We start from the raw sequence: 288,358 nt of genomic DNA, 5'->3' as shown, positions 1-288,358 counted from the left end.
GATAGAAGCTCATTTTCTCACCAGAGCAAATTAATTGAGTGCACATACAATAAAATACGGAAAATGTCAGTTTTTAATGAATGGTGACGGAAACAGAGGAAATTAGGTAAGAGATGTGTTATATGTGCCAAAACTTGCTGCCAATAATTAGTCTGTTAGTAAAATCGTCATAAACGGATGATGGCTGCTATTCACACAGCAGGGAGCTATGATAATTTGTATTTACTAAACACACACAAAGAAGTGAATGCTAATTTGAAGTACCGTCATACTCGTAATTTAATATCCGTTATCCTGTGGCATCGGCGCATGGGACAGTTGAATTTCAGTTGTGTAAATAAACTACCAGGTTGTACCAAAGGTGTAAGTTTTTTTGCTGGTAGTAAGGACCTTGTTAAATTAGAGTGTCCATTTCATTACTACTAAAAAAGGGGAAGTTTAAAAATTTTTATAAGAAGCCTGGGACAAATAAGGGAAAAAAGGGAAGCAAATTGTATTGACAAAATTTGTGGTGTCACCGCCAGACACCACACTTGCTAGGTGGTAGCCTTTAAATCGGCCGCGGTCCGTTAGTATACGTCGGACCCGCGTGTCGCCACTATCAGTGATTGCAGACCGAGCGCCGCCACACGGCAGGTCTAGAGAGACTTCCTAGCACTCGCCCCATTTGTACAACCGACTTTGCTAGCGATGGTTCACTGACAAAATACGCTCTCATTTGCCGAGACGATAGTTAGCATAGCCTTCAGCTACCTCATTTGCTACGACCTAGCAAGGCGCCATTACCAGTTACTATTGATATTATGAATAATGTACCGTCTAGAGCGACGTTCACCATTAATGGATTAAAGTTAAGTATTCCACCAGCTACGTCCGTTTTTTCTACATTCTAATTTCCTTGACCTGTTCCAGACCTCACGCCAGCCTGCGTGAGCTAAAACGCGTGCCTTTCGGCTTCCTCTAGTATCACAGTGTTGGCTCTCCTGCCAACCCACAACATTGGCGACGAGACAACGCCGCGTTCTTAACTATACTGCCCTGATTTACTTGTGTAATGGCTTCGCCACCATCTCCAGATGTACTGTCCAAATTTTATCGCTTACAGAATCAGCAGACGCAGGCCTTACTGGATGCCCTTGGACAGCTCGTCCAGGGTCAACATGCAATGCAAAACGATGCGGCAGCCGCCGCTCCACCGCTAACGCAGCCACAACACGCAGTTGCACCAACTTTTCGTCCTTTTGATGCTGCACTGGAAAGCTGGACAGAGTGGTCACGCCAATTTGGATTCCATCTCTCTGCCTACAGAATTCAAGGTAACGAGCGGCAGCCTTTTTTGTTATCTTCTGTCGGGGTGACCACATACCATGTGATAGTCAAATTATTTCCCCGACGCGACGTAGCAACTCTTTCCTACGAAGAAATTTTGTCTGCATTAGATGCATATTTCAAAGAATCAGTCAATGTAGTTGCCAAACGGTATACCTTCTTTCGTACAAAATGTACGGCAGGTTAGACTAATACGGAGTGGGTTGCAACCTTGCAAGGCCTTACTAGGGATTGTGCTTTTGAGTGTCAATGTGGACTCCCTTATTCAGATACTATGGTGCGTGATGCAATTGTACAGAACGTTTCTGATGTTCGTATAAGGGAACAAATTTTGAAACTAGTCAATCCCTCCCTTCAACAAGTGATAGACATATTGGATCGGCAGGACACACTTGACTTTGCTCAGGACTCATTTGAAACTTCGCCACCCGTGTGTGAGGTTAACCAGCCCGCCGGGCGAGCTGCACGGAACAGTAAACAGTCCTCGCGCCTGGCCGCGCCGCTGCCGTCAGACTCTCAGCCGCGCCAGCAAGCAAATGCAGTGCTAAAATCATGCCCGCGGTGTGCTACTAGACATTCGCGTGAGAATTGCCTGTCACGCCAAGCTATTTGCTTTTACTGTAATAAGAAAGGACATGTTCAAAGTGTTTGCCAGAAAAAGCTCAGATCGGAAACTCAAAACCATTCCAGGCCCTTTGCTTCACGCCGGAATCGGAATCGAACCAAGGATACTCAGGCTCGCGAAACTTCGCCCATGGAAATTCATGTAGTTCATGCCACTCCGCCCAGTGCCCCTCTCTCTAACAGTGACTGTGTTTGTCCCACAAATAGTGTACGTCGACATCGCCAGAACTCCCGTCAAGTCGCAAGTGATTTTGTACCAGTGTCAGTTCACGTTGCACAAGACAGTCGCTCTTGTCGTCAGCAGGGCAATAAACTTTTTGTGGACTTGGACATTAACGGCAAAGTGATAGCATTCCAGCTCGATACCGGGGCTGCAGTTTCATTGATCAATCAAGACACTTACAAACTGCTGGGCAAACCTCCATTGCGTGCCACAACTGTTAAGTTAACTAGCTATTCAGCTCACAAGATCCCTGTGTTAGGACAGTGCAGCCTTATTGCAACATACAAGGGACAAACAAAACTTGTGTCATTTTACGTCCTTCGTTCTTCTTCTGCAGTGAACTTGTTTGGTTTCGATTTATTTCAGTTGTTTAACTTGTCTATAGTAAATCAGGTCCTATCAGTGAACCAGACTGTGCCTTCAGACAGTGTTTCTCGTCTATGAGAAGAATTTGCAGACATTTTTGCACCAGGCCTCGGTTGCGCTAAGAACTATAAAGCACATTTGGAACTGAAAGTAAACACGCAACCGAAATTTTTCAGAGCGCGCAATGTTCCCCACGCATTGCGTGATGAGGTCGCAAAAACATTACACGATTTGGAATCACAAGGTGTAATTGAACGTGTGCAGGCTTCTCTCTGGGCATCGCCCTTAGTAATTTTGCCAAAACCTTCCGGAAAATTGAGACTTTGTGTGGACTTCAAGGCAACAGTGAATCCACAATTAGTGACTGCAACTTTTCCTTTATCCCGCCTGGAAGATCTTTTGACAAACTGTGCCCGGGTAAATATTTTTCGAAGTTGGACCTAGCAGATGCGTACTTGCAAATACCGGTGGACGAAGAATCCCAGCGCGTTTTGGTGGTTAACACGCATCTTGGTTTGTATCGATTCAAACGACTGCCATTCGGGTGTGCATCCGCCCCTGCATTGTTTCAGCCATATCCACAAACTGTTTGTGCCTCGGTCCCTACTGCAGCAAACTATATGGACGATATTGTGATCTCCAGAAAGACGGAAGAAGAACATTTAGCCACTCTCAGAACATTATTTCAGGTCTTGCGACAAAATGGTCTTCGCTTGCGGAAGGACAAATGTGTGTTTTTTGCTCGTGACTTACCCTATCTGGGACATGTACTCAATGACCAAGGCATACATCCCAGTCCCGAGCACCTTCGTGCCATACAAGACTTGCCTTCGCCGCAGAATTTGAAGCAGCTACAGAGTGTGCTGGGAAAAATTAACTATTATCACAGATATGTGCCGCATGCCTCTTCCATTTTAGCTCCGCTTCATCGCTTACGCCGTAAAAGTGTTCCGTTTGTCTGGACGACGGAATGCGAACGCGCCTTTCGCCAGTTGAAATCGGCGTTGCTTTCCAATACTTGCCTTACGCCATTCGATCCCCGGAAGCCCCTTTTGTTGATGGCGGATGCATCGGATTTCGGGATCGGTGCTGTGCTTGCGCACAAAGATGGTTCGCACGATCGCCCTATTGCCTTTGCGTCCAAATTGCTCTCGTCTGCACAAAGAAATTATTCATAGATCGAGAAAGAAGCATTGGCTCTCGTATTTGGTGTTACAAAGTTTCATGATTTCTTGTATGGTCGTCACTTTACCATCCTCACAGACCACAAACCTTAGACATCGCTTTTTCATCCGACCAAGCCTGTACCTCCACGTACAGCGCAGAAATTCATTCGCTGGTCTATTTTCCTCTCGCAGTACCGCTACGATATCTTGTATCGGTCCACTGCTAAGCACGGAAACACCGATGCGTTGTCCCGTTTGCCTGTTGCTGAGAATAGAGCATTCGATTCCTCCGAACTTGCTTGCATGTTCATTGATTCGGAAACCGATGACGTGGTCGAATCATTTCCGATTGATTTTCGTCGTGTAGCTACAGCCACAGCTGCCGATCCTGTCCTTGCTACCGTTCTGCGTTTTGTTGCTACGCAATGGCCCTTGTCAAAGTCACGGATCGGGGATCCGTTGGTTCGCCGATTTTTTGCTCACAAGGAGAGACTTTTTGTACGACGTGGTGTTTTGCTGTTGCGTTCTGATAATGATCAGTCCAGGATCGTGGTCCCACGTTCGTTACAGTCCTCTGTCTTACAGCTTCTCCACCAAGGACATAGGGGTATAGTGAGAACGAAACAACTTGCTCGTCAGCACTGTACTTGGTTCGGAATCGATGCCGCGATTACGAATATGTGCTCTTCTTGCAGGGTGTGTGCCGAACAACAATCAGCACCACCGCGGAAATTCTTTGCATGGCCAAAAGCCACTTCCCCTTGGCAACGCTTACACATCGATTTTGCTGGTCCATTCTAGAATGCTCGATGGTTGGTTGTGGTAGATTCGTTCAGTAATTTTCCTTTTGTTGTCCGGATGTCTTCCACGAGGTCATCTGCCTCCATCCAAGCGTTATCCGCTATCTTTTGCAATGAAGGTCTTCCACAGACTATTGTTTCCGACAATGGCCCACAATTCATGTCCGCAGAATTTCAGTCATTCTGCAAGGCCAATAGTATTCAACATCTGACGTCCGCGCCGTTTTCGCCACAGTCAAACGGTGCCGCTGAACAATTGGTCAGGACTTTCAAGTCACAGATGTTGATATTTAAAGAGTCTCATTCTCGGGAGGACGCGTTATTGCTCTTTTTGTGCTCGTATCGCTCTCAGCCTCGAGATGGTCGCTCGCCGGCTGAGTTGCTCCACGGTCGACCTCATCGAACCTTGATGTCTTTGCTACATCCACCGCATCAGGTTCCTGTGCAGCGGCAGACACCTGCTTTTGCCCCAGGCGACGTTGTCTACTACTGCCACTATCGAGGTTCACGGCGTTGGCTCGAAGGGCGCATTCTTCGCTGCCTCGGCCGCGCTATGTATCTAGTTTTGGGGGCCTCTGGTGAGGTGCGCCGGCATCTCAACCAGCTGCGCCTCTGTCGTCGCACGCGATCTGCCGCTCGCCGTCTGTTTTCAGCGACGGTGCCGTCCGGTCAGCGCTCTGGGGACCCATCTACTGGCTCGCCTCAGCCCCAGGTGTTACCGACGCTGCCTTCGATTTTGCCCCATGGCGACGCGCCGCCGCCGCCGCCGCCTGTTCGCCCGCCGGCGACGCCCGCTGTGGACGCGTCGCTGCAACCACCGGGCGCCCCCTTGGGTCACGCGCCGCCGATCGCTTCCCGTGACCAGTTGTCCTCCGACATTGAACTCTTTCCCGCTCCGGACCATATGTCGTCTTCGCCCGTCGGGTGCCCCGGCCCGATGGAGGTCGACCCTTCAGCCCCTCCTGTCTCTCTCCGGGCGCATACACCGCATGTTGGCGTGCACCCTGGAGCAGGTTTTCAGGCGTTTCCTAGCTCCCCGCGGTCCGAATGGCAGGGTGCGGGTTGCACAGCCTCGCCTGTTGTTAGGCTCCCCACCTCGTCGCATACGTCAACATGGGGTTCTCCCCACGCCGGGCGGAAGCCTTATGCCACAACCGTACGCCGATTTGCGGGGGAGGAATGTGGTGTCACCGCCAGACACCACACTTGCTAGGTGGTAACCTTAAAATCGGACCCGCGTGTCGCCACTATCAGTGATTGCAGACGGAGCGCCGCCACACGGCAGGTCTAGAGAGACTTCCTAGCACTCGCCCCAGTTGTACAACCGACTTTGCTAGCGATGGTTCACTGACAAAATACGCTCTCATTTGCCGAGACGATAGTTAGCATAGCCTTCAGCTACGTCATTTACTACGACCTAGCAAGGCGCCATTACCAGTTACTATTGATACTGCCAATCATGTACCGCCAAGAGCGACGTTCACCATTAATGGATTAAAGTTAAGTATTCCACCAGCTACATCCGTTTTTTCTAAATTCTAATTTCCTTGACCTGTTCCAGACCTCACGCCAGCCTGCGTGAGCTAAAACGCGTGCCTTTCGGCTTCCTCTAGTAACACGGTGTTGGCTACCCTACCAACTCACAACAAAATTTAATGGACATACTTTACTTTACATCAGGCACTCAGATGATAAAAATAACTTTGTACGATTATTCTGTCTCTCTGTTACCATAGCTGCTTTCCACTTTTGTGTACATTATGAAGAAGTGCAGCTTCTTTTGTTATTGTATCATAAGTCAGCACATGATGCACGATTAATGCGTGGTTTGACAGTGAGCAAGGCCTTCGCTGTTTCAACTGTCATTCTGCTTTTTCATCTAATCACAAGGAGTTCACTAAGGAAAACACACATTTCATAGCATTGCACTAACACTTTCATTCTGTAGACATGAAAATTCATCGAAGAATTCGTCTTTGTTAACAGAAAAATTTGGTACAATACTTCTAACAAAAAGCATAGCAGTTGTAAGGTGGCAGAATAAATGGTCAGATTCACACCTTACGTGAGACCTTTACAAATCGCAGTGAGAAGGTGAAGATGACACCTAACGTAAATCAACAGTTATGAGGACATTTGCCTATTAATATGTAATGCAAAAAGGGATGACAGTCAATCAACGGTAATTAACATACTATTCATATACAATGCATGTCTTTGAGCGGAAGGTAGAACAGGGAATGCGAGTCGAGTCGCTTTTAGTTTTGAAAAGCCATCCCCACAACGTCGTAGCGATGCCGCGCTGTGGGAGTTACGCCAGAGACCATTTAAAGGGGTGGCAGGGGTTGTCCTCGATGGTGAGTGTTCATCGGAGGTGAGGGTATCATCTGTAGTGCCCCAGGCAAATGTGGTAGGTCCGCTGTTGTTTTCTATCTACATAAATGATCTTTTGGATAGGGTGGACAGCAATGTGCGGCTGTTTGCTGATGATGCTGTGATGTACAGGAAAGTGTCGTCGTTGAGTGACTGTAGGAGGATACAAGATGACTTGGACAGGATTTGTGATTGGTGTAAAGAATGGCAGCTAACTCTTAATATAGATAAATGTAAATTAATGCAGATGAATAGGAAAAAGAATCCCGTAATATTTGAATACTCCATTAGTAGTGTAGCACTTGACACAGTCACGTCGATTAAATATTTGGGCGTAACATTGCAGAGCGATATGAAGTGGGACAGGCATGTAATGGCAGTTGTGGGGAAGGCGGATAGTCGTCTTCGGTTCATTGGTAGAATTTTAGGAAGATGTGGTTCATCTGTAAAGGAGACCGCTTATGAAACACTAATACGACCTATTCTTGGGCACTGCTCGAGCGTTTGGGATCCCTATCAGGTCAGATTGAGGGAGGACATAGAGCAAATTCAGAGGCAGGCTGCTAGATTTGTTACTGGTAGGTTTGATCATCACGCGAGTGTTACGGAAATGATTCAGGAACTCGGGTGGGAGTCTCTGGAGGAAAGGAGGCGTTCTTTTCGTGAATCGCGCTACTGAGGAAATTTAGAGAACCAGCATTTGAGGCTGACTGCAGTACAATTTTAATGCCGCCAACTTATATTTCGCGGAAGGACCACAAAGATAAGATAAGAGAGATTAGGGCTCGTACAGACGCATATAGGCAGTCATTTTTCCCTCGTTCTGTTTTGAGTGGAACAGGGAGAGAAGATGCTAGTTGTGGTACGAGGTACTCTCCGCCACGCAACCGTATGGTGGATTGCGGAGTATGTATGTAGATGTAGATGTAGAAGAAGCTTTAGAAAACTGCGTTTCGGAATTCTAATGGAATACGAACAAAACAGTGGCGCATTTTCGTCCAGCGAGTAAGACACACGGAAAAGTCAATGTACTTTAGGCGTCTAGAACGGGCACAAAACGTCCGATTCGCGGAAACGCACTCGGAAGGAAAAAAATTATGACATTTCGACTCAGTTTGATAGAAGGGACGTTGCGATTGGTAGAGTGTGTTTCTACAAAATAAGAGGAACGCTCCTATTGGTCGAAAAAAGCCGTGACGTGAAAAAGGGACCCAAGTGGAGGGAGGCAGTTCTGCCATGAGTAGGACAAGTGAGAAATTTTTGAGGGACTCTTCTCTGAACTGGCGTCAAGTGCAGAATGGAGCGCTGAACGCTCCGTACGATGCAGAGAAGAAATTGGTGTGGACACTGCGTTCACAGCGGCTGCACTCCAGCTAAAAAAATTAGCTTTAGCAACGTTTAGCTCCAACTGTGGAGAAACGAACCAGCCAAGTTAGTTAATCGTTCTTGTGAGAACTGAGAGGGCACTATAATGTGCATGCTGCTCCAACCACGCGCATGTATATCACCACATAATAAGACTAGGGCTGAGTACATGTTTTCTCGCGCAACGAGAAAAATAGGGAAAGTTTCTGCTGGAAAGTTCAGCAAAGGCCAGATTAGTTTTCTAGGAATTTCACTTGGAGAGAGCGGCCTTGCAGACAGCAGCACGTCGCAGCTTAAGGTAAATGCCACGTGCATAGGCGTAAAATTTGTAGGTTCACCAGCTTGCGTGCACTGTAAACTCGAGCAGCCTTGGGTAACAACATCATAACGCATGTGTAGGAGCAATTTTGTAAGGAAACTTCCAATTAAACTTTCATAATATTGTGCTTAGGATTAATGTTCTTTCAGAGAGTTAATGTTTAACATAGTTGTGTATAAAATTATTTCCCTTTTTGATGACGGCAAAATGCATTATCCATTGAGCTGTTTTTATGTTGGCGAGTTGAAAACTCTGTTAAAACTGTAATTCTGTGAGAAATATTGCGACATTAAACTTGTCATTTCTCCTCACACAGTTGTTCTTAATTCCAAAATAAGCAATAACAATACCCCACCCTTACACAGTCCTGCATATCTTTCCAATGTAGCTGCTCCCTTTTAGTGATCACCAAATCAAATACTTTAAAATGTGTGAGAAAGAATAAAAACCATTCATTAATATAGTCAATGCTAGAGTAATAGAAGAAACCAACATAACTACGAAATTCTTCAACAGTAATTTCACTCTCTTGTGCCAGCTTTCTTAGCTCCTCATGTACAAAGGATGTGAGAAATATTTCAGGGGCGCGCGGGATTAGCCAAGCGGTCTAAGGCAATGCACTCATGGACTATGCGGCTGGTCCCGGCGGAGGTTCGAGTCCTCCTTCGGGCATGGGTGTGTGTGTTTGTCCTTAGGATAATTTAGGTTAAGTAGTGTGTAGGCTTAGGGACTGATGACCTTAGCGGTTAAGTCCCAAAATATTTCACACACATTTGAACATTTGAAATATTTCAGACTTACTAGTGTAATTTGCCCAACAGTTTGTTTATTTCTTGACAGACGTCCACTACAGTGATTACTTATTCCTCAATACATTTAATTGTTGTGGGGAAAGATTTAAACTGGCCAGTAAGAAAATGTAGAATAACAATAGACTGAGGGTTCTCAAATAATGGTTTAAGGATGGCAGGAAACTTATCACAGGAAATTAAATAGGATTTTAAATCAGGAAATATCTTATATTCCTTTCCAATGCTGGTAACAGAGGTAGCCATCTTGTCTTGCTGTGCCTGACTACAGTTTTGTACTTATTTTCAGTAAACTTACAGAATGACTTGAGAGATTCAGCTCTTACTGTATACAGGGTGTTACAAAAAGGTACGGCCAAACTTTCAGGAAACATTCCTCACACACAGAGAAATAAAATATGTTATGTGGACATGTGTCCGGAAACGCTTACTTTCCATGTTAGAGCTCATTTTATTACTTCTCTTCAAATCACATTAATCATGGAATGGAAACACACAGCAACACAACGTACCAGCGTGACTTCAAACACTTTGTTACAGGAAATGTTCAAAATGTCCTCCGTTAGCGAGGATACATGCATCCACCCTCCTTCACATGGAATCCATGATGCGCTGATGCAGCCCTGGAGAGTGGCGTATTGTATCACAGCCGTCCACAATACGAGCACGAAGAGTCTCTACATTTGGTACCGGGGTTGCGTAGACAAGAGCTTTCAAATGTCCCCATAAATGAAAGTCAAGAGGGTTGATGTCAGGAGAGCGTGGAGGCCATGGAATTGGTCCGCCTCTACCAATCCATCAGTCACCGAAGCTGTTGTTGAGAAGTGTACGAACACTTCGATTGAAATGTGCAGGAGCTCCATCGCGCATGAACCACATGTTGTGTCGTACTTGTAAAGGCACATGTTCTAGCAGCACAGGTAGAGTATCCCGTGTGAAATCATGATAACGTACTCCATTGAGCGTAGGTGGACGAAACTAAAATGAGCTCTAACATGGAAATTAAGCGTTTCCGGACACATGTCCACATAACATCTTTTCTTTATTTGTGTGTGAGGAATGTTTCCCGAAAGTTTGGCCATACCTTTTTGTAACACCCTGTAGAAGTGCGAATTCTGGTAAGTTTTGTTCACAATTAATTAGCAGTCTATGGGTAAGCTGTCTGAGCCACTTTGTAAACAATTATATACCACATGTGCTGGGCATCCAATACTATCTTCTGTAGCAGTTTATAGAACATATCTTTCCTGTGTTTACCACCGAAATTGGTGTTACATTTGTTTGCAGAAACTGCAACGACCTTTCACTCAAGTTCATATTTCTTTACAATGCCCAGCACGTAATTATGAAGTAAATTTGAAGTTTTCCGTACAAATTAATCAGTTAGAGCACTTTCATCATGATTCCATTTTCACGGTGATTATACCTGGCAAGGAGAGCAACTAAGTTGAAATCCAGATGATCTGATGTAGCAATCATTACAGAAATGTATCGAGTACTTTTCAATTTATTTAAAACGTGCTCAGCTGCATAGCGTGCAATAACATTTGTGACGTCAAGAAGCCAAGGGCTCCAAGTACAAAAAGCATTATTTCGAGATAATTGGAGTTAAAGTTCCAAAAAATTCCAGTAGGTCATGTTTGGAGCTAGCATGTATCTCAAGGATATGGTTCATCATAAAAGCATATTAAAACATCTGCATCTACATTTATACTCCGTAAGCCACCCAACGGTGTGTGGCGGAGGGCACTTTACGTGCCACTGTCATTACCTCCCTTTCCTGTTCCAGTCGCGTATGGTTCGCGGGAAGAACGACTGCCGGAAACCCTCCGTGCGCTCGAATCTCTCTAATTTTACATTCGTGATCTCCTCAGGAGGTATAAGTAGGGGTAAGCAATATATTCGATACCTCATCCAGAAACGCACCCTCTCGAAACCTGGACAGCAAGCAACACCGCGATGCAGAGCGCCTCTCTTGCAGAGTCTACCACTTGAGTTTGCTAAACATCTCCGTAACGCTATCACGCTTACCAAATAACCCTGTGACTAAACGCGCCGCTCTTCTTTGGATCTTCTCTATCTTCTCCGTCAACCCGACCTGGTACGGATCCCATACTGATGAGCAATACTCAAGTATAGCTCGAACGAGTGTTTTGTAAGCCACCTCCTTTGTTGATGGATTACATTTTCTAAGGACTCTCCCAATGAATCTCAACCTGGCAACCGCTTTACCAATGATCATTCCACTTCAAATCATTCCGCACGCATACTCCCAGATATTTTACAGAAGTAACTGCTACAGTGTTTGTTCCGCTATATTCATACAATAAAGGATCCTTCTTTCTATGTATTCGCAATACATTAAATTTGTCTATGTTAAGGGTCAGTTGCCACTCCCTGCACCAAGTGCCTATCCGCTGCAGATCCTCCTGCATTTCGCTGCAATATTCTAATGCTGCAACTTCTCTGTATACTACAGCATCATCCGCGAAAAGCCGCATGGAACTTCCGACACTATCTACTAGGTCATTTATATATATTGTGAAAATCAATGGTCCCATAACACTCCCCTGTGCCACGCCAGAGGTTGCTTTAACGTCTTTAGACGTCTCTCCATTGAGGACAACATGCTGCTTTCTGTTTACTAAAAACTCTTCAATCCAGCCACACAGCTGGTCTGATATTCCGTAGGCTCTTACTTTGTTTATCAGGCGACAGTGCGGAATTGTAACGAACGCCTTCCGGAAGTCAAGGAAAATGGCTTCTACCTGGGAGCCTGTATCTAATATTTTCTGGGTCTCATGAACAAATAAAGCGAGTTGGGTCTCACACGATCGCTGTTTCCGGAATCCATGTTGATTCCTACAGAGTAGGCCTATAGTATTGCGCATCTGCTCGACGACCCTTCTTGAAAACTGGAACTATCTGTGCTCTTTTACAATCATTTGGAACCTTCCGTTCCTCTAGAGACTTGCGGTACACGGCTGTTACAAGGAGGCAAGTTATATCGCGTACTCCGTGTAGAATCGAATTGATATCCCGTCAGGCCCCGTGGTCTTTCCTGTCTTGAGTGGTTTCAGTTGCTTTTCTATTCCTTGGACACTTATTTCGATGTCAGCCATTTTTTCGTTCGCGTGAGGATTTAGATATGGAAATCCAGTGCTGTCTTCCTCTGTGAAACAGCTTTGGAAAAAGGTGTTTAGTATTTCAGCTTTACGCGTGTGATCCTCTGTTTAAATACCATTATCATCCCAGAGTGTCTGGATATGCTGTTTCGATCCACTTACTGATTTAACGTAAGGCCCGAACTTCCTAGGATTTTCTATCAAATCGGTACATAGAATTTTACTTTCGAATTCACTGAACGCTTCACGCATAGCCCTCCTTACGCTAACTTTGACATCGTTTAGCTTCTGTTTGTCTGAGAGGTTCTGGCTGCGTTTAAATTTGCAGTGAAGCTCCCTTTGCTTTCGCAGTAGTTTCCTAACTTTGTTGTTGAACCACGGTGGGCTTCTCCCGTCCCTCACAGTTTTACTCGGCACGTAGCTGTCTAAAATGCTTTTACGATTGCCTTGAACTTTTTCCATACACACTCAACATTGTCAGTGTTTATATACATATTTTTATATACTGAAAATTCATCATGTTTTGCACGCTGCACTTGGATTTCTTGTACAACTGCACTTGGACCACTTGCCTTCTGAATGTAGGTCAATAATGAACTTATTTTGAAAGTAGAAAAACACTTATCTTTATTTTTAAGACCTAAAAAGTGGTATTACAGAAAAATAAAGATGAGTCAAAAAACATACAATCTAAAATGCGGAACAAAATATAAATTTTCATTTTCATTCATCCTCGTCAGTTCTATAAACATTGTGCAGAGTTTCGTCTTCATCTCCGCCATCTGCCACTTCAACATGCCTACTTGCTGCTTGGGCTTGAGGCCGAGCGGCTACATTTTTTAACTCCAAATCAAAGGGATGATGGATGCGTGGTACAAACTGGAGCAACTCAATCAGGACTTTTACTTTTTGTGGTTTTAGTTTAGGGTTTGTTGTAGTTGGTTGTAAAGTTGGGAGCTTTGCAGGTAGTTTCCCAGTGGCGTTTTGTTTCAGGCTAAGTTGACTGTATGGCTCTAGGTATCCTGCCGAATACTTTTAGTGTAGGATGCCTGGAGCACTCTTCTTAAATTTAAGAATTTGCATTTTTCTGATGTCTTTTACCTTTTTGGGGAAAACATTGTTCAGGGCATCAATATCAACAAGGTCTCCATCTCTCATTTTCGTTACAATAACCACCAGATTTTCTGATGCTACTAGGTTCACCCAGTCGTCCGCAACGTACGTGTCACTGTTTTTTTTTATCTCTATGTGCCCCAAGTCTCGGTCACATTCATTGTACGAGTAGCCAGGTACAAAGTAATGCTGGGTGACTGTCTCAATGTCTGTTTCTTACTTCGTACAAGCAAAATTTTGACGTCAAGTGGCTCTTGTTCCGGCCTCCACAATTGTCGGCAAATGCCTCAGTGTGTTTGATGTAGCTAAGGAGGGTCTGAATGTATTTTAGAAGGCAACTCATTATTTTCTGACACCCCCTGTTGGCTTGCCCCTCAGGCCACATGTACATGTTTCCGGTACTGTCTTTGAGATTATGAACATTTAAATTATATGTCCACAGTTTTAATACGTAATACGCTTTGGAATTTTAACTGCAGGCGTTGGCATCGTTCTTTGAAGGTCAAAACAGATTGATACTGTAACTTTTGCCTTGTTTTTGGTGCTTTTTCTTTTAATTCTCTTATAGCTTCAGCCATTATCAAGTGTAATTCTATTTGTTTCATCGTCAACTGTTTTTTTTCTTTTGTGCCATGCAAAATTTTTATTTGGAACTTGTCGCAAGTGACACAGGTATCTGTCTGAGGCCTATGAAAACCAAATTAAACTATGTGTTGAAAATTTTTCGATAGAAGCAGTCTTTTTCAGGCATCATTCCTCTTTCCTCACATGAGTCTTTGTACAGCTTGTACATAATTGTTAGGTTTAAGTCTGCATTAAGGAACTTTTAATCGGCAGCTTTTGCTCTGTTGTAGTGACTTGAGTACTTAGGGAAGCTTCTAATGTGTTCTTCAATAACTGCCACTCTTTCTGCTGAAATTTTGTTTGCAGGCTCCGTTTTACCTCTTTTGTCTCGCAGAGCCACACCTGATGGGTTTTCTTTCTTTTTTAGAATAATATTTCTTACTCTTTTTTTTATATTTCAATGGTTATCAAAAACATCTCTGCAAACTCTGTAGCCATTAAGGTTGTACCTAACTGATATATCTTTTTTACTTACAGCTAATTCTTTTCGCCTTTTGATAGGATTCATTTCTACAGCACTGTGTATGTAGGCCGTTTGCAGTTTCGAATCAGCTAGGTTCCAATATGGCTCAAATATGACTTGTTTTTGCTCTTGTGGAATATTTTCATTTCACTTAAAACGACAGTTGTGGTTGCACCCACGGACCTCCATAGATGCGTGATATTTCGATTTGCAGTCGCGATAAGCCTTGCCGGAGTTTCGTAACTTCTTGATTTGTTCTTGCTTTCAGAGTCCCGCTCCTCGAACTCGTTTTCTTCCAGGCTCTGTCGGTGTTGGTTTTGCATTGTCTGGTAAATCCTCGATAATTCCCCCAGCCACTTCAGCTTCTGATATTCCAGCTAAAAAGGAAAATAGAAGGATAGAAAAGTGATTTACGTTTAGAGTAAGAAGTCTGGGTTAAGTTAGGCAAGGAGTTACGAGGGGTTAGTGTAGGGCTATGAATAAACCAAAATATGCTGGTAAAGTAAAATACGTTTTCGTTATGAATTTTTCATATCAAAGACCTATAAAACAAAATAAACCTCTCAATATCGGGGTACCACTTTCACAGCTTTCACTTGTAGTTTCATCTTCGCTTCTGGGAACAAAATTGGGATCTGCATCACTATCATGGCCCTCTCCAAATAAAGCAGCATCTAAGAAATTCAAACTAGACTAGCCGAAGAGTTTCTTAAATATTTTTTAGTCAGCAAATAAATGTGTAGAAAGGTTACTAACCTAACTCAGATGAATCTTCACGTTGGTCAATCATATTGCAATGAACTTTTAACTTTTGATGTTTTAAACAATTCTCTTTCAGTTTAAAAACAATGAGCTAGTTCAAAACAATGAGAAATTATAGTTTTAATGTAAACACCAAAATGCAGTTTAAAAGGCAACTGTTAAGTTTCAAGAACACACATCAATCTGAGTAAAAACATGTGACACTAATGCTCGTTACCTAACAACAACAACAAAACAATTTGCTCCTTTATTTTGGTGGCGCAGGAATCCAAGTGACAACTTGGATCCCTAGCGCTCCTAACTACTAAATACTGTCCCGAGTTGGTTTTGGGGCACCATGCTAGGTAGAAACACCTCTCAAGATATGAGCTTGGATCTCTTTTCCAGTCGACAGATATGATTTTTTACTATCCATTTCTGCACTTAACTCTATTCTGACAAAAATTTCACTTGGACCCCTTGGCTTCTAGGCGCCACATCTGAAATGATTGCATTACATTTTTGTGTGTCCACATGTGAATTTAGGTCTGAGAAGTTTTTTAACAAGTACTGTAGTACAATCCATTGACTTAAAGCTGTGCATAGCACTGTGGCAGGCAAACGTAGCTTCTTGGCCGCCAACTGTCTACCCGCTTTAGTGACTGTTTTTAACTTTTCGTTGCAGTCACTCACTTTCATTTGAACTTTCCATATGGACAGCCATGCAACGTTTCTTCGTCTTAATATAATTCACAACGTCAAACTTTCCACCATGTCCAACAGCAAATTTTGATTCGCACAACGTACATTCTACACTCACTCCCCTACAATTGATATAAGAAAACTCACTTTTTGTATTGCTGTTAAAATTACACTTCCGTTTTGGTATGATAAAACAGTAGTAATTACGTAAATTTAAAACTGTCACATATGCAATATAGCGTCTTCGGACTGCTTACAACAACTAATCGAAAATACAACATGAATAGGGTCTACCAACAGTGCAACACGTTAACAGTGAAACAACGAAAGCACGTAGCAGTAGTGAAAGTATCTCTGAACCGAAAAGACGGACTAGAAGAGGATAATCTTTGTTGTTATTCGTAACCTAGTTTTATTTACTTGCTTTGCTTGCTGTATTGTTCTCTGTAATCCTCTTCGAGTTAACGTGGAGGTAAAGTGCTCAAAGTCGTCCCAGCTTTAATTAATTGTGGAAAGTCATACCCGGAGCAGTAAATAAATAGAGTTTGAAAACAAGCTCTACAAATTGCGCTTCCTTGTTTATATAACTGCGCAGTTAATTGCAAATCAAACATCCGCTAGAGTAAAATACTTTAGCCAGGTGGAATTACAATAAAACGGGACATTTTAGCGTCTCCCAATAAACTTTCGGGACGAAGGGACATTTTGAGAAAATAGGGGACGGTCCTGGGAAAAATGTGTCGCATGGACATCCTATGTTAAATGCATGACAGGTCTCGAAACAAAGCAAACCAGACTCCCATTCAAAAATCTTGGTTCAAGAGCTTCACAGCCATTATAGCTAATTCACACAAAGACATGTGGTCCCATGGAAATTGCATCTCTTAGAGGTACGAAATATTTTATTACTTCCATAGATGATTCTTCCACAATTGTGGATGTGTATTTTTTAAAAGACAGACTCAGTGTGATGAGAGTTTTCAAGGCTTGAAAAACCTAATTGAAATGAACCGGTGAAGAAAATAAAAGTCATTCGCTCATACAATGGTAAAGAGTACTGTAACAAAAATTTCGAAAAGTGGACTGGAGAAGAAAATAAAACTTATTCTCTCTGAAAGTAGTAAAGAGTACTGTAACAAAGATTTCGAAAACTTCTTGAACAAAAATACTACTAAGCATGAGACGACAGCTTTAAACTCTCCTCAGCAGAATGGGCTCGCACAGCGCATCAACAGAACGCTGGTGGAAAGAGCCAAGTGTATATTATTTGATACTGGTCTACCTAAACAGTTCTGGGCAGAGGCAACGACAGCTGCCTGTATTATAAATAAATTACCTGCGAAAGTGACTGTTGGAAAGACGCCTTTGGAGGTATGGTCAGACAAAAAACCTGGTTTATCACGTACGAGAATTTTTCAAAAATGTTCAAATTTGTGTGAATTCCTAAGGAACTAAACTGCTCAGGTCATCGGTCCCTAGACTTACACACTACGTAAACTAACTTATACTAAGAACGACACATACCCATGCCCTAGGGAGAACTCGAACCTCCGGCGAGAGGGGCCGCGCTATCCGTGACATGGCGCCCTAAACCGCGGGGTCACCCCGCGCGGCTGTGAATTTTTGGCTCAGAATTTGTGACTTCGATTCCTACAGAAAAACGCCAAAAAAGGGACTCCAGGTTCATTTTTTGGCTATTGTGACACTACTAAAGGGGATCGTCGGGTTGATTTTGACACGTACAACATTACTCACAGTAGAAACATGGTATTTCTAGAAATTTCGGTAAGCTGTGATAAAATATACACTCTCAAGTCACATTAATGTTACCACCTGTCAGAAGCTTGAATAGCCACCTTTTGCAGCGTAGACCACTGCGAGATGTACAGGAAGAGTCAGTGCGATTCTGGAAGGTACCGACAGAATGTGGAGCCACGTCGGGTAGTGCCGTGACTAGCTGCGTAGATTTCTCGGTTTAGGATCCATTATGCAAACAGCCCGATCGAGGTGGTCGCACAAATTCTCCATTCGGTTTAAACTCGGGGGATTTGGTGGCTAGTGCGGTACACTTATCTTTGTGCACTTCGAATCATACACATATACTGCGTGCTGTGTGTCATGCATTGTCGTGCTAGTAGATGCAGTCATGCTGAGGAAAAACAAATGCATGTAGGGGTGGACATGGTCCCCAAGGATAGATGCATACTTTTGTTGGTCCATTTTTTCTTCCAGGACGTCGAGATCACCGATGGAAAGCCACGAAAACATTCCCAAGACAATAACGTTGCCTTTTCCGGGCTGAAACTTTCCGACGATTGTTGCAGAGTGTCTGCTTTCAGTCCAATGGAGCATAAAACGTGATTCATCTGAAAAGACCACCTTTCACCACTCTGTGGACGTCCAGTTGCGCTATTAGCGTGCAGATTCAAGCCTTCGTCGCCAATGAACAGCAGTCAGCATGGGTGCACAAACGAGGCGCCTGCTGTGGAGGCTCATACGCAGCAACGTTCGCTGAACAGTCGTTGAGGAGACACTGTTGGTACCCCTTGGTTCATCTGGGCGTATTCGCCTGTACAGGTCTCCACAGCAGTCTTTCACCCCTGCCATCTATGGCCCGCGGTGCGTCACAGTAGCCTCAGCGCCGGTTTTGTCTAGTGCCATTTTGTCACGGACGGTGTGCTTTAAGCACGGAGGCACGCGAACAGATTACAAAATCAGACGTTTCAGAAATGCTTCCACCCTCGGCCAAACGTCAATGATCATGTCGTTTTGGATGTTAGGTAAATGGTTCCATTTCCGAAATACGACAACGCTGCATTTTTGTCCGCGTCCACTCGCCATGCAGTGCTGCCACCTGCCGTCTGTGAGTGGTTATTGCACGTTGACGACGATCAGAGCCGGTGGTCACACTAATGTGCCTGGACCGCCTACTTGCGTTTTATATCCGAGAGGAGCGTCGTACCATCTGAAGAATTTAAATAGAAGAAATCAGAGGAGAACATAGATGACACACAAACAGTGTGTAATTCCATAGATGATACTTTCACCACGAGTGTGAGCGATGGTGTTGAATGTCAATCTGATAATGATGATGATACATACATACGTGCTGGGAGAATATCTGCAGATACTTCGATGCAAGATTACAGGTAACGTCCATGAAAGATTATTCAACATAAAGAGAAAAAAAGGATGACTTCAGTTTATTTTGTTCAGTGCTCAGTCTGAACGATCCTCTGACTGTTGAAGAAGCTGTATTATCCGCTCAACGTGATCAGTGGAAGAAAGAGATGGATGAAGAATATTACTCTTTGATGAAATATGATACGTAGACCTTCCCCAAGGAAGAAGGATTCAACCTTGTATCTGCATATCTAAAATATAGCTTAATGAGAAGAGAGAAATAATACGGTATAAGGCAAGATTAGTAGTTAAATGATGTGTTCAAAGAAAAGGTGCTGATACGGATGAAGTCCACCCACCAACTGCAAGGTACACTTTGGTTCGCTACCTATTTACCTTGACTGAAAATAAAAGATAAACTTGGATCAGATGGATGCAGTAAGTGCAATTCTGCAGGAGGAAATTGAGACCATAATTTATATGTCACAAACGGAGACGAACTCAGAAGGCACCTAGGTATGTTTGTTATTTAACTCTGTATACTTTGAAGCAGGCTACGCGACAATGGACCTGAAGCTGAACAACCTGCTACTTGAAACAGAACTTGATCCCTGTGTATGTTATTTAAGTGATAAGTCAATAATGATAAATCTTACAGTGTGGGTAGATATACACTAATTTTTGCTACATATCAGCAAAACAATCTAAAAATCAATGAAAAACTAAAAGAAAAATATTACAGTGAAGATATTGGTGAAGCGAATCAATGATTGGCATGAACATAACCAGAAATCGTGAAACAGGCATGATTAAGCTACATAAGAAAATGGGTATTTTTGCAATGTCAGACTGCAGACCTGTTCGAACTCCCACTGAAATTAATGCCAAATTTGATAAAAGTTCTACTGAAAGAAGAGAAAACGTACCCATAAACGAGTGATAAGATATCTGCTGTATCTCGCGCGAGTGACAAGACCATATACACCGAGGTGGCAAAAGTCACGGGATACCTTCTAATGTCGTGTCGGACTTCCTCTTGCCCCGTGTAGTGCAGAAACTCGACGTGCAAACAAGTCGTGAAATACTGAGCATTGCTGCCGATATAGCCGTCCACAATTACAAAAGTGTCGCCGGTGCAGGATTTCGTGCACGAACTCACCTCTCGATTATCTCCCATTTAATATTCGATAGGATTGATCCGGGTGGCCAAATCATTCGCTCAAATTGTCCAGGACGTTCTTCAAACCAATCGCGTACAACTGTAGCCCAGTGACATAAAACATTGTCATTGTTGTGTTGGAAGAAGAGCCAACACCGTGTTACTACTGGAGGTCGAAATGCACGCGTTTTATCTCACGCATGCTGGCGTGAGGAGGGAAGAACTATACTGACGTGAGGTCTGGAACATGATAAGGAATGAAAATTCAGAAAGCGGACGTAATTAGTTTGTTACTTAACTTTAATCCATTAATGATGAACGTCGCTCTTGACGGTACATCATTGACAATATTATCTGTTCAGAACACATAGTAACTGAATATGGCGCCTTGCTAGGTCGTAGCAAATGACGTAGCTGAAGGCTATGCTAAACTGTCGTCTCTGCAAATGAGAGCGTATGTAGTCAGTGAACCATCGCTAGGAAAGTCGGCTGTACAACTGGGCAAGTGCCAGGGAGTCTCTCTAGACTAGACCTGCCGTGTAGCGGCGCTCGGTCTGCAATCACTGATAGTGGCGACACGCGTGTCCGACGTATACTAACGGACCGCGGCCGATTTAAAGGCTACCACCTAGCAAGTGTGGTGTCTGGCGGTGACACCACAGTCATCTATAAAAATTCCATCATTGTTTACACGTTACCTTGTTGACAACTTGTGTTCATGACTTCGTAGGGGCTGTGCCACACTCGAACCCTAACATCATCTCTTATCAACAAAAATCGGGACTAATCTGACGAAGCCACGGTTTTCCATTCTTCTAAGGTCCAACCGATATGTCACGTGCTGAGAAGAGGCAGGCAGTGCAAGTGTGTCGTGCAGTTAGCAAAGGCACTCGAGTCGTTGGTCTGCTGCCATAGCCCATTAACCGCAAATTTCGCCGCACTGTCCTAGTGGATACGTTCCTCGTACGTCCCGCATTGATTTATGCCGTTATTTCACGCAGTGTTGCTTTCTTTTAGCACTGACAACTCTACGCTCTATGCAAATGCCTACTCTCGGTCGTTAAGTGAAGGCCGTCGGCCATTGCGTTGTCCGTTGCCTGAAATGAGGTATTCTCGACACACTCTTGACACTGTGGATGACGGAATATTGAATTCCTTAACGATTTCCCAAATGGAATGTCCCATGCGTCTAGCTCCGACTACCACTGCGGGTTCAAAGGCTGTTAATTCCCGTCCTGCAACAATAATCACGTTGAAAACTTTTGCACATCAGTCACCCGTGCACAAACGAGAGCATCGCCAATGCACATTGTGTACGCGATACTACCACCGTCTGTATACGTGCGTATCGCTGTCTTATTACTTTCGTCACCTTAGTGTATTTCATGTGCTATAAACAAGTTAACTCAGTACTCCAATAATCTACAGAACCAACACTGGCTCGGTGTGAAACGAATTCTGAAGTATATCGCTGTAATTTATAACTGGATAAATTACAGCGATATACTGGATGGGGTGTAAAGCTAGTTCGCGTCCGTAGTAGAATACTACACGTGCACCCTGGGTAACGCTAAATGAACTAGCAAAGTACAGGCGACCAGATAATCCTTAGTTGATCTCCTGGTCACGGCAAATCACGATGAATTCTAGCAAAACGAACCCTTTGACTAGAGAACTCGAATCGCTGATTCGAGTCTGCCACCTGAATATTGAAGGCATAAGTAGAGTCAAATGCATATACTTGCATAAAGTTTTAACAAAGAACGACATTGACGTAGTCGCAATTCAGGAGACCCATACTGAAGATGACGAGCAGCTAAGATCAAGGGGCATTATATCTGGCTATGACCTAATAGGCGCCACACACCACAGACATTATGGCACGGCAACATACGTCAGGAGAAATATCGAAGAAGTGGCTCTCGTATCAACATCTACCACAAACGAGATTCACGAAGTCATTATAAAAGTGGGTGAAGTCACAATAAATAATATATACAAGCCTCCAGGGCAATCGTGGCCCCCACAAGCCCTTCAAATCCTGCCTCACCCAGCAATATACGTAGGTGACTTTAATAGCCACCATGAACTGTGGAAATATCGAATACCTGACCAAAACGGCGAAGACCTGGTGAAATGGACAGAAGATCATAATACTCAACTAATCTTTGACGCCAAAGACCGAGATACATTTAAATCAGCCGCTTGGCTAACTGAGACCTGCCCTGACCTCAGTTTTGTTACAACTGACAAGAACAACAAACCCCTGCCGGTCTCTCGCAGGGTACTTGAGGATTTCCCCCACTCTCAGCATCGTCCAGTGCTCTTAGAAATAGGTCTTAGTATTCCCCTGATATCCTCTTATCCTCGTCCTAGATGGAACTTTGGGAGGGCAGATTGGGCTGCTTTCTCGGAGAAACTTGATAAATGCCTTGGATGGATACCCCCAACGTATAAGAACTACGAAAGATTTGTTGGAGCCGTCATCAGCTCAGCTAAAGTTAGTATGCCCAGAGGATTCAGAAACGAATATGTGCCAGGATGGAGCGAGGAAAGCGAACGGTTTTATAGACAGTTTCTGGACAATGGGGATAAAGAAATTGCAGACGATCTATTACATAGCCTAGACGTGGCCAGGCGTGCTAAGTGGATGGAGACCGTGGAACAAATGGATTTTACAAGATCAAGCAGAAGGGCGTGGTCTTTGCTTCGGAGACTTGGAGGTGGAGGTAAAAATCTGTGAATGACCAGCGCTATGTCCCCAAATACAGTTGCGGTTCACATCAGCAAGACGTCCAGGGCCCCAAAGGAACGAGCCCATACTATAAAAATTAAAAAGGAGCTTAAAGAGCTAAAATCGACAGCAGAGAACAATACATCTTATTCCCAACCCTTTTCAGTCGAAGAGTTAAATATGGTCCTGAACGATATAAAACCAGGAAAGGCCCCAGGGTTTGATGGGATTCACCCAGAATTTCTGCTCCACTGTGGTAAATTTGCAAGATTATGGCTTGCGCGATTCTTCTCTAACGTGTTGCAAACTGGAAAAATTCCGCACACTCTCAAAAAGGCTAAAATTGTTGCCATATTAAAACCGGGCAAACTGAGTGACCAACCTCAGAGCTACCGCCCAATCGCCTTACTCAGCATGATCTATAAATTACTGGAGAGACTTATGTACAACAGAATGAGCGAAGTCATCCTGGAGGCTGTACCGGTAGAACAGGCGGGCTTCCGGCCGAAAAGAAGCTGCACGGATCAGGTCCTCGCTCTAACAACCTACATCGAGGGGGGCTTCCAAATGTGGTGTCACCGCCAGACACCACACTTGCTAGGTAGTAGATTAAATCGGCCGCGGTCCATTTAGTACATGTCGGACCCGCGTGTCGCCACTGTGTAATCGCAGACCTAGCGCCACCACAAGGCAGGTCTCGTGATACGAACAAGCACTCGCCCCAGTTGTACGGACGACCTAGCTAGCGACTAGATGTACGAAGCCTTTCTCTCTCATTAGCCGAGAGACAGAATAGCCTTCAGCTAAGTTAATGGCTACGAACTAGCAAGGCGCCATTAGCCTTACAGTGATTGTAATTAAAGTCTCCTGTGTATTGTCAAGAGCGATGTACCACAATGATTGATTAAAGATAAGTATTAATCCAGCTACGTACTTTTCTTCATAGCATTAAGTACGTAGCCTGTTCCAGTACTTCACGCCCGTCTGCGTTAGTCTAGCGTGCATTTTCAGCCATCTCGACCTACAAGGTGTTGGCCCAGCTGCCGACACATCACATATCCCATCCTCGTCGCCATGTGATGTGTCGGCAGCTGGGCCAACACCTTGTAGGTCGAGATGGCTGAAAATGCACGCTAGACTAACGCAGACGGGCGTGAAGTACTGGAACAGGCTACGTAATTAATGCTATGAAGAAAAGTATGTAGCTGGATTAATACTTATCTTTAATCAATCATTGTGGTACATCGCTCTTGACAATACACAGGAGACTTTAATTACAATCACTGTAAGGCTAATGGCGCCTTGCTAGTTCGTAGCCATTAACTTAGCTGAAGGCTATTCTGTCTCTCGGCTAATGAGAGAGAAAGGCTTCGTACATCTAGTCGCTAGCTAGGTCGTCCGTACAACTGGGGCGAGTGCTTGTTCGTATCACGAGACCTGCCTTGTGGTGGCGCTAGGTCTGCGATTACACAGTGGCGACACGCGGGTCCGACATGTACTAAATGGACCGCGGCCGATTTAATCTAACACCTAGCAAGTGTGGTGTCTGGCGGTGACACCACACCAAAGACAGCAAAAAACATCAGTGGTATCTGTTGACCTGACGGCGGCGTTCGACACTGTCTGGAGACAGGGCCTGATTTATAAGCTCCTCCGCATCGTGCCATGTCTAAAAACGGCTAACCTTATCAACGAAATGCTCTGCAATAGACCATTCCAGGTTGTCATCGGTAACAACAGAAGTAAATTCATGAAACTTAATAATGGCCTGCCCCAAGGTTCAGTACTGGCTCCACTGCTTTTCAGCATGTATATAGCCGATATGCCTAGGACGAGATCCAAAATGTTCGGATATGCGGACGACTGGGCCTTGGCCACACAACACCGAGTGATGGAGGAAACTGAGATCACTCTATCCAGCGATTTGACCACTCTAGGAAAATACTTCCGTGACTGGAGGCTCCAACCCAGCCCATCCAAAACAGAGGCCACTTGTTTCCACCTGAATAACAAATTAGCAAACAAAGAGCTCAAGATCCGCTTTGATGGCGGCACTCTTCCACATAATAGAACACCAAAGTATCTGGGCGTGACACTCGATAGAACATTGAGCTATAAACAACACCTTGTAAACACTGCTGAAAAAGTCAGAACTAGAAACAACATTGTCCAAAAGCTTTGTGGCACTAGTTGGGGGTCCACTGCCTCCGTTCTGCGTAGCTCTGCACTAGGACTTGTCTATTCTGCAGCAGAGTACTGTTCCCCAATATGGTTAAATAGTGCTCACATCAAGAAGGTGGATGCAGTCTTGAACCAAACGATGAGGATTATCTCTGGAACGATCAGGTCAACTCCTGTCCAATGGCTGCCTGAATTGAGCCATATCCCGCCGCCACATTTGCGCAGAGAACACGCACTTGTCCGGGAGTGTCGAAAAATCCAAAATAGCCCAGATCTTCCTATCCACACCCTGAGTAATGGAATTGAGCAAAATAGATTGAAATCCAGACACCCCCCTCTCGCAAGTGCCAAAGATCTGGTAAAGAACGCTTTTATTCTTGAGGACCGCTGGAGAGAAGAATGGGAGGAAAAGACACCGCCTCAGGTTAACACCTTATTGGGAACATCTAACAGACCTCGGGGCTTTGATATGCCCCGCAAAATCTGGTCTACCCTTAACAGGATCAGGACGAGCCACGGCCGTTGTGCGGACTCCTTGTACAAATGGAGCATAGTGCCATCACCACAGTGCGACTGCGGCGCTGACAGGCAGACAATTCACCATATCGTGGTAGGGCCTACCCTGGGCCAACAAGGGACTTCATGGATGCGACTAACAGTGCAATCGATTATATTTCTAACCTAGATGTTTGTTTGTGATATTGTAACTGTTTTGTGTGTTATGTACTTTTAGATTTTTCATACGTGATTTGTACTTGCCATACGCTAAATAAATTATAACTGGATATTGCGATGCAGAGTTGTAAAATGGACACGTTTTCCTGTTCCAGGAAGAAAGCATTGCGTGGAATCCGTGCAAACAGCGAGCTGTAGCGCTTACTACGGCGTAACCAGAATACGTGGCGATGACGGCAGCAGCGTAGGAAGCACTTTGGCTTCAACAGTTATAAACTCGATAAATGTGGGAATAATTCACTAGTCATACACTGCCACAATCAAAGGTCAATAAAGCTAACATCTACAGACTACTATCATCCGAACACGAAACAGACAGATATCCGTCTGCACATTCTCAGCGAAAATGTTATGACGACAAATATCAGGTCTGTTTTCATTAAAGGGTGACATGGCAGCTGACAGCTTATCTAAAGGAACATTATGCGAAAGATAATTGTATTGCGTCAATAAAATGGATTTGCATTCGGTGATGGGGATGTCAGAGATTAGAATGCAAATCATTATATGCTCTCGCAGTCTTATGAAATTACAGAGTATATGCACACTGATGGAAAAAAATTGCAACACCAAGAAGGAGTTGTGTGACATAAACGAAAGTTGGTAGGCATGTTCCAGCATCTGAAAGAAAATGTCTAATTAAATTTCGTCACCAGTCACATAAGAGTAGCGTTAGTAGCTCTACTAAGAGGATCGAAATCAGGTTTGCCTTCAACACACGCTTTAACGATCTTAAGTGTTAGTTTCTGTTGTGTACATAGTTCCGCGTAGTCAGCGCGTACACAACTTTCCCACTAGAGCGCTCGTCCGTCTCCGCACTACGAGATGACGCTGCCTTAGAGACGGACCAAATTCTGCTTCCGCCGATCCGCGTATTAATATGTAACGCAGCCAATGAGATTGCTGCTAACGTAGAACCATTTCCCCTCGCGGATCACACTCGCGCAGTGACACCTGAACGCGCGAGGAATTATAACGAGTGTACCGACCTCCGATTAGACAGTGTGCATTTGTCTGCACCAGTCTGTACCAGTCTGCATTAGTCTGTACCAGTCTGCATTTGTCTGTACCAGTCTATAGTCAAGTTTCAGTCTGCGCCTAATAAGATTACCATATTCCTGTAGATAGCCATGAAGATAAATGAATAGACACTTTGTCAAGTATCAGAGATATGTGAGAATAAGATTAACGTACCAAGACCAAAGGAACTTCAGATTGTCAATTGTAAATAGCATCCAGAATCAAGTTAAGTAATTTTATGCTTGTTATTATTTTAATAAATGTGTGTGAAAATTAATCAAGTTCTGTTTAAAGTTGGTCACCGTCAATCTGCTACTCTAAGCGTGCAAGTGGCATTTCTATCGCCTGACCTAACGGCAGAAGATAAACACGCCACAATAAGACCACGAGACATATTGCTGACACTCGCCTACTTCGTTAGAGCGATAAGTCAAATAATCTGATGGTGTGTGTACCGAAGGTCTTACAGTACGCACACCACAGTTACATTCGAGACTGGAGGTGGTGAATTAATGTTACTCAAGAATGTTTTTAAGGCGACAAAGGCACAATTATCAACACCTCACTGAGTTTGAATGAGGTCGTGTAAGAGGGCTACGTGAAGTTGGATGTTCCTTCTGTGACACTGCAGAAAGACTTGACAGGAATGTAGGCAGTGTACATGATTGCTGGCAGCTGTGGTCATGAGAATGTACGGTCGCAAGAAGACCGGACTTCGGGCGGCCACGTGGCGCTACAGAGAGGGAAGATCACCGTGTCTCGGCATATGGCTCTTGAGCATTGTACTGAATCTTTAGCAGCAATTTGTCTGCTACTTCAAGGACAGCTCCAAGCCAGATGTCCTGTAGCGTGCATTCCACTGATTCCAAACTACCGCCGCGTCAGTGGTGTCAAGCGAGAGCTCATTGGAGGGCAGGGTGGAGGTCTGTTGTGTTTTCTGATGGAAGCCGTTTCCGCCCCAGTGTCAGTGATGGCCGTGTGTAGGTTAGACGGAGGCCAGTTGAGGGGCTGCAACCAATCTGCATGCGTGCTATACGCACTGGACCTATACCTGGAGTTACGGTCTGTAGTGCGGTTTCGTAGGACAGCAGGAGCACTCTCGTGGTTATCCCACGTACCATGACTGCAAATTTGTACGCCGATCTGGTGATCCGACCTGTTGTCCTGCCATTCATGAACCGCATTCCCGGGGGTGTTTTCAACAGGCTCTCCCACATACCGCTGTTGTAACCCAACATACTCTAAAGAGTGTTGAAAAGTTGCCTTGGCCTGCCCAATCACCAGATCTGCCTCTAATTTAAAAGAAGTTAATTATCCTATAAATTCCATTTGTTTTATTTGATCACAAGTGGCACATATTTCGCACTTTACAATATTAAGGTTACGAAAATTCTCAGAATATTTTATAGTCTATTAAATAAAGAAGTCTTATAATATTTCGAAAGCAAACTCAGTTTTTCATAAAAACAGTCATATGATAGGAAGTATAAAACATTTATTATTTTGGAGATGTGGCATACACGGTAATTTTTACAAAACTTTATTTCAAAAATTAAGTACAATAATGTACGATTATTTTTATTTTTATAAAATTTACTAACCTAAAGTGGCGTGTTTTCTTTGTAACTGTTCACTATGTATGATGGGACTATGTACAAAAGTTAATTTAACAAACTGCAAGTTCTAGAACAATTTAGAACTTGTGGTGTAATATATCGTTTGTCATATGCACAAAGGTAGGTTTTGTCTCGGGCTCGAATGGTACAGTGTTCGCCTAGACGCGGAGTTGTAAGTACGACTTATTTAGATTTAAAACTAGTTTGTATTGAAAATGCATTCAAAACGTTTTAGGAACTTGTTGATTAGGAATAGTGATCAGTATTAAATCTGTGTACGAACGAAAGAAGACTCTCTTCCGTGATGTGCAGAAAACTCGTGCATAAATTTCATTGTTCGCTCATGCCTGGATGGAAAATAAAAGAAAATGTGAATATCTTTCTTTACTTATGTCCTACAAAACTGGACCTTTACATCATCCCCTAGAGAAGAAGAAGCTTAATAAGTTTTTGGTGTTGTGGTTTTCAGTCCAGAGACTGGTTTGATGCAATTCTCCATGCTACTCTATCCTGTGCAAGCTTCTTCATCGCTGAGTAACTACTGCAACCTACATCCTTCTGCAACTGCTTAGTGAATTATAAGACGAGTATTCCATTTAGAACAGTTTTTAAACGTTGCTGTTACTCGTACTATATAAATACATATTTACATAGTTAAATGGATAGCTGAAAAAAGGCAATTAATTATCGTCACATTTAGTAACTATGACTTTTAAATGGCAAGAAACAGTGTTACAATATTCACTGGCTGCGAGATTACTTCCTTCGTAATGTATAATTGATGGTGCACATAAATGTACGTATTTCTGTCGTTGTGTTTCACAGTAAAAGAAAAGAAGGCTTTTCTTTTACTGCAAATAATTACATAAAATGTTGGCTATCACGCGTGGATGTTGTAATGTATGACACAGAAACTAATGTCATTATGATGTTAAACAATCTTTGTATATGTTATGACTGACACATATCACATGTATAAAGACTCCTTGCCGGTACAGTACACATCAAAGACCATAAATGACAGTTACTTGCAATGGATTTTTTCTCGTCCAACCGTTTTCGTGATAAAAGATTGCCGAATTGACTAAAAAAGTAAAATTCTGATGGACCTATAATGGGATTGTTGGTCTTTAGACCCTTATTTGTGGTATCTTGTGTCCGATCTCTCCCAGGGAGCACCGCCTGTCTGTGCGAGTGAGATAATTTGCGTGTCCAGTGAGGTTGATAGCTACATCGATGGTACCGTAGCTACTGTCAGGTTCATCCTTGCCGAAGAAGTATTAGCAGAGGATCCAAACAAAGTGCAACTCACAACGTCCCATCTTCTTCATGTCTCGTTCCCTATGTATCTTCCTTGTTATCTACCTCACAGTATAAGGCAGGGGGGAAGGGAGAGGCTATAGAGACGAGATGACGTATGCACTCCTAGGGGAAAAAATACTGACTGAAAATCCTGCTGGCACAGAAACAGTGAAGTGGCAGTCCCACGACTGAGCTTACACCGCACATAACCCGTAACATGGTCACTGGACATTTCCCTACTTCTAAAAACCTTACAAATTAGCCTCGGAACAGGTTGTTACCTCATAATACAATACTGGCTAAACGAACCGGTATACGAGTTATGACATGCAATATTTAATGTTTATATACGTCAGGAACTACTAAGGAAATAATATCTGAAACAGAGAAGTACAAAAGTGATGTGACTATTCTTTTTCTTCCCCTTTGCATATTTCCATTTCTCTACGGGGTGGACATTGTTATATGGGTTGAAGCAATATTAGTGACATTTGAAGGCTAGATGTCCTTCCTGACGCCAGCAAACTTGTGACTGAATTTCAAGAGGTGAGGTAGAATGGTGAAAGCGCCCTTGGAGAGAGTAACCCATAATATTGTATAGAGAATGTAGGGAAAATAGCGAATGTGAATATAGAACACGCTCTGTAATTGCTGACAACCTGGTAACACAAGTGAAGGGTTTCGTGGCAGTTAATATGTGGTTTCACCGCCGGACACCACACTTGCTAGGTGGTAGCCTTTAAATCGGCCGCGATCGTTTACGAGGTGCATTCAAGTTCTAAGGCCTCCGATTTTTTTTCTCCGGACTGGAAAGAGATAGAAACATGCGCATTGTTTTAAAATGAGGCCGCGTTCATTGTCAATACGTCCCAGAGATGGCAGCACTGTACGGCAGATGGAATTTTACCTCCAGCGGCGAGAATGAGAACTGTTTTAAATACTTAAAATGGCGACGTTTTCCTTACTTGAACAGCGTGCAATCATTCTTTTTCTGAATTTGCGTGGTGTGAAACCAATTTAAATTCATCGACAGTTGAAGGAGACATGTGGTGATGGAGTTATGGATGTGTCAAAAGTGCGTTCGTGGGTGCGACAGTTTAATGAAGGCAGAACATCATGTGACAACAAACCGAAACAACCTCGGGCTCGCACAAGCCGGTCTGACGACGTGATCGAGAAAGTGAAGAGAATTGTTTTGGGGGATAGTCGTATGACTGTTGAACAGATCGCCTCCAGAGTTGGCATTTCTGTGGGTTCTGTGCACACAATCCTGCATGACGACCTGAAAATGCGAAAAGTGTCATCCAGGTGGGTGCAACAAATGTTGACGGACGGCCACATGGCTGCCTGTGTGGCATGTTGCTAAGCAATGTTGACACGCAACGACTTTTCATCTGTTGTGACAATGGATGAGACGTGGATGCCATTTTTCAATCCAGAAACAAAGCACCAGTCAGCTCAATGGAAGCACACAGATTCACCGCCACCAAAAAAATTTTGGGTAACCGCCAGTGCTGAAAAAATGATGGTGTCCATGTTCTGGGACAGCGAGGGCGTAATCCTTACCCATTGCGTTCCAAAGGGCACTACGGTAACAGGTGCATCCTACGAAAATGTTTTGAAGAACAAATTCCTTCCTGCACTGCAACAAAAACGTCCGGGAAGGGCTGCATGTGTGCTGTTTCACCAAGACAACGCACCGGCACATCGAGCTAACGTTACGCAACAGTTTCTTCGTGATAACAACTTTGAAGTGATTCCTCATGCTCCCTACTCACCTGACCTGGCTCCAAGTGACTTTTGGCTTTCTCCAACAATGAAAGACACTCTCCGTGGCCGCACATTCACCAGCCGTGCTGCTATTACCTCAGCGATTTTCCAGTGGTCAAAACAGACTCCTAAAGAAGCTTTCGCCGCTGCCATGGAATCATGGCGCCAGCGTTGTGAAAAATGTGAACGTCTGCAGGGCGATTACGTCGAGAAGTAACGCCAGTTTCATCGATTTCGGGTGAGTAGTTAATTAGAAAAAAAATCGGAGGCCTTAGAACTTGAATGCACCTCGTAGTATACGACGGACCCACGTGTCGCCACTATCAGTCATTGCAGACCGAGCGCCGCCACACGGCAGGTCTAGAGAGACTTCCTAGAACTCGCCCCAGTTGTACAACCGACTGTGCTAGCGATGGTTCACTGACAAAATACGCTCTCATTTGCCGAGACGATAGTTAGCATAGCCTTCAGCTACGTCATTTGCTACAACCTAGCAAGGCGCCATTACCAGTTACTATTGATACTGTCAATAATGTACCGCCAAGAGCGACGTTCACCATTAATGGATTAAAGTTAAGTATTCCACCAGCTACGTCCGTTTTTTCTAAATTCTGATTTCTTTGTCCTGTTCCAGACCTCACGCCAGCCTGCGTGAGCTAAAACGCGTGCCTTTCGGCTTCCTCTAGTAACACGGTGTTGGCTCTCCTGCCAACCACAACATAATAAACGATTTACATACCTCACTGCCGAACACAAATAGGGGACATAACGTTTGTGAATGCTCGTACCCTGGCAGAAGTGCGTGAAGTAGAGGAAAAAGTCAAGTTTAATCAGGAAATAGATCGAGCGAGGTGGCGCTGTGGTTAGCACACTGGACTCGCATTCGGGAGGACGACGGTTCAGTCCCGCGTCCGGCCATCCTGATTTAGGTTTTCTGTGATTTCTCTAAATCGCTCCAGGCAAACGCCGGGATGGTTCCTTTGAAAGGGCACGGCCGACTTCTTCCCCGTCCTTCCCTGATCCGATGAGACCGATAACCTCGCTGTTTGGTCTCTTCCCCCAAACTACCCAACCCAATGAGGAAATAGGAAACACAAACGACGTGGTGAACAACAGAAATACAGAAACAACAGTTGGAGATTTAAATGCTGAAATGTGGCGGGAGACTATGTACAGAATGAACACTGGGAAAAAGGGCTTACATGAGAAATCGAATGGTAATGGGTTAATGGTAATTAATTGTGAAACTGATCAAGATTTAATAATGAGCTCAATAGCACTCCACCACAAGAATATTCAGAAGGGGATTTGGAAATCACCAGACTGGAAAAATATAGACCAATCTGACTTCTTGTTAGCAGGCATGAATCATAAGAAGAGCATAGAAGGTGTAAGCTCATACAGAGGAGCAGGTGGGGACACAGATCATTTTCTACTCGTTGGGAAGGCCAAACTAAAAATGTTATTCTGCAGCAAACAAATGAGCGACCGCAACACGCCATTGGAGCTAGATAAACTGTATCGGTCTGAGATAGCTCGACGATACCATATGGCTGCGAGGAATAGGTCCGAGACACTTATAGCGACGGAACAGAGTGACGAAGAGGTGGCTGTTGATGTGATGTAGTTCAGAGCAAAGGGAAGGGTGACAGATGCCACAAAGGAGGTGGTAAGTGATAATAAAAAGAAGAAAAGAATTTGATTGAATCATACATTCGAGGAAGCAGTAAAATAAAGAAGAAAAGCAAGAGGAAGATAGATAGATAGACAACATAAACAATGAAAACAGTCACGAAGAATACAAAAAAGTGAAACGAGAGACAATGAGGGTATTGAGGCAGAAAAGAGAAAATATCTGACGTTCAAGCTAAAAGAAAATTAAGAGGCAGTTCAAAGAAAGGGCAGTAGACAGATGTTGCAAAGCATCAAGCAAGTAAGAAGTGGAAGAAGAGCCGAGTATCTACTCACTATGATGAAGATGGGGAGACAAGATGGTTGACAAAGAAATGAACCTGTAATACTTCGCTGGTCTATTAAATGCAGAAGACCCAGAAGAGATGTTTCAGCAAACAGAGTAAGAAAGAAGCTACTGAACAGTTAGCTTTACTGACGAGAGTGAGGAAAAGGCAATAAATTCTCTGAAGAAGAGGAAAGCACCAAGAGAAAATTAAATAACGTCAGAAATGATCAAGGACGGAGATGAAAGAGTTGACCAAAGTAATTAAAGTGATATGAAAGAGGGAAGAGCTCCCGACAGAATGGAAGCTAACTGTCATTGTGCCAGTCCATAAAAATAAAAGATAAAGAGACTGTAATATTATAACCACTGCATATAGTGATCTCACTGCTGAATACAAACTGCAAGGCCTTATCCTTGATAATACTGGAAAAACTTCAGCTATACGCTGAGAAAATATTGAGGAATTATTAAGCAGGTTTCAGGTCAGGAAAATCTACAACTGGCCACATATTTACCGTGATAAAGATATGGGAAAAGTATTGAGAATTTAACAAACATTTATTTGCCACATTTCCATTGGGTGAGCCTATACAACATCCATAGGGAGTCTGGAGTACCTGAGAAATTAATCCGCCTGGTAAAAGCGTGTACAACAGAGACGAAAGCTAAAGTAGGATATCAAGGAGGAAAGACAAAGGAAGTGGTGGTACAAACTGGAATACGACAAGCGGACTCATTGTCATCCATATTATTTAACATTGAAACTGATGTACGCGAGATGAAAAGGTTAAGAAAGGACATCAATCTGAATGGAAATCTGCAAACGTTAGTATATGCAGGTAATATGACAGCTATATCAGAGTCAAGAGAGGAAACGATAAAATCAGTGGTGGATCTGAGCAGTGGTGCAGCAACCAAGAAAAGACAGTGCAGATGGAACTAAGTACAAGGATGAACCTCAGTGTGCCCGGGGATATGCTGGGGGGAGAGATGAAGCTGAAGACAACTGATAACTTTAAATACTTGGAATCATATTCCAAGTGGAGGAATAATGTTCAGGTAGAAATAAGACAACAATTCGTTAATGCTTCCAGATCATATAAGGGCCTACAGCCAATTATGAAACAAGGGGTTATCTCAAAGAAAGTTAAAGTGAAGGTATATAATGCAGTGCTGTACTGTGTCACAGAAACAGTAAGTGCCACCAAGAGCGCTAGAGAGAAACTAATGGTGTTTGAGAGAAAGATTTTTGGGCCAGTGAAGGAAGAAAAAGGTTGGCGAGGGCTAAAAAAAGAGGAAGTATACTCTATAATGAATCAGCCCAGTATTAAGAAAAAGCGGCGCGAAGATCAAGAACGATACAGCAAAGAGGGCTGTGAGACGACGTCAGCCAATAGCACGCCGACTAGGACTTCACCACGACAGGAGCGGCCTCCAGACGAAGAGAATAAAAGCGACGTGCCGCCTAGCCTCGGCCGCACTAGAAGAACCGCACTAGAAGAGCTGTGACTTGTGATCCATATCAGTTACTTGCATGGACATTGTATATAGCGAAGGACATTGACTATTTGAATGTCACCATTTGCTTGCGAGACAAAGTTAAGTATCGTCAATTCAATTACGGTAATAAACTCCATTAATGTGATTTGCTTGTGTGTTGTCTAGCTATCTGAGAAAACAGCTCCATAGACACCCTACATAAAACGAGTGGGCAGGATCCCACATTGGCAACAAGGATTCACAACCAAACCCCGAGCCTCGCGATCACGGAATTTACTTGGCGCCTTAAGGGGCTCCGGAACGCCCTATACTTGCAATGTTAAAATAACGCTTATAAATTACATCTTTCCTCACAAAGTATTTGAGGTAGGAAGTTGAACTTTTTACAGATTATTTATTGGAATATGGGCTACAACTTAACACAGGGATTTTACAAAATTTTAGTTCAGTTATTAAAGATGATTTTTTTCAATTGTAATGAAAATTCACAACATTTTTTTGCAATTTTTTATTTATATATTCAAAAATATACAGTTTTTTGGAAAAAGGCTGTGTTAAATTATGCAGAAGGTACTGTGTAACATTTACTGAAAGTTTGAAACAAATATGTTTGGAAGATCCTTAGAAAACATGTAATTAGTATGAGAAAATAAAAGTTTTGGGAATCGAGTGACAAAGATTGGATTAACTTTTTAGTGCATTCCAGGTCCATAGGATGGATTATCTTCATCCTCTGCAAACTCCTCCTCCAGCTTCCTCTTGTTCCTCCTCCTGTTTACTCTTGCTTGTGTTTCTAGACTCTTTACAGCCCTGTCTGCAGCCCAAAGGCGTTCCTTGTCTAAAGCAAGCATCGCTCGTACCATGTTAGAACCTATCTTCATTCCCATATTTCTAAATACCTTGCACCTTACAATGTTGCCATCATTGAAAGTCGCAACAGCATCATACACACCAAAGTGAAGTGTTTCTATTCCAACAAATACAGTGTTGGGGATTCTCGACCATATAACACTATTTACACTATCATTGGGGTTTTGAGTTTTTCCGTGAATACACTTTTTCAACAGTTCAGGTGCTGCTAAGTCTCTGAAAATAGGTTTTATCACCTCCATTATTGCATGAGGCAGACTATGCTTATGAGTGTGCACTTCACCAGTTAGCAATCCTTTGTTATACACTCCTGGAAATTGAAATAAGAACACCGTGAATTCATTGTCCCAGGAAGGGGAAACTTTATTGACACATTCCTGGGGTCAGATACATCACATGATCACACTGACAGAACCACAGGCACATAGACACAGGCAACAGAGCATGCACAATGTCGGCACTAGTACAGTGTATATCCACCTTTCGCAGCAATGCAGGCTGCTATTCTCCCATGGAGACGATCGTAGAGATGCTGGATGTAGTCCTGTGGAACGGCTTGCCATGCCATTTCCACCTGGCGCCTCAGTTGGACCAGCGTTCGTGCTGGACGTGCAGACCGCGTGAGACGACGCTTCATCCAGTCCCAAACTTGCTCAATGGGGGACAGATCCGGAGATCTTGCTGGCCAGGGTAGTTGACTTACACCTTCTAGAGCACATTGGGTGGCACGGGATACATGCGGACGTGCATTGTCCTGATGGAACAGCAAGTTACCTTGCCGGTCTAGGAATGGTAGAACGATGGGTTCGATGACGGTTTGGATGTACCGTGCACTATTCAGTGTCCCCTCGACGATCACCAGTGGTGTACGGCCAGTGTAGGAGATCGCTCCCCACACCATGATGCCGGGTGTTGGCCCTGTGTGCCTCGGTCGTATGCAGTCCTGATTGTGGCGCTCACCTGCACGGCGCCAAACACGCATACGACCATCATTGGCACCAAGGCAGAAGCGACTCTCATCGCTGAAGACGACACGTCTCCATTCGTCCCTCCATTCACGCCTGTCGCGACACCACTGGAGGCGGGCTGCACGATGTTGGGGCGTGAGCGGAAGACGGCCTAACGGTGTGCGGGACCGTAGCCCAGCTTCATGGAGACGGTTGCGAATGGTCTTCGCCGATACCCCAGGAGCAACAGTGTCCCTAATTTGCTGGGAAGTGGCGGTGCGGTCCCCTACGGCACTGCGTAGGATCCTACGGTCTTGGCGTGCATCCGTGCGTCGCTGCGGTCCGGTCCCAGGTCGACGGGCACGTGCACCTTCCGCCGACCACTGGCGACAACATCGATGTACTGTGGAGACCTCACGTGTTGAGCAATTCGGCGGTACGTCCACCCGGCCTCCCGCATGCCCACTATACGCCCTCGCTCAAAGTCCGTCAACTGCACATATGGTTCACGTCCACGCTGTTACGGCATGCTACCAGTGTTAAAGACTGCGATGGAGCTCCGTATGCCACGGCAAACTGGCTGACACTGACGGCGGCGGTGCACAAATGCTGCGCAGCTAGCGCCATTCGACGGCCAACACCACGGTTCCTGGTGTGTCCGCTGTGCCGTGCATGTGATCATTGCTTGTACAGCCCTCTCGCAGTGTCCGGAGCAAGTATGGTGGGTCTGACACACCGGTGTCAATGTGTTCTTTTTTCCATTTCCAGGAGTGTATTTACACCAACTGTCTTCTTCTTTGGGACACAAGCTATGTTGGGGATTTTCATCGGTTGAAGAAGTATGAAAAAAAAGAGCCCAAACAGCCTTCTTCATTTCGTCGACACTTTGTGTATTTTGCCTAATAGCCATTCCATAATAGTTCTGTATTTTGTCAATTACACTGTCAGTTAAGCTTCCCTTCCCATCCAACCCTTTACCATCACTGAGTTTTTGTTTTCTGTACGAAGCTTTCAGTCGCCGAAGTCTTGTTCCCATTCGCTTCTGTACGTGTCCAATACACTCAAATTTCTGCACTACAACATCATCACCATAGGGCTTCCGTCCCTGAACATGTTTGAAACTTTTAGAATCACCGTCACCAAGGTAATTAACATATCGCACTTTATCACACGCCTCAGAACGCTGGAATATACTGGCAACACCAGCCACTTTCATTCCTCCACTACTCCCACTATAGTTAGCTTTGCAATTATTTTCATGTGTACCTTTATATTTTTGTGGACATCTACAATACTTTGATATTACTGCTACATCTAAAACTTTCCCTGTATACATACTGGTGGCAGATACTACACCATGAAGAGATGTGTGTCCCCGTTTATGCCAGGTACCATCGAACGCTGCAGTCAAATCTCTGTTACCATTATTTTCCATTACTGCCTCTTCCACAGCGTTCTTCATAGATTCTATACAGACATCTTCTACTTTAGACCCTATTAATTTATTATAGGTCGTAAACTTGGTTGGGGGATTTGGAAGATTCATGATGCCACAGAAAATTGCACCTGCAGTAGCACCCTTACTGAACTGAATGCAAGGAATAAACAAATCTAATGTTGTGTTCGTAGATTTTGCTACCATTTTCTTCAGTTGCAGTTACTGCAACACTGTTCCAAAAGGTGGTCATGTATGAACACTTATCACATTTCAGTTGTATTTCACTAGCAAGTCCTACATGCTTTATTATGGAGAGTTCCAGACCAACTTCACTACAATGAATACATCTTACACAGTTTGAAAAAGTTCATTTGAGAACCGACATATCAAATATTTCATTCACATCCGATTCGCCCATAAAACATTCATAGTTTTCACTCATTGAACCAAGCTTCTTCTGTGAAGTATTTTCTTTCCCACTTTGACTGCTATGGGCAGGTGTACTTGAGAGGTTAGGTTCACTCACTTGGTTATCGTCTTTATAGTTTACAGTAATAACACATACCTTTGGCTTTCCAACATTTCTCCTTTTCTTAAAAGCCTTCAGAGGATTTCTAATAACTTTACATTTACTCATTATTATACTTCAACAAAACAGAGACTCAAGAAACAGAATTAATTACGAATATTTTCGAGATAACGACAGAGTAAATAAACATGAAACAATCGACAATCACACCAGCGATATATATTGAACCATCACAGGTTAGCCACAACACATACCTTATCTCACATCACTAAAATGTACCTGATGAACACGGACGTTAATAATAACACCATTTGAAAGCAGTTTAACAGCGCCACAGTGAGTCACGCCCATGTAGAACACATTTCAAAAAAAATTTAAAAATAGTTGTAGTCTTCGGAATTGAATAAATTATATATCTATTTAAAGGTAATAGTCTGCAGATTCAGAAAACGCAAAAAAGTAAAAATTGAACATTTCATGATTTTGAGCCTTTCCGGAGCCCCTTAATTCTCTTTTAGCTTTTCTTTGCAGGGGCGTTTACTTGCTTTAACAGTCTCTTTTTCTATAAAGTGTTTTCGGGTGGTCGTTGCAGAAATTTTCTTTGCTTTTGTACTTATTTTTCTTGCTTGCCTTGTCTGTTTCCTGCATTTGTCTCTTTCACCATGCCCACCCCACCTATCCCACCTCCTGCTAAGGCGCCACAGCTGCAAGTGTTAGATACAACACAGATAATGCAGATGTTTCGGTTCCAGATGCAGCAAATCTCTATCCTGCTCAACATGGTGCAGCAGCTACTGGCCGATGCTGCGCGCCTGTCGGAACTAGCAACACCTACAGCAATCCCGCCTTTTCGCCAGTTTAATGAACAAGAAGAGGAATGGCTCAAGTGGTTGCAACAGTTCAAAGCACACATACTTGCTCACAACGCAACAGGTACTGTGAAGCTTCCCTATCTACACTCCTGGAAATTGAAATAAGAACACCGTGAATTCATTGTCCCAGGAAGGGGAAACTTTATTGACACATTCCTGGGGTCAGATACATCACATGATCACACTGACAGAACCACAGGCACATAGACACAGGCAACAGAGCATCCACAATGTCGGCACTAGTACAGTGTATATCCACCTTTCGCAGCAATGCAGGCTGCTATTCTCCCATGGAGACGATCGTAGAGATGCTGGATGTAGTCCTGTGGAACGGCTTGCCATGCCATTTCCACCTGGCGCCTCAGTTGGACCAGCGTTCGTGCTGGACGTGTAGACCGCGTGAGACGATGCTTCATCCAGTCCCAAACATGCTCAATGGGGGACAGATCCGGAGATCTTGCTGGCCAGGGTAGTTGACTTACACCTTCTAGAGCACGTTGGGTGGCACGGGATACATGCGGACGTGCATTGTCCTGTTGGAACAGCAAGTTCCCTTGCCGGTCTAGGAATGGTAGAACGATGGGTTCGATGACGGTTTGGATGTACCGTGCACTATTCAGTGTCCCCTCGACGATCACCAGTGGTGTACGGCCAGTGTAGGAGATAGCTCCCCACACCATGATGCCGGGTGTTGGCCCTGTGTGCCTCGGTCGTATGCAGTCCTGATTGTGGCGCTCACCTGCACGGCGCCAAACACGCATACGACCATCATTGCCACCAAGGCAGAAGCGACTCTCATCGCTGAAGACGACACGTCTCCATTCGTCCCTCCATTCACGCCTGTAGCGACACCACTGGAGGCGGGCTGCACGATGTTGGGGCGTGAGCGGAAGACGGCCTAACGGTGTGCGGGACCGTAGCCCAGCTTCATGGAGACGGTTGCGAATGGACCTCGCCGATACCCCAGGAGCAACAGTGTCCCTAATTTGCTGGGAAGTGGCGGTGCGGTCCCCTACGGCACTGCGTAAGATCCTACGGTCTTGGCGTGCATCCGTGCGTCGCTGCGGTCCGGTCCCAGGTCGACGGGCACGTGCACCTTCCGCCGACCACTGGCGACAACATCGATGTACTGTGGAGACCTCACGCCCCACGTGTTGAGCAATTCGGCGGTACGTCCACCCGGCCTCCCGCATGCCCACTATACACCCTCGCTCAAAGTCCGTCAACTGCACATACGGTTCACGTCCACGCTGTCGCTGCATGCTACCAGTGTTAAAGACTGCGATGGAGCTCCGTATGCCACGGCAAACTGGCTGACACTGACGGCGGCGGTGCACAAATGCTGCGCAGCTAGCGCCATTCGACGGCCAACACCGCGGTTCCTGGTGTGTCCGCTGTGCCGTGCGTGTGATCATTGCTTGTACAGCCCTCTCGCAGTGTCCGGAGCAAGTATGGTGGGTCTGACACACCGGTGTCAATGTGTTCTTTTTTCCATTTCCAGGAGTGTATTATCTACGGTGGGAAGTGTAGTGTTCCGACGGTTAGAAAAAACTTATCATAAGTTGGTAACAGATTTGCAGGGTATGATGAGGAAATGCTAATTCAGATGTGCTTGTGGTACTTTATATTCAGATGTTATGTTGCATGATGTGATTATGTACAATGTGTCCAATGTCAAACTCAGAGAACAGATTTTGAAATGTCCACTCCGTCATTTCAACAGGTATTGCAAATTCTAGGTCAGTATGATTCAGGTGCCCTGTCAGCCGATAAATTAGAGCAGCCAGCTATTTGTCCAGTTGAGTCCCTTGTTTGTGACTGGATGCAGTAGCAGCTTGCGCTTGCCCCGCCGAGTAAACAATGCTTCACGCCACGTAAGCAATTCGCTAAACCGGCGGCTACACAGGCGAACAGAATTAATTCTTGCCCTCGGTGTTATTCTCGGCACAAACACGAAGACTGCATTACGCTTGTGGTAAGAAAGGACATGTACAATCCATACGAAAACATACGAAATCGGTCCATTCACAAAAATCAAGTCACAAGGCCCATGTCATTAATGCAGTATGTTCAAAAATGTTCAAACGTGTGTGGGATCTTATGGGACTTAACTGCTAAAGTCATCAGTCCCTAAGCTTACACACTACTTAACCTGAATTATCCTAAGGACAAACACACACACCCATGCCCGAGGGAGGACTCGAACCTCCGCCGGGACCAGCCACACAGTCCATGACTGCAGCGCCTCAGGCCGATTGGCTAATCCCGCGTGGCAATGCAGTATGTACGAAGTCTACAATCAGAATTCGCAAAACCGGCAAGCAAGCAGTTTCTTCAGTGATACGCCCGTCCAATAAACTTTTTGTTCATTTACTTTTGTGTGGGAAATGGGGGAAATTTCAGTTGGATACGGGTGACTCTGTCACATTGCTAAATTGTCACACGTATGAACTCTTAGGCTCCACATGCCTGTCTAAAACTAGCACGGAACTGACGGCTTATAATGGAAAAGACATTCCCTTTCTCGGAAAATGTTCTTTGCGTGTCATGTATCACTTGCGTACACGAAAAGTGACTTTTAGAGTGCTACAATCACATGGCTGTGAGGACATATTTGGTCTTGATTCATTTGATCTGTTTAACTTCAACGTTCAGGACAATGTGTTGTCAGTGTCTGAATTCCATGCAAAAAACAATGTAGCTAGCTTGCCAAAAGACTTCCCATAACTCTTTTGTGAAGGTTTAGTCAAGGCTAACAATTTTGTGGCACATATTATTCTGAAAGACAATGCTCAGCCGAAATTTTGCCAGGCCAGAACTATTCCCATTGGATTATGGGACAAAGTAGCGGCTGAACTTCAAGAATTGCAAGATAGCAGACCTATTGCGCCCATACGAGCTCGTCAGTGGGCTAGTCCGCTGGTTTTGCTCCCCAAACCTTCAGGTCGCATTCGCCTCTGTGTTGACTTTGTCTACAGTCAACCCACAAACTGTAATTAATACGTATACACTGCCACGCCCAGAGGATCTCATGGACAGATTAGGCGCTGGACGCTACTTTTCAAAAATTGATTTGCGCGATGCATATCTTCAAATACCGCTCGATGAAGGATCTCAAAACGTGTGTGTAGTAAATACTCATTTGGGCTTGTTTTAATATTTACGTTTGCTTTTTGGCAGTGCTTCGGCACCCGCCATATTCCAACGATATTTGGAAGAGCTGACTGCGCAGGTAGCAAACTGTTCAAACTATTTGAACGATATTGTATCAGGTCGTACACCTGAAGAAGAAAATATTACGAATTTATGTGCTTTGTTTCGTGTGTTGTCTGATGCAGGACTAAAGTGTAGACTGGACAAGTGTGATTTTTTTTCAAACCTGAGTTGCAGTACCTTGGTCATGTCATAAGCAGTCAAGGTGCATATCCTTTTCAGTCGCATTTGCTAGCCATACGAGATTTTCCAGTTCCTCGCAATGTCACAGAATTGCAGTCAGTCTTAGGGAAAATAAACTATTATATCCTGTTCATACCGAATGCTGCACAAATCGCAGCTCCGTTGCATCGCTTGCGTTGCGAGAATGTCTCCTTTGTTTGGACAGATGAGTGCCAAGTAGCTTTGCAAAAACTTAAAGATGTATTGCTCAGTGACCGATGCTTAGTTCACTTTGATCCTGACAAACCAGTTATTGCAAGTTGACGCTTCCTCTTACGGAATCGGTGCAGTGCTTTCCCTCAGAATTGATGATAAAGGCAGGCCTATTTCTTTTGCATCAGAAGTGTTGTCCATAGCTCAGTGTAACTATTCACAAATTGAGAAAGAGGCTTTGGCTATTGTGTATGGAGTCACCAATTTCCACCACTATTTGTGCGGCAGATAATAGTACTTAGTAACGGATCACAAGCCTTTGCAGTCCATGTTTCATCCGACGAAACCGGTTCCTGTACGAACTGCACAAAAATTGCAAAGATGAGCTTTGTTGTTGTCGTCAATACCAGTAAGAGATTGTATATCGTCCGACAGCTCACCATGGTAATGCGGACACACTCTCACCTCTTCCGATTGGCCCTGATACAGGCTTTGACGCTTCGCCTGCATCTTGTTGTCACATCGATGCTCAGGATTCTGAATTGCGTCAATCTTTTCCGCTGAGCTATAGGCAAATTGCCCAGGCCACGGAAGCTGTTTCAGATTTGAACATTTTGCTACCGTACATTCGGACATCTTGGCCTCGCTCATTGCACAGCATCAAGAACTCTGTAGTGCACTGATACTTCACCCGTCGGCATAGCCTGGCTGTACAGAAAGGTGTGATTCTTGTTCAAAATGACAGTGGACAGTCACATTTGTTGATCCCTAAAGCTTTGCAAAAAGAAATGTTGCAGTTACTTCACCAAGGACCTTTCGTACGAAACAGATAGCGCGTCGACACTGTACTTGGCACGGTACAGACACCCAAATAGAACAGATGACGTCCCAGTGTCACGCATGTGCGGAAAATCAGTCCGCTCCGCCACAAAAATTCTCCGCTTGGCCTAAGTCACAGGCACCATGGCAACGTGTGCACATAGACTTTGCAGGACCTTTTCGGAAAACTCGTTGGTTGATTGTGTTTGACTCATATAGCAAGTTTCCTTTTGCTGTGCCAGAGAACTCGACAACGTCACATAGAACAATTCAGGTGATGTTCTCTGTTCTTTGCCTCGAAGGTTTACCGGAAGTCATAGTATCAGACAATGGACCTCAGTTCACATTAAAGAAATCTGAAACATTCTGTGAACGTAATGGCATACCTCATATTACTAGTGAACCGTTCCATCCATAGTCAAACGGCGAATCGGAACCTTTTTGTCAGAACCTTCAAGCAGCAGATAGCCAAACTTCGCTCTGCACACGCCAGGGATCAAGCATCGCAAGTGTTTCTCGCCTCCTATCGTTCGCACCCACGAGTTGGACGATCGCCAGTGGAATTGTTTCACGGCCGCAGCCATCGGACACTACTCCACCTGCTCCATCCTCCTTAGCATCCGGCGCCGAAGAAAGGCCGCAAGTATCGCTTCGTGTTGCATTATATTGTCATTTACAGGGTTTTTAGAGTCTGCAGACAGTGGGCGCGATGCGAGATCGTCCGTCGACTTGGTGCTTGCATGTATCTTATTTCACATACAGATGGCTTTCGGCGCCATCATCAAAATCAACTTCGCCTCTGTCATGTGCACGATGATCTTTCAGTCTCTCTTCCCCCAGATTCACGGATCACGAGGACAAGGCCCACAGTAGCCGCCAGGGGGTGTCATCACGACACCGCGGGACGACCACATAGAGACGGCGTATTAGCCTCCTCCACCGCCTCTCGACGTACCGATGGAGCTGGACCCGCCCACACCGCAGCAGTAGTCGCCTTCTTCATCTGGTTCATGGCATCAGGAGGTGGACGCGTACCCTTATCGTCGTATTCCAGAGGACGTTTCCGCCAGAGCGAAGGTCGGAAGACAGAGTGCGACCGGAAGCTTGACGTCCCCTACACCCACAGTTTCCGGTCCCACAATGCGCCCACCCTCCTGCCTCCCCGCCGTGGTCGCTCTCCCTATACGACGACGGTCCGTCGCTTTGGGGGGGGGGGGGGGAGGGAGGAGAGCAGAGAAGGCTGTGAGACGACGTCAGAGAATAGCCCTCACACTAGGACCGCACCACGATAGGAGCGTGCTCTATACGAAGAGAATGTAAGTGCTGCTCCTGCCAGCGTCGGGGACAATAGAAGACGGACACTCGAAGAGCTGTTACTTGTGATCCATATCGATTGCGTCCATGGACATACTATATAGCGAAAGACATTGACTGTTTGCATGTTGCCATTCGCTTGCGACCCAAAGTTAAGTATTGTCAATTCAATTACTCTAAAAAACTCCATTAATATGATTTTATTGTATGTTGTCTAGCTATCGGAGAAAACAGCTTTCTAGGCACCCTGTATAAAACGAGGGGGCAGGATCCCACTGTAGTGATGGTAGGAAGGCCAGAGGAAAAACGCTCCAGGGAAAGATAAAGAACAAGATGTGAGGATGGACTATCGAAGACTTGCAACTGGCTTAAACGTATTCAGCAAGCTCTACCTGCTGATGGAAAATAAAATAATATAATTCGACAACTCTTCTAAATCAATCTCCAAACGGAACAGATGAATTCGACTGAAAACAGCGATACATTGAAAGAGACATAAATGAAAACAAAATGTAAATAAAAACAAATATTCTATTTAACAATACACATACTAAAATATTTCATGAAAACAACTGAATTTATTTTTTATGCTCATGCTCAACTTGCAGCTGCTTTGTATGATACGCACTTTGTTAAATTTACCACTATTTAGTAAAGCTAATATTTTTTGTATGAAAGCTTGTCTCTTTTGGGTATTTGCATCCGTTGTGCTGATGTGACCATTTTTGGCAGAAGTAATTCTTGTGTACGTCTCGGTTTGTGCATCTTTCAAACTTTTCAAGATATTTGGATGAGGGGACTCACACGAAGCATTGAATCGCGAACGAAAGCTCCCACAAGGACGCAGAATGCGCTACCCAAATGAATGGAGGAAACAATGCATGTTATTCCTCATCAGTGTAATTATCCATAATATAAACTGCAAACTTAGTGAATATTTTGTCTTGTGACTGTATGCTGACCATATCAGCAACAACTGGGGACTTAAGTAACTAAGTCCAAAGGTGTAGTTTAGCCACTGTCCTTTTTCACTGTTCTGATCTTTGTACAACGACGACAAACAAAATTTTTGTATTTTTCGCCACCTGAAACATGTAGAATAAAATATTATTTCTGCACATTTACAAGATATTTTTTTTTTTTTAGGTAAAGTCTGTGAGGTAAGCATTGTTCACTATCCCTGGTAACGTGGAGCAAAATGAGCGCTAAAGTCTCGTTGCTTTAGATAATACTAGGAATAAAAAGAGACATGTTCAAAATTTAACAAAACAAACTAGCACAAGCTACCTGAAGTATAATGGAAACACCAACTTGAGGTGCCATTCTATGTGCGCAAGAACATTTGCGATGCAAAACCGGGTATACAGATGGTCGTTGTATTCGAGAATCGTTTGTCCGTTTTATATATTTAGTTTGGTTACTTCATAGATATACTCTCTTGCTAGGTATTGCTATATTTCCCCAACTTCGCAAAATTAGGAACATGCGTAGTGATAACAGATTATAGAGCTCAAATAGATCTACGGAAAACTTAGCGAGATTGACGATGGCCCACAATGACCATTTCGTCTTTTCAAGTTACTTGGTGCGCAACTAAAAAACAGAAAAATGATGACTGTGACTTAGCCATATGAGATTATGCACTTAGTTACTTTTATTTAGATAGTTTTTAGATCTACAATTCGACACTACACAGTTTGGTGAATCTCTCATTATTTTGGCAGGGTATTGCAAAAAAAAAAAAAAAATGGGTTCAAATGGCTCTGAGCACTATGGGACTTAACAGCTGTGGTCATCAGTCCCCTAGAACTTAGAACTACTTAAACCTAACTAACCTAAGGACATCACACACATCCATGCCCGAGGCAGGATTCGAACATGCGACCGTAGCAGTCGCGCGGTTCCGGACTGCGCGCCTAGAACCGCGAGACCACCGCGGCCGGCCAGGGTATTGCAAGAGAGCGCGCTGTCAGCATACTATTTTATTTTATATAGTTGATGATCATTAGACGGGTGAATTAGACTGTCGTAAAATATAGCTAAGAGCGATCCCAATTAAACTAGTCTTCATACTGCACTAAAATCACTCCATTGGTTTGCAAGCTCTGATGCCAGACAGACACACAGACGCGTCGAACTTGCAACACCCCTTGTTTTTACGTCGAGAGTTAAAAAAGGCGAATAACGCTATGAATTGAAATATACGGCATTAATATTCCACAAACATCAGTAATATGTATTTCAATTCATAATATGTCAATGTTCTTCCAAGTACCGATGGAAGATTCCATAAACATTCTCATAATTTATGGCCGTTTATTGTTCAACGAACGTATATCTTTCATAAAACAAAATTGATAATTGTGCTTACCAAACTTGAGCTAGATGTAAGCGACAACCAACAACCTTCATTGATGGGAAAGCAATCCTCACGCTCTCATATATGGATTGTTCGAAATCAATGACCAACGTTTTTGGCTTACAAAACAATTGCCTCTTCCCTCATTCATCATGAATACACTCCAGAATCTTCAAATAGATTTCTTTCTTCTTATCTTTCATAAAACTGAATTGTAGTGGTATGTAAGACTATCGAGAGTGACAGTGTATTGGAAATAGCTGAAGAAAATATTTTAATGCGTGTTGGAAAGTACCGTCCCTCAATATCATTTCCTGGTGACGTACAAATTAGAGATCTGAGTCGGTAAAAAAAAATGACCATTTTCTGTCTCATTATTCAGGATAAAAGTTTCGCCTTTGTTTCCTCCATCTGGGATAAGGCAATCTTCAGCCGAAGATTTTGGCAATTTCGGCATACTCTTCAAACGAGCATGAGTAATGTTCTTCCGAATATACTTTACATCCTTTATAGTTAAAGTGTTTACTGTTAGCGGATTGCCACCTACTTCTTCACGAAAAAGTTTTGACAGTCTTTCATCCAAAGCTTCGCCTTTTCTTTTAATATAATTTGATAACATTGTTAAGTTTATTAAGTGTTCTGGAACCTGTGTGTAGTCCTGTTGGTCAAACGCGAAAATAAGATTTCGCTACCTATAGTGAACAATTTCATAGAGCACCACGAATTGATACCGCAGCATCGCTACGCACGTTCTGTAGATCCTAAAACGCTGATATAAGGTTTGACTTTATATCCATCGCAAGCTAAATGTACAGTCGAGGACAAAACAAACGAGACCCCTGGCCTTTTCGCTATGCTGGTTCGCATAGCTTTAAAGTCTGCTATAGATCATAATAGGCAAGGCGACGAAGTGCTACCAACATACTATGCACAGGGGTGAAATGGAAAAATTGTCCGAACTTTGTCAGACTGTTTTCAATCTTGTGTAAGGCTATATTAATGCTGATTAGTGTGTTAAACACAACACGAAAATATAAGATATAAATGAAAGAAGAAACGCTAGTTAGTACGTAAATATAAGACATAAATGAAAGAGGCCGGCCAGAATGGCCGAGCGGTTCTAGGCGCTACAGTCTGGAATCGGGCGACCGCTACGGTCGCAGGTCCGAATCCTGCATCGGGCATGGATGTGTGTGATGTCCTAAGGTTAGTTAGGTTTAAGTAGTTCTAAGTTCTAGGGGACTGATGACCTCAGCAGTTAAGTCCCATAGTGCTCAGAGCCATTTGAACCATTTAAATGAACGACGAAACGCTAATTAGTATGAACTGTACTAATAAAAATGAATTTCAGCTTATCGAGATAACATAACTGTTTCAGTAAGACAAAGTACCCCAGATCGTTACGAATCAGCAAAATATTATGCGCATTCGGCCGCCAAACGGTCTGTATCAACCTCCAGACCAGTCATACTGGATTATCGTTGCTGACCTACCATGAAAGTATGCAAATTTAGCAATGCGTGAAGATTCATAACGAAATTCAGTTAAAAATCATTCAGTGCTACACGTAAGTCAATTCAATTATTGACAGAAGCGGAAAAAGTAGGTAGTAACAAGTATGAAATTCTAAAAGAGTTTCATATTTACATCCACAGGGCGCCGGTACAGAATAAAGATAGCAAAAAAACGTATTGGACATTTTTACTGATAGTCTATCTGTCTCCATCGAGATTAGAACCGAAAAAACACCAGACCTCCTTTGCAGTAGCAAACACCTTTCACTACGCTAGCAAACAACCCAGGCAAACACCCCCCTATTATTTCCCCAGACCTGAATAATCAGGCAATTTCGCAATGCAAATGGTAAAATGATCTGCAGTTTCTGTTGCATAGAGCTTTCTGGACTCAAAAACAAGAATTTTCTACCTTTATGTCACTGCTTATGTGACAATCATTCGGGATGTTTATCGAAATAACAAAATACTGTTATTCGCGAGTAAATTTAGTAGGATAATTCTGCACCACCCCAGCAAATAAACGGCGACATAGCTGCCAAACGTATTCTGCAATGTTTCGAATTCTCCATTAGACTCGCCACAGCCAGAAAACGTTCATTAGGCGAAGTGTTTCTTGAGCTAGGTAGCAATGGGAATGCTCGCACTTCTAACACGCGGTGGCATTAATACTGGGATCTGAATTACCATGTGTATAGGCAAATGGACTTTATTTGCGTTCCTGAAAACGTGATTTGGATTGAAAGCGTAGCTACGAGTAGTATGCTGATGTATCGACTGCAACTAGAACATTTCGAATAAAGAGTAGGGGGAATTATTTATGAGGCCCTCATCTTCAGTAACTGTCGTAGGTATTTTCGTCACCTAAATCGGTAAAAATGGAACCCTAGTAGTCTCTTTCTTCACCGTCTATCTGTCTACCCAACCCTTAAAACCCGTTTACCTCGAGTTAGTTTAGACATAATAAGCGGAAATGCATCGCACTTGCTGCGGTATACGGTCCCTTGGGGGTGTAAAAAAGTGAGCTTCTATGTCAACGCAGTCTAAAGATACGGCCGTTTATGTAAAGAAAATTTACGCGAAAGGTAAAAAAAATGGCCCTAAGAATATGCGAGCAGACTGCTTAGGTCATCAGTCCCCTAGACCTAGAACTACTTAAACCTACCTAACCTAAGGACATCACACACATCCATGCCCGAGGTAGGATTCCATCCTGCGACTGAAGCAGCCTCGCGGTTCGTGACTGAAGCGCCTAGAACCGCTCGGCCCCCGCACCTGGCGAAACCCTTTTGACCTCATGTACAATGTGATATATAGTGTCTAGTGAGGATAAACTGTATTCGCCAGCAAGTCAGATCGTTTGATCGCGGAACTTTTACGAAGCTACATTCAAATTTTGTTCGTTGTCGTGTACAATATCCACTTATAAACCCCCTTGGAACGTCGTCCGCGATATCCACTTCTTAAGACGCTGGTAGATACTGCATTACCATAACAAGTAATTAAGAATTTATTGTTATTGGTCCATGCATGACACTTTATTACAGTATCGATTTAACGTACCTAGGTGTTTGTCTATGGCTGAAAATAATGAACAAAAAATAAATAAACAGCAAACAACTTCGATGTTCAAATCAAACGTAGCTCACATATCGCAATTACAACATAATTTCGTTGTTACATCTACATGACTACATCTACAGGATTTCTTTGCAATCCAGACTTACGTGCCTGGCAGAGGGTTCAGCGAACCACCTTCGGATTATTTCCCTACCGTCCCACTCTTTAACAGCGTGAGCGACAAAGGACCACTTAAATCTTTTCTTACGAGTCCTGAATTACATTATTACAATGGGCATGTCTTCTTGTATAAGTTCCCGAGGAAATAATGTTTTGTGATTCAGAACAGATGTTGGTGATTTCGTGAAAAGATCTCGCGGCAACGAAAAACGCTTTTATTTTCATGAATGTCATCCCAACTAGCTTATCAAATCTGGGACTATCTCTCCCCTATTTCGTGACATTACAAATCTTGCTACCGTTCTTTGGACGTTTTTGCGTGCACCGTCAATCACGTCTGTCAAGGATCCCATACCGCGCAGAAGTACTATAGCAGTGGACGGACAAACGTAGTGTAGGCAGAGTTTTCAGTAGACCTGTTGCGTATTCTTAGTGTGCGGCCAATAAAACGTAGTCTTTCGTTTACCTTTCCCACAAAAGTATGTTTGCGATCGTCCCAGTTTAGGTTTTACTGCGTACTGAGATTAAAAGACAGTAGTTCGACTTGTGTTTTGGCATGTAACCAAAAGTTAATTATTGTTACTGGACGCAGCTTTCGTGTTTAATGTATTCCTCATTCAATAGAGTACACTCCTCGTACACCACACGTAATTGTTTCAAGTTATTAAATTGTTACTGATGTTACAAAGTTGCAGTGGTCATCTAAACTTGCCGTTTTGAAACAAAGGAAAATATTAAAGCGAAATAAGGCAACTAAGAAGTGGACTATCCAAATAAACAAACATTTCCAGTTCACGTCGTTGCAATAGGTCTACTACACACTGAAGAACTGACTAGAATAGTCGGATTTTAATTTTTTTCCTTCAAAATACAGCTTCAAATACATGAAAAGCAACTTTATGCTAATAATAAAGGTTCAAATGGCTCTGAGCACTATGCGACTTAACTTCTGAGGTCATCAGTCCCCTATAACATAGAACTACTTAAACCTAACTAACCCAAGGACATCACACACATCCATGCCCGAGGCAGGATTCGAACCAGCGACCGTAGCGGTCGCGCGGTTTCAGACTGTAGCGCCTTGAACCGCTCGGCCATTCAGGCGCTACAGTCTGGAACCGCGCGACCGCTACGGTCGCAGGTTCGAATCCTGCCTCGGGCATGGATGTGTGTGATGTCCTTAGGTTGGTTAGGTTTAAGTAGTTCTAAGTTCTCTGGGACTGATGACCTCAGAAGTTAAGTCCCATAATGCTCAGAGCCATTTGAACCAGCCAACACTAATATGGGTAAACAGGAGACCAGAACATACATAAATGGTACTAACCTTCGATTTTTCTTTCCTTATACTATTAGTGGCCACTCATTTGTTGAATTCAATTGGCGGACAACATGTTTAATTATGTTAGAAGACACGTAACTGAACTGGTTTACTTCTTTAATCCAATCCCGGCCTTTCTTCCACTAACTAGGAGTCAGTGTCAATTTATAGTTATTTCACTTCGATTATTATATTTTTATCTTTTCTTGTATTAAGACAGTCAAGACAGAATTTCCCAAGCTCATGTGATGCTTGTGGCGACCCTAACATTGTATCTGTTTGTGAATAAATGTAATTGTCTAGTTCACAGTTTATTATTTAGCAGTTTTGGTATGACTCATTTTATTGTAGCTACATCACTATCCACCACAACTTAATCAATGCGGCCATGAATAATAATCAACATACAGGTCACCAGTTTAACAGTGTCTCCAAAATGTAGCAGTTCTGTGACCGCTGAGTTCATGAGGGCCCTTTCATCACCGAATCCAGAGCTTCATAGATTGAAACTAACAATGTGTTACGTCGTGAACTCAAAGATAGGTCTGCATCTAGCAACCAGGTAACGTATTTAATAATACAGAAAATAAAAAACAAGATTCATTAAACTTGTTCTATCTCGGAAACCGTTCATCTGTTTGGAATAAGGCATATGTCCACATGAAGTTTTTTGTATAAAATGGTAATTCCTATCATATCCCTGAATACTTACAGTTCCACCTAGGACACCCTCTATTTGTAAATGTCTACCCGCCCGACGGCCATGCACATAAATGAGCCGCTTCTGGAACGGGGGGCGATGTGTGGGGGTGGGGGTGGGGCATCTTTGAAATGTGAAGTGAGAACCTCTATTTTTATTACAGGTTCAGATTCTATGGAAAAAATTTTTGTTTCGTGACAGATGGTGCTGTACTTGGAAAATCAAATTGGATAGTAAATTGTATGTTTCAAAATGCTATCCAGTAATACTTGAATTAACTCCCCTACCTCCACAGTTTGAAGGTGGATATAAAATTATTTAATAACTTTTAATGGGACTGCACTGACTTTCACGACAAGTCGTTGTTCAATACACAGCCCCAGTCAGGTGTCGACAAGTACCCTTTTCGTTTCGCTGCAAGGAATACAATACTGAGCATGGGGTTTCCAATTAAAACTTATTAAATAATTGCTTGTCCTACCCTCGCAGCGTGGAGGTGGGTGCGGGGGGGGGGGGGTTAATTCAAAGGTCATTGGATAGCATTTTGAAACACAATTTCCTATCCAATTTGATTTTTCCGATTACTGTGCTATCTCTCGGGATACAGTAAAACTGTTTGAGACAAAAATTATTATTTTCTCCATATAATCCGAATCCTTAGTAAAAAATGGAAGTTTCCTTTTATGATTTAAAAGTTGCCACCCTACTCTCACACCTGAGGTGGGGTGGGTGTTCGAGTTTGCCTCCTCCTCTGAGACAAACAAATTTTAACTATAAATTGGTTATATCTGATGTGTGTGTGTGTGTGTGTGTGTGTGTGTGTGTGTGTGTGTGTGTGTGTGTGTGTGTGTATGTGTATGCGGTGATGGTGCCCGATAGTGGCCCAGATGGATTCCATAGGATTTACCTCAGGTTAATTTGGTCATGGAGACACCAACGTGAGTTCACTATAATGGTCTTCCACTGTAGCACAATTCTGACTCCGAGACATGGACAGATATAGTGCTGAAAGATGAAATCCCCTCAGGGAAGACGTCAAGCATGAGGGAATGCAGATGGTTTGCAGCAGTCAGTGTGTCTTTGATTACTACCACAAGTCCCATGCAAAAGCAGAAGAATGTCTCACATAACATAATACTGCTCCCACCAGTCTCCATCTGTGGTGTGCTGCACATTTTGAGGCGCCATTCACTTCTATGACAGACTTTGTGGAGATGAGCATTGACCTTGTGTAGCAAAATTGTGATTCACCTAAAGAGTTGACTCATTTCCAGTGATCAACAGTCCAATCCAGATATTCCCATCAGCAGACACAAAAAATAAGCATTATGAAATACTGCTGAATTTAAAAATTTTGTAATTTGTAATTATAAGAAAGGTATTGGTATTTTAGGATTTTGAATCTTCCTGTTTTAATGCAAGTTCATAATGAGGATCATATTTAACAATAGGTACTCTAATTTCCACATATTCACTAACAACGTTTCCTTCTTTTGGTAATGTATCTTTTATTTCGACTCCAGCATTCTATTTGTCAAACCTTGGAAGAACAGCATCATTTGAACAAGAACTTACAGAAAAAATCATAGTTAAATTTCCTTCCCACATTACTTCTTTATAATCTTAAGAAAAATTAACAAAATATTTATAATGGATACAAGACTTCATTTTTTATACAATTTTCTTACGATAAAAATTTTGTAACAGAGAGAGAAAGTTGAATTTAATAAAATGGATGAAGCAACAAAAGGATGTTCTATTCATCATAAAATATGATTTACTTTTCTATAGTTCCAAAGTCACATCGTTTTGCAACATAATTATTAACAAAATTTTTATTACATTTTGTCATATGTATTATTTTCTGATTCATCAGTTTAGATGTTTTTAAAATCTATATAGCTGAGCTTGACTGGGATGAACCCAACCATCAACAATACTTATATTAATCTCTACATGTCTATCAGGAAATTTTTTTAACTTTTCTCTTTCATTGGAAAATAATAAAATTGAGGGCTTTAAATTTTGTTCACTTATAAAAATTAAATTTAGTAAAAAATGGCTATTTTGTTTTTTGTAGTTCTTGATCATAAAAATTTTGGTTAACTTCTCCATTAAAATCCCTTGATTTGAAATTGATTTGATTAGAATAATTGACTTTTCCAATTTTAGCTGTGTAGCCTTTTCCAAAAATTCCTTTTAATTTACTTATTGACCTTCTTAATATTTACACTTAGTATCTACAAAATTTGGTGCATAAAAAATATGCAACTAATATTATTTCATTTTCCTTATTGACATCTTTGGCTTCCTTTTTATTGTTGAATATCTTATATTATTCCATTACTTAATTAATTTAGAAACCAAATAAAACCAACTATAGTTTGTTTGTTAGTTACATTTTTCCCACATTTTTTCCTTTAATACTCTATTAAATCATTCAACAAGTTCTTTAGGTGCAGTAAAAGTTGAACAATGATTAAATTTATAGCCTTTCATAACTTCTTAAAATCTCTATTGCAATATTATTTAATGTACATGTTAGTTACTTTTTTAGATATCCTTGCTTACAAATTTTATCAAAAGTTCCTCGAACTCTTTTGCCAGTTTTATCTTTAACTGGAATAAACCAAACCATTTTTTAAAAACACCTGTTGTAGTCAATCCTTTATTTATTTTTAAATATTCTTTAAATTACCTGAATCTACTTCTACTAAATCTGAGAGAAATGACATTTATTCAGTTCTTTTCTGATTGATTTAAGTAATTAATAAATATTTTTTTTCTCAAATATTACTTTGTAAAGCATCGAAAAGAATTTTTTTAACAAAATTACTTTTTTTGGATTTATAAATTGAACAAACCCATTCAATTATTTGTCTTCCATTTTCTTTTTTCTATCTAAATGTTGATGGGTAAGAATTTTTTATACATTTCAACACCAAATATGATTTCTCAAATACGATTAAAGTTATTTATTTATATAATCTGAATTTCATAAAATCAAATTATTTTCTCATCCACTGCTACAGTTTTAATTTTTTTTTACCTTTACAGTTACAAAATGTAATTTATAGATACTTTTATTGATTGGATAGCGGTATTTATTTGATAAAGATTGTCAAATACACTTAATGAACTAATAAAGTCATTAAATGACGTTTTCTTATCTATATTTTTGCCAATAATGACAACTTTTTATGGATAAATACATACACAAAACTCTATGTTCTTTTCAGTTATAAATAAAACTGCAACCATTTTTAATCATAGTTCTTACTTTCTAATACATTAAATACAACTAAACCAGAATCAAAGGCTGAATTGATATTTTTTTCTTAAGATAATTTTCTTAAGCAATAGGATCAGTTTTATTTTTTATTGAAACTAATTAAGAAAATATTAATTCCTTTCCTATATATTGTTTAGTAACATAGTTATTAAATTGTGTTACAACACTTGTATATTCAGCTTCGGTACCAAGAGTTGTAAATTCTTTTTCTAAATACAGTTTGCTTTCATTATCATAAACACAGATTATTTTACTGACATGAACTAATCATTAATTTTTAAGAATAATATAAGCCTTATTAAAATGAAAAATTTTACCAAATTATGTCTGAAACTGTTTAATTAACTTTTCAATTTCTGGATGTATTTTAGCTTTAATTTTTCATATTTATGTTTATTATTTTAGTATTAATTGTGGATTCTATTTCTAATTCATGTTTATAATTTTTGATTTGTTTCTATTTCATATCTAATTAAGTTATCTGTTTTTGGAACTATTTAAATTTTTATTTTGCTAACTCATGTCTATTAATTTCTTATTTCAATTCTTCATTTATTTTTTATTGTATTTCTCCTAATTCATATTTACTATATTTTGCATTTGATTTTTTTATTTTAATTCTTTATTAATTCTGTTTCACATTCTTGTAATTCATGTCTAATAATGATTATTTTAAAAACTATTTATTAATTTTAAAATATCTTGAATTTTATAATCATCCGATCATAGTTTTAACACATATAAAAACAAATCACAACAAATAATCCATCAAAATTATGTATTCCTTTAGTATTATAATACAAATAATTTTTCACAAATATTTAATTAATTCTATTGGTATATATCCACCAAATAAAACAAAAATAATTTTTCTATTAAATGTTTTATGATAAGAAATCTAATGTGTAACAACATTACCAGAAATATCTAAATTAACTATACAACATACAAAGTCTTCTCATAAATTGATATGTCCTCAGTGACAAAAACAGCTTTAAATTTTGTATATGTATAAATCGTCAGCAAGATTTTCTATGTCAGTATTTGATATAGGTTTATTATTTTTTGGAAACTTTTTTAATCAGTTTCCTTTCTCTTCCATTGAAGAAATTATGCCATTTTGGTTCTAGAATTCAGTTTTTTCTTCTTTGTTTGTTATTGTGTTTACTGCCGTACTGCCTAGTGAAACAGTAGCAGCTAAACACCGTTACGCTGCAAATAGTAATGATAAAAATCTACCTTAATGTTTTCTTAACTGAAGTACCTGATTTTTCTTTTTCTCTAAAACGTTCAGGAGTTTTTCCACAGTTCGATAACCAAATGTTGAAAGTAACTTTTCACTTGCTTTTTATCTCGTTTTTCTATTGTACATCAGTTAAACATTTATCAAAACTAATTAACTGAAAGTATTTAATTTCATTTCAATTCCTATAGGTTTAGTTTTATCACTTGACAGCATACAATAATCAACTGCAAAATTATTCAATAACTATGATTAAAATTTTATAAAATTTCATTGAATGCAATACAAAATTTTCAAATTTGATTAATAAGTTATGACAAACATTTATTGAATATAAACAAAACTTTTCAAATTTGAATTAAAAATTTAAAAAAGACTATATTGAATACAAGCAAAGTATTAGAAAAATTTGGATCAAAATTGATAGAAACATTTTATTCAGTATAATTTGAAACTACCTAAAATGTGTTTTTTTCTAATTCCTTATTGTATACACATAGCATCATGTTTCTCACAAGCTTAATCTACTAGATTTATTCCTTTACCACTTCCAGCTAATCTCTTTTCTAATTTAGTTTCTGGACCAAAATAACTATAAGGACAAATTAATTTCAGATGAGAGTTAATTAAATGGAGCATTAAATAATCCTTTAACCCATTTTACTAATTTCTGTAATGTGTGAGGTAATTATTCAAAAATCTAATTTAATAAAGCATACCTTTTAAATGGTTAATGATAAAAATTATTAAATTTATACATTTTTCATTATAAATACTTTTATTTCCAACTAATTCCCCTCCATGGTGTAATATCAATCTGTCGATTTAGTAACAAACATCATTCATCCTTGATAACGTTTTTTTTATCAAAACTTCAGTCTTAATCTAAATATACAGGTATTTCATTTTAAATAAACGGTACAGTTTCATTTATACCTTTATTTGTTTAGCTTTTGATTTCTTATCACAATATAATGCACATAAATAATAAAATAGAACCACCTAATTTGCTAAATCAGTAACATGATTTTTTTCATATTATCCACAGTAGTATGTTATTTAGTTTAAACGTTCATTACTCCAGTTCTGTCTTAATGTCATATTTCACGAAACAAATTTCATCTACTAGCAGGTATTAATCCAAGAACTGTACCTACACTGTGCTTGGTATATTCTAGCATTCTTCCATTTACATTTATTTTTTTAATATTTGATGATTTTTCACATCTCTGAAGCCTAACTGGATTTAACCTCATCTTCATATTTATTCAGTTATATTTCTGATTTCCTTAAAATGTAATTTTTATCATATTTTTTTGATTGTAAGTAGATCATTAAATTCTTCTAAATTATGTTATTGTTAATAATAAGAAACAATTTGTTCTCCATTTTTTTCTATTTTCCTCAATTGCTTTGAAAAATTATAAGCTGCTTTTTCAGTTACATCAATAACAGTTTGACCTTTTGCTTTATATTTTTCATTTTAAGCTGTGACAGTTTTTCTTTAAATTAATCTCTTAACAATTCTTCTATCTTTCTATATCTTTTAACAACTTGTCTAAAAATATTTTAAAATTTAAATTATTGTTAAATAATTGTTTTTACACATATGAAAATAAATAAAAACAATGCATTCGTTTATGTCTTCCTCTAGTATACTATCCCTTTATTATATATTAAGTTTCAGGAATACAACTGTGAGATAAAATAAGTGAATTACCTTCACAATTATCTAAAGGCGTAATTTCATCATTATTTTCATTAAAATTAGAAAGGTTTTTATTGTGTTTGTTATCAATTATTCACAACCCTTTATCGATTCTCTGTATTTGGTTGATCTATACATTTATAAAAAATATGTAACTGATTAACTTCATCCGAGTTTAGCCGTTCAAGAGGTAAAATATAGTTAACCATCATTAATGTCGTTTATCTACATCCACATGGTTCTATTATTGCACATCAAATAGAATTCAGGGAAAGCTTACATCATTATTTTTCAATTACTTTCCCGAAACTCTAATTTTTTTATCCCATTCAGTTTTCATTTCATTAAAGTAATATTTATAAGTATTGAATAAATCACACATTACAATTACAAAATATTTCATTAGTTCTTAAGAAAGATCCTGTCTCTATAAGAGATTGTTATGGAATTGTTGCAGTTTTTGGTTTTTCTGCAATTTTTTAACTCCAAATATTACATCAAAAAATGATAAGTTATAATCTAACAGAGAAATTATATTGGTTCTTGATGGTCACTGAAGTTTAGAAACTTTAGAAATATTTATTCATAAAAAAATTCACATTATATTACTTAAAATTTTAAATACTGTTACCATTGAGACTCGTGTTAAATTATGTACTGATACACAACTGGAAAAATTTTAATGTTTTTTGATCAAATTATTGGAGCTAATAATAAACTGTTAATAATAATTTACCAAAAATTATTAATTTTGAAACAATAAATAAAAATTTTTATATAGCTACTGGTAATTTTCTAAAAAAAGACAAATATTTGCATCAAGAATCGAAAATTTTGATGTCCTTTCACCCAAATTTAGAATTTGGTCCTCAATTATTTATGAACTAACATATTCCTTATTTATTTTTATGTGTGATGGACGAATTCAATATTTAGAGATAAATACCACTGGTTAATATAATATAAAGATATTTTAATGTCGCTACCATAGGAGATAAATTAGAAATGAATTAAATACATTAAAAGATTGTGATGATATTCATTTACAATTAAACATTTAATAAGAAACAGAACAGACAAGAAACCATTACCTCTTTCTAATGTTGAACATATGAATAAATTTTTTTTAATTAAACTTTCTAAAAGAACAGTTAACTATTATTTAATTTGAAAACTTTTTTAAAATTTCTTTGAATTTTTCTATAGATAAGTGGAATGACTCATTAACGAAGTCAACAATATAAACAAATCTAATTTGTAAAAAAAGTTAGTGATCTAGAATTAAATTTTCGTATAATATAACTAGCTGTGAATAAATAACTATTAGATATTACAACTTAAATATGAATTAAAATTATTTTGCTAGATAGATAAAATAAATTAATTAATTAACATGGTTTTGATTATTTTGAAGATGAAAATAGGAAATTACAGTACAAAGGAATGATAAAAGTATAAAAATAATGGGACTCACAATTGCAAATTATTAAACATAAAAACTCGTTTTTACAATCTAAAATTTTTTTAAAAAAGGTAACAACACTTTTTTGCCTTAGAAATTAGATTTACCTCATCTCCTTTTCAATTTTAAGTGCATGTTATGTAAATGAGAATGCAAAAAGAAGCGATTCTAATTTGTTTAAAAAAACAGCCAGTTAAAATTAAATTTTGCTACATGATATCACTAACTGTGATTTTATATAAACCAAATTCAGTAAAAGAAGTTGTTTGGCACTCAATAATGTTTTTAAAAATATATGGATGAAGGATTTAGTAAATGAACTGATGGATGTTTCTTTGAATTTCTTGAAGATTCGATAGCTAAATTAAAATTAAATGCATTTGAAATGATAAGTTTTTCTACTGGTAATGCACTAATGAACCCAATATGACTGAAGCTTGTGACAGTGTTAGAAATAACTTACTGTAAATAAACTGCCTTTTTGTGTAAATCAGATAGTTGAAAGGATATCATAAATTAAATAAACATAATTTAATTACATTTACAATTAAACATTTAATAAGAAACAGAACAGACAAGAAACCATTACCTTTTTCTAATGTTGAACATATGAATAAAATTTTTTTAATTAAACTATCTAAAAGAACAGTTAACTATTATTTAATTTGAAAACTTTTTAAAACGAGTAAAATGTATCTATTTCGAAAACAATGTAAACTGAATTGAGCCTCATCATTTCTTAAATGCAGCAAAAGAAAAAAAATATGAAAGCAATTAAAGAAATTTGAAAATAATGAAAGGTTTAAAAATAAATTTTAATTTGTGTTATGAGTACAAAATGCAATCAAAGATTAATCTTAAGAAATATGGGCATCATAACACAAATTATACAAATGCTACAGAAGAAGATATAAATAAAAATTTAAGTATGTGTAACAATTTATTTTAACTAAAATGATTCATTTTCAAGATGGTGTTTCTGGCTGGACATTAAAAAGAATTAATGGAAAAGAATTAGCAATTAATATTTATGTTCCATTAAGAGGCTTACGTTACATCGAATTACCAGAGAAAATAAAAGAAAAATCTTGTATCACTGTTACAAATAATGATCAAAAATGTTTTCTGTGGGCTATAAAATCTGCATGGTATCCTATAAATACAAATCCCCATATAGTTACTTAATATAAGAAGGGTTGACACACTGTTGATAAAAATTTCAAATTTTGAATTCTCGATTTTGACTGATGGTAGTTCAAAAATTGAGACTGTAATTAATGTCTTTTAATGATTTTTTTTCTTTTGTTAAGAAATATGACTTACATCCATTACATACAAAACAATTTTAAAAAAGTGTTGAAAATATATTAATTTATAATATTTTTTGGATGATATAATTCACACTATTGTTGTATAAAATATTTATCTAGGCTAATTTCACCTCAGTCTCATAACACACAGAATCATATTTCTATGTGTTACATATATATTACTTTTTATTAGTGAAGGAATATTTGATGATCATATAAATAATACTTTAATTAATAGACACATTGTCCAGTGAGTGCAGCCAGCTGAAGGTTCCCTGCTGTTCTGAGGTGGCATTATGTGGGGCCAATGTACACTGCTTGTCGTCATGGAAGGCGCCATAACAGCTGTACGATATGTGAATGCCATCCTCCAACTGTTAGTGCAACCATATTGGCAGCATATTGGTGAGGCATTCGTCCTCATGGACGACAATTCGCGCCCCCATCATTCACATCTTGTGAATAGCTTCCTTCAAGATAACTACAACGCTTGACTAGAGTAGCCAGCACATTCTCCAGGCATGAACCCTGTCGAACATGCCTGGGATACACTGAAAAGGGCTGTATGGACGACATGACCCACCAACCACTCTGAGGGATCCACACCGAATCGCCATGGAGGAGTGGGACAATCTGGACCAACAGTGCTGTGGTGTACATGTGGATAGTATGCCATGACGTATACAGGCATGCATCAGTGCAAGAGGAGGTACTACAGGGTATTAGAGGTACCGGTGTGTACAGCAATCTGGACCACTAGCTCTGAAGGTGTTCACTGTATGGTGCTACAACGTGCAATGTGTGGTTTTCATGAGCAATAAAAAGGACAGAAATGATGTTTATGTTTATCTCTATTCCAATTTTCTGTACAGGTTCCAGAACTCTCAGAACGAAGGTGATACAAAACTTTTTTGACGTCTGTACTAATAAAGTTTTAAAATTTAAACAATCTGATTGTGTATGTGTGTGTGTTTAAATATAGATATGAGAATGATAGCAAAAGGTGACTTTGAAAAATATTTCTACTAGCTGATGGATAACAACATGTTTGGAAAAACGATGGAACATGTAACAAGCAGAGTAGATATAAAATTAGTATTGGATGTTTACAAATATTATAAATTAATAGCTAAATCCAGTTTTTAAAATGCAATATTATTCAGTAAACATTTAGCTATTATCCATATGACTAGAATCGAAATTTTGTTTAATAAACATATTTGTATTCGAATGTCTGTATTTGATTTAAGGAAAGAATGTATGAATCCTCTTCACTATAACATTATGAAACCAAAGTATAAAGAACATATTGAACTTTGTTTTCAAGATATTGATAGTTATTCTACAATACAAATACTGAAGATTTTTATGGAGTTTTTAAATCAAGGATTGGTTGTTTTGTTACTAGAAATATACAGATAATGATATTTATAATTTGCTTCAAATTAGTATATGTGAACTAGGAAAAATTTAAGACAAAAACAAAGGAAAAATATTAAAAGAATTTTTGGTCTTAAGGGCAAGAACGTATGCTAAAAAAGTAGATGATAAGAGAGACAAAACATAAAAAGGCCTAAAAACACGTGTTGCTAAAATTAAAATATGTTTACAAGATTGTGAAGATTATTTATTTAACAATAAACAACAATGTAGAAGTATCCATTCTGCACAGAGCTTTAGACACAAAACTTATTCTATTGAAAGTAATAAAGAATCATTAATTTTGTACAATAATAACAGATGTTGTTGTTGTTGTGGTCTTCAGTCCTGAGACTGGTTTGATGCAGCTCTCCATGCTACTCTATCCTGTGCAAGCTTTTTCATCTCCCAGTACCTACTGCAACCTATATCCTTCTGAACCTGCTTAGTGTATTCATCTCTTGGTCTCCCTCTACGATTTTTACCCTCCACGCTGCCCTCCAATACTAAATTGGTGATCCCTTGATGCCTCAGAACATGTCCTACCAACCGATCCCTTCTTCTGGTCAAGTTGTGCCACAAACTTCTCTTCTCCCCAATCCTATTCAATACTTCCTCATTAGTTATGTGATCTACCCATCTAATCTTCAGCATTCTTCTGTAGCACCACATTTCGAAAGCTTCTATTCTCTTCTTGTCCAAACTATTTATCGTCCATGTTTCACTTCCATACATGGCTACACTCCATACGAATACTTTCAGAAATGACTTCCAGACACTTAAATCAATACTGGATGTTAACAAATTTCTCTTCTTCAGAAACGCTTTCCTTCCCATTGCCAGCCTACATTTTATATCCTCTCTACTTCGACCATCATCAGTTATTTTGCTCCCCAAATAGCAAAACTCCTTTACTACTTTAAGTGCCTCATTTCCTAATCTAATTCCCTCAGCATCACCCGACTTAATTAGACTACATTCCATTATCCTTGTTTTGCTTTTGTTGATGTTCATCTTATATCCTCCTTTCAAGACACTGTCCATTCCATTCAACTGCTCTTCCAAGTCCTTTGCTGTCTCTGACAGAATTACAATGTCATCGGCGAACCTCAAAGTTTTTATTTCTTCTCCATGAATTTTACTACCTACCCCGAATTTTTCTTTTGTTTCCTTTACTGCTTGCTCAATATACAGATTGAACAACATTGGGGAGAGGCTACAACCCTGTCTTACTCCCTTCCCAACCACTGCTTCCCTTTCATGTCCCTCGACTCTTATAACTGCCATCTGGTTTCTGTACAAATTGTAAATAGCCTTTCGCTCCCTGTATTTTACCCCTGCCACCTTTAGAATTTGAAAGAGAGTATTCCAGTCAACATTGTCAAAAGCTTTCTCTAAGTCTACAAATGCTAGAAACGTGGGTTTGCCTTTCCTTAATCTTTCTTCTAAGATAAGTCGTAAGGTCAGTATTGCCTCACGTGTTCCAGTGTTTCTACGGAATCCAAACTGATCTTCCCCGAGGTTGGCTTCTACTAGTTTTTCCATTCGTCTGTAAAGAATTCGTGTTAGTATTTTGCAGCTGTGACTTATTAAGCTGATAGTTCGGTAATTTTCACATCTGTCAACACCTGCTTTCTTCGGGATTGGAATTATTATATTCTTCTTGAAGTCTGAGGGTATATCGCCTGTTTCATACATCTTGCTCACCAGATGGTAGAGTTTTGTCAGGACTGGCTCTCCCACGGCCGTCAGTAGTTCCAATGGAATATTGTCTACTCCGGGGGCCTTGTTTCGACTCAGGTCTTTCAGTGCTCTGTCAAACTCTTCACGCAGTATCGTATCTCCCATTTCATCTTCATCTACATCCTCTTCCATTTCCATAATATTGTCCTCAAGTACATCGCCCTTGTATAGACCCTCTATATACTCCTTCCACCTTTCTGCTTTCCCTTCTTTGCTTAGAACTGGGTTTCCATCTGAGCTCTTGATATTCATACAAGTCGTTCTCTTATCTCCAAAGGTCTCTTTAATTTTCCTGTAGGCGGTATCTATCTTACCCCTAGTGAGATAGGCCTCTACATCCTTACATTTGTCCTCTAGCCATCCCTGCTTAGCCATTTTGCACTTCCTGTCGATCTCATTTTTGAGACGTTTGTATTCCTTTTTGCCTGTTTCACTTACTGCATTTTTATATTTTCTCCTTTCATCAATTAAATTCAATATTTCTTCTGTTACCCAAGGATTTCTACTAGCCCTCGTCTTTTTACCTACTTGATCCTCTGCTGCCTTCACTACTTCATCCCTCAAAGCTACCCATTCTTCTTCTACTGTATTTATTTCCCCCATTCCTGTCAATTGCTCCCTTATGCTCTCCCTGAATCTCTGTACAACCTCTGGTTCTTTTAGTTTATCCAGGTCCCATCTCCTTAAATTCCCACCTTTTTGCAGTTTCTTCAGTTTTAATCTACAGGTCATAACCAATAGATTGTGGTCAGAGTCCACATCTGCCCCTGGAAATGTCTTACAATTTAAAACCTGGTTCCTAAATCTCTGTCTTACCATTATATAATCTATCTGATACCTTTTAGTATCTCCAGGGTTCTTCCATGTATACAACCTTCTTTCATGATTCTTAAACCAAGTGTTAGTTATGATTAAGTTGTGCTCTGTGCAAAATTCTACTAGGCGGCTTCCTCTTTCATTTCTGTCCCCCAATCCATATTCACCTACTATGTTTCCTTCTCTCCCTTTTCCTACACTCGAATTCCAGTCACCCATGACTATTAAATTTTCGTCTCCCTTCACAATCTGAATGATTTCTTTTATTTCATCATACATTCCTTCAATTTCTTCATCATCTGCAGAGCTAGTTGGCATATAAACTTGTACTACTGTAGTAGGTGTGGGCTTCGTATGTATCTTGGCCACAATAATGCGTTCACTATGCTGTTTGTAGTAGCTTACCCGCAATCCTATTTTCCTATTCATTATTAAACCTACTCCTGCATTACCCCTACTTGATTTTGTGTTTATAACCCTGTAGTCACCTGACCAGAAGTCTTGTTCCTCCTGCCACCGAACTTCACTAATTCCCACTATATCTAACTTCAACCTATCCATTTCCCTTTTTAAATTTTCTAACCTACCTGCCCGATTAAGGGATCTGACATTCCACGCTCCGATCCGTAGAACGCCAGTTTTCTTTCTCCTGATAACGACATCCTCTTGAGTAGTCCCCGCCCGGAGATCCGAATGGGGGACTATTTTACCTCCGGAATATTTTACCCAAGAGGACGCCATCATCATGTAATCATACAGTAAAGCTGCATGCCCTCAGGAAAAATTGCATAATGCATAATGCATAATAACAGATATGGTTTAGAAAGTAAAATAGATACAAAACTCCACTGTCAATATATATTTAGATTTATTACATTTTAGTTTTTATGAAATGCATCTATTTACTCTTTCATTAGAAATAAATCAGTTATGTGTCCTTAGATTACCCAGTAATCATAATATTCTTTCAAATTCCTAACATTAGTGAAATGTGAAAAACATTTTAATCGTTATTGTCAGTGTACAGTGTGTCTATGATAATTAACATATTTATAGATTTATCTAATAACACTTTTGATGTTTCATTAAAATATATTTTATGTTATATGTTTGCAACACTTCAAAAATATAAAAAAGACCCATTTATGTAGAGTTAATTTTTTAATTTTTATTATGTTCTAGAATACATTTTTTTGCATTTATGTGAACAGTATTCTTTAGTTGTTGTATTCTTATTAAGACACTTTAAATCTTTACTTTCTTGAAAATTTATATTAATTTTATGAATATGCATCATCTAAAAAAAGTTGATATTTTTATGTTTTCCCATGATTATAATATTTTTTGAATATTCTTCACTCGGATTTCGTTTTAAATGTTATTTACAATAAGAATATTAGAAACGTATTTTTTGTGTATACAATGAATTTGATTTTTATCATATTTTTAATATGATGTTCATTTAGACAAGGTCTACACATTGTTCCATAACAGTCTTTTGTATATACCTGTGAAATAAAATTATCAGTTGATTTCTCAACCATATTTTTTTTGCAAATATTAGATTTGGCGACCTACATTTATAGAGAAAAAATTTGTCCCAAAAATAAAAAATGAAAATGTGTTCATATTTTTAAAATTTCATCTTACAACATTTAAAATTTTGTGACGTATGAGTTTTATTGTTCTTTTAAAAATTTAAGATTATCTGATTTTCGTTCTTTTTCATATTCAGTTAAAATTTATAGTTTTTCCGTTTTTTATTTATATTTGTATTTGTCCAAATAATAATGGTGTGCTGGGAATTGATTTGGAATTCAGTTGGTTGTAGATAGACAATGGGGCTGCCCACTGCAATCATAATTAACAATGCCATTGTGCCATTATGTGAACTTGTAGAAGTCGTCTGTTGCAGAGCTCTATGTTCAACAATATAAAATGAACCGTGTGCGCCAAAACACTTGTGCCTGCATTAGCATTGTGCTCTTTTGGCAGAGATGCAACAGATCACCATCTATCATACTTTACAGAGCAGATAAACCTCCGAACCCCAAATTCTGTGAATAGTCGTATACATCCAACCAATTAGCACCTAGTGATAAATGCACTGTACCTCTAAATCTATCTGTAGATGCTCATGACAGTAGCACATGAATATTCGATCAGCTTCGCCGTTTTCCAAATACTCGTTCACAGTCTTCCTTTTGTCAGTCACTTATCTTAATAGATTTTGCCATCTGCTGCCCATATCTTCACTTGGGTAATCCTTCATCCATGTCTGCTCTGCTTACATCCTTTTCTTACTGCATCATGTGCCCACAAAGCCACCAGGTAGCGTCCAACATCGTGGTGGGCTGTGGGTATAATGTTTTGGCTAATCGGTGTATGTAAGTAAACTCGGGCTAGGAAACACCTCATTGGAACACTGCAAAAGAAGGAGAGGCCCTTAGAAATCTAGACTGAATAGGTTAGGTGTTAACAAATTAACTATTTACTGATATAACAAATACATAAAAGTAGCCTGAGAAAAGTTAAAGGTTAGCGATGAAGAAATATCTGTTTAGATCACATTCTAGTCATTTCAGAGCTGTGTATTAGACTGATAACAGAAACAAAATATAAGAGGGGGAATTTGAGGAACTAGAAGAACATACTGTAAAATAACGCAGGGTGAGTGAGCTACACGACATCAATGGAAGATAAGAAAACTTTTAAAAATAGACTGTATGACAAAAATAAAAGATGCACCTTAAAGGAATTATCCAAATGGAAAGAAAATTGGTAGATAAATTGCACATGCACAGACAAACAAATTATTACAATTTCAGAAAAACTGGATAAGTTGTTCAAGAGAAAGAACTTCACAAATAGAGCAAGTCGGCAATGAGTTGGTCCACCTCTGGCCCTTATGCAAGTAATTATTCAGCATGGCATTGATTGATAGAGTTGTCGGACGTCCTCCTGAGGGATATTATGCCAAATTCAATCAAACTGGGGAGTTAGGTCATCAAAATCCCTAGATGGCCTGCCCATAATGCTCCAAACGGTAAGGTTTATCAAGCATGAAACAAATAATAGAAATTCTCGCCATTTATTGACGGGTATTGTCTTGCTGAAATATGAGCCCACGATGGGCAAGCAAATTGGGTATAGAATATCGTCGATGTACCGCTGTGCTGTAAGGTTGCTGTGGATGACAATCTAAGTGGTCCTGCTAGGAAATGAAATTGCACCTCAGACCATAACTTCTGTTTGTTGGGCCGTATGGCGGTCGACAGTAAGGTTGGTGTCCCATCGCTGTCTGTGGCGTCTTCAGACATGTCGTTGCTGGTCACCAAGGCTCATTTCGAAATGGGACTCTTCACTGAAGAAAATTCCGCTGCAGTCAATGATATTCCAGGCTCAACTTCCCTGACAACACTGCAAACAGGCTCGTTGGTTTACGGAGGTCAGTGGTAGTCGGCGCAAGGAGCGTCGTAAGCACAACTTCCTTTATGTGAGCTGCCTACTAATGGTCCTACTGGCCACTGAAGCACCAGTTGCACGTTAGATCAATGACGGTGTTGACTCTGGGGCTCTGAGTGCTCGGTCAGCATGTTTTGTGGTCTCTCTGGCTCGACCGCTTCCTCCTTTACCGCTTCCATTCCTGCCACCATTGTCGAATAGTGGCATCGCTCCTACACAAATGTTGAGTAATTCGCCCATTACTTCTTTGACCTGAACTGTACATCTGCTCTCAAATACTGACATCAGACGTATATTGTTCACGCACCTGTCTGTGAGGCATAGTTACTATCCATCAGAATACATGAAATGAAATTCGCAAAGACATTATGCCCTGATATCTTCATGTCCTCTGTTTACATCCTTTCCAGTTACGCGATGAAACCATGCTGCAGCGTCACACATCCATCCACCGGCCTCTCAAGTTCAAAATTTTGTATTTTCCGTCGATACCTGTATGAATATTAATCTGTGACTAATTTGCATAATTCCTTTGGGGTGGTAGGAGTAAAGAGTGGAGAGAGATAAGGACGAGATAATGACGAAATGATTAACAAAAAGGAGGAAAGGAAGAAGTGGAAAAAGGCAAACACGTGGGAGGAAAAGTGAATGTACAAAGCTAGTGGAATGTATAAAGAAGAGTTTCAGACAGCTGTGCTACAATATTGACTGCAAATTACTCGACCTCCGCTATTGGATGGAGAATTATAGGACACTCCCCCAGGTAACGCAACTGTTAGTCAAGCTGCATGTCTGCTTGAGAATCACTTTCAGAAATGTGTCCACTTGAGACTTACTCTCTTCGAGACTTACTTCAGATCATATCCACCTGAGAGTTGTTGTAGACACTACGGAGAGTTCTCCGAAAAGGCAAGTTGCCACTGCTTTGATAGCAATTATTTGTAGAAAAGGAAGACAGACGAGTGAAAAAAGAGTGTGGGCTAAACCATGGATAGACAAGAGAAGTGAATTGGGTTCAATCCATATGCTAATTCGTGAACTACAGATTGGGGAGTAAATCCGGATGTTTTGCCGACTAACGAGTTGGCAGATACTGTTTCTTCCGGATTCTCTTGGGTCAGATGTCGTAAAAAGAGACAAAAAATGAGACAAGCAAAATCCGTGCGCCAGCCTTTGTGTCCGAACGGTTCTAGGCGCTTCAGTCTGTAACTGCACTGCTGCTATGGTCGCAGGTTCGAATCCTACCTTGGGCATGGATGTGTGTGATGTCCTTAGGTTAGTTAGGTTTAAGTAGTTCTAAGTCAAGGGGACTGATGACCTCAGATGTTAAGTCCCATAGTGCTTAGAGCCATTTAAAACATTTTAAAAAATCCGTGCAGGGAAGACTGACGATTACCTTCGAATTCTTGGCAACAGCTAAGACAATCTTCCATTAAAATTTTTTATCGCTTCACAAAAGCTGTACATTTAAATGTACTATTTCAATATGACACTCAACTATCATTTTTCAGGTGGTTCATACAGCAGTTTACAGTACCTGTTTCACATACCTGTTTGCACAGTCGGCAGGATCATTAAAAAATAGCTCTGATCGTTTATAGTGCCCTGAAAGTAAAGTATCTACAGGTAAGAATGTAAACATCTATGCAAGTAATCTGATCACTCCATATTTATAATGAAATTCGAATTTTGACAATATTTAATTGTCACTATACTTCGAAAGTTACTGACACTACATTCGCTTGTCGAGCCATGTGTGTTTATTCCTTCTTCTTCATTGGTAGCGCTACAGCTCTTTCTGAGAGTTGGCTTCTTTAAAGATTTTCCTCCAGATTTCTCAGTTTTTGGCTGCTCTTTTCCACCCCCCTGACTCCGTTAGTGGTGAGATCCATTATTACGTCGCCAATCCATTTTCGTCTACGTCTCCCTTTTCTCCTAGCTGAATGTATCACACCTCTTTCACTTTTTTTTTAAAATTCTAACCTCTATCCTTCTCTCCAAGTATCCTAGCCATCGTATTCGCTGTGATTTCACAAAAAATGTTACTATGTCTCTACAGAGACATTTGGCGTTGTAGTGTATTCTCCACCCTTCTTCCTCTCTTACTGGACCATAGATTTTGCGTAGTATTTTCTGCTCAAAGGGTCTTTGTGCATTTTGGTCATGTTCCATCAACATCCATACATCTGACCCAGATGTGACAACAGGGCATACTAGGGAGTCATATATTAGTAGTTTTGTTATTCTTGTAGCAAGATTATTTCTGAAAAGTTGCATATTTGCAAAGAAAGCACTGTTTCCTGCTTGGAAGCTTTCCTTAAAGCCTTTACAATATTGTTATCATTTGTTATTAGGAATCCCAAGCAGTTAAAAAGAGAACATTTCTTTGAAGCATTTACCATTGATATTTAGGTCTTTAGGATTCATCTGGCCTCAGATTGCGACATAACGATATATTTTGTTTTGTTTTCATTTACTATGAGGCCAATATTTAATGCTTCTGTTTCCATTGCCTTTATTTTTGCTGTTGTCTCTGTCACTGTCATTCTGATTAGTCTTATTTGTTTAGCATATATACCAACTCCTTCCAGTACTCTGTGTAGTTCCTGCCAGTTTATGCTGTCAGAGGTTTGTTTGAAGTCAATGAGCAGGAAATGCAGATCCATTTCATATTTGTGGTACTTTTCCATCATTTGTCTTATCACAAATATTTGATCACCTGTTCCTCTATCTGGTCGAAACCCACACTGATATTCCCCTAGTATGTCTTCTGCGCTCTTCTGTATCCTTTTGTTTAATATACTTGTGAAGATCTTATATGCTGAGCGTAGGGGTGTTATGCCTCTATAGTTTTCACATGCTGTTCTATCCCCTTCTTATAGATAGGATTATCATTCCTGTTTGACAATTATCTGGCGTAGTTTCGTCTTCCACACTGCCTTGGAAACCTCTTGTAGTGTTGGCTTCCTTGCCTCATCAGCATCATTGTCTATTTCCACCTCCGCTCTTTCCACCTGTGCAGCTGTCGCTTCATCTTCTAGGCTGGTCTTTAGTATATCTTTGAAATACTCTGCCATCTTCCCACAATCTATTCTTCCTCCCTTATCTTTTTTCCGTCTTTACTGGAGCATGCCATTATTTTTGGCTGGCGTCTGCTCTTTATTTTGCCTTCAGCATAATAGAACTTTCTTATTTCATTCTGTTCCTTTAACTCTTGTAGTTCTTTAAATTTCTTCTTAGCCCACTCCCTTTCCTTTTTCTTGTCTGTCTGCTAGCTCTTCTCTTTAATTCTCTATACTGTTCACATTATGTCTGATTTCACTCTGTAGCACTTTTACTCTTGCCCTGCTCTTTTCTGCCGTTACTGACCTGCAATCTTCAAACCATTAGTGGGGTCTTTTTTTCCTTCTTGTGCCCATTACCTCTTCTGCATCATCTTTAATGTCTTTTTCAATCCTGCTCCAGCTTTCTTCTAGTCCTACTGCGTTCTCTTCATTGCTCAACTTCCTGCTTAGTGTTACTTGGTATTTCTTTTTTACTTCATCGGGGATTTTCAGTTTGTCAGTATTCCAGTTCATCTTCTTTTCTCTTGTGTTGCCATCTGTTAATGACAGTCTCCCTCTCAAGATTGATTTTATCACAAAGTTATCTGGGTCACAGTTTGGTCCTTTGTCGCTCCATACTTCTATAACTGTCGTTGAGTGGCATGCACTCACTAAAATAAGGTGCATCTGATTGACTTATCCATTGACTGCAGATATCCAAGTACCAAGGTGGATCCATTTGTGTGGGAAGCAGGTACTTTTAATAATCATGTTATTCCTTGCTATAAATGGCGTAGTAGGCCTCCATTCCCATCGTTTTCTTCACGTAGTGAATGTTTTCCAGAAACTTCATATTGATGTTCATCCCTCCCTATTTTTGCATTGCACTCTCCTATTAGTAGCATCAGGTCATATTAAGGTACTGCACAGCATACTTTTTCCAAGTCCTTGTAGAACTGTTCTTTTATTATATCCTCTTGTTTCTCTGTTGGTGCATGTCCATTTGCAATTGATATATTCCTAAATTTCCCACTTAGTCTGTATCTGCACATCCTTCCATTTACGAGTTAAAATTCTAATAGGCTTTTCCTAGTTATTATAAACCCTGTTCCGAATTGGCCTCTTCTTCCTTCTGGTCCACTATATACCAATGAGTACTCAGATTTATCTCTCAGCCCATTTCCTTACCATCTTGTTTCCTGTAGCCCTATGGTATGTACTTACTTAACTTTTAAAATTTCGTTGGCTAGGTCTTTCAGTTCTCCAGGCTGAAGCATTTTCTTCAGACTCCCTGATGATATTGACAGATACTTTATCCGTTGCCTTTTGCTGGGGTCATGATACATGTTTTCCGTCCGGTTTCGGAGGCTTCTGTTGAATTTACGTTGTTTTTTTTTTTAAGTATGGGGTTATTATCTCCATGCTCTACCCTCAACCTGGAGGACCAGATTTATATTAGGTTTACTCTTCTAGGGAGGCTGGGAAGGATATGTGTTCATTACTGTTCCAAACAGCTTAAAATATTAAAAGATATTTGACTAAACATAAGAGTAATCCGCTGAATTATAGACCCATGTCACTAACTTCGATTTCAATAAGATTTTGGAACATATGCTATGTTCGGGCATTATGAATTACCTCGAAGATAATCTTTTATTGGCGAACAGCCAACACGGATTCAGAAAATATCGTTCTCGTCAAATACAACTAGCTCTATATACATGTGAAGTAACGAGTACTGTTGGCAGAGAGTCTTAGATTTATTCCATACTTTCAGGTTTCCAGAAGGCTTTTGGCACCGTTCTTCACAAGTGACTTCTAATCAAATTGCTCACCTACTGAATAACGTCCCACTTGTACGACTGGATTCGTGATTTCCTAGCAGAATGGTCACAGTTCATACTAACTGATGGAAAGTCATCGAGTAGACCACAAGTGATATCTAGTGTTAACCCTGGGAAGTCTTACTGGCCCTCTGCTGTTCCTGATCTACGTAAACGATCAAGGATACAATTTGAGCAGCTCTTGTAGATTGTTTGCAGATGATGCTATCATTTACCGACTATTACAGTCGTCAGATGATTAACAACAATTGCAAAATAATATATATATAAGATCTTTGTATAGTGTGAAAAGTGGCAATTGACTCTAAGTAATGAAAAATGTGATGTTATCCACATGAGTACTAAAAGGAATCCGGTAAATTTCGGTTACACGATAAATCACACAAATCCAAAAGTTGTGAATTCAACTAAATACTTATGGATTACAATTATGAATAACTTACATTGGAAGAGTCACATAGGTAACGCTACAGGGCAGACAAACCAAAGACAGTGTTCTATTGGCGGAACACAGATGTAACATGTCTACTAAAAGAGACTGCCTACACTACGCTTGTCTGTCCTCTTCTGGAGTATTGCTGCAAAGTGTGGGATCCGCATCAGACAGGATTGACAGAGGACATCAAGAAAGTTCATAAAAAGGAAGCTCGTTTTGTATTATAGCGGAACAGGAGAGAGAGTACCACATATATGATACACGAGTTGGTAGGCTATCGTTAAAACAAAAGCGTATTTCGTTGTGGCAAGAGTTTTCTCATGAAATTTCGATCACCAACTTTCTCCTCAGAATGTGAAAATGTTTTGTTGGTGCCCATCTACATATGTAGAAACGATCATTATAATAAATTAAGAGAAATCAAAGCTTACATAGAAAAATTTAAATGTTTATCTTTCACTCGCCCTGTTCAGAGTGGAACGATAGGCAAATAGCTTGAAGGTGGCTCGATGGACGCTTTGCCAGGCACTTAATTGTGGATTGCAGAGTAGTCACACAGATGTAGAGTATGTTTTAACTGTTGCCTTTCCAGAGCTCGAAGAACGTTTGGAAACGTCTATCGCATCCTAGTTAACAAATTTAGGGCGCTCAGGAAGCCAGTACACTCGAACTCAGACACGGTATCAGACAAAGTGTTGTTATATGTGCCCTCCATGATTTCCTGCTGACATAAAACTAGTCCTCTTATATGGGTAATGGGATGTGTGACTCTGAGGATTCTACACTGGCGGAAAAAAATCGCAACACCAACAAGTAATTAATGCAGAGTAATGAAATTTCGGTAATGCATTTCTATAGGTAACATATTTAAGTGATTAAATTGCAAGATCACAGGTTAATGTAAGTGCAAGATTAGTCGTTGCAAATGTGAAATTCTGCTACATTAATAATTGGTATAACTGACACAATGTTGTATGCAGGTATGCAAACATGCAAGAATTGTATTGGATAGGTACCAGATATCTGTTTGTGGGCTGCAGTTCCATGCCTGTTGCCCTTGGTCAGTCAATACAGGGATTGTTAATGCTGGTTATGGATGAAGCTAGAGTTGTCATCCAGTGATAATTCATATGTTCTCGATTCGAGATGAATCTGGCGATCAAGTAGGCCATGACAACATGTCGACACACTGTAGAGCATGTTGGGCTACAACAACGGTATGTGGACGAGCGTTAGCCTGCAGGAAAACAACTCCTGGAATGCTAGTCATGAGTGGCAGCATAGCAAGTCGAATCACCAGACAGGGCCGCACAAGATGCATGCACCGGTGCATCGCAGAGTGCAGAAGACGGCTGCACTATGTTGATGACGGTGCAGACCCCCCACTCCTCGGCTTTGCGCAACAGCGGTGCCTCTCACTTCTTTAGCTTGTGTCGCTCGCACCACCTGTCTCGACCTGTTTCAAAGCTTTTACTCTGTTGTCTTCGTCATTGCCAAACACTAATGTACACTAGGTGGAGAGCTTAGTTTGGTGTACTGGTACAAAAGAGATTTATATAATAACTGTAATGGTAACAATTTTAAATTTGGTTTCAACAGAAATGTATCTTCCTATGGGCTCTTTATTTTATTTGCAATTATGCTACTAAGATCTGGAACAAGAGATTGGGTGACAGCAATTCTGAGAGAATTTTTTAAATTACAATTATAAATACTCACACGCAATCTAGTTTTTGTACAAGAAAAAACAGAAAAAAACCTTTCACATTCACAAGTGGAACCAAACATAGATATAATCTTCGCTGCTTCTCTGTGTAACTTGGTAAATTCTTCCTTCGACAAATTCTGGTAGAATTGGAGCAAACCTTTTGTATTGTAAAACACATCCTTTCGGTGAACATCGCTTTGCAAATCAATTAGTTTGAAATGTAAATCTGAAGGCGCACTTTCAATATCCATCGAAAAAGGTTTCACAAAAACATCGAGAATTGGCTGCAGGTAGCTAATTTCCTGAAACAATAACAAAGCCAATGTTAATAAATGAAAGTAATGTAAGCCGTTGTTTCAAAGTACTGAAATGGGATAGGTTTTAATAAACATGTAATGTGTACTACTGTTTTTAATGTAATGTTACACTTGCATATGTAATGCAATCTCCAACATAATGTTTTTTATTAATGGCCCGTCCATAAATGGCCTCCCAGCTCTTGCTAAACGTAGAGCAACTTTATAACTAGCTCTGAGAGTCCTTTCACAACACCCCTCATCTTCTTCAGCCTAAAGTAGAGCAAAAAAGATATGTTAGAAATAATTTATGCGATAACGAAAACTAAGGAATCTAAACAAATGTTATTTCGTTTCGCATGACCTTTAACCAAAATATACATGCTAAAGTACTTGCAACAAACCTCGTTTGTAGATACAGAATTCTCTTCTGCAAGAGTTCGCAACTTCCGTAATTCTTCCTCTCTGGCATCCCCTGTTATATCACTATACTTTTCTGAATGCAATTTGCTGTAGTACCTTTCAATAGACGATTTTCTGACACACGTAATTAGTGTACCACAGATTAGACATTTGGCTTTATCGTCACAATGCACAAAAAAGTATGAGAGTTCCCATTCAGGTTTAAATTGACTTTCGGCAAAGTTCCCTTTTTTTGGAGCAGATGGTTCCATTATTCCGGTAATTGTCTTGCGCTTACGTATTCCAATGTTGGCTAAGCTATCTGGCAGTGCATTCGGCAGCGCACAGCGTCGGTCTCACCTAGCAAGCCGAGTTGAGGCGAAGTATACCGAGTTGAACCGATGCACTGTGCAGGCATTCGCTGCACCTCGCTTTGCACGCGTGCGGCTTTCCGTGTTTGTGCGGTCCTACACCAGACTGACGTACACATTTGCAGTCAGGGCACGTGGGATAACCGTGAGAGTGTTCCTGCTGTCATACGAAATCGCAATCCTGATCATTATTCCAGGTGTATGTCTAGTGTGTCTAGCATGCAGACAGGTTGGTGGCAGGCCTCCTCCTGATCAACACACGGCCATCACTGGCATGGAGGCAGAACCAGCTTTCATCAGAAACACAACAGACCTCCACCCTGCCCTAAACTGAGCTCTAACTTGACAGCACTGACGTCCAAAATAGCGTTAGTTGCGGTCAGTGAAATGCATGCTACAGGACGTCTGGCTCGGTGCTGTCCTTGAAGCAACCAATTTGTAACGGTTTGTTGTGTCACTGTAGTTTCAACAGCTACTCAAATTGCTGCTGCAAGTGCAGTACGATGCGCCAGACCGATACACCGAACACTATGGTCTTCCCTGTCGGTAGTGCCACGTGGCCGACCAGAGACCAGTCTTCTCATGACCACCACCGTCAGAAATCATATACAGTGGCTACATTCCTGGCAAGTGTTTCAGAAATATGGCAGAAGGAACATCCAGCTTCAAGTAGCCCTATTACACGACATTGTTCAAATTTAGGGAGATATTGATAATGGTGTCTTTGCCGCATTAAAAGCATTCTTGGCTAACATTAACTAACTATGTCCAATCAAAAAGGTAAATAATGCTTACGACCGTTACAGCGTTGATTTAAAGCAACCTTGATTTGCATCCTTATAGTGGCGCTACTACCGCCACTCTTATGCGACTGGCGCGAATAATGAGTAGACTTCATCTTTCAGATTTGGAACCACTCCTACCAACTTACGTTTACGTCGCACAATACCTTTCTGGTGTTTGCGATATTTCTCCCAAACCGCCTGGCCTCTGGTATAATGAAGGTAATGCAGGATATTCTCTTTCCTGTCATTGGAATGAGGGAATAGAAATAATGCTCCACTGTCACAAAAATATGTGAGGAAATTTAAAGATTATTTGATAACTAGTAAAGGTGAAGTGAGTTGACAGTGCAGAGACATCTCAACCTGAGCAAAGAGCTGCAAGCATTCTTTTAGTAACGGCTTCCAAAAGACTGAAATATCACCAATTAGTTCTGTGATTTTCATCTTCTCTGTATCTAATTTTTCGGTTTCTCACATTTTTCAGCTCTTCAACCACCTCAGAAAGAGAGCAAAATTGCTGTTAGCTTGTTTACCACCAATGTCGTGGCTACTTTCACTGTAAACGAAATAAAGTTAAAAGTAAATATAATAACATAATTTTCAAATTGGGCAGTTGTCTTTCACCTTGTCCTGCAGACACGAAAATTCATCTCCAACTGACTCCTTAGCTTTATTTCCTTTCTTCCACATGTTGATGGGCATAATGTGTTAATAGTGGAATCGAAAACTGATGCAAAACAATTTTGGAATTATCCGCAAACTATAAAGCGCAACAGTCATTTTTACAAGATTCTTATGGCAATCTCTAGTATATTTTTTTCATGCATCAAAATGATATTGGCAAAATTTACAGTGCTTTCAAAAGCAGTATTTACTCAACAACATATGGGCCTAATCACTGGTTAAAAGGTAGACAACTTTTCATTTAAGAACAATGTAAGTACAATATGGTATCAGTTTCAGTACATATCTCAAGTTCTAAATTTATCCGGCCTGAAATGCACAACGATTGCTGCGGCGGAATTTTCTTCACAAGCATCCAAGAATTGTAGTAGAGAGGTGTTGTGCATACACATTCAATGCTTAGGAAGCGCTAGCGCTTGTATAGGAATTATAGTTAGTTTCACGAATTATAGCTTCCCTTATCTGAACTTTTATCTGCCTGAAATTGATCATTGGAGCTATTTAGTAATTGTAAGGAATCACAGTAATAGTTTGAAAGTGGTATAATAAATTCGGAGTAACAAGTGATGTACCCTACCATGGCTGAGACAAAACAAATACGATACTGTAATTTTTCTGATTCACAAAATAGAAACTTGAGAAATAAAATGCAGACAATACTAACAATCTAGTACGAAAGAAGTTTCTTTGCAATACTGACACATCGATATTTGACGGCCACTTCTGAAGAACAGAGTTAAATATACTAATTCGCTTTGTGTAGGAATGCAGCCACCCAGTCCCAGAATAACAAACTTAAGTGCATCCAAGTAAGGCCAACTGCTTTTGTAATTGTTATCCGCCCCACTTGCGCTTCTTATCTGCTTAGTTTTCTTCAACTCTTGAGATACCTTAAAAGATGACAGACTACTATTAAATTTTTGTTTCCAAACTTACTACTTCTATCCTTAATCACACATAACAATGCCAGTAGTGTTATTTAATTTCGTATAGTCAGATTGTATTAAAAAGAGCAACACAAGTATTTATTTGCAGTTCAGTTTCTATTAACATTAAATTTTTGTACCTGGTTTCTTAAATTGTGCACTTTCCTCTGAACTTCCTCTGCCGAACAAGGAAATTTCACTCCCATTTGTTGCAAAAGTTCGTATTTCTCTATTCTGTCTCTATATTCGAAACATTTTACGTTCCATATGCATTCATTTGCTTCGTAAAGCGTGTTATTTTACAATTTCTTTGCACGGCCATTGTTTCCGCGTCTTGCATTGCACAACGAACAGACAGGGACTCTTGGAACAGGAACACTTTTTGAGAGCAACTCGCGATTCCACCCGCGATTCGGCAGCTGCGAGTCAAATTGGGCAACACAGTTAGTGACGCCTGTTTACTTGCGACTTTTCCCCGAGAAGTCCTCTCGAGAGCAACTCAGCGAGTTTACTCTCAAGTGGACACCCACACTGATTCCAAAATTTCAGTTGTTTCCCATGATAAACTTGAAAATTTTTAGTTTATTTTGTATTATGGTTTAAAATGATGTTTTTTCCTTCCATACTTTTATTTATTTTTTGGTAAATTGCTTTTTGGTGCTAAAAATCGATATATTGTTCTTCCATTTTTTTCTCAGGGTTGGCAATAAGCGCTATTCACTTGTCATATTTGTTTTTAATTTTCACGAGCATGACGTTTTGTAACCCTCTAATTTACAGAGTTTAGGTTTATTTTTGTTGGTTGTCTCTGTGTCTTCGTACTACGTTTATTTCGTGAATGTTATGTACAATCTGATAATTTAATGGAAACAAGAGAAAAATCATTGGAAAGTGAAGGTGGTGTTTGCAGTGGAGACAGTGATGTAACTGCTGTCAAAAATGTGAATCCAGGTCTAAAAATGGTTTCTTCGTGAAATTAAAATCGTAACGAGTTACTTTTAACCACGACTTGCTCTCTGTCGATGTTGTTACCAAGCTGAAATTATTTCAGGCCCTATGGGAATAGATATGGCAGAGGTTTTGACGGATGCAGGCATTTACTCCTATGCGGCGATATGTGCCTTATCGTTACATGAACTTTTTGACAATTGGTGGGATCAGGCATTTAATCATAAATGCATGAAAACCATACTGGAACACTTGAAACTTCCCAAACAGGTGAGTCAACGATGTCTCGTCTAACAACCACCAGTAGTTAGTGCAAAGAATGCTGTTTCCATGTTCCAAATTGTGTTATGTAAATGACTGTTCCGTTTGCTGAAGCATGCATACACTTGCGTATATCCTTGCATAAGTTCCCAAAGACTATGTTATGCATTTCCACATGATACGTTTATGCTTTTAACTAACCAATAATCTGTTGTCATGACAACATTGCTGATTGCTTGTGAGCGTTTATGTGGTACAGATCCGACAGGCATTACACCCCATAACTGCCCTCTAATAATGTTTCTCTCTCTGTTCAGATTGTACTTCCTATATGCGAGAACCTATCTGTATGCTATTACTGTGTTGTTTTTATTATTGTAAAGTAACCATTAGGCCTCCTCAAATTTTACTTGAAGTTTCAGTAATCCATTTAATATATAGTTACAAAATTGTAGGTATTTTTTACTTGTTTCTGTTGAGTGGAGGGTTGTAGCTGCAGATTTCCATTTCCCCTACTGTTCCTATATTTATATTATCATGAGAGGGAGGGAAATGGCTATTTGCTGTAGAATTTTATAGCATAGATGGATCAAAATCTGGATTAGATTGCGATAGTGGCCCATCTTGAAATCTTATTTTTTCCAGGCCAATCTGTGTCATAGCGTGATTTGTGTGTTCATTTCATATGTGAAATACTTATTATTATTATTATTTATAACAAAACCTGCGAGGAAATTTCAAAAAAGCTATGTTATATGTTAGGCAAACCTAACAGTATGTTGGGGCAGATTATGTAAATACATATATCAACAACTGTGAAAAATATCATTACCAAGTTCTGTTATATGTAATAACACTGAATTTGTTTCAATAACTAATATTCTATGGAAAATAATGTAGAAATTCAGAACAGTACTAGACTTCCTTATAATACTTGCAGATAGCATAAACTCTTCATAAATTGTCATTTGTTGAAAGAGAAAGTCACTACAAAACTTCCCAGTGTTCTCATTTTTCTTAACAGACTATAACATATTCAACAATTAGTTAATTAATTGTCAGTGCTAAGTTAAGATGAAGGAAAAGTGATAAGTGTCACATGACCATTTACCACTTCTTAAGCCATTTTGAACACTAAGACTCCAGTATACTTGTTCGGATCAATATATAGTGGAACTGCCTTATTCAAAGCACTTGGTCCCCATAATAATTAGGCTGTCCTCAAAGTCTCAACATTAGTGTGTTGTCGTTAAATAATTGAACAAGTGATGTTAGAGGGCATCGTGACCGGTTTTAATATAAAGAAGAAAGAAAGACACTATCTGGGCCATTTTTTATGTTAACATGGAGTACCGGTTTCAAATATCTAACGAAAGAAGAGAAATGAGTACAGCTTTACAAAGGTAGTTATAATGTGTCATTAAAAAAAATGCACATAGGCAGTATAGAAATAAAAAAAAGGAAATTTTCATAAAGCAGTTCATAGTGAACTGCTGTGAATCAGATTTTCAGCAAGGTGAAGATTCAGTTAAAACAATGGAATTTGTGCAAATTGAACTGTTAAGGAAAGTTACACACATTTGTACATGGCTAATACAGACTTCAATGCCCTCATTTACCAAAAGCCACAGTCATAATTAATTAAAATTTTAAAGTAAATGTTTAACAAAATACAGATTTTAAAAAGTATTTATTAAAATTGGTATGTATTAATTGTAATATAGTATGTCTATGAATTTTTGATCTTTATTTTTTTAAGCTTTTACTTTGAAATATTAACTTATTATGAATGTGGCCTTTTCTATGTGAGGATGCTGATGTATGTTGTCAGTCATGTGACAATTGGCAGAAATTTCCTTATTGTTCAGTTTGCACCACTACATAGTTTTATTGTATATTGCTACCATAACTATGTTTACATCACAATATGGTCAGCTGTGTACCATCATATATCATTAGACATCTAAGTCTGAAGATAACCTGTTACAAAGGTGAAATAGGTAATCCAAATAAACATAAAAACTAACACAGAGGGAATCTGTCTTTCTTCTTATTTTCGGCAGACATATGCAAATGTTGAGTTAAAAGTGTGTGTGTTTTTATTCTGTTCGGTCCCATACCATGTTTTCAGCAAGTTCATTGTTTGAGTGCATTATACATCTTATGTGTTATGTGTCCAGTGTTTTCTTGTAATTTTGAAAGTTACATAGTCCAATTGCAAACATAACCTGTGCACTTGAGGAACTTTTGGCCACAACATCCTCATTCAAAACCAACAGTGCTCCAATTTTGTCATACATTTGCATGGAAAACAAAATAAGGAATATTTCTGAGAATTTTGGGACGTTTGCAAACATATATTCTTGAAAGTTGTGCGTGTTAGGCATAACCTACTTTGTAATAAATTGGATTTTGTGATTTACAGTTAATGTAAATAACTAACACATTGTGTCATGTTAGTCTTCTCTTTTAACAAGAGTGTATATTGTCTGCATTGGTCATAATCTAGAGCTGTTTGTTAGTAACCATAAGCTGAAAATTGTTTCACATAGACAGTAAATTTTATACCAAGTTTCCCTGTGGTCATAATAGATATCTTGTCTTCGCTGTAAATTGCTTCATTTCTAAAGGGCTAAAGGTAATAATTGCGATATAAAAAATCTTAAATTGAAAGAAAATCCACACGCTTACTTTAAAGCCTGTGAAATATTGCCCCTGACCAATGTGGATACTGTCTCTTGTGCAGGATCTATCACTACTCGTCCACTTGACTGAGATTGACATGTCAGTGGTGGGTCCAGTGTCCTGTACAGTGAAGATGGGGACGAGGAAGAACTCTAGGTGTTTATCCATCCTCTTAACTAACAAGTTCGGGTGTGCTGTCTTCCAAAGAAACTGAGCCAGTGACACTCGCTTCACGCATTGCAAAACATTATATTCCCATGTCAAGGTGAGGCAAACACAGAAGGGTAGGATCTATTAAAATCATCGGCAGTTCAAACATATGGCAAATAATGGTTCCCCTTAGGCTAAACTGCAGCAAGAGATGGGAAGGAACACGATGTATAATCGGTGTATATACCTGGGGGCCTCATTCAACATGTTGAGGCTATTCTGGCAGCCTTTGAGGGAGCAAGATGCAACCAACTGCAGATTGTGGCACATGTTGAAACAAGTGATGACTGTCATTTAGGTTCCAATTTCATGACCGGCTGAGAAAGTTAAGAATGCCAGCCTCGCTCAAGGAGTTTCAACAAAGCTCACAATCTGCAGCATTGTCCCCAGAGCAGATCATGTCAACTGCTGAACAACAAAGTGCTTGAATTTGAAGCATTCCTAAAAAGTTGTGAAGCACACACGATTCTAGGTGCAGAATGCTGGTTAAAACCTGAAGTTGACAGCAGCGAGATTTTTGGGGAAAATTTCCGTATAGCCTATTGAAATAAATAGGCTACTGGGAAATGGAAGGCAATGTATTTGTCACAGTAGACAAGAAACTCAAATCCACCGAGATAGAAATTGCAACTACATGCAAGATTGATTGGGTAAGACTCAGTATCAAGTGTGAGCATAAAATTGTGATTGGAACCTTCTAGGGACCACCTGGCTCACCTCTTGATGTGACCAAAATCTTTTGGGGAAAATCTCAGTTCACTTGTACGTAAGTATGCCAGTCATTGGAGGTGACTTTAATCATCCAACAATCGATTGGGATAGTTACAGTTGGTGGTGGACCATGACAAGACATCCTGTGAAACATTACTAAATGTATTCTATGAAAACTACCTAGAACAGATAGAACCCCACTCATGATGGAAATACTGTATATTCGATCTAATGGCAACAAATACACCAGACCTCTTTGAAGATGTCCATGTTGAAACTGGAATCAGTGACTATGTGGCAGTTGTAGCAACAATGGTTACCAACGTAAATAGGGCAACTAAAACAAGTAGAAAGATTGATATGTTCAATAAACTAGATAAAGAAGCAGTAACTAATGTCATACCTCAATAAGAAACTTGAAACTTATAACTCAGGACAGAGGCATGCAGAGGAACTACGGCTCAAGTTAAAAAGAATGGTTGAGCACATGCTGAATAGCTATGTACCCAGTAGAACAGTTCATAGTTGGAGGGACACTCCATGGCATACAGCTATTGTAAAGAAACAGAGACTGAGACTGTTGCATAACATGTAAAAAGTGAAACGTGTGCCTTTAGGCAGAGAGATGCGGAATGATACAAATTTGGCTGTCAAAAGAGCAACGTGTGAAGCCTTTAGTGAGTACCATAGCAGAATACTGTTGAGGTATCTCTTGCAAAACCCATAGAAATTCTGGTTGTTTGTAAAGGCTGTTCACTCACTCTCAGATGAGAGAGGAACTGAAATTGAGGGTAGCAATTCAGAAGCATAAATGCCTAACTCTGTTTTCAAACTTTCCTTCACAAAGGAAAACCCAGGAATATTGTGGCAATTTAATTCCTGTACCGCTGAAAAGATGAATGAAATAGATACTAGTGTCAGTGTTATTGAGAAGTGGGTGAGATCATGACAACTGAACAAAGCCCCCAGGGCCTGATGGAATCCCTCTCGTCTAACTACAACTTATCGTAGATCTGTTGAACAAACGAACCACGTGGGGTAGCACAGTGGTTAGCACACAGGACTTGAGTTCAGGAGGACAACAGATCAAACTAGCATCTGGCCATCCAGATTTAGATTTTCTGTGATTTCCCTAAACTGCATAGGCCAATGCCGGGATGGTTCCTTTGGAAGGGCACAGCCACAGTGAGGTACCTTCAACAGATTTACATTGTTCATGGAACATGGATTTCGAAAACAATGAACATGGGAAACCCAACTTTCACTTTTCTCACATGACATAATGAAAGCCATGGAGCAAGGCAGACAGGTAGATTCAGTATTTCTTGATTTCTAAAAAGCATTTGGCTCAGTACCACCTCCAGGCTTATAATGAAAAATATGATCATATAGAGTATCAAGCAAATGTTATGACTGGATTAAGGATTTTTTGGTAGGGAGGACACAGCATGTTATATTGGATGGAGAATCACTGACATATATAGAAATAACTTCAGGAGTGCTTCAAGAAAGTGTGTATGGACCCTTGCTGTTCATGTTGTATATTGATGACCTTGTGGACAGTATTAATAGTGACTTCAGACTTTTTGCAGATCATGCAGTTATCTGTAACGAAGTACTCTCTGAAAAATGCTGTACAGATATTCAATCACATCTTTATGATATTTCAAAGTCCGATAATATCAGTGAGTCACAGTTGGAATCGGTAAATCAATACAAATACCTGGGTGTAACACTGTGTAGGGATATGAAGTAGAACACTCACATAAGCTCAGTCATGGGTAAATCAGATAGGAGACTTTGGTTTATTGAGAAAATACTTACAAATCACTTGTGTTAGTTATTTTCATATTCCATGGATCACTTTGCACAATAAATCATAATGATGTGAAATGAGTCATTTTACATTCCTGTTGCGAATTAATTTGTGTATGTGGCTATATGTTGAAATTTATAAGTTTCCCCCCCCCCTCCCCCCCACACTTTTTCTTTAAAAAAAAAATCAGATGTGAGTTATTAATTCAACCTCATTACCTTTTATACGTTACAATAATAGAATTTCTTCTGTGGAATAGAAGAAATTGTCAAGGAGAAACATTTTCAGTTTACTTTAAATGCATGAGAGTCATCCTATAATGTTGCTCATGTGTGTGGGACCCACACCAAGTAGCACTGAGACATTTAATGTATACAGACAAGGGCAGCACAAATGGCCTTAGGTTTGTTTGACCTGTGGAAGAGTGTCATGGAGATGCTGAAAGAACTGAAAAGGCATACTGTTTAAGATAGACGTAAACTATCCTGGGAATGCCTACTTACGAAACTTCAAGAACCGGCTTTAAATGATAACTGTAGGAATACTCTACCACCCCTTACTTACCACTCTATATAATAACAAGCTTCGATTAATCAGAATGCACACAGAGTCATTAGTCATTGAAATAGTCATTCTCTTTGTGCCCCGTATGTGAATGGGATAGAGGAAAACCCTAATAACCGGTACAATGGGATGTACACTTTGCCATGCACTTCACTTTGCAGAGTGTAGATGTAGTGCAAAATTCCATTATGCTTACACATGCAGAAAGATAACTCTTCATTGAATGTCAGCTTTATAGGATGGGACAAATCGGGTGAAGTTATATTGTATGAATTCTGAAGTTAACTTGCATGAATTTCCATGTGTGTTTCAGTGCATTTCAAAACGTAATGTAGCTACATGGCAGCCCTCTCATAAGAGCCTTAAAATACTGTCGTCTTGCACCAGTTATTCAGGATACATTTTACACCCATATTGGAAGTTAAATTGCTCCTTCAAGATGGAAAAGCCTATTAACATGTACAGTCCTGATACTTTAAATAAAACTATCTTGCACTGGGACTCGACCAAGAAAGATGCTTTGTAGGCACTGCTCTTCCTAATGAGCCATCCAGCCACTTTTATTTTGTTATAACGAGAGGGCTTCTTTTGAAATTGTGTTTGAAGAAAGGTTTTAGTTACACTATCAGGTCTTAAAGTACATACTGCCATCTATCTTATACATAGCATTACATTAAAATGTAAACTTCCATATTGTTTCCACTGAAGGATGGGGACATATTGGAAAAATATAAATGCACAGCAAATATCTATGTCAGAGCCAAAATGTTAATTTTCCCTGCACTGATCCTCTATGGAATGGTCTTGGAAATGGAATAAGCAAAAGAGGTGTGCAAAAGTATCCAACAATGCCTACTTCAACATTAAGGCTTGCTTTGAAGCTTTCTTAACACACTAGAGATTGACACTAGAGTTGATATATAAACTGCTGTTTGTGTTATGAATTGAGCATCTTTTGTTCTTATCTAATTTTTTTAAGGTGACCAATTTTTGAGTGAAATTATTGCTTATATTCTTTCATATAACCCAGTTATTCATTGAATCTGTAAATGTTGAATTTAACTAATAAGGAGATAATTGAGCATATATTACAACTGGTAGCCATCAGAATGTTGTAACTGCTCAGCACATATCTTATTCACAAGGGCCCTCTGTTACTCTGTTGCTTCTTTTGATTTTTGTATTCCACATGCTGTTAGGGCTATATTCTGTTTGCAGTTATGCAAGCACTCTAACCACACTTTTTTGTGTATAAAAAGTTCAGCAATCCAAGTCCCATGTCAGTGGTCATTTTATTAACATCTACTTTCAGAATTTCCTTCTGACTGCTTTCTGGTAGAGTTAGTCCTGTTTTGTATTTCAGTCACTGCCTCCCTACATTTCTTGCTGGTGAAACTATTGGATTCTTATTTTTCTGGTATCTGTTTCTATTGTAATGTCAAGTTTGAACTTTATTAAATAATGAAATAAATAGTGTACTAGTTAGTTTACTGCATGCTAAGACAGTCACTTTTTAATGTCAGAGTAGTTAGATGTTTTAATCACAAACTCACTAGCCTAATCATGCCAGAAGTATTAAGATTATTAGAATGTTTTAAACAAAAGCTTCAGTACTATAAAAAATTCAATGATTTTTTTAATGGCAACATTGTCTTCTTTCATTTATTCGTGATTTTTTTTCAACCAGGGTAGGTGTTTGCTTCAATAATGATCACTGCTGTACTCTTTTATAGGTAGAATCTGTGATGATATTAATGATTGAGGGGAAATGCAGTCAAAAAGCAGATGCATATGTGGACCTGCTTCTTAATGAAGAACGATTACATGGAAATGCCCTGCCAGTTGTTCAAGATCTTATCGTGCTTGCAGTTAGGGGAGGTGTGTCTAGTTATTTCCTTAAATGTGACATATGCTATTAGAATTCTTTGTCTCACATTTTAGAGAAAATTCTGAATACTGCCATTTTAATTGATTTGATGAAACCCAAGTGGGAATATCCTGGAAATGGTTAATAGATACAAATATCATTCATCTCTTATAATAACTGCTATGTAGATGTCTAATTTTCCTGTGCAAAAGTGTGTGTGTGTGTGTGTGTGTGTGTGTGTGTGTGTGAGAGAGAGAGAGAGAGAGAGAGAGAGAGAGAGAGAGAGAGAGAAATGAAGTTTCTCAATAGTTCTCCTGATTTTAATTATTTCATATTGATAATGTATTTCCATTGTTTCAATGCGCAAAGGATTGGCAACTGGTATGTACAAAAGGCTTTGAATGAGAATTTTCTGCATGTGAATGTTTGAATTTACAAAACACTATGTGCATGTGTCAGTTTTTTTTTTACCAATTTTTTTTTTTTTTTAACAAATTTCTAATACCTTATGATATCTACATGTTGATCATATTTTAAGTGTCACTTAATACTTTCCCCACAACTCCTTTTTCGTCCCATTGTTACTGTTATAATCATAGTATATTCGTTAGAAAGGTGCTTCATGCTTTTATAGCATTGAGATTGAGTTCTGTAATTAAAATAATTTGTTGAGCATTGTACGATTTTGGTTTTTTGTGGTTTTCCCAAAACATTCGAGGCAAATGCTAGGATGTTGTACAAAAATAGGGCACATTCTTCACACACATTTTGCTGATAATAATTTGTAATTATTTTTGTGCAGACATTATTGTTCATTAATTCATAGTATTCCATAATAATTCATTGAATTTAGTCAAATGATTCTTGATTTTATGGCAAATTTACAGGGAGCTTATAAAAAAATTGGTACCAATAGGACAAAATAACCACCAAACATGAATTTTGTTGCAATCCAATAAGGTGTCTCTTCTACCTGCCTACCGAGCAATGTAGCATAGTGGTTATGACATTGCACTTGCATTCAGGAGGACAATGGTTCAAACCTGCATCCAACCATCCTGACTTATGTTTTTCGTGATTTCCCTAAATCGTATCAGGCAAAGGCTAGAGTGGTTCCTTTGAAAGCACATGGCTGATTTCCTTCCCCATCCTTCCCTAAGCTAAGCTTCTGCTTCATCTCTAATGATCTCATTGTTGATGGGGCATTAAACAATAATCTCCTCCTTCCTCCTTCTGTCTGCCTCCAGTGGCCAGTTTCACTAACAGTAGGTAGTACTGCTCTTCTAGTAGCAAATGTGGAAGTGTGGAAAGTGGCTCAGTTTTTCCCTTGTTTCTTTTCTCATGTCCTTTTGGTTCTGTGTGTCCACATGAACCACACTCACTCTGTCACTGAAGAGTCACTACATAATTCATAAAATAATGATAAAAACTGAAGCAACACAAGAAAACAAAATATTTGTGTTGGTTTATACAAATGAGTAATGCATTACCGGGGGAAAATCTGTAAATTAGTGTGAATAACTCCTGTCCAGAATGAAAAACAGGGTGTCTCAAAAAGAGTCATCTGATTTGACATGTCTATATTTCTGAAACTAATAAACATTTACAATGAATTTTGTTTTTTGATGAACAGGAAACTCAAAGATTTTTTGCCCCCATAGGTGTTCAGTATGGTCCCTCTTGAGATGCGCGGAATATGTCAATGTGGTATTCAAATTGTTCCCAAACTGCAGCGAGCATGTCTAGAGTTACAGCTTCCACAGCTGCTGTTATGCGATGCATCAGTTCATTGATTTTTGTTGGTAATAGAGGCACATAGGCTGAAACCCCCACAAGAAATAATCACATACAGTCAGGTCCCGTGACGTTAGAGACCAGTAATGTAAGGCTGAATCATTTGGTCCAGTGCGACCAATCCATCGTTTAGTAATCTTTGGATTTAAAAATTCCCACACTTCTAGATGCCAGTGTGAATGACTTCATTTACCCATCCTGTTGGTAAATGAAGTCATTCAAATCAGTCTCCAACTGTGGGAAAAGAAAGTTCTCAAGCATATCGAGATATGTGCTTCCTGTAACAGTGTTCTCGGCAAAGAAAAATGAACCATACATCTTTTCCTGTGAAACTGCACAAAACACATTAAATTTTGGAGAGTCCCTCTCATGTTGAACAACTCCATGCGATTTTTCCATTTCGCATAGTCTCACATTATGACGGTTCACCTTTCCATTTAAATGGAATGTTGGCTTGTCACTAAACACCAAGCATGGAAGAAAACTGTCATCCTCCATCTTGCCAATAACAAAATTACTGAACTCCACACATTGTTGTTTGTCACCTTCATGAAGACCTTGCAGTAGCTGAATTCATGGTTTCATGTGTAAATGTCGATGCAACACATGCTGGATGGACATCGGGGGCACGTCGAGCTGTGGAATTGCACGGCAAACGGATTTCTACAGACTATTTGTGAAACTATGTTGGATCCACACTGTATCTAGCACAAAAGCGGTGCTGAACAGTTATTACTGACCTGCACTGCGCAAAACTTAGAACACAAAATGCTTTCTGTTGTCCTGACAGCATTTTCTCTAGAACAGAAGTGGGTTAACATTGCTGCTACCTAGCAGAAACTATGTAAATCTCGAGAATGTGCTCTTTCCAACAGTTCATTATTCATCACATATATATCAAATAAAATAATAGTTATAATTTTTTTTTAAATCTGATGACTCTTTTTGATACACCATGTAAGTATGTTCCAAGGAAACCTTTTGACATTATTAGGAAACCGGTGTTTTATCTCAAAAAACAAGAAAGCGGTTCTGCAGGAAACCTATTGAAAGTAGAACCTTCAGAACAGTGAACACCTCTCAGAATATAGTTAAAATAGTGTTATCCAGTACAATTTCTGATGAGTTGAGTGTTGCCAATCTTTTGAATAGTTCTGTATTATCACACACATATCTTGTGAGGAAACTTCTGATCATTCTGACTGTCCATTTCTTGGAAAGATGTTTGCTTTGTGAAGGAAGAGTTTTCCACCAAAATAGGATATCGTAGGTGATAATATATTGAAAGTGAGTGAAACATGTTTACACTGATTTTTTTTTAACTTCATCTATCCCATCATTGACACGTGACATGCTTTAATTTCCATTGTTTGAGCAGTATGTCATTATTTTAGGCAAGAAAACAGAAAAGTTCAAAATCTATTAAACATATACACAACTTCAAATATTAATTTTTTTAACATCAAATGTGGAGCACCACAGGGCAGTGCATTTTACTTTACTATTCTTAATCTTCTTCAATGAGCTGCGTTATCCAAAAAGCACACTTCGTCTTATTTGCAGATGATGCAACCATAATGATCGACAAAGTACCCACATAACTGCAGTCAAGAGAATACTGTGATGAGCACATTCAAAGAAGCTGTAGAGTGGTTCACTTCAAGTGGTCTGTCCCTCAATTTTAACAAGACTCAGTTCATTCAGTTTCACATAGCACATAAAAAAGAGGAAAATGTTGAAATCAAGTGTGATTGCAAAGATATACTGGGAGTTGGGTCTTCTAGAATCCTGAGATTACATATTAACAACCACCAACTGGATAATTCACATCCTCAATCTATATATGGGACTGAATTCAGCAGCATTTACCATTCACTTGGTTGTATCCATTTGTGACCGGGAAATAATCAGTGCTGCCTACCATTGATATTTTGATTCACTGATGACATGGTATCAGATACGGCAGAAACCAGTCCATCATCAGAATTATATGTAGAGTACACCATATATGCTGTTGCAGAAATGTATTTAAACAGATGGAGATCCTCACCATGCCATGACAGCACATTTTTTTGCTTATGTATTTTGTCAAAAAGAATAGTACAAGTTGCAAAACAAACAGTGCATATCGTGATCTTCACAAAGATATAAAAAAGTCAGAGTGTTGTACAGAAAAGAGTACATTATTCAAATATAAAGGTATACAATTAACTTCCAGTTAGTGCCAGATCAGTCATTCGAGAGCTGACTAAATTCAAGAAACAACTAAAACTTGTTCTTTTGAATAGTGCTTTCTGTTCTTTACAGGAATATTTTTTTTTTTTACCTGTGTGTAATATTTTGTGAACTATGCTTAATTTTAAGCATTATTATATGAACTTCCTATACAGCACTAGTATCTCACATATCGACAGAACACATTATATATGAAGTAGAGTGTAAGCCTTAAAATTTGTTGTGTGACTATTACTACAATTATCTGTGTTATTATCTGGGCAATTTGACTTAACTTTTTTTGTATCTGTTTAACGTATGTTTTAAATTGTAAGCCTTATGATCATTTACTTATGGTTATTACTGTAATAATCTGACACATTCTAAATCCTAGTGATAGACTCTCATCAAGGTCCCTGGAGCTCAAAAATAAATAAATAAATGTGTCCTGTATGGTGTACCACTGTAAAAAAGACAAAAAATAAGACCAATTAGACATGTATTTACACATAATGTTGCTTTAAAAAACAGTACTAAATGGCAAGGATGAGACCAAGAACATTGATACTTGTGAGGCTAACCAGTGATCTGGTAATGCATGTTGCCTCAGTGCTTGGGCTTGTGGCTGATGGTCCCATTGTGTCACAGTATAAGTGCTATATTTTATTTGTTGATTACATTCTCATTCATGCACAATGCTTAAGTAAGTGCAATTGAAAATAAAAAGCAGCAAAATGCACACTATATATGTGCCTTGGCAATGTTGCTAAATATTTTTCTAAGCTGCGTGGCATGGGTAGAGACTGTTCTATCATCATTTGCTCCGGTGGGTACACCGAACCTCAGGGAAATAAACACACATTCCTGCAAGTCTGCAATAGACTGAAGTCACGAAATGGACGAAACAGTAAAGAGTCCAGGACATAGCAAAGTTGGCATAGAAGTACAACAGTTCCAAATCAGTAACCTCTTGAGACTGGAAACAAACTGCATCAACTTGGCTGTGCAGTGGCACAATAAAACAGCTACACTGTATCTGTTGTGTCCACATCCATGTTAGGAGAGGAATCCGAATCACTACAGATACAAAAAAGTTACTTGGCAGCAATTTCTGTGACATGAACAGTACAGGGAAGTACCAACATTGCTAGAACTTCACAGTTTGTTATGCAGAGGTGGGAGCTAGTAAGAAACGCCAGTGAGGAGAGGGCATGGGGTCAAGGATAGATATCACAAAATGGACTAAATGATGTTGTTTAAGGTGCCTGGTACCTTACCATAAAATCGTTCATTCATGTGGCCTTTCACTCAAGAATTGTCAACCTGGTGAATTTACGTATGATTTATTAAAATGACCACAGCCTCGAAAGAGCACGATAGTGCAGTGTGTAAGGTTGCAGGCAATTACACTGAGGTTTGCGGGTTCAAATCTACTATTCAATGGATTCTTTTTTCCTTTTTGGTTTTCATTATTATTAGTTTACTTTTGATGAGAACTGGTAACTGCCTGCATTATGTTGATTATAAAAAAGATGACAAAGAGAGAAAGTGCAGTTGAGTTCATATGCATTAGGCACATACAATCTTTTTAAAAATTGTATTATGATTTAAGAGTACTTAGAGTGATGGTTGATGTAGAAACACTAGTAAGATAAATTGTTCTCACATCATGAACATTGTATGAAGGTCATCTTGTCATAGTGTCATTTAATTTTCAATAAATTTTAGAGGAAACTTACATAATAACATTTTGCAACATGGCTTTTCATATTTTAATTTCGCTGCCATAAACAAACATTCAACTTAAATACAGTGGTCTTCACCCTTATTTTCAGCCATACACACCAACATTTTGTAAGCAATAAAAATAAATTGTTTTTATAAGAGTAACAATGATCCTGTTATCTACATCACATCAATGTGACGCTATATACAATGGAGTATCTCACCATTGCTAATGCAGCTACTGTTGTAATGGATGATTGGTAAATTTGCATTCAGTCCATTTTGTGATACCTATCCTGACCTGCATGCTCCATTTGTGAGAAAAATTGTCGTTTATTTGAAATATGTTTTTAAATTGTGCTTGAATGAATGAGTTATCCTGTATGAATGAGGTGACGTAGTTTAAAAAATGGCAAACTACATTACATTTTATGAAAATATATGTCATAATAATTAAAGTGGTGGCCAGTGGTTTATTTAGAAGAAACACGAATTTATGTCACCCGAGGAATATTGTCAAACAAAAGTTCCAGTCTGCATTTATTGGTTGTGGTATGCAGAGTATTGACACACAGACACGTGACGCGTGGTGGCAGCACACAGTTGTCAGGATACTGGAGTGTACATTGTTAATGACTCCTAACTCTGTTTCTCTACTATAAAATCAATGGTGCTACCACCCTGGTTAAATTTTCAGTTTGGTTTCCTGGGTAATACTTATAGTTCCATTTATAACTAAAAACAAATGTGAATTTTGCTTGTTTTGAGGTACAGGAGATTGAAAGGTTTATCAAACCATAAAAATCCACAATGGGAATTTAAGAATTCATTTTGCATTTGATTTATTATTACCATACTTAATAATGTTGGGATATGAGATTCATAGCTATATCCCTTCTGTCTTGGAGGATATTGCAAAATTGTTGTTCTGGAATTAGAAAGACTTATTAGACTTTAACATATGTGTTACAAGTAAATCATACATACTGGTAGCCAAAATACCTTTCATGGTGAAACAAATCAAGAGAGAGTACAAACCAAAGATTCAATTGATGAACTGTTAACAAAGAATCTAATCAAAATTTGTTTTCATCTACATCAGAGTCCTCTTCAGGCTTGGTTCAGGTGTTACATCTCGCACAATTTCACTAGTCAACAAATTGCAGTAATATTCATGGCATTCTCTCAGAAGTGCCTGTGTCACTCCTAGAGAACATACATGTAAAAGGCCATCCTTACCTTTTCAAGGTTACTTCAGGGAAGGACGATCAGATTCCTTATTCTTAAAGTTAAGGAAATTGTCATACAGCATAGTGCTGGAAGATGATGAAAGGGTGGTGATTCTTCCCACATCATCAAATGATTTTACCTGTGCTTCAGGGATGTACAGTGGCACATACTTGCTTTTATTTACTGTCTTGGAGCGAACAACACTCCAGGTCTTTGTGATCTATTAAAAAAAAAAAGACTGGACAGCAACGTTGGATTGTTCATGGACATGGTGATATGCAGAAACATAGAGTAGTTCTGCTAACCCATATGTAATTCTGATGTCATCTTCACAAGGGTGATGCCTAATTACACCTTTAGGTAATTTTAGACACATGTGGTAATGTTAGTTGACACTATATATAGTAAAATTACACACTGCCAGTTTTCTCAAGAAGAATATTTGACCACTAAGTTCTTTTGGAGTGTTCACTGGAGCTTGAATATGGAAATTTACAGCCCAATGCTCAGATAGCTGATAGCTGCATGCTAACATTTTGTCTTTGTTGCATTTCTTTTGAGTCAAATCTCTCCTCTGTAAATGTCACATTCTTATTGCTTTGACAAATCCGTTTCATGTCAGTGAATTGAATACAAAACATGTATGGCACTGATCTTTCTTTGCTCTAAAGAACCTTAAATTGCACTCTTAGGATATTTGTCTGTGTTTTGGACGATGTGCTGACTTGCAGTGCTTTTCTTGACATTAGGATTTACAGTCGCTGCACATTACTGTAATACTCGGTCTTGAATCAAGATACCTTCTTGATGACTTCTGCCTACAGTAAAGTGATTTGACAGAAGGATAACTCAAAGTGTACTGTCTTATATGATCATCACCAACCTCTGACAGTTATGTTGCCAGTGTCTGCCAATTTTGTCTTTCTCAACATCATCATTACAGTGTTGTGAGAGAGCGCATCTCACCCTAGCTTCTGTCACATTTGAGGCAAAAAAAAAAAATTGGGGGGGGGGGGGGGGTGAGGGAATCATGGCCACTATGCTTTTCTTTTTCCATTCCACGTGAATTAATAGAAGTGAAATGCCTTAAGTTGTTTTGTATATTTCTTGTTGCTGAACCTGTCAGTCACTAATGGATATGATTTACAATGAACTAGCATTTTTAAATCTTAATTATCATATTGCTGAAAGCACTGTGTCTGGTTTGGTGGTCTGCATTAACTAAAATAAAATGTGTGAGCCTTTATTCTGAGATGGATCAGGATACAAGTGTTGGCACAGTTGCTGTGTTCCTCTGACTCCAATGTGGTGTTCTCCATTCAGCCACTTTTATTTCCCTGGTAATTTCATTTATTCATTTTTGTATCAGTTTTTCTTGTTCTTGATTCCTGCAAAATGAGAAGTGTGTATGAGAATGCTTGTAAACAATTTGCTATTATTAAAACTGTATTTAGATAGTATGGTGAAAGTCACAATGATATAGCTGAAGCATGTAAATACAGGAGGTCATGTTACTTAGTTCTACTAAATGTTTACAAGTTCCCTCCATTCTGATTGCTGGTTGGTTGGTTGGTTGGTTGGTTTGTGGGGTTAAAGGGACCAGACTACTATGGTCATCGGTCCCCTGATTGCTGGCTTCTGTATGTGACTAACAGTGATTAACAACAATCAGCACTGGAGCTGATTGTGCGAGTGCAGCTTGAATGCTGGTATTCGTCAGATGAATCCTTAAGGTTTGATATTGGGCCAAGTGAGCCTCCTGTCTAACTGAATCATCTAAATAGTGAAGAATTTTTTATTTGAAACTGAAGACGACAGATCTGTTCGTTCTGCTCTCATTTGAACTATGAAACATAACACTTTTTCCCTGTGCGTTGGTGTGTTTTGTAGCTTTAAAAGTTGTTCTTTAGACTTAAAGATTGCTCTGCAGGCTATTTAACAAATGTACCCATCAAATAAGATATTTCAGATGGTCCAAGACATTTGTTTCTCCTGCAAAGGCATAAAAGAGGTGGAATTCAGCTGGATACCTGGACAAACAGAGATCAAAGGAAACAAGGTAGCTGGCAAAGCGGCAAAAAAACACACTGCCAGGGAAACACAATGGCTCAGTATAATATTCCCTCAGAGATTGTATTATCATGGTAAACAAACAAGGAGAAAGATGGCTGAGAGAGAGACAGTGACAAACAATAAACTGTGGCCACTCAAAACCGACAATCCAACCGTGGCACCTTCCTTCCAGTCACAAAGGAAAGGTGAAGCGGTCCATACTCGCCTTTTTATTGGACACTGATCAATGAATGAATGACACATGCTCATGTACTGCAGCATGAAGATCGGCCAGAATTCATTGTTGTGGAATAACACTTACAGTGCATCATGCTTTAATATCATCTCTTTTATATGCTGACGAGAGAGAATCGTTTGTCTTACCAATGGACTTGCCCTCAGTTTCAGGTGACAGTGAGAGACAGCAAAAAGAAAAAAAAAAGTAATTTTCTGTGATGTCAGAACTTTTGCCCTGCCTGATTTGACAGAGATTTTAATGTGTTCCTGGATGACTGGTTCATCCTATTAATCATGTGATCGGTCATCCATATTTATGCAATAAACTGTTCTATGAATACTTCACAACAGCACAAACAGATATGCTGGTGAACATATGTGCAGAATTTTAATGAGTGCAGTTGCAGATACATTATCTTTATTTTTCATTTCAATGGTAGTGATTATTCGTACCTCAGTATTAAAGAATGGGCATTGCCAACCTCACTGTTTAGTGCCCAAAATTCATTCTGTTCATCCATCTATCTTTTTACTCAGTGGAAAATTAAACTGAATTAAAACTTAACATACATTTCTTCTGATGATTCTGCACTTTTTGTATTTGATGCTCCATCTTCCCAAGATGTTGGAACCATTTAGTTTTCTTTTTAAACTGCTTGTAAGCCATCCTGAGAATTCTCGCCAGAAGCACAAATGTGACACTGTTGCTGCTCTGATGTTGCACAGTATTGGACCTTGCAATTTCTTCTATAGTATCACAGCAACACGTAGGACATTTTGCCATAAATGACCAAGACAAGCTGCTGCTACTCGTAATTCAGAATAACCATTTTTGCACATTTGTTGTTTTGGCATAAGAGGGGCAGTATTAAGGTGGGTGATGCTGTTGTACCTCTCTTAACATAAAAGGAAACTAGTAAAGCTGACAAAAATATATATGACAATATAATTCGTATGTGCAATCCATCTGAAGAAATTGTTAAATTTATAAGGATAGAGAATGGTTAGTCAGTACTTACATTCAAGGGTGGACATTACTGGACTGATGATAGAAACATTTATTTTTTTTTTTAAGAAATATTTCTGTTTCAATCAGTGGTACTAAAAAATTTTAAATCCTGAAGCTACGTACTGGGCAGCCATTGTCTCCTTGTAATTATGGAAGAATTCATTGACTAAACTTCTGAAATAAGAAAGAGCTTGGGGATATTGTGCTTGTTGCATACAAACTCATGTTTTTTTAATGAGGATTGAAAAGAATGATACATTAAGGGAACAAAATTTGAAACGTAAGTGTACGGTTTTCCTTTTTTCAGGCAGACTCTCTTGTATTTAGATTTGAAATGTCCCACACTGATCTTAAGCTTGCTTAATCAAAGAATTCATCAATGATCTTAATAATTGAGGATGTAGTGTCTTCTCAAATTTTATAAACCACTGTTTAAGTCATGTACTCCTCAGTCCATAGGAAATGCTCTTAAAATGTACTCAAATCCTGTTAATGGCCTGAGTAAAGTGTTATATCCAACAGCGAATAGTCCAAAATGGATTTGAACCGCATAAAAAGAAATCTGCCTTTAGTATTGGATGGTGATAACATTCAAAGTCTCACTTGATATGACAGACAGATGTTGACATTTCATTATTGGGGGTCCCTTCATCTGCACAAGGGAAAGAAATGCCATAAAATATTTTTAGTGGACAACTTCCAAAGTTGCCTAGTAGTTTGGTGCAAGCAGTACAGTGAGACAAGGTCAAAATTAGCATTGGAGTTATACATACATATTTGAAGTTAGAACTGCTTTAGATGCCACTCAAAATCAGAGATAATGAAAGCAATGTGAAAGTGTCAACAAATAGTAACAAAGCAGTTCAGTCACTGCATATTGCTTTTTTGTGTAGTTATAACTGTACAAAACATCTCGATATGTTTCACATGATTGAAACAATTTTTAAATGTGTAGCTCTGGGAAGATAAATGAATCTCTTGTAATACACAGTTCAATGCTTTTACACTTTCAAAACAATAGTACTTTTTCCATTGTGTTATGTGACAGTAGTTGCATGCCATATAAACTCCTGTATATATTTTTTTTTTGTATCTGTGCCTACCAGTGAAACATTGGTGCTCCTGGGTTTATTCTGTAGTACATTCTTGTAGGTATCTAATTGAAACAGTCGAATATCTGTTTGAATCCTTACTTACTTGGAAAGTATAGACAGTTTCCCAACCTTTTTGATTCCAGAAACTCAGGTATTTGTAAAAAGGTCATCAATAAAACCATTTTTATGTTTTTTAGATGTTTATGAGGATCGTCAGGTATTTTATGGTTGCTTGTTGCAAAAAGACTAAGTGAAGTGTCTCAGTTGCTAGTCATTGGACTCATATTCAGGGCGGCAGGGGTTCCAGATTTCCATTTGGCTACCCAGGTTTAGGTTTACCATGGTTTCTGTAATTCTATTAAGGCAAATGGAAGGATGGTTTCTTTGAAAGGATATTGGCAAGTTACTTCCACAACCTGATTGTTTGCACCATTTCTAATGTCCTCATTGTTAACAGGACATCAAACTCTAATTTACTGTACTTCCTCTTTGTTGCAGTAAGATGATTCCACTGCTGAACTAACAAGTTGGATATGGCTTTTGTGCCAAATGAAAGCTAATTTTAAGGAAATAGTACTCAAAAACAGAACTAATAGGAAGTTTCCTGACAGATAACCCTTACAAGCACAGTTAACTGAAAACTTGGCATTTTATCTTTGTTGGAATTTTGGGAGTAGGTTTTAGAATGAATCTAATCTTAGTTTGGCCATATTATAGCCATGTTTTTGTAAGGACAATTTTTCCTTACATTGAAACCATGATAAATGTTTGCTATGCATACAGGGTGTAGTCAAATCCGTTAAACTGTAAGTTGGTGATGTTTTTTTATATATATAGGTGATGTTTTTGATATATATAAAGAATAATAGAGTGAATTACATGCAAAACATTTTGTAAGATATTTGTACAGTAGGCTTTAAGTCAAAGCACTATGTCAATTCTTTTCCTCTTTTCTTCAACCTATTTCATTCCTTCCTTTTGGGGAAAAGGGCAGCAGTTTTAAGCTAATCTGTACGCATTTTTTTCATAATAATTCTTACATGGATGACTGTGGTGCTAAAATGGTATGTCTCCCCAAGTCACCTTTGAGGATTGTGGGAGGATAAAAGATTTCTGTTTGATGTGATGAATGGCAGGCCACTCTAAATGTGGTCAGATGTAAGCTACTGAAGACAGTAGAAAAAAATATCCTGTGGTGTTCAAAGACACTATTGATGGTGAGCTGCTTGAGACAGTCATGTGTATTAAATATGTAGGTATAACATTGCAAAGCAATGTGAAATGAAACAAACACATAAGATCGGTTGTAGAGAAGGCAAATGGTCAATTTCAGTATAGTGGAAGAATTCTAGGAAACTGTAGCTCATCTATGAATGAGATGGGGTACAGAACACTTGTGCACCCCATTATTGAATACAGATTGTTTCTGATCCCCAGCAGGTCAGATTAAAGGAAGACATCAAAGCAGTTAAGAGGTGTGCTGCTAGATATGTAAGCAGTAGGTTCAATTGACATGTGTGTATTAAAGAAATGTTTCATGAACTTGATTGAAAATCCCTGGATGGAAGAAGACATTACCTTTGCAAAACACTGTTGTGAAACTTCAAGAGGACCAGCATCTGCGACAGACAGCAGACTGATCCTTCTGCCACCGTCATGCGCCTTGCATAAGGATAATAAATAAAATCAGGTCTCGTAGAGAAGCATATAGACAGTTTTATCTCCCTCACTTCATTTGCGAGGGAACAGGAAAGGGACTGGCTAACAGTGGTGCAATGGATCCTCCACCATGCACCATATGGTGGCTTTCAGAATGTGTATGTAGATGCAGAATTGAAGATTTATTTGAAGGGAGCTTAGAGCACAGCCCTAGAATTCAACTTAAAGCTAGTGGAAACTTCAAAATACCTACGCTAGAGTCACCTTCATTTTACTACAGTAAGTATGGCCTTCAATGTCCTGGAGTGTAGCAGATAGCTGTCAGGTGAGCCTCAAAACTGCTGCACCGAGCAAGATGGTGCAATGTTAAGGTACTAGATTCACTTTCAAGAGGATGGTGGTTCAAATTCACTTTAATCAACCAGATTTAGGTTCCTCTAAAGGCAGAAACCAGAATGATTCCTTTCAAAAGGGCATGTTCACTTTCCATTTACATCTTTCCCCAATACAAGCTTGAACCCTGTGTCTATTGACCTTGCTGTTGATGGAATATTAAACGCTAATCTTTCTTCTTTTAAGGCATTGGTCAGCATGAGAATTTCACCCGCTAGCTCTCTAGTGTGCATCGTCTTTTTGTCAGTCCTGGTATTGTAATCACCTGTGGCGGTAATAAGTTTATGTCAATACTCCAGTTGGGAATCTTTGCTTCTCTCATGGCTGGTGCTCCCCTCTACTGCCACTGGCAAGGTTTGCTGAGCTCTCGTGGAAAGGGGAAAATTTTACTAGCTTACCCCACCTGGCAGTAGAATGGAGGCATGTCTTGTGTCCTTCTCCACTTAGACTTCTTGACATTGTCTGTTTTGTCTGTGCTAACGGTGTTTGCCTGGTGATGACATGTTAGTATTGATGTTCCAGTGGCGACTCACTGCTTTGCTTGTGGCTAGTACCCTGCAAACTGAAGGGCATTGCTAGGTTATCCCCCTACCTTTGTAGGGCACAGGCATGTCATATGTCCTCCGTTTGGTCTTCTCAGCTTCCTCAGTGCTAGCTGAGCTGCCAATTGTTTCCCAAACCCGATGTATTACTGTTTTATGTGGAGCATTTCCATATTGCACAACCAAGACAATCCCTGTAGAAGAGCCTTGATTACTGGGATATTTTTCTTCTGTTGCTCAGGTGTTGTGTTGATTTATTTGGCCACTGTCATACTGGTTTTCAGCCTTTACATTGATGAATGTCATTGTCTGTAGACTCAGGGAGATGAGGACTGTTTAACTGGGGAGAACTTCTGTGACTTTGATGATAATGACATAGAAGATTACTGAAATGCCACGCAGTCTAAGAGTTTGCCACAGAACTCTAGTCAACCTTCCCTTGCCTTGGATGTGCAATGGAGGGACATGTGTTCACAGTTTGCAGTGGTCTTGCTCAGTGATCCTTCAGTCATTTGTCTGTTTCAACCATCTGTCTATGTGCACATTGCAAGCTATGTCATATTTAGCAAATTCGTCAAAATTTTTCTGTTGAGCTTCACACCTTGTTCCCATGACCTTTAGTCAGTCATCAGTAATTTGTAGTGTAGGTGTTGTGTACATAGTTCTGCGTAGTCAGCACGTACACAACTTTCCCACTAGAGCGCGCCCCGCTAAGCACAACAGCGCAGGCGCAGCGCTTGTCCATCTCCGCACTACAAGATGGCGCTGTCTTAGAGATGGACCAAATTCTGCTTCCGCCGATCCGCGTATTAATATGTAACGCAGCCAATGAGATTGCTGCTAACGTAGAACCTTTTCTCCTCGCAGATCACGCTCGCGCAGTGATACCGGAATGCTCGAGGTATTATAACGAGTGTACAGACCTCTGATTAGTCAGTCTGCATTAGTCTGCATTTGTTTGTACCAGTCTATATTCAAGTTTCAGTCTGCACCTAATAAGATTATCATGTTCCTGTACGTAGCCATGAAGATAAATGTATAGACACTTTGTCAAGTATCAGAGAGATGTGAGAGTAAGATAAACGTACCAAGACCAAAGGAACTTCAGACTGTCAATTGTAAATAGCATCCAGAATCAAGTTAAGTAAGGTTTATGAATTGTTATTATTTTAATAAATGTGCGTGAAAATTAATCAAGTTCTGTTTAAAGATGGTCACCGTCAATCTGCTACCCTAAGCGTGCAAGTGGCATTTCTATCGTCTGACCTAACGGCAGAAGATAAACATGCCACGATAAGACCACGAGACATATTGCTGACACTCGCCTACTTCGTTAGAGTGACAAGTCAAATAATCTGATGGTGTGTGTACCAAAGGTCTTACAGTACGCACACCACAGTAGGTTCATTGATAAGTCAACTCAGAGACTAGCACCACTGATGGTCCTGTCCTTTGAGCATCTTTCCATATCCAGCACTTAAGGCCTTATCCATACTGCATACAGAAAAGTGACAATTTGCTTTCACACCCAGCACAGTAAAAATAGTAATTTTGTTGAGCTAGTACAGCATTTGTCTATCTGCTCAGCTCTCCCCAATGAGACTGGCAAAATCACCTTCATTCCTGAATGCTCAACTGCTGTCCCCAAATCATGGATATTAAGCAGAGTCAGGTCTGACGCTGACACATCTTGCTGGATGGCATGCTTGGTGTGCTCTATAGGATTTTTGTCAGATGACGTGGAAGGGCCACACAAGTATTCTTCTGTCCATCGTGTTGCAAAAACCATTTTGGCACAATTTGGGCATAACAATGTGAAGCATTTTCTTTCTGAAGGTTTGAGTTGGGTGCAGGTTGCTCTAGACAAACAAATGGGCACTTGGTTGGATGGTGGTTAACTATATTGCATGTAAGTGAGAAATGTTGGTAGATGTATCTGGCACCCCATTTCATCCTCCAGACAAGAATTATTCTTTTACCTGCCTGAATGGTTCTCTGCTGACATTGCCTCATGATTTTCAATATACTTCTACCCTGACATTAGTGTATACCAAAGCGGAATCAGGCTCATCAGTCCAGGTGACCATTTTGCATGCTTTGAGTATTCAATGGCAGTGTTTATCAGCCCATACTAATCTTTGTGCTCCATGATAAGAATAGGTATATGTGTGTAGTGTTTGGTGCTGTATCCTGTAGCGACAAAATGGCTCAACATATATGTGTTTATACTCTGCAAGCCAATTCATTGTGTGTGAGGGAGGGTACTTCTTGTACCACTATCTTCCGCCCTTTCCTGCTCATTCACTAGTGACAAATGGGAAGAATGATTGTCACTAAAGCTCTGTATGAGCTCTGATTTGTCCGATTTTCTTGTTGTGATCATTTTACGAGATGTGGGAGAAGTAATAGGTCGCAAGACACTTCGCAGGACACATAGTCTAGGAATTTCAGTAGTACTCCTCTCAGTGATGTACAACTCCTCTCTTGTAGTGGCTGCCAGTGGATTTTTTTTATATGTCCATAATGCACTTGTGTTTAAAGCACTGCTCTTTGTTGACTCTTCTCTATCTCTTCTGTTAATTCTACGTGGTAATGGCCCCAGTAAGATGATCAGTGCTGAAGAATTGGTCGAACAAGTGTTTTGTAAATTCTTTGTGCCGTGTACCTCTGATGCCCTATGTTCAGGCACGCCCACCACACAGCAATGCCCTGTGGGTTGCCGTCGTGCCAGAAGCCTGCAGCCAACACTGTTTGACATCACTGCACCATCCGCTACGATATGGAGGGCGCCATGATCACTGGACACAGCCAACATGACTTCGCATCTGCAAAGCCATGTGATGTCAGCCATTTCCAGGTGTCCCTACACTGGACGGCCTATATAGGACTACTGCCTGCGGCTCTCCAGCAGTGTGTGCCACCAAGTCTACCACCGAGTCACAGATACAGCACTACCAAATGAAGAGAATGCTAGTGCACCACTGATTGGGGACAACTGATTCCGACCTTGGAGTGTAATCGATTGTGACAGATTGCGTGCTCTCTTGCATCTTTGTGGAACTATATTCACAGGGTGACAGTTATTATTATCAGATCAGTATAATCTCTTGTGTTCTTTGGAGAGATTCAGTTTCTGTTGTTCATGTTTCCTTGTTGCTTCTTTATGCATGCACCATCCCACAACCGGACACTTCATTTTGTTTCTTTAAGATTGTCCCGTGAATCTCAGCCTGGCATCTGCTTTTCCTACTACTTGCTTCAGAGTGCTTAATGTCAATTTGGATTGTTACTCCTAGGTATTTTACTTTAGTTACAGTTTCCAGTGATTTGTCACCAATAGTGTAATCATACAATATTGGATTTTTTTGCCCATTTATGCACAATAAATTTGATTTATTTAATTTCAGGGTACACTGCTAGTTCTTGCACAAATTGTCAATCATGTGCAGGTCTTCTGACATTTCAGTCTTTGTATAGACAACAGCACCCTCCAAAAATAGCTTCACAAAACTTTTCAATGTTTTCTGCTAGATCATTAATATAAATTGTAGATAATAACAGTCGTATTATATTGTATCATGGTATCCACAAAATCAGCTTTACATCAGTTAATTTTGTTCCATTAAGAACAAAGTGTTGAGTTCTATCATCAAGGAAGTCCTAAATCCAATCACAAATAACGCATGAAAATGAAACATGTTTCATAATTCTACAATAGATTGATGTCATAGATATAAGCCTATAATTGTGCTAATGTGTCTGATGACTATTCTTGAAAATTGTTTTGCCAGTCAGTAGGTACCATTCATTGCTCTTGTGTCCTGTGATAAACTGCTGCTTGAATGGGAGGAAGCTATTTTGAATAATCTCTGTAGAACCCCATAGGTATCTTATCTGGTCCAGCTGCCATTTTGGCATTTGTGCAAAGTTTGATTGAAAGGAGGAACCATATTATAATAATCCACAGTGAAACAATTTTGGAAGACTGAATTTAGTATTATTTCAACTTTCTTTCTCTCATTTTCTGTTTGGGTGCCAGTACGATCACTGACTGACTGAAAGTAAGATTTTGATCTGCTTACTAACTTTACTAACAAAAACTTATTAAGATTTTTAGTCAGACTGTTTGGAAAACTTATACTTTCAAATTCATTGAATGCTTCTTGCATTGCTCTTCTCACACCCATTTTTTGTTCATTAAACTGCTCATTTTCTCTTCATTCAGATTTGGTGTGTTTTGACTTTGCTTAAATTGGAGATGAACCTCTCTTTGTTTTTGCAGCTAATTTCTGACATGTCTGTTGAACCACATTTATTCAGCAAATACTGGTCTAAGGCATATTGAACAATTCTTTTGAATTTTATCCATTTGTGTTCCGCATCTTCATCCTCATAGCTGATATTTTATGCTGACAACTCAGATAGCCTACAACTTGTATCCCATCACTGTTGCCAGAGAAAAATATTATCCTATTTTTTAAATGTTTTTTGTAATACATGTAGTCATTGATGCTGTTACAGCCTTATGAATACTGACCCTCTCCTCTCTGTCACCTGATTCAAAATGTTCAGGTCTGTTAGTTATTAGGAGGTCTAAAACATTGCCCTAGCATGTTGGTCCTTTAACTATGTGCTTGATGTAATTTTCAGAGAAGAGTTTCAGAGTACTCTCACATGTTCCCATTCTCTTGCACCAGTTTTAATTGGATGACTCCCATTCTATAGCCAGGAAGTTGAAGTTACCCCTATTACAGTCAGCTGATCAGGAAATTTACTCGGAATATTCTCAAAGTTGTCGCTGAAGCTCTGTGTCACTACAGCTCCTGATGCAGATGGCCCATAAAAGCATTCAATTACCAAGTTTGATTCATATTTGATTCTTAACTCAACCCAAAGAATTTCACATTCAGAATCTGTAAGAATCTTACAACAACTGTACTACACTATCGTCCTTTATAGTAATAAATGCAGTGCCATCATGTGCAATATACTTTCCTATCTGAATTTAGGATTTCATTTTTGCTCACTTCTGATTTCAGCCAATTTCTATTCCTAATACCATGTAGACATTATTACTTTTAATAAGTGAGACTAGTTCTCACGCCTTAACATGGACGCTCACGCTGTGTAATAACAACACATTAAAACATTTTCTCTTTGCAATCTCCAAGGTCAGAGTTCTCCTCTGATAGAAATGTGGCTGACCTGTTTCCAGTTTTGACGCACATTTCATCATTAACCCTAACCCAAAAAATGAATCCTTCCCCGTGCACACCACACACACCCTGCTACCCTATTAAGGGGGTTCTATAGTTGTTCACCAAATACTGGAGATTGAGAAATTCGCATCTGAGATTGTCACAGAATACTCTGAGTGTCTGGTTTAGACCTTCCATTTGACCCCAAACCAAAGGACCACAACTGACTCTGGGTATGATGCTGCAAATGATAAACTCTGTGTGTGATGCAAGCTACCTTCACCAATCCAGCAAACTTCCTGAAGTAACCCATCTTGGCCTCAGAGCCCTGGGGATAAGTGTCATTCATGCTGACATGAGCCACTATTTACAGCATGTTGCACCCGTTGCATTCAGTAGCTGCTGGCAGAGCACCTCCACTTCTCAGACAAGACCTCTCAGAAGGCACACTGGCCTTTTTCCTGATCTACCTGATATTTCATTGAGGGACTCAATACCCATCTAACAGAGCTCTCAGTGACCCAGACATCCACCCTCTTTGTTTGTCCAGACGTAGCTAGAAAATTGGCCACTGGTCTAACAGAGAAGGCATTTTGTGCTTCATCAGATGTGTTATGAACATTGTTTAGCCCCTTGTACATGTTTCTTTGGTGTAAGGGGAGCAGCCATACTGCCAGTTCCCACTTGCACTTTCTGCCCCGAAATATGTGAACCCACCACTGTCCACCATTCACCCTTGAGTGGAGAAAAAGCTGTTCAGATGGCGCACGTCAGGAGACACTGTGACATTGGGGTTTCCAGGGGATTCCAGCAGCACAAGAGGTGTTGCTGCCTTTGACACCGGTGACCCAACTTCATCACAGATTAGGGCAGCAGAAGAGCCTGTTGGCCAAGACCAATGCAGCTTCTAGGTGTTTGTGGTCAGCAGTCAACTCACCTTGCATCAACACAGAACAAGCGCAGTATCAGTGCACTTCGTAGTATGTAAAAGCTATATAAAATCACAAACAAATTTACTAACCAGTCAGTCAGGGACTTGTCGAAAAAAATAAGGGCACTACAAAGGTTACATAATTCAAGTAAATAAAGCGACACTGTCCCTCACAGTGATGGAAAATTGCACTCAAATTTAACTCACTCTACACTAACAATAAACAAATGGCAGTCATTTACAACAAAATAAATAACACAACCAAAAACAGATAAATAAGCAGGTACTCTTAACTCCTACCCAGAAGAATGCAAAAATATTACTAAACTAAATAATGTATATGAATAGTGAGCTGCTGGTGCTAAGCTCCACACTGCTCTGACTTGAGCTTCACGTGGTTTGGCTGTCCATCAGTTGGCATCCAGCATTGAATTAACAAGTGATTTCCTGTACTGTGGCTTGTTTATCCATTTTTATAATCTATGATCACTGATTGCAAGCCCTGTCCTTAGTATCTTGTTGCCCACAGCTGTTAAACCAAATCAAAGTACTCACATTACTTCCTTGACATGATGGCACTTGAAATGCACAGTGACTGCACAACCCCGGAATTGGGTGTGTCCATGCTTTTAACTCTAAAAATTTGGCCAGGATGGAATGTGCTCATACTATACATCTTATACGTCCTGCAGCTACCCAGCACAAGGTGTGATAGCATCCCATTGATGTGATGAAACTATTCCATTTGCTGTGGTGATGAGTATTCTCTCCTACACAATGACTATCTCTAATTCAGTTGATCATATGTATTTTAACCGCATGTAACACCTATCCACCTTCAGTGTTCTGATTTCCTGTCACATCCCAGATTGTTCATTTCCACATGATTGCTCCATGATGATAACCTTCCAGGAATTCCTTACCTTCTACTTTACCTCATTTTCCTTACCAAGGCCCCTCTCCAGTAAGAAAATCCTTATTATGGATGAAGGAGAAACCATCTGCAGTCTCAAAACTTTATGACCACACCTTTTTTGCTGCAGAGAGAAACTCCACTGTTATTTTGATGAGCCATAATTATTACATGGCATAAGATCTCTGTCAACTATTTTACACATTGACATATAAACCCTTTTATAGAATCCCATCCCAGAAGTCCAACATGACCTTGAGTGCCTGCTCAAATCCTAAGTTCCATTATGTACCGACTATTCAGTACATTTATTGTGTGGTGATTGGTTATTTTTATTTATTCTATTGTGTATATTCCACCAAGGCTTTTCTGACACTATAAAAATTCTATACTTACTGAAGTTTTTGTAATTTAGTTCTTACTTGTAGAAAACCTAATACATGAAATAGGTTAGAACTATGAAGCATTTATTGAAAAAGATGCTGTAGCCATTCAGCTCTAGTAATTTACAGGAAAACATTACTGAAGTGGAAGCACTGTGTTACATTTTGTGCAGGTTGGCATTTCAGAAAATTATGTTTGGATTTATATGCATTTTCACAAAGTTCTTTTGGCTGAAAGCACATTGTGTGCCAAGGGAATTGATTGTTTATTCTTAGTGTACCATAGCTGCCCAGGTATTGTTGCATACTGGAATGGTAATGATGCAGTAGTGTAGTTCAAACAGTTGTTGCATGTTTGGAAATATTTGTGATGCTTTACTTTGCTGAGGACAACAAGTAAAAGCCCTTCGGTAGTACTTGTTTTCACTTCCAACTGGTCTTGGATTTTATATAATTTTTGGCTATTGTGGCATTTTCAGAACTATCTGCACTTTGGGAACCTAATGCAGTTTCCATGTTCATTCAGAACTTTTTTGAGTGCAAGATTACTTACTTTCTTTCATTTTTTCTCTGAGTGGTACATTTTATATTAGTTTGGGAAGAAAGAAAGCTGAAATACTATAGAAACAAGCCATGTTGGTGTTTTGGTTGCTTTTCCTAAACTCTGATAATGTTTAATTTATCCACTTGTTTTCTTTGTGATATACTTATCTCCCAAGCCATCCACTATAAAAAAGGTCCAGACATCTATGATATGTAAAAACAAATACTGCTAATAATAGTATGAGGAACAACAACTCATGCAATTGAGCTGTGCTTGCAGTATTCACAATGCCATCATTCTCATGGCAGTCTTTGGTAGGAAATAAAAGCCCTATGCTGTTAGTATGAGAAGTTGTGAATGTAGCACTCTTGATATTGCACTTCGAGTTTTTGCACTGACATTCTAGGAAAGAAAAGTGTGAATTAAGTGACTGTAGTGGCAGCTAGTGACAGTGAACGACTAAATGTTATTGTGGCTTTCAGCACATAATGACTTTTCATCTGAGGAGGCATTGTGGAATGAAGATAGTATTGGTGACAGGAGTGAACTATAATCATAATGTAGTAGATATAGGAAGTTACAACACTAGAACATTACACTGAGGTGACAAAAGTCTAGGAGACCTCCAAATATCATGTTGGACTTCCTTTTGCCCGATGTAGTGCAGCAACTTGATGTGGCATGGACTCAGCAAGTTGTTAGAAGTCCCCTGCAGAAATATTCAACAATGCTGCCCTTGTAGCTGTCCAGAATTTTGAAAGTGTTGCCAGTGCTGGTTTTTGTGCGCAAGCTGACCTCTAAATTATGTCCCGTAAATGTTCAGTGTGATTCATGTCGGGTCATCTAGGTGGCTGAATCATTCACTAAAATTGTCAAGAATGTTCTTCAAACCAGTCACAAACAATTGTGGCTGATGACATGACATCGTTGTTTTGGAATGTGAAGTCCATGAATGGCTGCAAATGGTCTTCAAGTAGCCAAACATAACTGTTTCCAGTCAATGATCAGTTCATTTGGACCAGAGAACCTAGTCCATTCCATGTAAATACAGCCCACACCATTGTGGAGACACCACCAACTTGAACCATGGCTTGTTGACAACTTAGGTCCATGGCTTTGTGAGGTCTGCAGCACACTTGAACTCTACCATCAACTCTTACCAACTGAAATTGTGACTCATCTGTCCAGGCCACAGTTTCCAGTTGTCTACGGTCCGACTGATCTGTTCACGAGCCTAGGAGAGGCACTGCTGGTGATGTCATTCTGTTAGCGAAGGCACCTGCATCAGTTGTCTGCTGCCATAGCCCATTGACATCAAATTTTGCCATGCTGTCCTAACGGATTCATTCAATGTGTGTCCCACATTGATTTCTACAATTATTTCATGCAGTGTGGGCTCCCTCCCCCCCCCCCCCCCCCCATTGACAACTCTACGCAAATGCCGCTGCTCTCAGTTGTTAAGTGAAGGCCGTTGGCCACTACATTGTCCATGCCGAGAGGTAATGCCTAAAATTTTGTATTCTTGGCACACTCTTGACACTGTGCATTTTGGAATATTCAGTTCCCTAATGATTTCCAAAATGGAATGTCCCATGTATCTAGCTCCAACTACCATTCTGCATTCAAAGTCTGTTAATTCCTGTCATGCAGACATAATCATGTCGGAAACCTTTTCACATGAATCCCCAGAGTACAGATAACCGCTTAGCGAATGCACTGCTCTTTTATAACTTATGTATGCGGTACTACCGCCACCTGGATATGTGCATATCGCTATCATAGGGCTTTACCTATAGAGGCAGCATGACTCAGTATTTATGAAGGCACTTCCAATGACATGTTGATTCCATGACATGTCAAATTGCTGCACAATGCCGAGCAAAAGAGGTCCAATGCAGTACTGGGAGGTGTCCCATGACTCTTGTCACCTCAGTGTAGTTTCTGCTGGTTTCTTGCCAGCATATGACTGCTGGAAGAGGGGGTATGGTGAGCACGATTCAAAAGGTTATAGGAAATGTCCTGATGGGCTGAAATTATTTGTTGTACTTACTCAGATTGCTCAGTCAGAAGAGTGCTGCCTTTTATGAGCCAGTATCTAGAATTGAATTGTTTCTAAGACTCACTTGTCTACAGATATATTATCTCAAGGAAAGAGGAGTTGAACTTATGACTGTATAAAACTATGGCTTATGTCTGTTGCAAAAACATATAAAGGACATCAAATGTGCACTGAAATACTTTCATAATACGAGACAAACTGCTATCTATGAACGCAATGACTCCTGAGAAGGGCACTTGTGAGAAGACAGACGTGATATCCTGTCCTCAAGCTCCCATGCTGCATTCAAATGGGACTCACCCATATACTTTGAAGACATTGCAAAATTTCATGATGGTGGAAAATCCAAGTTGAAATGTATGCAGCTCTAACAATAATAGCCTATCAAATGCTTTAATGCAGGAGTCATGAGCAAATGAAATACATTCACAAAATTAGGGTTATATTCAGTAAGTATTTTTTTTTTCTGTTATGGGTGAAGAATGGAATGCTAACACCCAAACCTAGATGCAACCAGTGAGACTTTGAATGGTTTACTTGAGTGTTATGGAAGGTAGGAACCAAGGAAGACTAGATAGGTCAGCAATTAGAAATGACAGAATTGTGGGAGAGGAAAGCAACAAACTACAGGAATGGAGAAAATGTAAGAGGATGCAGGGAACAGCAGCATCTGTTATAAGACTGGTTTGTCCGGGAGTAAAATTGAGGGTAAATAAAGTACATTATGGGGAAAAAGGAAAGGAATAGTGGTGAAATGGAAGTTTTTGTTACTGCAGGCCCAAAGGATATTTGCAACTGAGACCAAATGGGTATTTCAAGAAAGTGAATGTACTGATGAGATAGTGAGCCTACTGTGACAGGCTACATCCACGTTTCTGAAAACTACGGTAAAGAGATGGACAGTGTAGACATTGCTAGTGGTAGACAAGTTAAATCTTTGAAAGTGATGCAAAACTGTTTGCAGAAAGTAAGGGGAGGTTATATAGGGTCTGAAACTGAAACAGGCAATACTCAATTTTATATGAAAACTCTCTGTTGCTTGGGGGATGAATAACAATAGGTTCCAATAGAGCAAACAGATATGGCAACAACTCTGACAAAATCACTGTAATTGACTTTAAGGTCCTGTTGAATGTGGTAATTTCCAAAAGGATGAAGGTCTTTATTGGAGTCAGCCTTGTGAAGGGATGTAAATAATAATGTTGCGAGTGTGGGATGGACATTTATGATTATTTCTTAATTGTTATGGAAATGATGATTTGATGGTATAACAGGTAAAGTGATAGTGCATGGCAGCACACAATTCATCAGTGAACAGTGTGGGGGCTTGACCTGTGTAGATGTTGTTTATGTCTGACAGCAGTTTAAGGTTATAATGGGTATGGGACTATGTGTCATCTCTCATGGAATGCTTTTCAAGGAGCAGATGGTAAGTTTGAATAGACACACCACCTAACCAATGATGATTTTAATGTATGTAGTATTTTAATAACTTGGGTGGTTGCTGTGCAGCTATAGTGTATTAAATTGTAGATACTACTTGTTTTGTAATTTCAGGGGAATACGATGCAAGGATGCGTGTTCTTATTCGTCATGTTGCTGCTGAGCTTATGGTTCCCCAACAGATTGTTGATGAGTGTGAGGAAGCTGTTGTCGAGTGCTTTACTGAAGAGTTCAGAGGAATGTCTGAGTATGTACACTGTTGCATTCTGTTAGTTTAATTATGATAATGTTAGGCTTTTTTTTTTTTAGTTTAATGTTGCAGCAGTTAATCCAAGTAAGTTGATTGTGGATGGAAAAGATTTATAGTATAAGTTCCTGAAATAGTAGTACTCTCTGTTCACAGTGACAAAAATGAAACCTGTATGTTTACGAGGGTAATCCCAAAAGTAAGGTCTCCTATTTTTTTTGTAGGTACATAGACCTGTTTATTTCTACAGTGGTTTACATCAGTTTACAGCTTGAACATTTAGCTATTTTTCAACATAATCACATTTTCTGTCGATGCATTTTTGTAGACACTGTGGCAGTTTTTGTGTGCCCATGTCATACCAGCTCACTGCCATGATAGTCACTGGGCGCCAAGTCAGGACTATAGGGTGGGTGGATGATTATGTTCCACTGAAACTGTTGCAGGAGAGCAACGGTTTGCCGAGCAATGTGTGGACGAGCGTTGTCATGGAGAATGTGTACGCCCTTGTTCAACATTCCTGTTCTCTGGTTCTGAATTGCCCGTTTGAGTTTTTTTCAGAGTCTCACAGTACCTGTCAGCATTAATTGTGGTCCCAGTGATTCAGCTCCGATGACGAGGTGAAAGAAGAGGTTCATAACTTTCTAAACAGCATGGTGGCAAGCTGGTATGACATGGGCATACAAAAAACTGCCACAGTGTCTACAAAAATGCATCAACAGAAATGGTGATAATGTCAAAAAATAGCTAAATGTTCAAGCTGTGAACTTATGTAAACCATCGTAGAAATAAACAGGTCTATGTACTTACGAAAAAATAGGAGACCTTACTTTTGAGATTACCCTCATATTTTACAATAACACAAATAAATTATACCATTCACATTATTAAGGATCTGTCAGAGCATGTTAGCATGCAACCTTTTTTTAAACCTTGAACTGTGTCCTTATCTGTGACAAGTTTCAGAAAAAAAATAAGTGCAGTGCAGTGGACAGAGCCTGTGTAAGGCTCAAGTGACCCAAGCCACCACTTGGGGTAACAGGCTGAGAGAGGGTGCCGGAGGCCCCCCAACTGTAAGTTTTCCATGCAGGATGTATCACAATTAGTAATTAAAACTGCCACGGGTGAAAGCGTACGGGGGAGGGGGGGGGGGGGGGGGGGAAGAGAGAAGAGGGGAGGGCACCAAATGATAAGTCTTGGGTGGGAAAATGTTCTTGAACTGGCCCTGGTTGAGGAGTTTACTACGGTCATGTTCTCACATTATGACTGAAGGCAAAGTAGGTGCCTCTGGAAATAGTTTTGAACCATAGAAGCAATGAGTGCAGATATGTGTGGACTTTTTTGCAGCATTAGTCTCGTTTATTTTGTATTAATTTTTATAGATGACATTTCCTGGGAAAGTGCAAAACACATCTGTTGAAAATTAACTGCCTGCTACCACTTAGGTGATCGATTTTGGTGAAACTTGTCACAGTGCAATAACACAAGTTAAGATTGAAAAACTGTCATCTACTAATATACCTTGACAAATAGATACCTAAAAATGCAGGCATGTATGGTTTTTTTGTGTGACAATAGTAGATTAGTTACCTGCTGCTCTTCACATTTCAAAATCTGTTGAATTATTTGAACCCTTCTAACAACAGGTTTGCAAAAATATTATGTTTTCTCAGAATTCACCTACACATCTCACTGTTTCTTGATTTGCAGTTTTTTAATATAAAAGTTATCTGTCGTAAATAGCAGTCACAATAAGTGTTCATGTTGCAGACTGCATGCCATATGAGGAGAGAGAACAGTTAAAAGTCTGGTGACATGTCTGGAAAGGTAGAGGGAAAAGTGTTTGAACATATCCACATGGACTTAGTAACAACAATATACAAAATTATTCCTGTGTGTCATTCTGTATTTCGTGTGTTTTTCAGAATAAAAGCTAAAACTAGTTTGAGTATAACAACCAAAGTGTATTGCATTAGTGTGGACACAAATTGCATATTGTTTTCTGGCATACACTGATCAGCCCAAGAGAAGAGATGAATTGTATGGTGATGATTCTGGACAATCAGTAATCAAAGATTTATGAAATGTATTATGTTATATGTATATAAAAAGAAAGACCATAGTACATTTAATGAAGAATTATGTATGAGAAAGCTTTGTGCACAATAGGTGTAACATCTTTTTTCTTAAGGGCACAAAACTGCTGAGATCATAAATATCCAGTGTGACATTTATTGTTGACTAAAAACAAATCCAAAAACAATTTTTCAGCAAAGACCAGTGAGAAGGGCATCATGTCAGTCATGCCAGAGAATTTCAATCAAATTACAGCCTCTACCAGTCAGGATACAACTCCCTATCTTCAGAGAAGAATTTATGCAAGGAGCAGTTAGCACTTCAGTTTAACCAATAATGAAATTAACAACCAAGTCATTATGAAATCTACAACACCATGTTGCAGAATCTCACCAATTGTGCTAAATGAGTCCGAAATTTTTGGGCCATTTTGGAAGAGTCCAGTTGATTTTGTGACTTGCTTGTTTACCACTTCATGCCAGAAACAAGAGTGTAAAAAAGTCAGGTTTGAAGTGGGTGGCCGTGAAGCAGAAAGGGAGAAATCAGTTTTATCTTCCAGGAAGGCTGTGACTAGTGTTTCCTAGAATGTTTTTTATTTTATTTATGTATTCATCCAGGGATCATCTTACAGTGCTATAGGATTTGTTGCCATAATATAATGAAACATCTAATTCAAAATATATGTATATGTAGAATATTTAAGTGTGTTTTTATGAGGATAAGACAGGTAGTTGTTTGAGGCCTTGCTGAAAGAATCGTGCAAACATTTGCCTGAAATGATTCAGAAAACCTAAATCGGGATGACCAGATAGAGCCAACTCCATCTTCCCTAATATGTGAGTGTGTTAACAAATGCACTACCTCAAAACAAGAGTCTGTCACTGCACCCACTATGGACACAGGTGACTCTTGGACCACAGACATCCTGTTATGCCTCTTGCTCTCCCTCCAGTCTGTTCAGATAACTGACTCCACTCAGGCAAACACGCAACCCCAAGCATTGGCAGAAATGTGGAAACATAAAAACACAACATATTACCATTCCTTAGACAATGATGAAGCTTGTTGGCATTCAGAACAGCTTCCAGTGATATCAGACTGGATAAATGTAGGTCCTGTATGGTTTTCAAGAGAATTTTATACTCTTCTTCCTTCAAAATAATGGCAAGTTTAGGTAATGATGATGGAGGTGGGGGATGATTACACACCCTCCTCTCCAAAGTAGACCACAAAGGCTCAGTACTTTTGAGATCTGATGAGTGGTGGCAGGGGGGATGTGATAATTCATCCTTGTGCTCACAAAACCAGTTCTCTATGATGCAAGCTGTGTGAACAGGGGGCCTGCCATTTTGGAACACAGCATCGCCATTGAGGAATGAACATTGTATCATGGGATGGACCTGTTCAGCCAAAATGGTCACATAATCATTGGCAGTAATGCAACCTTGCAGAGTAATCATGGAGTCCAGGGAATACTATGATATGGCTGCCCAAATAATCACCAAACCCCTACTTATTTCACTCATGGGACATAAACTTGGCCAGAAGTTTGAAACAGTGCGAAACAAGGATCATCCGACCAGATGACATTCTTCCATTGCTCTGTAATTCAGGTTTTATGGTTTTGGCACCGTGTTTATCTGTTATGGGTATTTGCATCACTGATGAGTGGTTTTGGAATTCCAGTTTGCTGTGCAATTTCTTGCGTATGGAGCTCCCTTCAGGTTGTTTTGGTTCTGACAGGATTCACGAGTGTGACATCCAGTTCAGCAGTGACTTGTGCAGCTGTTGTCCTCTTACTTTTTGTCACTATCCTCTTCAATAACCATCCACCACAGTCTGTCAGCACACACATTATTTCGCGTTGTGACTTAGCAGATGTTCCCGCTTTCCCAGTATGCAGTATAACTTTTGGTACAGTACCTCTTGAGGCAACAAACACTTCAGCTACCTTTGTTATGGAAGCACCCATGATATGAGCACCAACAATTTGCATGTTTGTATTCACTTAGGTCCAACATAATGCACTCACGACTACACAGAACACTTTTCTGACCACATGTGACACTTGCAATGTGTTGAGGACATTGCATTTCTCGTAGTGTTTCCATATGTTTGTCTGACCTCAGTATATCTCTTTCCATCCTGGCCCATGCGATCATGCGGGTTCAGTTTTAAATTGGTTGTGGCTCAACTACATCATTTTTCTGTGTCACTCTGGACTGCAACAGTTGTGTGAGTTCCCAGCTTCCATATGGCAGCTGCCTTGTGTAATATTGTGACTGTCATAGTGCAACAGGTCATTTTAAACTTCAATGAGAAGACAAAGCTTTGTGTTGCCAAGATAAATACAATTTGTTTTCCCATATTTGGTTATTTTAAGGCAATTCCTGCATTATTCTAGACTGAGAATGTTTCTTATAACATATGTAAGGTGTCTAAGTAAACACATGCATGACATGCTAATTTGATTTTGTATGTGTGTTTATTTTGATTAGCATGATCATGTTAGCAATTTCTTGAACAAACTATCACCATGAGGATTGTTTCAGTATTTTTGCCTGATTCTGCATGTGGAAATTGCTACACATATCAGATAAAGGTGTAAGAAATTTGTTCTCAGGGTGTAAAAGCTTTGCATTGTGATCATGTGTTGTAATGCAATAGGGTGTTGTAATTTCCCCTTTCCTTATTAACCACTACTCTGAGTTTTCTAAGTAATCTTTAATTGTGTAGTATGCATTACAGCTGAAGTACGTTTTTTGATAGAAAATGCAATTTTGAGGTTTTTTGTTTGTTTTTCCGTGGTAAATACCAGGTGGTTATAATTAAACTTTCCCTATTTAACACGTTATAAGATGGAAACTAATTACTGTACAAGTACCGAACTTAATAGCATTAATGTCCAGTGCACGATTTCCATGCATCACAGCACCATTGTTTAGTTCAACTATGGCCACCAGGTGCTCTGATCAGTCATCGTGATTCATACTCGCACACACCTGACCAGTTGCATTGCACTTGTTGACATGTCAACATGAGCTTGGACAAAAGGAGTAGAGCACTATTGGTGAAACTCTATTATCAAAATGAGAGTAATGCTGAAGCTGCACTTTGAGAATATCGCTGGCTGAAAGGATTACAGAAGGGTCATCTTTCTCCATGTACCATGTGCACAGCATGATGAAGAAGTTCGAATCAACAAGAGGATTGGACGTTGTTCCGGGAAGAGGCTGACGACTGGTTGCACCACAGGTGGCTGATGAAATCGCTGTTGCTATGGCGGACAATGCTGCATGCAATTTCCGATCATCAGGCAGTTCACGTGGTGTGTCATGACAGTTGAATATCCTGCGGTCCAATGTACACGAGGTGCTTCGAACCATTCTCAAACGCTATCCATACAAGATCCGTGTCATACAGCAGCTTGCACCACAGGACACACGACAACATGTTGACTTCACCCTCCACTTTCTCGCAAGGACTGAAGTTGATGAGGGCTGGCCCTGGACCATCCTATGGACAGGCGAACGTAATTTTTCTTTGATGGGTGAGGTGAACACATGGAATTGCTGCGTGTGGGGATTTTCACCTCCAGTCACTGTGCATGAAGTTCCTCTGTATGATGAACGTGTCACTGTATGGTGTGGCTTCACAGCTAGGTCCATCATTGGCCCATTCTTTTTTTGAATAGGTTGGCACTCAAGGACCAAAGACATGCAGTGTGACTGGCCATCATTACTGCAATATGCTTTGCCAGCATGTCGTACCCACCCTACAGGAGAGAGACGCATTGAACTCAACAGTTTCCATGCAAGATGGGGCCTCAACGCATGTTGCTTGTGAAGTTCACCTGCTTCTCCAAAACACATTTGGAAGTGATCAAAATATCAGTTGATCGTTTCAAAATGCTTGGCTGGCACGATCACTTGATCTCACTCCCGGTGGTTTCTGGTTGTGGGGCTACCTGAAGGACAGGGGTTACCAGGGGAACATTCATACATGTGCTGATATGAAGGTAGCATACCTATGGATATGCTTCATTCTGCTGTTCAGAATGCAACCCTGCACTTTCAGACTCTTCTGGACACTAATGGGTGCTATATTGAACCCCTTTTGTAGCAGTAATGGTACCAGTATGTAATGGTATGATGTACCATAGCAGCACATTAAAAGCATTTCAGTTGATTCTGCATTATTTCTCTTCTCCATGCCCGTGAAAATTATGCTACCAAGTTTGGTACTTCTATGGCAATTAGTTTCTGTGTTATAATATGTTAAATAGGGAAAGCTTAATTTTACCCACCCAGTACAAATGCAAACTAGCTCTTGGACCATGAATCAGTACGGTGTGTAACTAAATTCCCTTTACAGACTTCAATGACAAGTTCCTTACACAAAAAAAGGAAAACCTGTCTTGTAAACATGGGCTGTAAAATGAATACCTTAAGAGCTATGACCACTTATTCATCTACTTTCCATATTTTGGGAGGAGGTAGTATGGACCAAAACAAGGAAAAAAGTTCATTAAACATTGACTCTAAAATGAATACTTCACACACTTTAAGAACTATGAGCAGTTGCTCATCATCATTACTGTGAAACGCACATCTTCTATTGAATAAGTGCTCATAGGCATTTTTTCTTATTGTGGTGTAAGGAACTCTGTCCTCAAAGCTACACTCTGTATAGAATTATTAGTTTGACGCTTGGCTATGTTTTCCCTGATATGCACAAAAGGGTTACATGAAAGAGAAACTTCTTATTGATTATTTTGCAGAAGGTAAAACAGTAACTGGGAAAGACTAACTACACAAGTGTTCCTGATCAGCTGGAAGAAAAATGATAGAGATGAGTCCTGTATTGTGAAAGAAAAGAATGCCCTTTCATGAGAATGAATCACAAACCCAGAAGGGTGCCACAGTATCAAAACTGAGAGATCTGAAGTAAAAATTTTTGAAATGTCCGTACTGTTAACCACAGTTGGCACTTATATCTGAATGATCAGAAATTTGTGGTTGGAGAAGGTTTAGAGGTCGTGGAATTTGGATACCTTGCAGAATCACTTTTCATGTTGGGAGCTCCTCACTGGAGAAATACTGGAAATAGTGGATTGGGTGAAGAAGGGCCATTCTTTTTACAGTTGTTCATTACCAGGCTCAGAAAATTTCATTATGCCCTCATGCATAAAGGCTTTCGAAGCACAGAAGCTGCATTGGAGTTGTTGTTGTTGTTGCTGTTGTTGTTGTTGTTGTAGTTGTAGTCTTCAGTCCTGAGACTGGTTTGATGCAGCTCTCCATGCTACTCTATCCTGTGCAAGTTTCATCATCTCCCAGTACCTACTGCAGCCTACAGTTAGTTGGAGTTAGACATATGAATTAGAAATGATATGTTTTAGGTGGAAACAACCATGTTTTGTCCACCTGGCAGAACAAAAAAATGAACATGGGTACTAAGTTACTAGTAATGTCTGAATTGCAACTTGTCCTCTCTTAAGTCTCAAGTCTTTAGGGATGTAAAAAAAAAGGACAGTGAGAATTTTAAACTGCATTTATACTGTACATCAGTTCTCTATTGTTGCTTGGTTGTAAAATGGCAGGGTTCTTTATAAAATGAGACTTCGTTCCTAATCCAGTGCCATACCATAGATTGTCAGTGCTGTGTATACACCAGCATGTTCTGCAGTCAATTTTCTCATGAAGATGAAACCATGTGTCCAACCCTACACGTTTGTGAGAACTGTTTTAGTAATAATTGTGTTGGAAGTCATGACTGTCAGGCACATGTGGGGGGAAATGTAGCTAAAGACGTTATAGTCACAAGATATTTACCATACTCTGAAGCTACAAAAATACAGATGACTAAAATTATGTTTAACAGGAAGGATTGCTCACTGTAGAGTTAAAAAGTGAATCCAGCATTCTTTTTCTTGCAACTGCATTTGCAGTGGTTAACTTGTAATAAAATCAAATCAAATGCAGTACTTTGTGTAGGTGGCATTGGATAGCTTTTAGATATTTAAGAAACATCACTGCATACTTAAACAATAACTACACCCATGTAATTATACAGTGAAATTTCGTCAAAGTCAGATGTCTAGTTGCAGATAAGTATATTTCACAAACAGCATGTTGACACCTACAGCACACATAGAAAAGTTAAGAAATTTGGCTGCTGCCATTGCATCTCCTCCATCCCCATTATCGAAAAATGTGTAAGGAAGAGCTAAAGTACTTTAAGGACTAGTGTGAAGACATCAGATTGTGTTTCACTGGTCTTGCGTGGAAAAATAGGTGAAAATAAAAGTACAAATGACTTTTGCTTGGGGAATCAGTATGATCCTTTTACAAATGCTAAAAATGCTCACTGTCACAGGATCCTACCCCAAAAAAAGATATGGAGGAAAACAAAATAAAATCTCACTACTACATGTGCTCCTGTTTTGCTAAGGAATGTAAATGGGATGAAGGAACAGGTGAAAGAACTCATTCTTGTAACACAAGGTGCACCCTTGTGCTTGTGTTTACAAGAAAATATGTTTTAAATTATTTTACATGTGTCTGTAATGACTTTATGCAGTCCGCACAGAGACGACTACCATAACGGAAATAATACCACGCCTCAGCTCTCCCCTCACCACCAACTTAATAGTTGTGACTGTGTTGATGCAAGTGCATCACAAGGGTGGATATTCCCCATATCTGTACTCTCATGAATAAATAAACCATGAAGCTCTCACAAAACTAACTGTACAGATCTCCTGCCCATTCCTCCTATGTGTGAATTTTAATGCACTAAAATGCTGACATCCTCCAAGTCAGAGCATGGAGTGTTAGATCCCATTACCTGGTGTGTTGGTTACAAAATTTAAAAAGAGAAGTAGATGTGTTGAGGTTCGATACAATGAGATATTTCCAGAGGCAGATGAAGACTCTGACCATAATCTGTTGTATATAAGTTACAGATCAAAACTGAAGAAACTGGGAAAGGTAGGAAATTAAGGAGAGAGGACCTGGATAAATTGAAAGAACCAGAAGTTGTTAAAAATTTAAAAGGGGGCATAAGACAACAGTTGACAGAAAGTGGAGAAAGGTATACAACAGAAGATAAACAGGTATCTTTGAGAGATGAAATAGTGAAGGCAGTAAAGGTTCAAACAATATTGAATTTATCTGATGAAAGGCTTTGAGAGATGAAATAGTGAAGGCAGTAAAGGTTCAAACAATATTGGATTTATCTGATGAAAGGAGAAAATATAAAGTGGGCAGAAGGGCATACATACATCTGAAAACTGAGAATATTATAAAGGACAAAATGCCAAAGTAGGAATGGCTAGAGAAGAAATACAAAGCAGACGTAGTATCCATGACTACGGGAAATATAGGTGTGACCAAAGGAAAAATAGAGAGAGGTTTGGTGGAAACAGAAGAATCATGATTATTAAGGGATCAAATGGCCAGCTAGTACTAAATAAAGAGTGGAAGCCTGGAAGGTGAAAGGAGGAAGAAGTACACAATAGGATACCTATACAAGGGAAACAAATTTGAAGACAGTATTACAAGAAGGGAAAAAGAGTAAATAAAGATTATTTGCAGGATGTGTACTGCTAAAAGAATTTGACAGTACACTCAAAGATGTAAGTTGAAATGAGGTCCATGAGATAAATGCCATTCCCTTGGAATTATTTAAATTGTTGGAAGAGTTAGCCATGACAAAACTTTCCCACGTGGTATGCCAGATATGAGACAAATGAAATACCTGTACTTCAAGAAGACTAAGAATTCCAGTCCAAAAAAAGGCAGATAGTGACAGGTGCAAATATTACTGAACTATCAGTTTAATAAGACTTGATAGCTAAATAATGACACTAATTATTTACTGAAAAATCTGACCTGAGGCAAAATCAGTCTGGGTTCCAGAGAAAGATAGGTTTAAGAAGGCAAATATGTGTTCATACCATTTGTAGATTTTCCAAAAATTTTTGAAAACCTTATCTTGAATATTTTCTTTGAAATTCAGAAGGTACCAAGGGCAAAACAAGGGAAGGTAAAGGATATCTACAAAATGTGCAGAAACCAGTCTGCAGTTACATGAATCAGGCATGAAAAGGAAGCTGTATTTGAGAAGGGAGTGTGACTGTGTCATAGGCTGTCCTAATAGTAGGTTACACTAGGTACGCAGAAATGGAGAGACTTGCCCAGAATAGACTAGTGTGAAAACTTGCATCAGAATGAAGACCACAACAACAATAATATGCTTTTGGGCTCTGCTGCCACCTGCCCTAGGTGCTGAGATATTGGGAGCCTGTTGAGCCTATCAGCAGATATGTCTTTTGAACATGGAACTGACTGTGTAGTACTAGTAGAGGATATTATCACCAGCATCTTGTTACCCATGTTTATTTGTTGTAGATGTGTACAGTATATCCCACTGATGATGGGCTGTATGCCAGATTACTGGTCTGTAAAATAAATGCTTTTGAATTTCAGCTCAGGGTGTACAACAAAATGTCCTCTGTCAAAATAATCAACACAGTTCAGAAGCCAGTCAGTTCCATTTTCAGTCAGGAACAGGTCTCTGGCTCTGTGAACTTTGAAGTGCACATCAACTGCTATTGAGACTTCCAGTTGAGTTGGATACAGTGCCATTGTGTTATTAAGGAGAACAAGATGAGACTGTGGCAGGAATTCCAAACTTCATAAATTATTCCACAAAGTATTCATTTGGTGTGAAGACCATCATGAGAGATTCATGGAGGGGTGTAAAGTGCTTGGTAATGCTATATAGGAAAATGTATTATTCAAACCAGCAAGAGAGACATTACCCCAACCATGACAGAATAGTTCACTCAAATTACTGCCTGTACCAACCGGGATCTAGGTTTTTGCCTTCATAGCATAACTGCTATAAGGAGCAGTTGACACATAAGTTCAGCCAGTAATGAAATTGCTAGCTCATGACAGAATCCGCAACAACATGTTTGAAGTGTGCCCATCAGTGCAATAGGTGTTAATAGACTGATATCCACAATAAGGAGCCCCATTCAGTGCTCATTATGGGTGGAAGATTTTTCTTTTCAACTTTTACATTTTTAACATTTTTATTAGTTCATTTTCTTGTCTGTTTATTCATCCCGTGCAATTTCTTCAGCAGACTTCAAACTTACTTCCTGATGAGGTAGAGACTTGCAATTTTAAACATAGCTCAGAACTGGATGAGAATGCAATGTGCAATATAAACTTTTTTTTGTCTACCTGATCCATGTAGCTCCCATAGAAGTTGGGGTGGGACTAGAGGTGAAAAGGGTTGGTAAGGCCCAACACCTCGGCTGCCGTGGAGGACTGGGATGTGACGCAAGTAGTATCAGAACGCATTCCAGGTGATATGCATAGAACTCAATGACACCCACTAGCTGGACTTCTACATCTGTGAATGCTAATATCACCTCTGCAGCACTGGTCTCACAGTGCCACACCAACCTTGCTGGCCAGTTAGCACCCATGGCCACCATATAAAACAAGCCCCACCATGGCTCCCCCTTCAGTTCTGTATTCACTGTGCCCTTGTATTGTTCTTATTACACACAATTGATTTGGTCTGATATTTTGCTACATTGTTGGTTTTTGCTCTTGGGTTATATATTTGTACTTTGTTATCGTGCCATGTTGTTTCCATTGTCTGTGTTCCTCTTCTTGTTGTCCTACTGTTCACATTTGGCTAACCACTGTTGACAGCGCATGACTGGTCATCCAGTCTCTCTTATAATCTCTTCAAAATGTTTAGTCTAACACATTTTAAATCAGGCTAAAAAGTATAAAATAATTTCTCTTAACCCCCATACAGATTCCTAACCCCAGATGCCCATAATCCTGAAAATTAGTGAGAACTTTTAAAGGGTGTGAAAATACTTGTAAGATTTATAATGAAAAAAGTGGGATGCATGCTATACATAACTGATGCATGAATAGTTCACCTCATAACTATTTATATGTTGTATGCGCCCAACATTTTTCATTATAAATCTTACAATTACACATTAATGTGACCACTGCCTATGTTTGATTAAATGTGCAATAAACATTCACAGATGGTAGGCAGCAGCACTTGCAGTGGAGGGTATACGAGGTGTGTTCAAAAAGTAAGGCACTTTATATTTTTGTGAAAAATATTTATTTATTCATCGATATTCATGCTGTCCCCTTCAAAGTAATCCCCCTCAGATACAATACACTTGTGTCAATGCTTCTTGCAATCTTCGAAGCACTTCTCTTAAGGACTTTTTGGTACAGCATTGAGTACTTCCTGCGATGCAGTTTTTATTTCCTCAATCGTTGAGAATCTTCATCCTTTCATAGGTGTCTCTCGGGGGACCAAATCCGGTGAATATGGTGGCTGAGGCTTGATTGTCGTGTCTTTTTTGACCAAAAAATCTCTCACAAGCAACAGTGAATGAACAGGTGCATTGTCATGATGCAAAAACCTTGAATTGTTTTCCACAATTCTGGACATTTTTTGCATATTGCTTCTTGCAGACGGCACGTAACTTCAAGGTAATATGCCTTATTGACCATATGACCTTGAGGCAAAAATTCATGATGCACTATACCACGGTAACTGGAAAAAAAAACCAACAGTGAGCAAAACTTTGATATTTGATCGAACTTGGCATGCTTTTTTCGGTCTTGGCTCTCCAGGATTCATACATTGGGCTTTGGTTTTCACATAATAACCATAAACCCATGTTTCGTCACCAGTTATGGCCCTTTTGAGCAAATCAGAATCATCATTGACATCATTCAAGCTAGCCAGGCTCTGCAAGCATAATCGCTCAAAGCATGCCCAATTTTAAAATATGTCATTGACAAGATATGTGCAGAAGACCAAACTCATCTATGCAGTTTTATAGAACCTTTGTAATGTCTCAATTTTATTGTGGTTACATGGTGTGTGGATTTAATTGGTCATCCAATCTGATAGTCCTTGATGTAGTTCACCATGAGAGAATTAGGTTGGAGTCTTAGGTGTTGGTGATCTATCCTGTTCCCACCCTTTAACAGAGGCTAGTAAGTCTAGTAAGCTGCTACTTTATGTCAAGCAGCATGCCCTCATGATGTAGCAATTATATGTGTATTATATCATCTTTGTATGTCAGGCACATGCTCATCATAAAGTTGCTTGACTGTTTAGGGCGCATTATCTTAATGACTGCTTACGAGCAAAGAGGCCTACTGTAGTCTATGTGAAGAGCTTTCCTTAATCTACTCACCATTAAGATGACACACACAGTTTCAGACAGGCACAATGAAAAGGCTGTTACATTTAGTTTTTGGTCAAAGCCTTCTTCAGAAACATAAAACACACACACACACACACACACACACACACACGATGGGCATCTCCAGCAGCTTGGACCAGAATACCATTCCAGTCCAAGCTGCCCAAGATAAGAGTGGTGTGTGTGTGTGTGTGTGTGTGTGTGTGTGTGTGTGTGTGTGTGTGTGTGTGTGTGTGTTTCCTGAAGAAGGCTTTGGCATGGGTGCGTGAGAGAGAGAGAGAGAGAGAGAGAGAGAGAGAGAGAGAGAGAGAGAGAGAGATTCTAACCTGGAGATTAATCTTATAGAATTGGATGTGGCAGATATTTCATCCAGCCTTGATGTATTACATCAAGGCTGGATGAAATATCCACCTTGGCTTCTTGACAAGTACAAAGTTGTTAGAAATTTAACTTAAAAATAGAGTTTGCAATGTTATGTTTTAAAGAATCTTTTGAGGATGTTTTAAAGAACCACTGCAGTTTGCACTGGTGAACCTGAGTAGACTACTGAGTAATTTTCTCTGGCTGTATATTCAGGATTTGCCTGACAAACAAATTCATGGTGTAAAACTATACAATCCTGAAAGCACTATGACAGATGGGGCATGGTGGAAGGAAGAACCTTCTCATTTGCTCATATTGTTTCATTGCCTTCCAAATAATCAGTAGATACACCCAAGAGAGAAATTATTCCAAGGATTCATGAGTTCCTTCTCCTGGTGTAGGAATGGGTGATGTACTTAGGGAAATGAGTAAGCTGAGTTAGTATCAAGCGGACATGTTGGAGGGACGTTACAGTAAAATGTGTCATTCCCTGGAACCTTTTGAAACAGGAGGAATGGGCTTATGGGAGTAGCATAGGTGTCTGCAAAAGGAGAGGGAGGAACAAAAGGGGGCTGTTGCCCCCTCCTGGAATCTGTGTAGAGGCTTTTTATTTATTATGGAATCTGCATAGAGGCTTACTATTCATTACAGAACTCTCCCAAATTTCTAGCAATGATTGTCTCAGTGCCACTGATCAGCAGGTTAACATTGCTTGGTGTGACAGTAAACACTGTGACTTCAACAATGACTATGTATCTGGGGATTTTTTGAGAAATTATTCTGAGTCCTTGACGCAGTGGCAGTTTCAGCAGTATTTTGCTGTCAAGATGGATGTGAACCTTCACTGAACATTATCTAATGAAATCCAAATTGCTGCTATAATAGTTTGGTGGTTTTTATTGCTATGGATACATTTTGGCTAGATAGCCATCCCCAGACCATCTGCAAAATTTGCACCACATTTTTATTTTAGTTTATTATAATGTTGGTTATTGTATTCTCAGATACACAAATTTTGCACTTAGTCCATATATCATCAGTGGTCGGTGTCATACAGTGTAACAATTACACTTGGGATGGGTTACCTATTATGTTTGGGGGTATTGGCGTGGTACCTGTGGACCAATTGAAACAGTTTGCTGCATTCAGTTGGAAGGAAACCATAGTTATACTCACATGAAGTATAACATTTTGTATTCATGTAATGATTTCTAACATCGAATATGAACATTTGATTACTCATATCCACATCTGTAGACTGTATGATCACACTTACTATGTTTAAGGTTATTGTTTGAAAATGTACATAATGCTCCAAAACTAGTCATTACAGAGAAATGACTATTGTCACAACTGTGATGGCTATGGAAGAAAATAAAAAAAAAACTTATGGTTCATCATGAGTGTCTACTGCATAATTTGCCTTTGTAACACAACAGAAAAGCCTGGGCTTTTAATTAATTTTATTTTGTAAATCCAGTTTCTCATACTCTCACTTTTTTGCAACTTTAATTAGGTCTTCTTGGCTGTTTACTTTAATTATCCTTGCTTTGGTGATTAGTCAGTATATGACTATGGCCATATGGGCAAGAATCAACACTGCAAATCCAAAAGTCCAACATTCGTTCCTCTGTTGGCTCGTTTTGTGTCACATATGCAAAATTCCAAGTTTCATGATAGTACTTGTTTCAGGGAACAGGTGGAAGAAGCGAAACAACGACATCAGAGTAAGAAATATAAACGTTACATGATGATAGGCTTGGCAACAATTGGTGGTGGTACACTACTTGGATTGAGTGGCGGTCTTGCAGCACCACTTATTGGAGCAGGTGTTGGAACAATTCTTGGGGGTGCAAGTGCGGCAGCCATTGGGTCAGCAGCAGGGGCAGCTGTCATTGGGTCTCTTTTTGGACTAGCAGGAGCAGGACTTACAGGTAATAATAAATCTCTAAAGTAATAAAAATGGAAAAGATGTGAAGTTTTAAATGCTATACTGAAATAAAAAATAGAATATAGACATTGTTTTTGTACCTACTGAAAGAAAGAAATTGGTTGTACTATAGTGAAAATGTGAAATGGTTCATATTGGTGTATTTGATGTCTGCCTAAAAATAATTTATGAGGAGGGCAAACTATGGCTAGAATTTCACAAATTACCACGGGAATACATAGGTACTAAATGGCAGTTGGGGCATTGAGTCATTTGTTATGTAAATGCAAGAATTAATTCATTGGACCCTCTGTATGGAAATGGTTCTGGACTGAAGACACAGATGGAAGGGGAAACTGCCTGTCTCAGTAAGACGTGTGAAGTTAGGAAAGAGGAATAAAGTAATATTTGTAGAAACACTCTTAATAGATAAATGAATATCTAGAGCTTATCTCCAAATAATAAATTAGAGCGTATGAAATTGTTTTGTATCTACAGGAGCAGATATTTATTGAGCCACAGTGAAAATAAGTGGACTGTACAATGAGACTACTGTGGCAGTAAATATGAACCAGTAAATAGAGTCCAATGAGATTAACAAAGTTTATATAACCCCTAGAGAATCCAGAACATCTGAGGAATTGGATAAATGGCAATAGTCGAGGAATCGGATAAATGGCAATAGTCATATAAAACTATGTGCGAGACACTAGAAAGGAAATAATGGTAATCACAAGACTACCCTGTATTAATCTGTGAGACGAAATGTAATATGATTTTCTGCTGTATCCTCTGCAGGCCTCTTCATCTCCAAATAACTACTGCAACCTACATCCTTCAACATCTGTGTACTATATTCATCTTTGGGTCTCCCTCTACAGTTTTTGCTGCCCCACTTCTCTCCAGTACTAAATTTGTGATCCCTCGATGTCTCAGAATGTGTCCTGTCAACTGATCCTTTCTTCTAGTCTGGTTGTGCCACAATTTTCTTTTCTCCTCAATTCTGTTCATTTCCTTTTCATTATTACATGATCCACCTGTCTAATATTCATCATCCTTCTGTACCACCACATTTCAGAAGCTTTTATTCTCTTCTTGTGTAAACTGTTTATCATCCCTGTTTTACTTACATACATGACTACACTCCATACAAGTACTTTCAGAAAAGACTTCCTAACACTTCTTCAGAAATACTTTTCTTGCCATTGCAAGTCTGCATTTTATATCCTATCTACTTTGGCCATAATCAATTATTTTTCTGTCCAAATAGCAAAACTCACGTACTACTTTGTCTCATTTCTAAATCTAATCCCCTCGGCATCACCTGATTTGATTTGACCATGCTCCATTCCATTCCATTCAGCTCACCTTCCAAGTCCTTTGCTGTCTCTGACAGAATTACTATGTCAGTGGCAAACCTCAAAGCTTTTATTGATTCTCTCTCAACTTTATTTTGTACTCCAAAGTATTCTTTGGTTTTTACTCCCTTTTGTATGCTTCATTTACTGCATTTTTATATTTTCTCCTGTCATCAGTTAAATTCAATATTTCCTGTGTTATCTAACAATTTCTGCTAGGCCTGTTTGATCCTCTGCTGCCTTCACTATATCGTCTCTCAAAACTCTCCATTCATCTTCTACTATATTCCGTTTCCCTGTTCTTGTCTGTTGTTGCCTAATTCTGCCACTGAAACTTTCAACAACCTTTGGTTCTTTCAACTTATCCAGGTCCCATCTCCATAATTTTTTACCTTTTAGCAATTTCTTCAATTTTAATCAACAGTTCGTAACCAATACTTAGTGGTCAGAGTCCACATCTTCCCAGGGAAATGTCTTACAATTTAAAATTAGGTTATGAAATCTGTGTCTTACCATTATATAATCAATCTGAAATGTTCCAGTGTCCCCAGGTCTATTCCACGTATACAACCATCTTTCATGATTCTTAAACAAAGTGTAAGTGATGATTAAATTAGGCTCATGTAACATTCTACCAGGTGACTTCCTCTTTCATTCCATACCCCCAGTCCAGATTCATCTACTGCTTTTCCTTCTCTTCCTCTTCCTACTAACGAATTCCAGTCTCCCTTTACTACTAAATTTTTGTGTCCCCTAACTATCTGAATGATTTCTTTTTTCTCATCATACATTTCTTCAGTCTGCTAATTATCTGCAGAGCTAGTTTGCATATGAACTTGTACTACTGTGGTGAGTGTAGGCTTCATGTCTGTCATGGCAACAATAACACATTCACTACACTGTTCATAGTAGCTTACCTGCATTCATGTTTTCTTATTCATCATTAAAGCTACTCCTGCATTACCCCTATTGATTTTGTATTTATAACCCTGTATTCACCAGACCAGAAGTCCTGTTCCTCCTGCCGCAATCCTTCACTAATTCTTGTTATATATAACGTTAAGGTATCCATTTCCATTCTTAACTTTTCTAACTTACCTGCCGAATTTAAGAATCTAACATTTCATACTCCAATTCATAGAATGCTAGTTTTGTTGGCATCATCCTCCTGAGTAGTCCTCCACATGGAGATCTGGATGGGGGATTATTTTACCTCTGAATATTTTACCTAAGAAGATCCCATCATCATTTAACCATACAGTAGAGCAGCATGTCCTTGGGAAAAATTATGGCTGCAGTTTCCTCTTGCTTTCAGCCATTCAGTACCGGCACAGCAAGGCTGTTTTGGTCCATATTACAAGATCATATCAGTCAATCATCCAGACTGTCGCCCCTGCAACTACTGAATCCTGCCGCTCTTCGGGAACCATATGTTTGTCTTGCCTCTCAACAGATACCCCTATGTTTTGTCTGCATGTACATTATAGCTGTCTGTATCTCTGAGACATGCAAGCCTCCCCACCAGATCCATGGTTCTTGGATGTGTGTGTGTGTGTGTGTGTGTGTGTGTGTGTGTGTGTGTGTGTGTGTGTGTGTGTGTTTTATCTCCCTCAAAAGTGATCAAAGGTGGAGACCCCTAGAGAAAATGGACAATACAATTCCTTTCCATTACATATGTTCCAAAGACTGTGTAGTGATTTGGGTGAGGTCATGCCTAAAGAAAATTAATGTTTGAGCAAATTAGAGTTTAATATGATACTGTAAATTCTTGGATTACTTAAAAGTGTTGATTTGGTTGTTTGATGGTGTTGTGAATGTTGTGCATTTTTTGTAAGTAACACTGAAAGTATTTAAAGTCATGTAATGAAAAATAATAAATATTGTTATAGTTTCTGCATCTAAATCTGGTATTCTTTCTGTGTGAAATGATCCGATTGATATTAACACTTTGGCATTTACTTCCAACTGACAATACTAGTAGTTTTGTCAGAATTTAATGATGACTTTCATACCACCTACTTTCTGAACACTGTCCTGGATAACCTGAGAGGATAATTTCTTCTTCTATACACACTTCACAGTTGCCGTGATTTCTTACTGTTGACAGGTACTATACTATAAAAATAGCAATCACACTAGTTTCTATTTATCAGTGACATTTTGAGATAAAACGTCTAATGGTGGCTATCATTTTTGTGTTTGGCAAGATTTTTGTTTTAATTTTTATTTCTTTATTCCAGGTACTGTAATCCTATTTTTTATATGTGTATTGTTGAGCTATACTGCAATACAATGCTCAGTAGCTGACATTGTTTTTCATAATTGAGAATTGTCTACCTGTATTTGCTCAGTGTACAGTTCAAAGATAAAATATTTGGTAATTGTATTTTTCTCATGTTGAGATTTAAGTAACTTCCTCTAATATAGTTTCAGATTCAAATTTTATTGTTCACATCAATTTACTTTTATCATATTTTAGGTTTCAAGATGAAAAAACGAGTAGGTGAAATAGAAGAATTTGCGTTTGGTGTCTTACCTCCAACAAGTGAATCTGAAACACAGGTCAGACAACTTCATATTACCATAGCGATATCTGGATGGCTGACAGATTTAGAATCTGACAACTTCACTCGGCCATGGCAATCCTTGTTTTGCTCTCGAGAGCAATATTATCTCAGATATGAATCATCATACCTGCTGGAGCTGGGTCAGGCCTTAGATTACATCCTCAGTTTTGCTGTTTCAATGGCAGCACAAGAAGCCCTCAAATACACAGTACTCTCTGGTAAGTTGCTGATACTGTTACTGGTAGTGTTATGAGTCTCAGAGTAATAATCTGATGATTTTGTCTTTTGTATGTTAAAGGTTAAACTGTGATGGAGTTTTGAAACATACATTCAGTTACACTCTTGTTCCCTGCAAAACTTAACCAAGTTCTCTGTCTTTCGTCAGAAGAAGTTACTGTAATCCCTTGTATTTTTCTGTGGTGGGGGGGCATTAGGAATAACAGTTGGTACCCACTAGGTGACCCTATTGCAAGCATACTGCACATGTGAAAGGTACATGGCCACCGTTGCCCGTGGGTGCTTGGCCAGGGCAATACAGACGTGGGCTATGGCCAGGCTGCTCGACTGCCCATGCGTTAGCTGTTCGCCGACCCCTGCCCATGGACAGCCACTGTGAGCTAATACAGCCTGTGATGTGGGGTGTATACACTAATCGGTGATTGAACAGGGTGTATATGACCCGGGAGATCCGGGAAAAACCCGGGAATTTTTTCGTCTGGGAGAAAACCGGGAAAAACCCGGGAATTTTTTAGAATTCTGGGAAGTTTTCATTGTTTTTGTTTTCCATTAAATTTTTGTAATTTTGACTGGCAAGAACTGATACTCTAACAAAGGATATTACTGTATACCGCTATTTCAGAATAATACTGCAACTATAAAACAGGAACGAGAGAAAAAAATGAAAATAAAAGTTAAATTGCAAAGGAAATGCACCATATACAGCAACAAAACACAGTGCTCATACAAGCATCTGCCAACAGCAAAATATGTCAAAGGCTTTAGGAAGGCGCGACCGTTATGGTCGCAGGTTCGAATCCTGTCTCGGGCATGGATGTGTGTGATGTCCTTAGGTTAGTTAGGTTTAAGTAGCTCTAAGTTCTAGGGGACTGATGACCTCAGAAGTTAAGTCCCATAGTGCTCAGAGCCATTTGAACCATTTTTTTGCTTTAGGAAGACTATGCAATGTTCCGTAACAACAAATTGCCTCCGATGAGTGTGACATCACAACTGTTTACATTAGATTTGGTTTAGCAGTTACGAGCATGCGCAGTTGAGTAGTACCTTCTCCCGCTTCTGGCTACAGAAATGTGGCTGTTGGCTGTGTAAGCAGTCGCAACAAGCAGCTAGATGCTACTGGGAAAAATTTTACTGGGGCGCCCAAGGTGCCAGATTCTTGCATGCGCAGCAGGCCCAGTTGTAGGAGAGGGGTGGGGGACAAATTAATAGTATTGAGGGAAAAAACCTTGTTTCACAAAGCGACTAGCATCCAGCGCAACTTAGTGTATCGCTTATTCATATGACTTTGAAACGCATCCCTGTCGGTTTTTGAACATTTTTGAACACATTCTAAGTTGATTTCCGAATGAATCGTAAGTTGATTTGTGAATGTGTGCATAGTGTACATGATGTCTCTGTCAGGGGAATTCTCGTTGCATGCAGAAACAAACTTTCCTACAGACCAAAGGGGCTATACAAACTACAGGAGTGGAAATAAACGAATAACACGTAAGAAAGGTTACGTATTACCTTTTCGGTGTATCTAAGAAAATGAAATTTTGACAGAAAATTGTTGGCCAGATTGCTATACCAGTAAGGGCCAGTTGTACAGTCCCTGGCTAGCAGCCTCTTTAAATTCTATTCTGGAAGAAGCGCAGAAAACGCGTTGTACGAACATCTAGCAACCCCTAACCGGAGAATAATTGCGGGATAACTAAACCGGTGATTCTGGCAGAGTTAGTGGAGTTAACCTGCGAATAAGCTTTGACATTGGCAGGAATACTTACAGAATTAGTGATAACAAGACTGTTTGTTAGAACGAGGAAGGAGAAGAAACGGGGACATCACATAAATTATGGAACAATATGACGATTCCAAGTTTGTATAAAAATTTCATACCACTACTTTTCGATCTCATACTTGAGTAACTGGAGCGTATGAATGAAATGTGAAACTGTTTCCTAACATAAGGGTTTTAGATTGTAGTAGGCCTAATAGGCGTTTGATATTGGTATTTTGTGCATTATACTCTGTTGTTACAAAAAAGACCTTTTGTGCCAAAACAGTCTCGTTTATTTGGTGTGTATTACAATTGTTGCAGTATTAGAAAGACCTATTTTGTTTTATCTAGCAGAGTGTGACAAAATAGACGCAATCAGTTCGGTAAACCACACCAGTCTTGGATCCTATTTGCATTAACAGCTTTTTCAGTATGAGACAATGACATTTTGACTTTTTATGTAGCAAAACATTTGATGAACTTTGATGAGGTAATAGATTCTTCTGCAGAAAGGAAAGCACGCCATGTAAAGCTGTAGCAAGATTAGAGAGAAAAAAATTCTAGGAGCTAAGGATTGAAGAAATGTATATTGTCTTGCATGTCTCATGTCTTTACTGGGTTTATGTATCCTATATTTAATTTTATGTCACACAAAGCAGCAAGTTATTAGCTGATAGGGAATAAAGAGTGCAAATTTTCAGAAGAGTTCTCCCCCCCCCCCCCCCCCCCCACCTGTCTGGCAGTCAAGCATTAATTGCTTTGTGCTTTGCAGAACAATGAAGTTATTTTTGTCGTTTTGCTAAGGAAATTTTATTTTTAATTCCACACCCTGTTCGATGAATTTCAAGTGCACATTTTCAACTTCTAGCACATGTGGCATTATGCCAGAATAAAGAACCAAACATGAGATAACACAGTACTGGTACTCCAAGAAAATTTACATCCCGAAAACCACATTGAAAATGTTAATATCAGATAGTGGCCTACTTAACTGGGAATCTGGACATACAAAAGTACACTTTAAATGTGCACATTTTAGTATGGGTCTCAAAATTCCGATGCTCTTGGAGTATCCTCTGATGTCTTGTTTCTTCTATGACATAATGTACGATCTTTTAATGTTTTACACGTACGAACATACGGGCTTCCTACGACATCGTAGCTGTGCGAGCGCAGTGACGCCTGTCATCTGGTGCTCTCTGGCAACTGCGGAAATGAACCTATTTCTAGCAGGTCACAGGAAAATATTCCGAATGGTGGTTTAAAAAGCGTTACCATCAAAGTACCATTCTGGCAGTTACAACGGAGCTATGTGCGATAATGTACGATGAATTTCTTAAATCACAAAGTGTTTGACTCTCATTTAAAAATCAACTCTTTGATGACGAGCCATTTAGATGAATTTCGAGACCAGAAGATCAGGCATTTAAGCCGTTATTAAAAATTTTACGATCACATTTGTGTGATATATCTTAAATTGTAATACGCACATAAAAGACCAACATTGTATGTGAAAGCTTAGCTTCTCTTGCAGCGTATTAATCATACAGACCAATATTATATGTGAAGGCTTTGTGTTTCGTGCAGCAACACTATGTATATTAATTTAAACATTAATTTTTTGTGTTTGTGCTACTTAACAGTGACGTTGCTATTGTCTGACTACATCACGTGTCCTAAGCTCTGAATACTCGCTGTCATCGGCTGGCGAGATCACGTGACATGAGCTGTGACTGACTTACAAAAGCGCATCGCAATCTCGATTTCAGTTGCTTCCGAAAGTAACATGCGGTGTTTGGTGGAACTTGAATTTATACTTTCGTAATAAGAAAATATGCAACGTACATATTGCTGCACATCAAAGTTCTTTCCAAAACTCGTTTTTTGTCCCCTGTGTTTAGTATTATAAAGCGCCGTGAAATTCTACTCCTGTGTATAAAACCATAATCACTCAAAGGACTTATACAATTCCGAGAGAAAATGTACTGTCAGTTAACAGGGAAAAAGTGTATTTTTAACCGGGAAATCCGGGAATTTTTTTTCCTTGTCCACGTATACACCCTGTTGAATTACTCACCTAATGTTGAAATAGGTTATTGTGGCATGGGCTCTACAAGACACTGTAACCTTTTAACAGCTGCCCCTTGTTGATAGATCCCAGCAGGATTGGAGATGTACACATGTGTAGCAAGGAATCTAGATGCATTCATTGGGAGTTACATTAGAGCTCCATTAAAAGTTCTTTCAAAGATATCAAGTGTTTAGCAAACTAAAGTGGCACAGTCGGTTTGGAATAATGTGGTGGTATGTTATCTGTGCATACCTCATTGGAATATGGTAGATAAACAAATGAGTCACATCGTCATCATTTGACTCTGTGGGGGAAACGGTTGAAATACCAGCAATAACACTGGCTTACTGCCGCTAGCTTAAATTTCTACCTGCTGACAAGAAGGATCCATTCCCCTGTGCCCTTTTTCATTTAATGATACCATAATATATTCCAGCTAATTTGTCCAGGACACATTTTACCATGCCCATGGTTTTTCTAGTAATGTTTCTGTGCCCATGTTTATTTCTGTATCTTCTCATGTGTGATTTGGAGGTATATTCATGTAGGACATGACCTAATTAATTGGACGTGTCTCCTGCGATGGTTTTTAAAACAAGACTATGGCTAATTTCTTCACTGGCTTACTATAACCTGAGCTTGTGCTCCAGTTCTAGTGGCGTCAAAATTGTGAAGGTATTAAACTCTTCACTTACTTACCAGCATGCAGGCTTGTCTATGTCATAATGAAGAGATATGGTATGGCTGCTCATATTTGTCAAAATGATCTGAGCATATGGTGTATGTAACCAAAGGTGACTTCTGTCATTCACACATTTCTTGACCAGAGCAGTAGATCCTGGAAATAGAGGTAACAATTGAAGACATAGATACACTCAAATGCATTGACATTTTTATGTCTTGCCCTTTGTGTTTCTGCTTGTCCATCTGGTGGTCAGTGTAAGGTCTGAAAGTATCATGGTCAAATCCCCAGCCAAGCTGATTCTCATAATGAACCTTTCACTCTCTGGGAACTGCTTCAGGCTCTTACCTCATCTTATAATATGGCCACAGGCCCTGATTCAGTTCATATTTAGATGATCCAACACCTGAATGCTACTAAAAGACGACTACTCAGTGTCTTGTTTTTATTTGGCTTGAAGGGTGTTCCCTTCACAATAGTGTAATATTGTCATCCCAAATCTTGAGTTAGGCAAAAACACTACATCTCTCAACAATTAGTGTCACCAATGTATTCTGCAAGCTATTTGAAAGGATGGGTGCTGGCAGGCTATGCTGCATTCACGAGTCTCTGGCTCAGGGCCTTTTGACCCCCTACCAGTGTAATTTCCAGGATGGATGAGCCCCAACTGATCATCCAGTCTGGTTGGAAACAGTAATATGGCATGCTTTTTGTAAATGCCAAAATCTCATTGCAGTCTTTTTTGGCCTACATAAGGCATGAGACACTGCTTGGTGCCATCACATTTTACTTACTTTCCATGACTGGTGCTTTCGAGACTCCCCACAAATATTTATTCGTCAGTATTTATTCTACTGGTTGTTCTGGGTTCGAGTTGGTACGTCACTCAGCTCTCCATGATTAAAGGAGAATAGTGTCCCACAGGGCACTGTCCTGAGTGTCCTCATTGCCATCAATGGGCTAATGACCTCTGGTGGGCCATTGGTTACCCCTGGACTGTATGTCACTGACTTTTGCATTTGGTACAGCTCCTGCTCAGTAACCTTGGCTGAATGCTAGCTCCAAGGCGCCATTCATAGGGCATCTGTATGGACCCTTTGCCATGGTTTCCAGTTCTCTCCACCAAAAAACATGGGTTATGCATTTCTGTCGCTGTACCACAGTTCACCCTGACCCAGAATTCTACTTGAGTACCCAGCACTTCGAAGTTGCCATACAATCTTGGATTTCTGGGCCTCCTCCTTGATAAAAAGCTCTCTTGGCTGCCCCATATTCATCAACTGAAGACAAGTTGCATGTGTAAGCTTAATGTCCTCTGCTTCCTTGTGTACTTCTCTTGAGGTTCAGATTGTGCTACTCTTCTCCGTCTTTACTAGGTCCTGGTCTCATCTCGAGTGGTTGCCAGGCTTATGCCTTGGCTGTGCCTTAAGCTTTGAAATTGTTATATGCAGTCCATCATTGTGGAGTTAATCTGACCACTGGTGCCTTCTGGACTAGTGCCATAGTAAGTCTCCTTGCTGAAGTGGGAATCTTCCCTCTTCAGTTTCAATAGTACCAACTCTTAATATTCTATGCAGTTGCCATTCTACAATTCCCCTATGGTCCAACATACCCCGTTCTTTTTCCATACAAGGGCAACTGACCTCCTGATACGTGCCCTTTGGTGAGATTACCAGTTGGAATGTGCCACGCAGCTTTCTGCCAGTGATCTCCACCTCTCCTCCTCTCTTCTCAAAAAGGTACTCCCTGTGTTTTCTCATGCAGTCCTGCCCCCCTTGATTGGTGACCAAGCCATGAACTAGGACTGATTTATTTCCAGGTCCATAAATATCAGTCGCTCCTCCTCCTCCTCCTCCTCCTCCTCCTCCTCCTCCTCCTCCTCCTCCTCTTCCCCCCCCCCCCCCCCCAATGACTTCTTGACATTCATTACATTCAGCTCTTCAGGAGTTTCAGGAATTCTTCTATCTTTTACACTGATGGCTCTAAAACTAGGGATAAGACGGGATGTAGTTTAGCTGATAGCTATTAACAGAGCTCTTCACTTTTTTAAATGGATCTCACTCAACCACTTTTTTATATGTAGTGACTTTACTCTTGTCAGCCTGTGGTCTCTGCTGTTCACAATCGTCTCACTGAGCTTAGCCATTCTGACTGCTCAGCTCAGTTGTCTCTCTCTGGATCCCACATCATGTGAGTATCCCCAGGAACGAACAGGCCGACTGTTTGGCTAGAGGACCGATTAATCACCCCCATTTGCTTCGCCAGTTCCAGGTATGGATTTATGGGTACGAGTAAGACCTCTGCTCACTTGGAGATGGAATGATATCTGGTTGGCTCTGCCCCCTGTAATAAACTCTGTACTATCAAAGAGACTACTGCTGCATGGTACTTTTCTTCTGTTCCTCCCAGAATGAATCCACCATCCTATGTTGCCACAACATCAGTCAAACCAGGCTAATCCATAGTTTTATTTCATGTAATGAGCCACACCAACATTGTAGTTGTGGAGCCTTACAGACAGTAGCTCATATCCTGCTGGAATGCCTCTTTCTTCTCTTCCTCCATGCTGAGGATGACTTTCAAAATTCTTTGCTTAAAATATTGACAGCTCATTCACAGACAGTTGAGCTGGTTCTGCATCTTCCGCTTGAAAGTGAGCTCTATTTTGAGCTATAACAGGGCATATATGCCTTGGAACAGCTGGGATATCCACAAAAAAACCAGGAATATTGTCATCCTGGAGAAAATCAGCAAAAACCCGAGAATTTTTTAGGATTCTGGCAATTTTTCATTGTTTTAGTTTTCAGTTAGATTGTAATATTTGCTGATAAGAACTGAAACACTAACAAAGAATTTTACTTTAGCCAACTTCTGCAGATTAAAACTGCAACAATAAAACATAAACGAGAGGAAAACACCAAAAATTGAACTTAAATTGCAAAGAAAATGCACCATTTACAACAAAATACAGTGCACAAACAAGTGTCTGCCAACAGCAAAATGTGTCAAAGGCTTTAGGACGAAACCTATGCAATACTTCATAACAACAAACTGCTTTTGATGTGCGTGACATCACAACTGTTTACATTAGTTTCATTTGATCAGTTGCCAGTGTGCTCACGTGCATTCCCAGAGCTGAATTCACATATGAGCAGTTCCTCCTCCTGCTTGTGCTACTTAAGTGTGGCTGTTGGCTGTTTGAGCAGTAGCAACAAGCAGCCAGATGCTAGCCAGAAAAGATTTTCTAGTGCACCCAAGCTGCCAGATTTGTGCAGGCTCAGAGCAGTCTGTGTTGTTGTTGGGGAGGACAGGGGGGGGGGGTTTCGCAACGTGACGTGTGTTAACGTTTCATGATTTTGGATTTTGCTGTCTTCATTTACAGTTCACATATCAAAGGAAAACAAAATGGATTTCTGTGGATGGAAGCTATCAAGCGAATTAAAATGTATTCACGTAATTACAGAAGACTAAAATATAATATAAGTTTCAGTTTTCTTATTTTATTTCCACGTTATTGGCAATTGAACATTAATCGTCTTTCAAAAAATGTAGATATTTATGTTGGCTTGGTAAAGAAATTTTGCTTTTATTAATATTTTTTGCACAAGCAGCCAATTTATTTTAAATGATGTGTTTTGTAACACACTATAGGCTAGTTTCACCTGTTTGCTGAATTTCAAATGCACATTTTCATCTTCTGGCATGTATGCCATAATACCATAATAAAGAACCAAACATGAGATAATACAGTACCTTTATTCCAAGAAAATTTTCTTTCTGAAACCACACTGAAAAGTTTAATATCAGGTAATGGCCTACTTCAGTCTAAATCTGGTCATATGATTGTGCACTTTGAGCCGAATTATGCAGTTTAGTATGGTTTATGAAATTTTGATGCCCTTGGAGTACTTTGATGGTCTGTTTCTGTTATGACATAATGTTAGATTTTTTGGTTCTATATACCTACGAACATATGTAAATGTTCACTTGAAGATGACTAAGCATGCAAATTTCGACATTAGTATTGAATAAAATATTTTGTGTCAGATATATTGATAGCTTTTGGAGAAATTTACAAATCCGCCTTTCATGAAACACAATGTTTTTCAATAACAAGACGCGTTTCAACCCTTGTCAGGCCCCTCCTCTGGGCTTGATGTTACTTCTTAATTGGTGTTGTTTACTTCTAAAATTTACAGAACGCCATTCTTTGGTAAGTTTTAGACTGACAGCTGCACGTGTTTTATCATTATAACTCCCCACAAGGCTTTATATTTACTCCTGGAGTACAAAGTAAAAAGCCAGTTTCTTGACTTCACAGATAACCTTGTTAATTTTTATACCATTTGAAAAAGTCATGAAAAATTTACTGTCTCTAATTCTGGTATATACAAACAATTGTTCTTTTTTATTCTTACAAAAAATTTGTTTCCTTCTTACTAGCTTTCTGCAGTGCTGTGTTTATGTAAACCTGATTTGAAATGCTAGATAACAGCATTACAGAGTACAAATAAAAAAAAATAAAGAAAATAAAAAAAAGATGAGTCACCACATAGCAAAATATTAGGGTACCTTCGAGAGTTGTAGAGTCTAGTTTTTAAATGAATATTATGCCAAGGACTGCTTTCTTATTTTACATTCCTTATCTAGATAGGATATGATAAAACAATTACACTAAGTACAATAACTTTGTATGCGCTCTCAGAACGTGGTCATGTGATGCCCCACTACACACGAAATTCCAAACAGAAATGTGACAAAAAGCACATGAGCAGGGCAAACATCAGGCACATTCTTCTTACGTCATTGTAGCTGCACATGCGCAGTAATGTTTGTTTTACAGCACTCTGGCAACTGTTCAAACAAACCTATTTGTAACAGGTCATTGGAAAATATTGTGAATGGTGGTTTGAGAGGCATTACTTTCAAAGATGAATTATGTTACATGTGAGAATGTGTGATGTATTTATAAAAGCACAGAGCATTTGACTGTCATTCAAAACTTAACCCTTTGAGGACCAGCCACTTATAAAATGTCAGACCCAGAAGACTAGTCATTTATTTAAAATTTTACTGGCACATTTGTGTTTGACATATCTTAAAGGGTAACACATACAAAAAGGACCAATATTAAATGTGAAAGCTTAGCTTTTCTTGTAGCTATACTGTATGCATATTAATTTAAACCATTAACTTTTCCTCTTTGTGTGTTTGCGCTACTTAACAGTGATGTTGCTATTGACTGGCAAGATCACATGAATGAACTATGATTGGATGACAAAGCACATCACAATCTTGATTCCTGTGCTTTTGGAAACTAATGTGCTGTATTTGGTGGAATTTGTATTTATACTTTTGTAATAAGAAAATACGCAGTGTACTTGTTGCTGCACATCAAAAAAGACATCATTTTTTGCTATGTTTCATTTCCTAAAGTGTCGGGAAGTTCTACACCGGTGTATAAAACCTTTACTATTCAAAAAACTGATAAAGTTTGCAGCTCCGAGGGAAAGTATACAATGACTTAACATGGGAAAAGTGTATTTTCACCCAGGAAAAAGAGTATTTTCACTCAGGAAAATGTGTATTTTCACCCGAAAAAAAGTATATTTTTAACCAGAAAATCCGAGAAAAATCTGGGATTCCTTTTTTATTTTTATTTTTTATTTTTTTATGTATACACCCTGCATAGGGTTTTAAGCTGGCTTCAAGGCAGAGTGGTGATGCTTGGAGTTTGGGCATCTCCTGCTGGAAGATTGGAAGATGGGTCTCGGGGACTCCCTGCCCTACCTCCTTGGCCAGTTTACTCTTTCATACTTATCTTATTGTGTTTTGATTGCTTTTCAGTGTGGTTTGTCTCCTTTTTTGTGCACCCTATTTGCTATTTTGTAGTTATTGCTCTGTTAAATAGTGGGTGCTCTTTAACCCGTTAACCACAGTGTAGCAGGGGTGTGATGCCTGTGGGTGGGATGACTCTCAATGCATGCCGAGCCTCGGGGATGCCCATCTTCTCTTCTCTTGGATTATTGACAGTCAACTGATGTCCATTACATTTTTAACCTTCTCACTTTAACTGTTCTGAATCTGCCGTCTTGAAGACATTCTTTCCTCTGTAACTGGCACATGTCAGATGCAGGGTGGTGCTTTTCTCGCCATTGGATGAGCCCTGGGAGACCCTCATCTGCTCTGATCTACATATCAGCCCAATCTGTACACTTCTCCATAAATTCTTTCTCACTGTGGCATCTGTAGTGCCTTTCAATGCATCAGTCTTACTGCTCCTATGTACTTTCAACATCAGAACAAGTACTTCACAGACATCTCTAATTACAGATGAGCCAGACTGATGACCTTGCTGTTTAGAACCTTAAGCCTGTCAACCAACCAACTATCTGTTGTCATTCAGCTGAATCTTTGACATAATTTGGAGGAATCTATTTCTGCTCAATAAATTTGGGCAGTAACTACAGGAGACACAAGAATATTGACTCCAGTGATGTATGATGGGCTTTTGGCTGATGCTCAAGTGGGAAATTATAACCAAGAACTTTTTTTTTATTTCCACATGTGTGACCCCTTTCCAACCAGATATTCTACGTACAGGAGTGAGCCGATCTGCACTTGTCAGTTACCTTGTCTTCTGTGTGACATAAAGATTAGTCTGTTCTTTGAAGCTCTCTTTTCAGTGTTATCAGGACTAATATTTTATGGTTCTACATTCATCACAGAATCATGTTCATTTCATGAGCCTGTGACAAAGGAAACTGTTTCATGGTTCAGAAAATGAAGAAACATCGGAAGAGGACATTAACAAGTAGTTCAACAAAAAATTTACCAAATCAAAACAAGAAATACTTACTTGAAGTTTGATGCAGTTATTTTTGTGCAAGTTCAGAATTGTCATCTGAATTGTCAATATCATCATTCTCACTGTTGTCCTTAACAAAACCTTGGTCCAATTCATGAAAAATTTCATTGTCTGTAAGACTGAATCAATAGCTGCCGTCGTACAGCAAGTTGCTTTTATATAACAAACACAGTCTACCAACTGCTTCAGAAAATATATTTCCACAATATATCAGCTGTTTCAGAAACAACATGTCCCTGACAACTCAGCGAAGACCTTCTGAGCCTGTCAGTTGTGTGATTTCGTATTTAAAAGCAGATGAAATTGTTCCCCAACAAATTATGGGATTGGCAGTTTTGAAATTTTTGTGTCCCATCAATTGACAGGATTAGCAGTGGAAGCTATAAAAAAATCTTTTGTTGGAGCAGGCATGTAAAATAATGAGAACCTAGAAGGATTGCAGTTTGAAACTTTCCAGCTAATAAAAACTGTGCACCGGCCTAGGACTCGAACCTGGAACTGTGCCTTTCATGGGCCATGCTCTTACTAACTGATTTATCCAGGTATGATGCATGATGTGCTCTCATAGCTTCACTTCTGCCATTACCTCTTTCTTGCTTTCCAAACTTCACAGCAGCTCTCCTGCATTTGTTGCAGGACTAGCATTCCTGCTGCAAAATGAAATATTTATTTTGGATACAATCCTCTAGGTTCTGCTTAGGCTGTTTCCCCACAGTAGGCTCCCAGGAGTGCTAATCCATGCAAGATATACAGGAGGGCTTCTATGAAGTTAGAAAAGTAGGAGACAGGAAATGAACCTGTGAGGGCAAGTCACAAGTTGTGCCTGAATAACTCAGTAGAAACATAACATGCGATTTTTAGCCAGCAGACATAATGGTACAAGAGATTGTGAGACAGAGGGTCTTGAAACTGGTCATGTGAGCAAATACACAAAAATGTGTGGCTGTGAGAGGATTTATTGAATGTGCTTCTGAACTACTTCAGGCACGGACCTTCAAGAACATCAAGATGAAAGAAAGATTATTATAACAAAGGATAGGAACGGAGCAGTCGGTCACAATTCCTCCTTCTATCTGTATATGTACTACTAAGAGTTTTCTGGATGGTAACTCATTCAAATGCACTGAAGATGGCTATTTATAGCTGAAATCTGGATATGCAAAAATAATAACAAAAAGAAAAAAACAGTGGGACTGTGACTGATTGCTGTGTTCCTGTCCTTTCTTAATTAATGTACAGTCACTGTGTATGAAGGTTCCTACAGAAAATTACTTCAAGATTTAGAAGCTTTTCATATACCAACTTTAACAGTAATTTTTATTTGTAATGTTAATGTTTGATAAGAAGAACGATCACCTTAGATAATGTTTTATATAACGTGTAATGTTATGATTTAGAATCAAGTATTTGATCACAACTCACTAGTCTCATGGCAGCAAAACATCTACACTCCTGGAAATTGAAATAAGAACACCGTGAATTCATTGTCCCAGGAAGGGGAAACTTTATTGACACATTCCTGGGGTCAGATACATCACATGATCACACTGACAGAACCACAGGCACATAGACACAGGCAACAGAGCATGCACAACGTCGGCACTAGTACAGTGTATATCCACCTTTCGCAGCAATGAAGGCTGCTATTCTCCCATGGAGACGATCGTAGAGATGCTGGATGTAGTCCTGTGGAACGGCTTGCCATGCCATTTCCACCTGGCGCCTCAGTTGGACCAGCGTTCGTGCTGGACGTGCAGACCGCGTGAGACGACTCTTCATCCAGTCCCAAACATGCTCAATAGGGGACAGATCCAGAGATCTTGCTGGCCAGGGTAGTTGACTTACACCTTCTAGAGCACGTTGGGTGGCACGGGATACATGCGGACGTGCATTGTCCTGTTGGAACAGCAAGTTCCCTTGCCGGTCTAGGAATGGTAGAACGATGGGTTCGATTACTGTTTGGATGTACCGTGCACTATTCAGTGTCCCCTCGACGATCACCAGTGGTGTACGGCCAGTGTAGGAGATCGCTCCCCACACCATGATGCCGGGTGTTGGCCCTGTGTGCCTCGGTCGTATGCAGTCCTGATTGTGGCGCTCACCTGCATGGCGCCAAACACGCATACGACCATCATTGCCACCAAGGCAGAAGCGACTCTCATCGCTGAAGACGACACATCTCCATTCGTCCCTCCATTCACGCCTGTCGCGACACCACTGGAGGCGGGCTGCACGATGTTGGGGCGTGAGCGGAAGACGGCCTAACGGTGTGCGGGACCGTAGCCCAGCTTCATGGAGACGGTTGCGAATGGTCCTCGCCGATACCCCAGGAGCAACAGTGTCCCTAATTTGCTGGGAAGTGGCGGTGCGGTCCCCTACGGCACTGCATAGGATCCTACGGTCTTGGCGTGCATCCGTGCGTCGCTGCGGTCCGGTCCCAGGTCGACGGGCACGTGCACCTTCCGCCGACCACTGGCGACAACATCGATGTACTGTGGAGACCTCACGCCCCACGTGTTGAGCATTTCGGCGGTATGTCCACCCGGCCTCCCGCATGCCCACTATACGCCCTCGCTCAAAGTCCGTCAACTGCACATACGGTTCACGTCCATGCTGTCACGGCATACTACCAGTGTTAAAGACTGCGATGGAGCTCCGTATGCCACGGCAAACTGGCTGACACTGACGGCGGCGGTGCACAAATGCTGCGCAGCTAGCGCCATTCGACGGCCAACACCGCGGTTCATGGTGTGTCCGCTGTGCCATGCGTGTGATCATTGCTTGTACAGCCCTCTCGCAGTGTCCGGAGCAAGTATGGTGGGTCTGACACACCGGTGTCAATGTGTTCTTTTTTCCATTTCCAGGAGTGTATATAAAAGTGTATAGACCTGAATGTGGCATCAGCACTTCAGTACAGTATTTGTACCTACATGTGACAAGGTTCTTTGCATCGGAAGATGCTGTGTTCTTATTCACACTGTTTATTTTGTGTAATTGTTACCAGTGTATCATTGAATATTCCAGTCTATATTTTTAACAGTGTCTGATAGTGTTCACTTGAAAAAATTGGTTATTTGGGAAGGGTATCTGAAATAATTACTTAACTTGGCATTGTAAGAAAGTTCACATTATTTCTTAAATTAATGATTTTCATGTAGGTAACGAAAAAAAAATTTTTCATTCATTCTGAATTTACCTGTCAGAATATTAAAATATTTTATGGTGCTTAATGTTTCAGGTATTATAACAGCAATTACGTGGCCAGCATCATTAGTGACTTTGGCATCAGTTATTGACAATCCATGGGGTGTGTGTTGTCGGCGCTCTGCTGAAGTGGGCAAACAACTGGCCGAAGTGCTGCTATCACATGAACAAGGCCAGAGGCCTGTTACACTAATTGGATACAGTCTGGGAGCCAGAGTTATATATTATTGTCTTCGGGTAAATATGAAATAGCTTTGAATTTTTCTCTTTAAAACTGAGCAATTCAAGTGTTATATTAGTAAACCAAGCCAATATCCTCTTTACATGGACAGTGTTTCTGTGCATAAATTCATTTTAGTTACTTACAATTTGACAGTGGAGGAGCTTTGAATTAGAATTTTAAAACCTGTAGTTTGTTAATAACAGGCTGCATTTCTTGTGAAAAGCTATTGAAATGTATATTGCAGAGAGCTGCGTGCACTTCTGAATGGTGCATAAGGAAGTGCCTGCAATATAAAAATTATCCTCTGCCTGTATTCCCTAAATGGAGCAGTTATTCCTTTTAAACACTTTCACGATGTCAACCATAAATCTCATAAGTGAATAGATGTACTCTTATTCCAGTGCAATAATCCCCAAGAATATTCTTTATCCCTGAACTAAAGTGTCCCAGTTATACCATATGACATCAAGAAATTAATGTATGCAAAGTAAACCATTGTCAGTGTATCTAGAAATATATGTAACCAGTTTTTTTTATTGCTGTTGAGATTATTTCACATGTGTATTTGGGGTTATTTAAGATAACCCCAAATACATGTGTGAAATAATCTCAACATATATAAAGTGCTATTTGTCATCATTAATGACAAAGAAAAAATTGCGTTGTATAAACGGAGATATGGATATTAATGAAATTTTGTTTTTTTTAATTTCAAAAAAGTGACAAAGTAACATAAGCTGAGATGAAAAACAAATGTGAAGATGACTTGCTCAGAAATTTTTAAAAGGAATCCTATTGAATATGTGCTGTGGTTTGTTTCTTTTGATGCAACGTAGATTATTTCATTCCATAAATGAAATCACTTTCACTTTCAAAGCAGTGGACAGTTGCTGGTGGTCCTGAACAAAAACAACAAAGTCAACTTCATCTGTGTGGAATATTAAGGTTGCCATGTTCAGGGCAGCAAAAAGCATTATTATCATTGATTACTTTGAATAGCATAACACAATAACTGGCAAATGGTATGAGAGCCTTCTGGCCCATCTATCTCACCTTTCATGCCTTTTACAGTGTGTGTTTTAACTTCATTATCTTATAATTTGACTCCTCTGACTGGAACTGTCCACTTTTAGTGGACTCTCTTTCTTCTGTGACTGCCTTGGGATCGTGGGAGTGATGACCTCACCATTTGGTCCCATAAACCCTCACAATTAATCATTAATCAATTCTGGGCCATCTAGATGGGGAAAAAAAATGATGGAGAGAGGCACAGATTGCAAGGAAAAAAAAAAAGAATCACATATCATGAGGACAATCCACTTGCCCTTAAAGGTTCTTTGACAGTGGTAAAAGTGAAATGTGAAATATGGATGTTGAGACATCCACCCTATGGAACAGATTTGACTCGCAATGACTTCCATCCATCCCTTGTCTAAAGAAATGAGTGTCTGAAAAATATCATATGTTGAATGAAGAGTTATGGAAGCAAAATACATATATTTTGCAGAACTTTAATGTGAAATGGCCACATAGGCTTAGTTGTAGGTAAAACAAATGGCAGGCAGCAATTCATGTGATGAATACTATGAAACTGCAGGATTTATACTATGAAACTGCAGATTATCTAAACAGAGGGGGCATATAAAACACTTGCGTGGCTCAAATGTGAGTACTGCTATAGAGCAGTGGTTCCATTTGTAATGGGACCCACCATCTTTCTCAAACACACACAAAAACCACTACAGTGACTACACAGCAATTAATAGTAATATAAAAGTTATATGTAGTATGAAACTGAACTATTATTATATTGCAAATTATTTGCTGTGTAAGAATTTTAAAAGTGGTGAAGGGAGCATTATTAAAGAAAAGAAACAATATTTTGTCCAATAAGAAATTTATTTCATACAAATTAAATGGTAAACTCAGTAAGATTTGTGGTATTGTTTAGTCTTGGTGTTAACGGTAGTTTCTGTTTCTGGATTGGGGCTTGTTAGTTTTAGGCATAAATCGTTTTCCATGCAAAGTCTGTTTGCATAATTTTTTTTTAAAATGAGACTAGAAAGTGAATGCTTGCATAAGTAATCAGCTGTGCATCCCATTAAGTCCTTCAAAGCTATATTTGCAAGCGCTTGATACTATCCCTTGATTTTGACCCAAAATGTGACTAGGCTTGAGTTTTTAAAGAAAATTTTCAGAGAAGAATCACACGATAGTTCCATCAGGGAGTCTTCCTCAGATGTTGACAGTTCTAGCTTCTTAAAGGTGTGCTCTACAGACAGATTTCTTATCGATAACTGTTTATCAGGCGTTCTTGGAACTTAACTGCTAAAACAAGGACCAATTTTAAGTAATACTCTTGCATAAACAAACAACTTTCAGTGGGCGTAACATAAAAACATCAGTTTGTAAAAACTCTAAACTCAAAACATTAAGCTGTAATCATTATCATTTTAAATAAAAAAGCAGTAGAACATAATTGCTACTTGTCTTCATTGAATGAAAAATAATATCATGAAAATAGTAATACTTACGTTTAATAAGAAATACTTCAAATCTAACTGTTTACCCGCCAGGTTAGCTCAATGTGCTAATGCGCTGCTTCCTGGACTCAGGTAGGCTCGCTGGGCCTGGATCAAATCCGCCCAGTGGATTACCAACAAGGGCCAGTGTGTCGGCCAGCCTGGATGTGATTTTCAGCCGGTTTTCCACATCCCACTAGATAAATACTGGCCTGGTCCGCATGTCCCACCTCAGTTACGCGACTCGCAGACATTTGAAAACATTCACACTATTTCATGGCTTACACTAGATGCAGACAGCGGGGGTACGCTAATTCCATCCCAGGGGGCACGGGGTGGTGACAGGAAGGGCATCTGGCCACCCACAGACAATACCATCGCCAAATCCATAGTAACTAGGCCGACCCTGCGTTGGAGTTGGACAAAGGCCCAAAGAAAATGATGATGACTTCAAATCTAAGTGTTTATCAGTAAAATCATTTGAGAATAATTATGTGAAAATAGAGGCCAATACTTAAATATGTTCCTTTACAGCAGCTGCAGGTTTTCTCATTAACTTTGATTCCATATATTTGTAAGAAGTCATTGAGGAGTGTAAATGCATTAAACAACTGTCTTTTACATTACTGTACCATCTTTCAAGTTTTTTAATCGGTACTTCTGTTTTATGTTGATCGTAGAACTTAGATGTTGAGAGCACTGAATATTTCACCCAAATATGAAAGCCATATTAACCAGTTTTTGTAGTTTAACAATTCTAAAAACCTGCTTGCAGATTTTTTATCACTTTCATGCTGCAACAAAAGCGTTTTCATATCACCGCAAAGCTCAAATAGTCTTGATAGCACTTTTGCTCTTGACAGCCAGTGTATTTCACAGTACAGGAGAAGAGTTTTGTGCTCACTGCCCATCTCAGCACACAGAATTGCAAACAGTCTTGAATTTTTAGTTCATGATTTAATGACATTCACAACTTTTACTGCATTGCTAACGATTTTCTCTAGGCTTTTACCAGAGCTTTAAGTGCAAGAGCTTCTCAGTGCAGGCTACAGTGAGTCCACTGAACTGAAGGGATAATTGCCCTAACTTTGACAATCAAACCTGAGTAAATGCTAGACCTAGCACCGGCACTGTCAGTCATCAGTGCAACACATTTTGACCACTCTATTTAATTTCCTGGTATAAAGCCATCAAGACATTTAAAAATTTTTTCCTACATTGTTGTTGATGGCCAAAATTTACAAAACAGCGTTTCGTCTTCTGTCCTTCCATCAAATTCAAGCCTAACAAAAGTTAACAGAATAGTCTGCCGGCTACATCTATGCTTTCAATAAGCTGAAGTGAAAAATTTGCTTTAAAACAGTGATCATGGACAGTTTCACAAAATTTGACATTTCATCGATTCTTCTTTTCACCGTTGTGATTAATTGGAGTGTTTCACCAATTACTTTTGTTTTCTTTCCGCTAAATAAAGCTTCAGATATTATTTTGGCTGCTGGTAAAATAATATTCTCTCCTATGCTTTCAGCTGCCCCCTTTTAGGCTATCAAAAAGGTTGTCAATCTGGAGTAGTTGTAGTTTGCTTATTTTCTTCACCAGAAGTTCATCACTGATTTTGACTTAAGAATTGCTCATGTATATTTCTGGAAAAAATCGATTGGTGTACTTACTTATTCTGCGTGTTTTCTTGATAAATGTCTTTTAATTTTTTAGGGTTTTATACTTTCATTAGTAAGTATTTCAAAATGCACAACACACTGAGGAAGCAGGTTGTTGTCTTTGCCACAAAGCACAAACCCATATTTCAAATAGTCAGAATTGTATTTATAAAAGCAGGGTTTGCCTTCTTCTGGAAGAACTACAGTTCACTAACTTCACTAAAACTGTCACCTTTAAGTGTATTACATGAATCGCTGGTACTGGATGCAGAAGGCTCATCGTAATTAGCTGAAATCTGTCTCCTACAGCATGATCCAGTCTTAATCCATATATCTGTTGTGAAATAAATAGAAAATAAAAATATAATATAAAATAAAACAAAACACCACTATAAACATGCATGCACACCATAAACAACAAGCAAATAATGCATGGTACCACAGTCAGAGAAAGACCAATTCAGCTCAAAATTATTGATCTGACACTTGTCGCAAGTGGTATGGAGTGCGGCATTGCTGTATCGCATTTATGAACAAATCCTATGGCTGTGCTGTTCTCATATTGCCCTGAGCATGTTATTAGCCACACTGGTTTCTTGTTTAGAACAGGTGTTGCACATGACTTTTCAGGTTATAAAACTTTTCTCTTGAAATAAACTTTTATACATTTTTCAGTTGGTGAGGTATTTTAGTTAGATATTTGAAAGGTTTTTCGGTGAGCCACTGGAATAGATCCCATGACCCACTTGTGGGTGACTACCCAGAGTTTGGGAACCACTGCACTAGATTATGGAATGCATATTAGGTCAGACTAATAGGGAACATCTAGAGTGTATGAAGAAGGGCAGTGTGAAAGCGTACAGATTGGTTTGACTGGTGAGAGAGTGTAAAAGAAAGGTTGAGAAATGTAAAATGGCGATCTTAAAGAAAGACTTAACTCATCTTGTGAGAACCTGCTTAAAAATCTTCAAAAACTGTCTTTAAGAGTAAAAACTATTGATATTCTTTGTTCCCCTGTGTATCTATCCCACAGAGATCATGCAAATAAAATTAAGCAAATAACAGCTTTCACAGATGTTTATAAGCAGACATGTTTCCCACACTCCATTGGTGAATGGAACAGGAAGAAACCTTAAAATATGGTATAGTAAAAAGTACCATCTGCAACACACTCCACAGTGATTTGCAGAATATGTATGTAGATGTAATGGTAGGAGTAGTGGTAGACTCACCTCACACCAAGGATGGAATCTACTTACTGGCAAATTTGTAGGCAAGATGTAATGGTGATAAAAAAAACATTTCTGTTGAAAAATAATTACATATTTAACTTTAAAAAAAACACTTTCACTGCCAGTCCTTGAGATATTTTTCTCCTTGCACTTGCAACTTCAGTGTGTCAGTAAGACTGAAAGAATATTCTCTCAGTGCTAGAATATTTATTGACTTCTGTATTCAATGTACAAAAGCATTAAACAAAGTCCAGTCTCCTCTTCAGGTGCCATAGGTGCCAATGGCTTGCTCATCTGAAATATTTAAGTTAGTTCGTTACTTAATTACATGTTCCATAAATCATACTTATGATGAATGTTATGGTGTGAAACGTGTCAATGCAACACACACATGCCTACACATTTCTGTAAAAAATTATTAATTATTCTATTCAAGAATTCCTCTGTGGTACAGGAGGAGTAATTAAGGAGAAACATCTTTAATTTACATTCGAAAACGTTTCTGCTGCCTGTCAGGTATTTTATTTCCATGGGTAGATTGTCAAACAGTTTAGTATCTGCATATTTCATCCTTTTCTGTTACATTCATTAGAGAATAACACGGATCTTTTTCCTTCTGGTATTGTACTTGTGAATATCTGTAGCACCCTCATACTGAGACAGATTGTTAACAATAAATTTCATTAATGAGTAATTGTACTGCAAGGCTGTGGTTAATAGTCCTAACTGCTTCAAGAAATAGCTGGAAGATATACTTGTTTGACTCAATTTATTTTGTGCTATGAGTACTTTTTGCCTAAGTGAGGAGTTGTTGCAAAATAGTATCCCATAAGACATCAATGAATGAAAATATGGACAATATTTTCAATTGCTGACTTTCATATCCCCAAAGTTGGTATTATTCTTATGGTAAAAGTGCCCAAACCTAAACTTTTTAACACGTATGCTACATACATTTTCCAGTTTGTTTTCATGAACTCTAAGGACTTAGAATTTTCTACCCTCTTTATTGTTTCCTGTTGGTATACTAGGTTAATAGGAGATGGGATATTTTTGACTGTACTGAACTGAATGAGCTGGGCGTTTTCAAAGTTTAAAACTAACCTATTTGTGCAAAACCAGTTAGTAACTTCCACGTAAACATCATTTACTATTTTCTCAGTTGATGCTTTGCTAAGCTTCAGAACAGTGCTTGTATCATCTGCAAATGGGATTAATTCTTCCTCCCAATTCCAGTGAATTTCTCCCCAAGCAGTTGATGCTTAAACAGCCTAGATTACTTTCGGCTTTCTGCTTCTTAAATAAGAACAAAACTAGGCTTGAGCTGAAATGTATTCCATAAAAACTTAATTCCTCCAATAGAATGTTATAATTGAAACAATAAAATGTGTTTGATAAGTCACATATGGTCCCAACTAGTGATATTCTATTATTTAAACATTTTATTAAGTGCTCAAGAAGAGTGTCCCTTTAGAAATTCAAACTGACATTGGCAAAGTATCCCATTTCTACACAAGAAGTTGGATGTTATAGAGCTACAACTTTTTGCTGTCTTATTGGAGATATTATCCACCCTATATGAATATTTACTATTTAGAGTCGTCAAGATCTTCCTTGTCCACTGTATTGCTTCTTTGGAGTACTGATTTCTTTTTTTTCTTCTGAAATATTCATACCAATTTTCTCACCTATTTTTAAAAAAGTAATTACTTAGAATATCTGCTACACATGAACTGTCCTTTACACTGGGGTGACAAGAGTCATGATATACCTGCTAATATCATGTTCGACCTGGTGTAGTGGAACAACTCGAAATGGTATGGATTCAACAAGTCGCTGGAAGTCCTCTGCAGAAATACTGATTCATGCTGTCTTTACAGCCATCCACAATTGTTAAAGTGTTAGCGGTGCAGGAGTTTGTGCATGAACTAACCTCTAGATTATGTCCCATAAATGTTCAATAGGATTCATGTTGGTTGAACTGGATGGCCAGATTATTCATTCAAATTATTGAGAATGTTCTTCAAACCAGTCATGAACAGTTGTGGCCAAGTGACATGATGCACTGTCATCCACAAAATTTCCATTGTTGTTTGGGAACATAAAGTCCATGAATAGTTGCATATGGTCTCGAAGTAGCCAAACATAACCACTTCCAGTCAATGATTGGTTCAGTTGGACCAGAGGACCCAGTCCATTCCATGTAAACACAGTCCACACCATTATGGAGCCACCACTGGCTTGTACAGTGCCTTGTTGACGGTTGGGTCCATGGCTTTGTGGGGTCTGTACCACACTTGAACCCAGCCATCAGCTCTTACCAATTGAAGTCAGGACTCATCTAACCAGGCCATAGTTTTCCAGGCATTAGGGTCTAACCAATATGGTCATGAGCCCAGGAGAGGTGCTGCAGGTGATGTCGTGCTGTTAGCATAGATAACTGTGCCAGTCATCTGTTGCCATAGCCCATTAATGCCAAATTTTGCTGTACTATCCTAACGGATACATTTGTCACATGTCCCACATTGATTTCGGTATTTATTTCATGCAGTGCTGCTTGTCTTTTAGCTCTGAAAACTCTATGTAAGTGCTGCTTCTCTCGGTCATTAAGTGTAGGCTGTCAGCCGCTGTGTTGTCCGTAGTATTCTCGGCACACTCATCACACTGTCTGTGGATCTCGGAATATTGAATCCGTAACGATTTCCAAAATTGACTGTCCCATGCACCTAGCTCCAACTGCCACACCACATTCAAAGTCTTTTAATTCCCATTGTACGGTGATAACTGCAACGGAAACCTCTTCACATGAATCTCCTCAGTACAAATGGCAGCTCTGCCAATGCTCTGCCCTTTTATACCTCGGGTATGCGGTACTACTGTCATTTGTATATGTGCATATCACTATCTCATGACTTTTATCACCTCATTGTGTAATGATCCTGATCTCCTTAACAGAAACCATGGCATCTTCTACATCTACATCTACATCCATACTCCGCAATCCACCATACGGTGCGTGGCGGAGGGTACCTCGTACCTAAACTAGTATCTTCTCTCCCTGTTCCACTTCCAAACAGAACGAGGGAAAAATGACTGCCTATATGCCTCTGTACGAGCCCTAATCTCTTATCTTTGTGGCCTTTCCGCGAAATGTAAGTTGGCGGCAGTAAAATTGTACTGCAGTCAGCCTCAAATGCAGATTGTCTAAATTTCCTCAGTAGCGATTCATGAAAAGAACGCCTCCTTTCCTTTAGAGACTCCCACCCGAGTTCCTGAAGCATTTCCGTAATACTAGTGTACTGAAGGTAAAAATTCCTGTACCTCGTTACGACTTTCTAAAATTATTTATCTATACTTAACAGCATCGCTTAATCTCTCAAAGCTTTCGTCGTTAACTCACCGTATTATATGGTCGTAAAACTATACTGTCTTCAGCAATATTCCCTCGAAGTACACTCGAATACAGTTTTACGAAGCCGATGTCACACGGACCGTGCTTTCGAACGTCAACAATGGGCGTGGCCAGTTCAACGTGCTTCTGAACGCTGAGATACGACGCCACTTGTTCGTACGGTACGTGTGTCTACATGTTGTACGCTATTGCAGGGCGCTCCAGATGCAATTTTCGTCCTTATGTGGATCGCAAATCACATTTTATGAAATGGCCGGGGGTAAAATTCTTACGTTAGCCCAATTACAAAACACATTTCCTGCCTTATCCATATGCTAGTCATGTATTTCTGTCTGTAGCAGACATAAATAAAACCAATGTACGTTTTCCAGTCAGTAAGAACATCGGCTTATAAAAGTTCCATTAGAAACACTGCGATACAATTTTGCAATAGTTATTCACATAAGGTAAAAATTATTTTATCTTTCTCACTTTTTAGTAAAGCCCTAAGGTCATTCTTACTTTATCATTGCTCCTTTTCAGTAGCAGACTCTTCAGAACGCGTGAAACACAAATCCCGAAACAAGAATACACGAAATATCTTGTGCAAGTAATGCAAGCCAAACACTCTAGGTAGAGCACACTAGTATTTACCTAACATCAAATTTATAGAATCTATTTTGTTAAACTAATAATAAAGTATCAAAATCCATTCGAAAACATGAAAGTTACTAAAAAACATTTGAATCCAATAAGACGCGAACCAGCAACACATCACTCTTACTTTACCATTCTGCATATCCATTCATTCATTACGCTGCATTGAGCATGAAAGACACGACCGTACTTTTCGTCTTACCGTTTTCTGAAAGCTTTATGGTAAGTATGTTTTTGACATTTAATCATAACCATTTGTTCGAACAAACCTTTTTATGGTGCCTCAATGTGGCGTTGCCTTCAAACTGCGTACTTTCCTAAAATGCAAATTACAGCAATTCTTTAACGGCCAATATGACGATTCCCGTCTTATTGCAACCAATCACATAATTAACAACAGGTTTTTGAGAGATCCTAAATTCTCTGGTGTTTATAAACGCGAAATATACATATTGGCTGTAACTGAAATCCCATACAACCTAACGTTGTGTGTGAAATCTTATGGGACTTAACTGGTAATGTCATCAGTCCTTAAGCTTACACACTACTTAACCTAAATTATCCTAAGCACACGCATACACACACACCCGAGGGAGTACTAACCTCTGCCGGAACCAGCCGCACAGTCTATGACTGCAGCGCCTAAGACCGCTTGGCTAATCCCGCGCGGCATCTACGTTCAAACACGCCTTCAGAATGTAGGACATACCGAATACCCAAACGTGAATTTTTCATGGTATGACGTCAGACACTCGGCTCGGTCAATGTTCGAACGCACAGTCCATTTGCAGACAGTTTAAGATATCTCCGTTAAGAATAATATGTTTTGATCTCTCTGCTATAATTTTGATATTTAGGTTAATGTACGCACCCGCACTTGGTAACCAAATACCATTCTACTGCATGCTTGAGTGGCCTTACCTGTGGCGAACATGAGGAGTACTTTGAAGAGGAACCTGGGTGCTTGACCGACCTCTTCGCGCCTTCCGGCGCAGTGCGTAAGGCGCTGTAGTGACCCCACACGGAAACAAGACTGTATTATCACGTTCATCCATTTCCATAGGATCTCTTCCGGGACGTAGAACTGCAGCGGGTACGTCAGAAATATTGCCAGCGTCACCGTTTTTCTCACCCACAACACCAGGCTGCAAAGGAAAGGCGTCATCAGCGGCGTATACGCAGGAGACTCAGCTATTGTTGATAAGCTCTAAGTTTGATTTTACCACTACTATTTCTTCCTTATTTCTGAATTTTGTGACTACCATGCTGTATCCGTACTAGCGACAGTCTACTGAAAGTAGCTGAAAATCCGATAGAAATAGCCAAGTCTAATCTGTACTGTACATACTATTTTCAATTTTCGTCCCCAAAATCACCCTCAGTTGCGTGTGTAATATTCATGGAGCTACTACAACCTGTAAGATTATTAAATGCTTAAATATAAGGATGAAGGTCTGCAGCTTGATTTCATGACTGTATTAAAAATGTTTTAGAAGTTTTTCACAATTGACATGCTTGGTGTTTTTACATGTGCCCTGCTGTTTAAGCTACCTTCAACGGGATCATGTCAGATGAAGTGTTTTGGACCTTAGGGCGTTTCAACACTGACGGAAAAAATCAACACCAAAAAATAACTTACAGTAATGAAATTTCGGAAATATATTTGTCTAGGCGGCATATTTAAGTGATTATCATTCCAAGATCACAGGTTACTGTAAGTGCGACATAAACCATCGCGAATGTGAAATACTGCTACATTAAAAATGGGCGTAACCGTCAAAGTTGAATACAAACAGGCAAATGGCATGCATTGTTTGTACAGAATCAGGATTTCGGTTTGGTGATTGGAGTTCCACGCTTATTGCACCTGATCTGTCAATACAGGGACGGTTAATGTTGGTTGTGGAGACGGACCATGTGATGGAGAAGACCAATGCAACAGTCGACGCTGCAGAGCATGTTGGGTTATGACAGCGGTCTGTGGGCAAGCGTTGTCCTGTAACACCCCAAGGAATACTATTGTTGAATGGCAGCACGACAGGTCGAATCTCCAGATTCACATACAGTTTTGCCCTCAGAACGTATAGGATAATCACGACAGTGCTCTTTCTGTCGTTCGAAATCCAGACTAGAGCTCCAGGTGTATGTCCAGTGTATCTAGCATGCGAACAGGTTGGTTGGAGGTCCTCAATTTTCTCCTCATAAGCAACACACTGCCATCGCGGCACCGAGGCACCACCAGTTTTCACCTGAAAACACAACAGACCACACTGCCCTCCAAATAGCTCTAGCTTTACAGCACTGACGTCACAAATGGAGGTGGTTATGGGTCACTGGGATGCCTGCTACAGGGCGTCTGTCTCTGAGCTGTCCTTGAGGTAACCCATTTGTAACAGTTCCTTTTGTCAGCGTGGTGAAACTGCTGTTCGAATTCCTGATTCAGATGCTGTACGATGTGCCGCAGCCATACGCTGAATATGGTCTTCCCTCTCAGTAGTGCCATGTGGCCGTCTGGAGCCCAGTCTTCTTGGGACCCTACATTCCTGTGGCCACAGCTGCCAGCTGTCAGATGTCATGTACAGTGGCCACATTCCTGCCAAGTCCTTCTGCATTATCGCAGAAGGAACATCCAGCTTGCAATAGCCCTATTGTTGCATATTTGAGAAATGCCATGTCTGAAAGGCAACAGAACAGCAACCAGAACGAATAAGTTTCTAGAAAGTACTTAGAGTACAAACGAGACGCCACAGGAAGGGTGTTGGTTTGGGAGCTGGCTGCGAATGTTACACAGACTTACAAGATATCACATGAGCTCTTGTGTCTGGCATCGAGGCGCGGCAGTGCGTTGCCAGTGACCATATATAGTTACACACGACGCCCCGCAGGGCAGTGTCTTTAAGCACGAACGTGACGAGGGGGCATGGCATGCTGCACAGTAAAAAGGTGGAGGCAGCGTAGCCCATGAGAGAGTTCAGTGCAGACAGTTGTCCAGGATGGATGTCCGTGTAGGTCAGGCCCGGTTCCTGGACAAAGTATTCGCTCTGGCTCTGCTCGCACGCATACTTAGCTGCGTACCGCCATGAGATTCTACAATCAGAAGTACTGTACTTTCATTCAAGTCAGTATCCAATTTTTGTCGAGACGAGCAATTAAAGGTCATAGTTATTCATGTCTTGTCTTTGTTCGATTACTTCCCCAGGGAGTTCCATAAATCTTTGAAACTCCCAGTTAGCCGTCTCCACGTTGGCTGACTGGGCTTTTTTGAGTGTCATTGAGTGTCTGAACCGCTTGCTGGACGCGACACTATTGCACGACCTCATTCAGACTCAATGGGGTGTTCTTAATGACGTCTCTGTTGCCTTTAAGGCATTCTTAACTAGCATCAGCTCACCACGTCCAATCTCAAAGGTAACTAATGCTCACGACCGTTACAACGTGTATTTAAAGCGAACTATGTGTTTCTTCAGCGGAGTTCCTAGCTCTAAATCCGAAACACGCCTACCAACTTTAGATTACGTCGCTCAACACATCGGTGTTTTTTTTATGGCCATCATTGGTTTCAAGACCATTTTCACTAGAATGGAAACCTAAGCAGAATAAATATTCATGTTATGACGTCATCTGACTGTGAAACCTCTTAACACTACCTAAACTCCCTTTTTGCGCTACAATAGTTATCAGAATGCATTCAGATAGTGAAGATTATCACTATTTAGTTGACAGCGATGAAAATAGGTTCCAAGTAGTTTTGCACTTCATGCAAAAATTATAAATCCATCTTAAAGATGGAAGAGCTTTTCATGGTTTGTGTCTTTCAGGTATTGTCAGACTATGCAATTTCATTTTGCATGATTCTTCACCGCCAGAGAACAATTTAGGAGGTGTGTTTAATATGAAACACTATCCAGCCCAGTTAAGTTTTAGCGTGAGTACACCGGGGAAACGCAGACAAATTGGTAGACTAGTTCAAATCCCGAAGTTAGTCCATGTTCTCTCTCTTAACAGTATCAAGACTCCTGGAACTGCCGCTGGTTGTAAGTTTGATTAACTTAATACTTTCCAATTAATCCTGATAGTGTTCTAATAGCTTACAATGGTGTGTCTTCTATATATCTTGGATTCAGTGCCGAAGAAAATACAGAAAATCGTAATGCAACGAAAAATTATGAGCTTGTTGCGGAATCACAGGCAAGATGTTAGGCTAAGTAGTTTTCAATATGATGCCTCGTTATCTAGCTTTCAAATTAGACTTGCGCTAGACATGTTGCGTCAGTAGTGGAATACCACATATTGTTACTGCATTTTCTCTTTGGACCACTAAAACTTTAGCTTTTCTCCAACTGTGTTATGTTTCAGTAGGTATACACCATGCACTCCCCGACCCTCTTCGAACTGAAATCTACGAAGCTTAAGAAGATTTACTTACTAGGTTTTCAATTCAGTTCCAGTAAATGGGTATTAATATTTGGGAAACTATTCTTCCTAAATGCGAACAGGAAATCTTGTGTGGCTTCTTTCCCTCTCTCGCATTTAATATTATCCCATATTAATTTGATTTTATTGTCTGATCTGTCAATTTCAGACAAAAGTCATACTCTGTTTTTCCATTTTTACAACTTTCCTTTATACGTTACAGTACTGTTTATAATATGAAAGTATTTCTGGATCATTTCTTGTTGTGGCTGTTTTGTAAAAATCCTTCTATCATTGTGAAGAGATTCTGATATATACAGTGATTCAAGGTTTATTTAGTGACATACCATTGTTGCATTTAATTAAGTTTTTAGAAAAGCTACTTTAAAAATGGATACAAACTCATTAAGAAATGTGTTGAATTTAGAGCTAGCATTAAGCTCATTGTATTTTTAAATCTTCAGTAGTTCTGTCATTAATAAGCTGTGCTGTTTTCTTTGAGTGTTTCTGAACTGTACGTGAAGGTAAATGACATAATAATATGACTGTGTATCATGATCTGGCAATCCATTTACCATAAGATAGACATATTTCTCTTTGACTTCCACTTGTTGTATGAATACATACCTATAAGAGTACTACTATCTTCAGCAGCACTGCTAGGGAAGTTTATTTCTGGTACTGGCAGCACGTCTAGATCACTTTTCATGTTAGAGTCCTTCAAGGAATTTACATTAAAATCACAATTTAATAATCTGTTCCTTCTGTCTGACAGATGGCACAATAAACTGTCAAAATGTTCCACAAAAATTTTCCAGGTACCCAGCGGAGACCTGTATGCTGTAACAATAACAAGTACTACTTTTCCCATTATTGACTCACAAGCACCTACTTCTACCCCTGATCTATAAAGAATTTACGTATTTTTACATTTTTATGTTTATATTCCTTTTTTTATGAATGTGACAAGTCCTCTACTCATATTACATCTACATGAATATGCAGCTAATTTTTTCTCTCTCTCTCTCTTTCTTTCTTCTTTCCTTCCTCCTCCTCCCCCCCCCCCCTTTTTTTAGAGAGAGAGAGAGAGAGAGAGAGAGAGAGAGAGACAGAGAGAGAGAGAGAGAGAGAGAGAGAGAGAGATGGTCAAACCCTCTGTTGCATCCTTTTTTTAGTTCATAGTAGATTTCTGATGTGTTCCGACTAATAATAATTTTGTATGAGCAGTCAATAGCTGTAGCTTCTCCTTCCAACTGCAAAAGGGGGAAATAAAACTCTAAAATGTTAATATTGAACTCTTGCTCATAAGTTAAGGGATTTTCCTGGACTCGTGAAATATGGCACATGGCACCATTGCAACATTGTGACGTGACATTTTGTAAGATACAAATTACACTAGAAAACCTGCCATAAGAGGTGTGTGGTGTTTGCCATGTGAGGTCTCTTTCCCAATGCCACAAATAATATCAGTATGGTTACAGATGTGTATTTGTGCTGGTAGAGAATGCACAGCATCTTCTCATGCAGAGGATCAATCTGTCCAGCATGGCTGGAGTTAGACCTGTCATTGCTAAACGTGCTCTCTGGAGTCCAGAAATCATCTGTTGTAGTGGTGTTATGGCTGTGAACCTTCAGCTTAGAGTGTACGATGTAGTTTTGACCAGATTTAAGTCTGGGGAGAGAGCTGACCACTGCAGGCACTTGACTTTCCCATGTTTCAGTGCATGCTTATCACCAGATCAGTCCTGATTCATCAGGTGGGAGCCAGCTCCATATACACAATGTAAAAGACACATATACCATTGCAGGATGGTCAGCCCTATAGACCACAGCCGTTACAATACCCCTACAAAACATGTGCATTGGTGTACATGGCCCTAATATGATGCCATTCCAGACGAGAACGCCAGTATTGTCATATTGGTAATCTATCACAATATCTGCACAGTTGTAACTTGTCTGTGTTTTTGCTTCTGCTCATGGTAGGTAAGACTACACATTTACTGAGGCACATTGTGTTTGTGTGTGTTGGAATGCATCTGGCAGGTCACAGGCCAACAATTCAAAGTTGATGATACACAGTCTGACAGCAGATTTGTGACCCAAATGCTACTGTGAGGTGTGTAGCCAGTGGGGGTGTTGTCTTGCTTGCATGTCTTTTGAGCTCTTAAGGCTAGGTTTCAGTGCTGGGTTGTATCAGAGGGTCACATTTGCTCATACTACCACTAAATATTTCCTCCCTCATGGAATCATTTCCACAGTTCTGAAATTACTCTAGGAGCGATATTTCACTCCTGGCTCATGTTGCATTGATTGTGTCCACCGTGCCACTCTGCTTTGCTACATGACTCAAGTGGTGTGTACCAACAACCATAAAACACAATTTTACAACCACTTTTTTTTGCCGATATAGGTGATGTGCAGGCTCACTGTAAGTAGTCTTGTACTGGCGCACTATGTGTATCACATGTATCTATGTTGTCATGACTGAGATCATTCCACATAGTGGCAGTTATACCATTTCATGGATAATTTTAGTTACCTATGATCGTTAGATTCCTCATGTATTTGTTTAAATTATTGTGTGTTGTTGTGATGTATAAATTTGGTAAGGCATAAGCCAGTTTCCTGTAAGAAGTTGCCTTATTGTAACTGTTAGTTTTTATATGTTGATGTGTCAGTTGTCTCTCTCTGTTAAGGCAAAAGTTCAGTTTTGACCAGAAATGGTGATAGTAGTAACCATGCAGTGAATCTCCATGTGGTTCAGGTATTATCATTTATGCATGAAACAGATTGACACAAAAGCACAGAAGTAAACTAACACACACACCGCTGCACGCACGCGTGCGACCACTTCCTCTGGCTGCTAAGGCCAGAGACAGTGATCACTCACTGTGTGTGTGTGTGTGTGTGTGTGTGTGTGTGTGTGTGTGGTGGGTGGGAGTTGTGTACTGCAGAAGAAAGCCTTCTGGCCAAAAGCTTACTTGTGTAGCTGTCTTTTTGTCGTGTCTTCTGTTTGTTACTGATACTACTGTTATTTTAACGTGTTAACTTTCTGCATAATGGAATGAAGCAAATTCCTTCATGTTTTGCTCCCAGCATTTGTCAAGTGGTGACCATTGTCCTGTGTGTTAACTTAAGATATATTTTCCTTATATAAACTCCTGGAAATTGAAATAAGAACACCGTGAATTCATTATCCCAGGAAGGGGAAACTTTATTGACACATTCCTGGGGTCAGATACATCACATGATCACACTGACAGAACCACAGGCACATAGACACAGGCAACAGAGCATGCACAATGTCGGCACTAGTACAGTGTATATCCACCTTTCGCAGCAATGCAGGCTGCTATTCTCCCATGGAGACGATCGTAGAGATGCTGGATGTAGTCCTGTGGAATGGCTTGCCATGCCATTTCCACCTGGTGCCTCAGTTGGACCAGCGTTCGTGCTGGACGTGCAGACCGCGTGAGACGACGCTTCATCCAGTCCCAAACATGCTCAATGGGGGACAGATCCGGAGATCTTGCTGGCCAGGGTAGTTGACTTACACCTTCTAGAGCACGTTGGGTGGCACGGGATACATGCGGACGTGCATTGTCCTGTTGGAACAGCAAGTTCCCTTGCCGGTCTAGGAATGGTAGAACGATGGGTTCGATTACTGTTTGGATGTACCGTGCACTATTCAGTGTCCCCTCGACGATCACCAGTGGTGTACGGCCAGTGTAGGAGATCGCTCCCCACACCATGATGCCGGGTGTTGGCCCTGTGTGCCTCGGTCGTATGCAGTCCTGATTGTGGCGCTCACCTGCACGGCGCCAAACACGCATACGACCATCATTGGCACCAAGGCAGAAGCGACTCTCATCGCTGAAGACGACACGTCTCCATTCGTCCCTCCATTCACGCCTGTCGCGACACCACTGGAGGCGGGCTGCACGATGTTGGGGCGTGAGCGGAAGATGGCCTAACGGTGTGCGGGACCGTAGCCCAGCTTCATGGAGACGGTTGCGAATGGTCCTCGCCAATACCCCAGGAGCAACAGTGTCCCTAATTTGCTGGGAAGTGGCGGTGCGGTCCCCTACGGCACTGCGTAGGATCCTACGGTCTTGGCGTGCATCCGTGCGTCGCTGCGGTCCGGTCCCAGGTCGACAGGCACGTGCACCTTCCGCCGACCACTGGCGACAACATCGATGTACTGTGGAGACCTCACGCCCCACGTGTTGAGCAATTCGGCGGTACCTCCACCCGGCCTCCCGCATGCCCACTATACGCCCTCGCTCAAAGTCCGTCAACTGCACATACGGTTCACGTCCACGCTGTCGCGGCATGCTACCAGTGTTAAAGACTGCGATGGAGCTCTGTATGCCACGGCAAACTGGCTGACACTGACGGCAGCGGTGCACAAATGCTGCGCAGCTAGCGCCATTCGACGGCCAACACCGCGGTTCCTGGTGTGTCCTCTGTGCCGTGCGTGTGATCATTGCTTGTACAGCCCTCTCGCAGTGTCCGGAGCAAGTATGGTGGGTCTGACACACCGGTGTCAATGTGTTCTTTTTTCCATTTCCAGGAGTGTAGATTATTTTTATACCGTAAGGATAAACTGCAGTAGAAAATTACTGAAGAGTTAAGGAACAAATAAATTTTTATGGGAATATTTTACCTCCTATAGTTCTACATTTACATCTACATTTACACTCCGCAAGCCACCCAACGGTGTGTGGCGGAGGGCACTTTACGTGCCACTGTCATTACCTTTCTTTTCTGTTCCAGTCGCGTATGGTTCGCGGGAAGAACGACTGTCTGAAAGCCTCCATGCACACTCGAATCTCTCTAATTTTACATTCGTGATCTCCTCGGGAGGTATAAGTAGGGGGAAGCAATATATTCGATACCTCATCCAGAAACGCACCCTCTCGAAACCTGGCGAGCAAGCTACACCGCGATGCAGAGCGCCTCTCTTGCAGAGTCTGCCACTTGAGTCTGCTAAACATCTCCGTAACACTATCACAGTTACTAAATAACCCTGTGACAAAACGCGCCGCTCTTCTTTGGATCTTCTCTATCTCCTCCGTCAACCCGATCTGGTACGGATCCCACACTGACGAGCAATACTCAAGTATAGGCCGGACGAGTGTTTTGTAAGCCACCTCCTTTGTTGATGGACTACATTTTCTAAGGACTCTCCCACTGAATCTCAACCTGGTACCTGCCTTACCAACAATTAATTTTATATGATCATTCCACTTCAAATCATTCCGCACCCATACTCCCAGATATTTTACAGAAGTAACTGCTACCAGTGTTTGTTCCGCTATCATATAATCATACAATACAGGATCCTTCTTTCTATGTATTTGCAATACATTACATTTATCTATGTTAAGGGACAGTTGCCACTCCCTGCACGAAGTGCCTATCCGCTGCAGATCTTCCTGCATTTCGCTACAATTTTCTAATGCTGCAACTTCTCTGTATACTACAGCATCATCCACGAAAAGCCGCATGGAACTTCCGACACTATCTACTAGGTCATTTATATATATTGTGAAAAGCAATGGTCCCATAACACTCCCCTGTGGCACGCCAGAGGTTACTTTAATGTCTGTAGATGTCTCTCCATTGATAACAACATGCTGTGTTCTGTTTGCTAAAAACTCTTCAATCCAGCCACACAGCTGGTCAGATATTCCGTAGGCTCTTACTTTGTTTATCAGGCGACAGTGCGGAACTGTATCGAACGCCTTCCAGAAGTCAAGGAAAATAGCATCTACCTGGGAGCCTGTATCTAATATTTTCTGGGTCTCATGAACAAATAAAGCGAGTTGGGTCTCAAACAATCGCTGTTTCCGGAATCCGTGTTGATTCCTACAGAGTAGATTCTGGGTTTCCAAAAACAACGTGATACACGAGCAAAAAACATGTTCTAAAATTCTACAACAGATCGACGTCAGAGATATAGGTCTATAGTTTTGCGCATCTGCTCGATGACCCTTCTTGAAGACTGGGACTACCTGTGCTCTTTTCCAACCATCTGGAACCTTCCGTTCCTCTAGAGACTTGCAGTACACGGCTGTTAGAAGGGGGGCAAGTTCTTTCGCGTACTCTGTGTAGAATCGAATTGGTATCCCGCCAGGTCCAGTGAACTTTCCTCTGTTGAGTGATTCCAGTTGCTTTTCTATTCCTTGGACACTTATTTCGATGTCAGCCATTTTTTTGTTTGTGCGAGGATTTAGAGAAGGAACTGCAGTGCGGTCTTCCTCTGTGAAACAGCATTGGAAAAAGGTGTTTAGTATTTCAGCTTTACGCGTGTCATCCTCTGTTTCAATGCCATCATCATTCCGGAGTGTCTGGATATGCTGTTTCGAGCCACTTACTGATTTAACGTAAGACCAGAACTTCCTAGGATTTTCTGTCAAGTCGGTACATAGAATTTTACTTTCGAATTCACTGAACGCTTCACGCATAGCCCTCATTACGCTAACTTTGACATCGTTTAGCTTCTGTTTGTCTGAGAGGTTTTGGCTGTGTTTAAACTTGGAGTGAAGCTCTCTTTGCTTTCGCAGTAGTTTCCTAACTTTGTTGTTGAACCACAGTGGGTTTTTCCCGTCCCTCACAGTTTTACTCGGCACGTACCTGTCTAAAACGCATTTTATGATTGGCTTGAACTTTTTCCATAAACACTCAACATTGTCAGTGTTGGAACAGAAATTTTTGTTTTGATCTGTTAGGTAGTCTGAAATATGCCTTCTATTATTCTTGCTAAACAGATAAACCTTCCTCCCTTTTTTTATATTCCTATTAACTTCCATATTCAGGGATGCTGCAACGGCCTTATGATCACTGATTCCCTGTTCTGCACTTACAGAGTCGAAAAGTTCAGGTCTGTTTGTTATCAGTAGGTCCAAGATGTTATCTCCACGAGTCGGTTCTCTGTTTAATTGCTCGAGGTAGTTACGCCATCACTCATTCATTACTGTATTGTTTGTTTGTCTGTATGCTAAAACCATGTTTGCCTATTTCATATTTTATTGTCTAGTACACGTATGCATTTGAAGGCAGTTGGAAACAGGAGTGGAAGTGATGGAAAGTAATGCTGCTGCTAGTGTCGTGAGGGCACTACTGCCATGGATAACAATACCATTCCCATGCAATGATTGAAAATATGTCAACTTCTGATAGGCTCTGTTCAGGGCTCTGCTCTCTGTGAATAAAATGGCCTCTGACATGGAAATAATGTATTTGCAGGCATACATTCAGTAAAACTTGGCCAATTTTTCTCTCTCTTGAGGGTCATCTCCTACACTTTGTCACCATTCTTCTTTTATATCCATGGTACAGAGTTGACTGTATACATATTGTTTACTTCTTTTAGGAAATGTCCGGGAGAAAAGGATGTGAAGGAATTGTGCAGGATGCCATAATGCTTGGAACACCGGCAACAGACAATCCAAAAGAATGGAAGAAACTGTCAAGAGTAGTTTCAGGGAAAATTATAAATGGGTACTGCAAGTAAGTCTCTTTGTAATTGTTATAATTATTTTACACTTTGTTTTGTGTTGTTAAAGTGAAAATTGTTACACTAGTCAAAAACTTTGGAACTGTTATTTAATGTATCATAATAACTACTAGTCACATTTCTTGTCCGTAACTCTTTAGCTTTAAGCCCAAGGAAATGACAAGTTTTTGTCTGAAACTTGTGTAATTTCAATATCAGTTCAAATTGACACTCTTTGTATGGTTTTCTTCTCCCCCATTCTCTCTCTCTCTCTCTCTCTCTCTCTCTCTCTCTCTCTCTCTCTCTCTCACACACACACACACACACACACACACACACATTAATTAAAAGAAATGGGGAATGGTTAATTGTTTCAGTATACTGAATTGGAAATACACTTATTCAAACTTCATCAGTTGTTTGGTTTAACTTCTTTTTTAAAAAAAAAATTAGTTAAAGACTGTAGGCCATTATCAGTAGCTTAACATGCATATCTGTGTAAACTTTACTGTTTAAAATTGAATGTAGCAACCTTCCCAGCCAAAAGAAATGAATGTTCTTTGGGGAAAAAAAGAAAGAAAGAAAAGAAAGTATTTATTATGATAGGTAATAATAAAATACTGACCAAACATATTAGGACTAATATTGATCCATTACTATTAGTATGAAGTACATTTTAAACTTTAAGAGTGTCAGCAAAAATAATAAAGGAAATATGTCTTGTAAAACTGTTATAGAGCAGCTACTTTAGAGTGTGAAATTCCAAAGTATGAGTAACTCCTATGCCTGCCCACACCTAACAGATGTGTAGTAGTGTGGTGAAAAACATAAATCCAATTTGTGTCATCATCAACATGAATGTATATGACTTTGTGGCAAAAGTTTTTCTGTAGTACTGTAAATGAGAATTGGAAGTAGTGTGGTCTTTACTAACATTTTTAGCTCTACAGGAAAGAGGTTTTTTTTTATATCATTGTAGTGCATTGAACATTCATACACTCTGCTGTTTTGGCTATAAAATTTTGGCGTCCTCATATTGTCATGACATGACACCCAGTGACTACACAAAGTATTTTTAATGTATATTGATAACCAGGAGGCAGGTGCTGTTCTGAATAACAACAACATGTAATACATCTAAAGATGAGCCAGAGTGGTAGTGCTTATAAAAAAAAAAAAAAAAAAAAAAACTGGTTTGGTGTGTGTTTAAAAAATATACTTCGTAACCACCAATTGATGTTTGTTTCTTCAGTCATTGAATGAAAAATTGTGGAGGAATGAAAAGCTTATTTTCAGAAACAAAAGAATGCAATAATTTAATCAATGGCAACAGTTGATGCAGAAACTGATAAATAAAAATATATCTATAAGTAAAATGATCAAGTTGCATGGTATCTTCAAAACTGCCACATACATTAAAGAAGAGCATGTGTTTGTAGAAAACTGAATCTGTAGGAGTAAAGCATTAAGTCTACCACCAGGAATTTTTAGTTGAAGCGTAAGTATTATTTATGAGAGTTAATTATAAAGTTTTAATGGTCAGCTCGAAAAAAATCAAGCTGTGACCTCAAACTTTGTGACAGTGTCTGTCCTTGTCTGCATATTCACCCTTAAATGTAACACATTTTGTCTAAAGATGGATGATTTGTTGAAGACCTCCATTGTAGAAGTCTTCATTTTACCTATTTAGCAAGCATTCCACCTCGAAAATCACATCATCATCATTCCGGAAATGCCTGCTATGTGCTGATACCGTTATCCAAAGAAACATGAAGTAGGCACTGGGTGAAATGTCAGGACAGTATGAGGGAATGGCAAAATTTAATTGGCCTAAATTGCACCGTGTATGACCATTTGATACGTAATGAGGTGGGGTGTTTTTGTGTAACAAAAGCACCCCCCTCAGACAGCATCCTGTGGTGCTTAGCCTGTACAGCCTCCCGGAACCTCATCAAGAGATTTCAATAGTGTGCTTCTGTGGCAGTTTACCTCATAATACCATAATCTGTTTGCTCCACACTGCTTGCTTTGCTCTTGCAGCACTTATCCATGGTAATTAGGTGGCTGAAGATGTCATCTTGACTGACCTGATACAGCTGCAAAATTCCTGCTGCTATTTCAGTGAAGCAGACTGTTTGGACAGTTGTGAAAACCACAGTGAGCATTAACCTTTGTAATATTTAAAATGTCATATGAGGAAGGAAAGACTGATCCGTAACTGATGTTTAGCTTTTTCTGTTAACACATTGTTTATGACAGATCAGTCTTTCAGCACCATAGCCTCAGTTTCTCTTGCATTTCCCACTTTTTTGCACAGAGATTGTCTGCCAGATGGTTCTTTGTTATTCTGACTTGTTCTACTTTATCAGTGGACTGCACCACTTTGTTTAGGCTCATCTGGTGGTGTGCAATGGTACTGTGATACAGGGATTTCATTGTGTACCAAAGCTGCAGATGTGTACCTGCAAAAAATTACTTATGTAACTCCATTTTTTGAGGTGACAATAAAACTTTGATTATCCCTGTAAAAGTAGAAGCATTATTTCAAGTAAAATAATAATGTATAGATTATTATGCTGCAATGTTTCCCACAGTTTAGCTTAGTATTATTGGCTCCTAATTGAAAAAAATAATTGCTTGTGGCATATAATGACCTCACTATAGGTGAAACTTTAACACCTGGGTTCGAGTCCATATGCAGCTTTTCACCCAAAAATATGGCAGATATAATTCATATACGTACAAAACACCAACAGAAAGTTGGACTCATTATCATCTGTGGAATTATACCATGTACTGACAGTAAGAAGAGGTTAGTTCTCATCAATATTGTGTCATCTGTATCTTGATTTATTTATGAAAGAAAAGAAAGTTGCTTTGAAAAAAGTGTGAAACTACCCAATTTGTCGTATGTGAGATTGTCGTTAACTTGACATTATAAATTATGTTGCAGGGAGACCCCATTCAAAAATTCTATGATTTCCGATTTGTCAAAGGATGTCTTTGTATAGTACAATGTAGTCTCTTGATGTATTTATTATTTTGGTGTTAGATTAATTCTTCTCTCATTATTTTGCAGGACAGACTGGCTGCTGAAGTTTTTGTATAGAACTTTTGCAGTTTTTAACAGTGTTGCGGGGCTGAAACCTATTGAGTGTGATGATAGAAGAATACAAAATTTTGATTTAACAGATATTGTTGGAGGTAATTTTTACTTTCTGTATTAATTTACAAGATGATGATCTAATAGGTAATGAAGATATTCCTTAATCCTTGGAGTAATGTGTCTGTATTCGTTTTTCTGTTTGATACTATCATCAGGGAATAAATCTCTTTACATATTGAGTTCTAAAAATTGTTATGTTATACTTCAGTTCAGCAGTTTCAAAAGACTATATGTCTGTCAGAATTTCAGACATTTTATATCAGTTTAGAAAAGAGTAGTTAGTGCAGAATTTTAAGAATCTGCGTGGAGTTGACAATTTCTTTTGGAATAGACCTATTATAGCTGTTCAGTTAGGCCTGCTTTTAAATGGTTTCTCATTAAATATAGGAAACATATGTATTATTGAACAAACTGATTTATATGATTTTTAAGAGGCTTAGAAAAGCAGTTTTATGGTGGTAAATAGAATATCAATGTAAAAGGTATCTGAAGGAAAATTATCATATTTCTTATTTTCTCAAGAGAGAGAGCACTTGTGGATGGTGTGCCAGTTACTATTACTTTTACTGACCTCGCAAGAATTGATGATCAGCTACATGTGACAGTAACCATGTAGAGTTGGTGGAGACAACAATCTTTTGTTTCTGCACATGTTTGCTTTAGTAACTCCTGCTGTAAGCAAATGCAATTTTTCACATCTTTATTATTCAATATATTTTTCTCAGTTTCATTGCCAATATTGTGGTTAGCAACAATTTGCCAGAATCAGTTGTCTCACATCTCAGTTACGGCTGTACCATTCATAAAATGCTACAGATTTTGCACTAGAAAATTCGTGATACTGTTCATCTTAAGTTTTATTAATAGAATGTACAGAAATGGCACAATGTCCAGTCTCTATACTGAAATTTGAGATTCAGTTTACTGTCACAACAGTGTTTTCCCGTGGTCAGATAGGCATAAATATCTCATTTGCTCTCACATCATGCCACCATCAGCTCTCTTTGAATTCCATCTGTAGGCCTGGTACACAACTCCTTCATCTACATCTATGTAAATAGTCTGCAAGCCACCATACATTGCATGGTGGAGGGTACCCTGTACTGCTACTAGTCGTTTCCTTTCCTGGTACCCTCGCAGATGGAGCAAGGGAAAAATGACTGTCTATATGCCTCCTTCCCACAAACCAGTCAAAAGAGAGCAGTACCTGATACGAGACATTAATAACCTTAAACAGTCCTTGTTTTTGAGGCATAGGATAGTTCTGGTCATGGTGGATTATGGGATGTATCACTTCCTGCCAAGCACACTTTGAAATTTTTAACATGGTTTCATTTACAAATCATGAACAACTGCAATCGAGTCTAAGCAGGGTGACAGTACAGGCTGCATCATTGCTTCCCTTTATTTTGGTTCCAAGATGTAGCTATCATGTCAAGTCTTAGCTTATTATTAAGAGATTTTGATTATCTTGAAGACGCATATTTTTGAAGGGATGAATGTTTTCCATCATTGAAACTTCCTTAGCCAGTTAGATATTTTTTTTTACAAGTACTTCACTTCATATACCGAATGAATAAATTTGTGAAACAATGCAAGCTGGTCTGAAGTTTTAAGTGACTGTTTCCCTCATGACTTAGTATTCACTGAAGTCCCCTCAACTTCTGGGTATGACGGATTGTTACAAAGCATAGGTTTTGTTCCCCTTGTGCTGTGGATGGTGGTGTTGACTTCTCATGTGGTTTTCCTCAGGATGCCTGATTCAGATTTTCTTCATCCTCTGGTGCTGGCAGTGGTGGTGGTGGTGGTGGTGGTGGTGGTGAGTCAGGCTGACCAGTCACGCTGCTCGTGCACATCAGTGTACAAAGTGGCAGCTGGTGACTGTGGTGTTTCCACAGCAGTCTTCATTGCTGCAGACGTGTGCACAAAAGGATTTCAACCATGCTCATTAAACGGTTAAACATTGTTATGAGCAGGATGACCAGGCTGCTGAAGTTGCCACTTCTCACAGCATCGGCATAGCTGATGTTGGCTGCCGTGTTGTGGTTTGTGACATAACGGCCACTGCCACTATTTTCTGCGAAGCTGATGCCTCTCCTCCTCTCCTCTGGCTGATGGGGGCAGAGATTGTGAGCTCGTGTTCTGCCTGCACCACTGATTATGGACTGTACTGAATCCCCAGCTCTTGCAGGCTGTCTGTATGCACCTGCAGTGTGTGTTTTCAGGACCATGCACACCTTCTTCTTTGGGTTGGTGTTGCTATGACTGCTACACCTGTGTCCAGTGGCAGGAGCAGCTCTGCACTGGTGATGTCACCCACCAGTCTCTCACCCTATGGTGTGTCCGGGCGTGGTCGTCGGTTAGATTGCTCCTCTGCATTTCTGACATCACACACCTGACTCAGGTGCAGATGACAATCAGAACAGTCTGCCTTATGATTCTTTGGACCCTGTATGGTAATCCACGTGGGCGAGGTAACACAGCTTTGATTCTCTCGTTCTCCACCTTAACGGGCAACTTCACCACCAGTGTGTGCTGTAACAACTTTCAGTTTTGTTCTCTCCTGTGTTCGGGGATTTCATGTGCACCACAGTGCATACCTGAAACTGAGCTCCTAGAGTTCCAATATGAGGTAGTCAGGCTGCATTGACTGCAGGAAGCTGTGAGAGACAGCCTCGATCACCTTTTCTGCATGAGTGGCTTGAGTATAAACTAGCCACTGGCATGTGCCCATTTCACTTATGGTGCTCCTGTAGTCCTCACAGGTGCGAAGGTTGACCCATATCAGGTCTTTTCCTGCTGATTTGACCGCTAAGTCAAACTTGATCCACTGTGAGATGAGCTGCAACAATCTTCTATAATTGCCGTTCACTTGCAAGATGACAAATGGTGGTTATGGCTCTTTCATCTGGGCAGGTTGTAAGTCAAGGGTGTTGGGGCGAGATTCATCCTCTGCTGTGGCTTCTGGTATGTCAGCATCTTCGTCCAGAACTGTAAAGGTGCTGCCTTAGCTGCTGCACTGCAGCTTAGTGTGCCTCTCTGTATCTGATGAATATGGCCAATTTGCTTGACTAGCTACAAGAGTAGACCACCCTCACTTGTCTGCTATAACCTTTCTTCTGCACCCCTTGTTGCTACATGAGATGATTGTGAGAGGATGCTTCTTTCTCGCACCCACTTTTGGTGCTGCATTTGCCTGGAATTTGTGGTGTTTTGGCTGTCACTTTTTATTGAGGAGGAACTCCATGGTTTACCTGTCTGATGTTCCTCCAGACTCTTGCCATTTTGCAGTGCTGTGTTTGCCTGTCATTGGTGGTGCTGTTTCTCACGCAGCTTGCTGTGTTAGATCTCCTCAGTACACATCTACAAGTGCCTTCTGCAACATTGTCCAGCTCAGTCATGATAGCAGTAGTAAATGCTGCTGTCTGTCAGAATTTTGTAGTACACTCTTCTGTTGCAGCTTGGTGTGTGTAGGCACAGTGTCACATGCATCCATCTCTTCTTGCAACTTTGTCACCTGAGACAGCACTACAGGACTGGGAACAAGTGTGACCTCACAGCTTGGCCTCTCCTCTATGAATGAGTAAGCAAGTGCCTCCTCCACAAGTTGATAGAGATGACATTTTAATATTTTTGAGGGGCATTTGTTCAGTCTATATTCTGCATTTTCAAGCACCATGTATAATGTTTTTCTGCAGTGCTGCTCCAAACTTTTGTGGGAGTTGAAGTACAACAGTAGTTAAACAGGGAAGAGGGCCCTCACAGTTGGTTTTGGCTGCTGTGGGAAGAGACTACACTCTATCAAGTAATCAGTAGGAGATCAAACAGTGTTATTAAGATTTTGGAGAACATGATGGACTGGTGAGAAAGAGCAGTGCTATGTGTACCCCACAGTGGTTTATATAGTTTATTTACAGGGTCACTGAGGTCAGTACATCAGGTAATGTGTTTTAATGCAGCGTCTTCGTCCAGAACTACGAATAGACTGCCTGAGCTGCTGCACTGCAGTGCTTGTATGTCAGAAAGGTAGCAATGTTTCTGTACGTATTGAGAAGCTAGACACTATTGTAGAAGTGTAGTTGATGAAGTGGAGCGCAGTCTTGGGAAAATTATTGATAAGCATTTGTTTATACAGAGAAGTTAATGGAAAAAGATATAGTGTATCGAAAGAAGTAACTATTTAGAAGCGATCATTATTTTCCGCAGACTGTATCAATATTTATTAGTTATGACAATAATATCTCAAAAAAGAAAGTAAAAACAGCAACATATTCATGTGTTAGGAAAACAATACTTTCTTTTTTTTGGTCATCAGTGTTCCGACTGGTTTGATGCGGCGTGCCACAAATTCCTCTCCTGTGCCATCCTCTTTATCCCAGAGTAGCACTTACAACCTACGTCCTCAGTTCATTGCTGGATGTATTCCAATCTCTGTCTTCCTCTACAGTTTTTGCCTTCTACAGCTCCCTCTAGTACCATGGAAGTCATTCCCTCATGTCTTAACAGATGTCCTATCAACCTGTCCCTTATCCTTATCAGTGTTTTCCACATATTCCTTTCCTCTCCGGTTTTATGTAGAACCTCCTCATTCCTTACTGTGGTATAGTTAATGCCCACACCGTGGCGCCTGCAGCTGCATGGCCGCGGTCTTTATGTCATACAGCCAACGGCCGGCACGCCCGCTTATGCATAGCTCTGCACAGCTGTACAGTGCAGGCGCAGGCATCACACACTTAGTGCCTCCCCACTGTCATGGCAACCTCGGCCGGCGTCCTCCCGAGAGATAGTTACATGAGGCCGCACCGCCAATCGTATCAGGACACGACAAGCGGACTCGGTTATGGTGGGCATATTCCTCCACCACTCGCCCTACATAGCCGCATATGCCGCCATGCCGGGCAGTCTCGTGTTGGGCTACCTACTTGCAACGTCGACGTCGCACCCAGGAAACGACGCTACACTGTACTACGACTGTTTACCATACCGGACTTGGACTCTGCAGCCCAGTCGCTGCTCTCGATCAAGCACCAAGTTGTGTTAGTATAGTGGAACTGTTGGCAATAAACAGAATTTGGAACTCATGCCAGTCGTTATTTGTTGTTTCTCCAATTACGGATACAACACTTACCTTATCAGCCCACCTAATTTTTAACATTTGTCTGTTGCATCATATCTCAAATGCTTTGATTCTCTTCTGTTCTGGTTTTCCTACAGTCCATGTTCCACTACCATACAAAGCTGTACTCCAGATGCACAGTCTCAGAAATTTCTTGCTCAAATTAAGGCCTGTTTTTAATACTAGCAGACTTCTCTTGGCTAGGAATGCCCTTTTTGCAATTGTTAGTCTGCTTTTGATGCTCCATGCTCCATCCATCATTGGTTATTTTACTGCCTAGGTAGTAGAATTCTTTAACTTCATCTACTTTGTGACCATCAATCCTAATGTTAAGTTTTTCACTGTTCTAATTTCTGATACTTCTCATTACTTTCGTCTTTCTTCAGTTTACTCTCAATCCATATTCTGTACTCATTAGATTGTTCATTCCATTCAGCAGAACATGTAATTCTTTTTCACTTTCACTTAGGATAGCGATGTCATCAGCGAATCGTATCATTGATATCGTTTCTCTTTGAATTTTAATTCCAGTCCTGAACCTTTCTTTTATTTCCATCATTGCTTCTTCGATGTATAGATTGAACAGTAGGGGCGAAAGACTACATTCCTGTCTTACATCCTTTTGAATTCGAGCACTTTGTTCTTGGTTGTCCACTCTTATTATCCCTTTTGGCTCTTGTACATACTGTATATTACCTTACTGGGCATCAAAAATCACCAATGACTTCCATACAAAATGGATGTTTCCAAGGTACTGCAAAAACACCAGCTACACAATTTTTATCAACAGTATGTCTGCACTTGTGAACTTGCATCATGTTTATGTAATGGGTACGGGAGCAATGTATGAATAAATATTATTTACATGACTACATAATATTCACCATTGTAGTTTGGGTCAGCAAACATTTTGTATTTAGTAATCAAAACTATGTATGTGGACTGCTGTAAATGTCAGTGCAACACTTGTGATGAGCTATCTACTAGAATTATTTTGAATATATGGATGAGCATTATGAGTGATTGCTTTTTAAAACTGTATTTTGTTCCATCCTAATAGCTGTTACAGTTTATTTGCAGACTATTTAAAGAGTGTGCTAAGCTGCTGCATCAGTGATGTTCTTTAGGTATCTGTGACATTAGTTGTTACAGTTATGCCAATAAATTGAGTCTATGGGGATTACCAATGGAGCCTCTCACAGTAGCAGTATCAGCAGCCACAGTTAATGTTTTTTGCTTAGTTGTGTGTTTACATGAAATTAGTGCATGTTTTAAAATTTTACATTCTAGCTTCGTGGATCAGCGACCTTTGAAAATCTAGCTCAACAGTGCATCAGATTTTGCAGTTGGGAAAATCAACCACTTGTTTACTCAATGTATTGTATGATTTCTATTCTTTAGATCCTTTCATGTGTCTATTTAATTCTGTCTAATACTGAAAAATGAATAGGGGAATGTTTTAGTTGAGGTCAACGGCAGGGAGAATTGACAGTTGTTAATGAATAATCACAAGCTGTGTTACAAACAGCCAACAGGCTTTAGTATGCTGCCCTGCACTGCAGCAGCTATCGGCTCTCTAATTTAATGTATTTGGCACATAAGAGTGTTCTGATGTTTCCCTAGATCTCTGATGATGCTGCATCTATAGGCATGCTTGTCCTTTATAAAGTTCATCTTCAACTGAAAGTGAATGGGGTGAACCATTGCATCTCAGGGCTGAAGTCTGTAATGGGTACTGGCCACAAGTTTGTCCTGTTATGTGTTAACAACAGGTGTGAGATGTTGATTGACGCTGAAATGGCACCAGAGGTTGTTTCATTTGTTGGTACTCGTCAATCTTATAGTAAGGCATGAACTTTGTACAGACACATGGATTGCTCATCTTAGTGTCATGTCAAAACCATGATCAAGTCCAAATCTGAGGGCAAGGTCATTTACAACTGAAAGCAAATTTGTTTCTGACACCAACTTACAGCTGGAACAGAACTGGCCTGGATAGAGTGCAGCTACAGATTGTGGACGAAAATATGGAACTGCCAATACACAACACATTACCATGCCTAATACAGTGTAGGAAATCTATTGACATTCAAAACAGCTTCCAGTCATCTCGGAATGGATAAATATATGTCCTGTATAGCTTTTAAGGTAATGTTATACCATTTTCCCTGCCAAATGGCGTAAAGTTCAGATAATGGTGATGGAGGTGGATAGTGGTCACATGGCCGTCTTTCCAAAGCAAAGGCACAGTAATATTGAGATCTGATGACTGTGGTGGCCGGGGTAATTTGAAAATTCATCCTCATACTTGCAGAATCAGTTCTGAATGATAGAAGCTGCATGAACATGAACCCTGTCATTTTGGAACACACAATCACCACTGGGGAACTAACAATGTACCATGTGATAGATCTGGTCAGCCAGAATGGTCACATAATCCTTGGCAGTAATGTGACCTTTCAGAGTAACCATGGGGCCCATGGAATACCATGATATGGCTGCTCAAATAATCATTGAACTTCCATCATGTTTCACTCTTCTTCTTTTGGTAAGATGCTCAGAGATAAACAAAGTTTTGCAGAGATGGGCAGAATGTTTTAAAGATATACTCAATACCACCTCAGACCACATACCAAGAGATCCACAAGAACAGAAGGAGAATATAGAGGCAAGAGAAGATGAAAGGCAAGAAGCAAAAAGACCAGCAATGCAGGCAGGTGGAGTCAGTGATACATAAATTTAAAAATAACCATGCACCTGGTGAAGACAGGGTAGTGTCAGAACTTATAAAATTTGGCAGTCATCCTCTATATAATACCTTTGTAAATGTCAAGCTGTAGTGCTGACATTTCAATATGTAAAGCATAGTTTTCTATTGCAGAACCACAAGATCATTAGTCATGAACAAATAAAATTAATACAGCAAAAGAGGAAAATGCCCCTTTCTTTAATATGAAAATGTTTTCTGTAGATCATTTGCTAAAGAGGCCCTTTTCCAGTAGATTTTAGGAGAAGAAATTGAGATTTAAAGAGTTAGTTAGATCTCCAAACGTAAATCTAACAATGTGAGGGTATGGGACAAAGCTCACCAGTTTGGCTGAAACTATGTGAACAGAAGCAGGTAGATGTCCCTTTCAGGTTCCTGGAAGATTTTGTTTGAATGGACCATAGGAAAAAGTAAAATGCTCTCAAAACATATACACATAGAGTATCAGAAATGGCATAGTAACCAAGTGGTTAAGAGAGGGTATCCACAAACCTACTGTGGTTTGATTCCTGCTGGTTCCATAATTTTATTTTATTTCTTATAATGTTAAACAATTAATTGTAAAATTTAACTATATTTAAACACTTCATTTTATACATAGAAAATTAATAATTCAGTTTAGAGGTGATTACTACCCCTGCAAGTCAAAGGGATATAGCCCACCACATTGTATCTCTTGGGTAAATAATCGTGTGAGCTGCTGCTGCGCAATCAAGAAAAGGCCACTGAACTTAGAGTAACCATCCTGCTCTAGGAATCCAGATAGATTACACAGGTAACGATATTTTGATTTTGCTTGCCTTGTTCATTCCTGAGATCCAGTAGACTGCACTTACAGGAGTCAAGGTTTATACCATCTGTCTTGACTTCATAAAAGCTTTCGATACAGTTCTGTACTGTCATCTTGTAAACAAATTAAATAATGAAAAGAGTAAAGGTAACAATTCTTATGATATAGCTGAAGTGTTGGGTCATGAAAAGGCACTTAAACAGGATTTCTAACTTTCAGACAAATCCTTAAAAACACACACACACACACACACACACACACACTGCAGTTCGACATGGGTTAATGGTTGCATTAGGTTGAGTGGACAAGGGGAGAAAGGAGACAGGCATTGTGATGGAGGTTGGGGGAAGAGTGTTTGACAGCTGGAAAGGGCAGGCAACAGGCATATGTTTTAGGAAAGTAGGACCATTGAGCTTTTTATGGCCACAGGCAGCAGGAGTTGTGCACAACACACATTGATTTGGAGGAGTGGACTGGGAAGAGGAGATAGAACAGAGGTAGAGAGAGACAGCGAAGAAGAGGGTGTAAGTGCAGGATGGGTGACATTATGGTCATGGTGCAGGATAGAAGAGGGTATGGGGCAAGGATAGAGCTGTGTGTGGGGCAGAGACTAGTGGACACTGAGGTTAGGATTACAGGATCAACAGATGCGTTGCTAGGCTATTCCCATCTATATAATTCAGACAAGCTAGTGGTTGGACAGAAGGATCCAGATAGTGTAGGTTGTGAAGCAACCATTGAAATCAAGCATCTTGTCCTCAACTGCTCGTTCTGCCACTAGCTGGTCTACTCTGGTCTTGACCCAATTATGTAGTGCTATTCATTTGGATGGACAGATGGTTGGTTGTCATGCTCACATAAAATGCTGAGCAAAAGTTACAGCAGAGCTGATATATGACATGTCTGCTTTCACAGGTGGCCCTGCCTCTGATAGAATAGGATATGTCTGTGTTGAGACTTTAGGTGTATGGGCTAGGTGGGTGTAAGGCCTGTCTAGTGCACTCACCCAACACATCCTATTCCAGTCCCATCATACACATAACCTGTCTTGTCAGGCAGAGTATGGTGCTTAAAGGCTTAACTTGATCAAGTTGACATCACTCTCTGTACATATTGCTGATGACTTCAGTCAAAGGTGACTCAGAAAAAGAGGCTCTATTCCTTGACAAGTATGTTCACTTAATTAGATACCACTTTTTTATCTTTTTAAATATCTGTAGGTTTAGTTAAAAGTTCATGACTGTAATGACACACCCGTAGAGACAGTAGAGCCATTGCCAAGAGACATTTCTGCTTATTATCCTCTACAAACTATGTCACTACTGTTAAAATGTTCATGACACACCATGCTAAAGCACTTCATTACCTATATCAAACTTGGTGTGGGGATTGGAGTGAGTGAGGCTGGTGGGGTGGGGAGGTGTATAACACTTGAATATTTTTGTAAATGTAAATGCAATCTCTCATAGCGTGACTGGAAAGTGCTACTACTTTCTGCTGTATATTTATAGGATTTGGCTGAGGTGTTTATGAAGTGAGGCTATTTCTTGTGTCTCTCCATTTTTTGCTTCTCCACCATATCTGGAAATGTGAATCATTGTTATTTCAGATCCTTACATAGATTCCTCCTCCTAATATTTAAATTTTCACAGATCAGCCAGTACATTATGACCACCTACCTAATATCTGATATGTCCATCTTTGGCATGGATAACAGTGGCGACACTCTGTAGCATGGAAGGAGAGAGTTGGCACCACATTTGCACACATCATCGGCATGATGAAGAAGAAATCGGGATTCATCAGACTGTGCAACACTCTGCACTGCACAAACATCCAGTGCCAATGGTCACAGGCCCATTTCAGTCGTAGTTGCCAATGTCATGGTGTTAACATTGGCACATGCTTGAGTCATCGGCATCATTAGGAGTGTTCAGTGCACTGTGTGTTCCGGCACACTTGTACTTGGCCCAGCATTAAAGTCTGATGTTAGTTCCACCACAGTTCACCACCTGTCCTGTTTTACATGTCTGCCCAGCGTATGACATCCGACATCTGTAACAAGGGTTGGCCGCACAACGCCACAATGTCTGGATATTGTTTCACCTTTGTTTCGCCACTCCTCGAACACCCAACAAATCTTGCAGTTTCTGAAATGCTTCTGCTGAGCCTCTGGGTCATCACACTCTGCCATCGGTCAAAATCAGATAGATAATACACCTTCTTCATTCTACACATGTACAGAATGCTCACTGATACTACTTGCACCACGCAAATGTCTGATTAGCATTCATTCCTTGCCAGGTAACACTGCTATTACCTGTTTGGGTTTATATCGATAGGAGGTTGGTGGTCATAATTTTCTGGCTGATCAGTTTAAATCAATTAATGTATATAAAGCCTTTGCTGATGAGAACATTGCTCTAATGCTACAGATCTATTAATAATCTGACATGCCGTACTATATACAGATACACTGTGGTTGGGGTAGAGCAGTAGAAAATCCATATACTCACATTATGGATGGGCTGGTTTCGTAACTTCATACAGACTTGATTTTGATTTGTCATGGCTTCTGAGAACTGCTGTGAGTTACATATTGTGATGATGCCATAATATTGTTACTAATTTGCATTATCTTCACTCAGTATCAAAATAAAATCTTCCAAATAGAGAAACTTCCTGGCAGATTATAACTGTGTGCCGGACCGAGACTCAAACTCGGGACCTTGGTCCGGCACACAGTTTTAATCTGCCAGGAAGTTTCATATCAGCACACACTCCGCTGCAGAGTGAAAATCTCATCCTGGATTACAAATAGTGATGAAAAATCCTGTTAATATAAACATATCTTGACATGGTTTAATACTTTTGCCATTAAACTGCATAGGAATTATGACAACGAGATATGTATTTTCTCTTCTAATGAATACTGTCACGTAAAAGTTGCTGTAGTTCATATCTTCCTCCAGTACACCCCATTTCTACTTTCATGTGTTTACCTGTGTTGCAAAATATGGGTATTTCTACTAGAAATGTTTTAATGACATTAATTTTTTCAGGGCACAGAGACTATCCAGACAAACTAGATGCAATTCTGAAAGCCATAGGCATTCGTACAAAGGAAGTGGATCCAGACACAGTCTCTGCATTAAAGAAATCTTCATCTGAAATTGCATACGGCCCTACGACAAAGGTAATCAAAATATTTGTAAACAAGGCTTCAATAAAACGTTTTAAGTATTTTCATTTTATAAATGTTGCCTTCATTATTGACAAGAGTATAATTTTTGTGGTATATCTGCTACTAAAAATTTATGTGTCAAAAGTTACGGTGATACAGAATCCGTGCAGTTGTTAACTTTTGCGTTTGGATTTAGTGTTTTAACACTCAGGTGCATTTCATGTATGAAGATATTTCATTAAAATTTCTCTGTGCAGCCTTCATATTGGAGGAAAAATGTCTTCATGTATTTTCACTCTGGAAAGATTAATTTTGCCATTTGTCATAGCATTTCAGTCTTTACTGAAGATCACATTTTTATTTACATTCATTGTAAACTGATACTGTAGAGTACTGAATGGAATATAAATAATAAAAGGAGTTAAGGTAACCACTCACCACACATCATATTTACCCACTATAAGGCGAGGTTGTTCTCATTTTTGTCATTCAAAAACAATAGGGTGTCTTAAATTTGCTGATAAATAAACTTTGATTGTTGAGGAAATTGTTGTTGTTAAATTACGTAATAGCTTAATGTAGGGGTTGTCTTACATACAGAGGTGAAGTTTTGGTAGCTGAGATAGCATGCAGATGTATTTGACAATTTCAGAAGTGTAGGATGGAGGGCAGTGGCACCAGGTTGGCCAAATATGGGGAGGATAGTGGTGAACAGTCAGCAAATTTCATCATGCTGCCAACTATGGGACTGCATCCTGTGTCCCTTCCTTGCCTCTTCTCTCTCTCTCTCTTTTAAATTAGCACATGTGAACTGTAGTTCACCTGAATCTAAATGTAGTCAGAACCGAATTGACTTTAAAAATGGACAAATAATCTGCAACTGTATATATTTCTACAGTAGGCAAATTAATTCTAATATAGATGTGTTCACACAGAACATCCAAAACACAGCATAATGAAACAAAATGTTCAGCAGTGGCACTAAATCAGCTAATGCTCGAAAGCACAGTTGATTTTCAAAATTGGCAACAAATGGTGTAGTGTGCTGTTAACTTGAAGTGGTCAGATTTCTTCCAGTTCAGCAAAATGGAGCTGTGAGGATAACATATTATGGTTATTCAGTTTGCTCAATACTGTAACGACAGTAAATTGTAGCCATCGATAATGGATTCAAATGCCATGACTCTGTTGAGAAACATGAATATATGAGTTTGCAGCTGACAACATGAAACTGATTTTAAGTTAGATATGTACTATGTAAAACATTTGTGACATATCGCAGTCATATTCTGCACTTATAATAAACAGTGAAACCCAGCTATAACACTTTTCTAGGGTCTTCAAAAAAATTGTGCAAAATGTGGGAAATAACGTTTTAAGCGGTAAAAGTTACATTTAGGATACCCACTTGCATTTTTGCACTGTATGTATGATATATGTACACAACAGGCATCAAACGACTTGTCAGCAACATGTTTATTATCTAATAAAGGGCTATTATCTAATAAAAACAGCTGATGTAACTGGAACTGATAACTGTCTGTGAAGCAGGAATGTTTGACTCAGTTTCATAGGTTTTTGAAAGCCTTATTTAAATAATGAAATACTGCACTAGTTACGTATTTTTTCATGCTTAGCATGACACGTTTTGAGAATTTTTTATCGTTGTCAAGTGCAAATATGTACATATGCATTTTGTGTGGTGTTTGAACACGTGATATTCTGTGTAGGTACTTTAGGTGTCTCTTTGAGGTTATTGGGTACTGTGCCTCCTCAGTTATGTGGAAAACCACACACACACACACACACACACACACACGCACACACACAAACTATCACTCTCATTGTTTGTGTAATATAAAAAATACATACGTAAATACTGCACTTGACAATGAGAATAAATTCTTGAAACACAGTTTGCTCAGCATGGAAAAATATATAACTAGCATTGTCTTTAAACTGAAAACATTTGAGCAGTGCAAAGTGAATGACCGTGTCAACTAGCACTACAAGTGGACAAATGCCAAAACATGCTAAATGTGGTTCAACAAAAGTGTGAAGATGATCACAACAATCACGAAACTGCATTTGCACAGTAGATACAGTTTGAAAATCATTGCGATTGGTCATGAATCTTTATTCGAACAAACCTAGTTAGTCCCATCAACCACCATACCAAGTACAGCTTGGCAGCAACGGGAGATACAGCATGAATTGTTCCAACTTTTACACATTTACCAGTTCAAATCTGCTGAGTAACATGGGATGGCCATCATGCCAACGTCATTTTTTTTCTCCACAAACGTTTTTCTGTCATGCGTAAATTGTGGGAAAATTGTAAATATTCTCGCAGAAGTAGTTGAGTAGCACCGTGGTGTAGTGGTTATGATACTAAACTGTTGCATGGAAGGTCATGAGTCCAAAACTCACCTGGACTGTACAATTTTAATTTCTATATTCGGTCAAGTACATTCTAGAAGTATCCACAAATGTCAAGAATCATTGTACTGGAATGTTCTGTAGCTGTATGTATAGTTTATGTGTTCTGGCCGGAGGAAGTTTGCTCTGCGCTCTTGTATGTGCAAGTACTGAATAAACCTTTGTTAAGTGAAGTTAGTGTTCGTCATTCATCTAATTACACCTTCTTCTACATGACATTATTCTTGTGAAGGCACTGGGTATTGGAACTTGTGATGGCGCGCATTATTGACGACACAGTGGCTCCCATCTGGCCACGACAGAACCGCCATTTACGTGGCGAGAAACCCAAGTTCAAGCCATATTCAACAGATTGCAATCTATCAGAGACAGAAGAAGAAGAGGACATTACGATGACAGCAACTGTGTGCCGCCACATGAGACATCGTTCCGGGTTCTCTGGTGATGATGGCCAAGATCCAAACAAGTGGCTGAAGGTATATGAGCATATAGCCAAATTTAACAAATGGGATGACACCGTGTGTTTGGCTAACGTATTTTTTTACTTGGAGGGCACTGCCAAGCAATGGTATGAGAACAACGAGGAGAAGTTCACAAACTGGGAAGTATTCCAGGCGGAACTGCGCAAGTATTTCGGAGACACACGACGACAGAAGTACAAGGCTGAAGATAAATTAAAGATGCAGGGCACAGCATCCAGGAGAAACTACAGCATCCTATGTTCAAAATGTCTTGGAGCTGTGTAAAATAGTGGATCCTAGAGGAGGAAGATAAGGTTGCATATCTCATGAAAGGTGTTGCTGAGGACGTGTATCAAGCCCTACTCCTGAGGGAGGTTCCAACAGCAGACAACTTCATAAAATGGTGCCAGTATACCGAGACAATGCATCAAAAAAGAATTACATGTAAGAAGTTTGAATGGATTCCAAACATCGTATCGATGTCTGTGATGGAGGAAGCAACTGATTTCACAAGTGTGGAAGTTCAGAAGGCACTTGGATTTCACAGCGAGCAAAAACCAAGACACTTCGAGAGGTCATAAGGGGGGAAATGGAACAGACATTGAACCCAATCTCTCGTCCTTCATTTCCCTTTAAAACGGTGAAAAAGTCAAGACCCAGGACATGTGGTGCGTTATTGTCGAGAAAGGCGATGGATATTTGATGACGCCCGTGCCAGAAGACACCAACTCTGGGACAACGAAGATGAATAAGAAGATGTGGGTGCAGGACGACATAGGTCACCATCGCTGCAAGCTAGCCGCTGAAGAGGACACTCCCCAACACGCCAATCAAGGTCTCAATTGCCCTTTAGAAGCTCCAGCCGATCACCTAGCCGCCACAACCTGGAAAACTAAAGGGTGCAACCTACCTTGGAGGTGTGGCCACCGAAGAGAAAAATCCTTCGCCGCCGATCACTACAAAGATGAAAGGAAACTACGTCGATATCCTCATCGGTGGCCGACAAGCCCAAGTTCTTGTGGACTCTGAAGCATCATATTCAGTCATTTTGGAGAAGTACAGTCGCCAATTGCAGAAAACCGTATTCGTTGACAACAAAATATCTATGCTGAAGGTGTATAATAGGAAATATGTAAAACCTACAGGAAGATATACCATTCATGTGGGTATAAGTGGCTGTACACAGCCCTCAGAATTCATTGTCTTACAAGAGTGTAGTCATGACGTCATTCTCGGATGGGACTTTCTGAAAGCTTCTCAGGCAATTATAGATTGTGGTCGCTCGAAGATTATGCTAGACGAGATGAGATACTGTGGACAGGAAGATGCACATCCGAGTGTATGGAGACTGTGTGCTGGATGAAGTGGTCATTCCTGCAGTCAGCACTAGAAAGGTAACTGTCACATGTCATGCCACTCATCAACCCATGGATCTTGTAGTGGGATGTAAGAGAAGCATACCACTGAAGAATAACTTGGTCACCCAGCCTCTGTCATCTCGTTTAAGAACGGATTCAGTGAATTGTGGATAGTTAACTGTCACCAAGAACCACAGATCCTTCCAAGACGCATGTGCATAGCAAACGCTGAGCGTCATAGAAGCCTCCGTGCCGAGTCTGTGGGCGAAATTAGCACTACCACTATGAGACAAGATCTTCTAGCTTGACTACCACCAGATCTCACTAAGGAACAACAGAAAAAGCTATTTGCGATTCTTCAAGGGTTCTCTGAATGCTTCAATCCACAGGTGAACAGCAAATTAGACAAATCGACGGTGAAGCACCGGATTAGCACAGGAGACCATCAACCAATAAGCCAAAGAGTATACCGTGTGTCAGCAATGGAACATCGAATAATTCGCGACGAGATACAGAAAATGATGAAGAATGACATCATTTACCCTTCGCAGAGCCCATGGTCATCACTAGTAGTCCTCGTCAGGAAGAAGAATGGCAGTTGGCGCTTTTGTTTTGATTACAGGAAGCTTAATAAGATAACTAAAAAGGATGTTTACCCTCTTCCACAAATTGACGATACGCTAGATTGTCTGAAGGAGGCTAACATTTTCACATTTCCTTTTCTAGGAGAATGCTGACTTAACAACACATGACCAATAGCCATTCTTGCAGAACACGTAAACAACACATGACCAATAGCCATTCTTGCAGAACACGTACTTCAGGTGAATGATTTCAGACTCCAAGTGGTGTTCATCAGAAATGGTGTTTGCTCTGTGTACTTGTGTATTTAAAGCTGCTATCTTCTGTAGCAGATGGTGAAAGCTTTGGACACTCAGATATAAATCAGTGTGAATCAGCTTGCAGTACCCTGTGGGGTCAAAACATCCATCTGACTTTTGTTGTATCACAGCGTCTAAAAACAGCATCCTTCCCTCTTTTTCTGTCTTGGCGGTGAACTGGATGTCTAGGTGCATGCTTTTTATATGTTCCTGGAAGTGCTCAAGAGCTTCTACACTGTGTGGTCAGACCATAAATGTGTCATCAACGTAACAATAAAATGAAGTTGAATGAAGGGGAGCTGAATTCAATGCACATTCCTCAAAATGTTCCATAAAAAAACATGGCTATGGGTTCTCTGTTGTCTCCAACAATTGCCAGCTTTTTTTACGGAGCATTTTTAGGAATGCATGAGCTAGGGGTGGCAAGTATAGGGGCTTGCACAATTGTAACAGCCAGTGGGAAGTGTCATATGCTTAAGGTGACTTGGGGACGTGAATTGGAAGGTGATGACAGGATAGAGGAAGGCGAAACTGCTGGGTGGAGGGTGTGGGGACACTGGGTTACCCGAGATTGAGGCCAGAACAATTATGGGAGTAGAGGATGTGCTGTAAGGACAGCTCCCATCTACGTAGTTCAGAGAAGCTGGTGGTGGAGGGAAGAATTCAGATGGGCCGAGTTGTGTAGCAGCCATTGAAATTGAGCATGTTGTGCTCAGCTGCATGTTGTGTCATCAGGTAGTTAACTTTGTTCTTGACAACAGTTTGGCACTGCACATTCACCCTGGAGGACAGCTTGTTGGCAGTTGTACCAACATAAAAGACAGTGCAGTGTATGCAGCAGTGTTGGTATATGACATGGCTATGTTCACAGCAAGCATGGCATCTGACGTAGAGTACACCTGTGACAGGACTTTAGTAGGAGGTTCTATTTGTATTGCTTGGGCAGGTTTTGCACCTTGGTCTGTCACAGAGTGAATCTCCTAGTCAACTTCTCATAGCACCCAGGCCCTGCCTAGTTGACAACCTTCATTCACCACGTCCTCTACAACTCCCTCCCAACACCCCGTAAAACCCATGATACAAGCCAACCCAAAACACTGTTGTTAACCTCTCCACCAAAACTCTTAGTTCCACAGAAGTTTCAGTCCTATCCAAAACCAAGTGAGGTGGCCCAGTGGTTAGCACCCTGGACTCGCATGTGGGAGAATGACAGTTCAAACACACATCAGGCTATCATGATTTAGGTTTTCTGTGATTTCCCTGAATTGCTTCAGGCAAATGTTGGGATGATTCCTTTGAGAGGGCACGGCCAACTTCCTTTCCCATCCTTCCCTAATCCAATGGGACTGATGAGCTCACTGGTTCGTCCCCTCCTCCAAATCAACCAACCAATACTATCCAAAGTTCTAACATTCAGCCCCACCCCCAAACTGAACCATGGTGGACTTGTCAAAGTCCTACACTCCTCCTCCTCATCCATAGAGTGGAAATACTTATATGCCACCAATCCCTCCAACTGGAGCCAACCGTACTCATCAATGAACATTGGCTCTCCCAGTTCATACCACCATCTAACTGTGACCCTCCCCCCTCCCACCTAACAACCGCCTAGTCAGCTTCCAGGAGTTCCTTACCTCCGACTTGGCCTCACCTTCCTTCCCCAGTTCCCTTCCTAAGAACACTAACTTTTTGGCAGAAGAAAAGACAGTCAACATGACCTCAAAACAGATATAGACCTAATCATCCTCCCTGCAGACAAAGGCTTCACCGCTGTTGTGATGAGCCACAGTGACTACCTGATGGAGGACCTCCACCAACTGCCTGACTCCTCCACCTACAAGCTCAGCAGGAGTATCCCATACTGGAAGTCCAGGATAACCTCCAGTCCCTACTGAAACCCGTAAGCCCTTCCCAAATCCTCTCACCTGAGTCCATCTTCCTCCTGACCCCAACAAAGCCCCACACACCCACCTTCTACATGCTCCTCAAAATCCACAAATTCAACAATCCTGGATGCCCTATTGTAGCTGGCTATTGTGCTCCCACTGGAAGAACTGTGGCCTTCATTAACCAACACCTCCAACTAGTTGCCCAGAATGTAGCCTCCCACATGAAAGATACTAATCACTTTGTTCACTGAATTCCCACCATCCCCACCCTTTACCTCCTGGATGCTACTCGTCACTGTTGATGGCACCTTCCTGTTCACCAACATCCCTCGTGCCCATGCCCATGGCCTTGCCACTGTCAGACACTATCTCTCCCAATGTCCTTCAGACTCCATACTCACCACTTCATTCCTTATACACCTTACCAACTGTATCCTGATCCACAACTACTTTCCCTTTGAAGGGAAGGTTTACAAACAAAAATGTGGCACCCCCCGCCTCCCCCCTTCCCCCCCCCCCCATTAACCATGGACCTTGCCGTTGGTGGGGAGGCTTGCGTACCTCAGTGATACAGATGGCCATACCATAGGTGCAACCACAATGGAGGGGTATCTGTTGAGAGGCCAGACAAACGTGTGGTTCCTGAAGAGGGGCAGCAGCTTTTTCAGTAGTTGCAGGGGCAACAGTCTGGATGATTGACTGATCTGGCCTTTTAACACTAACCAAAACGGCCTTGCTGTGCTGGTACTGCAAACGGCTGAAAGCAAGGGGAAACTACAGCCGTAATTTTTCCCGAGGGCATGCAGCTTTATTGTATGGTTAAATGATGATGGCATCCTCTTGGGTAAAATATTCCGGAGGTAAAATATTCCCCCATTCGGATCTCCGGGCGGGGACTACTCAAGAGGATGTCGTTATCAGGAGAAAGAAAACTGGCATTCTATGGATCGTAGCGTGGAATGTCAGATCCCTTAATTGAGCAGGTAGGTTAGAAAATTTAAAAAGGGAAATGGATAGGCTAACCTTAGATATAGTGGGAATTAGTGAAGTTCGGTGGCAAGAGGAACAAGACTTTTGGTCAGGTGAATACAGGGTTATAAATACAAAATCAAATAGGGGTAATGCAGGAGTAGGTTTAATAATGAATAAAAAAATAGGATTGCGGGTAAGCTACTACAAACAGCATAGTGAACGCATTATTGTGGCCAAGATAGACACGAAGCCCATGCCTACTACAGCAGTACAAGTTTATATGCCAACTAGCTCTGCAGATGATGAAGAAATTGATGAAATGTATGATGAGATAAAAGAAATTATTCAGGTAGTGAAAGGAGACGAAAATTTAATAGTCACGGGTGGCTGGAACTCGATAGTAGGAAAAGGAAGAGAAGAAAATGCAGTAGGGGAATATGGATTGGGGCTAAGGAATGAAAGAGGAAGCCGCCTGGTAGAATTTTGCACAGAGCATAACTGAATCATAGCTAACACTTGGTTCAAGAATCATGAAAGAAGGTTGTATACATGGAAGAACCTTGGAGATACTAGAAGGTTTCAGATAGATCATATAATGGTAAGACAGATTTAGGAACCAGGTTTTAAATTGTAAGACATTTCCAGGGGCAGATGTGGACTCCGACCACAATCTATTGGTTATGAACTGTAGATTAAAACTGAAGAAACTGCAAAAAGGTGGGAATTTAAGGAGATGGGACCTGGATATACTGAAAGAACCAGAGGTTGTACAGAGTTTCAGGGAGAGCATAAGGGAACAATTGACAGGAATGGGGGAAAGAAATACAGTAGAAGAAGAATGGGTAGCTCTGAAGGATGAAGTAGTGAAGGCAGCACAGGATCAAGTAGGTAAAAAGACGAGGGCTAGTAGAAATCCTTGGGTAACAGAAGAGATACTGAACTTAATTGATGAAAGGAGAAAATACAAAAATGCAGTAAGTGAAGCAGGCAAAAAGAAATACAAACGTCTCAAAAATGAGATCGACAGGAAGTGCAAAATGGCTAAGCAGGGATGGCTAGAGGACAAATGTAAGGATTTAGAGTCTTATCTCACGAGGGGTAAGATAGATACTGCCTACAGGAAAATTAAAGAGACCTTTGGAGAAAAGAGAACCACTAGCATGAATATCAAGATCTCAGATGGGAACCAAGTTCTAAGCAAAGAAGGGAAAGCAGAAAGGTGGAAGGAGTATATAGAGGGTCTATACAGGGCTGATGTTCTTGAGGACAATATTATGGAAATGGAAGAGGATGTAGATGAAGATGAAATGGGAGATAATATACTGTGTGAAGAGTTTTACAGAGCACTGAAAGACCTAAGTCGAAATAAGGCCCCGGGAGTAGACAACATTCCATTAGAACTAGTGACAGCCTTGGGAGAACCAGTCCTGACAAAACTCTACCATCTGGTGAGAAAGATTTATGAGACAGGCGAAATTCCCTCAGACTTCAAGAAGAATATAATAATTCCAATCCCAAAGAAAGCAGGTGTTGACAGATGTGAAAATTACTGAACTATCAGTTTAATAAGTTACAGCTGCAAAATACTAACGCGAATTCTTTGCAGACGAATGGAAAAACTGGTAGAAGCCGACCTCGGGGAAGATCAGTTTGGATTCCGTTGAAATATTGGAACACGTGAGGCAATACTGACCCTACGACTTATCTTAGAAGAAAGATTAAGGAAAGGCAAACCTATGTTTCTAGCATTTGTAGACTTAGAGAAAGCTTTTGACAATGTTGACTGGAATACTCTCTTTCAAATTCTGAAGGTGGCAGGGGTAAAATACAGGGAGCGAAAGGGTATTCACAATTTGTACAGAAACCAGATGGCAGTTATAAGAGTCGAGGGACATGATAGGGAAGCTATGGTTGGGAAGGGAGTGAGACAGGGTTGTAGCTTCTCCCCTATGTTATTCAATCTGTATCTTGAGCAAGCAGTAAAGGAAACAAAAGAAAAATTTGGAGTAGGTATTAAAGTCCATGGAGAAGAAATAAAAACTTCAAGGTTCGCCAATGACATTGTAATTCTGTCAGGGACAGCAAAGGACTTGGAAGAGCGGTTGAACGGAATGGACAGTGTCTTGAAAGGAGGGTACAAAATGAGGATAATGGAATGTAGTCGAATTAAGTCGGGTGATGCTGAGGTAATTAGATTAGGAAATCAGACACTTAAAGTAGTAAATCAGTTTTGCTTGGGGAGCAAAATAACTGATGATGGTCGAAGTAGAGAGGATATAAAATGTAGACTAGCAATGGCAAGGAAAGCTTTTCTGAAGAAGAGAAATTTGTTAACATCGAGTATTGATTTAAGTATCAGGAAGTCATTTCTGAAAGTATTTGTATGGATTGTAGCCATGTATGGAAGTGAAACATGGACGGTATATAGTTTAGACAAGAAGAGAATAGAAGCTTTCGAAATGTGGTGCTACAGAAGAATGCTGAAGGTTAGATGGGTAGATCACATAACTAATGAGGAGGTATTGAATAGAATTGGGGAGAAGAGGAGTTTGTGGCACAACTTGACTAGAAGTAGGGATCGGTTGGTAGGACATGTTCTGAGGCATCAAGGGATCACCAATTTAGTACTGGAGGGCAGTGTGGAGGGTAAAAATCATAGAGGGAGACCAAGAGATGAATACACTAAGCAGATTCAGAAGGATGTAGGCTGCAGTAGGTACTGGGAGATGAAGAAGCTTGCACAGGATAGAGTAGCATGGAGAGCTGCATCAAACCAGTCTCAGGACTGAAGACCACAACAGCAACAACAACAACAACAACAACAACATGTGGCACAGCCATATGTGCCCACGAATCATCATCTTATTATGCCAACCTACTTATGGGCCATCTAGAGGAAACCTTCCTCTTCCCAAAACTTCAAACCTCTAGTCTGGTGCAGGTTCATTGATGATATCCTCCTCATCTTGGTTGAGGACCAAGACAGCCTATCCTCATTCCTTTACAACCTCAACACCTTTTCTCCCAACCGATCCCAATGCCACTCCCAATGCCACTCCCACTCCCAACCACTTACCATGGGGATCATATCCCTGTGGCAGACTGAGGTGCAAGACCTGCCCAAGCCACGTCACAGGCTTGCTGTAGCGCATCAGAGGTCATACCAACTGTAAAAGCAGCCATGTCATGTACCAACACTGCTGCAAACACTGAACAGCCTTTTGTGTTGCTATGACTACCAACCAATTGTCCACCAGGATGAATGGCCACCACCAAACTATTGTCGACCATCTGATGGCACAAAATGCAGCTGAGCACAAGATGCTCAATTTCAGTGGTTGCTTCATAACCTGAATCATGTGGATCCTTCCCTCCACCACAAGCTTCTCTGAACTATGCAGATGGGAGTTGTCCTTGCAACACATCCTCCGCTCTTGTAATTGTCCTGGCCTCAATCTCAGGTAATCTACTGTCTCGATGCCCTCCACACATCAGTTTCCCCTTCCTCCATCCTTTCACATCCTCCTAATTCATGTCCTCATGTTGCCTTCAGTGTGTGCCACTTCTTACCAGCTGCTACAATTGTGCCAGCCCATATGCCCACCACCCCTTGCTGGCAAACCGGTGGCATTTCTCCTTCTCTCCTCTCCCCACTCAACACTACGCCCACCACAACCAGGCCACCTGCCACAAAATAGGGTTGGCAATGTTAGCCTAGCCTGTACCATGTAGGGGCATAGGGTGTGTGTGTGTGTGTGTGTGTGTGTGTGTGTGTGTGTGTGTGTGTGTGTGTGGCTCATGCAAGTTTTCTTTCTTTTGTGTGTTCCTATCAACAGCTCAATGCTTCTGCGTTTCAGTGAGTGGTCTTCTTTAATCCTAAAGTATTTACAAAAGGAAGCCTGTAATCTTCGAATACAGCATTACTAGGATGCAGCTTGACACAGTCACACTGGTTAAATATCTAGGTGTGATGTTGAAAAGCGATATGAAATGGAATGAGCATGTCAAGTTGGTAGTAGGTAGGGTGAATGCTGTACTTTGTTTTATTGGGAGATTTTTGAGAAACTGTACCTCATGCGTAAAGGAGATGGCATGTGGAACGCTAGTGTGACCCATTCCTGAGTACTGTTATAGTGTTTGGGATCCCTGCAGGTTGGATTAAAGGAAGACAGCGAAGCAATTCAGAGGTGTGCTGCAGTATTTGTTACAGGTAGGTTCGCTCAGCACACAAGTATTATAGAGATGCTTCAGAACTCCAGTGGGAATCCATGGAGAGAAAACTATGCTATTTTCATGAGGCACAATTGCGGAAATTTAGAGAACTGGCATTTGAGGCTGACTGCCAATTGATTGTATTGCCACTAGTGTACATTAAGGAACACGAAGATAAGATGTGAGAAATTAGGGCTTGTACGAAGGCTTTTAGACAGTCATTTTTCTCTTCCTCTGTTTGCGAGTGTAACAGGAAAGAAAATAATTAGTAGTTTATGTGGTACCCTCTGCCAAGCACCGTACAGTGGTATGCAGAGTGTGTGTGGAAAAAAAAAAAAAAAGAATGCATTTCAAAATACTCTCCATTACAACTAATACATTTGTCCCACCAGTGCTTCCACTGTTCGAAACATTTTTGTATAGTCTTCTTCAGAAATGGCTAACAGCTCCTCCCTCGTTTTTTTTTCTTGACTTCCTCAATGTTATCAAATCAGTGTCCTTTCTTGCCCCTTTTCATTTGTGGAAATAAGAAAAAGTCGCACGGAGCCAGGTCAGGTGAATAAGGTGCATGAGGCCACGGAACCGTGCCATTTTTAGCCAAGAACTGTCTAACAAAGATGGCTGTGCATGCACGTGGCATGTGGCAGCAAACCTTTTCATTTCCAAATCTTCCATAAAATGTACCAAACCAATCTCCGAGGTAACCGACTAATCTCTGACAGTTGATGAATTGCGTGTCGATGGTCTGTGAGCACAAGCTCTCAAAGTTTTTTAATATTTTAGTTGATTCAGGCAGTTATGGACATCCAGAATGAGTTTTGTCATGAATTGACATGTCGCCATTTTTAAATTGTGCAAACTTCTCTTGCACTTCAGTTTTTCCCATAATGTCATCTGGGTGAGCTGTTTTCAACATTAAAACAGTTTCAGCAGCATTTTTACTGAGTGGAAAACAAAATTTCACAGCTACACATTGTTCACTTAAACTTGCCGTCATAAAAATTGAAACAAGAACAAAACTGCACTAACAAAAACAGTCACTGCAGAAGAACAGGACAAGCCTGATCGACAACACAGGCAGTACTGAACTGGCAATGAGTTGTGGTATACACTCCTATAGTAGCAGAAATTCATTCTACAGAAGCTCCACCCTCAGCAGTGTTTTTTTTTATTTATTTTATTTATTTATTTGTTTTACCCCCTTGCATGTAGATAATTTTATTTCACACAAGATTCTCTCTACTTAGCACCATGCTTCTGTACTCTACTCATGGCTCCTACTCTCTGGCTACTTGAAAACACCCATGTAAGCTCAAAACACTTGCATGACAATTCCCCTAAGAATGTCAGTCTCCCGCAGAAAGTTGCTCTGTGGTCAGTATGGTCACCTTATGAGCACACCAGTTATGTTCACCTGGGTCAGAAACGTAACTGAACATTACGAACAGGGCACATAATTATGTTACATAGTTAATATTCTTAATGCTTGTGTTAACCAAGATAGTAAAGGAAATGTATACATTTTAAATGAAATGGTATAATTCTTTTATGACATTCAAAAGCTCCTGAAAAAATGAGTATATGAAATATAGTGCTTGTTAGTATTGGCATTCAAGTTTTCCCTAAAAGTATCTGAGAAATACGTTAATTCAAAATTTTTTTGTTACAATGTGGGAAGTGTGAGATGGACTGCCGTCTAATTTGAACCACAGAACACTGTCACTTATCCAGTAATATCTCTTCTAGTGCAATAGATAGAATATGCATGAGAAAGTGTGTGTACATGTTTCCGTTTAACATGTGTGGTATGGAGTAAAGGTCTACACTGTCTCATCATATATTTACAGTCCTTGGCCATTGTTGTTGTATGTGACAAAGCCAGCTTGCCTTTATTGTTGACCAGTGGTGCATGTTCTGTACATTCCATCAGTGTGTTTAGTAAATGTAGTTGCATTTGGAAAATTTATCACCTCTCAGGCATTGCAGACCAGAACAGTCATATTATATATGACATTCTAACTCATATCCTGTGTTATTCAATCTGCCCTTTCACATTGGTGTCCTAGTAATACAGGCAAGTACCCGGCTGTTCTCTAGTCTTCCTTTATAGTCTTTACACCACCATAGCTGATTCCATCTACCTTGCCTTCCAGTTTGACACATTTCTCAAATACTCTTGTGAAAAGTGGCAATGCGAAGAGGAACAAGTGTTATATCATTGTACTCGTCTTTTCAACAGCTTGCAGATATCATTAAAAATAGTGTGTTGTTATTGTTACATAAAAAAAATTTGCTTCACTATTTCTACTGATACAAGACATAGGGATATTAACCATGCTACACAATTATGTTCTGTTCCCCTCTGTGTACTATCATTTAACAAAAACGTCATTTCAATATCTTCAACCCTTCACAGAATAAAAGGGATGTTACATCTTAAGTGACTCATCCTGTACATGCAGTACTTCATAATGACCAACCCATACCTTGACAAATTAAGAGTTGCAAAATGTGTCGTAGCGCATATCACATTATAAGAGTCAGTGCAAATGCCAAGTTGGTGCTTGTGCATAGGAGAACGAGGTGTAATGTCAAAATATCAGAGTGTAATAAAATTTGTAAAGAGGGCTGGTGGAGGGAGCAATATTGACATTACACTGGCATATCAGGCAGCAGCTAATAATTGTACGTCATGAGAGGTTAAACAGTACATGACCACTAGTGACCATAGTGTTGTAACTTTCAGTATTATAACAATAACCAAAAACTCTCAAAATAGTGATGATAGAGAACTGAAAACCCACCTTGATGGCTGAGCGTGCAATAGTGCTAATTTCTGGGTTGCGGGGAATCACGGTGGTCCCGTATCGAGCTTGCCTTGTGGTTTGATGGGGCCCAGTGTACCAGCTAGCTTGGATGTGTTTCTAGGTGGTTTTTCACTTCCACTTAAGTAATTATCAGACTACTTACCACATTCTGCCCCAGATATATGATAAGCAAGCATTTTGTAACAGGGTGCCACATTTGACTGTGCAATTACATTAGATGCAGGCAGGAGCAGTACACAGATTCCACCCCGAGAAGATGAGGGAGGCTGGCAGTAGCTTTAAAATCTATTTGGGAGAGGCAACCTCATCATAACAATAGCCTATATATGAGTGTGATTGGTTCTCTGCAAAACAGGAGAAGTACCAGCCCTTACTCGGCATTGATTGGATAAAGGTCACTGGACAGGAAGGACAGAGTGAAGGGGTGCAGTGGAAGGACGGTGGTTCAAATCCATGACTGGCCATCCAGATTTAGGTTTTCTGTGATTCCCCTAATTCACACCGGACAAATACTTGTATGGTTCATTTGAAAGGGGACGGTTGATTTCCTTCTCCATCCTTGAAACGCTCTGAGCTTTACTCCGTCTCTGATGACCTCAGTGTCGACAGGACATTAAATCCTAGTCTTCCTGCCATCAGACAGGAAGGAAGGAAGGAAGGAAGGAGGAAGATAACTGGAAGCTTGGAATTTTAAAAGGGCAAACCAGGATGCTTTTACTGCTGAAATAGCTTCTTATAACCTGGACCATTTACCTGAAAGCATAGACCTCGGGGTAAATGTTCTTACAGAGCTGCTCCTGTGGGTGTAAGCAAATCACATCCTGAGGAGACAGCGCAGAGCCATTCCTAACTCAGAATAGGAGATTATCAGAGTTAATTGAAAAGGTCTCAAATGCTTGAAGAAACTGGTGGCATTCACATGGGAGGGATGAAAAATGCAGAAGCCTAAATGTGTGACAGTATCATTAACAAGTATATGTAACAAAGGTTCAAGAAATTAAGGAGGCTTCTTTGAGTGTTTTTTGCATGAGCAATTGAAATGTGCCTTATGGGGTCACTCATCCCATCATCTTACCGACAAGGTTAAGGCTGCCTCTGCAACACACGAGCAAGTGGCTTGTGGAGGGTAGATGTAGATTTTGTCTACAATTCACAAGATGGTGAGACAGTGATAAATGTCTGGACTGACTAGACTGACTAATTGTTAACACTGTTGCCAGATGACTCCTGAGGAATAGACAGTAACCATCAATCAGTACTCCATGCCCAGATGAGATCAAAGTACAGTAACTATGATGTCCTACTTCCAGTTTCTTAGGAACAAATAGCAGTAGTGATAGTCCCACAAAAATGCAGAGCACTGGATCTAGATTGAATCCATTACTAGGCGAGGCAAAAGGGAGCACCAATCATAGTGTCATTCTTAACAAGTTTATTATGTGAGGTGCTGGGATTGAGTGAGGTACTGAAAGAATAGGTGCTAAAACTGATTTTAGGTCTGAATATGTTTTCAATTGTTCACACAGTGAGTTTAACATTCCTGAACATAGAATGGGGGACACTATTTTCATTTTTAAAGATTTAGTGAGATTCCTCGTAGTCTGTCAGAAGCTTATGTAACAGCCATATGCAAGGGACCTGAAATTTAGGTTGGAGCTGTTTTGTGGGTTGCGTAGTGGCCCATTTCTTTCCCTTTTTCTCCCCTCTCTTTTATGTGATCGGTCAGTGGTACCTTTTGGCCATGATTACTTAGCCATCCTCTACCTTTTATATTGTCACATATATGTTTTTATTGTCAGTGTAAGTATGTCTTTTGTAGACTTCAGTGGAATATTTTTAACTTTTATTCCTTAACCTCACTCAGCTCCATGTGTTTTAGTAACGTCAAAAATCCCAAATGTCTAGCACCCTAATTTTATCACTGCCGCCATCACCTCACTTGCAGATTGTTTGCTAATGTAGATCTAACTGACATATTCAGATAGTGTGCTAGACTGGGATGTGAATCGAAGTCTTCACCATTCGCAACTGAGCACATTTTATGGGCATACGTAATTGTCTTTGACTAAATATGAGTTTATTGTTTATGCATAACATGCACTGTTTTTCTGTGTATATTTCATTGTACATTAAGTGTAGTATGGTGTAGTGATCTTACAGATTAATACATGTCAAAAATACTTTTATTTTCAATAAACTAGACCTTATTTTTGCAGTGTGCTCTGTTGCTAATCTGGGAACAAACACTTTTTAAATTTGATTATGTATGAGATAGTGTTTTTAAAATTCTCTGATTCTTTTACTTTAATGATTCTCTTTTTAACAATTATTTTCTAAAACAGGTATCACTATCACTATCAAGCCTCTTCTTTTATTTTAATTATTCTCTTTTTGATGATTCTTTTCTAAAACAGGTATCACTATCAAGCCTGAGATCCTCAAAGTCTGAAAATGCACTCCAAATCGAAAATCCAGAGGATGTTTCTTCTGTGTTGGGAAATGCAGCTGCCAAGTGTTCATTGTGTTCAGAAGCAACTGAGGATTATGTAGAAGGTACTGAAGATAATCAGGAGATGCCAGTAAATGAATCATCACAGGTGGAGAGTATGTCACATTCTGCTCCAACAACAGCTGCTGCCCAGTGTGAACTTCCAACTGAACAACATGTTGGTGAATTATCTAAGGAATTCCCAGAGCGTGCATCAGGTAACAAGGAATTCCCAGAGCCTACATCAGGCAACAAATGTGAGGCTGGGAAGAAAACAGAAGGAGAACACAGTCATGCTGCTACACAGTAAAAAATAAAAATTGATGGAAAATAAACAGGCTGAATTTGGATGTGATAATTAAAATGCAACCAGCTTACATTGAGGAAATGTCACATAGCAGCATGATACTGCAGGCACAAGAAACACAGAGAATACAGTGCATTTAATTTTTAATAAGTTATATTACCTCAATTTTGAGTATGTAAATTTCTTGGCCATAAATAATGTATTAAGTGTATATAATAATATTGTTGAAACAGTTAACAGATAATAGGATGTATAATTTACAAAAGGTTTACTGTGCATGAGAATTGAGACAATATTGTCTTCTTTTCTTCTTCCCACTTGTCAGTATTCATTATTTATTTCTGTGAATCAGTTCTGTTCGTATGGTGTTCGTATGGTACTTTTACGTTATATGTTAATTATTTCAGATTTTTAAAAATCACACTGTACTTTAATTTACAGAAATTTGCTCTGAATTATTCACTTGTATGCATATTCATACGTTCAAGACGGGGGAAACATTCCTAACATACTGTAGCTTGTATTACTTTTAATCAAAGGATTCAATAACAGAAATTCATAAGTATTTCAAGTGAAATGCTGTGAATGTCTGTCTACATTCCCAATTCAAATGACAGCGCAGACAAAAGTTTAGAAAAGCCAGATCAGTAACATATTTTGAAACTTAGGGCTTTGATAATGCTATGAAAATACCAGAAGAATTGGCAGTTCACTGTAATTGTTTTAAATCAGTATACAAAATTAAAAAAAAAATAATCTAAAGCCTTGCATTTGCTAAGTTATATCTGTAAAGGAAAAAAAAATTGTTGCTGTTGTTACATCTGCTGCTGTGATCAGCCTTCAACCTTCCATTTGATTCCTTCATGTGCCATCTCCTAATTTTGATGTATTATGGCACTTCACTTTTTCATAGTCATCTTGAATCTTTTCACTTAAATCATTTTCATATTTTTCCATTCCACCATTCCTGCTAGTGTAAGATGGCATAGCAGAGACATTTCTAAACATGTCTCCTTTTCCACTTTGTCTGCAGCCTGCATGACTCTTTCTTTATAGGACCTTTATATATCCATCTTTCCCTGAATAAACATGTTTTGTTCAGTTACATTATAAATTGTAGTGGCAAGATCTGTCCTCCAGTCTTCATGACATCATTAAATTCAAATCTGCATTCATCCAGCCGTTCAGTGGTTGTTTAATTCGTACAACACATTAGCTTTTGTAGCAATTTGAGTATTCATTAATGCTCAGTAGATTGGCAAAATTAATGCAGATTTTATAGCAAAAAGTGCCTCATACAGCATGTTATAATTTTTGCAACATGTTCATGTAAATGTAATTGCCATAGAGAGTTCAAAAGCTATATCATTTGTGCAAGCTGTTGTTTTTTTTTTCTTTTTTTAGAGAGGGTACTTTTTTCTCATTTTCGATTTCTTGCATGAAATTTCATTTGTAACACATGTACTGATTCATTAGGACGCAGAAATGGAAGCTAATTGAAGTCCTGAAGACCACAATCCTGGTTGTGTGTATTGTTGAATGTTTGTAATCCTGATGTGAGCATGTATACATTATTATGTTATATTTTTAAAAAATCGGAAGTCACAAGAGTGTTAAACAATGCTGTCCACTGTTATGAAAGACTTTAGAAGGTATTTTGTTATATCAAATAGCACTACTATTTTCTCAATCTCTCAAATTTTTACATGTAGTGAATGTAAAGGAAAATTATTTTTACACTACTGGATGTTTATTAATATTAAACAATGTTTCATAGTTATAATCCTGTGTATAGTTTACAGAGAATACTTACTTTATTCCACACTTTCTGAGAGAAACAGTTGATGTTTTGTAAAATTAGTTGCTTATTTTGTCTCATGAGGAAAATTTTGTGACTCCTTTACATTTTTGTTTTGTTACTGCATAGTTACAATATTTTATATTTATTTGTGTTTCATATTTTCAAAATGACTGCATTATTAAATATTCTAAATTTTTAGCTAACTTGTCCATGACATAGTTAACTACAAACTTTATCTGTTTGAGGAGATGCATCATTTCTTCTTCTGGACCAATATAATTGCCTAATGTGTAAGACACATTTACACTTTTCTATCTAAAACTTTATAGTTTGGAAAAGTTTATATGGAAACATTAACATGGCAATACAACATACGTAATTTGATCTCCCAACAACAGTGTACCAGTGGTAACATTCATAAGATAAGGTTTATAAGAAGTCGCAAAGTTTAATTTTTTTTATGTACAGGTACTCTCTCTAATTCCATAGCAGATACACCTTACAATTATTGTGCAAGAACATTCAGAATGAAAATTTATGGTAATTTTTGATAAATCAGATCAATACAGTTGCCTCAGAGCATGAACTCGTAAAGCATAACTATAAGAATCATTTTACAGGAACAGACATAATGTAAGAAACTTGACACATTACATGACAGACAGTGAGTTTCTCCACACATACCAAAGACAGTGAATATTTGGACTTGTTATACCATATAATAAACATGGTATTTCATATACCATTACCCATTTTTATAATATTGTCTTTTTCTGCCAATGTTTTCTGTACAGTAATAATGAAATGGAGTACCTTGAGCTTGTAGTTTTCTTCTCTCTGTGCTATGCTTGCACTTTCAGCTGCACAGTGTTTGATACCATTAGCCATACCTCTATAGGGTGCAAAATCAGCTGGGATAATTTCTTCTTCATCTAACAAAATAAGTGAATTTACAGCAATATCAGGATTCCATTTCTATTAAATTATGAAGTATTTGTGATACTGAAGAAATTAATAGTGTTGATTTATCTGCCCATAAGTCCTTATATAGGCCCTTTTTGTGAAAGGTTTCAAAACTAAAACCTTCCCTGGGTTGTGTTTGGAGTTTATAGAAAACTGTCTACTCTAAAGATGACTGTTAAAATCAAATTTTACTTTCAAAATTTTTATCAATAGGCATTCCTTAATTATTGGATTTTATAGCTGGCAGATATTGCATGATTATTTAAGATCCAAATGTGTGATCTTCCCACAATATTTTTAAAAATGTGGGATTAAAATTAAAACACTGTAAAGTTTAAAAATGTTATATTGTTGAATAACTTGACATAGCCTTTGTGATGTGTTAACAATACAGAGATCATCTTAGCTAACGCTTATAGCCAAGATGGAAAACTTAGAAAATCATAATGTGCATCTCTTCATATGCATAGATCTACTATCTGCATATTTGTGAAATAAGTGACCTCCTGCTCATACCAAAAGAAGGAAATCTCTTTTTCCCAGGGATTTGGACAGAAACATGGAAAAGTTAGTGATCTGCTCTATATGTCTAAATACTGTACATGCAGTATGACTTGGCACTTCACACAGTATGTGCTGGAAGCAGATATAAGCAGTCTTTGCCTCCCACTTAAGCTGCTTTTGCTTGCAGAGAAGGCAGCATATAAAACACACAGGAATCAGGGTTATTATGCAAGCAGTGGTGACACATGGAAGTTGATTGATTAAAGGATTTTATATAGTTGAAACTGAGTCTTGTTGCTAAAAGGGAAAAATACTATTGTTAAGTGCTGCTGTGAAAATTATTGTTAGGTAACTAAGGTTGGAGCTAAATAGAAACAAATCAGTGCCGCCAGATTTCTACTGATAGCTTTGCTCCCAGCACCCCGCGTAAAAAGTGCTGAGGTGTATTGTGTGTATAGTGTAGATGCCAAATAAGACACTTGCGCACAAAATGTTGATAAACATGGTGTCATTAATGTTCTAATGAATTTGTACTGTGGTTGTAGTAGTCCAGCAGGGCTGCAGGAATTATTTTACTGATACGATTTGTTTCCTCTTTAAATTGATGAACTCTATAACTTTAGCTTCTATTAATGCAATCTTGGCTGCTGTTTTTAATGGTAATATTATTTCAGTCAATAAGTTGTAGTTATTAAAAAGATAGTAAGGGAAATATTCACTATATGATTACAGGATTTGTAAGTGTTTCAAAATAATTTAGAGGTGGTGATTTTTGTGGAGCAATTGATCATTTCCTTTCTTTTGCAACTAGTTAATCTTAATGCAATGCATTCAGAAAAAGTTGTCCCTAAATAGTTATGATGGTTTAACATGGTAGCAACTGTAGTTATTTTCTTCACCTACTCAGATCTTTTTCAAACTGCTTTGAACATTCTGAAAAAAATAATTCTCTTTCATGTTTTAAAATATGATGATGTGACTTTATTTCTGCAGTTTGTTTTTATGTTCCTAAGGTTTGAAACTTTTCTGCATAGTGATCATTTTTAAATTACTATACAGTTGAGATAATGTGTTCTCAAAAATTATTTTATTTCATTTTAATATGTGCTGCAGTGGTTATTTGTTTATAACTGACAACTATAGCTTTAAGAAAGATCCTTCAAGAAGGGTAAATACATTAGTCATTGTGCTGTGTTAAATTGTTAATATTCCTATAGAAGCATGTGTGGTCTTGTGTGATGTTAGTTGTATGTAGTTACACCTTAACTGTCCTAAACATATTTTAGTTCTGTGATAGCTGTTGCACCTGGAAGAGTATTAATGTAATTGCAATTTTAGTTTTCAAAAGAAGAGCTTTAGACATACTTGTATAATACACTCGAATATCGTATACATATCAAATTCTCAAGGACATTTATAAAAGACTCTAGCAAGTTATATAACATTAAAGTCTGCTGTGCTTTGCATAACTGATTTTGTTTTCACAGAAGCTGATGTGTCTTCCAACTACAAAAGGAAATAGTGTTTACTCTGCAATAACGACGACACAGTATCACAATTCAGGATAATGATTTGTGCTCAGGTATTACGTATGGTTCACTAATGATCAAGTGAATTATGACAAATATAAGTTCTTCCGTTACAAATAATAAAACACAACATTTTTGCTCTTGACCTGCAGTAAACAATTAAAAATTTCACGTTTACAGTTTTCACAACATGTGCCAAAGATGGTTCTATAATATTGTGTGCTACTTTTCTATATTTTTATAAGATATACAGAAATTTTTCTTCAAAGCTTTGAATCTTTTTATAGAAAAGTAAATATATTTTCTCACATCCTTTGGTTACATCACAATGTAGTGGGTTCAAAACTTCTAAACTTATTTTGTTTCCATTGATAAGTTGTAGCATAAGTAATGTGACTTCTTCAACTATATAAAAATAGACTGTTACATATGTATTTGAGAAACATATAGTAAGAATAATAGTCAGATTTTGAATTTTCACAAATTGTGTGGCATTCTTGAATATAGCAACTGCAACTTGCTACAAAAGAAATATTTAACGTTTTCTGTCAGGCCTTAGATAAAAAATGTACATGCTCATGTTTCTATGTTGATGTTTCATCAGTGAATCATGGGGATCAAATAGAATTGGTGTTGTAATAAAAATTATCTGCTCTGTGTGAAATTATTACTGCATCATGGAATATTGAAGTATAAAATTCTCTTTAAGAAGGCCATTCGATTGTGATGAGTATGGATTTTTTTTTTTTACAGAATAGCACTGTTAACATTACTTGTCTGTAATATGGGACAATGTGATTACTGTTGATGGCACAGTAGATACACCCTTATTGTATCAGATAGATTACTATGAATGACTTCCAAAATAAGACAAATTACTGAGCGAGGTGGTGCAGAGGTTAGCACACTGGACTCACATTCGGGAGGACAATGGTTCAAACCCACGTCCGGACATCCTGATTTAGGTTTTCTGTGATTTTCCTAAATCGCTTTAGGCAAATGCCGGGATGGTTCCTCCAAAAGGGCACGGCCGATTTCCTTCCCTAATCCGAGCTTGTGCTCCGTCTCTAATGACCTCATTGCCGATGGGACATTGAACCCTCATCTCCTCCTCTTCAGTAAGACAAATTATTAAAGGAACTAGCAACCTGTTGGTACTTGTAAGAGCAAAATCATTTTCGTCAAGGCACTGCAGACAGTTAGGAGCTAAATATTTTGGTGATAGATGCAAAGCCTATGAAGAGCTAATATTTTTGACAAAAGTTGTTGGCATTTATTTTTACTAGCTTTGTAGTGTCATACGGGACACTAAAATGTGCGCTATTGCTCAGTATTATAATGAACACAGGAAATTTTACAGTATGTCGTGGTACTGTAGGGTATAAGTTGCATGAAAAAAGCACTAAAATGTGAGTTATTTCTTGATTTGTATATCATATTGGAGATTCTCTACTGTAGCCGGTGCTGTAAAAATGTTTAGTGACTGATTTTTTTTATATAGTCTGAAGTTTTTCCTGCTGTGTCAACATTTGCACATGGCAGAACTTTTTTGTGAAGAAGAGTACCAAATATAAATGTTAGTTCTGTATACTTCATTACTTTTAGTAATGAGGCCTCTCAATGTGTGATGTAGAATAAAGATAATGATTTAAAAAGTGTTGTGATTAGCTGTTTTGTTAGAAATTTCTTTTGTAATGTCACTTTAGCAGAAGATTTTGAAATATCAGTTTTTAGACAGATGTTCTTCCTAATAGATCTATAAACTTTGAGAAACGTGCAGCAGTTCCTTTCACTTTTGTCTTTTTTTTTTTTTTTAAATAGGGTGTGTGGATGCAAGGACTTGAACTACGTCATTAAAATTTGTGTGTGTGCATTTCCACTTCCAATATGCATAGATGCATAAAAAAGTTCAAGGAATTGAATCTTTGGAAGCGTGTAAATGTATTATAAGCACAAACCTGGCACACTAATAAAATATTATGTATTTTTATTCTTGTATAAAATTTCCTTTTTTGAAACAGTTAGCTATTTATAAAAAGGTGCAATATTTATTTTGTACACATTATTCTAGTGTGAAAAGAATCTTTATTGAAATACTTGTCTCATCAGTATGTATTCAATACATGAAAACAAACAAGTAGCCATATTTAGTGTCTGTCCAAATATGTTTTATGAAATGGTACTTATACTGTGTGTTTAATATAGTTCATTTGTGGTGCTGCAACATTTTTCATTGCTAAATTCTTAGCAGTGTCTACTTTTCTGTTACTACATCTGTTAATAATCTGATTTATGAAATGCATTTCCTTGTTATATTCTATTTTATACGTCATTAAGGTAATTTCTTTCGATATACATCTCCTGATTGCAAGGAAAATGAAGTTTGGCTCTGAGGAATGTTTCAGCATCATATTTCAAGAATGATCCCAGTAACTAACAGAATATGAGTTTATAATTGAAATATATATTGTGGTTATTATCAGTGATTTTGTGGAATAGAATTTAGATATAGTAATTGCATGTAGCATTAAAAACTCGCATGTAATTTCTGTTTCAAAAATTGGGTGCAAATGCGACATCAGATGAAGATATAGTTAATTTTTAATTGATCTGATGGTGTGTTTTGTTTCATTTTAGTCAAATGTTTTCACTGCCATTGAGGTGGTACAGTTATGTAGCAGTAATGTTTGATTAATAGTGTTTAAAACATAAGTGACAGATAGTTTGTAATATTGTGAGTTTATTTTGTTTGTGATATGAGAATTGTATTGTATATTTATGATATTTACATCCAGCTTGAAGCACCAGTGCATAAATTTAATACAAAAATAGTTGAGTGCATAATTGCTTGTTGTTGTAAAAAACATATCATTTGAGAACACCTAGAGTTTTTGTAATAGTCATATGGTGTATGCACATTCCTAGTCAATCTAACTGGGAAATGTAATTTTAATTAATTGTCCTCTGTTCATTACGGGCTTCTAATGACTGGCTCTTCATTGTACTGTGTTGTGAGTAACTCGAATTTTGTAAACATGTAGGAGCTTACCCAAGTGTAATAATATAATATTTTTCTAAAGATGTTATATAGTAACAGCAGTGTTTTGCTCGCTGGATAGTCAATTACTGTCTAAATAGCAGTTCTTGAATTAGCATGTGAACATGCACTGAAGTTGCAGTTTGAGTAATTAATTAGAATCTGTGTCTTAGCGTTTGTCTGTGTCAGTGTACGATGTGATAAGGTGTGTCAAAATAGTCAATTAAAAGTTTGCATTTGCTGACCATTCACTGAAAAGGCACTGTAGTATAGAATAGAGGTATGTGTTGAGTATGGTCCAGAGCTTATTATGTTTATTACAAATAATGAAAACAGATTACATGTAAGTGAGAACCTCTTTCCTCCTGTGATATTAAAGATTAAAGCTTCTCTTATTAATAAAATTTTCAGCACCTGCTATCAAACATCCTATTTATCATTAGAAAATGCACAGTTGCCTCATTGATATACTTTGTTGTATCTCAAATTAAAAGTTTCTCTTACACTGAATTGTAGCAAATTTGATAAGTGAAATCCTGTGCAGTTTTGATTTGTCCATGCAGCCTTATACTGAAATTTGTAAAACGAAAACTTTTTTCTTTACATAAAATGCTTTGATTGCTTTCTACAAAAAATTTCCTCTTTGTAGAAAATGATAACTTTGTACCTGCCTAGTGCTGATGTATTATACAGATGTCAACTATCTTGTTAAATAAAATGTTGCATTATTCTGAGGCTTTTTATGTAACTTATTTGTAATGATCTATAACTATGTTGTCCATACCCTTAACAGTCCTAAAGGTACACAGGCCCACTTTAAGATGCCAACTGCCACAACTCAGGAGTTGGGTTGAGATTTCCTTAACCTGATCACAGGTTCAAAGCTGGGTTTTAGCCAGCTCTGGTGATCCTTTGCTGGTATTTATGTATTACAGAATAGAGGAATCACAGGTCATCGTCTGGATTGCAGGGTTTGTAGAACCATGACTATCCACAACCTAGCCTAGCTAGTGTTCTCTGTCTATTGACCCTATCGTTGCCAGTGCCATACATTAAGCTGTACAATTTCTTTATTATTCACTGCCCAAAAAATTTGTGCATTTATACAGGGAGGCATGCCAAAATTAAATTGCTGTTGAACATATTCAACACTTCTTCTCTTAAAGTGGTGGCAGTTGTGTTGACTGTCATCTCTTTCACATCAATGACCAGAGTACTTTAGAAACTGTTTTAAACCACTGAAATGAGGTTGATCATGGAAGAACTATACTTTCCTTGCTTTTACTGCAATATTTCATAAGATTTCGTGGTGACTACAGACAAGAGCCAAATTTCAAAATTGCTTTCTGCTCATGTCTGACTGACTGTTTCCTATGTGACTATTTGCCCATTGCACTTTGTTCTAATACTATTTGTGCCTGTGGATGTGCTTTACATTTCTATGTTGTGAGTTAGTGTGACCTGTTCTTCAACCAGTGTTTTGTCAAGATGTGCTTCATGAGACTGAGGAAACGTTTTTCTGTCTTTTCTCTCATAGTATTTTGATGGCACTTTTTTTTTGCTTTTTTGGAGATTCATGTTGCATGAACCTGATAAATTTTCCAGTAACTTGGTGAGTCAAAATATTTAGAAGACGCTCATGGATGTGCCTGGTGATAAAATCATGAACCATTCAACCAAAGTTCTGGAGAACTGGTACAAGACAAAGTGACTGGGCTGATAGGCGCACTGGCTGGTGTGTTTACAAACTTTTTCCATATGTCGGAGAAAGAATTATGAAACCATATTTTGGATCACCCAAGAGTAATCTAAAAAGTGAAAAAAAAAAATCAGTAACTTGAAAAGTACTTCTACTTAGGTGATTCAGTTAGAAATACACAGAAAATCATGATTCTTTTTTAATAATGTGAGAAAATTATTGGGTTGAATAGTGACTTTACCACTGTTAGCTTGCACAGTCCAAATTTATCCCTAGCTTTCTTTACTGCTTGCTCAATGTGCAAATTGAATAATTGGAGAATTACGTTGCAACCTTGTCTCAACTACAACCTCTCTTTCACATTCTTTAACTCCTAGAACTGCAATCTGATTTTAGTCAAAATTAGAGATAACCTTTGGATCCTAGTATTTTTTCGCTGATAACCACGATTCCAAAGACTGGTTTCGCCAAAACAGGTACAAATGGATGTAGGGTGCAGCAGATTAAGAGATGAAAAGACTTGTATGAGACAGACTAGGGTGGAGAGCTGCTTAAAACTAGTCTTTGCACCAATAATTACAGTTTCTACTCACAGTTATGTAAAGTTTTGTTACTGGCTCCAATGGAAGGTCTTGTGGACCAAATACAAAACATTCACTGAACATAGGTGGAGAACTTCTTGTGTAATGGGTGTGCTTGCACTATGTAAAAATTGAATTATACTATTTGTGACATTTTTAAAATTACAGATTTGGTACATTTTATGTTACTTCTGAATGACCTCAGCTTTGTGTGCAGATGCACATTGTCGTCATGTGGAGGAGTCCCACATCAGTCTACCTGCAAAGATATGAATAGTCTGGTACATACCTCAAGGGCAGCCTGAAATACCTATCCAATGCACAGCAAGGCATCACAGATGCCTTGGACCTCACAAGATGACCGAACCTGTGAATGTCCTCCCCTACCGCTGGCCTATCAGCAGCTTGGATTACAGGAGACAACAACAATTCCAAGTCAGTTAGGATTTCTTAACTCACTGGGGAAGGCCAGAGCTACATGTTTATTGCCATTATCATTGTATAAACATTCCAGAAATATAGCATTTCAATAATACTAGTGTTCCCATGCTAACGCCTGCACAACCTTCTTTTGCCAGTTTTAGGAGGTAAAGAGGGTACAGATTATGTTGTACAAAAAAATGAATTATACTCATTGTTAAGTTTTTACCAGTGATCCAAAAGTAGCAGAAAATGTAACAAATCAGTGGGTCATGCTTGGACAGCTCAAGTCAGTAGTGCACTTTCCTGCAAAAGACAAAGATCCCAGTTTCAGTTCCTTGTCCTGGTCCAGCACACAGTTTCAAACAACTGTAATGTCTGGTACAATGCAAATGCCTTGCTAAAAATTATCTCAGTTATTTATGTGTAATGTTGCAGTTATTATTGTCAGTGGCTGCATGTTGAAGCCGGTCGCGGTGGCCGTGCGGTTCTAGGCGCTCCAGTCCGGAGTCGCGCTGCTGCTACGGTCGCAGGTTCGAATCCTGCCTTGGGCATGGGTGTTTGTGATGTCCTTAGGTTAGTTAGGTTTAAGTAGTTCTAAGTTCTAGGGGACTGATGACCACAGCAGTTGATACCCATAGTGCTCAGAGCCATTTGAACCATATTTGCATGTTGAACAAGGCCGAAGGTTGAGCACTGAAATTCAATCACCCCTACATTTTTTTTAATACTTAACAAAAAAGTGAAAAAACTATGGCTCATTGTGTATATGCCAGGCTACAAATCCAAAGGTTTGTGGTTCAGTACCGAGTGAACACTATGATTTTTTTCTGTCATTTGTCACTTCTTTTACCCCTGCAATGATTTTTAATATAAAAAAGCCAAGTTGCATATTGTTCAGACTCCACATAAACTGTTTGTTCCCCTATAACAGACTGAGTCAGCAGAAGGCAAAGGTATACTACCTATAAGACCACTAAGAGTAAAGCACGTTCATGTTCTGGACATCTTTACTTTATTGTGGTAGTCACCTCTATCAGCACATTGTGTAAGTAAAAATCGACATGATTTGGATTATACGTTAAGGTAAAAGACCCCAAATATGTGACTGGGGTGAGCTGGTTCTGAAATTGAAAGAAGGCAAAAGTGTATCACTGTGAGTAGCAATATGGTCATTTATGAACAGTAGTATTTAGTTCAGCCTTCAGATTAACTTTGGAAGCACATATCTTAGTAGCACTTCATCTGTGAAAAATCAGTTCATAAAACTAAAAGAGTGTAATGTGTTTACAGTTCTGGAAGGCATCCTGTGAGTACAGAAAGACTGCCTCAGATTACACACAGAATCTTGTACTAAATGTCAAGGCTGACACATTAATTTTAGCATACTCGAGGTATAATACTCTAAATATCATTTTGAAATCATAAATAAAGTGATTGGCCACAGAAATTTGTCCATTTCAGTTTTTGAGTTTTTAGCTGCTTTACATTTTTATATTGTGTATGTGTATTTAAGTATTTGTGCAAGTAACCATAGCAGTTAAGATCAATGTTTATCTTTTCTATTTTGCAGTTTGGAAGAACATAACTATTTTTGAATTAGCCTGTAATTGTTAATGTGATCTTATTTTTTGATAAAGTCTTTGCAAATTGTATTTCATTTCATATGACAGAAGGCTGTGTCAAATGATATTTATTGTAGAGCCTCCATTCATCTTACAGTAATTCACAAGTTTTGTTATATATCATATTAATGCTGCATTATGAATGTGGGAAGCAAATAACGACCCACATACTTTTAGGCATAGAGTAAAAAATGCAATGAGGGCATTTTTAGGCCAGGATCTAATGTTTATGATGTACAATTAAAAAGTTATATCCACCTAAAGACACTGTTTAATTGAGGTTAGTGATTTTGGTACAACTTATGAATGCTTTAGATCATGCTCGACTTCCCACTTTGCACTACCCCCTTTTCCTTTGTACACTTTCACTTGTTTCAGTTTTCACCACTAATGGTGTGATATACACTTAATACAAATCTTGCACTTGAGTGCCCCTTTCGCCTTGACACCCTAAGCAGCTGTTTCTAATTGTGAAACATCCTGTACAAAATCTTACAGTAGTGGTACCTCTGGTGCTCCTCCCAGCTTGATGCCTCAAGCAGCAGCTTGGGTCACTTGGGCCTTAAACTGGCCCTGTGCCTACAAAAATAATGCCATGAGAAAGAAGAGGTGAAGCATGATCAACTGGTGTACCCAAACAACCTGTAACCTGAATTTAAATGAAAACCTTAAAATTGCACTGGAGCAGTAAGTAATTATGAATGCATTAGACATATGCTGAATATGACGGCACAAAATAGTAACTGTCAAAAAGTATATTTTGTTAGATAGATTTCATTTGTGTAAATACAACAATCAGTTATAAGACACTATTTTCTTAATACATTCAAAAATTATCAATTAAAGTAGCTGTTGCACATAAGATCCAAAAACACCAATGGAAAGCTAGTGGAAAAGTAATCAAAATCTATGTATCATACAAAGACCTAGTAAAAAAGTGATCTAATCCATATGGCATAGAATCTGTAGCTGTATGATTTACACTATTTTCTTATTAATTTTTTAAATACTTTCACATTGTTGAAGAAAAGTCTTTAATTATGTTTGAGGTAGCAATTAAGATATTCAAGACTATGCGGTATCATACTGATTAGTAGTTAGTACTTTAGTTAGTAAGTTATGGCCATTGGTGAAATAGTAGAAGTGCTCAACCTATGTGCAAACCATGTCAGGGGAGTAGTGTTTTGGTCGTATTAAGACAGATTTGCGTTAGTCTGAGTGGCAGTTCGAGGCACGTAGGTTTCAAAGCTGAATTTTTTCTGCACAGTTCATGCATGGGGGTTAGAGTAGTTTTTGGGAAACCACGTTTCATGCTCAGTAACTTTCAAAGAGACAGAGTGTACTGCACACTTTGATATCTCTTTGACACATTGCTGTTGTTGTGTAACAACCTGTATTAACATAAAGCTACAGTTGGAACTTTTTTTGAGTGAGTAGGAAAGCCACTTGTAGTTGAGGATTATGTAAAGAATGAATGCTTCTGACATCATAAAAAATGACATTTACCTCAGCTTTACAGCTACATCTGTAATTCTTTGGATTATGCCAAATATATATAAATATAGTGAGAATGATCTATCAAAATTTACATTTTTCCACAGGTCCTCTATTCCAGATTTTCACAAAGTTGTTATAGAATTTTTTCTAAGGAACACTTTCCACATAATACACTTTCTATGGTAAGAGAATTTCAGTTATTGTCTGCTGCATTCAATAACATCTTTCACATGAAGGGGTCGGAGAGTTATAGTCATAAGCCACACTTTTGTCAAGATTGAGATCATGCTATGACATGTTTAGCGATGCCCTCCTCATCGTGAACTGAAGACGTTCTATCTTTCTCCAACAGGAGGCAGGTGGTAACTAGTGTAGTTCTATACTCCGCCGCCTGGTGTCTTTTTCAGATGATACATAGTCACAAGCCATATCAAAATGGCTGAATGCTCACATACATCTGAAGGTGCTTCACACATTCTAGGCGTATATGACAGTGACAGTAGTGTAAATGAGGATTCTGATTCTTTTGACAGTGATGGTGATGAGTCTTCATGTCCATCAAGCAACAGTACTAGCTCAGAAGATGTTTCTGTAACTATAAAAAAAATTTATTACTGGTGGTCATTATTCAGTGGCTTGTGACTTTGTTTCTTGTAACATAGCTCTCACAGTTGATCATCACCTTTTGTGTTAATGAGAAACCTTTAGAGCCTAATTTTAATGACCACTGATTGTGGTAATAACATAGTTTTCATGGCTACAAACATGTAAGAATATTTTTATTATCAATGCCATTTCAGTGGCATATGATGATTTGTGTGGCTTGTGACTATATCTATGGGATTTTCTGTGACTATTTTTCTATTCATATTATAGCTTGAAATAAATAGAGCAAATGAAGTATCATCCCAGAAACCAAGCTCTTCAAGAAAAAGAAAGCATAATATTGATGAGTGGAAAAAAATTAAGGCCAAACATGGACATAAGGCAGGTCAGCAGTATTTGTCTTGTAAAACCAACAAAACTGTTCAGACAGGATCTTTGGAAAGTCCCTGTAGTTGTTCAAATAAGTGCTATACAAAATTATTCAGAGAAGAAGAAAATATTTTCCACTCATTTTGGGACATAGGGAACTTTAATGCCCATAATACTTAACTAATGTGTTGTATGAAAATGGTACAAAAAAAGTGAAGGTTCATTTCACTTCTTTAAAACATGGATAGGCCAATTGTCACAAATTTACTTTACCTTGTTCTGCTTCACATTTATTTCTTTCACAGCTATCCAAAAACAGACTACAAAGCAAATTTTATCTTGAGCTGTGACATTTTCATACAAAGTGAAAGTAAATGGGATGGAAATCATGATTTGCAAGCAAGCTTTCCTCATGGTTCATGGCTTACAAAACCACACAAGAAGAGTGAGTAATTTGCAACAGCAAATGAAGTTTGGTCGCTCAGTTCCAAAAGATGATTTTTGTGTCCGAATTTAACATAGGCTTCAAACTACTAAAAAGCGATACCTGTTCAACATGTAATGCTTTTCTAACAGCAATGAGTAACCCAGAATTATGTACAGAAGAAATTACACAAAGAAGAAAACAACATGAGTTGCATCTAAGAAAGACTTTTAGTGGGCAAAATATGATCGTGTCTTTAACTTTTCTGGCTAAAGAGAATGTGAAAGAGCACCAAGTAATGGCAGTGGACGTGCAACTAACGTTTTCCACACCAAAACTAACAGTTGTCCCAGTATTCTACAAGAGAAAAATATGAATGTATAACTACAGTATCCACGATTGTGGGTCAAATGAGGGACGCAAGTTTCCATGGAGTGAGAAGGATGGAGAAAGGGGTTCAGATAAAATCGGGAACTGTTTATTAAAATACTTGAAGATAACTAAAACTCAAGGCAAAAAAATCCACATAATCACAGATAACTGTAAGGGCCAGCAAAGAATTGGCGTCTTATTGCCCTGGAAAGGACTTGCGTTGCCACCAAAATATTTGAATCTGTGCAGCATTATTTCCCTGTGTTAGGTCATGCTAGACTTCCTTGCAATCATGATTTTGGTCACATTGAAATTTACATGAGAAACAGATGTCCAGTAGTATACATGCCAGATGAATGGGGAGGAGTAGTCCAAAAAATTTCATTGTGACGAAAATGCACAGACAAGACTTCAGAAGTAACTCTTCAGGCTTTCCCGGCGATCTAATGACATCTTGGGTTGTCGGGTGTTCTGCCGGATATCAGCGTCGTACTTGCACGATATTTCGGTCACGTAGCTCGAGACCTTCATCAGGTGCGACCTGAGACTGCTCCTCGAGTGGACCTGGTCCAGTATTTATGCCTATGGCCTTCCCGTCCACCAACGGCTGCAGGCGCTTCCTCTGTGGTCCGCGCCCATTCCCTGCGACCTGCTGGAGCGTTGCTGCTCTGTTTTCCGTCCGCTGCGGTTCTAGGTGTTCCCTCTGCGGTCCGCGCCCACCAAACCCGCTCCTGGGGGTTTCATCTACGGTCTGGGGTACCAGGCGTTCCCCTGCGGTCCGCGCCCGCTCACCACAACCTGTTGGAGCGTTGCCGCACCGTTTTTCGTCCGCTGCGGCTCTGGATGTTCCCTCTGCGGTCTGCGCCCACCAGTCCCAGTTCTGGGTGTTCCATCTTCGGTCTGGTGCTCCTGGCAGTCCGTCAGGGGCTCGTTTACCATTTCTATGTCTCTGGTTCTTCTGTCTGTGTAGTGTTGCAGCTGGCCCCGTTGCTCCTTTAACAATTCCAGAGCCGGATCCCAGGCTCTGCTTAGCTGGTACCCTGTGTCACGATTCACAAGATCGTCAGCCATTTTAATCTCAATCGATTCTCTTATAACACTGTCCCAAAATCTGGGTGTTTGTGCTAGAATCTTGGTATCCTCATACTTCATGGTATGATCTAGTTCTAGACAGTGTTCAGCAATGACTGACTTAGTCACCTGTCTTAATCTAGTGTGCCTCTGATGTTCTTTGCACCTGATCTCCACAGTTCTTGTCGTCTGGCCAATGTAGGACATGCCACATTGACAAGGTATATTGTAAATCCCTGGTTTTCGTAACCCCAGGTCGTCTTTGACACTCCCCAGCAGTCCCCTGATCTTGTTGGATGGACAGAAAACATCAGAGGCACACTAGATTAAGACAGGTGACTAAGTCAGCCATTGCTGAACACTGTCTAGAACTAGATCATACCATGAAGTATGAGGATACCAAGATTCTAGCACAAACACCCAGATTTTGGGACAGTGTTATAAGAGAATCGATTGAGATTGAAATGGCTGACGATCTTGTGAATCGTGACACAGGGTACCAGCTAAGCAGAGCCTGGGATCCGGCTCTGGAATTGTTAAAGGAGCAACGGGGCCAGCTGCAACACTACACAGACAGAAGAACCAGAGACATAGAGATGGTAAACGAGCCCCTGGCGGACTGCCAGGAGCACCAGACCGAAGATGGAACACCCAGAACTCGGACTGGTGGGTGCGGAAGGCCATAGGCATAAATACTGGACCAGGTCCACTCGAGGAGCAGTCTCAGGTCGCACCTGATGAAGGTCTCGAGCTACGTGACCGAAATATTGTGCAAGTACGACGCTGATATCCGGCAGAACACCCGACAACCCAAGATGTCAAGACTTCAGAAGCTTGAGTGATCTGAAGTCATTAATCTCGATACCCACTGTATTCAGATCTGGAGATCCCATTCATTTTAGTGAAGCAACTCAATATAAGTTTGAATACAAAGATCCTTTCACACTAAGTGTGAAGCACTGCTACTCAGATATAGGAAACTTCATGTAAGTGGATCTACATAGTGAGAGGAAAGGGAGACCTGCTGAACCAGATCTATTTCAACTGCCAATAAAATACAGAAATCCAATTCAAATTAATCAGAAAAACATTGATGACACACTGCCTCTTATGGCATACATACCTGCAGCATATCAAAGCTTCTCTTAATCATGTGGTGGGAATAATGTGAATGACGATGATGTAGAAGAATTCCCTTGATTTCATGTTTACAATGTAAAATAAATTATTAGACTGACTTATCTGTTATGTATGTGTGTATGGTAAAGTGCAAAAATTGTTAAAAACTACTAGTTGTTATATAATTTTCAAAATAAAACCTTAAAAATGTATTTTGTGTTCTAAATTATTTTCAGGGAGACACAGTCATAAGCCATTTTCAACCACATCATAATTAAAATGACTCTCAAATTAATATTACATAACAGAAAGAAGATTGTCTATTTTATACAAGGTTTGCTATGTATTAAAGTATAATTAAAAGCAAAAAGGAAGTGTCTATTTGGTCTTCAACATTTTTATACCTCCATGAGACTTTAAAGTCACTGTATCTCAAAACTAATTGAATGTGGCTTATGACTGTATCTCTTTGACCCCTTCATATTTAAACCCATTTCTCTTTGTGGTGAATATACCACAAGACTATTCTGTATCACTCACGTATAGGTAAGGAAATAATTTTTTTTCTGTACAACAAATATACACTGCCCAGTCACATTTGTGACCACCTGTGAAAAGCCTGAATAACCACCTTTTGCAGCACGGACTGCTGCAAGACATTCAGGAAGCGATTCAGTGAGAATCCAGAAGGTAGCAACAGGGATTTGAAGCCATGCCGACTCCAGTGTTGTGGCCAGCTGCACTAGGTTTCTCAGTTGAGGATCCATGACACAAACAGCCCGATCAAGATGCTCCCACAGAAGTGTGTTTAAATTCGGGGAGTTTGGTAAACAGGGGAGTATGGTAAACTCATCTTGGTACTTTTCGAGCCATGCATGTGCACTGAGAGCTGTGTGATAGGTTGCATTGTCCTGCTGGTAAATGCGACCATGCCAAGGAAAAACTAACTGCATGTAAGGATTGTCTTGGTCCCCAAAAATAGGTGCAGACTTGTGTTGATCCACTGTGTCTTGCAGAATGACATGATCACTCAGACAATGCCACAAAAACATTTCCCAGACCTCAATGATCTCTCCTCTGGGCTGGGCCCTTCCAATGATTTTTGCAGAGTGTTTGCTTTCATATGTTTCGTGCTGATGCAGCATAAAATATGATTCATCTGAAAAGGCCACCTATCATCACTTAGTGGATGTTCAGATGCTGATTCCAGCCTTCGTCACCAATGGACAGCAGTCAGCATGCGTGCATGAACCAGTGCCTGCTGCGGAGGCCAATACACAGTAACATTTGATGAATAGTGATTGAGAAGACACTGTTTATAGCCTATTGGCTCATCTGGGTGGTCAGTTGCTGAAGAGTTAAACATCTGTTCACCCGTACACATCTTCACAGCTGTTGTCCACCCTGTCTATGGCTCATGGTGCACCACAGTTGCTTTGGCACTGGTTTTGGATAGTGTCATTTTGCCATCTACAGTGCACTTTAACCACAGTGGCATGCAAACAGTTTGCAAATTTTGCCATTTCAGAAATGCTTCCACCCTTGTCCTGAAAGCCAGTGATCAAGCCCACTTGGACGTCAAATAAATTGCTCTGTTTCCACATTATGACTGCATTGCTGTCCGTGTCCCCTAGACACACTTTATATACCTTCCACTTCTAGAGCTGCCACCTGCCATCTGTGAGCATTCATTGCATGTTGACATCAAACATTGATGGTGGTCACACTAATGTAACTAGACTGTGTATATCCTTATTGGGTATTATATACTGTAGGTAACAGTACAGCACTAGGAAGTGCATTGTTGCTTTCACTAAATTACAATTGGTGAATTCTGCGACAGCTCATTCATCACAACCATGTTCAGTAGATTTTCCTCCCAGTCTTGTACAACAGAGCCACACCCCATCTGTAATGAGCTTTATGTCATTGATAAGTTTAACTTTAACTTTCTTTGTCTGATTGAGACCAGTTCTTCCAGGATACAGCAATGAAACTATCACCCTTGGTAGAACTGAGTAATATAGAAATGGTACTCACTGAAGTCAAGCACCAAAATATACCCAACCTGACATTGGCCTCTGTGTAGGAGCACCCTGGCGACCTAGTTTATCACCAAGGTAATTAAACACCTATTTATGTCTTGTTCACCCCAAAGTGTACCTACTCCATCACAGAGACCAGCATTGGCAAATCAGTGACAAGTGACTATTTACTGATAGTTTTCCTGACTAACACTAACCGGTCCCCATCAACCCCTACCATGTATCACCCCTACCACTGTTCCCCTGCTCCACGCACCCTCCCCTCCCACCCCCACCCCCCTCACCCCACCCCCTTCCTGGAGTCACAGTCCGAAAGATAATTAGCACAACAGTATGTAAATGCTGACAGGAGCAAAGACATTCTAATAGAGCAACTTGGTACTCAAGTCAGTGCTACTAGGAATGTTGACCTTGAACAAATAAATGCACAACACACTAGAGACTGTCAGTACATAACAACAGAAGACTGGAAACCAACAATACCTTGTGAAGCCCTTGATCTAATCTGACAGAAGAGGAGACTATATATAGAGACCAGGGAGCCTAACTGGAAACAACAATGGAACAAACTTGATCACTGAGTTAAGCAAGTCATAGCCACAGTTTGCCAAAGTCAGTACACTGCTATTGGGCTGTTTCAGATGACCCAATGAGGAGGTACACGTACTCTCTCCACTGAGTCATCTAACAAATAAAATCCAAGCAAAGAGTTTCCATTCTTTTTTATTTTTAAATGAACACACTGTCATTTGAGTGTATTGTTGTTTATTTAATTACAACACAGGTTTCAGCCTTTTATGCCATTTTCTAGTGATTGAGTTTATGCCATTAACATATATTGCAGGACTTCAAGTTCAGAATTGGCCATAAATTAAGAATAATACTCGCTAACCACAAAATGCCAGATATCAAATCATGATCTTGTAAAAAGATCAATAAATAATAGTGGGAGCATGTCATATTTAATAAAAACAGGTTCACTTTGGTATACAGAAGATGAACATATGTCATTGAGTTGTAATGACAGTGAAATCAGACCTGGGTTGTAATTAAATAAACAGCAATACAGTCAAATGTCAGTGCATGCATTTAAAAATTATTGAATGACTGTTGCACAGCAACATCAAAACATTACATTGTATATAGCCTTGAAAGGATCTTCTTTGATCATACTGACAGACACGAATCAAGCAGTGAATTCTCACATCGATTGATCAGAAATAAACCTGGGGATGTCATGAACAGAAGGGTAGTTCCCATTGGAGCCCACAGAAATTTATCCAAGAGGGTGCAAGATCCTAAAATTGCCATTTTTTATGTAGACTAACTGATTTGGTGGGTTTGCGAACATTTTGTTCTCAAAAATAAACTTAACAGGACGTATACAAAATGCATATTACGTTAAATGATTGATAGTTTTAACTTTATATTTATTCAAGGTTGGTTATGTTGATATGTAAAAGTAAAGTATTACATCCCCAGATGATTAAATCCAGTGTATCTAGTAAGTTAGAAAATAAAGCTAGTAATATTTTTTCCACGTATCAATAATGTTAGGTTGAACTTGAAAATTAAAAATGTACAGTACTATAAAAATCAGAACAACAGGGAAAACACAGTTAAATATTAACAAGAATAACCAGAAAAAATGCCACCGATTAAAAGGCCTTGTGACAAAGCAAGCTGGGATAATTTTAATTCCCCTCTTGTTTTGCCACCTGCCTCCTTAATTCGTTTTGTTACTATTCATTTTGTTATCTATTTACCATTAGCATATGTGAATATAATCTGCATCTTCATAAAAGAGAAAGGTTGGCCCTCAGTTATAACACCAGATCTAGTTTTGTGCTTAGATCTATGCATGGAATTAATTTTATAATTTATTTTGACTATTCCTAGTTAGTATCTTTTGTTATAGGGTCAAGGGACTGGGTGTTGTGTTGTCCTAATCATCATCATTTCATCCCCATCGATGCGCAAGTCGCCGAAGTGGCGTCAAATCGAAAGACTTGCACCCGAAGAGCGGTCTACCCGACGGGAGGCCCTCGTCACACACCATTATTATTATTATTATCATCAGGAATTGTTTCGTAACTTAAATTCTATTGTTGACATATAAACAAATATAAATTCTGTAATAATTATAAACATTGGAAGACAAAATACTAGTAATCTTAAAGTATCTATTTAGCTGTCTTCAAAAACATGTTAGCAAAGCCAGCCCTTAATTAATTTCAAAGTAATTAGCAGTTTTGTCAAAAGTATTGTTTACATAACTAAATTTGTTAATTTCATGATTTAAACAAATAATTTGCCCTAAACCTTGTAGTAGAACAAACTGTTAAAAGGAAGGAGTTTTTCAATGTATTCAGTTAATAGAATGAGTTAAGTTTTAAATGTAATTTCTGTAAATTTTACTTTTAACAATGTGTAGTTTCAGCACATAATATTGTGATGATATACAAGGGCCTGATTTTTGGTCACGAGATAGTCAGTCCATGGCTGAGATTCAGACGAGTAACCTGTGCTGGTTGGAACAACAACAATGCTTCAAATTAACAGTGGAATAAGTGTTAAACAATTAGGCCATGTGTAAAAACAGTGAAAGGGTCTGCTCCACACACCTGATTATTCTTCAAGAACTTTGAACTTTGTGGTTAGGTTTTACTGCGCATAGATGTTGAACAGGAAACTATTAAAGCAGCATATGGATGTTTGCCTGCAAACTACTAATGAGGCTTATGGAAAGTGAAACAACAGTTCACTGGCCATATAAATGTGTATATGGGGTGGAGGTTGTGAAAAGTGAAAGTAAAAGACAGTGAAATGCAACTGTGCATCTATCAGCTACATTATTTACAGTAGTCAGTGTCCAAATTACAACCTCATGTTCCAGCCAGTATGTCGACACTGAGGACAACAAATAAAGAAATAAAAGCAGGTGGAACTGCTACATCCTCATGGTAGAGAAACAGGAAATAAATTTCAGAAGCACTTATTCAAAATTGATGCCACCTATGACACTTTGTTTTCTTATAAAAATGTATATCTGATCATGATAATTATTTTCAGGCCTTATATTTTTTAAAGTTGGCTGACATTGTTAAAATTTAATAAAAATAAGGTTTAAATACTACATATTTTTGGTTTCCTTGGTAAAGTGTAAGCCAAGTCAGCATACAATGAGATGAAATGTGAGTGAATGTGAGAAAGCTCCAAAAAACCTCAAACTGGCTGGTAGAACTGAACGTGGTCTCAGCAAGCCATGATGAGTCCGTTTTGACCACAGACAAATGGTAAATTCTTGTTATGCTTACATTATGCGGCATGAGGAGGGGGTGTCTTTGTGGGAATTGGGGACAAGTGTTTGGCTGCTATAACGCAGCCACATTTACTTTACACTAGGAATGGGCACTGGAATCGATGCGCCTTCTGCAGTTTAAGATGGTGTGCATGAGGAAGGGTCATGGTGCAAATTGAGGAGTCTATTTGGGCAGTGTTCTGTAGATTTCCATGTTGACAGCAGGACAGAGCCAGAACACTGCTGCACCAAAGAAAAGGCATAATTTTCCATAAGTGGCCTGACAAACAAACAAAACCAATTTATATAATGATTGCTAAAGCTGTATACAATGTTAGATCTATAGTATAGTACAATCACAGACAACCATATCTAGAAATGTGAAAGAATTCTGTAGTGAATAAAAGTTCATATCCCAAGGCATTTTCCTATGGCTCTTTTTTTATGTTTTGTATTTTTAACATAACGTTATCAAAATGTGAATAAATATCTTTTGTAAATATTTTATAGCTTCATTTCCGAATCCTTTGAATACTCTGAATTTAATTGCATATTCTTCCTTTTCATGGCCTTATCCTGTATCTTCACTGGATCAGCTGTTAATCTGGATTTGGCAATGTTAGTGGTAAGAGTGGCCAGATGCCCTTCCTGCTGTCACCCTTTTTTCCCCTATGAGAGAATTTGTGTACCTAATCCATGGGTGTCTGAAGAAATTTATCAGAGAGGAGGCAAGACTCCAAAATTGCCATTTTTAATGTAACTGATTCTTTGAATTTGAGAATTTATTGTGTACCCATAGTTAAATTTGTCAGGAAGTACACACACGTTACTGTATCCAAATGATCAATAGGTATCCATTCAAAGTTTCTGAGGAAGATTTTTTTCACACCTAAATGGGACACATACTTCAATAGTTTGTGCAAAATACATCATATCAAATCTAAATACGAACAATCTTAATGAGTCAATGAACAGGAATTACATCCTCCTCGTGATAAAATCTAGAGTCTCCATGTAGTTACAAAAAATTCCAAGGATTTTTACCTGTCACATATCACATATCAGACATTTCAACTCTAGCAATGCTTGTTGGTGTAAAACTGCTGTATTGCATTATTTTGATGCCTTATATTATTGGCATGTCCAAAGTTGAACAAAATGTGTTTTGAACGCAGATTTTTTGAGTTCTTCGGATAAACTGTAACCTAGAGCCAGCATTCAACTAAATCAGGGGCGGCCAAGAATTCAGTTCACAAGTCATGCCCTGGCAAGAGCTCCTAGCCTCACTGCTCACCCCATCCCCCTTCCCCAACCCCATCCCCCCTCCACGTCAAGCTGTCTGACTTGCTCAGACAGCAGAAGGAAACTGCAATTTTGCCATATTTAAATGGAAGTATAGTTGTACTGCATGCACTTTGGTTTTATATTTCACGTTTACGAACAACATAGCTCACAAACAAAACTTGGAGCACTGGAGACACAATACAATTTTCATCTGGTTGGCATATGGACAGATGCAGACAATTTCACACATTTTAGGACTCAGGTTGCCATGTAATCATTACTTATTTAGTTTCAGAATCGAAAAAAGGTCTTTCACACACATATGTCGATCAAAATATTGCAGCACTTTTGCAACTTGATTATGGTTGGTTGGTTGATTTATGTGGGGGAAGGGGACAAAAGAGCAAGCTCATCACTCCCATTGAATTAGGGATGGATGGGGAAGGAAGTCAGCCATACTCTTTCAAAGGAATCATCCCGGCATTTACCTGAAGCAATTTAAAGAAGCCATGGAAAACCTTAATCAGAATGACCTGATGTGGGTTGGAACCATCATCCTCACGAATAAGAGTCCAGTGTTCTAATCTCTACCTGGGGAATGCAATGTACACGTACTGGACATTTTTCACTTAAAATGATGTATGTTTAAAACTGGAATTACCTTGCAGATCAATCAGTTACATCTGCACATGCATAGGGATGCATTAAATTGAAATGGCAAACGGTCTCAAAAACAGCTCGAAAACAGATGTAAGATTCGCAATGTCCTCAAAATGTTTAAGAAATTATCCTTTAAATTCGTTGAAGGCCATAACGAATTCTTCGAAATCTGGCGTTTTCTTTATTGCCAGTGAACTTACAGAAGTGGACTGTGTGTTGCCAGAATGTGTTCCTTCTACAAAGTGAATTTCTTTTTAAATGCCTTCCCATCAAATTGGAAAGTTGTTTCTCACCTAACAATGACTTATGTGGGTAGTGTGCAATAAAATCGGCTTGAAATGCAAGGTCTGCATTCCATTTCGGATGTTCTAATTTTCGTTTCTGCACGCCTTTTCCTTCGTAAATCCAATACTAGCGAGTTCTAAATCGAAAAAAAATCATGCCAGGCATGCCCCTTGACTTAACAAACATACACTGAGGTGACAAAAGTCATGGGATACACGTAATACTGTGTTGGACCTTCTTTTGTGCAGCGTAGTGTAGCAACTCGACGTTGCATCGGCTCAACAAGTCGTTGGAAGTCCCTTGCAGAAGTATTGAACCATGCCGCCTCTATAGCCATCCAAAATAGTGAAAGTGTTTCTGGTGCAGGATTTTGTACACGAACTGATCTCTCGAATATGTCCCATGATGGTCGATGGGTGGCCAAATAATTCGCTCGAACTGTCCAGAGTGTTCTTCATACCAATCGCGAACCATTGTCGTCCATAAAAATTCTGTCGTTGCTTGGGAACATGAAGTCAATGAATGGCTGCAAATAGTCTCCATGCATCTGAACATAACCATTTTCAGTCAATGATCGGTTCAATTGGACTAGAGGACCCAGTCCATTCCATGTAAACATAGCTCACGCCATTATGTAGCCATTATCAGCTTACACAATGCCTCACTGATAACTTGTGTCCAAGGTTTCGCGGGGTCTCCGCCACAGTCGAACACTGCCATCAACTCTTACCAACTGAAATTGGGACTCATCTGACCAGACCACGGTTTTCCAGTCATCAAGTGACCAACCGAGACGGTGACGCTGCAGGTGATGACGTGCTGTTAACAAATGCACTCGCGTCAGTCGCCTGCTGCCATAGCCCATTAACACCAAATTTCGTTGCACTGTCCTAACGGATACGTTCGCCGTACATCTCATATTGATTTCTGTGGTTATTTCAAGCAGTGTTGTTTGTCCTTTACCACTGACAATCTTGCCCAAACACCGCTGCTCTTGATCACTAAGTGACTGCACTTGCATTGTATGTATTGAGAGGTAATGCCTGAAATTTGGTATTCTCGGCACATTCTTCACACTGTGGATCTCAAAATATTGAATTCTCTAACGCTTTCCGAAATGAAATGTCCCATGCATCTAGCTCCAACTACCATTCCGTGTTCGAAGTCTGTTAATTCCCGCCGTGCGGCCAAAATCAAATCAGAAACCTTTTTCTAATCAATCATCTAGGAACAAATGGCTTGAATGGTTCAAATGGCTCTGAGCACTATGGGACTCAACGTCTGGGTCATCAGTCCCATAGAACTTAGAACTACTTAAACCTAACTAACCTAAGGACATCACACACATCCATGCCCGAGGCAAGATTCGAACCTGCGACCGTAGCGGTCTCGGGTTCCAAACTGAAGCGCCTAGAACACACCGGCAGGCTAAGTACAAATGACATCTCCGCCAATGTACTGCCCTTTTATACCTTGTGTACGCGATACTATCGCCATCTTTATATGTGCATATCGCTAACCCATGAATTTTGTCACCTCAGTGTACTTTGCAGTGATATATAAAGTCTCCATACTCCTCGTTCATTTCCATCGGAAACTGTTGCAACTGGCCATGGAATAATGCGTGTGACTTCAGAAATTTTACCATTCCTACCATCAGTTTCTTCGTGTGGTGCATGCCTACAAAATTAGCAAAAAGTACCTCTTGATTGTTACAATTTTTTGCTCTTACTGTAAACTCTTTCTGGTTGGTACTGTAATATCGTTTCATAACAAATATGCAGTACCTCTGTGACTGCATAATTGATATTGAGAATTCTCCTCTGCCACTTCTACTCATTCTAAAGCTTGTGACGATAGATCGGCAGAGTGCCTCTTTATGTGCAAACATCCACTAGACCTTTGAGCGTCCTTCATACCAAGAACAAATAGCGAAGGGCAAACAATGCTGACACCACGACTCTGCCGAACCGAAGAGAGTTGTGCCAAACTAAAAATGCCACACCGCAATATTAAATGAATGTCGCACTACACCGAGTATTTCCAAGAAGGAACGCGTGAAATTTGACACGCCGTAGCTGGCCCTGGACTAGATGAATGCGGAAAACCTTTTACAGCCACCCTCAAATTGGCCGGCAGAGTCGACTTTTAACAGACGAGGACACACCAAGGTGGTCATTCTCTCCCTCTGCAATTTGACACATTATTTACATTACTGTGTAGCCGCGCCAACCGGGATGAAGAATTCGTAACTATACATGCATGCTGCACTATATTGCAGTACAGAGTGCGAGAAGGTCTCAGTTCTTGGATAGCAGATCTTTTTCGAACTTAAAATTTTACAATTTTTTTCATTCCCTTTAGACTGATGGGTTTGGATCCATAGATATAGGGATGTATACACCCACTGCATCTACTACATAACTACATAGCATGCTCGAGTTTTCAGCCTACTACAACAGCTGTGCGGGGATCTTCTTTGTTCACAGACAAAGGGTAAACAACTGTTGCGATTAAGATGTGGAGCAGGGAGATGGGAAGTCCTTGTGGTATTGGAGCAGACGTCAAACAAGTATACTGCAGATATGTTTAGGTTGTGCTGGGAACTGTTACCTGAATCTACCCGTCGGGGTATTTGATCAATCCTTTTCTGCAGCTCGATGAGGGCTGTATGAGGAAGTGACAGAATTTTTTTGTAAGTGATCACATCCATCTTGACTCCAGGGAAGCTCTGAACTAGCCAGTGTGCCAAGTAAACTGCATTTTCCTGCGAACAGGATAACAACAAAACAAACACACATTATATGATTCATAAAACCATAGTATTTCCTCTGGAGTTCCGCAATGTTAATTTTATGGTTTAGTAGAATTTTAAACAATCGTTGATAGAAATGGGAGAGAATTTTATAATGTGTAAAAAATCGCTACCTCGAGATTTCAATCTGGGACAAGTGCCCCCTTTTGGCCCCCTTGCGGACACCTGTGACCCCATCTGCTTGATTCTTGTATGTGAAAGGACGTTTTCCGGAATGTTTGTGAATCACGTAACTGAGGTGAGACGTGGTATCAGCTCGGCACTCACCTAGTAGGATGTTGGAAACCACCTAACAATCACATTATGCTGGCCACAACATGATCCCTCGTCATTATTTCGTCGGGCGGATACCCTGAATACCCTGAATCGCGGTGGCGGCGTGCTAATGTGTGCGGCTGTCCGGGGGGAGTCTGTGTATAATCACTTGAGGATATAATTATCGTTCGTTGAATTAATAAAGGAGCATCCTTATTAATGCTGCTAAAAAGCGGTACTTAATTTATGTTAGTGGACGTCAAACTTTTTTGCTCAAGAGCCAATACCGACATTGTGGGGCAGCACCATAGGCCGTATACATACTGGCATTATTACTAATTGGTAACCTACAAAAATTAGGAAATAGACTAGCTAGTGAAAATGAAATGTGGAGTGGCTAGGGCCTCCCGTCGGGTAGACCGGTCGCCTGGTGCAAGCCTTTTGATTTGACACCGCTTCGGCGACTTGCGTGTCGATGAGGATGATATGATGATGAAGACAACACAGCACCAAGTCCCTTAGCGGATAAAATCTTCGACCCAGCCGGGAATTGAACCCGGGCCCCTATGCACAGCAATAAGCCGCGCTGACCACTTTTTTTTTTTTTTTTTTTTTTTTTTGTTGATCTCATTTTGTTCGTTCTACTTGTTCGGGGCGGACGTCCCATGACGCTTGATCAAGTTCATCGTTCATTCGTTAACTCAGTTTTTTATTTCACAGGGCACCAAGCCCTCTGACCGAACACGCTGAGCTACCGTGCCGGCAACCACTCAGCTACCGAGGCGGATGACGAGCTATCGTAAGGACATGATAGTTAGGCCGGCGGCCCTTAGGTGTCGAGTGGTTATAATTAATGTACAGCTATTCACAGAGGTCCACTATGGGCTGTAATTATCGTATGGCAGCGAAACTTGCTAGATTTTCTAATTCGTTAATGCAGAATCATTAAAAAAAAAAACTAAACTAAAATCCTCCCGAACAGGCCATGAAGTCCCAACGGTACCGGACGGTCGCCGTGTCATCCTCAGCCCATAGGCGTCACTGGATGCGAATATGGAAGGGCATGTGGTGCGGAATCATTTTACACTGAAAAAAATTAATTCCAATTTTGGGTACAAAGTGCAAATGTGGAGCTGCGAATGCAAGGAAGATGTATAGAAATGTTTCCATGCATAATGGATTAGGAACCGGACATGGACAGAAATGGTCAAACAAGTGAGAAAGGTATAGTGTTGATTTTATTATTAACCACGATTTATTCGATATGAGCACTGGAGAAATCGTCGAGGTGCTGTACAGCGCCAGATTTGTACCTGGCGGCCAAACCTGGAACTAATTTTTTTCCAGTGGAAATCGATTCCACATTGATACTTCAGCATATCTATCAAGTTTTGCTGACGTACTGTAGGTACAGCCTGCACTGGACCTCTGTGAGTAGCTACACTTTAATTATAACCACCCGGTACTTATTTTAATTTCATATTTTGTGCTACAAATCTGTACTGCATTTGACAATGACATTCTCTGTAATGCACATTTACAAATCCATGTTACTTCCGTGGCAAAATTTATACCATAGCTGCTGAGCAGTACGACTCGCGCATGCCCTTGAATTGTCAGTACTGGAAGACAAACAATAAAACATTCTTCTTCTCACTAACCTCGTTGTGGCTGCGCTAGTTACCCATTTGACCCTGAGGTAAGCAGCCAATTTTCTTAGCTCACGGCCGAATTCGCCAACGTCAAACGGAATTAATCACATCTTAAAGAATTACTGTCTCTGTAAGCATTTTTGTTTCTTACCTTGCAGGAAAACTGCGCTCTTAACGTTAGTTGACATTTTTGGATTCGGGTGTTAGTTGCCAGATGCATAGTATTTATAAAGTACGGCTGATAATCACGGGCCGCACGAATACTTGATTCGGGCCGTTGTGGCCCCAGGGCCACAGTTTGACGGCTAGTGGTCTATACTATTGAAGTTTTCTGAACGGTTAAGTACAAAAATTATCTTAAAAATTCTAATGCAGTATCTATCAGTCGTTTGAGAAACAATACGTTATGCGTACTTCTTGTCAGATGTAGTTCGTGGACGCGTTTTTCGGACGCACCGAATGAGTTATCAGATGAATGGCAGTTTAGAATATGCCGCCTCTCGGATAAATTTGTGCAGACGCCCAAGAGTACATGAAGCAATACTACAGTCCGCGTGTTCTCATGGACCCTGCAACCCCACTGCCCATATTCTCGGAGGAAAATCCAAAGTTGAAAAAGCTTTGAATTGAAAATAATAACTTCTTGAAAAAATAGTAAACAGCCAATCAGTTGCAAAATGGGTTTATTAAAATTCCTTTACCATGGTTTCAACGTTTATAAAAAAAGTCTTCTTTAGAAGGAAGTGCACTAGCTGTACCCTGATGAGGAAATACCAAATGAGAACAACCATGCTGTGCATGTTTTAATTATTATGGAGGTGAAATTTTATATTTGACAGACGCCTTTCGAATATATTTTAGCGTACCTCTGCCACAACGTGTAATCCAGTTGTCATTTCCTCCTGAAAAAGACGTTGTTAAAAACGTTGAAAGTATGGTAAAGCAGTTTTAATAAACTGTCCATTTTGCGACTGATTAGCTGTTTACCATTTCTACATGAAGATTTCATCCTACGGTTGCTGCTACAGCCACGTACAAAATTTTTAAAAAATAACAACACTGCTTTGGATTGGGCGTGTAGGGTGGTGCAGCACATGAAATAATAGATCATTGGTATAAAATTGCGTGTAATTTCGAACATTTGAAGAAGAAAGACATAATTATACTTTATTAAACCCCACTTTATGAATTAAAAACTGTCACAAGTGTTTTTACATGTTTTGTTCCACTCTGGTACGTCGTGCATTAATACGAATCTGCACCACAATGTTGCCGATAAAGATTGTTTACTTTACATTGGTAACAAAGCTCGTCCAAAATCCGTTTGTTGATACAGGGTGACAATTATTGAACTATATGTAATAAAATCGTCGTAACTTCTGAACGGTTTACAGTAGGACGTTCAAACAGCCGTTTGGCTATGGGGCATGATGAGAATTAGTATACGCATGCGCACGCGTCTTGTTGTTGTCGGCCATTTGCACGTGAAAATGTCACGGTACAGTGTGTATGAGCATATAGCGCTTGTGATGGCCTACTATGTGAGCAGTAACAGCCCACCTGTGGCTCAAAGGAAGTTTGCTAGCGAGTTCAAGTTGAAAACAGCCAGTCCAAGTGTGCTAACAACCAAGAATTTGATTCGCAACTTTGAGAGAATGGGTAGTGTTTCGTGATGACAGTTTTGGCAATGTTGGTCGCCCAAAAAGGGTGAAACCGCGTGAAAACGTCGAGAAGAGACGCTCTGTGTTTCGAACCAGCCCCAGGAAATCGATCTGACGAGCTGCACAACAGGTGGTAATCCACTGGGAGGCACTACGGTAAATTGTTGTTGAAGACCTGCATCTCTTCCCATACAAAATTCAAACCCATCATCCATTAAACCCCAGGGCCATGGAACAGCGGTTGTGTTTCGCCATCACTGTGGGTCCACAGAACTAATGAACCGGACTTTGATGTGAATATGGTTTGGTTTAGCGACGAAGCCCTCTTTCATTTGGATGGGTTCGTCAATAAGCAAAATTGGCGCATTTAGGGGGACTGAGAATCCACATTTCGCGATCGAGCAGAATGTCGCATTCGAGGAAGTTTTTACGGCTGCAGCGGTCGGAGAGCGGTACGCACCTGAAAGATGTATTTTCTATGTGGACTACCGTGGCCAGTGGCCGAACGACTTTACACAACAAAAAGACGACTACTCCGTAGTACCGCTTAGCTTCCACGACTAGTCCCTAGTGACGACGCCTTCTGTATCACAAGGCTTTTATTACTGTAGACAAGAATGAATAAAGTCGGCGTAAACTACGGACGACATGTAGCGAGAATCCCACACTGACGGCGATACCATAAACAGACATAAAACCTGCAGGTACATCCAGCCAGCGCATAGGTCAGTTGATGACATCTCTAGAAAGTTCTGCGATAAGGGTTCTACAATGGATTCACTGTCGAGAAATGTAGACATACACACACATCTGGCTGAGATAAGAAGCTTTTACTGCACTTGGTTCAAATGGCTCTGAGCACTATGGGACTTAACTTCTGAGGTCATCAGTCCCCTAGAGCTTAGAACTACTTAAACCTAACTAACCTAAGGACATCACACACATCCATGCCGAGGCAGGATTCGAAACTGCGAGCGTAGCGGTCGCGCGATTCCAGACTGTAGAGCCTAGAACCGCTCGGCCACTCCGGCCGGCCCTTGACTGCACTCCCCACAAGTCCACGGTATGGCTATATGACGGTAGTAAAGACTGATGTAAAGTAGCGTCCAGCACCTGACTGTTGGTGATCTGTTGGTGCATGCAGTAGAAATACACATTCATAAACCCAAGATCATTTTACTTAGATTTAAGAGCTTTTCTAATATTTCTCCACAAGTTCTTTCATAAAACATTATTAGTCGAGGTTAAATGTTTTTCCCCCTCACGGTTCTTGTAAATTTATATTTGTACGAGGGCTTGCTGAAAAGAAATGCCTTCTAATTTTTTAATGGGTTCTCAGCATCGTTTGAGTTATTGTATGTCATGCATATTATTCGGTCGACTTTCCCACCTCACTGGCACACGTTGCAATCGTCTGCCTCTGGATGGCTCCGAGCTGTAACGTGTAACCTGACGGTGGGTAAACAACTATGTCAGTGCATGAGAAACAGCGTGCCGTTAGCGAGTTTCTAACCGCAGAAAACCTTCTTCCAACTGAAATCCATAGAAGAACGAAAGCTGTGTACGGCGACGATTGTATCGACATCAGAAATGTGGGGAGTTGGGTTGTTCGTGCTCGTAAAGAAGAAAACAATGGTGTTAACCTCAACGTGTGTGCTAGAGCTGGGAGCGGATGATCGTATACGGCAACTGACGAGACTCATCGAATCGGGTTGGTGAACTCACCAGAGAAAATCGTCAGATAACATAGACACAGCTCTCAGGTAAGTGTGGCATATCACGAGAGCATGCGCAGGCCTTCATTGCAGAACTGAGTACAGAAAACTGTGTGGACAGAGGGATGCTTCGAATGCTCACTCCTGTTATGAAACAGAGGAGATTGGACATCTATCAACAATTTATTTTGCGTTTTGAGCTTGGAGTTGATGGGTTCCTGAACAACATTGTAACAGGTGATAACAGCTGGGTTCACCACTTTGACTGCGAAAACCAAAGAGCTTCACTGGAACTTGGCCACAAAGCATCACCGACGTCAAAAAGTTCAAGCAGGCGAAGTCATGCTCGTAGTATTCTCTGATGTTCAAGGTGTGGTGAATTTGGATTTCGTGTCTAAAGGCATCACCATAAACCTGCACGGGACTGCGAGACCCTCAGAAAACTGATACGAATTTGAAGAGTCCGTCCACACGTGGAGCACCTTTTGCTTCAGCATGACAGTGCCAGGCCACACACGAGTGCAGCGACATCTGCTACAGTCAGACGCCTTGGGTTCACCGTCATAAATCATCATCCGTACAGTCCCGACTTGGCCCCATCCGATTTTAATCTGTTTTCAAAACTTAAAGAGCTCCTTCGACGACTTCACACTGATATTGCTCAAGTGGTCTAAGCAGAGGTGGAGTTGTGGCTCTGTCAACAAAGTCAAACATTCTACAGTGACGTTATCAACAAAGTGATCTCTCATTGGGAGATATGTGTTCGCTGGCAAGATGATTGTGTTGAGAAATAAATATATTGACGTAGAAAATAAAGATGTAGAATGTTAATAAAGTTTGTTTTATTTTAAAAGCTTTAAGAGTTTTCACATAAAGATGTGTGAGGCGCTACTTTTCAGCACACCCTCGCATGCAGAATTATTTGCCGCTCATGCGCTTATAATTATTCTATTCGACTTATTTTTAAATTTACTCTTACGCGCCGTAAAAGCATTCGACCAGATTTTACTGTTCGCATTATTTTCGTAATATGTTCTGTTGCACCCTCATATAACATAAATAGCTGGCTAAAGCTATTTGGGAAGAAGTTCTTTACTAACATCTGTATATCATTCCCTTTCCACTACCAGTCCTGTGCCACTCGCGGACAGAACGCGAAAAGACAGAAAGTTAGTGCCCCGCCGTATACATACGAATTACCATAGCTTTTGCCTCGTAGTTATTACTTGAGATATAAGCTGCAGGGAGTAATGAACCACTTTATTAAAATTGAAACGAATTCTCTCGACATTCCGAGAGTAAAGTTCCCTTAGATGCACAGTTCCTTTCTTAGTGTATCCCATTTGAGATTCTTGAGAATTTCCGTGAGGTTCTTGCACTGATTAAACAAACATTTGACGAATTTAACTACTAATACAATTTGTTAAGGGCTACAGACCGAAAAACATTACTTCAGAAATGACCGAAAGATGATGAATTATACTGCATTAAGGTTCCTTAAGATAAATCTCAGTCACTTATCTGCCTTCCCCTCAACTAGAATTGCTTGATCATTCTACGTTAAATTGCTCCCTGCGGATACTCCTAGATACTTGATCTTCGTTACCCATTCTAATGGCTAGACACCGATAGTGTACATAAACTGGGTCTTACCGTATATTTACGTGCAATGCATTTTATTTATTTACACTGTATGTCGATTGTCAACTTTTACATCAAGCACTGATAATCGTCAGATCTCCCTGAATGTCCCAACAGCCGGCCGGCGTGGCCGAGCGGTTCTAGGCGCTACAATCTGCAACCGCGTGACCGCTACGGTCGCAGATTCCAATCCTGCCTCGGACATGAATGTGTGTGATGTCCTTAGGTTAGTTAGGTTTAAGTAGTTCTAAGTTCTAGGGGACTGATGACCGCAGAAGTTAAGTCCCATAGTGCTCAGAGCCCTTTTTTGTCCCAACAACTCAGCCTCCACGTCAACAGCAGCGTCGTTTGCGAACAGCCTGGAGGGGCACACTCATTTTCTGCTAGGTTATGTACTACGCATCATAATCTGCTGTTATTGTCTTATCTCACTTCTTTGAAACATCTTGCCGTCTCTTTATCTAAGAACAGATGATGAATGCAGCTAGCTAACTCTGTGTAATGTCTTGTCTGTATAGACGTGTATCTGTTGCCTTTAAGATCCCTTCACCTTCACACATAAATCTATACAGTAAAATAAGGACCTCCCATTTCTTGACTGATCCGTGATAAGACAGGCGAAAAGTTAGACTAATGGAGGATTATTAGTATTATCTCTGTTTTCATTCGCTCTCTCTCTTTCTCTCCTTTATCTATGTACAGTTTTTAATATAATATTTCATTACGTGAAATCAGCCAAATAGAATCTTTGGTGGAGTCCTTCGTCTTGGTAGTCAGCGGCTGGCTTGCCGTAAGAGATTTTTACATTTATTATTACTGTTAAACACTGCATTCAGTCGGGAGAATCAATCGTGTGGACAATTTGTTCCTTTTACGAAAGATTGCGAATTCCAGATGTGTACGAAGCCTTTTTGGACGATTTAACACAGACTCAGTGATTGCAGGCTCTCTTCGACACAGCTGAAATTCCCCCACTAATTACAGGGCCAACGTGATCATCAAATGATTCAGAAAAAACTCATTCGTTCATTCACTCCCGAACAAAAAAGTCACAAACCTTATTTATGAAGGAAATTGTGTATTAATCCATCTCCATTACATGTCCAGATCTCCGGTAATTCCACGTCTTAATTATTTTCCGTTTACAGTCTCTTTCTCTTCAAACAAACCGCTAGCGGCACAAATGTTAATTGGCTCGCTTTAGCGAGAAGAAAAGCAGAATATGTATCTCGCAGAAACACGTCAATCCCTCAACAGATACTCCAGAAGCTGTCCTCGTTACCACTCCAACAACCATGGAGAATGCATATATGCATCTCCGTTATTTCAAAGAATAAACGCACCAGAAAAACTTTGGCGTCGTCGAGCTGTCGCCGCATATGTTACGAGAAAATCAGATCAGATAACTTTTCCAAAGTGAATGAATGTGGATGGTTGGATTGAAAATGATTAATTGGTGCCTGGTAGAGGGTATTTTCTGTGGGGATATTACAATGCCCCTCGCAGCGAGCGAAGTTTGTGAGCCTAATTTTGATTTACCGAACACACTTCGCGAGCTATCTATTAGTGTGGGTAACACGGAAGTGATGAGTGTCAGTCCTCCGACTGAAAAAGAAATAATTATGTTTAAGACAGACGAAGAAAAGAAACATTGAAAACAGAAGAAATGAACAGACAGGTACCGCGGCTGTATTGCTTCTACGTGCATCAATGTGTTATGATTGCTGTGCACAACCAAGGAAGATGATCTTTCATGAAACTGTTATCAGGGTCTACCCATTCGGGAACTTTCTTAAGCAGGGAAACCTTGGAAAACCTCTTAAGCCTAGACCCCCAGCGTACGGTACATAGAAGATAGGAAAGCCTACAGAAGAGAAAAAATAATTTTGAAATTGATCTCTAAAGGAAAGATAGGGATCGATTTATATAACGATTTGGAGAAGAGTGATTTGTGCCTCTAGCTAAAAATTTTTACAATAAATAACTCGAGTTTTTTTTTTTTTTTTTTTTTTTTTTTTTTTTTTTTTTACAATCTTGTTCCCAGGACAATATCTTGCGGTGCCGAAACTCCCCCGGATCTTGCATGTCCCCGACGTCCACATTTGTAGTCGGTCTTCTACTCGGCCCACAATGGGAAGAGTAGAAGGGACAGGGATACCAGATTTCACATGCAACATTCATTCCAAAAGAATTAGCAATGACCGAAAGGGAAAATCTTCCTGTAAAAGAACTGGCTAGGTTGCACCGTCCAAGATTCTCCTTTTTGAAAACAAAATCAATATGGCTTCATGCATCCTTTTTCTTACGATGTACTGCAAGGAATTTAGCCATTGACTTAAAGTTTCCATATATCCATTGACTAATGCTATTGCCGAAAACATCATAATATTTACTCTAGTTTGAATTTTCTTTTGGATTTCGCATCACCACTTCTGCTTGTAAGTCCAAAAATTCTGACACATTTTCTGTCAATGATTTATTCTTCGTAATTTAAAGGATTCATGCAACTTGCAGTAGATTTTGGATTCAAATAATCGAATAATGGAAAGTGTGTTCATTTTATACAAAGACATAATCCATCATTTCCTTGAAAAGTCATATCATTTATCTATACTCATAAAATTTTTATCCTAAATACATATATTTCTCCGCTTGATTGCTGTAATGTAAAAGTTATTATTAGTGAGGAATGTGTATTCACTTCTTTCATTTATTCTCTGATTCATCCGGCATTCATACATGCACATATATGGAAATGGATTTTCAAAAAAAATTCCAAAGTGAACAAGACCCATTAAATAACTACTAATTCTATGAATCTTAGTTTCTTTTGATTTCCAACAATAAATCAAGAACTCTTAACGTCTGATTATGACACTTTTTTGAAGTTCAACAACAATCAGTTTCCCCTCGCGTTTGATGCGAGTCTCTTACAAAGCATATCTGTGTCGTCTGTATCGATTCTAACTCTCGCGCCAACGTCAATTGTTTTGCGCGGGAAATTACCTTTGCGGCGTTAACCGTCACTCATGATTCACTGCCTAAACGCATTACTTCACACGTTTACACATCTAAGCGTGCACTTGAAATTATATATGAACATTCACTGGGAACCTCTTTTGATTATGCAGCGTCATTTTCGGGAAACATTTCTTTCTTCTTGAAGGTCATTCAGATCCTTTATAAATCTTGATGACATTAGCAATGCTAAAGTTCCATGTTTACCCAAACACAGGTGAAGCCTGTCTCCACTATCTTCTTTGCAGCACTCGATAGTAATAGTTAGTCACTATTTCTACAATCTGTGTCACTGATTAATTATTTCAGTTTAAAGTTTTTTAACACTGAACACACACAGTTTATTGTTATGTTTTTACGAGTGTTCATCTCGGTCACTCGCAACACCATTCCTCCCTATCTTCTCATCTTTATTAAATTTTTTCATGTCGTTATGGGAAAATAACCCTTTAATTTTGTTAGATACCGGGTATGCTAACAGATAAGCCCCAAGGTTCGGAATTTGTAGAATGATGTATGGGCCAGTATATAATAACTCCCATTTCTTTATACTCTTCTTTATTAAGGATGATTTAGTATGTCTTTTGACTAGTACCTTCTCTCCGACGTGGTACGTCTGTACCCTCTTGATTAATTTGTCATATTGTTGTTTTCTCTGATCAGCCTTTTGTGTCATATTTATGATGGCTTGTCTTATTTTTTCTTCCCAAGGCATCTCAGTTTCCTGAGTTTTGGGCGTATGTTCAGTCCAGAAGTTTTCTTCTTTTGCCTCGAACATCAGTTCATGAGGTGTATATCCAGTAGAGGAGTGGGGCATGTTGTATATCTGCTCAAATTCTTCCACATAATTTGCCCACGCAGTCTGCTTATTATGGCAATAGGTCCTCATAAAGCGATTGAACTCTAAAAATTTGAACTTGAGCCTTTAACCTCCAGGGAACAGGATAGAAAGTTCTACAATACATTTCGTGCGGCTTAACGTAGAGATGGCATATGTATCCCTTAATAACTCCTGGCCTTTCATCAAAAACGTTTTCATACGTTAATAATAATTCATTGAGCTGCTTCTTCTGATCTTCGATAATGCAGTCGGATTCATTTAACTTTTCAAACACTAATTGACCGGGCCCGCATCTCGTGGTCGTGCGGTAGCGTTCTCGCTTCCCACGCCCGGGTTCCCGGGTTCGATTCCCGGCGGGGTCAGGGATTTTCTCTGCCTCGTGATGGCTGGGTGTTGTGTACTGTCCTTAGGTTAGTTAGGTTTAAGTAGTTCTAAGTTCTAGGGGACTGATGACCATAGATGTTAAGTCCCATAGTGCTCTTTGTTAAAAAAAAAAGAACTAATTGACCGAAATCTTCTTTGACTTGAACTCATTAATTACGTGCTCTTTAGAATTTTGGGCTGTCCTGATTACTTGCACACTGATCCCACAATTATATTTTCTCGTAAGGCTTTTTTTTTTCAACAACTCCAACTCAATTTCTTGTTTATTAACATTCAACCAAATTTTTCCTGTTTTAAAATCTATTCTGCATCCGTATTGACGTAGGCTGTCGACTCCGATAATGCAATCCACCACCAAATTTTTCACAACAAGGAATGTGCTTAATATTGCTACATTTCCGAATTCCACACCAAGTAGTGACTGCACCTTTACATTAGCCGATCGAGCCCCAACGGCGCCTATTATTCTGCAATTTTGAACTGGAAAAATTGGTACTCGTCTTATATTTCTGATCCTGTTAAATAGTGCCTCCGAAATAACATTTGTGGTTGCAGCTGTGTCTAAAACCGCCACTATAGGTACGGTCTCCATAATTACTTGTACTTCGGCTACTGCCACCTGTTCCTTATCATCATCTTGTGGTTCTAAGTCCTCGGTAAGTTCATCTGCCAGTAATCGTCCATCATTATACGTTAGCATGGGTACACATATCCTGTTGCTCCTCAACCAATTGTTGACCGCTCCTCCGGGGCACGAGTGGGTCCTTACAAGTTTGTTGGATTTTGATTTGTCTGCTGGTTGACATCATCCGTCACTTCGGTAATTACCAGTTGATTCGGAGATGTCCGTCCCCACTGATGTTGGCTATTTGAATTCATTCCCCCCGGTTGATTCCACTTACTATTATTGTTATTATTCCATGCTTGGGGTCTAAAATTTCTTTCGTTCCCCAACACGGGGTTGTATCTTTTCCCGTTCCTGTTGTTCCTTGAATAGCCCCTCGTAAGACCATTGCCGGGATTACTATTGAGATTTTGAGGTGTTTCTCCATTATTTAACGATCTCTGTTCATTCCTTTTAAGTGTCGATTGATCGCCATTGGAATAACTCATACTTCCACCTTGCCTAACGTTTGGCGGAGGTTCTATCTGCCTATATTGGAAACTGTTATTACGGGCTTTCTGGTTGTTCTCTTCGATAATATCTATATGGTCTAACGTCGTGAGGAACGACTCCAAGTCTTTGTCGTTGCCGTAACTCAATTGATTCCGGATGCTAGCTGGTAGTCTTGCCTTACGTATGTTTATTATGTCTTCAAGGGCATAGGTCTGTCCCAGTATCTCGCTTTATTTATATATTTTTCGAAATACTTTGTAAGGCTTCCTTTCGAAAAGGAGAAAGGCTCTGGGTAGAGCACCTCCTGCCTTAGGCGTTCCTGTACCCCTTCTGACCAGAACTTTGCTAAAAACGCCTTCTCAAAATCGTCATATGTCGGGCAAACAGAAGTCATGTCCGAGGCCCAGATCGCCCCCGAACCTTGTATATATCCTGTAACAAAACTGATCTTCTGCCACTCCGACCAATTTCTAGGTAGCACTCCTCTGAAACTTCGAATAAAAACAATTGGATGGACCCCCCTTTTGTCAGGGTTAAAAATCTGGAATTGCCGATGCTTTATCATTTTCTCTTCGGAATGGCAAAGGCTTTCGTAATCTCCGTTAGATAAGAATTCACGCGAACAACCAGCTTGTGGCAATTCAATGTTTGAATTACTTACACAAGTCGGTATTGTGTGCGAATGGGCAGTAACTGGCTCTATAGTCGCTGCCAACTTCTGCTGCTGCCCTGTATTCATTTGTTCTGATCTTTGTTGTGAAGCGCGCATCGACTCTTCTATCGTTTGTTTCCAATGCTCCAAATCAGCACCTAACTGCTGTCGCACCTCCTCAAGTCCTTTCGCAAACAAATTCTCTTCCCGTTTGCCAGATAAACTCTGGAATGCTGCCTTAACATTTTGCTCAACGTTTTCACACATTAGCCTTTTGTTTTCTAATGTGATTTCGGATAATTTACCCGTTAATGCGTTAATTTGGTGGTCTATACCGTCTTGACGCTCTGTCAGATGTTCAACGCTTTCCTTTAGGTTAGTCTGTGTACGTGCCAATTCAGGAAGTTGCGCAATTGCACATGACATGGCGTCTTGCTTTTGTACTAATTGCGGAACCATTTCCACTTGTTCCCGTACAGTATCTATCTTAATAGCCACATACTCCTTCATTTCGACACGTACGCGGTGAGTAGATTCCTCACATTGTGCTTTCACCAATTCTATTTGTGCAGTTAATTTTAGTTCCGTCTCTTCGGCCTGATCTTTGAGTTCCTTGGTCTTCGCCTCTATCCGCTGCTCTAATTCGGAAAAACTGTCTTGTAACTGCTGCTTAATCGCAGTCTGGACTAATTTCTTTTCTTCTTGAGTTTGAGTGACTGTCACTAATTGTGCTTTAATATCGGTTTTCAGATTTTCCTGCCCTTCAGTAACTGAGGCTAATTTCGCGTTAATGTCGGTTTTCAAAATATTGATGCTCTCGGTTATCATCTGCATCTGTCTCATGATAATTACCAATGGACCTAATCCCTGCTGCGTACTTGCTGTTACACCTCTAGCCGCGTCTCCAGGGCGTTCTATTGCGCTATCTGTAGCCATCGGTCCTACAACACTTCTTACTGCATCATTATTATCAGTGCTAACAGCTGAAGGCTGTTGCGTGCTGCTATGCTCTACTTGACTCATCCTAAACATTGCCCTAGTTAAAACCATATAAATGTTCTACTGTCACTATATATAACTCCCTTCTACTGTCACTATATGTAACTCCGTTCACACAAGAGTACTTCTGTGTCTACTTTCTTAATGTACATATACAGATAAATGCAACAGGTCAATCAAAACACATCTAACATGAACACAATTAATCAATTTTCAAATGTCAAATAACACTAAACAGAAAAGCGTATACTTCAACTGTAGTAGCAAGCTTTAATAATAAAAATATAGATCTGGCCTTTTCTCTGCGCCCAGCGTGCTGTCTTTCGGCTTTATTTGTAGATCCAGTTATATCACCTGCGAGTCTTTCCTCTCTTTTCCAAGCGTCAGTTAGGTTAGCTCGTCGTAGTTGACATGAAACAGAGAACAAAATTATTTTAGCAACGTCCAAAAACGTGTCCTGTCACGGATTGGCCATTTTAACATACTTTTTTTTAAATGTTCGGGATAATAAATTGCCGTTTCTTTATCTAAGAACAGATGATGAATGCAGCTAGCCGCTAACTCTGTGTAATGTCTTGTCTGTATAGACGTGTATCTGTTGCCTTTAAGATCCCTTCACCTTCACACATAAATCTATACAGTAAAATAAGGACCTCCCATTTCTTGACTGATCCGTTATAAGACAGGCGAAAAGTTAGACTAATGGAGGATTATTAGTATTATCTCTGTTTTCATTCGCTCTCTCTCTTTCTCTCCTTTATCTATGTACAGTTTTTAATATAATATTTCATTACGTGAAATCAGCCAAATAGAATCTTTGGTGGAGTCCTTCGTCTTGGTAATCAGCGGCTGGCTTGCTGTAAGAGATTTTTACATTTATTATTACTGTTAAACACTGCATTCAGTCGGGAGAATCAATCGTGTGGACAATTTGTTCCTTTTACGAAAGATTGCGAATTCCAGATGTGTACGAAGCCTTTTTGGACAATTTAACACAGACTCATTGATTGCAGGCTCTCTTTGACACAGCTGAAACTCCCCCACTAATTACAGGGCCAACGTGATCATCAAATGATTCAGAAAAAACTCATTCGTTCATTCACTCCCGAACAAAAAAGTCACAAACCTTATTTATGAAGGAAATTGTGTATTAATCCATCTCCATTACATGTCCAGATCTCCGGTAATTCCACGTCTTAATTATTTTCCGTTTACAGTCTCTTTCTCTTCAAACAAACCGCTAGCGGCACAAATGTTAATTGGCTCGCTTTAGCGAGAAGAAAAGCAGAATATGTATCTCTCACAAACACGTCAATCCCTCAACAGATACTCCAGAAGCTGTCCTCGTTACCACTCCAACAACCATGGAGAATGCATATATGCATCTCTGTTATTTCAAAGAATAAACGCACCAGAAAAACTTTGGCGTCGTCGAGCTGTCGCCGCATATGTTACGAGAAAATCAGATCAGATAACTTTTCCAAAGTGAATGAATGTGGATGGTTGGATTGAAAATGATTAATTGGTGCCTGGTAGAGGGTATTTTCTGTGGGGCCATTACAAGGGGCACACTCATTTTCTGCTAGGTTATGTACTACACGTCATAATCTGCTGTTATTGTCTTATCTCACTTCTTTGAAACATCTTGAAAATTACTTTTGCTTCCGACGATGTCTTTCCTAAAGAAAGAAATACGGGTTTTGTTTAGGTATTGACATACCTGATCCGATACTCAGTAAGCACGAATTTTATGTACTAGACGTCGGTGCGGAACTGTTCAGAAGGCTATCCGCAAGCTGACAAATGCAACGGAAAACTGGGCTGCACTACACACAACCTTCAGGATAAGTGAAAGAATACAAAAAGTGAGTCTCATATGACCGATATTTACGAAACCTTTGCTGATTGCTACAGAGGAGATGCTCAGTCTCCAAGTGACTCATACGCAAACGCAAAACATGTACCATTATTCTAAAACATCTTGTCTTAAATGAAGCGGATGGTTTTTCACAACTGTCATGGGCCATTCTTTAAGTCTGCAACAACATCCGCCTCTTTTCAGTCACGTGGGATGACACGTGGCGTCAGCGATCTACGATAGACTGCTGCTAGAACAGTTGAAGGTCCTTCCACATGTCCAATACAGAATCTAATAGCTATTCTATCAGGTTTAATGGCATTTCCTATATCGAGTTTCTAAAGTTGATTTTCGATGTCTCTCTCATTTATTCGTATTTCTATTATATTTTGATCCATACGATGGCTGGAAGTAGGAACTGTGTTATGGACTTTTTGGGTGAACCAGTTTTCAGAGGTACAATTTTGTGTATTAGTCTTCACTTCATCGTCTTCCAGTTTGCTTTGGCTTTTGTTTGTCAGCAAGGATCTAGGTTCGTTTCAATGTGCTATACAATTGTCACTTTCTTCGTAGTAATTTTCTAATATTGTTATTCAGTTATCATCGATCTCGTCTTTCCATCACTACATTTCACGGAACAAACGGATCTAACAAATAGGCTACAGTCATTTTGAATATATGCCATGGTACATCCATTCTCCTGCTCACAGGTGAATGTTTCGTTTTGGCAGTTCAGTTAGTTTCTAGCAATTTTTTGTCATCCTTGGAAATGATCTTTCTAGCTTCCTTTATTTTTCGTTCAAAACTCTGAACGATGATGCTACAACAACTTTACGCTAGTTGATTACTTTTTTACATTCACTAAATCTAAAAATTGTGAATATTTGTTGCCAGAAAACCTGATGTTTCCTTCTAGAGTGAGCTGTGTAACAAATTACTCAAGGTAATTTTTGGTATTTACGTTTTGTACCCTTTCTTCGTTTCTAAATGTGAACGTCCCCCCGTACATAGGCGGCAGCTTGATTGGTTCACGGACCACGTGGCAGCTGCTTTGCGTCTTCAGATGTTAATGGCGCATTGTTGTAGTGTTCGCCAGTTTATGCGCTGGCTCTCTAGAAAAGCTCAGGAGCTCAGGAGCTCAGGGGCGGGGCTATAACGTTATCTTACAAGGGAAGGCTCTCGGCTCGAACAAGAATCTGTATTTAAACATTTGTACACAGACCCATTGCACATTTCTAACCACGCATAAGACGGCGTGTGACTGTGTTGCTCTTGTTTTGTACGCAACTGCAGTTGCCATCTTGGTGTAGGCGAGAGGGTTAACATGCCAGTCGGTCAGTTACCTCAGTAAGTAATTGACGTGTTTAGTATACGTGTGCTAGTACTGTCATATATGTACAGCAAAAAGGAACGAAGCCATTAATGTCTGCAACGTTTTAAATTTTGTGGCATCCAAGTTAAGAAGGTGTTATCCAACGGACGACGGTGTGGTTCAGGATGATGACACTTTCGCAATGTTTTTGGTGAAAATGATTATTCAGAAACATGAATATTCATTTGACTGCCAAGCTGAAGTTACATTCGATAGCACAGCTTATAGACGATAAAGCGAGATTGTGGCAGTGGTGTACATTCTTTCTTTCTCGGGGCCTTTGTCCCGCTCCAACGCGGGGTCGGCTTTGTTAATACGGATTTGGCAGTGTTAATTGTAGAGGGTGGCCGGATGCCCTTCCTGACGCGAAGTAGTGCATCCCAACTGTCTGCGTCCAGTGTAAGTCATGAAATAGTGCGAACGGTTCAAACGGCTCTGAGCACTATGGGACTTAACATCTGAGGTCATCAGTCCCCTAGAACTTAGAACTATTTAAACCTAACTAACCTAAGGACATCACACACATCCATGCCCGAGGCAGGATTCGAACCTGCGACCGTAGCGGTCGCGCGGCTCCAGACTGTAGCGCCCAGAACCGCTCGGTCACTCCGGCCGGCATAGTGCGAACGTTTTCAAATGTCTGTGAGTCGTGTAACTGAGGCGGTTCTTGGGAACAAGCCCGGTATTCACCTAGCGGGATGTGGAAAACAGCCTAAAAACCACATCCAGGCTGGCCGGCATACCTGCCCTCGTCGTTAATCTGCTGGGCGGATTCAATCCAGGGCAGGCGCGACTACCCGAGGAAGCAGCGCATTAGCGCTCTCGGCTACCCTGGCGGGTGGGCAGGGGCGTCAATAGTATTCCTTAAAGAGAAGCTAACAGTCCTGGTGACTATTAATCTTCATCAGAAAAGAAACCCAATATGTTAGTATTTTAACTAAATTTTCGGGAGAAAGTCTCGAACGTATTTATGATGATTATCGTATACTTTCATGTAACGTTGCGACCTACAGCTCGTTGCTGAAGAGATATCGATCTATAAAAAGCACTTCGAACATCAAAGTAATGTTTAATTATGTTGAGGAAAAAGACGTAATGAACATCTAAAACAACCAAAGAACCGGAGATAAAACATTCTATCCTAATTTGACATGGGAAACAATGAAGGTAAATGTGTCCATTACTGGCACTGAAATTTTGGGTAAAGCAAAAAGGAAGAAAAACTGGGCACACAAAGTTAAATGTACTGCAGATTTCATAGCGTGCCTGAAGAAAGAATACAGAAAGTGCCGTATACACATTACTGCTTTCATGACAGCCAGGTATGTTCAGGAAGCCCAAGGTATTCGGCAGTCTGGGACCTGTTCTGACGAAGAAGTAAACAAGAAAACTGCGAGTTTCCAGGGAAAAACACACTGCATTTGGAACGCTGATTAATTATGAACTAACTTCTGGTGCGACACTGTCTAAAACAGGGGTAAAATAAACAGTTGCTGTGAACGCAATACAACTCATACAATATATGTTGGACTTTCGCTGAGTGGACACCTAGTAAAAAAACTATATATTTGTCTTCAAGAAAAAACCTTCGGCCCGTAAGCTAAAAAAGCTATTGAAGACAATCTTCCATCAAGCATACATTTGGAGGCTAGCGCACGTGGGAAAAAGTCAGAACATTCGTGAATATTTTTACGGACAATGTCACAAATAACGAGAAGTGCATAGTACTTTGCTGTTCTTGGAAGGCTCACAAGGACACAATAGGAAATGATTCATTTGCAGCTAAAGACACTGAATGCATGATCATTCCGCCAAAAGCAACAAAATACGTACAGCCTTTGGATGTATATTTCTTCCGGTAATATAAAATACAGGGTGAACATTAATAAAACCGACAGACTGCAAGAATGGATTCCTGTTTGGCAATAGAGGAAAATAGGTCCTATGGACATGTGTCCATAAATGCATCGTTGCCTCGGTAGATGGCGCTGACGAATGACGGTTCGTTTGACCACGGGCCGTGTGTTCCTTATGTGTTGCCGGCTGTGTGGTAGACGCAGAGTACCGCAAGCAGCAGAATGGTCTGGTATTAACGTTGGGAACAAGCCGAGATATGTGTTCGGCCAAGCAGAGGGAAATGGTCGAGAGGCTGCACGGTTATACCAGAACAAGTACCCTGACAGACACGACCCACATCACACAACATTTCAAACACTTTATGAGCGTTTTTGCGATCATGGCTCCATTTAGCCAGACGAATGTGCAGGGAGGTGGAGGACTATGAGTACACCAGATCTGGAGGACCGGTTTCTACAGGATATTGAAACGAACCCTAGGACAAGCTCTAATCTGGCGTACCCACACTCCGCCGCCTGCCTGCACAATCGTCTGTCCGAAAGGACCCGTAGTGGCACAAACGCCCAAAAAGGGCTTGAAATGTTGTGTGATATGGTTGGTGACTTTTGGGTACTTGTTTTGGTATAGCCATGCTGCCTCTCGACCGTTTCGGTCTGCTTGACCGTACGCACATCTCGGCTTGTTCTCGGACTATTCTGCAGCGTACACTGCGTCAATCATACAGCCTGTAATACACAAGGAACACACGGCACAGGGTCAGAGGAACTGTCATTCGTCAGCACCATGTACCGTGGCAACGATGTTTTTCCAGACACATGTTCATAGGACCTTTTTTCTTCCATTTCCAGTCAGGAATCCATCCCTGCAGTTTGCAGGTTTTATTAATGTTCCCCACGTATATGCAAGAAGAGTAATGGATTCTACAAGGACTCCCTGCAGTGACTTTCACACTAAATTGGGAAACAGAATTTTCATAATTAAAGTGCATTCCATTATTCATAATCATCTGTCTGCTCCAGTGTATCAGCCTGTACTTCATATTCCTGGCAAGCGGCTGCGTACAATACTGCTGCACATGTCGTTGAAGTCAAGAACGTGATTCAAGTAGCATTTGATTTTGCAGCTTAAGAATGTGATGCTGAAGACTGTCCAGATTTTGCTTTCGCCAAATGTGATTCTGCATATTGTTCACGCATTTTGTTGAGGAACCTCATGTACATTTTTTAACGTCCGATAGTTGGAAAAACTAAGAGTAACGCAATTGAATACTTTCTCCATCCTAATCACACTGGCACGTAAAGCTTCTGCAAACAATTGGACACCGAATTCCTGTTCGAGCCGAGAGACTTCTCTTGTTAGACAGCGTCGACATCCGGAGCCCCCTGCCGGAGAAACGGGCCGCGGTCTTCGTATTCACAGCGGGGACCGTCGCGTAAGCTCGCGTGAGATGTGTTTGCACCAGGCTTAACCTTTCCAGCTACGATTCCTCACCTGTGTTGAGCCGTTAAAATCGTTTGTCTGCGGCCAGCGACGCCTTAGTGCCGCCAATACCAGTTCCCATGCTCTGCTGAGTTGAAATCCTGTGTCTCTGTTCATTAAATCGTTGGTTGCCAACTATCTCCTTAATGATGGAGCCCCACTATGTGAAGACGGAACAGGGGATCTTGGTCTCTTCATAACTCATGCCATGTCGTATATCAAGACAGTGTTCAGCAACAGCAGATTTTTCTGGCTGGCACAGTCTGTTGTGATGATTATGTTCGTCGCATATTTCTTTAACAATGCGACACATCTGGCTAATATATGATTCCCCACAATGGCCCGGAATTTTATATATTCCTAATATCCTTACACCTAGGTCGTCTTTAACTGAAACCAGCACCGTTTGCTCTCGCACGGGAGAAAGGGAGACACTCTCTTCGACGTTTGTTGAATACCGTGACGATATTAAAGGAGACGCCACCAACATAAGGCAGAAAAACCACCCTTGTGAAATTCTCCTTTACTTCTGATTGCTCTTCAGGTTTTGTGCTTGCTGGTTAAAATGCATTGCGAATATGCTTATCGGAGCACCTGCTCTGGGAAAACACGTAACAGAGAGGGCTAAGCTTTACTGATAAGATCAGTGGATCTGAGACAGCTCTAGTCCAAGTCCCCGTAATACACCACTACGTTGGGATGGGTGATGACAGTTCGTTGTTGGCAGGTCGGGCACGTCGGTGTGTGCAAGTTTACGAAACACACTGTAACCTGAGGAGTCGTCTTCGTTTCTATGAACCATGGCAAATAGAAGCGTGAACTCTTCGTTTACCTCTGCTTCCATGGTGAAGCGGATGCTTCGATGGAGGGAGTTAGGATGTTCCAAAAACGAAGGAAACGTTACTGTCCCAAGTGACCATACCACAAATGTATCATCTCTATACCTCCAAAAACATTTAGGTTTCAAAACCGCCGACTGAACTGCTTTGCCCTCGAAGTCATCCATAGAAAGAAGACTACACATAGCAACACCGTCTGTCTGTTCAAAACATTGGTCGTTAAACAAAAAGTAAGTCGAGGTGTGTACATGCCTGAAAAGATGTAAGATGTTATCTTCCAGCTTAGCTCCTATGAGTTATGGTGAATCCATCAGACGCAGTGGTGTCAACAAAGAGACACCACCGAAACTCACAAATACGCTGGTTGGTTCAAGGAGCAGTTGCTCAGGTGCTGTATAAAATCTTCTGAATTTGGGATGTGGTGTTCACATTTCGTAGATTATGGTTTAACGTCCCATCGACATTGAGGTCATTAGAGACGGAGCACTTGCTCGGTATGTCTGAAGGTTGGGGAGGGAAGTCATCCACGCTCTTTCAAAGGAACTATCCTGACAGTTGCCTGGAGTGATATAGGGCAATCACGGAAAACCTTAATCTGTGTGGCAGGACGTTGGTTTGTACCGTCCTTCTCCCGAATGAGAGTTTAGTCTACTAAACTCTCTGAGCCACCTCGCTCGGTGGTAACAAATTATGTACCGCGGTTGCTTTAAGCGGCGCTTCTGATGCAAATCTGATGTAATGTTGAGCTAGGGTTTTAATGTTACCCGATCTCTTGCAATTAGGCATCAGTTTTCTCGTATGGTGCTATGAAGCTACATTAAAATTTCGGACATGTCTACCTAGCTCACGTAAATACATCAACTAAAAAATTAATTAAAAAGAAAACACTAACGCACACAGACAAATGATAGCAAATGTTCGTTACCACACAGAAGCGCGAGAAAAAATTAGTAAATTAATCAATTGACGTAAACTAATTACTGGGGTTGCTTATACTGATATTCCGAAAGTGTTATTTACCCTTTGCCAAATGCAGGGCATATGAACGCTAACTGATTTGCTACTCGTACTGCTGGCTGCAGAGGCAGTGTAATGGAGTGTATGCTCCATATTTAATGTACACAGCAAAGTTGAAGATTGCCAGTAATATCTTACTAGTCACCTTTGTGAGAGCATCTGTTAACGCCGTCAGTCCGTAGATGAAGATTTTGGACCATTTTCATTTGTTGTGCTGGTTGACTGTTTTGTCATTCGTACTTTTTGTCGACTTAGTCTTTTTCTTAAAAAAAAGTAATTCTTTTCGCTCATGAAACAACCTATCATCCATTTTACTTGTAAATTTTAACTATTTTTTGTTATTTTCTGTATTTGCTTCGAGCGTGGTGTACGTTGATTCTGAACTTCCATACAGCCTGTGAGAGTGTTGTATATTTATGAGTACAGTGTCATACCTCAACAATGAAGAAAAGAACACAACCCGAATAAATATTTACGCTGACTAGTTTTTTGTCAGCTACAATATAGTTATTACTTACCAAAAGATATAGCGACTGTAAGTTCGTTTACAGGGTTACGTCGCATTTGACTACTCATATAGCGTATTTCAACTAATAGCAACATAATAATAGCGGTGGCGTATTCTGCTCAACATGGGCCAATGGCCTCAACTACTCAAGAAAATGTCTGAGGAAACGACTGTCAGTAGTGAAGGCAGGAATGGCGTGATGATACTACAAGCCATTACCGAGCTGTTGTTATCACAGCTATTAAGGCTACCAATAAATGAAAAATAACTGCATGTACTTATCACCCTCACTAAAGTTGCCATTACGTACGTCCCTGCCGTACTAAATTTATCAGTAAAGTTACAAGTGCTCCGTTTGATTTATTTGTTCTGCGAGAGGAAAAAATGTTAATGTTTCATATAATTCAATGCATATTTGTACAGCATGTTTCACGTCGATATGTATTGTGTACTGATCTTATCGATATACTGAACGTATATATTTCAGTGTACTTACGAAGTGATGGTTTTGTCCAACTCTTTTGAAGTTATAACGTTCTGCGTTATGGAATTGTTGTTTATGAAACGCTACTTCATCTCGCAAGTGACTGTAAACTAAAAAGGGAATGGTGCTATCCTACATGTCGAAACCTACCCAGAAATTTTTCATACTGTAAGAATACACCGAAAGAAAGACAATGTCAAAATTTTAGCTGCTAAGACACACTGCAAGTATTTTAAAAAAATGCTGAAACTTTCCAAATTTATAGATCATCAGGCGAGTGGAGAAATGTACACTCCTCCCAGGACTCGAATCTAGATGCTCGACTTCTCTAGAATTGTTACTTTAACAACCCTATTTCTCTTTTTTTCTTCTCCCCTCGCTTTCCTGATTATAAATAAACATACACAGAAATGGTATATTGGCCAACGCCACTTTAACCATAAAAAAAATCTGCCACTTCAGGTGTTGGCCCTCAACAACGCCTATCCCAATATTTCTACCTACGCTACGAAAGGAGGAAAAGAAAGGGGGGATAGGGTATCATATGCATGTAATAGAGAAGTTGGTTTTTCCCCAGTGCTTATGTTGTGTTTGATTTATTTTTAATTTTTTCTACAGAGTTTTTTTTTTCTTTTGCAACCTGTGGAGGAAGTCCGTGAAGCCGCTCTTAGCCATGGAGAAATCCACGCATGTCTTCTCGAAAATAAGGGGGGGGGGGGGGGGGTACCGTTTGGGACCACAGTATCAAAAATCTAAAAATAGTGCATGAGATCAGATCAGGTGCTCATTGCAGGGACATCACAGCTACGTGGTGGGGTGGCGGGTCGTAGGAAGGTGGAAAAGTATTACCTGCATTTCGGATTACAGGCAATGGTACAACGTAGTCCGTTTGCGTAATTCCAAGAATGGAGAACAGCTTCTCGCCATATGCAAAAAAATATAGAACTGCAAGGCCACGAAACTAATTCACTGAGTGAATTTTCGTCTGAGGGTAGCACACGTCATCTGGGAACAGCATCATGTACGGTGTAATTCTGTCAGGAATGGCACGTGTGAGGAAGGCCGGAATTCACTCGCCCAAATGCCAGACATCTACTGCTGGTCCTCAAAAGAAGTTACGATCATCCGTGTCTGGCACCCTGCACGCGACTCAAAGCGGATAGCCGGCGAGGTGAACTTGGTGGAGACGAGTACGATTGGGTTGTTTCCCGTTGACGGTGACATATCACGCGGAGCGTGCAGTAGTGTCAATAAAAGGGGCGTTCACTGCCCGCATTATATTGCTTCATTTGTTGCGCGGGTACTTCTGTCACATGGGGGCGCGGGCCAGTTGGATCTCAGTGCAGAACGCCTTCGTCGACAACAAGCGCACAGGCGACAAAGGGGCACAAAGACAGCTGTACTCCAGAAAAAAAGAGTTCGATGTGACAGGAGGGCGCTGGGATGTCCGACAACGTCACAGGACAGTGCAACGAGGCCGCGGCATACGTATCAAGCAATAAGCTGGTAAGGTACGTTGGGCAACGGCGCCACTTCGTCGACTGTGACCTGACAAAAAGGGTTTGAGTTCTATCCAACACATGGTAAAGACGCACACCAACTCGAGCCTGGGGAAGGGTGAGGGTCTCGTATTGGACTTTGAAGATCATCCCCTGGCTAGCAAATGAACCCATCGCAGCTAACATGTGGCGAGCCAGGGTGTGAGGAAGCGGAAGGGTTTGCATCAGTGAGGAATGCTGTGTTAGTGTTGACGCAGTGCATACGTTGCAGAAGGTTAAGGGACCGTAGGTGATGTTCAAAGCGTTCAAACCTGATCAGTTGCCGCAATCGTCTGCAGTTGAGAACAACTTTGCACCGCAGGTAAAATCGATGCCAGGACAGCTTAAGGTATCGGTCACGCTGAGTGGATCAACACTTCCCTCAGGCAGACCTGTACCGATAGACACTGCCTGCAATTTACGTACATTAAGGCAGCTGTCCGACGCCTCGCCGTAGGTCGCCACACATGCAAGCACTGTCTGGATATCGGCGGCACTTTGAAGGCAGAGGATGAAATCGTTGCCGGCCGGAGTGGCCGAGCAGTTCTAGGCGCTACAGTCTGGAACCGCACGACCGCTACGGTCGCAGGTTCGAATCCTGCCTCGGGCATGGATGTGTGTGATGTCCTTAGGTTAGTTAGGTTTAAGTAGTTCTAAATTCTAGGGGACTGATGACCACAGCAGCTAAGTCCCATAGTGCACAGAGCCATTTGAACCATTTTTGATCAAATCATTCACACAGGCAGCGCAGCAAAATCAGTGAACACCCAGCGATATCCCCATCAGTCATTGCCGTAGGTCACATAACAATGGTTCTAGGGCGAAGGTGTACGGCATCGCCGACAGGGGGAACCCCTATCGCACAGAGCACCTGATCAGGATCGATTACATGAGCCTATCATTATACAACACCCGGGATGTCGCTCCATGCGGGAGACGTATGACCACATCGACAATAGTTTTTGGGTATCCCGTATGCCGGAGGACAGCCGTAGAAAAAGAATGATTGACCCAAACAAACGCCTAGCCGAAGTCTAAGGATGCCAAAGCCGAGGGCAGATATTGAGCTTGAACGAGGGCAATCGGATCTCTGTAGCGGCAGAGTACTGTCCGAATGTTGTACGCTCCACCTAGTGATGCCTGATCATAGAACAAGACATGACTGGGCGTCCTCTTAACTCGTCCTGCAAAAAGCCTTTTGTAAATAGTGACAATGAGGCCCCCTAGAAAAGCATCGGGGGCCCTCAGTGCAGAGGACATCAGTACTCTGCAGACAACAGGCCATGTGGGCACCAAGAGATGTCGGAAAGCGCGATAAAATTCGCGGGGGATGCTATCATGGCCAGGTGACTTGTTAGCAGCTCCTGCTTGGATAGTATCACATTATCTCCTGTGACTGGGACTGGATACACTCTGTAACAAATAAATAAAAAAAATAAAAAAAAATAAAAGAACTTAGTGAAATATTAAATCATCAACATGAAGTGTTGTCCTCTTATGTTTTCCCAGATGAAACGCTGAGAACAATCATGGATAAAAAGAAAGGGCGATTAAGACAACTGTTCTACAGAACTGGAGTATTCGCATTCGAGTCCTTCTGGTGACAAACAGACCCGAAATATTTGAAACAGTTAACGCAGAACAGGGGATCAGCGATCATAAAGCGGTTACTGCATCGATGATTTCAGCCGTAAATAGAAATATTAAAAAAGGTAGGAAGATTTTTCTGTTTAGCAAAAGTGACAAAAAGCAGATTACAGAGTACCTGACGGCTCAACACAAAAGTTTTGTCTCAAGTACAGATAGTGTTGAGGATCAGTGGACAAAGTTCAAAACGATCGTACAATATGCGTTAGATGAGTATGTGCCAAGCAGGTTCGTAAGAGATGGAATAGAGCTACCGTGGTACAACAACCGAGTTAGAAAACTGCTGCGGAAGCAAAGGGAACTTCACAGCAAACATAAACATAGCCAAAGCCTTGCAGACAAACAAAAATTACGCGAACCGAAATGTAGTGTGAGGAGGGCTATGCGAGAGGCGTTCAATGAATTCGAAAGTAAAGTTCTATGTACTGACTTGGCAGAAAATCCTAAGAAATTTTGGTCTTATGTCAAAGCGGTAGGTGGATCAAAACAAAATATCCAGATACTCTGTGACCAAAATGGTACTGAAACAGAGGATGACAGACTAAAGGCCGCAATACTAAATGTATTTTTCCAAAGCTATTCACAGAGGAAGACTGCACTGTAGCTCCTTCTCTAGATTGTCGCACAGATGACAAAATGGTAGATATCGAAATAGACGACAGAGGGATAGAGAAACAATTAAAATCGCTCAAAAGAGGAAAGGCCGCTGGACCTGATGGGATACCAGTCCGATTTTACACAGAGTACGCGAAGGAACGTGCCCCCTTCTTGCAGCGGTGTACCGTAGGTCTCTAGAAGAGCGTAGCGTTCCAAAGGATTGGAAAAGGGCACAGGTCATCCCCGTTTTCAAGAAGGGACGTCGAGCAGATGTGCAGAACTATAGACCTATATCTCTAACGTCGATCAGTTGTAGAATTTTGGAACACGTATTATGTTCGAGTATAATGACTTTTCTGGAGACTAGAAATCTACTCTGTAGGAATCAGCATGGGTTTCGAAAAAGACGGTCATGTGAAACCCAGCTCGCGCTATTCGTCCACGAGACTCAGAGGGCCATAGACACGGGTTCACAGGTAGATGCCGTGTTTCTTGACTTCCGCAAGGCGTTCGATACAGTTCCCCACAGTCGTTTAATGAATAAAGTAAGAGCATATGGACTATCAGACCAATTGTGTGATTGGATTGAAGAGTTCCTAGATAACAGAACGCAGCATGTCATTCTCAATGGAGAGAAGTCTTCCGAAGTAAGAGCGATTTCAGGTGTGCCACAGGGGAGTGTCATAGGACCGTTGCTATTCACAATATACATAAATGACCTTGTGGATGACATCGGAAGTTCAATGAGGCTTTTTGCAGATGATACTGTGGTATATCGAGAGATTGTAACAATGGAAAATTGTACTGAAATGCAGGAGGATCTGCAGCGAATTGACGCATGGTGCAGGGAATGGCAATTGAATCTCAATGTAGACCAGTGTAATGTGCTGCGAATACATAGAAAGATAGATCCCTTATCATTTAGCTACAAAATAGCAGGTCAGCAACTGGAAGCAGTTAATTCCATAAATTATCTGGGAGTGATTTAAAATGGAATGATCACATAAAGTTGATCGTCGGTAAAGCAGGTGCCAGACTGAGATTCATAGGAAGAATCCTAAGGAATGGCAATCCGAAAACAAAGGAAGTAGGTTACAGTACGCTTGTTCGCCCACTGCTTGAATACTGCTCAGCAGTGTGGGATCCTTACCAGATAGGGTTGATAGAAGAGATAGAGAAGATCCAACGGAGAGCAGCGCGCTTCGTTACAGGATCATTTAGTAATCGCGAAACCGTTACGGAGATGATAGATAAACTCCAGTGGTAGACTCTGCAGGAGAGACGCTCAGTAACTCGGTACGGGCTTTTGTTAAAGTTTCGAGAACATACCTTCACCGAAGAGTCAAGCAGTACATTGCTCCCTCCTACGTATATCTCGCGAAGAGACGATGAGGATAAAATCAGAGAGATTAGAGCCCACACAGAAGCATACCGACAATCCTTCTTTCCACGAACAATACGAGACTGGAATAGAAAGGAGAACCGATAGAGGTACTCAGGGTACCCTCCGCCACACACCGTCAGGTGGCTTGCGGAGTATGGATGTAGATGTAGATGTAGAGTCCCAGTCGGGCACAAATTTCAGCCTTCACCACTGATTTATATCGATGCCTGTAGGCAGCTAAAATCCTGATTTCTGGTAATGTACTGTATATAGCAAACATTAGACATCTTTGTTTTAAGTATTAGAATATGAACCAAAACTTGGTACTGTGTCTTCAAACTTTGAATCATGAAGACATAGTCACTAGATGCAATTAAGTACACAAATATGTTTGGCCAACAATATTACCACCCTTACAATCCAATTAATATTTAAAAATGTCCTTTATCAATAAGAATCAACGCTACACTATCATCTCCACAGCTCACTTGGTCTCCTCTGGTCAAATAACTTAGAAAAAAATATTGCTTTCAACGAATACTGAGAGTGGTTCATGGTGTGGGTTCCTGTAGTTATGTCCTAGTTCATGAACCACGGGCAACGTATGAGTGGCCAAGTAAGTGGTCCCGACAGTCGGGATACCAGTTACTTTGGAATAAGGAAGGGAATCTCGGACATATTCTGAGTCGTGGTCACCTTTGTGCTCATACGGCAAAGACTACCAAATCCACCGGTTAGTCCCTCAACCGTTAGGGCTAATATCCAATGGGACTCGGGGCAAGTAAGGCTAGCAAACTGCTTCCCTGGTACTTTAAATATGATGCTGGCAACAATCAGAGCAAAATGCCTCGGACGTTTGGAGGTGACGGAGTCCCACCTCTAACTGACAAACCTGGGACTCCTAAGATACGACTTGGCAAACAAATGGTAATGAGATGGGGAGCTATTAATATCAATGGGGGCTACTCTGGGAAGAAGGTAGAGCTGGCAGAGGCTGCAAGTAAGATGGGGCTGGACGTGTTAGCTGTTAGTGACATTCGGGTAAGGGGTGAGAAAGAAGAGGAAGTGGGAGAATACAAGGTCTACCTGTCAGGAGTCAAAGCAGGAATAGCACAATGGGGTGTAGAGCTTTACATCAGCAAAGAAATGGAGCCCAGCGTAGTTGCAATAAGGTATGTAAACGAACGACTGATGTGGATAGATTTGACAGTGTCTAGCAAGAAAATTAGGATTGTGTCAGTATATTCGCATTGTGAAGGGACAGATCAATATAAGATGGATAGTTTTTACGAGGCACTCAGTGATGTAGTTGTTAGAATAAAGGACAAGGACAGTGTTCTGCTCATGGGTGATTTTAACGCCAGGATTGGAAATCGAACAGAAGGGTATGAAAAGGTTATGGGTAAATTTGGAGAGGATATGGAGGCCAACAGGAACGGGAAACAACTCTTGGATTTCTGTGCCAGTATGGGCTTAGTAACCACAAACTCCTTTCTTAAACATAAGAACATTCACCGGTATACTTGGGAAGGCAGGGGAACCAGATCTGTCATTGACTATATAATAACAGATCAGGAATTCAGGAAGGCTCTGAGGGACACACGTGTATTCAGGGGATTCTTTGATGACACTGATCATTATTTAATCTGTAGTGAAATTGGGATTGTGAGGCCGAAAGTGCAGGAGGTCAGGTCCATATGTAGGAGGATAAGAGTGGAGAAACTTCAGGATAAGGAAATCAGGCACAAGTACACAACAGCGATCTCAGAAAGGTACCAGTTAGTTGAATGTAATCAATTACAGTCATTGGAAAAGGAATGGACAAGGTACAGGGACACGGTACTAGAAGTGGCTAAAGAATGTCTTGGAACAGTAGTGTGTAAAAGTTGGATGAAGCAAACAGCTTGGTGGAATGACACAGTCAAGGCAGCCTGTAAAAGGAAAAAGAAGGCGTATCAAAAATGGCTACATACTAGAACTCAGGTAGACAGAGAAAGTTATGTTGAAGAAAGAAACAAAGCCAAACAGATAATTGCAGCATCCAAGAAGAAATCTTGGGAAGACTTTGGAAACAGGTTGGAGACTATGGATCAAGCTGCTGGAAAACCATTCTGGAGTGTAATTAGCAGTCTTCGAAAGGGAGGTAAGAAGGAAATGACAAGTATTTTGGACAGGTCAGGAAAACTGCTGGTGAATCCCATGGATGCCTTGGGCAGATGGAGGGAATATTTTGAAGAGTTGCTCAATGTAGGTAAAAATACGATTAGTAATGTTTCAGATTTCGAGGTAGAATGGGATAGGAATGATGATGGAAATAGGACCGCATTTGAGGAAGTGGAGAAAGTGGTCAATAGATTGCAGTGCAATAAAGCAGCTGGGGTGGATGAAATTAAGTCGGAACTCATCAAATACAGTGGAATGTCAGATCTTAAATGGCTACACTGGATAATTGAAATGGCCTGGGAGTCGGGACAAGTTCCATCAGACTGGACAAAAGCAGTAATCACACCAATCTTTAAACATGGAAACAGAAAAGATTGTAACAACTACAGAGGTATCTCTTTAATCAGCGTTGTGGGTAAAATCTTCTCAGGTATTGTTGAAAGGAAAGTGCGAGTATTAGTTGAGGACCAATTGGATAAAAATCAGTGTGGGTTTAGGCCTCTTAGAGGTTGTCAGGACCAGATGTTTAGCTTACGGCAAATAATGGAAAAGTGTTATGAGTGGAATAGGGAATTGTATCTATGCTTTATAGATCTAGAAAAGGCATATGACCGGTTTCCTAGGAGGAAGTTATTGCCTGTTCTACGAGATTATGGAATAGGAGGCAAACTTTTGCAAGCAATTAAAGGGCTTTACATGAATAGTCAGGCAGCAGTTAGAGTTGACGGTAAATTGAGTTCATGGTTCAGAGTAGTTTCAGGGATAAGACAAGGCTGCAACCTGTCTCCACTGTTGTTCGTATTATTTATGGATCATATGTTGAAAACAATAGACTGGCTGGGTGAGATTAAGATATGTGAACACAAAATAAGCAGTCTTGCATATGCGGATGACTTAGTTGTGATGGCAGATTCGATTGAAAGTTTGCAAAGTAATATTTCAGAGCTAGATCAGAAATGTAAGGACAACGGTATGAAGATTAGCATCTCCAAAACGAAAGTAATGTCAGTGGGAAAGAAATATAAACGGATTGAGCGCCAAATAAGAGGAACAAAGTTAGAACAGGTGGACGGTTTCAAGTACTTAGGATGCATATTCTCACAGGATGGCAACATAGTGGAAGAACTGGAAGCGAGGTGTAGCAAAGCTAATACAGTGAGCGCTCAGCTACGATCTACTCTCTTCTGCAAGAAGGAAGTCAGTACCAAGACTAAGTTATCTGTGCACCGTTCAATCTTTCGACCAACTTTGTTGTATGGGAGCGAAAGCTGGCAGGATTCAGGTTACCTTTACAACAAGGTTGAGGTTACGGATATGAAAGTAGCTAGGATGATTGCAGGTACTAGTACATGGGAACAATGGCAGGAGGGTGTCCACAATGAGAAAATCAAAGAAAAAACTGGGAATGAACTCTATAGATGTAGCAGTCATGGCGAACAGGCTTAAATGGTGGGGTCATGTTACACGCATGGGAGAAGCAAGGTTACCCAAGAGACTCATGGTTTCAGCCGTAGAGGGTAGGAGGAGTCGGGGCAGACCAAGGAGAAGGTACCTGGATTCGGTTAAGAATGATTTTGAAGTAATAGGTTTAACATCAGAAGAGGCACCAATGTTAGCACTGAATAGGGAATCGTAGAGGAATTTTATAAGGGGGCTATGCTCCAGACTGAACGCTGAAAGGCATAATCAGTCTTAAATGATGATGATGATAATGACTAATACTGAGACAATATTACAGGTTTGGCCAGTATTAACACTGCTTACCCATTAGAAGTTTGTATGAATGTGATAAAATCTGATGAACTAATGAATAGAATCTTCTTTAGAACATATTTATCTTCTTTAACAAGAGACACCATACTCCAACGGAAGTTTTACGTATATTGTTTTACCTGACATATACAGCAAAATGTTTTGCAGTATTGTACGGGACAACCTCTTCTAGCATTACTTTTCCTCATCAGTAGTTGTCGAAACCAGTATTATTTTTCGAGTTTAGGACAGGTCAATATTATCTCAGCTGCTTTTTTGAAAAAAATTATATAATTTTATACACAGTATGTTACATTTAACGCTAAAATTTATGAAAAGGAATTGATTTGTAAAATGTTTTAGCCCCGATGTTATAATCGATAAATAATAGTTCTGAATGTACGGTTAAAATCATTATTTTTTTTAGAAATATTTGAAATTACGAACTATTGGCACACTTAAAATTTATATTATTAATTACGAAATACTGTACTGGTTACTATATTTATTTCTGGATTCATTTATGAAATAATAATCGAAAGTAATAATGTAACAGAGACCAGTAGAAATTCATTTGTTAAGAAAAATTGTAAACCCTTTGGAATATGGTTATTTCTGCAGAGTGAGAGAGTCGTAAGCATGCCTCTGATGTGATCGGACGTATTTTTATACATACATGAAGAAAAGTTTTGCATCACCTCAGTTTTGAGAGTTCCGGAACCTGTACAGATAATTGCAATAGAGATCAACATAAACATCATTTCCGCCTTTTTATTGCTAGTGAGAACTACACATTGCATACTGTACCACCATACAGCACGACCTTCAGAAGTGGCGGTCCAGAATGCTGTACACAACGGTACCTCTAATACCCAGTAGCAAGTCCTCTTGCATTGATGCACGTCTGTATTCATTGTGACGTCCTGTGGCTGCACGAACAGCATTATTCGACATGGTGGCGTTCTGTCAAGGTTCCTCCGAGCCATAATCCGTAGGTAGTGGTCATCCACTGCAATAGAAGCCCTTGGGCGGCCTGAGCGAGGCATGACATCGACAGTTCCTGTCTCTCTGTGCCTCCTCCATTTCCGATCAACTTCGAGACGCCTGGACACTTCCGTTGCTGAGAGGCCTTCCTGGCACAAAGTAGCAATCCGGACGCGATCGAACCGCGGTATTGACCGTCTAGGCATGGTTGAACTACAGACAACACGAGTCGTGCCTCCTTCCTGGTGGAATGACTGGAGCTGATCGGCTGTCGGACCCCCTCTGTCTAATAGGCGCTGCTCATGCATGGTTGTTTACATCTTTTGGCGGGTCTGAACAGTCAAAGGGACTGTGTCTGTGATACAGTAACCACGGTCAACGACTATCTTCAGGAGTTCTGGGATCTGGGGTGATGCAAAACTTTTTTTGATGTGTGTATTTTGTGCGTAAAATGTAATTTCGGCTTTGTTAATATGAAAAATCGAAAGACTGTATGATATACTAAAATATGAGAAAACAGATTTACGGTAAAACAAAAATTCTGCAGCAACAATCTTCAAATTTATTTAGATTAATCAAACCGTGAGGATCTAAAATGTCACATTTTCAGCTTCAAGAATCAGACCCCCAGACAAGAAGATCTGGAGCCAACCAGTGGCGGATGCAGAAAAACCTTAAGGAGGGGGCGCTAAAGATATCTTGAGCTCCCTTTACTTTTACCGTAATGAAAAATAATCAAGTCACATGCAAAGTTTAAGAAAGTTTTATTTACACTGATTATACACATATATAAGAAAATGCCATCTTATGATATAAAAAGTTATAATTGTGGTTCTGTTTCTTAAATGATGAATTCTATGCCCCTATTCTTGCTGACAACTGGCGCGGGCGGCGCGGGTGGCAATGTGGTCTGCCCGCAATGGGGGGGGGGGGGGGGGGGGGGTCGCCCCGCGCGCTCCTCATATGTATACGCCACAGGAGCCAACGCTATATGACAAGCTAGTTAAACTAAAAAGTTTATTGTACTCTTCGCTCCTCTCAAATCTTCATAAAAGACAAATGTTGACAATAGATGGAATTAGGGAGGATGAGGGAGATTACAGTATCGTATTCACATGATGCATAATCATCTGCACGGTTAAGCCTCGTATGTGTTTGTTCTAGTAATGAACTTCAATCATTAACAGAGATTTTCTCAATACAGAGGCTTTTTTCTCCAACATAACAACAGCTCAGAAATTTTCAAGGATTAGCACAAAAGTATTCAGCACTGTCTCTTCAGGATGTTCCTCCATATATTCTATCATGTGTATTCTCGTCTTCTCCGCCACTTCTTCTAATTATCAGCTGAATATTTTAGATCCAGGTATCAAGGATTGCCCTCTTCTCCTTCTGCCTTCAGTATCCCATCCATGACTAGGTTTTGGTATTCTATTGTGCTACATTATTCTTACATGTCCGTACCACTATATATTCCTTGTGCCTAATGCGTTAGCCGGCCGAAGTGGCCCTGCGGTTAAAGGCGCTGCAGTCTGGAACCTCAAGACCGCTACGGTCGCAGGTTCGAATCCTGCCTCGGGCATGGATGTTTGTGATGTCCTTAGGTTAGTTAGGTTTAACTAGTTCTAAGTTCTAGGGGACTAATGACCTCAGCAGTTGAGTCCCTTAGTGCTCAGAGCCATTTGAACCATTTGAACCTAATGCGTTACATATTCCTTCTTTCACTTCCATTGTCTTTAACATTTAATTCATCTTTACTTTGACTTTCTTGAAATTCTTGCCGGTCTTCTCCAAAAGTCCATATCTAACAACCTCAAATTATTAATACGTTTGTGGTGTCTTAAGCACGGGGCATATAACCCTGCGATTGCCGCACCAAGAAGTCGCAGCGGTGGCGCTGCCAGAGGAGTGATATGCGCCGGCGTCACAGCAGAGCAGGGCAGTTCCCAGTCAGTTCGATTACCGAGAAAACCGCCTTCTACATGTGTACTTCGTGCCGCATCATCTGCTTCTAACGAGTCCACACAAGCCCGTCTTCAGCGAACATTCTAGTGGGACAAGAGCTGTTTACTATTCAGCCTTAGTTTCTGGAACAGTAGTTGAACTTCAGGATCTGCTGCCTGAGCCGATTTGTACAAAGTTGAGTATTCGTCAATAAATATATGTGTTCTTGACAGTAATCGTAATCAGTGTTTCAGTTTTCTCCTCATTATCCTCTCAAAGTGTTTTCCTCAGCGCACTATAAATAGTTGGAAGTGGTAACGAGTAAAATCTGCTTCTGTCATTGTATGAAAAGTATGATACAACAGCTGGCGGCAAGGAGGGAAAGGACTTGTTCAAGTTACAGGAGTAATTTTTGTTTATGTCCACCCACCCGCTCTTGTTTCTTGTTTTTTAATTCTTGCTATTTATTTTTATATGTCTAGTACATTAGTGTGTTGATTTTTGCTCAGGACAGACACTACTGCTAAGACGAGTGTGTTATTTTGTGTGCGGCGTCTAATCCAAATTCCTTAGAGGCGTGGCTTCTGAGTCAGAAGACGGTTCTCTAGTGTGTGTCATTCAGCTACAGAGCGAGCAAATCTAGCAGTTTCTGCAATCCATGATGCAGCTAACACAACAACAACAGACACACAATCTACAGGCAGCACTGCAGCCTCAGCCGCACCATCCATCAGCCATTCCACCATTCTGCAGTTTAAAAAAACAGCATGAGGACTGGTCAGAGTACTTAGCTCAATTGATGAGTCATTTGTAGGTACAACAATTGCAAGGTACAAAGGGGAAATGATTTTTTCTTTCCGTATTGGGCATGGAAGTTTACAGGCTCTTAGCAAAGTTGTTTCGAGACAGACAACCAGTGTAGTTAGAGTTTGAGACTATAGTTAGGGAGTTAATCACTTACTTTGATGAAAATTATTTGTGACGACATAATTCTTGCTGCTATTTTGAAACAACCGATCCTTCTTTAGATACAGAGTTGCAGTTAATTGAGGCTCAGGACACTTATGATTTAGCTAATTGTGAGATGCAAATGTCAAATATTAACGAATTACGTAGTGAAAGTGTTAGTAATGCTTTAGAACGTAAACAGTTCTTTGCCCAACCAGCCCTTATGACACAGCATGTGACGTTATGTACAGAGGCAAACAGTGCTATGCCACGCCGAAAGAACGTCGGTAGACAGAAAAACAGCAAAGTCTTGCTCAAAGTGCTTTAGTTACCTTGAACGTCTAGACACTGTTTGTTACTTTTGCAACACGAAAGGTCATGTTCAATCACTGTGCATGAAAAAGCTACTTGGACAGCAAATTCCTAAGCAACGTGCCACTTAGCTAGTTCAGATCATGAATGTTGTCGCGGTACAGCCATCCCCGGGGCAGTGCGACCCGGTGGCTTTAGTGAATGTTGTGAAAGGTTGCCTGAGTATAATACTTAGCAAACACCGGTCGGGTGATTTTCATGTGCCAAACAAGTCACGCCGACGCAAACACAGGTCCACTACTAAATCTTTGCCCACACATCACAACCACAGGTGGAAGTATAAGCGGCCAAAGACACTACTAGGTAGGGCATAACCAACTATGGCAAGCTAACACATACCAACAAGCGACAAACGTCGGCAAGACCCTGCATATCAGCAACGTTGACTGGATATACCAGCTGTTATCAACGCCGACCAAGAGACTACAGCAGAGAAACCGACGACCTCGCCCACTGAGGCACAAACAAATCGCTAACATCACCCTACACTGTGCATCTTATATATGACCTATCGGACACAAAACGATGATGAACCTAACTGTTACAGGTATGCTGACGCTGACCGAGAGATCAACACCGGCACCCTGCGGCAGCCGCCGAGTAACAGCACGTCAAAGGTATCGACATGCATGATACCCACTACTAACAAAGCCTAGCCTTGCATGACCTGTCGCAGGCCGCAAGACATCCGCTACTGCCCTTACTACCCGACCAAACTATAGCAGAGGTTTTATTCCCTTGGCTCTTACCTTGTCACTTTTTTTCCTCTGCCCTTCAAACTGCTACCCTTCGTTCGACTTTCGACCCAATCTATCTCCAGATGAGCACGTATTAATGGTTAACCTTAATCAGACGAACGTAAACATCGCAATACCCACATCCTACGACACCTCACATTAGTGAAAACTAAGCCTTATGCAGAGATAGCCGTTCTCGCTTCCCGCGCCCGGGTTCCCGGGTTCGATTCCCGGAGAGGTCAGGGATTTTCTCTGCCTCGTGATGACTGGGTGTTGTGTGATGTCCTTAGGTTAGTTAGGTTTAAGTAGTTCTAAGTTCTAGGGGACTGATGACCATAGATGTTAAGTCCCATAGTGCTCAGAGCCATTTGAACCAGAGATAGCCGTAGACCTTTTGAGTTGGCCATCATGCCGGTGTGGGCGTGGAGGGGCTCCACCTCTTGTTAAAATTAAAAAAAAGAAGAACACCTGTCACGCATTGTAGTAACTCACAGCAACAGGTAGGAAGTGATAGCTGTGTCTTTGATGGTGAATGTAATCGGGACAAGGTGTTTGTTACTTTGAAGTAGCTAAGAAAGATGAAAGATGTCACATTGTAACTGGACACTGGTGCTTCAGGTATACTTCTGAACAAACTTACGTATGAATGATTAGTTTCACCAATACTGAGTCCAGCTACGCATGCGTTGTCAGCTTATAACAGACAGGAAATTCCAGTTTTAGGAGCTTCCAGTATGCCAGCTACTTTTCAAGGTGTAACGAAGATAGTTGTATTCACAGCACATTGTGCCAAATCTTCGCAGAATATTTTTGGCTTATAGTCTCTTGACGTTTTCGAATTGCCAGTCCACAAATCAGTGTTGCAAATTTCAGCAGATGTACCTACAGACGAGCTTCAAGCTCTGTGACGCAAATTATGAAACTTTTCGCCGACAGTATCGGTTGCGCGAAAAATTTCTTAACTCATGTGTCACTCAAAGACAATGCACAACCAAAGGTTTTTCGAGATGAGCAAGTGCCCATTGCTATTAGGGAAGAGCTCGCTTAACAGTTACTGCAATGTTGAGGTGATGGGGTCATCAAGCCAATCAGTGTAAGTCAGTGAGTCATCCTTCGCAAACATTCAGAACGTCTTCGACTGTGCGTTGATTTTAAGTCGACAGTGAACTATCATACAGTGATAGACACGTACCCTTTGCCCTGCCCAGAGGAACTGATGGACAGATTAGGCGAGGGTCGTAATTTTTCCTAGATAGGCTTGGCAGATGCTTACCTCCAATTGCCTTTGGATGACTACTGAAAGAAATTTTTAGTTATTAACACTTATCTCGTGTTATTTGGATTTCAACGCCAAAAGTCCAACATTTCCCAAATTTTGTGGAAATGATAATCACCAGAGACCTGAAGTTTGGGCATTTACGTCAATTTATTTACTAAATTCCACTACTCAGACAATCTCACAATCAGCATATTATTTTAAGCTAGAATTGCATTATATTTTTAAAGTAACTATAAAGCTTTAAACAAAATGATAATTTTACTTGGCAGAAAAATGAAAATATTCCCTTAAACCAAATGAATTACAATTCCTTACCGGCTTTTTGGTTATGTACTATTCAACCACGATATTATTGCATTTGGCCGTTATTGGAAACTCACAGTAGTGTTACAACAAAGAAGTGCAGTGATGAGTAAGGGAAACGCATCGCTCTGCCAACGCTTTCAGGTCAGTTGTGCATACACTGCCAACCCCGATTACGGGCTGACTCACGATAAACCGTCCGAAGCACACTCACTCCCAGGTGCAATAATGTTGTGGTTGACCAATACCGTCTTGAAAAGTCAAACGACTCATGGACACGATATACACTTCCGATATGTGCCATATTGTAACGATAAGAGAAATTAAGTAATGGGACATATCTTGTTGTGGGCTGTTAATCGACGGTGTGAAGTTTCGATTAATGTCAAATGTATTGCATACGGTAGTCCATAGGATGCTCCACAATATGGCGCTTATCGTAAGTATACATCGTGTCCATGAGTTGTTTGGCTTTTCTGGCCGGTACATTATACCTTTTATGGATACTTTTTTAATTTAATATACCACTACCATATTTTTATTTGCTTCTAGGGACATAATGTCAAAAAATTACACTTAGCGTGGGTATCTTACTCCTTACTTGGTTTTCCACAGTGAGGGTGCACGTACGATTATGTGCATGACCTCAGTTAATCCCAGTATGTTTGAATATATTTTATATCCCATAACTCTGATACTTTCCTTTATTTTAATTATTTGCTCATTTTTATGCATCACTGGCTAGCTTTCGACATCGTAGTGCTGTTTTATTTCACATGTTTATACTGTAAGCCCAGAGATGGGGCTAATGTTGGTTGGTTGGTTGTTTTGGGGGAAGAGACCAAACAGCGAGGTCATCGGTCTCATCGGATTAGGGAAGGATGGGGAAGGAAGTCGGCCGTGCCCTTTGAAAGGAACCATCCCAGCATTGGCCTGGAGCGATTTAGGGAAATCACGGAAAACCTAAATCAGGATGGCCGGACGCGGGATTGAACCGTCGTCCTCCCGAATACGAGTCCAGTGTGCTACCACTGCGCCACCTCGCTCGGTGGGGGGCTAATGTATTCCTACGATGTGTATCATTTTAGGGGCACACCATGTTTTCTTGTACTAATTTCACGCCTTTTATTTTACTTATTTGTACATTTTTTCCTAGCTTCATACCTTTCGACACTGTAATGTTACTTTATTCGACATGTTCATACTGAGATGGCAATAACGTATTTTTCAATCTGTATGTCTTTAGTTTGTGCTCAGAGAGGGCACAACTATTTTATTGTACTATTTTCATTCCTTTATACTTGAATTATTTTCTTACACTATTATTAATATCGTACTTTTGCTGTGGAATGGAATTGTAACTGGATCTTCTTGCATTAGTTTGCAATGTAAAACTACATTGCATACTATCCTGCATTTATAGTTATTGAGCGTGCTATACTTATGGCTACACATATGTATATGTTTTCCATAGTTTAGCGATTATTTGTGGTTTCAGTGTTAAGCTAATATAAAAAATAAAATATAATGTTAATTGTTTAAATTATGTAACTTCACTATTATTTAATTATTATTCAATTAATTTAATTATTAATTCAAAAGAGGACACCACACATGCCTGACTTCACATTTTCTTCCTGTTCAATCATCCAAGTAACGGCTTCAGTTCATGCTAGACTCCTGTATGTTCTGCATCAAGCAACATCGTTTACTCTAGAACACTTTGGACTAACGTCACCTGTTGTTATATGGCAAGTAATTATGTGGTGCTTATGTTTACACTTACGAATCGTTGTTAACTATATCATATTTATGCCTAATTCCCCCTTTTTGTAATTTTTAGCAGTGACGATGACTATGTGATAACTTAAATCTAGATATGCTGTAATAAAGTGGCGGATTTCGCGATAGGTTGCTTTTCTTTTCTCCATTGTCTACATTTAACGGTCTCTGCATACAACGGGATCGTAAGGATTCCAATCTAATTTAGAAAATTTTATCTTGCTACTGCTAATCTGCGTTCTATGTCCTCTTTATTTCTACCATTGTCTGTTATTTTTTTACTCCAGTAATATATCTCGTCTACTGCTTTTAACGTCAGATTCTAAATCTAATTTCCCCAATATCTCCTGACTTTAAAGCGACTGCACTCCATTATCATTTTCTTCCTTTGTTTATGTTTATCTTATAAGCTGCTTTGAATCACTATACATTCCATTCAACGTATCTTACATGTCCTTTGTCATCTCTTACACAACTGTAATGTCATAAGCAAATATTAAAGGTTTTATTTCTTCTCTTTGAGCCGGCCGATGTGGCCGAGCGGTTCTAGGCGCTTCAGTCTGGAACCGCGCGACCGCTACGGTCGCAGGTTCGAATCCTGCCTCGGGCATGGATGTGTGTGATGTCCTTAGGTTAATTAGTTTTCCGTAGTTCTAGGGGACTGATGACCTCTGATGTTAAGTCTTATAGTGCTCAGAGCCATTTTCTTCTCTTTGAACTTTATTTCCCTTTCCAAATTTCTCTATAGTTCCCTGAATTGCTTGTTCTACTACAGCGGACGGGGAGGATAAGCTATAACCGTGTCTCACTCTCTTCTCAGTTGCTGCCCTCTTTCCATCTCCTTCCACTCTTAGAAATGCAGTATGGTTTCTGTATAAGTTGCAGATAAATTTCTCTTTCTGCATTTCATCCCTGATAACTTCAGAACTCCAAAGAATGTTTGGGTCTACGATAAATCACACAAATCTAAGATCTGTCAATTCGACTAAATACCTAGGAATTACAGTTACGAGCAACTTAAATTGGAAAGACCACATAGATAATATTGTGGGGAAGGCGAAACAAAGACTGCGCTTTGTTGGCAGAACACTTAAAAGATGCGACAAACTCATTAAAGAGACAGCCTACATTACACTTGTCCGTCCGTTGCTGGAATATTGCTGCGCGATGTGGGATCTTTACCAGGTAGGATTGACGGAGGACATCGAAAAAGTGCAAAGAAGGGCAGCTCGTTTCGTGTTATCTCACAATAGGTGTGAGAGTGTCACTGATATGACATGCGAGTGCTGTGGCAGTCACTGAAACAAAGGCGGTTTTCTTTGTGGCGAGATCTGTTTACGAAATTTCAATCACCAACTTTCTCTTCCGAATGCGAAAATAATTTGTTGACACCCACCTACGTAGGGAGAAATGATCATCATAACAAAATAAGAGAAATCAGAGCTCGAACGGAAAGATTTTGGTGTTCCTTTTTCCCACGCGCCATTCGATAGTGGAATGGTAGAGAAGTAGTATGAAAATGGTTCGATGAGCCCTCTGCCAGGCACTTAAGTGTGAATTGCAGAGTAACCATGTAGATGTAGATGTAGATTCCAGGAAACAATCTCAAAACCTTTTTCTAAATCTACGAACTCCATAAATATCAATTTGCCTTTCTTCATTCTGTCTTTCAAGGTAACTCGAAGGATCAATACTGCTTCTCGCATTCCTACATTTCATCGGGACCATAACTGATTTTTGCCTGGATCGTGTATATGCACTATGAGATCAAAAGTACCCGGATACCTCCGTGTACCGAGCGAGGTGGCGCAGTGGTTAGCACACTGGACTCGCATTCGGGAGGACGACGGTTCAATCCCGCGTCCGGCCATCCTGATTTAGGTTTTCCGTGATTTTCCTAAATCGCTCCAGGCAAATGCCGGGGTGGTTCCTATGAAAGGGCACGGCCGACTTCCTTCCCCGACCTTCTCTAATCCGATGAGACTGATGACCTTGCTGTTTGGTCCCTCCCCCCAAACCAAGCGACCAAGCAAACTCCGTGTAACGCGGAACTGGCCACTAAATGTCTCGAGAGGCGGACTCGCCGGTGTACAAGGAGGTGGAGAGTATTGTGTTGTCAGTAAGGAAGCTGTCAGAGCAGAATGGATCGGTCAAGAGAGCTCAGTGACTGCAAATGTCGGCCACGTATTCAATGTCACCTAAGTAACAAATTCAGCAGGGACATTTATACCATTCTAAACCCACTCAACTCTACTGTTGATGATGTAATTTCGAACTGGAAACGCGAAGGAACAACCACTATGAAACAAGCCCAGGCAGACTTCATGCACTGACGGAAAGGGACTGTCGAGCATTGCGGAGGATGATTGTCAGAATTCGCTTTAAATCGGCGGAAGGAATCACTCGTGAGCTTCTAACTGCTACCATCAGACCAGGTAGCCCAATGACTTCCCAAGGGAGTTGAAAAGAGTGTGGTACCACAGTTGACCAGCTCCTCGTAAGCCACACATTTCTGTAGTCAATGATAGTGACGCTTCAGGCAGTGCAAAGAGCGGGGCCCGTGGACAGTGGATGACTGGAAACGAATGACCCGGAGTAATGAATCACGATACATCCTGTTGCAATCCTGTGGGAGGATCTGGGTGGGAGGATCTGGGTTTGTCGAATCCCCGGAGAACATTACGCGCCATCATGTGTAGCGCAAAGAGTGATGTACAGAGGAGGTGTTGTTACCTTATGGGGGTGTTTTTCGTGGTTAATGTTTGGTCCGCTTATTGCTCCTAAGGAAACGCTAAATACGGAAGGATGTGAACAAATTTTACAGCACTGTGTACCGTATACAATACAGGAACAGTTCTGAGACCATTATTGTTTGGTTCAGCATGACAATGCACCCGTTCATAAAGCAGCATCTGTGAGGCAATTGTTTGTGGACAATGTCATTCCTGAATTGGACTGGGCTGCCCGGAGTCCCGAGCTGAACCCACTGTAACATCTTTGATACGAGTTGGAATGTCGACTTCGCTCCAGACCCTAGCGTCTAGCCGGCCGTTGTGACCGGGCGGTTGTAGATGCTTCAGTATGGAACCGCGCTGCTGCTAAGGTCGCAGGTTCGAATCCTGCCTCGGGCATGGATGTGTGTGACGTCCTTAGGTTAGTTAGGTTCAAGTAGTTCTAAGTGTAGGGGACTGATGACCTCAGATGTTAAGTCCCATAGTGCTCAGAGCCATTTGAACCATCTGAACCCTAGCGTCCTGCGTCATTACTTTCTCTGGTTTCAGTTCTTGAGGAAGGGCGGGCTGTCATTCACCCCCACAGACAATCAGGCCCTTTATCAAAAGTGTCCACAAACCGTCATAAAGGCGAAGGGTGGAAACACGTCATATTGACAGCAGCTAATTGGGGTCCGTATACTTTTGAGCAGATGGTGTATAAGGCAGCACATCTTGAGTTACCTTTCCGTCGAGTCGCGCCTTTAAGAAGGTACCTTGATTCAGACTTGAATATTACATTAATGTGCTATTGATGTAGTCTTCAGTCGGAAGATTGATTTGATGCAGCTCACTGTGCCACTGCATCCCGTGCAACCATCTTCATCTCCGACTAACTTTTGCAACATGCATCCATTTGAACCTGCTTGCTGTATTCGCCTGTATTGGTATCCCTCTCCATACCCGTCCCCCGCCCCATCCTCACCCGACTTCCCTCCAATACTAAACTAAATTCTACCTTCTTCTCAGAAAGTGTCCTATCAACTTAACTCTTCTTTTAGTCAAGTTACGCCGCAAACTGCTTTTCTTCCCAGTTCTACTCAATACTTCCTTATCAGTTACACGATCCACCCGTCTATCTTTAGTATTCTTCTGTAGCATCATATTTCAAACTCTTGAATTCTCTTCATGTCCGAACTCCTTGTCGTCCACGTTTCACTCACGTGCAAGGCTATACTCCAGACAAATACCATCAGAAAAAAGTTCCTAACACTTGAATTTATGTTCGATATTAAAAAATTTCTCATCTTCAGAAATTCTTTCCTTGCCATTTCCAGTCTACATTTTATGTCCTTTCTACTTTGTCCATCATCAGTTATTTTACTGCCCAAATAGAAGAAAACTCATCTATTACTTTTAGTGTCTCATTTCCTAATCTAATTTTTCAGACTCAAGTGATTTAATTCAATTATATTCCATTACCGTTGTTTTACTTTTGCTGATGTTAAACTTATGTCCTTCTATCAAGACACTGTCCATTCCGTTCAACTGGTCTCTAAGTCCTTTGCTGGTTCTAACAGAATTAAATCATCGGCAGACCTCAAAGTTTCTTCTGCCTGAACTTTAATTCCTTCTTCAGATTTCCCAGCTCATCTTCACCTACATCCTCCTTCCTTTCTAAAATATTGCCTTCGAGTTCATTTCCCTTGTATAGCCCCTCTATATATTTCTTCCACCAATCAGCTTTTCCTTCTTCTCTGAGGACTGGTTTTCCATGTTAGCTCCTGATATTTACATAGCTGCTTCTCCTTTCTCCAAAGGCCTCTTTAATTTTCGTATAGACGGTATCTTTTCTCTAGTTATACATGCTTCTATTGACTTGTATTTGTCCTGTAGCCAATGCTGCTTAGCCAGTTTGCACTTTATGTTAGATGTCTGTATTTCATTTCGCCTGCTTCACTTTTTCATATTTCTCTTCTCATCAATTAATTTCAACATCTCATGTGATATCCAAGGATTTTTTCTAGGCATTGTCTTTTCATCTATTTGATCCTGTCCTGCCTTCTCTATTTAATCTCTCAAAGCTACTCATTTGTCTTCCACTGTTATCCTTCCTCCTGTTTCGGTCATTCGTTGCCTAATGCCCCTTCTGAAACTCTGAAGAACCTCTGTTTTTTTCAAAGTTTCCAAATTCTATCTCCATAATTTCCAAACTTTTTGCAGTTTCATCTGTTTTAATCTGCAGTTCATAACAAATAAATCGTGGTGAGAGTCCACATCTGCCCCTGAAGATGTCTTACAGTTTAAAATCTCTGTCTTATCATCACACAACCAATTTGAAATCTCCAGTGATCTCACGTCTCATCCACATATATAACTATCAAATTCCAGCCACTCATGACTTTTAAGCTTTCCGCTCCCTTGACATTATACTTTTATGCGTAGCGTCTTAAGCCCCAGATGGGAAGTGGATAATTACAAGCCAGCGTATCTTCCAAAATGTAGGCATATATTCCACAAGTACCATGTAGGATCTTGTAGAATAGAAAGATCAATGTCACAAATGTATCGCATTTAATTCACTGACCAGAAACGAGAAGTTTTCAAAGCAAGAACATGGGAAACGTTCCCAAAGAGATGATCTGACTCGAAAAGAGTGTAATGAGGATAAAATGCTAGCACAAAGCGATCTAAGAACCAGAACTGTATATTTTGAACTATAAGTCATGTTGAATACTCCAGAGGGGCTTTATGGCAAAGTATTCTACCTGGGAAAGCTGGCAATGTATACAGAGATTTTCACTCTGCAGCGGAGTGTGCACTGATTTGAAACTTCCTGGAAGATTAAAACTATGTGCCGGACCGCGACTCGAACTCGGGACCTTTGCCTTTCGCGGGCAAGTGCTCTACCAGCTGAGCAACCGAAGCACGACGACTCACCCCCCCCCCCTCCCGCCTCCTCACAGCTTTACTTCTGCCAGTACCTCGTCTCCTACTTTCCAAACTTCACAGAAGCTCTCCTGCGAACCTTGCAGAACTAGCACTCCTGGAAGAAAGGCAAGGGTCCCGAGTTCGTGTCTCGGTACGGCACACCGTTTTAATCTGCCAGGAAGTTTCAAGCAATGTATAATTTGAACAAATACAATCTGAGGAATCAAGACAGCACATAATACTAGTGGGATAAGACAGACGGTAAAAGAGGATCCACTGAAATCGCCACATTTGTCTATACAAGTAATGATACAAGTAAGGACTATGTGAGATGGATGTGATGGCCAGCAGAAGAACTCTGCGTTTACGTCTATGTGTATCGCTCTGAATAAAAGCCATACAGACTTACTCACACATTATTCGAAATAGGTCGCACAGAAATTGAGTCTAATTCTGTTCATTCCAAGATAGGAAAGGAAAGGAACTACGTATCAGCGCAGTACCCTGAAAGATCGGCACAAATCATTCAAAGTTGCAGGGGAAATACTTGTACTTTTGTCATCCGTACTATGCTTCACGGCGATTTTATAAACTTTAAAAATGATCGGAAAGACGTCCTCTACATTCCAGTGCAGAATGTTTGCCTACTCCATTATCAAAGAAGCAATTCTCTTTCATTTTTTTAGAAGACTTTATTTGAAGGGTTCTTTAGTGAAGCAACCTCCTAAAGAAAGGAACGACCTTCAAGAAATATGTCTGTTCCCAAGATACAAACAAAAAACTTCCAATAGTAGCAGCAAAACTTGAGGATCTACTCATAATTTGTGTGGAACAAATGCTTATGCGGGAATATCACGAATATTAGCGAAGTTTCTTAAGCGATGACACTGTGCATGACGCACGTTCTGAACCTTCCGCCGAAGAAAACTCTGATGCAGATTGAAGATTTCTATTGGTTAGATCGTTTGTTTATAGTTTTGTTGGTGATTCAACCTTTGGTTCTTACTTTCTCTTGTTAATTTTGCATCAATAAAAATGGAACTGGCATCCGATATATCTGATTTATTTGTACTACATATGCGAAAATTCAGCATGCCTAGGTAATCCCAGAGCAACGAATGTACACTCCTGGAAATGGAAAAAAGAACACATTGACACCGGTGTGTCAGACCCACCATACTTGCTCCGGACACTGCGAGAGGGCTGTACAAGCAATGATCACACGCACGGCACAGCGGACACACCAGGAACCGCGGTGTTGGCCGTCGAATGGCGCTAGCTGCGCAGCATTTGTGCACCGCCGCCGTCAGTGTCAGCCAGTTTGCCGAGGCATACGGAGCTCCATCGCAGTCTTTAACACTGGTAGCATGCCGCGACAGCGTGGACGTGAACCGTATGTGCAGTTGACGGACTTTGAGCGAGGGCGTATAGTGGGCATGCGGGAGGCCGGGTGGACGTACCACCGAATTGCTCAACATGTGGGGCGTGAGGTCTCCACAGTACATCGATGTTGTCGCCAGTGGTCGGCGGAAGGTGCACGTGCCCGTCGACCTGGGACCGGACCGCAGCGACGCACGGATGCACGCCAAGACCGTAGGATCCTACGCAGTGCCGTAGGGGACCGCACCGCCACTTCCCAGCAAATTAGGGACACTGTTGCTCCTGGGGTATCGGCGAGGACCATTCGCAACCGTCTCCATGAAGCTGGGCTACGGTCCCGCACACCGTTAGGCCGTCTTCCGCTCACGCCCCAACATCGTGCAGCCCGCCTCCAGTGGTGTCGCGACAGGTGTGAATGGAGGGACGAATGGAGACGTGTCGTCTTCAGCGATGAGAGTCGCTTCGGCGTTGGTGCCAATGATGGTCGTATGCGTGTTTGGCGCCGTGCAGGTGAGCGCCACAATCAGGACTGCATACGACCGAGGCACACAGGGCCAACACCCGGCATCATGGTTTGGGGAGCGATCTCCTACACTGGCTGTACACCACTGGTGATCGTCGAGGGGACACTGAATAGTGCACGGTACATCCAAACCGTCATCGAACCCATCGTTCTACCATTCCTAGACCGGCAAGGGAACTTGCTGTTCCAACAGGACAATGCACGTCCGCATGTATCCCGTGCCACCCAACGTGCTCTAGAAAGTGTAAGTCAACTACCCTGGCCAGCAAGTTCTCCGGATCTGTCCCCCATTGAGCATGTTTGGGACTGGATGAAGCGGCGTCTCACGCGGTCTGCACGTCCAGCACGAACGCTGGTCCAACTGAGGCGCCAGGTGGAAATGGCATGGCAAGCCGTTCCACAGGACTACATCCAGCATCTCTACGATCGTCTCCATGGGAGAATAGCAGCCTGCATTGCTGCGAAAGGTGGATATACACTGTACTAGTGCCGACATTGTGCATGCTCTGTTGCCTGTGTCTATGTGCCTGTGGTTCTGTCAGTGTGATCATGTGATGTATCTGACCCCAGGAATGTGTCAATAAAGTTTCCCCTTCCTGGGACAATGAATTCACGGTGTTCTTATTTCAATTTCCAGGAGTGTATAATACCGTCCCCCTAACCCCAACAGGATGGAGGTATAGTTACGAATCTCGTATCCTAACATTTGTAAATGTGGTAACAATAAATAGGACGCAAATAGATTTCTTAAATAACCAAGGTGATTTTTGAAACTCTGTATCTCAAAACTAATATAATGTATGTTCGTTATTTAGACATAAACGGAACGATATGTTAATTTTTCTAGATTTTCTGTACACTTTTGTTAGAAATTTTTTCTCTTTTTGTGATATATGAGCCTCATTATAAAGCTAAAGAAATAAAATTTAGGTAATTTAGTAGCTCATCTAACAAATCTTTGCGTATATATTTATATCCAGTTATGTACTGCTAATTTTTTCCACTCAACGTAAAGAGAGAAGAAAGTGAAAAAGATATACACTGCATGACAAAAAAAGCGATGCACCCAAAAGAGAAGGATTAACCGAAATGAAACATCACGCTTTGAGGGGGCATGTGAAGTTATTTCAATGATTACAAAATCGAGTCAGATTTACGAAGAACTTGGCTGTATGAGCCAACTTATCACTATGACGTTGCACCTCCTCTGGCCTGGATGCACGCACTGATTCTGTTAGCAAGGGAGTCATAAGGCTGTTGTATCTTTTCCTGGAGCAAACTGGCCCACCGCTGTTGTAACTAGTCCTTGATGTCCTGGATACTGGCACTGGGATGGAATTGGCTTCCGAGTTGGCTCCACACATGTTCTACAGGGGTGAGATCTGGGTCTCTTTCTGGCCACGGATGTACCTCAACATCCCACGGACACTTCACAGAGACACGAGCCATGTTTGGACTAGCACTGACCTGTTGACAAATGGGACCACGATGAGAGGTAGCACAGAAGGGTGCAGGATGTCCTGTTGTGTCGTCAGTGATCGCTCAGTCACTACCAGCCGTGACCTGGAGTCACATCCGATGCCTCCTCCCCCCCCCCCCCCCCACTATACCATGACACCAGTAGTAACACCGCTGTGCTTTCCAAAACGGTGGTAGGTTGGGATATCTCCCTAGGTCGCCACTTTACTCACCGACAATGGTCGTCCGGAATGGTGCAGAACCGCAATTGGCCGTTGAACACAATGCGACGCCATTCACTATCACTGCATGCTTCCCACTCACGTCACAACACCAAACTCAGCAGTTAACGCATGGAAAGGTAATTGTCTAGTTCAGCTGCTGCTAGTCACCCACCAATGGCGTGGGAAGACACAGAACGTTGCAAGGAGTCCATTACTTGTTCTCTGATGGCAGGCGCAAACGTGAAGGTGTTACTATGTGCTTGGTGCAGGGTACGGCGAACGACCTTTGTGGTGGTCAGACTTTGTCCACCAAGTATTCCTGTCCTCACGTTCCCAGCATCGGGCCACTGTCACGTCCGAATGCCCTACAAATCTGGATATGGCACTATTCGGCCATCAAATGGAGACCAACAATGAGGTCCTTGCAAACTCTATCAGTTGCTGATGAACGCTGTCTCACACGAGTATGCGGAAACTCCGTTTCCTTCACAGTGGTCTCTCAACAATGTCACGCTGTTCACCCCCACCAGGCCTGATAACAACACAGAGAATTGAAGCTCTAACCATTTATATACTCGCCGATGATGTGTACGTGTACGAAGTTACGTACATTGCCATCCGACCATGTCTTCTGGGAACTTCACTTTTCTGGCCAGGCGGTGTATATGATGCACTTTGCGTCCCTACGCAAAACAGTGGCTCTCTTTTAGCTTCTTAAAAACATATGTGTTTTGCAATCACATATTTTGTATTTTATGAGTGCTTCTTTTTAACGTGACACCATATCGTTATCATGTAAAGCAACAAATGTTATTTTTATTTCTAAGAGGGAATGATTTGTTTAAATCACAATTTCGTGCATTCCGTACACACTACCTGTCGTGGCGGTCCATTAAAAAATTTATAAAGTTTATGTAATAATGGCAGCTATGTATTTTGTGCATTTATGTTTGTAATTTTCTTCGTGATGTTTGATTCTCATTGAAAGGCTAAAGACTGACATGACTAAGCTGTTAGCCGTTTATATACTTCAATGTTGTATTTGTAAATATAATGTTGTACATCGTCATTTCATATTTTATTTTCGATGGGCATTTAGTGCACGTCTGATTTATGTTTCATGTCACCATGAATATGGAATAATAAGAGATCTGAGATGAAGACATTCGTACACATCATGGAGTGCCTATACTCGTATCTCTCTTTTAAGGCAGGTCACTAACGTGCGGAATTAATTATACGAGTAGCACTACTATTTTCGGGATATTAAATCCGGTCACGTTTCTTGTACGAAGTACGAAAATGTAGACGATTTTAAAATTTTTGGGTTGATAGATGGGTATGCGGGGTACAGTTATCATCTTGGAACCTATAACAAGAAATGAGAAACAGCGTATCCACAACGATATGAGGCAGTCGTATTCAACCTGTGAGCCGCGGCGCTCTGGTGCGCCATGAATGATTGATAGGGTGCCTGAATTTGTTATATATTTAGTGACAAAGAAGACAGTTGTGAGAAATTTCATTTCTGGTATCAACGTGTGTGGCCTCGGAGAAATTTCACTTTAGATGTCGGCCAGCGTGTGTAAGCAGTCATAACTTGAAAGCTGAATTATCGCGCGTTGTTGTTGTTGTTGTGGTCTTCAGTTCATAGACTAGTTTGATGCAGCTCTCCATGCTACTCTATCCTGTGCAAGCTTCTTCATCTCCCAGTACCTACTGCAACCTACATCCTTCTGAATCTGCTTAGTGTATTCATCTCTTGGTCTCCCTCTACGATTTTTACCCTCCATGCAGCTCTGCAGTACTAAATTGGTGATCCTTTGATGCCTCAGAACATGTCCTACCAACCGATCCCTTCTTCTAGTCAAGTTGTGCCAGTAGTGCCAGTAGTGCTAGTGTTTGTTTGCAATACAGTCCAGAGACAGGTAGTGCTATTTTCATTGTTTTCTACAAGAAGTGCCTAGCAACCACAGTTTAGTGAATAAACAGACGCCTTTAGTGAATTAGCAGTCTAGTTAAATGTTGATTAACTCTCTTCAGTAAATTGATTCCTTAGGATGGATAGGATGTGTGACTGCTGTGTACGGACGCAGGAGGAGCTGGCCACTGTTCGCGAACAGCTGAGCGTGTTGATGGCCGCGGTCAGCTGTCTTCAGGCTGCTGCCTCGGAGTGTAGCGGCAGTGGGGAGTCTGGTGCGTCGCAAGGTACACCCCAGGTGTTACATGCTTCACCCACTGTCCCTGCTGTCGAGACATCTTCGCGTGTACTGGGCGCGGTTGGGCCACCCTCTCCCCAAGGGGAGTGGCGGGTTCAGCGGCGTTCGCGGCGCACGAGGCGGAGGGTCAATGTGGAGGCTGGCCGTGTGGCATCGCCCGCTCTGCCTGTGAGTGGACATGTGGCTGCTCCTTCAGCAAGGTCCGAGCAGGCACACGGGGGGAGGGGTTTATTAGTTATTGGGATCTCCAACGTTAGGCGGGTGATGGAGCCCCTTAGGGAAATAGCGGGAAGGTCGGGGAAGAAGGCCAGTGTTCACTCTGTCTGCTTGCCAGGGGGTCTCATCCGAGATGTGGAGGAGGCTCTGCCGGCGGCGATAGAGAGCACTGGGTGCACCCGACTGCAAATTGTTGCTCATGTCGGCACCAATGACTCCTGCCGTCTGGGTTCAGAGGTCATCCTCAGTTCGTACAGGCGGTTGGCGGAATTGGTGAAGGCGGAAAGCCTCGCTCGCGGGGTGAAATCAGAGCTAACTATTTGTAGTATCGTTCCCAGAACCGATCGCGGTCCTCTGGTTTGGAGCCGAGTGGAAGGCTTAAACCAGAGGCTCAGACGATTCTGCGGAGATCTGGGGTGCAAATTTCTCGATCTCCGCTATCGGATGGAGAAATGTAGGGTCCCCCTGAATAGGTCAGGCGTGCACTACACGCCGGAAGCGGCTACAAGGGTAGCGGAGTACGTGTGGAGTGCACATGGGGGTTTTTTAGGTTAGAGAATCCGCTCCCTAGGCCCGACAAGACGCCTCCTGAGACGCAGCAAGGTAGGAGTAGGCAAAATGCAACAGGGAATAACAATATTAATGTGCTAATAGTAAACTGCAGGAGCGTCTACAGAAAGGTCCCAGAACTGCTCTCATTAATAAACGGTCACAACGCTCATATAGTACTAGGGACAGAAAGTTGGCTGAAACCAGACGTAAATAGTAATGAAACCCTAAACTCAGATTGGAATGTATACCGCAGAGACAGGCTGGACAGTGAAGGGGGAGGCGTGTTTATAGCGATAAGAAGTGCAATAGTATCGAAGGAAATTGACGGAGATCCGAAATGTGAAATGATTTGGGTGAAGGTCACGGTTAAAGCAGGCTCAGACATGGTAATTGGATGTCTCTATAGGCCCCCTGGCTCAGCAGCTGCTGTGGCTGAGCACCTGAAGGATAAATTGGACAATATTTCGAGTAGATTTCCCCACCATGTTATAGTTCTGGGTGGAGATTTTAATTTGCCGGATATAGACTGGGAGACTCAGACGTTCATAACGGGTGGCAGGGACAAAGAATCCAGTGAAATTTTTTTAAGTGCTTTATCTGAAAACTACCTTGAGCAGTTAAACAGAGAACCGACTCGTGGCGATAACATATTAGACCTTCTGGTGACAAACAGACCCGAACTATTTGAAAAAGTTAACGCAGAACAGGGAATCAGCGATCATGAAGCGGTTACGGCATCGATGATTTCAGCCGTAAATAGGAATATTAAAAAGGGTAGGAAGATTTTTCTGTTTAGAAAAAGTGACAAAAAGCAGATTTCAGAGTACCTGTTGGCTCAACACAAAAGTTTTGTCTCAAGTACAGATAGTGTTGAGGATCAGTGGACAAAGTTCAAAACCGTCGTACATAATGCGTTAGATGAGTATGTGCCAAGCAAGATCGTAAGAGATGGAGAAGAGCCACCGTGGTACAACAACCGAGTTAGAAAACTGCTGCGGAAGCAAAGGGTACTTCACAGAAAACATAAACATAGCCAAAGCCTTGCAGACAAACAAAAATTACGCGAACCGAAATGTAGTGTGAGGAGGGCTGTGCGAGAGGCGTTCAATGAATTCGAAAGTAAAGTTCTATGTACTGACTTGGCAGAAAATCCTAAGAAATTTTGGTCTTATGTCAAAGCGGTAGGTGGATCAAAACAAAATATCCAGACACTCTGTGACCAAAATAGTACTGAAACAGAGGATGACAGACTAAAGGCCGAAATACTAAATGTCTTTTTCCAAAGTTGTTTCACAGAGGAAGATTGCACTGTAGTTCCTTCTCTAGATTGTCGCACAGATGACAAAATGGTAGATATCGAAATAGACGACAGAGGGATAGAGAAACAATTAAAATCGCTCAAAAGAGGAAAGGCCTCTGGACCTGATGGGATACCAGTTCAATTTTACACAGAGTACGCGAAGGAACTTGCCTCCCCTCTTGCAGCGGTGTACCGTAGGTCTCTAGAAGAGCGTAGCGTTCCAAAGGATTGGAAAAGGGCACAGGTCATCCCCGTTTTCAAGAAGGGACGTCGAGCAGATGTGCAGAACTATAGACCTATATCTCTAACGTCGATCAGTTGTAGAATTTTGGAACACGTATTATGTTCGAGTATAATGACTTTTCTGGAGACTAGAAATCTACTCTGTAGGAATCAGCATGGGTTTCGAAAAAGACGGTCGCGTGAAACCCAGCTCGCGCTATTCGTCCACGAGACTCAGAGGGCCGTAGACACGGGTTCACAGGTAGATGCCGTGTTTCTTGACTTCCGCAAGGCGTTCGATACAGTTCCCCACAGTCGTTTAATGAACAAAGTAAGAGCATATGGACTATCAGACCAATTGTGTGATTGGATTGAGGAGTTCCTAGATAACAGGACGCAGCATGTCATTCTCAATGGAGAGAAGTCTTCCGAAGTAAGAGTGATTTCAGGTGTGCCGCAGGGGAGTGTCATAGGACCGTTGCTGTTCACAATATACATAAATGACCTTGTGGATGACATCGGAAGTTCACTGAGGCTTTTTGCAGATGATGCTGTGGTGTATCGAGAGGTTGTAACAATGGAAAATTGCACTGAAATGTAGGAGGATCTGCAGCGAATTGACGCATGGTGCAGGGAATGGCAATTGAATCTCAATGTAGACCAGTGTAATGTGCTGCGAATACACAGAAAGATAGATCCTTTATCATTTAGCTACAAAATAGCAGGTCAGCAACTGGAAGCAGTTAATACCATAAATTATCTGGGAGTACGCATTAGGAGTGATTTAAAATGGAATGATCATATAATGTTGATCGTAGGTAAAGCAGATGCCAGACAGATTCATTGGAAGAATCCTAAGGAAATGCAATCCGAAAACAAAGGAAGTAGGTTACAGTACGCTTGTTCGCCCACTGTTTGAATACTGCTCAGCAGTGTGGGATCCGTACCAGATAGGGTTGATAGAAGATATAGAGAAGATCCAACGGAGAGCAGCGCGCTTCGTTACAGGATCATTTAGTAATCGCGAAAGCGTTACTGAGATGATAGGTAAACTCCAGTGGAAGACTCTGCAGGAGAGACGCTCAGTAGCTCGGTACGGGCTCTTGTCAAAGTTTCGAGAACATACCTTCACCGAAGAGTCAAGCAGTATATTGCTCCCTCCTACGTATATCTCGCGAAGAGACCATGAGGATAAAATCAGAGAGATTAGAGCCCACACAGAGGCATACCGACAATCCTTCGTTCCACGAACAATACGAGACTGGAATAGAAGGGAGAACCGATAGAGGTACTCAAGGTACCCTCCGCCACACACCGTCAGGTGGCTTGCCGAGTATGGATGTAGATGTAGATGTAGAAATTTCTCTTCTCTCCAGTTATATTCAATACCTCCTCATTAGTTATGTGATCTACCCATCTAATCTTCAGCATTCTTGTGTAGCACCACATTTCGAAGGCTTCTATTCTCTCCTTGTCTAAACTATTTATCGTCCACGTTTCACTTCCTTACATGGCTACACTCCATACAAATACTTTCAGAAACGACTTCCTGACACTTAAATCTACACTCGATGTTAACAAATTTCTCTTCTTCAGAAACGCTTTCCTTGCCATTGCCAGTCTACATTTTATATCCTCTCTACTTCGAGCATCCTTAGTTATTTTTCTGCCCAAATAGCGAAACTCGTCTACTACTTTAAGTGTCTCAGTTCCTAATCTAATTCCCTCAGCATCGCCTGATTTAATTCGACTACTTTCCATTATCTTCGTTTTGCTTTTGTTGATGTTCATCTTATATTCTCCTTTCAAGACACTGTCCATTCCGTTCAACTGCTCTTCCAGGTCCTTTGCTGCCTCTGACAGAATTGCAATGACATCGCCGAACCTCAAAGTTTATGGTTCTTCTCCGTGGATTTCAATTCCTACTCCGAATTTTTCTTTTTTTTTTTTTTACCTTCACTGCTTGCTCAATATACAGATTGAATAACATCGGGGATAGGCCACAACACTGTCTCACTCCTTTCCCAACGACTGCTTCCCTTTCATGCCCCTCGA

General features: G+C 40.2%; 2 protein-coding genes across 3 annotated transcripts; both read left to right on the top strand.

Annotated features, from left to right (window-relative positions):
* Positions 1-32,935: 32,935 nt before the first annotated feature.
* LOC126470947 (uncharacterized) lies at positions 32,936-33,409 on the top strand. The gene has a single exon (XM_050098997.1). The coding sequence runs from the start codon at positions 32,936-32,938 to the stop codon at positions 33,407-33,409; it is 474 nt and encodes a 157-aa protein (XP_049954954.1).
* A 47,549-nt stretch (positions 33,410-80,958) lies between these two features.
* On the top strand, positions 80,959-205,513 carry LOC126469524 (transmembrane and coiled-coil domain-containing protein 4-like). 2 transcript variants are annotated; one of them, XM_050096643.1, is made up of 12 exons: positions 80,959-81,155; positions 81,256-81,422; positions 89,133-89,277; positions 89,636-89,647; positions 114,801-114,933; positions 130,340-130,581; positions 134,415-134,720; positions 149,358-149,560; positions 170,801-170,937; positions 174,003-174,127; positions 185,825-185,958; positions 203,401-205,513. In XM_050096643.1, the coding sequence occupies exons 1-12, from the start codon at positions 81,068-81,070 to the stop codon at positions 203,782-203,784; spliced, it is 2,076 nt and encodes a 691-aa protein (XP_049952600.1). In that variant the 5' UTR covers positions 80,959-81,067; the 3' UTR covers positions 203,785-205,513. The 2 variants fall into 2 exon arrangements, with proteins under 2 accessions (XP_049952600.1, XP_049952601.1); XM_050096644.1 differs by lacking the exons at positions 80,959-81,155; positions 89,133-89,277; positions 89,636-89,647 and having other exon boundaries at positions 81,259-81,422.
* The last annotated feature ends 82,845 nt before the right edge of the window (positions 205,514-288,358 follow it).

The sequence above is a fragment of the Schistocerca serialis genome, chromosome 3 (assembly GCF_023864345.2).
Source record: "Schistocerca serialis cubense isolate TAMUIC-IGC-003099 chromosome 3, iqSchSeri2.2, whole genome shotgun sequence".
NCBI classification, from domain to species: domain Eukaryota; kingdom Metazoa; phylum Arthropoda; class Insecta; order Orthoptera; family Acrididae; genus Schistocerca; species Schistocerca serialis.
Note: the sequence above shows the minus strand (reverse complement) of the source record. Positions and strands in the feature narration are given on the sequence as shown.

What these genes read in the sequence shown, in the direction of transcription:
- LOC126470947 (XM_050098997.1), top strand. Translation starts at nt 32,936, where the DNA reads ATGTGGCGGGAGACTATGTACAGAATGAACACTGGGAAAAAGGGCTTA.
- LOC126469524 (XM_050096643.1), top strand. Translation starts at nt 81,068, where the DNA reads ATGGAAACAAGAGAAAAATCATTGGAAAGTGAAGGTGGTGTTTGCAGT. An exon ending in AGCAGGAGCAGGACTTACAG is followed by an intron (nt 130,582 to 134,414) that starts GTAATAATAAAT and finishes ATCATATTTTAG; the next exon opens with GTTTCAAGATGAAAAAACGA. An exon ending in CAAATACACAGTACTCTCTG is followed by an intron (nt 134,721 to 149,357) that starts GTAAGTTGCTGA and finishes TTAATGTTTCAG; the next exon opens with GTATTATAACAGCAATTACG.